Consider the following 288,358-nt stretch of genomic DNA (forward strand, 5'->3'; position numbering starts at 1 on the left):
AACCCAGATCAGTTGACTGGGGGTGAGTGTTTGTATTGTCAACGCTCCGTCCATCATCACCTTTGGTTTTTCTTTGTTCGCCCTAAGTTGGCAGGGTATGCTCAGACGTGAGTCCCTTGCTCACTTTGCCACTGGAGTCAAGCAAGCCCGGCTGAAGACGGCTGTAATGCCAGAAACCGGTCCTGGGAAGCTTGATTCCGGTCCAGGAAAGACATGGCTTGGCAGTTCGGGCTGGTCTGTTCCCATGAGGCACAGTGTCAGACTGATTTGCATATGGCCATGTCTGAACTGGGGTGGCGTAGTCAGCTAAAGAACGGTGATGGATTAAACCCAGATCAGTTGACTGGGGGTGAGTGTTTGTATTGTCAACGCTCCGTCCATCATCACCTTTGGTTTTTCTCTGTTCGCCCTAAGTTGGCAGGGTATGCTCAGACGTGAGTCCCTTGCTCACTTTGCCACTGGAGTCAAGCAAGCCCGGCTGAAGACGGCTGTAATGCCAGAAACCGGTCCTGGGAAGCTTGATTCCGGTCCATGGAAGACATGGCTTGGCAGTTCGGTCTGGACTGTTCCCATGAGGCACAGTGTCAGACTGATTTGCATATGGCCATGTCTGAACTGGGGTGGCGTAGTCAGCTAAAGAACGGTGATGGATTAAACCCAGATCAGTTGACTGGGGGTGAGTGTTTGTATTGTCAACGCTCCGTCCATCATCACCTTTGTTTTTTCTTTGTTCGCCCTAAGTTGGCAGGGTATTCTCAGATGTAAGTCCCTTGCTCACTTTGCCACTGGAGTCAAGCAAGCCCGGCTGAAGACGGCTGTAATGCCAGAAACTGGTCCTGGGAAGCTGGATTCCAGTCCAGGGAATACATGGCTTGGCAGTTCGGGCTGGACTGTTCCCATGAGGCACAGTGTCAGACTGATTTGCATATGGCCATGTCTGAACTGGGGTGGCGTACTGAGCTAAAGAACGGTTATGGATTAAACCCAGATCAGTTGACTGGGGGTGAGCGTTTGTATTGTCAACACTGCGCCCATCATCACCTTTGGTTTTTCTTTGTTCGCCCTAAGTTGGCAGGGTATGCTCAGACGTGAGTCCCTTGCTCACTTTGCCACTGGAGTCAAGCAAGCCCGGCTGAAGACGGCTGTAATGCCAGAAACCGTTACTGGGAAGCTTGATTCCTGTCCAGGGAAGACATGGCTTGGCAGTTCGGGCTGGACTGTTCCCATGAGGCACAGTGTCAGACTGATTTGCATATGGCCATGTCTGAACTAGGGTGGCGTAGTGAGCTAAAGAACGGTGATGGATTAAACCCAGATCAGTTGACTGGGGGTGAGTGTTTGTATTGTCAACGCTCCGTCCATCATCACCTTTGGTTTTTCTTTGTTCGCCCTAAGTTGGCAGGGTATGCTCAGAGGTGAGTCCCTTGCTCACTTTGCCACTGGAGTCAAGCAAGCCCGGCTGAAGACGGCGGCTGTAATGCCAGAAACCGGTCCTGGGAAGCTTGATTCCGGTCCAGGGAAGACATGGCTTGGCAGTTTGGGCTGGACTGTTCCCATGAGGCACAGTGTCAGACTGATTTGCATATGGCCATGTCTGAACTGGGGTGGCGTAGTGAGCTAAAGAACGGTGATGGATTAAACCCAGATCAGTTGACTGGGGGTGAGTGTTTGTATTGTCAACGCTCCGTCCATCATCACCTTTGCTTTTTCTTTGTTCACCTTTGGTTTTTCTTTGTTCGCCCTAAGTTGGCAGGGTATGCTCAGACGTGAGTCCCTTGCTCACTTTGCCACTGGAGTCAAGCAAGCCCGGCTGAAGACGGCTGTAAAGCCAGAAACCGGTCCTGGGAAGCTTGATTCCGGTCCAGGAAAGACATGGCTTGGCAGTTCGGGCTGGACTGTTCCCATGAGGCACAGTGTCAGACTGATTTGCATATGGCCATGTCTGAACTGGGGTGGCGTAGTGAGCTAAAGAACGGTGATGGATTACACCCAGATCAGTTGACTGGGGGTGAGTGTTTGTATTGTCAACACTCCGTCCATCATCACCTTTGGTTTTTCTTTGTTCGCCCTAAGTTGGCAGGGTATGCTCAGACGTGAGTCCCTTGCTCGCTTTGCCACTGGAGTCAAGCAAGCCCGGCTGAAGACGGCTGTAATGCCAGAAACCGGTCCTGGGAAGCTTGATTCCGGTCCAGGGAAGACATGGCTTGGCAGTTCGGGCTGGACTGTTCCCATGAGGCACAGTGTCAGACCGATTTGCATATGGCCATGTCTGAACTGGGGTGGCGTAGTGAGCTAAAGAACGGTGATGGATTAAACCCAGATCAGTTGACAGATCAGTTGACTGGGGGTGAGTGTTTGTATTGTCAACGCTCCGTCCATCATCACCTTTGGTTTTTCTTTGTTCGCCCTAAGTTGGCAGGGTATGCTCAGACGTGAGTCCCTTGCTCACTTTGCCACTGGAGTCAAGCAAGCCCGGCTGAAGACGGCTGTAATGCCAGAAACCGGTCCTGGGAAGCTTGATTCCGGTCCAGGGAAGACATGGCTTGGCAGTTCGGGCTGGACTGTTCCCATGAGGCACAGTGTCAGACCGATTTGCATATGGCCATGTCTGAACTGGGGTGGCGTAGTGATCTAAAGAACGGTGATGGATTAAACCCAGGTCACTTGACTGGGGGTGAGTGTTTGTATTGTCAACGCTCAGTCCATCATCACCTTTGGTTTTTCTTTGTTCGCCCTAAGTTGGCAGGGTATGCTCAGACGTGAGTCCCTTGCTCACTTTGCCACTGGAGTCAAGCAAGCCCGGCTGAAGACGGCTGTAATGCCAGAAACCGGTCCTGGGAAGCTTGATTCCGGTCCAGGAAAGACATGGCTTGGCAGTTCGGTCTGGACTGTTCCCATGAGGCACAGTGTCAGACTGATTTGCATATGGCCATGTCTGAACTGGGGTGGCGTAGTGAGCTAAAGAACGGTGATGGATTAAACCCAGATCAGTTGACTGGGGGTGAGTGTTTGTATTGTCAACGCTCCGTCCATCATCACCTTTGGTTTTTCTTTGTTTGCCCTAAGTTGGCAGGGTATGCTCAGACGTGAGTCCCTTGCTCACTTTGCCACTGGAGTCAAGCAAGCCCGGCTGAAGACGGCTGTAATGCCAGAAACCGGTCCTGGGAAGCTTGATTCCGGTCCAGGAAAGACATGGCTTGGCAGTTCGGGCTGGTCTGTTCCCATGAGGCACAGTGTCAGACTGATTTGCATATGGCCATGTCTGAACTGGGGTGGCGTAGTCAGCTAAAGAACGGTGATGGATTAAACCCAGATCAGTTGACTGGGGGTGAGTGTTTGTATTGTCAACGCTCCGTCCATCATCACCTTTGGTTTTTCTCTGTTCGCCCTAAGTTGGCAGGGTATGCTCAGACGTGAGTCCCTTGCTCACGTTGCCATTGGAGTCAAGCAAGCCCGGCTGAAGACGGCTGTAATGCCAGAAACCGGTCCTGGGAAGCTTGATTCCGGTCCATGGAAGACATGGCTTGGCAGTTCGGTCTGGACTGTTCCCATGAGGCACAGTGTCAGACTGATTTGCATATGGCCATGTCTGAACTGGGGTGGCGTAGTCAGCTAAAGAACGGTGATGGATTAAACCCAGATCAGTTGACTGGGGGTGAGTGTTTGTATTGTCAACGCTCCGTCCATCATCACCTTTGTTTTTTCTTTGTTCGCCCTAAGTTGGCAGGGTATTCTCAGATGTAAGTCCCTTGCTCACTTTGCCACTGGAGTCAAGCAAGCCCGGCTGAAGACGGCTGTAATGCCAGAAACTGGTCCTGGGAAGCTGGATTCCAGTCCAGGGAATACATGGCTTGGCAGTTCGGGCTGGACTGTTCCCATGAGGCACAGTGTCAGACTGATTTGCATATGGCCATGTCTGAACTGGGGTGGCGTACTGAGCTAAAGAACGGTTATGGATTAAACCCAGATCAGTTGACTGGGGGTGAGCGTTTGTATTGTCAACACTGCGCCCATCATCACCTTTGGTTTTTCTTTGTTCGCCCTAAGTTGGCAGGGTATGCTCAGACGTGAGTCCCTTGCTCACTTTGCCACTGGAGTCAAGCAAGCCCGGCTGAAGACGGCTGTAATGCCAGAAACCGTTACTGGGAAGCTTGATTCCTGTCCAGGGAAGACATGGCTTGGCAGTTCGGGCTGGACTGTTCCCATGAGGCACAGTGTCAGACTGATTTGCATATGGCCATGTCTGAACTAGGGTGGCGTAGTGAGCTAAAGAACGGTGATGGATTAAACCCAGATCAGTTGACTGGGGGTGAGTGTTTGTATTGTCAACGCTCCGTCCATCATCACCTTTGGTTTTTCTTTGTTCGCCCTAAGTTGGCAGGGTATGCTCAGAGGTGAGTCCCTTGCTCACTTTGCCACTGGAGTCAAGCAAGCCCGGCTGAAGACGGCGGCTGTAATGCCAGAAACCGGTCCTGGGAAGCTTGATTCCGGTCCAGGGAAGACATGGCTTGGCAGTTTGGGCTGGACTGTTCCCATGAGGCACAGTGTCAGACTGATTTGCATATGGCCATGTCTGAACTGGGGTGGCGTAGTGAGCTAAAGAACGGTGATGGATTAAACCCAGATCAGTTGACTGGGGGTGAGTGTTTGTATTGTCAACGCTCCGTCCATCATCACCTTTGCTTTTTCTTTGTTCACCTTTGGTTTTTCTTTGTTCGCCCTAAGTTGGCAGGGTATGCTCAGACGTGAGTCCCTTGCTCACTTTGCCACTGGAGTCAAGCAAGCCCGGCTGAAGACGGCTGTAAAGCCAGAAACCGGTCCTGGGAAGCTTGATTCCGGTCCAGGAAAGACATGGCTTGGCAGTTCGGGCTGGACTGTTCCCATGAGGCACAGTGTCAGACTGATTTGCATATGGCCATGTCTGAACTGGGGTGGCGTAGTGAGCTAAAGAACGGTGATGGATTACACCCAGATCAGTTGACTGGGGGTGAGTGTTTGTATTGTCAACACTCCGTCCATCATCACCTTTGGTTTTTCTTTGTTCGCCCTAAGTTGGCAGGGTATGCTCAGACGTGAGTCCCTTGCTCGCTTTGCCACTGGAGTCAAGCAAGCCCGGCTGAAGACGGCTGTAATGCCAGAAACCGGTCCTGGGAAGCTTGATTCCGGTCCAGGGAAGACATGGCTTGGCAGTTCGGGCTGGACTGTTCCCATGAGGCACAGTGTCAGACCGATTTGCATATGGCCATGTCTGAACTGGGGTGGCGTAGTGAGCTAAAGAACGGTGATGGATTAAACCCAGATCAGTTGACAGATCAGTTGACTGGGGGTGAGTGTTTGTATTGTCAACGCTCCGTCCATCATCACCTTTGGTTTTTCTTTGTTCGCCCTAAGTTGGCAGGGTATGCTCAGACGTGAGTCCCTTGCTCACTTTGCCACTGGAGTCAAGCAAGCCCGGCTGAAGACGGCTGTAATGCCAGAAACCGGTCCTGGGAAGCTTGATTCCGGTCCAGGGAAGACATGGCTTGGCAGTTCGGGCTGGACTGTTCCCATGAGGCACAGTGTCAGACCGATTTGCATATGGCCATGTCTGAACTGGGGTGGCGTAGTGATCTAAAGAACGGTGATGGATTAAACCCAGGTCACTTGACTGGGGGTGAGTGTTTGTATTGTCAACGCTCAGTCCATCATCACCTTTGGTTTTTCTTTGTTCGCCCTAAGTTGGCAGGGTATGCTCAGACGTGAGTCCCTTGCTCACTTTGCCACTGGAGTCAAGCAAGCCCGGCTGAAGACGGCTGTAATGCCAGAAACCGGTCCTGGGAAGCTTGATTCCGGTCCAGGAAAGACATGGCTTGGCAGTTCGGTCTGGACTGTTCCCATGAGGCACAGTGTCAGACTGATTTGCATATGGCCATGTCTGAACTGGGGTGGCGTAGTGAGCTAAAGAACGGTGATGGATTAAACCCAGATCAGTTGACTGGGGGTGAGTGTTTGTATTGTCAACGCTCCGTCCATCATCACCTTTGGTTTTTCTTTGTTTGCTCTAAGTTGGCAGGGTATGCTCAGACGTGAGTCCCTTGCTCACTTTGCCACTGGAGTCAAGCAAGCCCGGCTGAAGACGGCTGTAATGCCAGAAACCGGTCCTGGGAAGCTTCATTCCGGTTCAGGGAAGACATGGCTTGGCAGTTCGGGCTGGACTGTTCCCATGAGGCACAGTGTCAGACTGATTTGCATATGGCCATGTCTGAACTGGGGTGGCGTAGTGAGCTAAAGAGCGGTGATGGATTAAACCCAGATCAGTTGACTGGGGGTGAGTGTTTGTATTGTCAACGCTCCGTCCATCATCACCTTTGGTTTTTCTTTGTTCGCCCTAAGTTGGCAGGGTATGCTCAGACGTGAGTCCCTTGCTCACTTTGCCATTGGAGTCAAGCAAGCGCGGCTGAAGACGGCTGTAATGCCAGAAACTGGTCCTGGGAAGCTTGATTCCGGTCCAGGGAAGACATGGCTTGGCAGTACGGGCTGGACTGTTCCCATGAGGCACAGTGTCAGACTGATTTGCACATAGCCATGTCTGAACTGGGGTGGCGTAGTGAGCTAAAGAACGGTGATGGATTAAACCCAGATCAGTTGACTGGGGGTGAGTGTTTGTATTGTCAACGCTCCGTCCATCGTCACCTTTGTTTTTTCTTTGTTCGCCCTAAGTTGGCAGGGTATGCTCAGACGTGAGTCCCTTGCTCACTTTGCCACTGGAGTCAAGCAAGCCCGGCTGAAGACGGCTGTAATGCCAGAAACCGGTCCTGGGAAGCTTGATTCCGGTCCAGGGAAGACATGGCTTGGCAGTTCGGGCTGGACTGTTCCCATGAGGCACAGAGTCAGACTGATTTGCATATGGCCATGTCTGAACTGGGGTGGCGTAGTGAGCTAAAGAACGGTGATGGATTAAACCCAGATCAGTTGACTGGGGGTGAGTGTTTGTATTGTCAACGCTCCGTCCATCATCACCTTTGCTTTTTCTTTGTTCACCTTTGGTTTTTCTTTGTTCGCCCTAAGTTGGCAGGGTATGCTCAGACGTGAGTCCCTTGCTCACTTTGCCACTGGAGTCAAGCAAGCCCGGCTGAAGACGGCTGTAATGCCAGAAACCGGTCCTGGGAAGCTTAATTCCGGTCCAGGAAAGACATGGCTTGGCAGTTCGGGCTGGACTGTTCCCATGAGGCACAGTGTCAGACTGATTTGCATATGGCCATGTCTGAACTGGGGTGGCGTAGTGAGCTAAAGAACGGTGATGGATTACACCCAGATCAGTTGACTGGGGGTGAGTGTTTGTATTGTCAACGCTCCGTCCATCATCACCTTTGGTTTTTCTTTGTTCGCCCTAAGTTGGCAGGGTATGCTCAGACGTGAGTCCCTTGCTCACTTTGCCACTGGAGTCAAGCAAGCCCGGCTGAAGACGGCTGTAATGCCAGAAACCGGTCCTGGGAAGCTTGATTCCGGTCCAGGGAAGACATGGCTTGGCAGTTCGGGCTGGACTGTTCCCATGAGACACAGTGTCAGACTGATTTGCATATGGCCATGTCTGAACTGTGGTGGCGTAGTGAGCTAAAGAACGGTGATGGATTAAACCCAGATCAGTTGACTGGGGGTGAGTGTTTGTATTGTCAACGCTCCGTCCATCATCACCTTTGTTTTTTCTTTGTTCGCCCTAAGTTGGCAGGGTATGCTCAGACGTGAGTCCCTTGCTCACTTTGCCACTGGAGTCAAGCAAGCCCGGCTGAAGACGGCTGTAATGCCAGAAACCATTCCTGGGAAGCTTGATTCCGGTCCAGGGAAGACATGGCTTGGCAGTTCGGGCTGGACTGTTCCCATGAGGCACAGTGTCAGACTGATTTGCATATGGCAATGTCTGAACTGGGGTGGCGTAGTGAGCTAAAGAACGGTGATGGATTAAACCCAGATCAGTTGACTGGGGGTGAGTGTTTGTATTGTCAACGCTCCGTCCATCGTCACCTTTGTTTTTTCTTTGTTCGCCCTAAGTTGGCAGGGTATGCTCAGACGTGAGTTCCTTGCTCACTTTGCAACTGGAGTCAAGCAAGCCCGGCTGAAGACGGCTGTAATGCCAGAAACCGGTACTGGGAAGCTTGATTCCGGTCCATGGAAGACATGGCTTGGCAGTTCGGGCTGGACTGTTCCCATGAGGCACAGTGTCAGACTGATTTGCATATGGCCATGTCTGAACTGGGGTGGCGTAGTGAGCTAAAGAACAGTGATGGATTAAACCCAGATCAGTTGACTGGGGGTGAGTGTTTGTATTGTCAACGCTCCGTCCATCATCACCTTTAGTTTTTGTTTGTTCGCCCTAAGTTGGCAGGGTATGCTCAGACGTGAGTCCCTTGCTCACTTTGCCACTGGAGTCAAGCAAGCCCAGCTGAAGACGGCTGTAATGCCAGAAACCGGTCCTGGGAAGCTTGATTCCGGTCCAGGGAAGACATGGCTTGGCAGTTCGGGCTGGACTGTTCCCATGAGGCACAGTGTCAGACTGATTTGCATATGGCCATGTCTGCACTGGGGTGGCGTAGTGAGCTAAAGAACGGTGATGGATTAAACCCAGATCAGTTGACTGGGGGTGAGTGTTTGTATTGTCAACGCTCCGTCCATCATCACCTTTGGTTTTTCTTTGTTCGCCCTAAGTTGGCAGGGTATGCTCAGACGTGAGTCCCTTGCTCACTTTGCCACTGGAGTCAAGCAAGCCCGGCTGAAGACGGCTGTAATGCCAGAAACCGGTCCTGGGAAGCTTGATTCCGGTCCAGGAAAGACATGGCTTGGCAGTTCGGGCTGGACTGTTCCCATGAGGCACAGTGTCAGACTGATTTGCATATGGCCATGTCTGAACTGGGGTGGCGTAGTGAGCTAAAGAACGGTGATGGATTACACCCAGATCATTTGACTGGGGGTGAGTGTTTGTATTGTCAACGCTCCGTCCATCATCACCTTTGGTTTTTCTTTGTTCGCCCTAAGTTGGCAGGGTATGCTCAGACGTGAGTCCCTTGCTCACTTTGCCACTGGAGTCAAGCAAGCCCGCCTGAAGACGGCTGTAATGCCAGAAACCGGTCCTGGGAAGCTTGATTCCGGTCCAGGGAAGACATGGCTTGGCAGTTCGGGCTGGTCTGTTCCCATGAGGCACAGTGTCAGACTGATTTGCATATGGCCATGTCTGAACTGGGGTGGCGTAGTCAGCTAAAGAACGGTGATGGATTAAACCCAGATCAGTTGACTGGGGGTGAGTGTTTGTATTGTCAACGCTCCGTCCATCATCACCTTTGGTTTTTCTCTGTTCGCCCTAAGTTGGCAGGGTATGCTCAGACGTGAGTCCCTTGCTCACTTTGCCACTGGAGTCAAGCAAGCCCGGCTGAAGACGGCTGTAATGCCAGAAACCGGTCCTGGGAAGCTTGATTCCGGTCCATGGAAGACATGGCTTGGCAGTTCGGTCTGGACTGTTCCCATGAGGCACAGTGTCAGGCTGATTTGCATATGGCCATGTCTGAACTGGGGTGGCGTAGTCAGCTAAAGAACGGTGATGGATTAAACCCAGATCAGTTGACTGGGGGTGAGTGTTTGTATTGTCAACGCTCCGTCCATCATCACCTTTGTTTTTTCTTTGTTCGCCCTAAGTTGGCAGGGTATTCTCAGATGTAAGTCCCTTGCTCACTTTGCCACTGGAGTCAAGCAAGCCCGGCTGAAGACGGCTGTAATGCCAGAAACTGGTCCTGGGAAGCTGGATTCCAGTCCAGGGAATACATGGCTTGGCAGTTCGGGCTGGACTGTTCCCATGAGGCACAGTGTCAGACTGATTTGCATATGGCCATGTCTGAACTGGGGTGGCGTACTGAGCTAAAGAACGGTTATGGATTAAACCCAGATCAGTTGACTGGGGGTGAGCGTTTGTATTGTCAACACTGCGCCCATCATCACCTTTGGTTTTTCTTTGTTCGCCCTAAGTTGGCAGGGTATGCTCAGACGTGAGTCCCTTGCTCACTTTGCCACTGGAGTCAAGCAAGCCCGGCTGAAGACGGCTGTAATGCCAGAAACCGTTACTGGGAAGCTTGATTCCTGTCCAGGGAAGACATGGCTTGGCAGTTCGGGCTGGACTGTTCCCATGAGGCACAGTGTCAGACTGATTTGCATATGGCCATGTCTGAACTGGGGTGGCGTAGTGAGCTAAAGAACGGTGATGGATTAAACCCAGATCAGTTGACTGGGGGTAAGTGTTTGTATTGTCAACGCTCCGTCCAACATCACCTTTGGTTTTTCTTTGTTCGCCCTAAGTTGGCAGGGTATGCTCAGACGTGAGTCCCTTGCTCACTTTGCCACTGGAGTCAAGCAAGCTCGGCTGAAGACGGCTGTAATGCCAGAAACCGGTCCTGGGAAGCTTGATTCCGGTCCAGGGAAGACATGGCTTGGCAGTTCGGGCTGGACTGTTCCCATGAGGCACAGTGTCAGACTGATTTGCATATGGCCATGTCTGAACTGGGGTGGCGTAGTGAGCTAAAGAACGGCGATGGATTAAACCCAGATCAGTTGACTGGGGGTGAGTGTTTGTATTGTCAACGCTCCGTCCATCATCACCTTTGGTTTTTCTTTGTTTGCCCTAAGTTGGCAGGGTATGCTCAGACGTGAGTCCCTTGCTCACTTTGCCACTGGAGTCAAGCAAGCTCGGCTGAAGACGGCTGTAATGCCAGAAACCGGTCCTGGGAAGCTTGATTCCGGTCCAGGGAAGACATGGCTTGGCAGTTCGGGCTGGACTGTTCCCATGAGGCACAGTGTCAGACTGATTTGCATATGGCCATGTCTGAACTGGGGTGGCGTAGTGAGCTAAAGAACGGTGATGGATTAAACCCAGATCAGTTGACTGGGGGTGAGTGTTTGTATTGTCAACGCTCCGTCCATCATCACCTTTGGTTTTTCTTTGTTCGCCCTAAGTTGGCAGGGTATGCTCAGACGTGAGTCCCTTGCTCACTTTGCCACTGGAGTCAAGCAAGCTCGGCTGAAGACGGCTGTAATGCCAGAAACCGGTCCTGGGAAGCTTGATTCCGGTCCAGGGAAGACATGGCTTGGCAGTTCGGGCTGGACTGTTCCCATGAGGCACAGTGTCAGACTGATTTGCATATGGCCATGTCTGAACTGGGGTGGCGTAGTGAGCTAAAGAACGGTGATGGATTAAACCCAGATCAGTTGACTGGGGGTGAGTGTTTGTATTGTCAACGCTCCGTCCATCATCACCTTTGGTTTTTCTTTGTTCGCCCTAAGTTGGCAGGGTATGCTCAGACGTGAGTCCCTTGCTCACTTTGCCACTGGAGTCAAGCAAGCCCGGCTGAAGACGGCTGTAATGCCAGAAACCGGTCCTGGAAAGCTTGATTCCGGTCCAGGGAAGACATGGCTTGGCAGTTCGGGCTGGACTGTTCCCATGAGGCACAGTGTCAGACTGATTTGCATATGGCCATGTCTGAACTGGGGTGGCGTAGTGAGCTAAAGAACGGCGATGGATTAAACCCAGATCAGTTGACTGGGGGTGAGTGTTTGTATTGTCAACGCTCCGTCCATCATCACCTTTGGTTTTTCTTTGTTTGCCCTAAGTTGGCAGGGTATGCTCAGACGTGAGTCCCTTGCTCACTTTGCCACTGGAGTCAAGCAAGCTCGGCTGAAGACGGCTGTAATGCCAGAAACCGGTCCTGGGAAGCTTGATTCCGGTCCAGGGAAGACATGGCTTGGCAGTTCGGGCTGGACTGTTCCCATGAGGCACAGTGTCAGACTGATTTGCATATGGCCATGTCTGAACTGGGGTGGCGTAGTGAGCTAAAGAACGGTGATGGATTAAACCCAGATCAGTTGACTGGGGGTGAGTGTTTGTATTGTCAACGCTCCGTCCATCATCACCTTTGGTTTTTCTTTGTTCGCCCTAAGTTGGCAGGGTATGCTCAGACGTGAGTCCCTTGCTCACTTTGCCACTGGAGTCAAGCAAGCCCGGCTGAAGACGGCTGTAATGCCAGAAACCGGTCCTGGGAAGCTTGATTCCGGTCCAGGGAAGACATGGCTTGGCAGTTCGGGCTGGTCTGTTCCCATGAGGCACAGTGTCAGACTGATTTGCATATGGCCATGTGTGAACTGGGGTGGCGTAGTCTGCTAAAGAACGGTGATGGATTAAACCCAGATCAGTTGACTGGGGGTGAGTGTTTGTATTGTCAACGCTCCGTCCATCATCACCTTTGGTTTTTGTCTGTTCGCCCTAAGTTGGCAGGGTATGCTCAGAGGTGAGTCCCTTGCTCACTTTGCCACTGGAGTCAAGCAAGCCCGGCTGAAGACGGCTGTAATGCCAGAAACCGGTCCTGGGAAGCTTGATTCCGGTCCAGGGAAGACATGGCTTGGCAGTTCGGGCTGGACTGGTCCCATGAGGCACAGTGTCAGACTGATTTGCATATGGCCATGTCTGAACTGGGGTGGCGTAGTGAGCTAAAGAACGGTGATGGATTAAACCCAGATCAGTTGACTGGGGGTGAGTGTTTGTATTGTCAACGCTCCGTCCATCGTCACCTTTGGTTTTTCTTTGTTCGCCCTAAGTTGGCAGGGTATGCTCAGACGTGAGTCCCTTGCTCACTTTGCCACTGGACTCAAGCAAGCCCGGCTGAAGACGGCTGTAATGCCAGAAACCAGTCCTGGGAAGCTTGATTCCGGTCCAGGGAAGACATGGCTTGGCAGTTCGGGCTGGACTGTTCCCATGAGGCACAGTGTCAGACTGATTTGCATATGGCCATGTCTGAACTGGGGTGGCGTAGTGAGCTAAATAACGGTGATGGATTAAACCCAGATCAGTTGACTGGGGGTGAGTGTTTGTATTGTCAACGCTCCGTCCATCATCACCTTTGCTTTTTCTTTGTTCGCCCTAAGTTGGCAGGGTATGCTCAGACGTGAGTCCCTTGCTCACTTTGCCACTGGAGTCAAGCAAGCCCGGCTGAAGACGGCTGTAATGCCAGAAACCGGTCCTGGGAAGCTTGATTCCGGTCCAGGAAAGACATGGCTTGGCAGTTCGGGCTGGACTGTTCCCATGAGGCACAGTGTCAGACTGATTTGCATATGGCCATGTCTGAACTGGGGTGGCGTAGTGAGCTAAAGAACGGTGATGGATTACACCCAGATCATTTGACTGGGGGTGAGTGTTTGTATTGTCAACGCTCCGTCCATCATCACCTTTGGTTTTTCTTTGTTCGCCCTAAGTTGGCAGGGTATGCTCAGACGTGAGTCCCTTGCTCACTTTGCCACTGGAGTCAAGCAAGCCCGCCTGAAGACGGCTGTAATGCCAGAAACCGGTCCTGGGAAGCTTGATTCCGGTCCAGGGAAGACATGGCTTGGCAGTTCGGGCTGGTCTGTTCCCATGAGGCACAGTGTCAGACTGATTTGCATATGGCCATGTCTGAACTGGGGTGGCGTAGTCAGCTAAAGAACGGTGATGGATTAAACCCAGATCAGTTGACTGGGGGTGAGTGTTTGTATTGTGAACGCTCCGTCCATCATCACCTTTGGTTTTTCTCTGTTCGCCCTAAGTTGGCAGGGTATGCTCAGACGTGAGTCCCTTGCTCACTTTGCCACTGGAGTCAAGCAAGCCCGGCTGAAGACGGCTGTAATGCCAGAAACCGGTCCTGGGAAGCTTGATTCCGGTCCAGGGAAGACATGGCTTGGCAGTTCGGGCTGGACTGTTCCCATGAGGCACAGTGTCAGACTGATTTGCATATGGCCATGTCTGAACTGGGGTGGCGTAGTGAGCTAAAGAACGGTGATGGATTAAACCCAGATCAGTTGACTGGGGGTGAGTGTTTGTATTGTCAACGCTCCGTCCATCGTCACCTTTGGTTTTTCTTTGTTCGCCCTAAGTTGGCAGGGTATGCTCAGACGTGAGTCCCTTGCTCACTTTGCCACTGGAGTCAAGCAAGCCCGGCTGAAGACGGCTGTAATGCCAGAAACCGGTCCTGGGAAGCTTGATTCCGGTCCAGGGAAGACATGGCTTGGCAGTTCGGGCTGGACTGTTCCCATGAGGCACAGTGTCAGACTGATTTGCATATGGCCATGTCTGAACTGGGGTGGCGTAGTGAGCTAAAGAACGGTGATGGATTAAACCCAGATCAGTTGACTGGGGGTGAGTGTTTGTATTGTCAACGCTCCGTCCATCATCACCTTTGCTTTTTCTTTGTTCACCTTTGGTTTTTCTTTGTTCGCCCTAAGTTGGCAGGGTATGCTCAGACGTGAGTCCCTTGCTCACTTTGCCACTGGAGTCAAGCAAGCCCGGCTGAAGACGGCTGTAAAGCCAGAAACCGGTCCTGGGAAGCTTGATTCCGGTCCAGGAAAGACATGGCTTGGCAGTTCGGGCTGGACTGTTCCCATGAGGCACAGTGTCAGACTGATTTGCATATGGCCATGTCTGAACTGGGGTGGCGTAGTGAGCTAAAGAACGGTGATGGATTACACCCAGATCAGTTGACTGGGGGTGAGTGTTTGTATTGTCAACACTCCGTCCATCATCACCTTTGGTTTTTCTTTGTTCGCCCTAAGTTGGCAGGGTATGCTCAGACGTGAGTCCCTTGCTCGCTTTGCCACTGGAGTCAAGCAAGCCCGGCTGAAGACGGCTGTAATGCCAGAAACCGGTCCTGGGAAGCTTGATTCCGGTCCAGGGAAGACATGGCTTGGCAGTTCGGGCTGGACTGTTCCCATGAGGCACAGTGTCAGACCGATTTGCATATGGCCATGTCTGAACTGGGGTGGCGTAGTGAGCTAAAGAACGGTGATGGATTAAACCCAGATCAGTTGACTGGGGGTGAGTGTTTGTATTGTCAACGCTCCGTCCATCATCACCTTTGGTTTTTCTTTGTTCGCCCTAAGTTGGCAGGGTATGCTCAGACGTGAGTCCCTTGCTCACTTTGCCACTGGAGTCAAGCAAGCCCGGCTGAAGACGGCTGTAATGCCAGAAACCGGTCCTGGGAAGCTTGATTCCGGTCCAGGGAAGACATGACTTGGCAGTTCGGGCTGGACTGTTCCCATGAGGCACAGTGTCAGACCGATTTGCATATGGCCATGTCTGAACTGGGGTGGCGTAGTGATCTAAAGAACGGTGATGGATTAAACCCAGGTCAGTTGACTGGGGGTGAGTGTTTGTATTGTCAACGCTCAGTCCATCATCACCTTTGGTTTTTCTTTGTTCGCCCTAAGTTGGCAGGGTATGCTCAGACGTGAGTCCCTTGCTCACTTTGCCACTGGAGTCAAGCAAGCCCGGCTGAAGACGGCTGTAATGCCAGAAACCGGTCCTGGGAAGCTTGATTCCGGTCCAGGAAAGACATGGCTTGGCAGTTCGGTCTGGACTGTTCCCATGAGGCACAGTGTCAGACTGATTTGCATATGGCCATGTCTGAACTGGGGTGGCGTAGTGAGCTAAAGAACGGTGATGGATTAAACCCAGATCAGTTGACTGGGGGTGAGTGTTTGTATTGTCAACGCTCCGTCCATCATCACCTTTGGTTTTTCTTTGTTCGCCCTAAGTTGGCAGGGTATGCTCAGACGTGAGTCCCTTGCTCACTTTGCCACTGGAGTCAAGCAAGCCCGGCTGAAGACGGCTGTAATGCCAGAAACCGGTCCTGGGAAGCTTCATTCCGGTTCAGGGAAGACATGGCTTGGCAGTTCGGGCTGGACTGTTCCCATGAGGCACAGTGTCAGACTGATTTGCATATGGCCATGTCTGAACTGGGGTGGCGTAGTGAGCTAAAGAGCGGTGATGGATTAAACCCAGATCAGTTGACTGGGGGTGAGTGTTTGTATTGTCAACGCTCCGTCCATCATCACCTTTGGTTTTTCTTTGTTCGCCCTAAGTTGGCAGGGTATGCTCAGACGTGAGTCCCTTGCTCACTTTGCCATTGGAGTCAAGCAAGCCCGGCTGAAGACGGCTGTAATGCCAGAAACCGGTCCTGGGAAGCTTGATTCCGGTCCAGGGAAGACATGGCTTGGCAGTACGGGCTGGACTGTTCCCATGAGGCACAGTGTCAGACTGATTTGCACATAGCCATGTCTGAACTGGGGTGGCGTAGTGAGCTAAAGAACGGTGATGGATTAAACCCACATCAGTTGACTGGGGGTGAGTGTTTGTATTGTCAACGCTCCGTCCATCGTCACCTTTGTTTTTTCTTTGTTCGCCCTAAGTTGGCAGGGTATGCTCAGACGTGAGTCCCTTGCTCACTTTGCCACTGGAGTCAAGCAAGCCCGGCTGAAGACGGCTGTAATGCCAGAAACGGGTCCTGGGAAGCTTGATTCCGGTCCAGGGAAGACATGGCTTGGCAGTTCGGGCTGGACTGTTCCCATGAGGCACAGTGTCAGACTGATTTGCATATGGCCATGTCTGAACTGGGGTGGCGTAGTGAGCTAAAGAACGGTGATGGATTAAACCCAGATCAGTTGACTGGGGGTGAGTGTTTGTATTGTCAACGCTCCGTCCATCATCACCTTTGCTTTTTCTTTGTTCACCTTTGCTTTTTCTTTGTTCGCCCTAAGTTGGCAGGGTATGCTCAGACGTGAGTCCCTTGCTCACTTTGCCACTGGAGTCAAGCAAGCCCGGCTGAAGACGGCTGTAATGCCAGAAACCGGTCCTGGGAAGCTTAATTCCGGTCCAGGAAAGACATGGCTTGGCAGTTCGGGCTGGACTGTTCCCATGAGGCACAGTGTCAGACTGATTTGCATATGGCCATGTCTGAACTGGGGTGGCGTAGTGAGCTAAAGAACGGTGATGGATTACACCCAGATCAGTTGACTGGGGGTGAGTGTTTGTATTGTCAACGCTCCGTCCATCATCACCTTTGGTTTTTCTTTGTTCGCCCTAAGTTGGCAGGGTATGCTCAGACGTGAGTCCCTTGCTCACTTTGCCACTGGAGTCAAGCAAGCCCGGCTGAAGACGGCTGTAATGCCAGAAACCGGTCCTGGGAAGCTTGATTCCGGTCCAGGGAAGACATGGCTTGGCAGTTCGGGCTGGACTGTTCCCATGAGGCACAGTGTCAGACTGATTTGCATATGGCCATGTCTGAACTGGGGTGGCGTAGTGATCTAAAGAACGGTGATGGATTAAACCCAGATCAGTTGACTGGGGGTGAGTGTTTGTATTGTCAACGCTCAGTCCATCATCACCTTTGGTTTTTCTTTGTTCGCCCTAAGTTGGCAGGGTATGCTCAGACGTGAGTCACTTGCTCACTTTGCCACTGGAGTCAAGCAAGCTCGGCTGAAGACGGCTGTAATGCCAGAAACCGGTCCTGGGAAGCTTGATTCCGGTCCAGGAAAGACATGGCTTGGCAGTTCGGGCTGGACTGTTCCCATGAGGCACAGTGTCAGACTGATTTGCATATGGCCATGTCTGAACTGGGGTGGCGTAGTGAGCTAAAGAACGGTGATGGATTAAACCCAGATCAGTTGACTGGGGGTGAGTGTTTGTATTGTCAACGCTCCGTCCATCGTCACCTTTGTTTTTTCTTTGATCGCCCTAAGTTGGCAGGGTATGCTCAGACGTGAGTCCCTTGCTCACTTTGCCACTGGAGTCAAGCAAGCCCGGCTGAAGACGGCTGTAATGCCAGAAACCGGTCCTGGGAAGCTTGATTCCGGTCCAGGGAAGACATGGCTTGGCAGTTCGGGCTGGACTGTTCCCATGAGGCACAGTGTCAGACTGATTTGCATATGGCCATGTCTGAACTGGGGTGGCGTAGTGAGCTAAAGAACGGTGATGGATTAAACCCAGATCAGTTGACTGGGGGTGAGTGTTTGTATTGTCAACGCTCCGTCCATCATCACCTTTGGTTTTTCTTTGTTCGCCCTAAGTTGGCAGGGTATGCTCAGACGTGAGTCCCTTGCTCACTTTGCCACTGGAGTCAAGCAAGCCCGGCTGAAGACGGCTGTAATGCCGGAAACCGGTCCTGGGAAGCTTGATTCCCGTCCAGGGAAGACATGGATTGGCAGTTCGGGCTGGACTGTTCCCATGAGGCACAGTGTCAGACCGATTTGCATATGGCCATGTCTGAACTGGGGTGGCGTAGTGAGCTAAAGAACGGTGATGGATTAAACCCAGATCAGTTGACTGGGGGTGAGTGTTTGTATTGTCAATGCTCCGTCCATCATCACCTTTGGTTTTTCTTTGTTCGCCCTAAGTTGGCAGGGTATGCTCAGACGTGAGTCCCTTGCTCACTTTGCCACTGGAGTCAAGCAAGCCCGGCTGAAGACGGCTGTAATGCCAGAAACCGGTCCTGGGAAGCTTGATTCCGGTCCAGGGAAGACATGGCTTGCCAGTTCGGGCTGGACTGTTCCCATGAGGCACAGTGTCAGACTGATTTGCATATGGCCATGTCTGAACTGGGGTGGCGTAGTGAGTTAAAGAACGGTGATGGATTAAACCCAGATCAGTTGACTGGGGGTGAGTGTTTGTATTGTCAACGCTCCGTCCATCATCACCTTTGGTTTTTCTTTGTTCGCCCTAAGTTGGCAGGGTATGCTCAGACATGAGTCCCTTGCTCACTTTGCCACTGGAGTCAAGCAAGCCCGGCTGAAGACGGCTGTAATGCCAGAAACCGGTCCTGGGAAGCTTGATTCCGGTCCAGGAAAGACATGGCTTGGCAGTTCGGGCTGGACTGTTCCCATGAGGCACAGTGTCAGACTGATTTGCATATGGCCATGTCTGAACTGGGGTGGCGTAGTGAGCTAAAGAACGGTGATGGATTAAACCCAGATCAGTTGACTGGGGGTGAGTGGTTGTATTGTCAACGCTCCGTCCATCATCACCTATGGTTTTTCTTTGTTCGCCCTAAGTTGGCAGGGTATGCTCAGATGTGAGTCCCTTGCTCACTTTGCCACTGGAGTCAAGCAAGCCCGGCTGAAGACGGCTGTAATGCCAGAAACCGGTCCTGGGAAGCTTGATTCCGGTCCACGGAAGACATGGCTTGGCAGTTCAGGCTGGACTGTTCCCATGAGGCACAGTGTCAGACTGATTTGCATATGGCCATGTCTGAACTGGGGTGGCGTAGTGAGCTAAAGAACGGTGATGGATTACACCCAGATCAGTTGACTGGGGGTGTGTGTTTGTATTGTCAACGCTCCGTCCATCATCACCTTTGGTTTTTGTTTGTTCGCCCTAAGTTGGCAGGGTATGCTCAGACGTGAGTCCCTTGCTCACTTTGCCACTGGAGTCAAGCAAGCCCGGCTGAAGACGGCTGTAATTCCAGAAACCGGTCCTGGGAAGCTTGATTCCGGTCCAGGGAAGACATGGCTTGGCAATTCGGGCTGGACTGTTCCCATGAGGCACAGTGTCAGACTGATTTGCATATGGCCATGTCTGAACTGGGGTGGCATAGTGAGCTAAAGAACGGTGATGGATTAAACCCAGATCAGTTGACTGGGGGTGAGTGTTTGTATTGTCAACGCTCCGTCCATCATCACCTTTGGTTTTTCTTTGTTCGCCCTAAGTTGGCAGGGTATGCTCAGACGTGAGTCCCTTGCTCACTTTGCCACTGGAGTCAAGCAAGCCCGGCTGAAGACGGCTGTAATGCCTGAAACCGGTCCTGGGAAGCTTGATTCCGGTCCAGGGAAGACATGGCTTGGCAGTTCGGGCTGGACTGTTCCCATGAGGCACAGTGTCAGACTGATTTGCATATGGCCATGTCTGAAGTGGGGTGGCGTAGTGAGCTAAAGAACGGTGATGGATTAAACCCAGATCAGTTGACTGGGGGTGAGTGTTTGTATTGTCAACCCTCCGTCCATCATCACCTTTGGTTTTTCTTTGTTCGCCCTAAGTTGGCAGGGTATGCTCAGACGTGAGTCCCTTGCTCACTTTGCCACTGGAGTCAAGCAAGCCCGGCTGAAGACGGCTGTAATACCAGAAACCGGTCCTGGGAAGCTTGATTCCGGTCCAGGGAAGACATGGCTTGGCAGTTCGGGCTGGACTGTTCCCATGAGGCACAGTGTCAGACTGATTTGCATATGGCCATGTCTGAACTGGGGTGGCGTAGTGAGCTAAAGAACGGTGATGGATTAAACCCAGATCAGTTGACTGGGGGTGAGTGTTTGTATTGTCAACCCTCCGTCCATCATCACCTTTGGTTTTTCTTTGTTCGCCCTAAATTGGCAGGGTATGCTCAGACGTGAGTCCCTTGCTCACTTTGCCACTGGAGTCAAGCAAGCCCGGCTGAAGACGGCTGTAATGCCAGAAACCGGTCCTGGGAAGCTTGATTCCGGTCCAGGGAAGACATGGCTTGGCAGTTCGGGCTGGACTGTTCCCATGAGGCACAGTGTCAGACTGATTTGCATATGGCCATGTCTGAACTGGGGTGGCGTAGTGAGCTAAAGAACGGTGATGGATTAAACCCAGATCAGTTGACTGGGGGTGAGTGTTTGTATTGTCAACGCTCCGTCCATCATCACCTTTGGTTTTTCTTTGTTCGCCCTAAGTTGGCAGGGTATGCTCAGACGTGCGTCCCTTGCTCACTTTGCCACTGGAGTCAAGCAAGCCCGGCTGAAGACGGCTGTAATGCCAGAAACCGGTCCTGGGAAGCTTGATTCCGGTCCAGGGAAGACATGGCTTGGCAGTTCGGGCTGGACTGTTCCCATGAGGCACAGTGTCAGACTGATTTGCATATGGCCATGTCTGAACTGGGGTGGCATAGTGAGCTAAAGAACGGAGATGGATTAAACCCAGATCAGTTGACTGGGGGTGAGTGTTTGTATTGTCAACGCTCCGTCCATCATCACCTTTGGTTTTTCTTTGTTCGCCCTAAGTTGGCAGGGTATGCTCAGACGTGAGTCCCTTGCTCACTTTGCCACTGGAGTCAAGCAAGCCCGGCTGAAGACGGCTGTAATGCCAGAAACCGGTCCTGGGAAGCTTGATTCCGGTCCAGGGAAGACATGGCTTGGCAGTTCGGGCTGGACTGTTCCCATGAGGCACAGTGTCAGACTGATTTGCATATGACCATGTCTGAACAGGGGTGGCGTAGTGAGCTAAAGAACGGTGATGGATTAAACCCAGATCAGTTGACTGGGGGTGAGTGTTTGTATTGTCAACGCTCCGTCCATCATCACCTTTGTTTTTTCTTTGTTCGCCCTAAGTTGGCAGGGTATGCTCAGACGTGAGTCCCTTGCTCACTTTGCCACTGGAGTCAAGCAAGCCCGGCTGAAGACGGCTGTAATGCCAGAAACCGGTCCTGGGAAGCTTGATTCCGGTCCAGGGAAGACATGGTTTGGCAGTTCGGGCTGGACTGTTCCCATGAGGCACAGTGTCAGACTGATTTGCATATGGCCATGTCTGAACTGGGGTGGCGTAGTGAGCTAAAGAACGGTGATGGATTAAACCCAGATCAGTTGACTGGGGGTGAGTGTTTGTATTGTCAACGCTCCGTCCATCATCACCTTTGGTTTTTCTTTGTTCGCCCAAACTTAAAGATGTGCCTAAGAAAGTACCTTCCAATTTAACTTCTGCTCCAGAGAACCATCATAAGGGGAAAAATCTATCTAAAGTGCCTGAACTGAAGGAGTAATTCTACCCAGCTTGCGCTAAAAAAACTGGAAGAACGATTGTTTGGCTTCATGTCGGTGGTGCTGAATCATTTTCAAATTCACTCCACTCTGGGCACAGTGTTGATGAAAAACACTACTATTCCCATGCACACCATTAGTGATGCAACACCGCCTGTTCGAGCTCCACACTTAGCAAGGGCAAAGCTGTTGAGAGCAGTGCACAGGTGTCTACAGTTCCTCCTATGGCCTAAGAAGTCTACACTCAATATAATAGTAATAAGACAGGATGCTCCCAAAGGGTAGTGAAACATCTTGTTTTGGATCTTCCACCTGCCGCTACTCCATATACCATTGTTTTAAAAGGCATCCCTCCCAGCTGATCATCTTTCTCACCAACAAACCCATAACCTCCGAAATCAGCTTTCACAACAGAATTAAGGCAGTAGCTACCTGGATGCAAGACAGCTGCCTCAAGATCGACTAGGACAAAACGGAAGTACTCATCCTAGAACCCACATCCACAGTCTGGGATGACTCCTGGTGGCCCGCCGCACGAGGAACCCCTGCACGTAACCATGGAATCATACTGGACTCCTCGCTCTCAATAAACTGCCAAATCAACGCACTATCCTCATTCTGTTTCCACATGCTCTGCCGACTTCAAAAGACTTTCAGATGGCCCCCCACAGAATCCAGAAAGATGCTCACCTACGCACTCATCACCAGTAGACTGGACTATGGCAATGCACTCTATCCCGACGTCACCCAGAAACAGCTCAGGAAACTACAGAACGTTGAAGTACCGAAAAATAAACAATATCATATAGAGCTATACTTACTGATAGCCCCCAATACCAATTACCAATAACCAGTCAGTTGGCAGTGAAGAAGGTTCAATCATTTATTAAGCAACAACTCTGCCAGAGGAGCCTCTCGCGACCTAACCCCTCGAGGTCCGCTGAGAAGACTGCTGGCACATTATCAAGAGATCACATATATACTGTTACATTTCGAAACCGTTACCTAAGAAGGAAAAATACAAGTTGGTACAGGTTGTTGCAAAGGAAAGACCATATATGGGACACAAAGCAACCTCAGTTCAGCTCAGCTTGTTATACCAAGGTCGATAAGGGTAACTTCTTTCTGTCTGTCTCAGAAGGGTTCACACAGCACCTCCTGGAATGTGCTTATCCGGCCTACCCACACCTATAACCTTGACAGGCCTAACCTGCAGGAGCAGCAGTTTGCTACAGTTGTCATGCTATTTCTCGAGCGAACGACCCTTACTGATTATAATGGTTGGATTCTGCTAGTGCTACAGGCAAGCTAGGCCACAAAATGGCGCTGGTCGGGTAAAGTTATAATACCTGTTAAAATGCAAAACTCATATAGGGAGAGTAGCAACCACAAAATTATTATATATGTGAAACCCCCTAATGCACAGGTACTTATACTAAACTGAATAGGAACATCACGCTTATTTCTAAACGATACTGTGTGTCTGCAATTTACTCCCAAGGCCTAATTTAGATTTCAGTCCCTCAAACCCTCCTTTTAGCGTGATGTAGCTAACTATCTAGGGACTAATCCTGGAAAACCTCCTCATCAATGGCCATCAACTCAATAATCTCCTGTTGGAGCATCTGCTGTTTGGAAGGGATGGGGGAGGGGACAATCATAGCCGTAAGTTTAGTAGCACAATAAGAGCAACAGGCAGGCCCACATTGCATGCAGAGACAGCAAGTGAATAGAATGCCTTCAGCCCCGGCTACTATCATTAATAATTTCCAACCCCAGGCTGATACGAGTCCCCAGAACGAACCAGAGAGTGACCAGGACCCATTGTCTGTCTGTATTTCTGAAGATATGTGATGTAACTTCTGAATTGCTAAATGAACTGTGGGGGCGGAGTCTGGGATGTAAACACAGCAGGAGCTGCGGATCATGCGGCATGCTCCTCCTCGATCAGCCAAGATGACGTCTAAAACCATACGGTTTTGAAGAGAAACAAGCCTCGTGGCATGAAGCTCTTCCGTCATATTTGTCATAATATCCGTAGTAATATTGATGACATTTTCCACCACCCTGGACAATCGCCTAACTTCCCTACTAGTAAATATTGGACCCCAAATTGGAAATAATCCCTTGGCAACATCATAAAAATGTTGTAATGAAGTGTCAGTCTGATCCACTTTGGACATTCCGAGCTGCCTCCTGCGTCTACTAGGAACTGTATTGGAATCATATAATTGGTGAGGTTTATGATAATTTGAAGGTGCTAGATACACTGGGGGGTACAGGAAAGAAAAATAACATTGACCTGCCCATCCCCGCGGTAATCAGATGTAAGCATTTTCCCCACATACAAAATAAACATTTGGAGGGGTCAATAATGGCGGGCTGCTGAAAATCTTCATTCTATAGGTATAGTTACAAAATACTATTCCCAACCTGTACATGTCCCATACCTTGTACACAGAAAGCGGAGGAAGTATTCAGAATGGGCACTGGCATGATTCGCACGCTAGTAACATTTCTGGTAATACACTGCTGAAAATACTGTGTATGATTGAAGTTAGTAAAGTCATAAAGTTCATTTTGCAACCAAGTACTATTTTCATGAGTGGTGTATAAATTCATACAGGCATTTGGATCCAAGGATCTTTCCCCATCATTTCCTGCTGGGTCAAAACCTTGGTGCGTCTCGATATAAGCTAGGATCATGTTATAATCCTTTTCCGTGTATTGTTTGGGGTTTTCCACATAATGGTTATACATGGCTGATAACATCTGGAACCATGCTTCGCAGCTTCCTAAGTACGATAGGGGTAAGGAAAGGAACAAATCAGGCTTGTGCATAACCGATGGCAAAAGGCCACAAACCCAACAATCTGTAATGTTGGTAGTACTATGTGTTTGATGGAGCATTTCCACAAATACATTTTTGGCATATGTCTGACGATGTCTTTCCTTGTGGGGAGCTAAGGAAAGCAACAAATGTTCTGGAGGAGCAACAGTAGTTTTCAGCATTGTTTGCATCGGATGCTGGTACTCTAGATATATGAATACACTCATAAAAAAGGCTAATATAACTGCTATCATTACTACAAAGGCTATTTTTACACGAATAGTCCAAGCAGAAAACATAGCTTCATAAAAAGGTAAATGTCGTGGAGCCAAAGGGTGTTCTTCTTCAGGTACAATACGACCAAAGGGGTACATTCCTAGCTAAAAGTCCAAAACTACACTGGGCCAAAGCAGACCTTCCTGCCAGAGGGTTCTTCTTCCCTGTGTCCGTCTAGAGTCTCACAGGCAGACTCCTATCGTTCATCTCAGAAAAAGACATCAATTTGTGTTGTACTTCTTGATACATCGAGGACTTCAAGTATACAACCTGGGCCCTGGTTATGCAAAAGTCTTTCTTTCTGAACAGAGCAAAATATCAAAATTCCAGCTCTCAACGGGGTCAGTCCAGTGTTTTGCTCAGTACCTCAGAATAGAATCTAGCAAGCCCTATTTATTTAAGTCTTTCCTTATCTCCTAACCGTTCCATCTGAGGTACCGTGATGTTTTCTTGGCCGTAGGTTGTAACGGACATGACCCGGGACTTCCTGATGAGAAAATAACACAGGAGAAGGTATGTTTCCTTCATCAGGGCCACCACTCACAGAAGTGACAGCGACAGGATCAGGGGCAATTGCAGATTCCACTGGTGCTGCCCCACTCGATCCCGTTACTCCTTGTTCTTGCCTCTGCTCTATTTCACAGGCGTCTGAAAAAGGAACAAATCTGGTGGCTCTCTCACTTTCCTGTGTCAGAATTCCATTGGGGTGCTGCTGATCATAAGGAAGCGGGAGGGGCAGCTTCTTCAGGTGAGACACATGGATCCAGTGTCTCTTCCCGTCCACCTTTACTGCCGTCCGTGTCGCCAGGAGGATCTGGTATGGCTTAGACCACCTTGGAGCCAGGCTGGTGTCTCGCTTGTATTTCTTAACCAGTACCCATTGACCAGGTTCCAATCGATGTCCGAGGCCCTCTGGCAGGGGCTGCAACACGGATGCTACCTGCTGATGAATAGAACGCAGATCTTTAGTCAGAGTATATAGATAGTCTATGAACATAGGATATTCAACATCTTTAAATGATCTCGGTCTAGGTACTCCCCATACATTAGCAGGCCGTCCAAAAATCACCTCATAGGGTGATAAGCCGGATCGTGAATGAGGGGTGACTTGTAATGACATTAGGGCCAAGGGTAGGGTTTCAGGCCATTTTATGTTAGAACTCTCTTGGATTTTTGCAATTTTTAGTTTCAAGATTCCGTTATATTTCTCAACCAATCCTGCTGACTGAGGATGTCGAGCTGCATGGAATTTCTGTCTTATTTGCAGCCCATTACAAATATGCTGAACAAGGGCCCCATGAACATGCCCCCCGTTGTCTGACCAAATCAAACGGGGCATTCCAAACCTTGGGATAAACTCTTTGAGGAGAGCTTTTGCTGTTGCCAAAGCTGTGTTTTCTTTAGTCGGGTAGGCCTCTACCCATTTGCTAAAAGCACAAACCACCACCAAGACGTATTTCAGGTTGTTGACGCGCTCCATATGGATATAATCCATCTGGAGCAACTCAAAGGGTAAGTTCGGGGGTGCAAAGTTCCCACTCAGAACAGTTTCCCCTTTTCCCGGATTATTGTTGCAAACAAACCATACAGTATTGGACTAAATGGACAGCCGTCTTCTGAATATTGGGGTTATTCCATAATGGGTCCAATAAGGCACAAATACCCTTCGCCCCAATATGAGCTGGGCCGTGAGCCATAGTTACCACAGCTTGTACCAAAGCATTGGGCAACTGCCATCGTTGTCTTTCAGTCAAATCGACCCAACAATTATTTTCATGCAAACTTCCCATATCCTGCTCCCATCGTACCAACTCAACTGGGGTAGCCTCTTTCTGTATTTCTTGCACACTTTCTATGGTATTATTAAACAAATCAGATTCCTCCACCCACCTTGCAGAAGAAGTTACAAACATAGAGGTGAGTGTGGACTGGGCCGTTTGTTTAGCGATTTGATCAGCAAAAGCATTCCCCTCGCTCACTTCATCCACTACTGCCTTATGTGCACTGCATTTTATCATTGCTACTCTTTTGGGTAGTGTTAGAGCTGTAAGCAATTGCAACACTAAGGGACCATTCTGTATTTTCTGACCATGAGAGGTAAAAAACCCCTCTCCTTCCACAGTCGCCCAAAGCTATGGGCGACGCCGAAGGCATATTGGCTGTCAGTATAGATGTTAACCTCTAACCCCTCGCTCAATTCACAGGCTCGTAATAATGCCACTAGCTCAGCAGCTTGGGCTGATCGATAGGGCACTCGAGAAGTCTCAACTACTGTTTTTAGCGTTGTGACTGCATATGCAGCTGTTGTTGTACCATCTGCTAACTTGAAACAAGAACCATCCACATACAATTCCCCTTGGGGGTCAGATAGAGGAATGTTTGTAAGGTCAATCCTCCCCTTCGTTTCTTCTTCTGTCCGAAATATACAATCATGCACATCATTTTTAGTTTCATCCGAAGGGAGAGGTAGAAATGTGTCAGGATTTAAAGTAGCACATCGCTTAATTGTGATGTGGGGGGCAAACAAAGTTAATTCATAACCAGTAAGGCGTGCACTCGTCAGATGCTGTGTTTTCGTTTTATTTAACAGGGCGTCCACAGCATGAGGCAACATCACTGTTAAGCTAGAATTTAGGAAGAGCCCCTCCGACTGTCGATGGCCACCGCTACAGGCGCCGTGGCCCTCAGACAGCTAGGAAGCGCTCTGGCAACATTATCCAATGTGGCCAAAAAGTAAGCACAAGGTCTTTGCTTACCACCAAATCTTTGTGTTAACACTGAAAGCGAGCAACCGTCGACCTCATGCACATATAGTACAAAAGGTTTACGATAATCAGGGGTTCCCAAGACGGATGCAGAACAAAGAGCAGATTTCAAAAAGTCAAAAGAATGTTGACATTCATCAGTCCACGGAAGGGGTTCATGCACATCTTTAGTGGTTAAATGTAACAAGGGTTTAGCAAGGAGAGAAAAGTTAGGAATCCATTGACGACAGTAGGATCCCCCGTAGCCCACAACGTAGAGGGGACAGTGTCAAACTCGGGTGGAAGAGGTTCATTTCTTGCGAAGTACTGTTTTAAATCCAGAGTAGGGGGTTGTATTGTTAAGTAGACACCATCCAGGGAGCAGTGAATTTTCGCATTCAATTTCTTTAACATATCCAGACCCAATAGATTTTCACCACAATGCGAAGTCAACAGGAAGGGGGAGTCAATAGTAACTGGACCAATAGTGAATGGGAGCAGTCTGGAGATGGGGCTTACCACTGGAACTCCTGAAAATCCCACTGAAACATTATTTTGTCCGGACAGAACAGCCCCTGGGACCAATGATCAAGCAACGGAACTCTTCATTGCTCCTGTGTCAATCAGAAAATTCTCGGAAGTCCCCATCAATTCCCCTTTCACATAGGGACCTTGTTGATTGACCGGTATCGACACTTGGCCCCCACTCTGTCCTTGGCTGTCCTATGTATAAACATATCCGTCTTGGTCCCCAAATGCGTAGTCCTCGTTAAAGTATTGCCTACCTTGAGGATTATCAAAATGGTTTCGTTCAAACTGTCCTTGCGCCACTTCTTCTCTACGCATATCACTTCAATCTGGGCCACCTCGACCACGTCCCCGCCCTCGGACAGCTCCGTTCTGTGCTAACAGCAACAGACAATGGGCTCTCCAATGTCCTTCCTGTTTACAGTACGCACACTGATTCATCCCCAACAACGGGACTGGGCCTCCACCCCTTCCTGTCCCCACCCCTCTGGACACGGGCCCTCGGACGCCTCTTCCTCCTCCTCGTCCTCTAACAACTTGCTGCAATAATACCCGAGTCTTAAGATCTTTAGCCTTCTTTTCTATTTTATCCTTGCTTTCGTTCTCCCTATGCTCGTAGTATTAAGCCATACTCAGTATAACAGAAGGGGTGGATGTAGTCCAAGTGCTCTCGGCGGCTTGTCACCAGGTAGAGATTTCTGGTAACAAGTTGGTCACGAAACGATTTACAAACAACCGGACCCCACCCTCCGTAGCAAGGTCCTGTCCGCTAAAATCAATGAAAGTGCCCTCAAATCTAGTGAAGAAATCAGAAACACTCTCTTCTTTCTTTTGCTTACAGGCTGTCAATTTATCCCAATCGACTTTACGAGGGGGAATCAAGGAATGCATGTAAGCAATCATTTTGGCCGGGAGGGTAGTAATTTCGTTTTTCGGCTTGTCCCCTGGTTTGCGGTCTTTATCCCAGTCTTTCAACTGTTCCCAGGTACCTCCTAATTCAGCAACGTGATCAGTGTCATATACCTGTCGCCATATATCTACAGGGACCAACAACCCAAAAAACAATTCAACATCGGCCAGAGTCATTACGGCGATGCCGCCGCTTCAGTTAATTCTTTATAGTAGGCTGCTGGATTCTTGCGGGGATCGGGAAGCTGCGATTTTAGGGCCAGGACTTCACTTCTTTTCCATGGAGTGTACACCCATTGCTCCTGAAACCGAGCCTCTACTCTGTCTCTTGTTACTACATTCTGGTCATTGCGTAGTTCGGGTATTTCAGGATGGTAAATGGGATGAACTTCCCTCATGGGATGTTGAGAATCCCAGTTAGGAGATTTCAAAAACAGTCTACTTCGATATTTCACTAAGGTCTCTACGTTCTTGTACGCTTTGCCTCGAGTTAAATCAAACTTATGGGTGCGGTCCAAAATATCGTACAATATCTGAGGAGCCAACCCGTCTTGGAAACATTTCTCCCAAAGGTCAATGAGGTAACGAGACATCTGATACAATGCTGTTGCATAACGGGTTCAAGATCCCTTATGGTGCTCCATAAGTCAGTTACAGTATACACATTTTTCCGCATCCATTTAACTGCTTGTTCTGCTATTGCTTCCCTTTCGCTATATCCAACTGCTGCCCTTGTGAATAGTCGTCTAGCGCTTAGTCCACTGGCTTCCCCTGACGGAGTATGATCCCTTACTTCAGGTGTCGTACTGGCGGATTGAGAAGTCCATATAGGACTTGGAGTTGCTATGATTACCCGAGAACTCCCCATAGGTTGCAGTGAGTCAGGAATCAGGGTAGCTGTATCTCTTAGGGGTAGATGTACCAAGCTATTTTTTGTCGCAAACGCTGCGAATCACAAAAATTCAGGGTTTGCGACTAAAAAATAGAAATCCGCGATGTATGTAATAAATCGCATCGCAAAATAACTAATTGCAATTTTTGTGATTACTTAATTGCGATTTTTGTAATTCTGCTGATTTTTTTGCGATTTATTATTTTGCATGGTTTATAATTTGCGATATTCGCAAAAAAGAAATCGCAAAATTAGAAATCGCAAAGAGATGTATTAAGAATTCGCAAATTGCGAAAACATGAAATTTGCAAATTAAGACATCGCAATTAACACTAACAACAGTCAGGTGGTAACCAAGTTGAAAGTTTAAAAATGACCCCACAATGCAATTTTAACTGTCACAATGGCTGGACTTTACCTGATAGCTCGGAGGTTGCGCATTCAAGCCCTTGCACAGAGGAGACAGAGGCAGTAGAGAATCTTCCGACTGCGTATTACGCTTTTCCAGCAAACAGAAGAGGAAATTTTTGAGAAATATAGACTGAATCCACACACCATTTTGGACCTTATTGAAGAATTGAAGACATTTTTGGAACATGAAACAGCCAGGACACAATCAATACCTACGCATGTACAGGTATTGTGGTCCCTGCACCTTTTGGCATCTGGTTCTTTTCAAAGGGTCATTACAGAGGTTGGAGGTGTGTCTCAGAGTGCCCTTTCACGCTTTTTTAAAGTTTTTTGGGAAGCAATGATGAGTAGGCTTCAACATTACATCTACCTCTCCAACAACTAACAAGACATACAAGATTCAAAATTGGAATTCTATCAAATTGTACATTTTCCACATGTAATTGGATGCATAGATGGCACCCATATTGCCATCACTCCACCTGCTGCCACAGAATATGTGTATAGAAATAGAAAATGTTACCATTCCATCAACATTCAAGTGATGTGCAATGCAAAGTACATAATCACTGATATTGTGGCTCAGTACCCAGGGACCACTCATGACTCCTATATATTTAGGCACAGTGGAGTTCATTACAGTAAATATTTTTATACAATTCACTTTTCTTATTTTATAAACACTCATTCATCAATTCTTATCACGCAGTGACAGTGCCTATGCTGTACGTGATTTCATCATGACCCCATATCTTAATCCATCAAATGTACATGAAAGGAGATATAAAAAGGCACACCGTTCAACACGTGGTGTAATTAAAAGGACTTTTGGAATTTTAAAAAGCCGTTTTCGTCAGATTCACAAAAGTGGAGGTGCTTTACAATATAATTCGGCAATGTGCTGTAAAATTGTACATAACATGGCCATGAGAAAAGGCACTGAAATTGAAATGAGTGACTCAGATACATCTGATGATGAAGAAATCCCCCCCCCCCCCCAAGAAGAGCTGCTGCAGGAGTAGGAGCTGCTGCAGGACGGCAAAGACGTTCTGAGATAACACAAAATTACTTTTAGGTAAGAATTAAAAATACCAAACATAAATAATGTTTCATAGTAGATTATTTTTATTTTACAAACAAAAGGCATACAGCTGTCGTGATACCTGACCTGTTACTGCACAGGTCATTCTACATATTCTATAAATGTAATGCAAGTGTAAAATTCAATTATAATTTCTGAATGTCACAAAACATTATTTCCTGCGCTGCCTGTTGGTAGAGCGCTGTGCAGATTCCATGCTTCTACTTGTTGTAGCATGGGCTGCATTCCTTCCACTCCTGCGCTGACTAATGTCAGATGTAGGTGTAGGATTACTGCTACTCCTACTTGATGTCTCCTCAATGTCAGCAGCTTCAAAAAGTGCACTTGCTCCTGAGTTTGCAGTTTGTAGTAATTGCACTACAGATGTAACTTTATCCAATCCTTTAGCAACACTCCTTGTGCACTTACTGACCATGCGCTGCATAGTAACACTATGCCTAGTTAATTTGGAAGTGACACTGCACAGCCTGTTGATTGCTTTTGAGTATCCAAGCATCCTTGCATGGGCACGTTTCTTGATTCTTCAGAGCGCTCTTTGGCCAAACAAAGTCTATCCTTAGATGAAGCTATTGCCCTCATACCATCACCCATGCCTGCATTACTTTTATTCAATTTACAAAGCTGGCTGTTAATGGAGCGTAGGGCTTTGTGCTGCTGCCGCTGCACGGGCAACATGTCCTGCTCCAAACCAGCAAACACACTAGGATTTTCCTCTAGTCCAACCCTGCTGGTCCTTCACCTTTCCATTGTATATGCTCTTCTTCTCTGTGCCTGAGATTGCTGTGTATATACTGGTCTAACAACTGCTTCCTGTGCACTCTCTCTTGAACCTTCAGGTTCCAAGTCATCTTCTTCAAAAGGAGGCAGAGGGACCACATGTCTTCATTTTTGCCTGACAATGGGATTGTTTTCTACTTCCTCATGTACACTTTCTTCAGCAGCAGAAACATCTAGGAAAAAAGCCTCATTGTCTTCACTTTCCTCCCTGGAATGTCCTACATGTGCTGTGGATGTAGATAGAGACATATGAGTTTGTTGTGTGGATTACCGTTTGAGTTCAATAAAGTGTTCCTAACTTGAAAAAAAAATACTTTTTTTGTTTGATTTTCAAACCAGTACTAAATGAATGAATATCATTTTCATTGAGAAAGTAGGGTAATAACAAATTAAAGTGCAAAAGCCACTACTAACATGAATTCCCACTGACTAAAACTCAGGGTACCTCTCTTGATTGAAATCACACTGTGTACATGCACTAAAATGAACCACATGCATGACCCACAACTTCACATACATACATACATGCTTCTTACCTTCTGCTCCTTGTCCAGGATCAGAGCTGTCAATTTGCGCAACCCCACTAACACTCTCAGGCAAGAGAGTTGCCTCTACAAGCTCCTCATGAGGAGTGGGCTGCTCAACAGTGGATGTTCCCCCGCCTGTCTTGCTTGATTCCTTTATCCTTGCAGCAAGTTTTTCTTTGGACCAGAGGCGCATGTCATACCACCTTTTGCGCAGTTCCTCGATGGTACGTGGCGTAACTTTAACAGAATTAACTTTTTGCTGGATTTCTAACCAAATTTTTCTTTTGCGAGCCTCTGGCACTTTCAGTGCTTGCTTCCCAAAAATCAACTCATGTTCGCAAGCCATCTCTTCTATTAAAGTTTCCTGTTCCTTTTCAGAAAATTTCTGCTTCCTTTTTCTTTTCTCTCCAGAAAAACCTCCTTGAGAATTTTCAGGCTCCATGATGCAGTGAAGCAGGCCTGCACAGCTGCCAAACAATCTTCCAACTTCCACTGGGTGTGGCTCAGGCAAACAGGTGCAGGTAATCAACCAGACTTCCTGACTGTGATGTCGTCAGCTAGTTCCTGCATTGGCAGATTCACGTTTGTTGCCATTTCTTATTTTGCGAATTTCACAATAGGAAATCGCACAAAATTCGCAGAATATTCTGCGATTTTTAAGGAATCGCAGAATAGTCGTAAAAAAAGGTACAAACATCGCATTTTGCGATTCCTTATTTGCAACTCGCAAAAGATCGCAAATAAGAAATCGCAAACGGGTTTCTTGATACATCTACCCCTTAGTGACGTAGGTGTGGCACTTGAAGTACCTGCAGTATGCAGAGACGCAGTTACCACTGGGGCCGGGGCTAGGGGAGCAGTGGCTAACTGGAGGTGAACAGCGGGGTACACGCGCTGCGGCGCATACGGTGGGGGAGGTCGAACGTCCAATAAATCCTCTATTTTATCTTCAGCTTCATTTCAAGTAACGTAACTTTTGTCGGTCTGCAATCTAAACTGTCTATCCAGACAATCAATATTCTGTTCCATCTGATTTTTGTCATAGGCGACGGCTTTCTGGGTAACAGTCTGTCCTTCTTTTATCTTGACTAATTTTTCTGCTCTAATGCGTCTACGCTTAGCTTCTTTCTGCCATTTATTTAGGGTATCAAACATGGCTTGTCTGCTGCGTTTAGGAAATAGGCGATCTTGTAAATATTGAATTTTCTTTTCATCAAAAGACCCTGTCAATGGCCACTGCAATTCTACATTATCCTTCGTATACTTGTGCCATAGAGTATTAAACAAGAGTGGTGCAATCCCGTGCTTACAATACATATCATGACTAGGGCTCCCCTCTGGAGGGCCGGTTGGCTCTCATCCAATCTTGTGCCTCCCCGGCAAATACAGCCGAAGCATAACTTACTAAAGCATGGTATTCTCTTTCTAGAATCTATTTGATCTGGCTGAAAGGAAAAGAGAGTTAATTACAACACTCTCATACACATGGCCATGTTCAAGCAAATGCAATTATTCGCATACAATGAACATACAACAATCTTCAGACGACATAAAAGACAAAACAAATTCGTACTGATCAAAAAGCAGAGCCCGTCGACTCCTGCTTATGGATAACTCGTATACTTTCCAACTTTTAACAAAAAGAGACCCAAAGTCAAGTAGCCTTGTCCTTAGACTACCTAGAGATAGCCAAACAGGTTTTCAAACCACAGACCGAACTACGGCTAAGCCAGCTTTTTCAAGCGTCGCTCCAGATCTGTCCAGGGGCTACCCAATCGTGACCGCCAGCATTTCGGAGAGCATTCCGGCCTGGTGCAAACTTATCACAAACCACACTTAGGCGTCTGTTTCATATCTCTACTAAACCCAGAATTTGCTCTAAACAGGAGCGTCTGCCCGTGCAGTCTTAATACTGCCCCGTCAAACCCCCACCAAGTTGTCCGTGGTTCCAAACCACCAAATACCAAAAACAAAAATCAAAAGGATATCAAACACAAAACAAGACAAATCACTCACCTGGTGCACTCAGGTTCGATTGCAAGTTTCTCCACTGCCAACTCCGAAGACCAACACGGTCTGCTTCTGGGTTACACCCGTAGGACTCCAGCGTGGGGTCACTAGCAGCTGAGTCTCACCTGATCGGGAGAGCGGAGTAACCCTCAAACTTCGGTCAGTCCTCCCCCTCGACCAAGATTACCCTTCCCAATGTCCCGTTCTTTTCCGATTACGGAGGGACGACCCTAACACTGAGTCCCGGCGGAGTCGCCAACTGAAGTACCAAAAAATAAACAATATCACATAGAGCTATACTTACTGATAGCCCCCAATACCAATTAGCAATAACCAGTCAGTTGGCAGTGAAGAAGGTTAAATCATTTATTAAACAGCAACTCTGCCAGAGGAGCCTCTCGCGACCTAACCACTCGAGGTCCGCTGAGAAGACTGCTGGCACATTATCAAGAGATCACATATATACTGTTACATTTCGAAACCGTTACCTAAGAAGGAAAAATACAAATTAGTACAGGTTGTTGCAAAGGAAAGACCATATATGGGACACAAAGCAACCTCAGTTCAGCTCAGCTCATTATAGCAAGGTCGATAAGGGCAACTCCCTTCTGCCTGTCTCAGGATGGTTCACACAGCGCCTCCTGGAATGTGCTTATCCGGCCTACCCCCACCTATAACCTTGACAGGCCTAACATGAAGGAGCAGCAGTTTGCTACAGTTGTCATGCTATTTCTCGAGTGACCGAACCTTACTGATTATAATGGTTGGATTCTGCTAGTGCTGCAGGCAAGCTAGGCCACAAAATGGCGCTGGTCGGGTTAAGTTATAATACCCGTTAAAATGCAAAACTCATATAGGGAGAGTAGCAACCACAACATTATTATATATGTGAAACCCACTAATGCACAGGTACTTATACTAAACTGAATAGGTACATCACACTAATTTCCAAACGATACTGTGTGTCTGCAGTTTACTCCCAAGGCCTAATTTAGATTTCAGTCCCTCAACGTCCAATACGCCGCAGGCAGACTGGTCCTTGACATCCCCCTGCAGAAGCCTCATGACGCAACACCTCCAACAACTCCACTGGCTCCCTATCAATAAGAAAATCACTTTCAATCTCCACACACATGTCTACAAAGCTCTCCACGACTAGGGACCCAAATATCTGAACAACCACCTCGCCTTCCACACACCCGCCAGACGACTCCATTCTGCCCAACTCACCCTAGCCACCATCCTACAGACCTACAAGACCAGAGGAGGAAGATCATTCTTCTACCTCACCGCTAAGACCTGGAACACCCTGCCCCCCACATCAGGCAATCTGAGGCGTTGACACAGTTCAGGAAGGACCTCTTCGACTGAACCTCCACACTCAGACAGATAGGCAGCCCCCTCTCGGCATTTTGAGACCCTCACGGGTGAGTAGTTACTCTCTACAAACCCCTGATTGATTGATTGATTGATTGATTGATTCCTGGGAAGTCTGCTGTGGTTCTTTTGTAGGACTAACTTTCCTTTAATTTAAGCACCCAGTCTCCTTCCAGGGCTCGCAACTGTTACAATACTTCTGGACAAACCCCTTCCTCTCCCCTTCACAGCAGATGTTTCTTTCTGGCCACATGTGACTGTGTGTGTTGACAAACGATTGTAAGCATACTCATGAGCCACGGTGTGGTGACTTTTCAAGTGTCCCTCCAGTGCACAGCACTCCTGATTCCATTACAGAATCTGCTGCTGTTAATTCTCAATCAATTAATGACGATCACTGATATAATACATGGAGGGTAAATTGGTACTTGGAACGTGGCTGGTTTGGGCTCCAAGCTAACTAATTCTCGATGGTACGATAGTATTACTAGTTATGACCTTCTTGCCCTCCAAGAGACCTAGCTGGTTAAACCTTGTTATATTCACGGCGTTGTATCCTATTTTAAACTGGGCTTACAGAGTCTCTCTAGCAGAGTCAAAGTGGAAATGTTAACCCTGACATCAGTCACCTTTCCAGGGCATGTTTATAGACTGGATTTTGAACCACAGTAATTTTCAACTCATCTGGTTAGAATATCGGTCAAAAAAGATGTTGATTATTAATGTGTGTAATAATTGCTTTGATCCTAATATATTACCCATGGTGAACCTCTGATGCAGTTTGCACAGAACCCTTATGGGGAGATCATCAATGAATTAATTGTTTGATAGCAACCGTTATTTGCCTTTGATGCACCTGTTCCCTATCCTGTACTTAATCTAGCTTGCGTTGGCAGAGATTGTCATAGTATTGTTGATTTCACTTTATTTGGTTGGTCTTTGCTAGGGACACTGACAGGGAGTGAGGTCAAGGTTAAAGCTCTTAGTGACCATAATCTTTTAGCCCTGTATCTTTTAGCTTTTGATCACCTAATGAATTATTGTAAGACATTGCCATCAATTGACGTTACCAAAAACAAAGGTGTTCTTCAAAAATGGTTCAGAGCCGACAAGGCACAGTTGGTCATTAATGTAGTGAAGAACAATAGGGATGCAGTGTCTTGGTGCCTGGATCTAAGTGGGTGCCTTATTTCACTGTATCCTCTTTTGAGGCACTCTGTAACACGGTACAGGAACAGCTCACTATTTAGATTGGTAATCTCCTCAAAAAACCTGTCAGGTTATTCCACACAGATTGCACTAAGGCACACTCTGCCCATTTCAAAGTAATTAAAGGGGTCCCTCATGACAGCTACCTTATAAGATCAAGCTGTAGATCACACAAGCTTGCCTTGGAAACAAGGATGAATGAGATATGGGTAGATGAATTTGAATCACTACTTGATGCCAATAACAGCAGGCAATCACGGGCCTTCTGGGAAGTGATCAATGCCTCTTTCTTTAAAGGTTCTCCTGTAGATGACAATACCCCAGTTGCGGGCCCCACTAGTTGGGTTGAGCACTTTAAAGTAGTCTATGGTACTGCTCACCAAGATTCTTCATCTGAGCGTACTGAGACAGGTGACTCTTTAAATGGCGGACTGGCCATTTATCTGGATGAAGTGAGAGCAGCAATTAGTAGATGGCCTATTGGTAAGGCACCAGGTCCTGATGGGGTCCCAACTGTGAAATCGGTGAAATCTTGATCGCACTCTACAATCGTACCATTTTTTACGAAGGGGGACAGAGGGAGCCCTAATTGTTATCGACCTATTTCCCTGATTAATTCTTCATCAAAATGTATTGGTAGAATAATGTTTGAGCAGTTGGAGGTCTAGGCCCTAAACAACAACATACTGTCAGATATGCAATTTGTTTTAGTGCAGGTGTGGGCACTGTGGAGCACTACGTAATCTACAATTAATTATTAGCAAATATACCCTGGCAAAGCAAGGACATATTCACCTTGCCCTTATGGATTTAAAGCCTGCTTTTTATCACGTTACTCATGCCAAATTATGGAGCATTATCTAAGCAATGGGTGTCGAGCCTCCCTTGATAAACAGCTAGACACGCCCTGTGGGAGCTTAACAATCGTTTTTTCCTCTCCACAGGTGTGCGCAGGGCCACATTTTAACACCCTTTTTAGTTTCACCATACACCAATTGTCTCAAACATCGATTTCTCAATCAAAATGTTGAGGTCCTTCGAACTGGAACTCGTGTGATTCCAGTACTTCTCTATGCGGATGACGCAGTTTTAAATGCTAGGACCGAACTTGGGGGGCACATTATGATTGCGGTTTTCCCGCATCCTCCGGGCCGGCGGAAGCCACCACCGGCCCGGAGGATGCAGGAAAACCGCAGTGGAGCCGAGACAGACCCACCACCACATTAGGATGGCTGGTGGGTCTTGCAATCTGCCCGCAGCTTTTCCGCCGCGGTTGCCTTCCGACTGCGGTGGAAAAGCATTAACATGGCTGGCGGTGTCTATCAGACACCGCCATCCATATTAGGATGGAGTACAAAGTATGCTTTTTCACGGCGGCTTTTCCGCCGTGGAAAAGCATACGGAGCTTCACTTTGGGGGCCCGTTGTGGGCCCCCTGGGTGAAGGGGGGGTGGGGGGTGTACATGGGGGGTACCTATGGTACCCCCCTGCATTTGCGTGGACAAAGCGGCAGGCACCGCGCGGTGCCTGCTGCTTTGTGCACGCAAATGCCGTGCATGCATTTTTAACATTACGGCGGGCGCAGCTTGAAGCTGCACCTGCCGCAATGTTAAAGATTGAGGATGTGACCGCCAGGGTGGCGGTCACATCCTAATTGCACAGGAGGGAACTCCGCAGGCAATGCGGAGGTTCCCTCCTACTCTATGGTGGCGGACGGACTGAGGTCCGTCCGCCATCATAATCAGCCCCTTGGTTTGCAGAAACTCCTACTATTGTTATATATAATTTTACCACATTACATTTACTTATATTTTTAACTACTTTACATTCTTTAATTGAATTTAACATTATTTACTCCAGGGAGACTGCAACCAGCACCTGCCACCAGTACCAGGAGATCTCAGGGGGACCTCAAGCCCCAGAGCGCAATGCTGCCGGCATGCCTCCAACGTCGCTGCTTCTTGGCACCTGGAGGCGCACTTAAGCATCGTGGGTCACCCCCAGCGCGAGAGACCGTAACCAGCACCTGCCACCAGTACCGGGAGAGCTCGGGGGGACCACAAGCCCCAGAGCGCAAGGTAGCTGGCGTGCCACCAACGTTGCTACTTCTTGGCGCCTGGAGGCGCACTTAAGCATTGCAGTCTGCCGTCCGCAATCAGCACCTGCCACTAGTACCGGGAGAGCTCGGGGGGACCACAAGCCCCAGAGAGCAACATGGCCGGTGTGCTGCCAACGTTGCTGCTTCTTGGCACCCGGAGGCGCACTTAAGCATTGCGGGTATCCCGCAGCACGCGATGTGCATGGGCATGCCCGGGCCGCGCCTGGGCAAAGCCCGGGCCATGGGTTGGCCCGCCTGCGCCCGTCAGGTGCCGGAGTAGGCTGGGCTGGGCCTAGTCTTTTGGTTTTGGGCTTTGGTTATTTCCACACAATCACCTCTACTAAACCTGTGCTAGTAACTCCAAGGAGTAACCCAAACATTGATCATCTGTACAAGTACAAGTAAGTCCGAATAACCCAGAAATATTAAATCTCTCTTGTGTCTATCGCTGCCTCCCCCCTTTCTCTTCCTCCTTCCTTCTCTAGAATGATGGCTAAATTGTAACCAACGGGGGGAAGTGTGAACACTGCAAAGCCTCAGCAGAATTCCACACTCGATTGTTTCCTACTACAGGCTGCCAAGGTCATTGATAAGGAAATCTTGGTAGCAGAGTGATGACTGTCTGTAAAAAGGGAGTTTGGCTGTTCCTATAAATGAGGACCAGGCCCACATTGGACCATCAAGTGCTACTAATCAGGGTACTCACGCACAAAATAAAAGTCCATGAGTTCTATCTCCCGCCAAGCGTCCCGCACCACAACCAACGGTAACTCTGCTATGTAATCTCCCAGCCAAAAAGAAAAAGAAGGCGAAACATTTGGAACATCCACTGACTGTAAAGACTAGATCCAGGTAAAAGACCCAGGAATCAGCACTGGAAGTGCTTACTGATGCAATTGCAAAGAATACCATCCTTGATAGACTAAGACCCTGATGCGCCATCCTCTAACTCTGTAGGTCTATCTCAGCAAATCATTGAAACTTTAATGACATGCATGGAAAAAACAACATATAATAAACTTTATAAACTGGAGACAAGTGTGGAATCAATTAAAAAAATCTCTTGCTGATTTATTGTCGGGGGTAGGGGCAAGAATGAAAACTCATTAAGGGGGGGCACCTCTCCATGGGGGTGCACATACTGGTGAGGGGCATCCCAGTAGGAATGGAGAATTACCACCCTGTGCACCAAACACTGAAAGAAATAGGAGTGAAACAAGGGCAGTGCCACAAAAACTAACGGAACCCATACCTGTTAGTCACTCGGGGTGGGAAAAGTTGCCTCCTAGTAATATCGGGCCTTTCGCATATAGTACTACCTCCACAGGGAATATAACTGAATGCAGTAAACAGATTTTCCCTGAAATGTTTGATCTTAATTATAGGAACGATCAGGCTAATGAGGTGACATTACATCTTCCCCCAGGGTGCTGCAGATATGTGGCAATCTTAACTAGTGTCCCTTCTGCTCAGGATAATCACAAATAATCATTCAATCAGCAGACAAATAAAGTTTGCAACTGGCTAACCCAGAACACAAAGTGTTCAAACACTAACTATCATGATATACTGTTTGTAAGATGGGTAAGCTGGGTTGGCCCGTTACGCAAGAATTTAACAGGACATTGTATAATTATAAACTGTAGGTCACCATTGCTTGCAGGGCAGTTGCTCAGAAGGGGTAAGATTCCACCAAACCAGAGGCCTAGGCAAGGGATTGACATTGTGCCACTTGGGTTTTTTTATAGGCACTTTGAATGTGTAAGCCCAAATGCCTCAGTCATTAAGTCTTACACCGAGAAACCTAATGTGAGACAGGAGCTTCCCCACCTGGGGCCTCATTTATGAAAGCCTTGCGCCACTGATGCGTCACTTTTTCCCATGTTAAAAGTGACGCACCGGCGGCGCAAGGCCTTCATAAATAAGGCCCCTGGAATTGAAAAACAGATACCAAGCACTTACCGATCTGGACTCCCCTGATTGACTAAACCCTGTAATTACTGAATCGCGAACGCTACATAAAGTACTTCCTGTTATTTAGTTAGAAGGTGCTATCTATAATAATAACACTAGTAAAACTGTATTCTGTCGCCCAGACTCTAAGTCATGCCATCAGCCTCAACACTTAATCAATCAATCAATCAATCATGCCATTTGTATAGCGCACTACTCACCCGGGAGGGTCTCAAGGCGCTTGGGCGGAGGGGTATGCTACTGCTCGAACAGCCAGGTCTTGAGTTGTTTCCTGAAGGCGAGATGGTCCTGGGTCAGCCGAAGGTGGATGGGGAGGGAGTTCCAAGTCTTGGCAGCCAGGTAAGAGAAGGATCTTCCTCCGGCGGTGGCTCTTCGGATGCGTGGTACGGCTGCGAGTGCGAGGCTGGTGGACCGTAGCTGGCGGGTGGGCGTGTAGAAGGTCAGGCGGTCGTTGGGGTACTTGGGGCCCAGGTCGTGGAGAGACTTGTGTGCGTGGGTGAGGAGCCGGAACGTGATCCTCTTGTCGACCGGGAGCCAGTGCAGGTTCCTCAGGTGGCTGGAGATGTGGCTGCGTCGGGGGACATCCAGGATGAGTCGGGCGGAGGCGTTCTGGATGCGCTGGAGTCTTTTCTGTAGCTTGGCTGTGGTTCCGGCGTAGAGGGCGTTTCCGTAGTCCAGTCGGCTGGTGACGAGTGCCTGGGTGACAGTCTTCCTGGTCTCGGTCGGGATCCAGCGGAAGATCTTGCGAAGCATACGCAGGGTGTTGAAGCACGATGAGGAGACAGCGTTGACTTGTCTGGTCATCGAGAGGGAGGGGTCCAGGATGAAGCCCAGGTTGCGTGCGTGGTCGGTTGGTTTGGGTGCGGTGCCCAGGGCTGGGGGCCACCAGGAGTCGTCCCAGGCGGAGGGCGAAGATCCCAGGATGAGGACTTCTGTCTTGTCTGAGTTCAGTTTCAGGCGGCTGTCCTTCATCCACTCGGCGACGTCTTTCATCCCTTCGTGTAGGCAGGTTCTGGCGGTGTCGGGGTCTCAGGTGAGGGAGAGGATCAGCTGGGTGTCGTCGGCGTAAGAGATCATGTTGAGGTTGTGCTGGCGTGCGATGGCTGCGAGAGGTTTCATGTAGATGTTGAAGAGGGTGGGGCTGAGTGAAGATCCTTGCAGGACGCCGCAGATGACTTCGGTGGCCTCGGAGCGAAACGGGGAGAGGCAGACTCTTTGTGTTCTTCCGGCGAGGAACAAGATTATCCACTCCAGTGCCTTCTCTTGGATACCGATGTTGCTGAGGCGCTGGACTAGGGTGCGGTGGCAGACCGTGTCGAACGCAGCGGAGAGGTCCAGGAGGATGAGGGCCACAGTTTCCCCCTTGTCGAGCAGGGTCCGGATGTCGTCGGTGGCTGCGATGAGGGCGGTCTCGGTGCTGTGGTTGGCTCTGAAGCCGGACTGCGAGGGGTCGAAGGATCCGTTCGTCTCGAGGAAGGCGGTCAGCTGTCTGTTGATGATCTTCTCGATGACTTTAGCAGGAAAAGGGAGGAGCGAGATGGGGCGGAAGTTTTTGAGATCGGTGGGGTCCGCTGTAGGTTTCTTCAGGAGGGCGCTGATCTCGGCGTGCTTCCAGCTCTCCGGGAAGGTGGCGGTGTTGAAGGAGGCGTTGATGATGTTCCGGAGTTGGGGTGCGATGGTAGAGTCGGCCTTGTTGAAGACGTGGTGTGGGCAGGGGTCGGTCGGTGATCCGGAGTGGATGGTGTTCATCGTGCGGGCTGTGTCTTCGGTGGTCACCGTGGTCCAGGTGCGAAAGGTGGCGGTGGGGGGCGTTGGTTCGACGGTTGGGTGCGTGGGTGGGGCGCCGAAGCTGTTGTGGATGTCGGCGATCTTGCGGTGGAAGAACGAGGCGAGGGAGTCGCAGAGGTCTTGTGACGGAGTGATGTCGTTGGTGCCGGTGCTGGGGTTGGAGAACTCCTTGACGATAGTGAAGAGCTCTTTGCTGTCGTGGGCGTTGTTGTCCAGTCGTTCCTTCAGGGATTTCTTCTTGGTGGTGCGGATGAGCTGGTGGTGCTTGTGGGTAGCGTGTTTGAGGGCGGTCATGTTGTCGGTGGTCCGGTCGAGGAGCCAGGCTTTCTCGAGGGTGCGGCAGGTCTTCTTGGAGTCCTTGAGGTCGTTGGTGAAACAGGATGTGTGAAGTTGCGGGCTGCTTCGTTGGGGTCCGTTGTGTTGGCGGGTGGGCTCTGGCTGAGGGAGGTGGTGAGCTGGTCTGCGGTGATCTTGCTCCAATTCCTGTGAGGTACCTGTTGCGGGTGGTGGTGGTGGGTCGTGGATCTTTTGAAGCTGAAGTGGACCCAGCTGTGGTCGGTCCAGTGGAGTACGGTGGCGTGGCTGAAGGTGATGTACTTGCTGGAAGAGAAGACGGGATCAAGCGTGTGGCCGGCGTAGTGGGTGGGGGTGTTGACCAGTTGCTTGAGTCCGAGGTTGGCGAGGTTTTCCAGGTTTTCTTATATCTTAAGAGAGTAAAATCTATAACAAGACGTCAATCCCAGGAGTGTGTGAAAATTGCTCAGGATTTGAAAATCTTATCTTGGAACACTGCAGGAATATGGTCAAAGTTAAATTACCCAGAATGGTGTAACTTAGTAGATGAATTCCATCTCTGTTTGTTCCAAGAAACCTGGCCGGTTGAGCAGGTACATAGGATGGGGTTTACTACTTTTAGCATTGAGGTCAGGCATTCTCCAGCTGGCTGTCCAGCTGGTGGATTATTGATTTGGGTTAAGACCTCTCTGGTTTGCAAAATCAAGGTACTGAAACTAGGTTCAGAGGAGATACTTGGTTTTTTAACTGACTTCGCCAAAAGAAAATATCCATCTCAGGTTGTTTAACATATACAATTGTTATAGTAGCCCTCATAAGACATCTGACACGATAACCTCACTAACTAATTACTTCGACACAACCTGGGGAAAGTACCAACTCATAGTCGCTGGTGATTTTATTATAACATTTGAGCCAGTTGACTATGTACAGGAGATACTGCTGAAAGAAATGAAAGCTAAAGGGGTCCATAGCTTCAGACCACAGCAATCAAGAAATGTACTAAGGTGGGGCAACAGGTATTATCTTTTACCCTTGCCTATGGGGTACGAGCTTCTAATGGTCAGACACGCTCAGACACAGAAGCATGTCATACATTTAAGAGGGGGAAAGTCAAGAGCAGGTTCGATTACATTCTGGTTGACCTTGATCTATGGCCAAATTTTAGTGACATGATTGTATTAAATTGGGAGGACAGTGACCACAATGCTCTGGCACTAACGCTGTCTGGCCTAGCAATTTTAAATGGACAATCTCGGCAGAGGGGGGTCCCTGTTATTACCACCAATAACATCAAAAGAGTAAAATGGCCACAGATAATGGTTGATGGCAACCTCCTCTCAAAAATATATGCTGCTGTAGCATAGATCCTTCCTGGTGTGAGTAATTCTGATGCCAGTGATGATGACATCATGGCCACCTTCCAACAATTAATTCTTACACAAGACCATTTTTTTAAAAAAACATTGCAATCTTAACTTAATTCAACGGAGTACTGCTTTGTGGTATAATGAGGCGTGCAGGAAAGCCAGAGATGATTTAATTGTGGCGGTTAAGAAAGAATCTCGGTCATACATTAAAATTAGTAGGAAACTGTATAAAAAGGCACAGGCTAAGGCTCAAAGGGACTGAGAGTCAGAAAATTGGCGTACACTTGTAAAAGCGTTAAGGCTGAAGGACGGTTAATTATTCTGGCATCTCCTGTCGAAAGGGACACCCAAACAGAAAACAGAAATAGACTTTTACATAAAGCCTCATGTTGGAGGAATTTTTCACGTACCTCTATGCAAGCAAATTGGATGACTTTTATCTAGACCCACAAATGAATAGTACAGATCCAACACAAGCTGATGAAATTAGATTCAGAATAGAGGAAACTGTTATTGATATTAGTTCTTTGCAGAATGGGAAAGCTCCGGGTTTGGATAAGCTTCTGGGGGATCTGTACAAAGCGGAGCCTACAATATGGGGACCGCTGTTACAAACAGTTTTTAATGCTATCCTGCGAGGTGGAGATATTCCCGCGACCTGGAGAGGTGCTGAAATAATCCCAATATTTAAAAAGGGAGATAAGGGGTCTCCCGCAAACTATAGGCCTATCAGCCTTATAGATGTCCCCCCAAAATTTTTTTGTAAAATGATCTTAACCTGGATCCAAGATTGGATCGAGGAGAATAACATATAATAAAACTTGCAGGCAGGGTTTAGGGCTTTTACAAGCACTTTAGACCAGGTTTTTAGATTTCCTCTGCTTATATGGGAGGAAGTGACTATCAGGATGGGTCATTTTTATGTTGTGTTCATGGATCTTAAAACGGCTTTTGATTCCATAGACCGTACCCAACTTTGGACTGCCGTTCGAGACGTAGGACTCATACTTAAAATCTTGATTTGCCTGCATCAAGGTAATTACGCCAAAGTCAGGTAATAGCCTATCAAACTACATTTTGGTTTGTAAGGGAGTATGACAAGGCTGTGTTCTCGCCCCAACCCTATTTACCATGTTCATAAACAAGGTAATGGGAGAGTTGTACGACTGTGGAGGTGACCCCCCGAAATTAGCGGGTAGCCCTGTGCCCTCCCTGCTCTTCGCAGACGACACACTGCTTACATCTAAGACGCCAAAGGGGATCCAGAATGTCCTTAATAAATTCGCAAAAGCTTGTAAGGACAGGGTAATAAAAATTAGCTGCTCCAAGACATATATGGCATTCAACCCCTATCAATGCAACAAGGGTAAACTGAGGTTGGGCACCCAAGTCTTGGAGCAGGGTAAAGTATTCAGCTATTTGGGAGTCCGAATCAGCAACAGTCTAGTCTGGACACCCCAAATAGAGAAGAGTGTTTTAACTCTTCAACTTGTCGACTGTGCAATAGCTGGGAGGGTCAGGGGCTCTGCTTTTTGACCGTCTCCTACAATTTTGGAATTACATAGGGTAAAAGGGCTAGAAGCAGCCTTATATGGGGATGAGGTATGGAGGTTGGAGAACCTAAAAGCACTTAGTACTTGCTGAGAACAAATTTTTAAGGGCGATCTTTAATCTACCAGTTAACACTCCCCTTCTGCCGTTAAGACTTGACCTTGGTCTGAAACCCATTAATAACTTTGCCATTCTTAAGGCACTCTTGTTCTGGGTAAGACTATGGACCAGTAGTACACAGGTCCCTGTAAAGGAGGCCTTGGAAGAGCTACTAATTTTACAAAAACAATCAGGTCGTCTTGCTTGGTTCAATAAGGTCAAGGATTGGTATTTTAAATTGGGGTTGGTGTTCATGTGGGAGGAACTAGGGTCCAGCACGAAAAAAATGGTTCCCCTGCTTAACAAAAGGTACTGGGAGTACGTGGACTTACAATTAACTGATGTTAATGCACATGGCACTTTAATTTCTAGTTTTATGAAGGTTAAGGAATGGTTTGATTTTGAAATGTTCATGGATTATATTGAACCTCCACAGGCATGAGCACTTTACATCCAATTTAGGTATGGGGTTCTCCCTCTACATTTTAGGAAAAGTACCTGAGACAATGACCCTGTAACGTCCCTTTGTCCCGACTTGTCACTCTTTTCCTGAGACTCTTGAACATTTTGGGTATTTTTTGTGCATCCTATGCAAACCTCAGGAAAACTTGGGTTATTCCTGCTTGCCGCCTGCTCTCTTCCTTACGTTCCTCTGATGCTTTACTCATTTTTAGGTCCGATACCACAAGATGGCTCATATTTACAATCTCGAGATGGTTGCTCCATGCCTGGTGGACGAGGTTAAAATTGATTAAAAAAACACTCTGTGAATGATAAACGATCATGTAAGCTACCTGGTCCCAGACCCACCAGTGGACTATTGGGGTTTAGAATTATGGAACTTTTATAAATATATATGACATTTTTTAAATTTCTGTACATTTTTTTAATTGTTGGAGGGATGCGATATCCTGCTTTTTAAAATCTATTTATTTAAGTTGTAATGAAACTTTTTATATTGTTTGTGATATCTATTCATGTAAATAATCATGTTATTGATTGAATACATACATATATATACTCCAGGGTTTTATTTTAAGGCTCTACCTCCTTTATTGTCTATGGGAGGATGTTGCAGTGCCAGTGATTGGCCATGTGTGGTGTTGGACTACCTTTAGCTCTGTGTTGAAGTAATTCGCAACAGTTTTGGGTCCCTTTTTGGATGTACTTACTTTAAAAGGTCAGTTTGTTAATAGCAATGGGATTACTCTTTTGTGAGTGGTTCTATGTCCCTCCCTAGCTTCCTCCATACATCTCTTTTTACTCCTACCTAAATCCTTCACATTTAGTTGTAAGTATGCCCTATATCCAGCCACTGCGCAAATACCTCCTATATTTACTACTAAGTGGTATTCTTACATGTGTGAGGATCTCCCCGTAAAGAAGATAGAAAAGGTGGATAGTTACAATCACAGGTTTGTGAACAGCATTGTGTAATACTTCAGTAGTACTATTGTAATAACACTAAACATGTTACAAAACGCAGTTTGGGAATAGGTCCTATTATTTTTAAGATCAAGCCCTTTAACTTTTTTGCTACAAGCCAATCTAGCAAAAGAAATGCTTAATACCAGAATGTTTCACTGAGCAAATGTTATTAACTTCTCCCCATAGCAAGGCATCTTCTCACACGCCTAAAAATACGTCAAACTTCTCCTCTGTTAAAAGAAAAACGAGATGAGTCACACGACCTCATCAAATAGCCTTCTCCTATCAGGGCTCCCATTATTAGCAAAAATTCGGAAGAGATTCCTAATATAAGTTGGCAAGACATGGGCAGCAAGCTAAAACAGGCTCACATCGAATTTTTGGAAGAAGATATAACTATGTCAGAGTTATTGGAAGCCCTGCATGATCTGTCAAATGGAAAGGCTGCGGGCCCGGATGCTATACCGCTAGAGTTGTACAAGAGTTTAAGGGAGGTAACAACACCGCTGCTTTTAGATTTATTCAAAGGCGTTATGAATACCGGTATAATACCCGAGTCCTGGCAAGAAACCAATATAGCGATCTTTCACAAAAAAGGCAAATCAAAGATCAACCCTGGTTCTTACAGACCAATATCTTTGATTAACAGCGATAACAAGCTATATGCAAAAATATGGCCGTACGCATGGGGAGGATCATTGCGGACTTGGTTTCCCCTTGGCAGCATGGGTTCATTCCAGGAAGGGGTACTACCGACCACATTAGGAGAGCTATCACCCTATTTGACATCGGCGCTGCTAGGGAGGAGGAGGTCGCAATGATCCTCCTCGATGCGGAGAAGGCATTCGATCGCGTCAGATGGGGCTTTCTCTGGAAGGTCCTGGAGGCAAGGGGGTTTGGTCCAAGATTCTGTCAAGCCATTCAGGCTATGTATTCATCACCTATGGCAAGAATCCAACTAATGGGCGAAAGATCGGGTAAGATTAACATAACAAGGGGTACGAGACAGGGTTGTCCATGTTCACCAATCCTTTTTGCGCTCTATATAGACCCCTTAATTACACAAATAATGAACAATGTGGCCATTAAACCAGTACTCAATAATGGGTATCAGACTAAAATTCTCGCATATGCGGGATGATTTAGCAGTAACCACAAAAGACCCAGAGTCAGCTATGAAGGAAGTAGTTAATATAACCGATCGGTTTGGAGATGTGTCGGGCTACCGATTAAATGTAGACAAAACACAAGTACTATGCTCTAAAAAAAATAGTTAAGTTGGATGCTAGATATGTGGATTCAGTGGTTTACCTGGGTATAATAATAAATGCAGAACCGGGTAAAATAATTAATGATAATTACACACCGCTCTTGCATTCAATGTAAACAGATTTAAAAAGAATGGATTCACTACAGCTGTCTTTAATTGGGAGGGCTAATGTTATAAAAATGACAATGTTTCCTAAGGTTCTATATAAATTAAGGTCAATCCCATTTATATTGGAAGAGAAGATTATTAAGAAGATCGAGGCTATATTCATGAAATTCCTGTGGCAATATGGCAAAATAAGGCGATCAAATAGATATATGTCATTACCACAAGAAAGAGGAGGGCTAGGATTGCCAAATATAAGGAGCTATCATTTTGCTTGTCTCCTCACAGATATGGCAGTCCTATTTCATCCAGGGGGCCCAACCCTTAGGCAGGCAGTGATACCATCAATCTTTCAGTTACTATTGGGAAGTGAAGCAGCAGGGGCTTTATTGCGGAGAACCCAGAGGAGCTATTACAAGAAATTTGGGTATGGGTCGATTGAAGATGTATGGTATATGTGGAAAATTGTTTAAAAAAAACCTTGATATACCTACTTTTCATCAGGCACACCACTTTGGAATTCAACACTTTTCCCAAACCTTAGCAGAGATGGATTGTGGCGTCATTGGTAGAGTCAGGGTATTGTAGAGCTGGGGCAAATAATGATTGGAGATCAATGTAGAACACTTGAAGAACTTACGCAACAGTACTCATTGCAAGGTTATCAAGAGTTTAAATATTTGCAGCTTCTCAATAGAATTAAATCAATAAGGCCACACATTAATTTGATAAGGAGATATGAATTATTAGAGTATCTGAAGTCTGGGGATCACAGAATTAGGGATATATATAAAATATTTGGTGAAGCATCAATTGATGATATGGGCAAAATGGAAGCTGCATGGTCCAAAAAATTGGGGGATCCGGAAGTAGATCTTGATAAAGCTCTAGCCATGGATAAAAGATTTCTGCGCTCCTCAAATCTCAGGGCCCAACACTATAAAACCCTGTTCAATTTATACTATACACCGGATAAATTATTCTCTTGGGGGAAAGCGGCAGATAGCAATTGCCCTAGATGTGGAAATGGCTCAGCTGATATCATACACATGTTCTATGGCTGCGAAAAACTAAAAAACATTAAAACTGAAATAGAGCGGTTTTTAGAGGGGCTGCTTGATGTCAAAATTAATCTATCCCCAATCCTGATAATAACAGGATGCGATGTGAAATCAAATATGAGCACTGAGGCCGAAGCATTAGTTTTTATCGCTGTAGCAATCCTTAGGATTTTAATTAGTGCAGCATGGAAGGATATAGAAGCACCTACGTTTCAAATGTGGATATGTAGAATGTTGGGAATCCACAATATCGAGGAAGCATTATATGAATTAAAGGGAGCAAAGATAAGGGAAATGGGTGTGCGACTATGGGCCCCAGTAGCTGCCTGGAGGGCAGCAAGAGTGTAAAATGAATGATTCATTGATATTGGAGCTGTTTAATTTGTCTATTATTCCTTTTTATTGATGGTATATTTCTATGTATGTATGTATTTTTGAATTTGTAATTTACTGGTATGAACTCTCAATAAAAAAAAATTTTTAAAAAAGAAAGTCGCATGAAATGCAAAAAAAAAAAAAAAAAAAAGGGATTACTCTTTTGTGAGTGGTTCTATGTCCCTCCCTAGCTTCCTCCATACATCTCTTTTTACTCCTACCTAAATCCTTCACATTTAGTTGTAAGTATGCCCTATATCCAGCCACTGCGCAAATACCTCCTATATTTACTACTAAGTGGTATTCTTACATGTGTGAGGATCTCCCCGTAAAGAAGATAGAAAAGGTGGATAGTTACAATCACAGGTTTGTGAACAGCATTGTGTAATACTTCAGTAGTACTATTGTAATAACACTAAACATGTTACAAAACGCAGTTTGGGAATAGGTCCTATTATTTCTAAGATCAAGCCCTTTAACTTTTTGCTACAAGCCAATCTAGCAAAAGAAATGCTTAATACCAGAATGTTTCACTGAGCAAATGTTATAAACTTCTCCCCATAGCAAGGCATCTTTTCACACGCCTAAAAATACGTCAAACTTCTCCTCCGTTAAAAGAAAAACGAGTCACACAACCTCATCAAATAGCCTTCTCCTATCAGGGCTCCCATTATTAGCAAAAATTCTGGAGTGCTGCATTAACTCACATCTTAAACAATAGATAAAGCACAACAATCTACTTGAAGAATTTCTATCAGGGTTTCGAAAAGGTACAAGTACAAAGACAGCCGCTCTACAAATAATTGATTTTTTTTTTTTAAACTCTTTATTCGTGACTGTTACAGGATATCAAGCAGTTCTGTGCATTTTCTTATCATAGCTTACATCAGTCTTTTCCGTTTTCATAACCATTAACTCGTGGGAGCATTACATTTCAGTTATAAGTTGCTTGTCAGATCAATCCCCGGATACGTTCCATATATATTCTGTAAACTCCAGAATCATGTCTTACATAAGTATCACACCCCAACTGCCTCTCCCTCCCCGCCCTCCCACCCACCCTCTGTCTCCTGGTCGTTCTCACTCGTGCACCCTCCATCTCAGGGCAAGGTGGCTCTGTCTATTTGTAATGTGGTAAAAGCCTTAGGTCTGGTCTAGCCCTTGTGAATCGCAGTGGTGCTCGTGGTTCTCGGCCCCCTCCCGCCACCTATGTGAGGTCACCCCACCGGGTCTCCCGAGCTGGCTAGGTCTGTCTCTTCCAGGTCCAGCAGCATCGAGTCCCATTCCTGAGCTATAGGGTATTTGCGCAGGCCCTTGCTCTCCTCTTCTCGCAGTGCCGCGGATTCTGCTTTGCCCCATTTCAGTAAGTCGCTGCGCCATATGTCTATTTGGGGGGCCCTGGGTGACTTCCATCGCATGGTGAGTACCCTGATCGCCAGCACCAGTGCCAGGTCCATAAGTCTCAGCTGTGCATTGCATGTCTTGGGGCATTTCCTGTTCCCCAGTAGGCACGGTGACGCTCCCTCAGGGATCTGGAGTGTTGTTATGGAGTGTAGCGTATGTTTGACCGTCTCCCAATAAGTGTGTAACTTCGGGCATGACCATAGCATGTGGAGAATATGTGCTTCGTCTTGGTAACATCTCGGGCAGCAGTGTGCAGTGTCAGGGAACATCCTATGTAGCCTCTGGGGAGTAAGGTAAGCTCTGTGGAGAACCATGGCTTGTATGAACTGAAACTTAACATTCCTGGACACCCGTCTATGATGGCTTAAAATAAGTTTCCATTCCCCGTCCGTTATGTTTTCACCCGAGTCCGCAGTCCAAGTCTCCCTGAGTGTAGCAATCGGCGAAGGTACATGCTCCCTGACGCCAACATATAGCCACTTCACTAAGTGTCCCCCGTGCCCATGTAGTATAAGAGGTGTACTAGTTCATGTTGTTCCGGTTTTGTACGTTGTGGGGCCCAAGCCCGTCGCACGTAGTGTGTCACTGAGGCGTGTAGTAGGTATAAGCGTGAGGGTGCTCCCGTGGCTTGTATAAACGAGGTGTGATCCAGCATGGTGTCGTCGCCGAACAGGTCTCCCACCCTGTCCACCCCAGTCTCCGTCCAGGGTCGTAATCTGCGCAGTGTCAGGGTCCCCTGTGGTGTCGGGAGTCCCATTAGCGGTATATTGTCCGCATATGGGGAGGTCCCAGTCGAGTATGACAGAGCTTTCTTCCAGCAGGTCAGGGCCACGTGCAAGAGGGGGTGACAGTCCCTAGGGATCCTAGCATTGGGCAAGAGGAGGCAGTGCAGGTCTCCACGTGCTACTTTGTCCGTCGTGTAAGCGATCTCATGCAGATCCTTACCCGCCACCCATCGGGTCAGCCATTGGAGTTGGCTGGCATAGTAGTAACTCCGCAGGTCTGGCACTCCCAGGCCGCCCTGTCTGGTGTTCAATTGCAGTTTTTTAAGGCTGATCCGTCTTCTCCCCGAGCCCCATATAAGGCTGACTAGTAGTGTATTTAGCATGGTAAAAATCTGACGCGGGAGCATAACCGGCAGGTTCACGAAATAATACAGTATGAGGGGAAACAGGACCATCTTCGAGACCGCCACTCGTCCCATCACTGATAGGGGTAAGGACGTCCAGAAGCCTATGCTGCCTCGCAGGCCATTAATGGCCTTACGGATATTACCGTCAATCTGAGCCTCCGGGTCCCGGTAGACCTGTATTCCGAGATATTTGAACGTGGTCGGCGCCACTTGGATTTCGTGATCCCCGAACTGTATAAGGGGGGGCTGTCGGCCCTCTCGAAAGAAGAAACCCAGGGACTTCCCTGGGTTTATAGCCAGCCCAGATATGACCTCAAATCGTCTAAAGATATTCGCCAGGACCGAGTGGTCTCCTCGCAGGTTACGGAGGAACACCAAGATGTCGTCGGCATATATTGAGATCATGTGGTCGGTGCCTTCCACCGGTATGCCGTCCTCCGCAGCTCTATCGCAAAGTGCAATAGCCAGGGGCTCCAGCGTCAGCACAAACAGTAGTGGCGACAGTGGGCAGCCCTGTCGGGTGCCCCTGTGGACTTCATAACTGTCCAACGTGTGTCTCCCCGTGCGTGCCCTGGCCGTCGGGCCTGTATATAATAAGCAGATCCACTTTAGAAGGCCTTCCGGGAAACCAAAGCGATGTAGAACTTCGAACATGAAGTTCCACGTCAGGGAATCAAACGCCTGACGGAGGTCTAGTGCTATACAGCCAGCGTGTGGTAGGTTGTGGGGTGTAGTTGTCATGAGGGCGTGGAGTCGCCTCGAGTTCTGGGAGGTACTCCTCTCTGGGAGAAAGCCACATTGGTCAGTGTGGATCAGGCCAGGGAGGTGGTGTTGGATCCTCATGGCAATAGCTTTACTAAGGATCTTATACTCCGTGGAGAGCATGGAGAGGGGCCTGTAATTACCCACATCCTGAGTGTCCCTACCGGGTTTCGGGATAGATATCACCAGGGCCTGCATGGTGGTAGCCGGTAGATGGCCAGCCTCGTACGCCGTGGTGTATATTTTCTCGAGGACAGGGGCCAGCACATCAGCATATGTCTGATAAAACTCCCCTGGTAGGCCATCCATGCCCGGGGTTTTGCCCCGATTAAGCGAGTGGATTGTTACCTTTATTTCCTGCTGTGTTATAGGCCCGGCTAGAGCCTCCTGGATTCCAGGGGCCAGCACTGGGAGCGTCAGGTCATTCAGGAAGGCCGTCATTTTGTCCCTGTCCACCACAGAGGGGGGAGCATAGAGGTTCTCCAGGTGAGTCTTAAATACAGTGTTGATTCCCAATTGAGTGTGTATCAAGTCACCCGCCGCGTTTCGGATAGATGTTATTGTAGGGCTCTCAGGGGCATCCCGGACCAACCGGCAAGCAGAGCCCCGGACCTGTCCGCCTCTGACTGTTGTCGTTTCAAATAGGCCCCGTAGTCTATCACTCTCAGGGTCTCTAGTAGTTCAGCATGTTCAATATTACACTGCTGTAGATCAGTCCGTCGGCCAGGGTCCAGCCCCACCGCGTTTTCAAGTTCACGCATGCGCTTCTCTACCTCGCATAGTCTACTGTGTATTTCCTGCCTGGCTCCCACTAGACGGCCTATAGCAGCCCCCCGTATTACAGTTTTCATTGCGTCCCACACCACTAGGTTCGAGGACGCAGAGTTCCAGTTTGTATCGAAGTAGCCAGTCAAGGCTTCAGCTACGTGTGATCGAAACGGGCCATCCTCGAGCAACTTAGGGTTTCGCCTCCAGGTAGGGACAGGCGAGGGCACTCTGCCCCAATGTAGGTCAAGCGCTAGCGGCCGGTGGTCCGAGAACATTTTAGCAAGGTAATCTGGCGTGTTGCATCTAGTCACGACTGAGGCAGAGCACACAAATCTATCTAGTCTGGTATGCAGGTTATGTACAGGGGAGTAGTATGAGTATTCTTTATGTGTTGGGTGCAGTGTGCGCCAGATGTCCGCCATCCTCCAGCCCCGAAGCCACGTCCCAAACAATTCAGACAGTTTATGTATTCCCGCCGCCTGAAGGGGGGGGTGCGATCTGTCAAGGGTCACATCCAGAACCATGTTCCAGTCACCTCCCAAGATCCAGGGGACGTCCACCCAGTCCGTCAATGCCCGGCCCACCGCAGCCAGAAACTTATCTTGGTCGAAATTCGGGGCATAGATGCTGCCCAGCACTACCACCTCCTCATCCAGGGTGCCCCTCACCAATACATAGCGCCCTTGTTCGTCTGTTCGTCTCTCCAGTTCTACAAATGGAGTGCCGTGGCGCACCCATATCGTGGCCCCTCTGGAGAAAGCAGAGTACGTGGTAGAGAATATAGTACCCCTCCATTTCCTCCGTAGCAAGAGTGCTTCGGAGTGTGTCATGTGTGACTCCTGTAGGAACACTATCTGTGCCTTTTGTCGTAACAGGAAAGCATGCACCCTGTGTCTCTTCTGCACCGCCGCCAGCCCTCTCACATTCCAGGTGACCAGCCTATACTTGCCTTGTGCTTCAGCCATAACCCTGTGTAGGTGTCGCAATGAGTGTCCCCATATGTCCTAGTGAGTGATTCGCCCGTGTCAACCAGGAGACAGTACCCTCCCTATCCCCAACCCCAACTGTGGAGGCGCAGCCTCTGAACTCTGCTGTGCCGAACCATAAACATTGTAACGTAATTAAACAGGTAACGTTGCATACGCTAGTGGGGGGTCGGCCAAGCGCTGGCCGTGTCCATAGTGCCATGTCCGGTCAAGGCGCCGGCTCAACGGCGCCGCCGGGAGAGTTCTTTCGGGATTGTTCGATAGATATCTCCACGTCTTGAGGGAGGGGGGAGAAAGGGGTAGGGGAGGGCGGGGGAAACAAGGCCAGCTCCACACTGGTACAGTCAGCAAACAGCGGCCAAGTGCCGTAGGATCCCAGGAGACGCAGGAGTCCCATCCCGCGGCCCCTGCATCTGAGTTCTCTTCTCCACCCATGATTAGGTCCCTCAGAGGTCTCCCACAAAAAAGGGGCCACATACATCCCCCGAGCATCCCCCGCCCCCCCCACCCCCACTTCACACACAAAAAAAAAAGGATATTGTGGTGTACTCAAGTTTCAGGTCTGGTCCGTAGGAGGCATTACTCTTGGGCATTGTCCAGAAGTTCGTCCGCGGCTCTAGGTGTCACCGTGGGGAACAGGACTATACTGTTGTCCGAGTCCGAGTGGGCTGTGCTATCCTCAGTGTCTGTGTTAATTGTTCCTCGGTCAACTCTGAAGGAGCCCACCGCTGCCACTGCCTCCACCTGTCCCTGCTTCTGTTGATGGGCAGTCGGTTTACGCTGTTTTGGGTGAATGCGTCGGTCTCCGCTCTCGTCCTCCTCTTGAGACTGGCTTTCCTTGGCCCTGCCGTCTGTGGAAGTCTGTGTCGGGTCCTCTCTTTCCTCAATGTCCATCACCTCCATCCATTCTTCCACATCTGTGGGGCTTTCAAAAAAGTGGGTTTTCCTGTCGTGGATTACCTTCAAGCGCGCAGGGAACAGTAAAGCATAGCGTAATTTCGCCTTTTGGAGTTTCTGTTTCACCTCATAATATGACGATCGTTGTTTTTGCACTTGAGTGGTGTAGTCCGGGTACAATGATATTCTTTTATTCTCCCACGGTATGATCGATTTTATCCTGGCCTGATTAAGCAGCATGTCTCTACAAATAATTGATAATGCACTTAGAATCATGGACAATGGAGACTCATGCTTGCTTCTCTTACGTCAAAGTACTATAATGGTTTAGTTCAAACCTGGAGAACTGCTGGTATGCATTCTTGAAACAGCTAAGGAGTGCCCCAAGGCATGGTCCTAGCTCCTGTAGTGGATAATATTGACCTAGAACCACTGAGTGATTACTTCAAGAGCTCTGACATGTACTATCTTCACTTTGCAGATGATACACAAATTTACATGAGAGGTGAACATTGGCTGACTGGGCACAGCTCTTGACAAGATGTAATCCTGAATGACAACTCACCATCTCAAGCTTAACCTTAACAAGACTGAATTCCATCTCTATCCTGATGTTTCTACGACTCAATTTAGGAATTGAGGAACCTTGAATAACTTCCTAGGCTGCTCTGCTATCATCTCTGAGAATTCCAAATCAATTGGTTTCATGCTGGATGGAAAATTATCTATCCTTAACCACATCAACCACATCAATGTGGCAGCAGGATCAGAAAACTTCCAACTCAAACTATTTTGGAGTATCAAACCCTTTCTAACCATTGCTCCCCAAATGACTTTATTAAAACATTGCTCATGTTGCTTCTCATCTAGTCTCAGGGGCTACCAGGGTTGACCATGTCATCTCCATCTTGTCTTCCCTAATCTGATTACTCATTCAAGGGAGATTCATGTTTAAATTTACCTGCTAAGTCCAACGAATCATTGCTTCTGCTCAATCATATTACCTTGCTAATAACCTGAAACACTGTTGGAGTTCACTTAAGCTGAGAAGTACAGTCACCTACCTGAAATCTCTGCCTTAGAGACAAAACAAGCCACTCCTTTCTGAATGTGCCTAAAATATGAAATTCTATTCCACTGTAAATTCGGTCTCTGACCTCTCTACCAGGATTTTAAAAACAGCTCAAAGTTTTCCTCCTCAACAAGTTCCTACCTAACTACTCCACCAGAGGATGCATGGATTCATGCCTACAAGCTGACCTCTCAGTACACTAGCCTAGAGACACAGGATAAGAACAGGGCTGGAGTGCAGAACCAAAAGAAGCCCTGGCAAAACAGACCTGCTCCTTTGGTCTCGTTGCACTATTTATCTCTTTCCTTCCATCCATTCTCTCCATTTATCTCCACTTTCTCTCTCTTCTTCCTCGCTGATCACTCTCTGTCTACCCCCTCTATCTCTCTCTCTTTAAGCTCTCCATGCCTGCAGCAGTTAACCTCAAGATCTAGGGAAAGTGACAGAGGTGCTAGGACCAGTTCAGAGCTTTCAAAAACTGCCTCCAATAGCACCAGCCCACCAGGGAAATGCCCAGTGACATAAAAGGCATGTCTGCCCTGGCTTTTGATGACTTCAATTAAGGTAGTGTGATAGTGAACCCAGTTACTGGCAGGACTAAAGGAACAGTTTGAGGGCTGTCAATCGCCATGTCTGGAGACTACCCTACAATTCTGTCATTGTAAGAATTCAGATATTGTGAGATGAACAGCACAAGGGTCTACCCACTGTTATGAAATGAAGAGGGAAAATGTACAATTCCTAAGACCAGCAGAGCGTCACTTTGTTTGATGCTTCGGTGGCGGTATGCCCTGCACCATATTCACAATGTGGTGTTAAGCCACTTTTTATGGCTTAACATCGCTTTGTAAATATGCTACCCTACCATGCAGGTATCTGCATGGAAGGTGAGTCAAATGGGTGTTGCTGCAGCCATTCCACCACAACACCCATTGCTTTTTGACGCTGTCCCAGATTTACAAGGTGGTGTAAATCTGTGGCAGCCTCAAAAACGAATGCCACGCAAGAGCAGGCAATACAATGGCGCACAAGGAGAAATACTTTATGTTGGACCTGGCCTCGTGGCGTGGTTCCCTCCCGCTCCTCAGCACCCCGTTAGCCTAGCTCTGCACCCAGAAGCCCCTGGTCGTCCAGTTCCCCGTCTGGAAATACCCCGGCCGCATCTTCCAAAGGATCAAAGGGCCAGCCGACAGACCCTCCGACGACCAGCCCCGAGGCACGAGATCTCCGCCTGCGAGGGTCCGGACATCAAAGGGCCACTGTGCTATATCAAGGCCCGCCCAAGGACTAGCGGGCAGTTGTATCCTGGACAAGAAAGCCCTGCTAATTTGATCGCGGCTTACCCTTGGGGAAAACTGAACCCTCAAACTCATCGAGCCCTGCTGACGCTGTCGCGGCTCATCCTCATAACGACTGAACTGGAACATCGGAGCCCTACTGACGCTGTCGCGGCTCATCCTCGGAAAGACGGAACTAGAACATCGGAGCCCTGCTGACCTCGTCGCGGCTCGATCTTGAACACTAAAGACCTTCGTGGAAACACCCTGAGCCCTACGGACGTGGTCGCGGCTCCTCAAGAACTGACCTCCGGATTGAGCCCTGCTGACCTCGTCGCGGCTCGAGGAGTACTCCGGTCCGGCTGGACCATCGATGCTACCAACACGAACTGGTTCGACCCGATGTGAGTGAAGCAGCCAGTATGATCACCATCTTCCGTATCCCCCGGCTCCAGGATGGAGAGCTGAGCGCAGGGTACGCTTCATACTGGCCTACAGACTGAGACTGTCCCGCTTCCCTCTTCCCGAATTCCTGAGACTTTACGATCCCTCGATCGCTTGAGAATAAGAGTGCTGATTCCTTTTTACTGTTGATAAAGAACTTGCTTATTGAAATCTACGGTGTGGTGTCCGTTCGTAAGTGGGGTGTGAGCTCAGTGTGTACGAACCTCGACTCGAAGTCCTCCCCGGTGAGGACCTCATGTTAAGACTCGGCATTATTTGTGGGAGAGGTGGGTCACGGAGTGGTTGGGAGAGCATAGCCTGGCCCTCTGGGATCGCCCCTTCTAACACTTTACATATACATAGAAATAATAAATAGCCATTATAGATTGTGTATGTGCAGGAAAGGACAACTTCCTGCACATAAACAATCATTCCTGCCAATGCAGGTACCCTTGCAATATGGTTCAAGGGTGCCTGCGTTGGCACTAGGCAGCTATTTTAGCACCAGTGCTTGAGAAAACACAGGGGTGCGCAGAATTGTAGTAAATACCGTGCATCCCTGTGTTTTGAAAATGTTGAGCACGGCTGCCAAATATGGCGCAGCTCCGTGCTCCGAGCTTTTGGCTGTACAGATGTCCCCATGTGCTTTCATAGGTACATACTAGATACTAACGAATTGCACTTAATTTTTCCCTTCAGGGCGACCTGCTTTTACTTATGTTGTTTGTTTTTTGTGTCATGTAAAGCATTTTGATGCTCTCATGCCTAATATTCGCTACAGAAAAACATTAAATAATATTATTGATAATAATGAGGAAGTGGCCATTTACGGCCGACGGCCAGATCGTACAGAATATCTGCTACTTACCCTGCGACTGGCAAATTATATTTAATCTCTACTGTAATGCAGGCCACAGGCTCAATAGTAAAGAAGGTGTACTTATTTGACCAGCAGCCGGATAAACAGAATGAAGGAGGGCTTTATTTGCAGGCCATGAAATACAAAAAAATGACTCCAGGCAATGGTAGGGTGGTGACTATCTTGGTGTGGGGATGCAGCATGTGTAAAGATTTGTAATTCATTTCATATGCACATGCACAATAATAACTGTAATGGTGTTCATTATTTATTTGTATCCATTCACACACATTTCTTTGTTTCTAGTGCCATCGTGTGGACATTTATAGAACTACTGGTTCTTTTTATATTGACAATTGACTATAGCTATCTATGCTTCTTGCGATCTTGTAGGTAGGCTTATTTATTGTGTTTATTTAGGTGACAAGCCACAACAGAACAAAGCATGGTACAGAGACTCCCTTGCAAGAGACAGTTTGAGAGGGGGAAAAGCAAACGGGGATGTGGTTGATAGAGCAGAGATTACATCAACAGAATTTCTATGACAAAAGAAATGATTTATTACAGTTTTTGTGAGAAAACCGAAGACATGTGCCAGTTGCACGATATGAGAAATGACGCTATTATATGAAATATAGTTACTGCATTGTAAAAGCATGCGCTAGAAAGTTCGATTAGATAACTGTTATTGATTTAAATAAGATAGCTGCGATTTTATTAATGAAATACATCATATTTCTTAACATGTGTTAGAATGATGCAGAGTGATATATTCTCTCACGTTATGGAGTTTATTGCTAACCATTTGATATTCATATATGAGTGTGAACATTTATAAAACTAAAATAGAAACAATATGAATTAACTTGGTTTCTATGTGAAGAATTACTGAAAATGACATTTCATGTAATAACGTGTACACGGAAAAAGAAAAGTTGATGTTACACAATCATACTGAATCGTGCCTTCATAAAACCTTCCTAATGATGTATTTCACCAATGTATTAGTGGTCTAACTCATAAACCAAATTGTTTAGACAAACTATTAGATTTATGAGCGCGTTAGTACTTACAAAATTATATGAGTACCCTGTACTTACCTGCATTAAGTTCAACTATATTGAAATGGTTATTAGTGTACTCATTATATATTTGAACTTGCATGATTAATTTTTCTTTCAAATGCATGATATACTTTTAATATGAATTTGCCGTATATTAGATGAAATTCACGTAGGTCTTATTCTTTCAGTGAAATCATGGACTTGAATAATCACAGCGTTTGAGAACATTTCTCACTATTGCGAAAAGTATTCAATGAATGATTGTTTCCTTTGACATCTCCTGTTCTGGACAGTGCACTTGTTACAATTTTGACTACACTCCATAACAACTGTCTTGAAAAGTGCCCTTTTGATATTTCAATGTCTTTTCTTCAAAGTGCCATTGTTCAATGTGTCGCATAATGAATAAATTAAGGAACTGCATAATTGATCGACCTATTTTTCCAGACTTGTGTCTTCTTTACTGCTGTATCACGCTCATCATATATGAACTGACCAATGGTCTGAGTGGTCTGACAAATTGAAGTGATGCCAGGAGGTGTCATCCAGGAACTGACCGAGTATAATTGCCTATTTTAAGGATTATTAGGGGGCCTAAAGCCAATAGCCGAGTACTGAGACAGACTGGAGACCTGAAACAGATTGAAGCATGTGGAGGAGAGGGTCTCTGGTGTGCTGCTGTCACTCTGGCTTTGACGGTGGCTGACTAACACAGATTACTGTCTTCATGACTAGACTGGTTACTTGGAATTTTGCTGAACTCTCCAGAGAGACTTTGTGAAGACACACCTAGCTACCTATCCATATCAACACATATGCTGTATGTGCCAGGGGGTATACCATGGCTGAGGGAGACTGCCCCGCTTCTTCATCTTACTTTCCCGGAATCCCAAGCTTTGGTTTATTTAATCAAATATATTATATTTGAATTCTAATCTGAATGCTAAACGTATTTAAATGTAAACCATTTCCATCTTAATCTGATAAATCAATTTGACCAACTAAACTGAATCTAATATTCTGACGTGTTTCCTCGTGAGTGTGTACTTATTAAGCTACTTTATCACTAAATTCAACTGCTGGGGGAAAGTTACCGATCCCCAGATTTTAATGCTATTATTCTTTATTGTCCAACAGAACTCTTGGTCTGTATGATCCATGCCCATCTGCGTTTCTTTAAAAGATTTGGGTTTGCAGTGATCATATCTTATATCTATGGTTTCTTCTTGAGATTTATCTATAGGAGTCTAACTTCGAGTTTGTAGATTCAGTTATCCTATTTCTGGTCCTCGTTGGGTAACTGCCCATTCCCCGAATATCCAACTCCTTTTCAGCACAGAGCGAGATCCTTCGAAGGACCAAAATTGGAAAGTAAGTATGGGCCCAGTCTATGCTACAACATGGTAAAGTTCTTCCTCTGTGCTTTGGGTAGAGATATCAACACTCCAAACCTGACACAGGTCTTCTGCAGAAGGTGTTCACAGAAATGGGTGGAGGCAGGTGGACTTGTGGTTCTCAAGCCTAAGTTCATGCATGTTTTCCGCAGTCATGGCTGTCAAACTCATGATGTCACAGCAACAGTAGGCTTCTTCTTAGTCCTAGAGCTTGTTCCTGACCAGGTCGGACAAGTGCCAAACTCTGACAATTTATTTTCAAGAGTGTCAGCCTGTCGCAGGTCTCAAACTAGTCCACTAGATTTTGCTCAAAGGAGGGTCAGAAGGGAAAGGGGGGTAGGCAAAAAGATCTGCTTTGTGTTTAATTGTTGTTTTGTAAATCCATTTGAGATGCACAAAAACCCGATTTACACTGTTCTGTGCCGGGAGGGCATGGAAAGAAAGCAGCTGAAGAATGTGTAGAGGAGTGGGTGTAGAAGGCTACTAGTAGTGTCCATAACCACCTTCTATTGCAAAATAACACTATATGGGTACACCCACACCCAATGGGACAGCTAGGTAGGGTACCGAATTTCACCTGCACTTGCAACATGTGAGGGCATGCATGGAAGTAGAGGTCAGTCTCCATCTGATGGATCTTTTTAGTTCACTGAGAGGCAAGGGAGCTTAGAACAAATTTACAATTGAACTTTTCGGGTAGCCCATAATGGCCATGAGGACCAGGAATTATTAGATAAAGTTTAGTAAGTTTATTACAAATTAGTAATCAGTCCAATATAGATGCATATCAAGATTACATTGTAAAGATGAAGAGTCATACCCTGCAAGTTGAAATGCCAGAATAGATTGAGTCTCAGTAGCATAATGCATACAAAGAATACAGTCACATAACTACAGATACTAAGGAACAGGAATTGGCATTCCTTAAAGAACTCAAATCCTCCTTTCTAAACATGAACAGATTAAAGAGTCAACTAATCCAAGCTCTAAGCTAGATTGAGAATGGTTTAGAATACATAGTCTCAAAGGATTCGGGAATAAAGTAAGGAAGGTGTCAGCACAGTGAAGACTCCAGTAAAAATGTTCTGAACAGGGAAATCAGTGTTTAGCAGTAAGCTACACATTCACAAGAACAAAAGAGAGCAGAAAGGTCTGTACCAGTGGAGAAGTGTGGCTCAATGGTTAGAGCGGCAGACCCTGATGCAGAGGTCTAGCCTGGAACCAGGGTTCAATTCCCCGCCTCGGCGGGTCTTGGGCTCAAAATTCCACGGACCTGATAATTCTCGCCTCGGTGCCTATACCAATCATGGAGTCTCACTCTGCAACTCTGGGCAATAGCTTGCTTAATCTCCACAACGGCCCCCACAACGCTAAGGATGCCTGCCCTCCACCTTGGGGGTGCCCAGGAGTGGACACCTCCCAGGGAAAGCCAGGATGGGTTCCACAGCGGTATTTGTACAAGCGCCTTGAGACCCTTGCGGGTGAGTAGTGCGCTATACAAGTATCAATTTACTTTTTTTTTTACCGCTCAAAGTCAAAAAGGATCTGTAGTATAGTCTAATAGTGTGAACATGAATTAAACCCAGAAAGTTCCAGGAGTATCCATATCGCTTAACACATCACCAAATTACTTCTCTTTCTCACAGTGTGCAGCTGCATCATCTGTTGACTTTACCATCCCACAGAGCTCAAATGACCAAGTTAACTTGGGCACCTCGTTCCTGATGCAAGATGAATAGACGTCTTCTTCTGCTCATTAAATTGCCTCATTTTGGCCAAGATGTCTCTTCTCAGGCTTCACTAGCTCTAATTCACAATGTTCCTTTCTCTAGCTATAACATCTCAAACATGCACCTGCAAAAGAAAACAACAAGCAGAACAAGGAAAATACATTACATTGTAAGAAATAAAGACCTAGTGAAGCTAACTTTAGTTAAGCACTTTCAATGTGCATTTCGAATACATGATTATATGTGCATGCATAATGTCAAAATAAATGTAAAGCATGAATAAATGAATTCATGATTACATATGCAATGTACTTTCAATAAATGTAGTATAACTTGAAACAAACTTGTAAATGTGAATGGGAACTACAAATCTTCATGCTAAGCTAAACATTAGAACACATGCATATAAATCTCTAGTTTCTACAGTGAATACACTTCAGTAATACGTTTGTTTGTGCTTCACTTTACATTAATAAAGTTAAGGCATGCAGAGTATATAGTGTCAGGTACAATTATATTGCTTCTGTGACGTGTACGGGTGGATCCTAACTTACGCTGCTCCACATGCTAACCCAAAAAGGTAACAATTGTATCTTCAGAGGGGCTCCTAGTTGAGACAAACAGAGTGGACTAGTAAGCCTCCTCCCCAAAATGGGTGCAGGGGAAAGGTCTTCTTGCTTATACTATAATCTGCTTCCTCTACCCACCAGTCATGTGTTCATACCTGGCAAGTAGGACAGTCATTTGTTTTAGATAGGGTGTTGATCCTATTTCCATCAGGGTTGTGTACTCTGATTTCTGGGTTCAACTTTAAAAGGTCTCATGACGTGCATTGTTAGCAGAAAAATATTCTGAATGAATCACAGATCATTAAATCAGCAGCAGGGACTGAAGGCACTTTTGTATGAGCCTATATCTTTCCATTGGTTTTCTTTGCATTTCCGCACTTACATTGTTAGAGCTACATTTGCTGCTTCAGAATCATTATAATCCCTAGATTACTTGCCATTATTTGCAGCTGCCTGCAAGAGTTTTCCTAGAACGTGTGATAGGTGTAATCCTTGTTACAGTCTGAAATATGTTTCCCTTCTTAGGGCCTGATTAGCATGTCAGTGGGTCAGCCACAGAAAGGCCATCGTGGCGGTCCCACTGACAGCCAGCTGAGCAATACAACCGCTGCATTATGATGTAGTCGGTCGGGCCGCATCGGTCGGAGGGACTGACTGACGCTTCCGATGGGTAGGGAATATGATGTCCCTTTCCTACAGCATTTTCAAAGGCAGTCCGACCGCCATAGAAAGGCTGTCAGAAAGGGAATTTGGGGGGCCCTGGCAGTGCTCTGTCCCCTCTGGGCCTCCACAATGAGGCCCAGGGGGTTTCTGTGATGTCCCCTGTAACATCACTGCCCTGTATGTCAGGCTCCAAGAGGTGCCTGGCACACGGTGCAGGGATGTTAGTAAACATGTCTTTTGCCATTAGGGCTGGAGCTGCTGTACTTTTCGGGCCACAGCACAAGCCTCAATGGCAAAAAGAATGTTTCCGACCACCTACACGGTGTTTGGATCGTAATTCGGCGCACATGACTGCCGACTGCCTGTCAGCCAGTCCCGATCCCCCAATGATGCCGACCGTGATCATAATCCACCCAATAGTACCTGTTCTGACAGAAGTATGTATGAACCTTGGGAAAAAGGGAATCGTCTAGTCTTGTGCCTATTTCATGCCACGTGGCAGAGAAATGTATATAAGTTGTGGTGGAATTTTGTCTGGAAGTCAATGGGTTGAGGGGTGACGGACTTGATGTGATGTTTGTCGAAGCTTCGAGACTGCCTGACCAAAGAATTCACAGGTTTAAAAAAGGCAACTTTGATCGATCTGTAGTAGTTTAAATGGTACAGCAATGCCATCCTCTAAGAAAACTTGATCAGCTGTATATAACAAACCAACTTAAGTAAAAAATAAAGTAGTTAAAGAAAAAAAGTTAATTGTGAATAGAGTAGACATTTTTAATAAAAACATCAAATAAAAATGGAGCCTGTCGAGTGCTTCAGATATATTCAGGAAAAAAATGTCCCATTGAAAACCTATCAAATCAATGGAAAAATTAGAAATCAGTATAAAACCTGCATACCTATGTGTCTTCCAGCTAACTACTGTACCTCAAGTGGCTGACCCGTGAATGCACATGGTTGAGGATGGGCACAGCAAAGAGTTCTGCCTGTTAGCATCCTAAGAATATTTGGAACAAGAAAATGTTAGGCAGGACCAAATAGGTGGCTGTATCTGAGCAGGTCTCCATGTACATTTGATATGTGCAGGTATCCATAAAGGGCATTGGAGTACTGTGGTTCTGAAAAATCTGGATTCATATTATAGTACTGGACTCGAGAATAAAAACTTTGTCGAAACAGGACGAAATTGGTATCAAAAGACCGAGAATGACGAGTACATCAAGTACATGTATTTTCGGCATATTCGAGTGACGATTTCACCTCGAAATCGTCATTTACCTTCTAAACCCTTAGCTGCATGTTGCCCTTTACATAGGCCTTAATCCAGTTGAATTTGATTCCACAAGGACACATACTCCTTAATCGACTTCTCTCTGACCCCAGTACAAGTTAGAACCATTGCCCCAGGCCGAACTCGTTAGGTCAGTTCCCTCCCAGTGGCCGAGCAAGATAGCATCTAGGCTCAACCAGCCATAAAACCATTTCAGCGCGCACACCTGCCATATCTCGCTCACATCTTTCTCCACTCCTTTTCTTCACTTGCTTTATGATGGGGAGGTGACCATTTTTATTAGGGGTCCAGCGATATCTGATGAAATGTTGGGTCTTGCCGGATGATTTGTTGTGAGCAGCACGACGTGAAATATGTACATGTCATCATGACTCTGCCTTTCTTTTGTAATCAGTAACCATAAATGAAATACCACGAATCCAAGGAATGTTTTGCTCAAGGCTGAATATTAGGTATAAGAAGAGAAGCCTGACTTTGTGAAGGTGTGCAGTCTCCTGAATATACTTGTATCGTACTTCTAGGACCCTGTCACCTTGGTTGCAGCCAATAAACTAATCTTTGACTTCACCTGGAAGACTCTGAAGTTTCTGTCGGTCTGACTCAGGAGAACCCGAGGTCTCTGGGTGTTGATCCCCTGGCACCGCTGGGTTACCGGTTCTGTGCCGGTTCTTAAAAACCCAGTACCTCATTTGGCGCCCAACGTGGGGCGATTCCAGTGGTACCAATCAGCCTGAAGATCGTGAGGAGCTTCGTGTGAAAATTCCGGAGGAGGGCCCACCACCTCATCGACCCCTGCATGTCGACGTGGTCCGAAGGTCTTTACTGCGAGGTTCCCCGCTTCCCGACGGCTACAAGGACTGCTGCCCTGGCTATCGCCCTGATGTTGGACCCTTGAAATTTTCGGTAGAGCGAAACGCTGAGACGAGTCTTCTGGTGAAGCCATCGATATTTTTCAGTTAAGTATAAGTGGAGCGTCTCCCCAGTCCTTAGTTGGACTTACTTTGTGGTATCTTGGAGATACATAAAGGTTTTTATTGGTACTTGCAAGCACCATAACCGAAGGACTCGTGTATTCACGAGAAATATCGTAATCGATAAATCCTTTGAAGTTTTGGAACTAGACTAGAGAGCGAGGATGCCTAGTCTTAGACTCGGGAATTGGTTTTGTCTTGGTAGTAATAATAGGGACTCCCGATTGGAGGACTCATGTCCGGTTCCTCCAGTTGGAACTCCGACTTACGAGCTATACGTTAAACATGGGGTAGGCCCCATCGTTTACAACGAGGTATGGATTAAATACACTAGGAAAGATGGTGTTTTAAAATGGCCCCAATATGGTAGCTTTGATTCTGAAATCTTAGACAACCTTGAAGTTAAACTCTTCAAAAAGAAAGCCCGGCCGGCGATGTTTGACTCTTTCCGCCTATGGCGCAAAGAAGCCAAACAAAAAGAAATTAAATTAGCTAAGAAAAATAAGAGAGAAGGGGGACTTTCAGTAATGCAAGCTGCCGTGCAGTTTAAAGATAATGAGGAAGAGCAGATAAATGAGCAGTTGCACAGGCAACGTAAAATGGCAATAGATAAGTGTTATCCAGTTTTGCCGTCTCTTCAGCAAGGGACAGCAAAAGAGCGTGAAAAAGACCAATTAATGTCGCAATTATTAACTTCGCCACCCCCCTATGCGCAGAATGCTACAGCACCCCCACAACCTTTAGTTGCACAAGCTGCGCCTCTGGCTCTTCCACAGCACTCACCAGCTGTTCTTCAGCTGGCTCCTACTTCTTCGGTGCAGCCTCCTCCAGGCCCACCGACCACTTCTGTTTCATCTATGTTTTCTACGATTTTGCCTACTGTACTTTCTACATCTCCTAATGCCCCTTCTATGATTTTGCCTAGTACCACATCCATTATTCCTCATACGTCTTCTGCCATCTCTACCCCCGCCTTATCTCACCCCGTTTTTTCATCTGTTTGTCCTTCCGTTTCACCTTCCCTTCGGCAGAAAATGGCCAGCACTGTTACTAATCTTCTTTTACCCCTTTTCGGGTCGCCTGCTACGACCCCTAACATAAGTAGAAGACAGTTGCGAAGTCAACTGCCTGATTATCAAGAGAGAGATTCCCTGAACAGTTTAGCTCGGAAATGGGTCATGGACACTGCAAAATATGATTTACAGTCTGTCATGGAAGTTTTCCATCAATGGGAAACAGCGACACAGAGATATGTATTTGAACAGATGTGTGTCTTTCTTGGCGAGGATTTAGAAGACAATGATCAAGAATGCATCCCGTTAGAGATGTGTCGTGTGCGATTTAAGTTTGGAGAGGGTATGATTGTAGGTCCCGATGTGGAAAAAGCAGTTGAAATGCTATTATCATATCGAAGTAAGGGAAGTAGTTCTGGGTCACCATCGGAATATAGTGTATCTAGTAGGAAAAAGGCACGACAATACCCTATGAGAGAAGTTCCCCCACAATGGAGAGAGGGTGACGCGACAGCTGTCCCACCTGTCCTGCCCCACTTTCACCGCGTATGGGTACATGTTCCATGGAAGCGAGCTGAAGTTTTAGCACTCAAACAAACACTACCAGATCCGCGTAAAAATCCTGCAGGGTACTATAAAGAATTGTCGCAAACTGCTGGGTCATGTATAATGAATTTGGCCGATATCGATATGTTATTCGGGAACGTTGTTCCACAGCCTTTATGGGGAAAAATTCGCCATGTAGATCATGACCAGGAATTAGGTGACACGTGGGCTAATATTACTGCTGCAGATGCACGACAAGTTGGTGGTGCTAAGCCTGAGCCTCTGATAGCGGAACTACCTGGTAGAATAGTAGATTACATGAAAACGATAATGCCTGCAATACGCGTACATTGGGATAAGTTATCTGCATGCAAGCAAAAGAAAGAAGAAACTGTTTCCGATTTCTTCACCAGATTTGAAGAAACATTCATTGACCACAGCGGTCAAGATATGACCACAGAAGGTGGTCAGAGATTGTTTGTCGATAAATTTGTGCACAATCTACTTCCAGACTTGTGTAGAAAATTGAAAGATTCGGAAAGTTCTTGGGCAGTCTCATCTTCAGCACAGATATTAGCTACCGCACAATACTACGAGAATAGAGACAAGGATGAGAAAGATAAAGTAGAGAAGAAAACTAGAGAACTGAAAACGAAGGTATTGCTACAGCAAGCCTATCCTCCACGTGGTGGTGGTAATAAAAATAATAATGGTCCGAATCACTATCAGAACACTTTTCAGCAGCCTCAGAGAAACTTGCAGAGATTCGATTACAATCAAAACCGCGTAGGTCCCAACCAGTGTTTATACTGCAAACAAGAGGGTCATTACAAATATGACTGTCCTGCCCTGCCACAACGTGCAAATGGATTTTCTGGCGTAAGAGGTCGTGGTAGTCAGCAAGCGCCTAGAGGTAGAGGGCGTGGAAACGCCCCTCAGGACGCACGTCCCCTTCCACCACAGAACTCTATGAACAGGTTTGATCAGCAAAATAACGTATCTGACAGGACAGCTCAATACTACGTTGATGAGTATTACACAGAAAATGAGCAGTGGGAGAATAATGATTGCTAGGACAGCCTTAGACAAGGAGAGGGAGTTGTTTCAGTTCCAGTAGATCAGAGTGGACCTTACGTTGAGGTGATTACATCGGGTGTGTCAGAACCTTTTCTGTTCGATACTGGTGCTACAAAGACTTCTATTATGCACTCCAAACTCCCTGGCGCACCTTTGTCTGGCGAAATGAACGTTTCCGTAGGTTTTTCTGGCGCCCCGGTTAGAAATCCAGTTTCTGGCCCTTTATCTCTTTCTGTTGGTCCTTGTGAATTCGAAGCACCCCTTATTTTGACAACAGGTTGTGGTGAAAATTTGCTAGGATTAGATTTGCTAAAAAGATTGTATGCGACTTTGTACTGTTCTCCCTCAGGAGTACAACTGACTTTAGGTAAGAAAGTGGTTTCTCCCATGTATTTGTCGAGAAATACGCTTCCAGCAGAATTGGCACTTCTTCCAGATATTCTTTGGGCTACTGGTCCGAATGATGTAGGTCTTTTAGAAATTCCACCGTATATTGTAACATTGAAACCGAATGTCAAAATGCCACGAATTCCCCAATACAGAATATCCAATGAGGGTGAAAAAGCTTTGCTAGCGATTGTTTACGAGTTGATTGAGAAAGACGTAATTGAAGAAACACGAGGCAATGTTTGCAATAGTCCTGTTCTGCCTGTTTTAAAACGAACTGACCCTTCTCAGCCACCTGTGTATAGATTTGTGATTGATCTTAGGGAAGTAAATAAGATAGTGGTGCCACAATTCCCAGTTGTCCCCGACATTACAACATTATTGACTATGATTCCAGCCTCTGCATCCTGGTTTTCGGTGATTGACCTGAAGAATGCTTTCTTCAGTATCCCGATTGCTGAGGAAAGCAGGGATATTTTTTCCTTTAGTTTAGGTGGTCGCAGTTTCCGCTTTAAACGCGCCCCTCAAGGCTACTGTGAAAGCCCCTCAATATACAGTCAAGCTCTGAAAAGTCAGCTTGACGCAATGGTTTTGCCCAAAGGTTCCACTCGTACAGTACGTGGACGATTTGCTCATAGCTGCGGATACTGAGAAAATATGTAAAATGGCCACGTTGACATTACTGCGCCATCTATGTGATCTGCACCACAAGGTGTCACTTTCCAAGCTCCAATATTGTCGACAAGAAGTGACCTACTTAGGTCATCTCTTATCGAAGGAGGGAAGGAAACTGACCCCAGAAAGAATTCAGGCAATAGCTAAATTGAATGTGCCAAGAACGCAGAGAGAGGTACGCGCTTTCTTGGGCATTACATCGTACTGTAGACAGTGGATTCCAAATTTTTCGTTATTAGCCAAACCCTTATTGGCACTAACGTGTACAAATACACCCAATCCCATTCCTTGGTCTGATGAGTGTCAGAAAAGTTTTCTCGAATTACGCACAGCATTATGTTCGGCCCCTGTGTTAGGTAACCCCAACTACAGTAAGCCTTTCACATTATATGTCCACGAGAAGGAGGGCTGTGCATTGTCCGTGCTGACTCAGTTATACGGAGATAGACAGCGGCCATGCGCCTATTTTTCGTCAACTTTGGATCCGGTAGCACGAGCATTGCCAAGTTGTCTAAGGGCCACAGCAGCAGCAGCTGTTTCTATTAGACAGTCTGCAGGTCTAGTAATGAATAATACACTAATCGTGATGGTCCCGCATGCAGTAGACACGTTGTTAAATAGGACCAAGACACAGCACTTAACTAGTGATCGACTGTCCAGTTATGAATTGACGCTACTAGCGAGCCATGTGCACATCAAAAGGTGCAGTACCTTGAACATAGCCACATTGTTACCAATTGCTGAGGAATCGGATGCTTCAGAACAGCACGATTGTTTCCTCAGAACAGAGGAAGAGACGAAAGGGAGAGTTGATTTATTCGACACTCCTCTTGCTGAAAGTGATGGTACATTATGGGTGGATGGTTCATGCTTTAAACTCCCAAATGGTAACGTGACTACAGCATATGCTGTCACAACTTTGCACACAATCGTTGAAACTGCGCAAATACCACATGGTTCAGCTCAAGCCGCTGAACTCGTGGCACTGACGAGAGCATGTGTGTTATCCAAAGGAATGAGAGTGACTGTCTATACCGACAGCCAGTATGCTTTTGGAGTGGCTCACAGTTTTGGACGATTGTGGAGAGAACGTGGGTTCCTGACTTCGCATGGAGCTAAGATTCAGCATGGTCAGTTGGTGAATGAGCTTCTCGAATCACTGACGTTGCCCCTGAAAGTAGCGATCGTGAAATGTAGTGCACACAAGAAAGTGATTGATGATGTTGGTCGTGGAAATGCATTTGCTGATGAAACTGCTAAGGATACTGCAAAGAATATGATGAGCCGAATGTATGTTGCGAGCCCAGAAAGATGGACTGGTGATGTTGGAATATGTGAAGACACGATAGAAAGTGTGAAGTCCATCCAAGCTGAGGCCACGGAGAAAGAGTTAAGCATGTGGAGAGAAAGTACAGGGAGAATGGATGCAAATGGTTGTTGGATTGAATCGACAAAGCAACAGAGATGGTTGTTACCCGATGCGTATGTGCCTGCAGTGGTTACAATGGCTCATGGGATGGCCCATATCAGCGCGAAAGGGATTTGCGAGTTGTTGGCCCCAGTGTGGAAGAATTCAGGGATTCCCAAGTGTGCAGAGAATGTTGTCAAGAATTGCATGGTATGTCTGAAGCACAATCCTGGTAGGGGAACCCCAACTCCAGCTGGTCATTTTGCACCTCCTACGTATCCGTTCGAGGTTTTGCAGCTAGATTTCATACACATGGAGAGGTGCAACAACTTAAAATATGTGCTCGTGGTTGTTTGTGCCTTCTCAAGATGGGTAGAAGCCTATCCCCTAAGGGACAATACTGCCTTGTCCACAGCGAAAGCCCTTGTGAAAGAGTTCTTCCCCAGGTTCGGAATGCCTAGAATGGTCTGGTCGGACAACGGAAGTGAATTTGTGGGTTGTGTGATGAAAAGAGTGTGTGAAGGGCTAGGCATTAGGCAGAAGTTCCACGCTGCAAATCACCCCCAATCAGCTGGATTAGTGGAATGTTACAATGGCACGCTTAAACTTAAATTGGCCAAAATCCAAGCGAGCACGGGTCTTAAATGGCCTGACGCTCTACCCTTAGCACTCCTATCCACCAGAATGACTGTGCATTCGCGAATGAAATTCAGCCCCTATGAGATAATCTTTGGTCGCCCAGCCAACATATGGGGAGTGCCTAGGCCCACGAAGTTTAGCGAGCTGCAACACCCCATTTTGCTTGACTATTTGTATGAATTGACGGCTAAATTACGTGTTTTATATCAACAGGTCCACAACACCTTGCCTCCGGTCTCTGAGACACCGGGTCACTCCATTGACCCCGGTTCCTGGGTGTTGGTCCGCAATTTCCAGAGGACAAGAAACGACCAGCCCAGATGGACCGGGCCTCACCTCGTCCTCCTGTCTACAAGGTCGACTGTTAAAGTGGAGGGGAAGGCCAATTGGGTCCACGGGATCCATTGTAAGAAGATACCCTTCCCTCTGCCACATGACCAATGGGTCCGAAAAGGAGGCACTGACTCAGAGCGCACAACTGATGAACGTGTAAAGGAAGCTAAACGTGATTGTAAGAGTGGGAACATTTTTCAAGAAACTACGCCGCCACCAGAACAATTGAACTCTGTGGAACCTGAGCTACTATTTCTGGACCAGACAGTACCCGGGAAAAGACGCTACAATTTGCGACCAAGAAAAACAGACTAAAGTAAAAGTGATTTATTTTATGATCCGAGAGAAAAACCTGTGGACTAATAAAAAAAAAAATGTGTTTTTTCCCAAATCCTATTTTTGAAAGTGCAGATTCTCCCATCTAGGTAACTTGCTTATTTTTGTTTTTTCGAACCGCCATCCGGGTTCCGCTGCTAGGGTCGCGGTTGATTAAAGACTTTTGGGTGCAGCTGACGACAATAGGTCGCTGGTTCCAGTTGGTCCAAGGGAGCCACCCTAGACTGACGGAAGCATCCTTTAGCAGAAACAACCTACCGCCGCGGGCAGCACCTTAGAGAGGATGGAGTTTCCTGATGTGGAGAGAACTGCCAAACAAATGAACTTTAAGCAGAGACTTTTGAAAACAATAAGGAAGAGAATTTTTATAATAATGTGTATTTTTATGCTATTTAGCGTAATGGTCTTTTTGATAAGCTATGTTTTATTCTCTTTTCATGTGACATTCACGCCCACTACATCACCCATACCTCCCCCTACTGTTTCCTCTCATTTTTTCCACTCTTTGCCTGACCACGAATCAAATAGGAGATTAGAGTTCATTAATAACTCCTTCGTTCAGCTATTACACTAACACCAACTTGTAATGAACACAACCAACTGTTGGGTGTGCGGTCTCATGCCCCACACCACGGATAGAGGTATCCCCTATTTGGTCCTGCCATTTAGTCGCAATGGGTCAGTATGGGCATATAGGACAATGTTCATATATGCACGAGAAATCCAACCCCTACGTTCTGTAAAAGACAACCTCAAGACTAGCGCCCTAGTCAAGGGTATAGTTGACATGATCAAGGAAGTAACTTCTTACGAAGATACCCCGGATGATGAGATACTTGCATATGTAGGTTGGAATGTGACCGGATAAGGCACTACATTAAGTGAGAAACAGCAAGCCAAGAGATCGTCCCCTATCTGGATCGTACCCCATCAAGGTCACCTGTGTCTGCAAGGTATTGGTAGGAATCCCAGAGCTCAGCTAGGGAAGAGTGTCTGTACAGAAACGTATGTTTTCGGATCTCAGACTTCCCCTGCCTTTTTAGCTGCTAAGGGTACTTATTTCATCTGCCATGATAGAGCCTATACATGGTTGCCCCCTGACTTCTCGGGCTCATGTTTTGTTTCATTCCTGTTACCTCCCACCTACACAGCAGCGGCGGATTACCATCGGACAAGGGTAGTTAGAGGTGTTTTGAGTAAAGAAGACACTGCAGGTCAAAAATTCGGTGACTTTGCAATGGGTTTTCTGCCGTTCTGGGGAGCCATGGTTAACAGCAGAAACATAAGGCAATTGACAAGGGTAGTTGAATCCACCGTGATTGAAACTGCTGGTGCCCTTAGTAACTTGACTGCTGAGCTCCAGTCGAATCGACTGATGACCCTTCAGAACCGGGTCGCTTTGGATGTAATACTGGCGGACCGAGGTGGAGTATGCAAATTGATCCAGTCCAGTTGTTGCATTTTTATTCCAGATAATGCTCCAACAGTGTACGGGGCCATCTCCAAACTACATAAGATTTCCGAATCTATTCATGTGGATAAAGGAGATTGGTCATTAATGGGATGGTTCTGGGGACTGATATCTGCCTGGGGATGGAGAATTCTGATGGTCATTGGGATGGTCTTAGCCATTCTTTTCCTGTTCTGTCTATGCATACAGTGTGCTCCTGCAATATGTGGCCTCTGTGTTACATCATGTGTAAGGAAGCCTGTGTCAAGACATGAGCTCAGCACTAGAATGATGTTGCAGCAACATCTCAATGACTTTAGGAATATAGATCTGGACTCAGATTAACATGAGGATAGATTAATTGCCTATGTAAGGGCAAAAGGAGGGTCTGTGGTTCTGAAAAATCTGGATTCATATTATAGTACTGGACTCGAGAATAAAAACTTCGTCGAAACAGGACGAAATTGGTATCAAAAGACCGAGAATGACGAGTACATCAAGTACATGTATTTTCGGCATATTCGAGTGACGATTTCACCTCGAAATCGTCATTTACCTTCTAAACCCTTAGCTGCATGTTGCCCTTTACATAGGCCTTAATCCAGTTGAATTTGATTCCACAAGGACACATACTCCTTAATCGACTTCTCTCTGACCCCAGTACAAGTTAGAACCATTGCCCCAGGCCGAACTCGTTAGGTCAGTTCCCTCCCAGTGGCCGAGCAAGATAGCATCTAGGCTCAACCAGCCATAAAACCATTTCAGCGCGCACACCTGCCATATCTCGCTCACATCTTTCTCCACTCCTTTTCTTCACTTGCTTTATGATGGGGAGGTGACCATTTTTATTAGGGGTCCAGCGATATCTGATGAAATGTTGGGTCTTGCCGGATGATTTGTTGTGAGCAGCACGACGTGAAATATGTACATGTCATCATGACTCTGCCTTTCTTTTGTAATCAGTAACCATAAATGAAATACCACGAATCCAAGGAATGTTTTGCTCAAGGCTGAATATTAGGTATAAGAAGAGAAGCCTGACTTTGTGAAGGTGTGCAGTCTCCTGAATATACTTGTATCGTACTTCTAGGACCCTGTCACCTTGGTTGCAGCCAATAAACTAATCTTTGACTTCACCTGGAAGACTCTGAAGTTTCTGTCGGTCTGACTCAGGAGAACCCGAGGTCTCTGGGTGTTGATCCCCTGGCACCGCTGGGTTACCGGTTCTGTGCTGGTTCTTAAAAACCCAGTACCTCAGTACTTTACATTCCAAAATGCATTACAAAATGCCAAATGTATTGATGTATTTATTTGTTTGTTTGTTTATTTGTTGGTCACATGGAGATTAAATTATTTGCCCAGAATCACAGTATGTTGAGTAGACGCTGGTGAAGCAGGAACCCTCATCAGAAGAAAGCGCTCTGTATTGCAAGGGGATCAAATTACAGCCATATTGAACGTGAGTCTCTGTGAACATTTCTGTGTTCCCATTCAGTCATTTCTGTGATGCTCAAAGCAGTCCAGTGGGACAAAAGCTGATCCTGAATCTGATGAGTGCTCCACATGGTTGGGATTGTGTCACAGACAGAACTGGGTGAACATCTTCTGACCACGTAACATCCATGGAACCTGACGCATTTCCTGATATACACGGTTTTGTAAAACTGGGAATGTGTCAGATTCCCATGCTTCCCCAGGGGAGGTGTAAGGGAGGAGTAATGAGGAAAAATATCTTTAATTCTCCTCATTTTTCCTTTTCCTATTTGTGCTGCATTCTGCAGCACACATAGAAAGAGGAGCGCATCTCTCAACATTGCCCAGTCCCCTTCCATTCGTCCAGGTTTTCAGGGCATCAGCTTGTTTGTGGGCGCCAGCACCATGCAGTGGGGGAAGGGACCTATCTAAGTCCACGTCAAGGACAGTGTTACAGTCCCCTCCCAAAATCCAAGGTAATGTGTCCCATCCCGTCAGGGCTATGCCTACATGATTAAAAAACTTGTGCTGGTCAACGTTGGGGGCCTAAAACCACTGGAAGGCCATCAAAGGTTCCCCTCAACAATATGTACCTACCCTGTTCGCCTGGTGTCCCCTGTTCGATGTACAGGGGACACCATGACGAATCCATATGGCCGCCCCTCTTGCAAAAACGGAGTAGTTAGTATAGAAAATTTGTCCCCTCCATTTCTTTCAAACCTTCAAGGCCCCGAGTCAGTAAGGTGCGATTCCTGAAGACAAACTATTTGCGCTTTATGCCTAAGTAGATGGGCATGGACTCAATGTATTTTATGCACGGCGCCAAGTCCCCGCACGTTGCAGGTCAGCAAGTTATATGAACCTAACGTGGTGGAGTGGTCAGGCATGATTCAATAATATAAGCAGTTCTCCCCCTAACTTGGAGCCTATTAACTATCGCAGGCCAGGAGTGCCCCTTCCCCTTCAAACTAAGAATACTCGGCTCAGCTACTGAACAGTACTGGGCCAAACACATAACAAAAACTTACAAGCAGTATAGAACAGTGCGTTCCCTTCGTGGGGGGTCGCTACCACCGCTCATAATGCTGTTTGCGTAGTTACAAAGGTTCTGGTAGCTCAACGGGACCCGGGGGAGTACATATGAGCATTTTCGCCTAACATAACTAGTCGCATTAGGAATTCATACTGCATAATACATGATAGTGAGTAGTGACAACTCCAACAAACCTGAACAGGGAGACAATATCAGCCAGTTTAGGCCCTAGGTACTAATATTGTAACTAAGGATGTACCTAATGTGCTAAGACAAGTTCTGGGCAAAGTGAGCAGGCTCTCCGTGTTATTCATCCATCAGGTCATCAACTGTCTGAGGTGTCACCGAGGGGAACAGGTTAATGCTATGTTCGGAGTCTGAGTGAATGCTACTGTCCTCTGACGAGTCGGTCAAGATCTTAAGGTTGTCGTCACGAAAGGAGTTAGCTATTGCCAGCACCTCGGTCCTGCTGCTCATCATCTGTTCATGTGTAGGACCAGTGGCGGCGGAGCTGTGCAGGCCTTTGGTGGCATGGCAAGGGCCACGGCCCTGAGATCTTGTGGGGCTGTGACGTATAGACCTGGACGGCCCATCTTGGCTCGATTCGAGGTTCATCACTTCCAGCCATACCTCTGCATCATTCGGACTGTCAAAAAAGTAGGTTTTTTCTGTTGTGTATAATTTTTAATCAAGCCGGGAACAGTAACGCATATTTGAGCTGGGCCGCCTATAGTTTTTTCTTCACTGCGTGAAGGTATGAGCACTAGCGCTGCACTATTACTGTATAGTCAGGGTAGAGCGAGATTCGCTTATTCTCAAATTGGATCTGCGTACATTCCCTCGCTTTCTGCAATAGAACATCACGGTCTCTGTAGTTCAGTATTTTTTTTAAAAAAGGGGGCGCGCAGGTGCCCCAGCTCTTGGCGCTCCAGTAGGAATCCGGTGGGCCCTCTTCACGCAGAAGAATGACGACAAACCCTCCTGGGCTACGTGGTCTCGAAACCAGTTTCCATGAAGTCAGCCGCTTTGGGGCCTTCACTGCATTCTGGATGTCCTATGACACGTATATTATTCAGGCGGTTCCTGCCCTATGCATCTTTGATCCTATCTTGTAGCCCGTGGACTTGCTGTTGTAGTTCTTGTATCTGTTTAGTGTGTTCAGTAATTCGAGGTTCCATGCTGGTCCAGGATTTCTCGTGGGCATGGACGGTGTCAGCAAGTTTCACATGGTCTGCCTGGATGAGTGTAAAGCCAGTGGTAAGGGTTCCGATCTGTTGCTTTACGGGAGTCTCTGACTTCCTTTAGGATCAGGTCAAGTTTGTCAGGGGAAACCTCAAGGGTCCTTGAGGAGGAAGAGCCAGGCGATGGGGTCTAGCAGTAGTTTCTGGTGCATCTTTTGGGCCTCCTGTAACAGGATGATTGTCCAAAGTTTTCCCCTTAAGTCTCCCTATGACGCCCACAAGTTTTTGCCGGACGTGTACTGTATGAGCAAAGCGGCCGGAAGAGGGGTACCATGCAGAGTGTTACAAGCCCGATGATAGCGACCCAAAGAGTGACAGCTTCAGTGGATGTGTGGCCTATCCAATCAGGTTAGTGTATTCCAGAGGTCAATTCCAGGTGCCAAGGAGGGTAAGCCCACCACACTCTCCGTGCCTTATGTCTCAGCCATGCAGGGGAGGACGCCCAGCAGGCCCTGTACAATGCACCACCCACCAGCACGCACCAGAGGATTGGGGCTGCCTTTGCATATGTCTCTCACCGTCACCTGCGATCGTCTGTCACGGTCCCGTGATGTGCAGTCATTCCAGTATCCATAAGTCCTCAGCATCCGAACGGGTCCAGCTGCAGGGCCCAGCCACGGCCGCAGGGGGGTGGCCCCTGCACCACCGGAGGCAGGCAATGTTCAGGCTGCTGCACTACGGCTGGTCTCAGGAGCAGGTAGGCCTCCACGGTAGTAGAGCAGGAATCCGTTTGGAGTGCCACTCCAGTCACAGGGATCAGGCGGTCTGGGTTCCGGAAGAAGCGCTGCAAGGACGCCGCGGCTGGCTTCAGCACCCCCACTCAGCCAGGTAAGGGGTCAGATTGACCGGATGCACTACACAGTGTGGCATACAGCAGCGCAGGGCGGGTGCGCCAGCAAAGCACAGTATTCGGCGGAAGGCGCCCGCGTCAGCCCTCTTCACCGCAGGTTGCCAGGCCTCCCTCTCGGTGTTCAAGCACCACTGCTCTCCTCCGCTTCTTGCCCCCGGCTCCACTACACACCAGCAGCCAGCCGAAGATCGCCTCCAGGCACGGCGCTTGTACCGGGGGGGTCAGGGCCACCAGAGCCAGCAGGAGCCGCAGGTCCGCAGCTCCTGGCAGGCATGGGCCACCAACAGAGCTGCTGCTTTGATCGGGTCAGAGTCGGCAGGCTTGCTTCGTAAGCACTCGATGACCACAGGACTGCGTTTAAAATGCGAAGAGCGGGTCGGTGCCAGGTGATGACAAAGGATTAGTCCCCCCAGGGTCCGGAGCCTCACCAAACCACGTCAGCCATCTTAGCCACGTCCCTATGTTGCATAAATATGATATAGCATTTCATAAGAGATTTTGATGCATTGGTGCACTGCGGCAACAATGCGTAATTACTTGTAAATGATGCCGAGTGAGTGAGAATAAGTGAGAATGAGTGACTGAGTGAAACAGTGGATGCAAGTGAGCATGAATGTGTGAGAAAGTATGAAAGAGTAAGAGTGAGAGGGAGAGTAAAAGTGAGTGCAAGAGAGCGAATGAGAATAAATAAGCACAAGAATGAATGAGTGCGGGTAAATGGAAATAAGTGTGAGTGAGTGAATGTAAGTGAGGTTTAACTGAGAATGTGGTGTCATGCTTGAGGATCTTTGTTGACCCTGGTATTCTGAAGGTAATTCTTGATTTATAGATGCACCCATGGCAAAATGCTGGCATTGGCATATTGGGGGCCATGCCTGGTAAACGGAACACCGAAGAGAAAATGATGAGGCACTTTGGAGGAAATTTGTGGAATAATTGAGGACAACCATGATATATAGCACAAATAATGCAAGCCGTAACACACTAGAGGTAATATTTGACATAAGAGTTACCCATGATATATGGATGGTACTAATGGTAAATGTTTAGCATACTGATTGTAATTTGTGTCCAAAAGGGGCACCAAAGGCATGTGGGGGCACCAATTACAAAACGCCAGCTCAGAAATGATGAAGGTAATTTTTGACATATGATGCTCCCATGGCACATTTTAAAGAAAATCATTAGAATCAGATTTCATAGGCATGGAACAACATGGGAGAACTTGAATATTTAATGAATGACATTTAAAAGCCTATCAGCTAGATGCATCAAACAAAAATCCGCTCGCAAAGGGGCAGATTCTCAGAAACAGGAGTGCGATCCCCAAGTATGGATCCACTAACTAGACACCAGGGAGAGGGGAGCAGCCCCTTGGGCAAGGGCTTCTGCTCCCCCCAAGGAATTTTTGCAATTTCCATTGTTTCTGTGCCCCCAGTCCATCACTTGTTGTTTTTTGGGAGGCAGATGGGGGCATTAGCCCCCAATCTTCCTCCCCCTGGGGCAGAAAGCACACTAGCCACCAGGGATTTATTTCATTTATGTATATAGGGGTGGGGACTGCCCAGAATGGACATGCCAATGCCTCCACACCCCTAAACAATTTGCCACAGTCGTCTGCCTCCCGGGGAGACAGATTGGGGTAATAGCCCCTGATCTTACCAACGGGGGGCAAAAGCCCACTAGGCAACAGGGTTTTGTTTATACATAGGGGGGGCTGCCCCGAATATGTATGGCAATGTCCCCACACCCCAAAAAAATTAGCCAGTATTTCTGCCTCCCCCGGGAAGCAGATGGGGGCAGTAGCCCCTGATCTGCCCCTCCAGGGGGCAGAAAGCCCATTAGGCCCCAGGGATTTATTATTTTTTAGATGTAGGAGTGGGGGATGCCCAGAATGGACATGCCAATGCTCCCAACCCCAAACACAAATGGGACAGTCTTTATGCCCCCCCTGGGGGGTAAAATGGGGGTTATTAACCGAGTCTCCCCCCACCCCAGAGGGGCAGAAAGCCGAATAGACAATAGGGATTATTTTTATTTATATAAAAGAGGGGTAGGGCCTGCTCACAAAGGGCTTGGCCATTCCCCCCCACCACATAAATGGGGACCAAAGTCTTTTTTTCTCTCCTAGTGGGTAGGCGAGGCAAAATCCCCATATCTGCTCCCCCTGGGGATCAGAAAGCCTACTAGGCACAAGGGACTATTTTGTTTCTAGTCAAGGGGTAGGGGCTGCCCAGGGTGGGCATGCCAATGCCTCCACTTGCCCCCATATAAATGAGCACAGTCTTTCTGCTCCTCCCAGGGGCATATAGGAGCAATACCCCCCGATCTGCCCCCTGGGGGCAGAAAGGCCACTAGGCACCAGGAACTATTTTTATTTCTTAGTGTAGGGCTGGGGGCTGCCCAGAATGGTCATGCCAATGCTCAACCTCTCCAAAACAATTGCCACAGTCTTTATGCCCACCCTTGGTGGCATATCGGGGTAATAGCCCCCGATCTGCACCCCCACAGTGGGGGTAGAAAACACAGTAGGCACTGACCTGTTTTTTCAATGTGCCTAGCTGTGGATTTTGGGCCCTAGAGCAGCCGGGACCTAGGGAAACCTAACAAACCTGTACATTTTTTAAACTAAGACATCCAGGGGAATCTATGATGGCAAGACTTGTGTGGCTCTCAGCATCTGTTACCTAGAATCCCTTGCAAACCTCAAACTTTGAAAAAACAAAACACATTATTCTAACATTTCTGTGATGGAAAGTACTCGAATCTGCAGGGAGCCACAAACTTCAACCCACCCAGTAATCCCCCAAGTCTCCCGATACAAATGGTACCTCAATTGTGTGGGCCGGCAGGAACGGGCCTAAAACAAGTTGTGGAGACATCGCAATTACCTACTGCAAAACGACCTGGTTTTTGATCCCGGGCTCAGCGGCCATCTAGGGAAACCTACCTACCAAGACATTTTAGTGCTCACAAAGGGCATTTACGAGCAATAAATGCCCTTTGGGAATACCAAAAGTAGTAAAGTTAAACTTTCGTCACATTTTACCTATGTGAATCGGGCCCATTTTATAATTGCTACTTTGAATGGCAATAACAGAACCTGCAGAAAGTCATATATAAGCTATGCTTGCAGTACTTATTGGCCGACTGATGTAAGGAAGCCTATAACTTGCCAAAGTCATGGGCAACCCCAAATTCATACTGGATATCAGTGTAAAAGTTAACTTTCATTGTCAGGGCAATCAGTTCTGCTGCTTGGGCACCTTTAACACCCACTAGCTGTTGACATTTGATCAAATGTTGTGCAATGCCAACACCAAAAGAGGCCTGTAAACCACCCCACTAGTTGGTTAAGCAGGAACCAACAACAAAGCACTCTCCATCAGCATTGGGCAGTGGCATAGCTTGAATATCAGGCCTTATTTGCTATATAACAGTCAATAGCTAGTAGACAATGACGGAAATCATCATCATTCAGGACTTCAGTATCCATGGGCATCAATGTCGCTGGAATCACGGTGGTGCACCACTTGATCTGTACATGTGCTGGCAATAATATCTAACCCATACTTTGTAAGACTGGTGTTAGTAAAATGCAGTATTGCGGTAGTTGTCAATAAAACCTCCACTGCATGTGAAACATGTCAAACTAAATTGTGTGCTAAAACAAGGCTATTTGACTGTTCAACTACAACAGCTGCTGAACCAATGAGAGAAGACATGGAGCAACCCAGCCGCTATTGGGCCCAGCGCAGTTATTTAGTATGCAATCAGAGGATAATAAGAAACATGTTTCCGGTGTTAATAAAGCCAAAGAACAACTGTTTTTTCGTTGCAAAAAGGGGAAAGTCTTTAGTGTACTCAGGTAAGCCCACGTTTGGTGCCCTACACAATTCTTTCTTTAAGGTAACAAAGGCTCACATATTTGGAAACAAGGAACTGGGTCTGTCACATGCTTGTGGGTCAGGGTATGTAGAAGACTAGCTATCAAAGAAAAGTTGGAAATCGAGTGACAACAATATCACACTATACAAAGTAAAGACCTTACAAATTTAGTTTCTTAGAAGGGGGAACATTCATAATTGCAAATACGCGATCAGGTACTAATTTCCTTGATCCTTTAGATAAAACATGACCCAAATAAATCACAGCATTAGAATAATACTGTAATTTCTTTCAAGACACATTTTAATCTTTTACAGCCAAATGACAATGGAGAAGTATGATGTAATCTCTTCAGGGCTCCCTAGGGGGTAGGCAAGGGGAAGTCTTCTATATACTGAATCAAAATGAAACCTCCTGGTAGTAAAGGAGAATGCAAGTCTCTCTATAAAGCCTGTGAGAAAATGGAAGGAGTTTTCATATACCATTGTTCCAGATGAGTCTATATGTACCTTTTACTTCAGAGAGGGATAGTTAAAAGGAGCAGAATTTAATTCAAAGAAAGAGTAGTACATTGCTGTGATTGGGAAGTTGGTCAGTAAAGCGACTGTGTTGGGCATCACAGGGAACGAAGGAACCACAATTTTGTTCACCACTCTTAAATCTTGTATGAAATGAAAGATAGGGGCCCCATACTGGCCCTTGGGGGACTTTTTACATGGTGAATTGCAAGAAATGTCTCCTATAAAGTAATTGTGCAACACACACACAGTAACACAATGAAACCCCCACGAAAATACTCCACACAGGGTTAGAAACATATATCATATTTTTATATGTAAATTAAGAGCAAAATGTCAAAAATCCAATTTATAGAAGTTGAGTTATGAATTTTAAAGAATAAAACAGTTATAGCACTTAGAAGCAATAAGCACCAATGGGGTCAACTGGTCTTGCTGGACTTGAACCAAGTTAATAGTGTGAAGGCTGGCTACAGGACCCACGCAGGCCCTGATGAATGAAGGTGCATACCCTGGTCGTAACAGCGAGATGCGGTGCACAGTCGAACGATGCGCCAATATCAATCTCTCAGTGGTGGTAGTACCAAGGTTCTCTATAGACAAAACACCAAAGAGGAGATGCGTTTCGAGTGTGATGTGCCAGGTTTCTCCAAGCTGTCAAAAAATATGTTGATCTCTGTAGACTGCTGCGGCGACAAAGCACAGATCCGTGCGTTTGTTTCTGCAGGCGCTGAAGTAGTTCCGATGTAATGCACCAGGTTCTGCTCTTGCCACAGGGACGATGCATAGATTTCTGCTCACGCTGTCACCGGATGCGTCGGTGCCTCTGAAGCAGTGAACCAGGCACAAAAGCAGGTGTACAGATTTTGATAGCCCTGAGTCTTAAACAACAGGAGGCAAGCCAACACACCCTTGGAGAGCACTTTGAGGGTGCAAGGCAGAGACCAGCTCTCCTGAGCAAAGTCAGAGAGCAGCAGGCAGCCCTTAAGCACAGCAGAAACGCAAGCCTTCCAAGACTGCGGTCAAACAGGTTGTCAGTCCTTGATGTAGCATAGTAATTCTTCTGATAGAGTCCAGTTGGAGGTCCAGAAGTGTCTATTTTGGTGGGGTCAGAGACCCAGTACTTATACCCAGTTGTGCCTTTGAAGTGGGGGTGACTTCAAATGAGGGTCTTTGAAGTGCACAGAAGCCCTTTCTTCCCAAACCCTGGACTCAGGTTATAAGTAGGGGGAAATCACCCTTAAGTGTGGGAACAGGACACTACCTCTTTAGTTGCAAGTGTCAGCTCCTCCCTCCCTTCCCCCCCAGGAAGAGCCATCAGAATGCAGATGATTGCTCAGACACACCTAATATTCCTGTGTTTCTTGCTGTCTAGAGGGAATGGCCATGGTGAAGCTGTCATCCAGTCCAGAGTTAAATCTACTGTTCTTTTGCTCACTGTGCCATTCCAGTTTGACCCAACTATTTACAAATCAGCCTTGACCCTGTTCCTCATGGGAACAGTCCAGCCGGAAATGCCAAGCATGGTCCTTCCTGCACCGGAAACAAGCCCCCTGGGACCGGTTTGGGGGTATTACCCCTCATCAGCCAGGCTAGATTGCATAAAGTGTCACAATGAGCAAGGGGCCCATGTCTGTGCATACCCATCCCACTTAGGGCGAAAAGTGATATGCAAACAAATGATGGACGGAGCACTGAAACATTTCGGACACTGACCCCCAGTCACTCTTAGATATGATTTGAACCCATCATTGTTCTTTAGCTCACTTAACCACCCCAGTTCAGACTCAGCCATATGCAAATCAGTCTTGACCATATTCCTCATGGGCACAGTACAGCCTGAACTGCCAAGCCAGGCCCTCCCAGCAACCAACAGAGGCCACTGACAGCTGTCAGTGTCAAGAGCCAGGCCCCAGGCATCCAGGGGTCTCTGTCTTTTGTGGCCTCTCAGAGTGGGGGGAGGGCAAAAGCCACAGGTGCCTTGCATCCTTCTTCCACTCCACCTCGCACCAGTTCAGAGGTGATATCATGAAACTGTTCCTTCAACCCAGGATCTGTACCCTCTGGCGGAACAGGAATCAGGGGTGAGTCTTTCCTCCCCCTTCTCTCTATCTGGGATCCTGTACCATCCGTTTGAGAGGGGTAACCCCAGAAAACTGAACTTTCAGGATGCCTGTGGCGGCCACCCTTGCCAGGTCTCCTGACACTGGGAGATACTTGTTCCCCAGAATACAGTTAATGGGCATCTGGGGACTAATTATGGCCCTTCTCTGGGTCACCTCCACATCCCACTCCAGGGACACCAGGGCCATAGGACAGAAAAAGTCCTTCCCATGGGCCCCAGTCACCCTACACACCTTGCCAGTGTACTGCTCTGGGGAGACTAGCTCTTCCACAACCTTGGCCCGGCAAGTCCTAGTATCCCAGAGAGCAGGGATTGGGACCCCATTCACTCCCACCTGGCGGAAGTGACAACTCCCACCCTAAGGGATCACCAACTCAGCCTCTGTGTCTTCCTTTCCCTTTATCCTGAGACCTGTCTGGGTCTTTCTTGGCCTCCCCCAACTCTGTTGGTTGGAACCTGAACCATCCTCTAGCTAAAAGAGTGTGTCCCTTCCCACTGTGGGCCTATACCTCCATAAACTACTACCTCAGGACTCCTCCGAGACCTTGCGTACTCTCAGAGTTCTTCATAGGCTGCAAACCACTTATCTATGTCATCCCCGCACCTCATAACTGGGCACCAAGGGGGGTATTTACAAGAAAATGGTGCTGCGTGGTGCCGCTAGCAATTTTGTAGCGCTGAGCTGCATAATTGTTTAAGAGCAGGAATGTGCCATATTTAGAACAATATGGCACTTTTCTGTACCCACCCCTGCACCAGTGCACAAAAAGCAGCCCAGCACCGGCATAGACACCTTTGGTACAAAGCTGCATGTGTTGCAGAGATTATTGTTGTTGTCCAGGAAGGGACTCCTTTCCTACTCAAAAACAATATTTAATGGCGTTTTGCTCTTTCTATGTGTGCTGCAGAATGTATGTTGTCTTGGTATCTTCTAGGTGTAGCAGAGGTTTGACTTGCATCTTTTTTAGTTCATAAAGTAGGAAATGCTGGTAGCTGACCTGTAATGTGCACAGACACTCTAGGGAGTATATCTTTAAAATGTTTGCAGTGGATTCTTGGGAACTAGTGCTTGCTTCATTTAAATCTTTAAGTACATGCCTAACTTCCATCTCTGTTACATTTTGGGGAGGCGGTTGTGTTCTCATTTTAATTAAAATATTGTTTTTCATTGTGGCCCTCCAATAGCAAGCATTTGCATAGTATTAAGGTTTTTTTCAATTTATGTTCTTGGTGCTTGCGCTTTCCTGGCTGCATTTGTAGCCCATGTGCCATAGCAATTGTTTGCCTTTCTGTGAAGTTATATACATGGCTGTTTCTGCCATTCTGTCTGAAAGCAGTACAATTTTACTATTAATATATTTGTAAAAAATATTCACTATGATTACTAATAATATTTCAGCATGCATTGATATGTTTTATATTTTATACTTACAAATGTGCTGTTGCTTTAAATTGCACTTGATTTTCTTCCGTTTGTCTTTGATGTGGTTGAAATTTGGGTCAGGTTTTTTTTTCTTGGTGAGGACATTTCTGTTTTAGTGTTAGCTTAAAAATACAGGTTTGCTCAGTTTTCATGGGTGCCAGGGTTTTGTGTGCAAGTTTAATGTACAGGGGTTGTTTTTATTTGACAAATGTGTTAATTGTAGTTATTTTTCAAGTGTCTTTATTCGGATTTTTTAATAGTGAGAATTTGGAGTTTGTGGTTAGCAGGTCTTCGTTTTTGGTGAAGTGCTTCTAAAATATCCAAGAATTGGTACAAATAATTAAATAGAGAGTTTAGTCATTTATTTTTAGATTTCGTTTTAGCATTATGTTAGTTTGCATTGTGGTATAGATAGTTTCTAAACTTACTTTTGAAAACTGGCTTGCTATATTGTTGAAGTCTTTCTTCTGGCTTTTATCCATTCAGTCCGACAGAGTGTAACTTTCTTGTAGTTGTTTTTTTTGCTGTGTGTGTTGTGCTCTTTTTATACTGTTGATTTAATTAGGTTTATAGTTCTATTGGTTTGTTTTATGGTACATTTTATGGTCTTTTTGTGTGTAATTTGAATTTTTTCAGTAATCTCCTTTTTTTGAGGATGCTAATTAAAAGTTTATGTTAAAGTTACTATTATGATTTTTATGTGTAATGTAGTATTTATTTTATTGTAATGATGCTTGATTTTTTTAAATGTGTTTCTTTATAGTAGTAGTATGAGAGGCTGGCCTGGTATATGATATCCTCTAATGTAAGGGGGCAGCCTGCACCAGTCCAGACAAGCCTTTTGGTGTTTTAACTGGACTAAGTCAACCTTAGAAAGCTCTCTAAGTGATAGCTGTGGAGAGCAGCCTTCAGCCTTAGTCCAGAAGGAGTGCAAAGCAGCTTGTTTTACCAGAATGCAATCTTATAGTATAGATTAAGTGAAAAAAAAACACACAGTGGGCCTCATTTATGATATGTGGCGCATCGCTGCGTGAACGCAGTGTTGCACCACTTCTCAGTGCGCCCTCCTTTCGACACCAATGATTTGTCATATTTACAATATGACGCATCATATCGCAAGGAATGACAGATACGTCAGCAATACTGACATATCTGTCAGCGCAAAAAGTGGCGCATTGCAGGAGTTGTGTCGGAAGCGTGACGCAACTCCAGCTATGTTCCTTTCACATGGGGCAAGCACCATGTGAAAGGGCCTGCGTCACCCTTCCGCCTGCCATAAGGCAGGCACAAGGTTTTGACGCATTGGAGGCATAGAATTGTCATAGTGAAATCTAATAGATTTCACTGCAACACTTCTACAGGTCTTTGCTGTGAAAAAACGTCCACCCTGCATACATTATACCTGACGTAGGTATAATGTAGCGCAGGGCTTTACAAGGTTATGCATCTACCTAGAAGTGTCACCTTGTGAACATGTCACAACAAGGCGCATGTTTTACGCCGCCGCAGGGTCACGAAAAGCGATGCAATGGCGACGCAAAACAGGCGCACAGGCTCATAAATTAGCCCTGTGTATTTATAAAAATATGTATTTATTATATAACACTCATTAGAACATTGGATGTTGGGAGCTCCATTGCATAGAAATCACGTAAATAGCGCAGAATACACAGTGGACACCAGGGATGATCAAACCGGATACTAAGAAATTGGTATAAGAACCAAGACTCGGGTCAAGACAATGTCGAGAAGACATAGAAGTGTTGGGGACCCAAGGAACCACACAAGGTAAATATATAGGGACCCCATGGAGAGCATGTGCAGTGTGAGAAGACAACAGCAATATCTGTACAAATCAAAGTGTAAGTTGCGGTTGGAGTTTTAATGAAAAAGGACCATTCACGGTGCACCCTGAAGAAACCCTGTGGAAGGCATGAGGTTGGAGAGCCACCCGACCTGTGGATACCCGATTACCCATGTTACCTACACCAGGGAAGCTGGGTGCAGAGGTGTGAATTAGTGTTGTAAAACGCCATTGAACCCAATGTAGGACTTCAGCAAAGTGCTGCTGCTGGAGGAGGAGAAAGTGTCCGGTGGAATCTGAAGGTGGATTCTACTTGAGAGGTACCAGCAAGCACAGAGGACAGAGTCTATGTCACTCAGGGGTGACCAGGAGATCTGGACGACGCATGACCACAGATGTCGAGAGTTGCAGGAGAATTGATAGTGACATTGACTCTGCAGTTGTGAGGACCAGGTGACACTGACAAAGACCAGGAGCTGTGCATGAGCTATCCCACGTTGGATGTTGAGTGCTGAGGGGTAAGTTTCCAGCAGGAGCAGCAAGAAGCTTTGGCAAATGCAACCAATGTAGAAGTCAAAGAAGTTGCAATGTCGGGACCAGCAAGGTCCAGGAGACTCACTAAAAGCAGAGGAGTCAGCACAGGCTGCGAGCAATCAAGGGAGCTCAAAGAATTCAAAGATAACCCTCAGCAGGACCCAAAGGCTGGAGGCCCTGGAGTCGCAAGAGGACCTCGAGTAGCTCACCAAAAGATGCAGGCCATGATGCAAGCAAAGTGGTGTGAATGAAGATTTTGGTCACTGAAGATGCTTGAGGTTGGGGCTACTTGGAGTCCGAAGACCTTGGTGGAAGGAAGCCAACACGCCTTGGCAATGGCAAGTCAAAACAGTACACAGGAGTTCAGTTCCTGCTGCTCCCAGGAGCAATACCCGCATCAAACTTGGTAACAGGGCAGGGCAGGCCATGAGAGCTGTGCAAAATGAATGCCTGTGTTGCAAAACCTTTCGGAGTCCGTAGGAGCTCAGGATCAGCAGACTGGTCAGCTTAGTTACTGTGCCTGCTGATGCAGGGATGTGGCTCCTTCACTTCAAGAGAGTTTCCTTCAGGTGTCTTGGATGTCCACAGGCCTTGGACGGTTCCTATATGGAGCACAGGCACAGACGATGCAGCAGACTGAATGGGGGGACAAAGTCCAGCCCAAACGAAGACCAGCGAAGTCAGAATGCCCAGACGGTAGAACTAGAAGTGGTATCTGACTTGAATCTTGCCCCACGACGAATCTAGGGATCTACACTCAGGTAAGCCCTTAAGTATCCTAAAGAAAGGGTTGGGACGATACAGGGGACCTTCCCAGGGGAGGTTCTGGACAGGGGGGAAATTACTCCATGTCCTTTGTCCAGTTTCTTGCTAGAGTGGGGTCAACTGCTCCCAGGACTGGTTTGAACTGAACTATCCACAGAGACACCAAATGTGCCGCTCATGCAGACTTAATGGCACTGGCAAGCGCACCCATCTGGCCCCAATACACTAAATCCTGTCTGGGAGGTGGTCACACCCCCCTGTGACAGGATACCTATTGTTCTGCCTTCCCCTGCTCGAGTTTGACTCAGCAGCAGGAGGGCAGAATCGTGTCTCTGGTCGGCAGCAACCATTTTGTGCTGTCTGGGTCCAAAAGACTGGCACCGGGAACACTGAGAGCCTAACAGATGGTTCTTCCAGTGCTTGGAATCATACCTCCCACACTGTTTATGGTGTCGGGGTATGATTCCAACATGTTTTAAACCAAACATGATAGGATTCGTTGCAGCCAATTTTGAGATTAGTCATCGCATAATTATGCGGTGCTCCTCTACATGGTATCTGACTGCTTCACTTACAACCCAGGAGAATGGACTCTATTGACTGTAGGGGTGTCCTGCTCATGCAGGGGCACCCTCACACTTAGACCAAAGCACCCTGCCTTCAGGATTGCAAAGTCCTGCTATAGGGGTGACGTATAGGTTTTAAGTGCAGTGCCCTAGATATAGGAAACCTATATCTTTAGTAAGTGGTTCTAGCCCTAGCTCACACAGGCTGCAATGGCAGGCCTGTAGTTCCATTTTGAATTGCCTCCCATGGGTGACATTATACATGCTTCAGCCCATGGGGGACCTTTGGAGAACCTATGACCGGGGTACCTTAGTACCATATACTAGGGACTGATAAGGGTACCCCAGTATCCAATCTGGCATGTACCTAGGTACTGAATATAACCATTTAGGGAAGAAAGCAGATAGACTGGGGTCCTGGTTAACAGGATCCCAGTCAGACTAGTCAATAACAGCTTAGCAGCAGGCAAAAAGTGGGGGTAACCATAAAAGCAGATCCCACTTTCCTGCAAGTAGATGTACTGAGAGTTGATATGATTTAATACATGCTTTATGTTGGCCATTTTAATGTATAATTTATTTTAGTATGCTGTGTTTATTTCATATTTTTTTATATTGTTAAAAAAAAAGTCGTTTATAATTTTAAATATTCTATTTTGTTTACTGCATTAATGTAGTTTATATCGGGATTTCCAATATATTTTACATTGAGTATATATTTATATAGTAGACCGTATTTTGTATTTCGATATTTGTGATTTTGACATTGTTTAACTTAGATATTTCTTATAGCAATATTTTGACATCAATAATTGTGTTTATTTTAGTTAAATATAAGATGACAATATTATTGTAATCGATATTATTTTAGCGATATTTTGGTGAGTTGCTATTATTTTACATGATATTCTGTCATGAACCCTGCTCAGGGAATGTTTAAATCCTATCTTCTGTTATGTCAGATGCCACAATACACCAGGGTCCACTATGGCAAAACATGAACCCAGAGGTAAAACAACGCATGAGGTTTGGGGTGGAAAATTATTTAATGGCCCACAATGGTGAGGCACATTGTTCTATGATGGCACAGTATTTTGATGGATTTTTCTCTAAGAAAGAGTAGTCTGGACAGCAACATAACATACCTTCTCTGTTTGAAGGTCATTATTGGTTGGCAGAATATTATCTGAAAACATTATATAGATGAAATGCTTATGATGAGAAGGAGCTGGGAGGAAGAAGCCAACCAGTTTATTCTTGGATCAACCAAATGGAGCTACACTTTCATTCATGTTGAACTTTCACAGACATGCCATTTCCTCCCTGTACCGATCGACGCAAAGAGGCCAGCCATAAAACTACTGATAAGAAATCATGGCTCTTATTTGACAGCCAGCACTTCAGTGAACTAAAACAGAGCCTCCCCTTTGTCTGGGTCTTGAGCATAACAAGAAACTGGTTCAAACTTGAAAAATATGTTGGAAAACCAAAACTCTTGATGAACAAACTGCTTTCCAAAAATTATCCAAAAATACATTAAAAAAACTAGAAGATCAGCTAGGACTTTCTTTTTTAAATCACTTGCAAAGAGAGATAATGCGTGCCACACATATGCACCCATTTCAAACAAGTTGAAAAAAGTATATAAAAAAGGCAGCACATCTCATCCAAGGCTGTAAGAAATATAATCACATCAGCACGATTCTGTTGGAACTCCTTTGGCTCCTCTTGCTGACCTGCACCATCTTCAAAACCAGCTGCATCATATACAAAGCCATTAAAACCAGCACCCCCACATATCTTGAGGAAAAGCTCACCTTCTCTGGTAGCTCTTCTCACACCGCAGCCAAGCAACCATCACACAGCAGTCTAAGAGGTGTAAAAAAAAAAATATGCATCCAGGATCTGGAACAACTTCCCCATATCCATAAGGACCCCCTCCCCCACGCTGCTATAATTTAGGAAAGAGTTGAAGACACACCTCTTTAAAGAACAATACATCATATTGCAGGAACAATATAATAACCAACTACCTCTCCTATCACTCATTGACTGCCTCATTGGCTTGGTTTGGTCAATAGAAATACCACATACATAGATATATTTTTTTTACTAATTAACAGGACTGCAACATAGATGATTGTTTGGTGATTATGCCAGCTCAAAGTATCAGGAATCACATAACAAAGAGGCGCGCATGTAACTAGGCATATGACATCATTGGTGAAGGATGCCCTCACCACATCCAGTTGCTCTTCTAAAAATCCTCTACTGAAATGTTCTCTGCTATCAACAGCCACATTACAGGCGTGAGGACTGTTTTTGTGCACTGACAGGAATGAGTAAATACAATACCTGCCTGAGGTGACCTGACTTTGATAACAGCAGCGATACACCAAGAGTATTCAGCTCCATTAGACTAGACACAAATTGGACTGGTGAGACTAGTCATCTACTACCTTCATGGTGAGACATGTAACCTGGTTTTGGAAGTGTGATTGACGAGGCACTTCAAGATCGTATTTCTTGACGAATCAGAAGTAGACACTTAAATTGTTTATAGTTATGGAGACTTGGTTAATCAGTTGTTGCCCAGTGGTCTGAATTAGAAACAATGAGGTATATATAGTGGTTACTGATCTACATGAATGATCCACTGTTCTGCATTTAAGGACAGCAGGCTGATGTTACTGATTTTTTTGGATTATACACGGGTCAAGTGCATGAGTCCACACAGCATGTAAGGCACAGGTTTCTATTTTCTTTCCCTTGGTACACATGTTGATGGCTCTGCATAGGGAGCCTGAGGCACTGATTGATATTAAGACAAGGCCTGTCAACAGTAGCGGCCCGTGGTGGGAGTGCTGCCAGGCGTTGACGTGGGGCGGGGGTAGTAAACTGCGGAGTACGGCCACACAAAGGTAAGTACACAAACAAATAAATAAAACAAATGTCGTTGTGCGCGCTGCATCGCCAAATGCAGCGCGCAACACATTTGTTTTATTTATTTGTTTGTGTACTTACCTCTGTGCGCCGTATTCCGCAGTTTACTACCCCCCAGCCTGCCCCTCCCCCACGTCAGCACCCTGCAGCACTCCCACCACGGGCCGCTACTGCCTTTCAAATGCCCCTAATCTGTGTAGAGCTTGAGGAAAGGTAGAAACATGTAGGGAAGTTGTATGCCATCCTTGTCTACTGAATGGAACTCTCTTTTTAACCATGTGACTGGGATATTAGGATTAAAACATTGAATATGAAAGGCATTGCCAATGATTTTTTTATGTTTTGGTCCTTTCTTATTGGACCTGCACCAAGTAGGAGATGTTCTAAGAAAACACCTCCACACAAATCCCCTGAGTGAATTATTAATTCAGTGGTTATGTAGCCCAAAGCACCGAAAAAACACTTTTAAAAACTTCAGACGAGATCCCGTCATATACCTGTTACATTGTTGATTCGAGTAGTACCAGCTGATTAAGCATGCCACCAATAATGTTTATAGAAAATATCTGCCATAAGGAACTAATTGTCAGCAGGATTACTCTTCCTCACGTTGTGGCACTTACCACATAAAACAATTATTTCAGCAAATGAGTATCTTTTTGTCATACGCAGTATGACAATAAATCATTGTGTCATGGCAGAGTAATGTGGCGCACATAATTTCGTGACATAATATTTTGGGATACCTTATTCCTAATAACTGAATTCAAATGAGACTTAGTGCAGTGCATAGTATTCTGCAAGCCACAAGTCAAACACGAAGGGACTCATTTATGAGAAATGATGCATCGCTGCATGAAAGCAGCGATCCGCCACTTCTCAGTGCACACTCCTTGCGACATACCTGATGCGTCATATTTACTGTATGACACATCATGTCGCAGGGAGTTACAGATACTTCAGTATTTCTGACGTATCTGTATGACGCAAAAGTGATGCATTGCTGGAGTGTGTCACAAAAGTGCTGTGAGGCAGGTGTAAGATTTTGACGCATTTGAGTCCTAGAAGTGGCGCAGTGAAATCGGGTAGATTTCACTGCGTCACTTCTATGACCCTTTCTTGCGTAAGAACACCCCCCCCAGCATACATTATACCTGGCGCAGGCATAATGTAGCGCAGGGGTTTGGAAAGTGACGCATCTACCTAGATGCGTCACTTTGTAAATGTGGCGCAACAAGGCGCATTTTTCACACTGCTGGTGCGTCACAAAAAGTGACGCACCAGTGGTGCAAAAGTGACGCAAGAGCTCATAGATGATCCCCGAAGTATTCTGATCGATATGTTTCGTGGAACCTAAAGCATGTGCAACTTATTCCACGGCACAGTATTCTGTGGCTCATTATTCGCTGGCACAGTATTCTGAAGCACAATATGTTATAGCACAGTATTCCCTTGTACATTATTCCATGGCACAGTATACCAAAGGACAATACAGAGGTGATTGCTGAAGGGTATGTATTCACATAAGCAACTAATTCATTCTCATCAAGCTACAAGCCATGAAGCCTCAAGAGGCCCAGAATGTCACAAAAATTGCTCCGTAAAAAACGGATTCAAAGTAATGGGTCTTCATGAGCTTTTGGAAAGAATAGAACCTAAGTACCCACCTGAAGATGCACTGTACGGGGCCTGGTATTAAAGACTGATTAAGAGATTGTACTAGTTAAGCAATGCATATTATTAGTACTTGGAGATGATCTAAGTTGAAATAACATCAGGAAGAGTTTTCACCGTTATTTGTGAAGCTGGTTCTGGCAACAAGGAGAACGTGGATGGTGATTTTACCGACATTAGAAGAAAGTGGTGACAGGAGCCCAATGATCGTTGAAACCGTATCTTGTGTACAGCTGACCAAAGCTGCTGTAAACTGTGGAACTGATGACAACGTCACAAAACATGTCACTGTAGGAAGCCCCTCTAAATGAAGAGCACCCAAGTGTCAGGCCACAGCTTACCCAAAACTCTTACCAGTAGGCTTCAGGTCTTAATGAATGACGCTGCCCGGTTGATCTTTAGACTCCCGAGGAGGTCTAAAGCTACCCCCCTATTACAAAGCCTGCATTGGCTTCCAATTAAAGAAAGAGTGGAATTCAAGAGCTTATGTACAGCCCATAAGGCAATTTATGGCAAGGCCCCAGCCTACATTAAAGATCGCCTGCAGCTGTATTGTCCTATGAGAACACTCCGGTCCTCAGACTCCCAGCTATTGACCTGTCCTCGCTACAGGCTAGCGACGAAGGGTGGGAGAGCCTTTTCAGTGTTAGTTCCCCAGCTATGGAACAGCCTGCCTGGGATGCTGCGTGGGGAAGGAAATCTGTTACGATTCAGAAAGAGCTTAAAAACGCTACTGTTTAGCAGAAGTTTGAGCATAGTATAATCCAGCTTCGGTCTCTGCTTCCCCTTGTCATGTTATTGTCTGTTGCCATCTTTCCTAGCGCTTAGAGACCTGCAGGTGATTAGGCGCGATATAAAATTATATTAACAATAACAATAACAATAACAACAGCCAGCGTTAAGCCAGGAATTGACTGCAGATACTATAGTAGCACCAGCATCACCATGGCATTAAGCATGGAACTTTCTGGAATGTTGCTAATTCCAAACATCAGGGATTTACCGGAGTGTAGGTTAGAACTGACCTGTATGAGACATTTTCAGTCGATGATTTATCCACGTAGCCAAATTATAAATTTGAAGTGACTGTTCCAGAAAACCCTCGGATACAAAAATTATTTGAGTTTAGACACGCCATAAAGGTTTATGCACCCTGGAGTTACATCTGGATGGCATTGACGCAAATCACATTTGTGGTGATTTGACTAACAATGATGGTGTTCATTTGTAACAATGGTACATCACGAGTACGTTCCAGATATTGAGGATGCTGACCTAGCAGCAAGGAAGCTGAACACGCAGAAACAATTGTACGGAGCCACTAGCAGCTTACCTAATGTGTCTCCAAGTCATTTAATAGCCACCGGGCTTCGAGGTGCACGTCTATTGGGAGGACCTGAATTGTCAGGTTTTGGGCCCAGCAGAGAATGCTAAGCAGCTTCAGTTTGAACCTAGTAGACTTTTTATTTCTAGGGCTGTTCACCAGTGACTGAGACAGGGACACTGTAAAGACCAACCTACTTGCAGTTCCATGCAAAAGATTTGTGCTATTTGTTATTCTAAAACAATACAGAATAATGATGACATATGCTCTTCTTTAAAAACAATGGATTCAGAGTAGAACATTATTTAAAAGGTAAAGGTACGTTGTGATAAATTCAATTATGTAACATTAAAGTGCCAGTGTACAGAAATTCCGAATGACAACTACTATCAATTAAGAGGCAGTATCAGTAAACTAAGTACATCCTTGCCGAAGAGTTTGTGTCACAAAGATGGGTTGGGGTTTGATATGCCCCACGGCTAGAATGAACCTCCTTCCTTGAATCAACCCTCACCATCTTAACATTTTTGCAGCTGCTGTTCATAATACCCACATTGGAGAAGTGTGGCTCAATGGTTAGAGCGGCAGACCCTGATGCAGAGGTCTAGCCCGGTACCAGGGTTCAATTCCCTGCCTCGGGTGGTCTTGAGCTCAAAAATTCCACGGACCTGATAATTCTCACCTCGGTGCCTATTCCAATCATGGAGTCCCACTCTGCAACTCTGGGCAAAAGCTTGCTTAATCTCCACAACGGCCCCTACAACGCTAAGGATGCCTGGCCTCCACCTTGGGGTGCCCAGGAGTGGACACCTCACAGGGAAAGCAAGGATGGGTTCCACAGCGGTATTCGTACAAGCGCCTTAAGACCCTTGCGGGTGAGTAGTGCGCTACACAAGTATCAATTTACATTTACATTGTGCCACCGAAATATTCTCTCTCCGTTGTGCACATTCACATTTATACGGACAACCAACATAAGATGTGGCGTAAACTTGTTTTACCAATTCAGTTGTATCTAAAGTGGATAGGAGCATTTCCGTTTCTTTATTCTACATTGAATTTGTCTCCGGTTGTTTCTCCAATTATTCTATCTCATTGAGGTGTCCGTACGGTATTCACACTTAGGTATGTGTGAAACTAAATGACATCACTTCTGCAAATTTCATGAAAGCCTGTGGAAAACTACAATTCCTGATACTTCCCAAAAGCCTTTTAAAAGAATATCGTGGAAGAAAATGTTTTGTGGCCAGAATAAAAATCATACAATTGCCTTTTGTAGTTCCGTATTCAGCAAAATAAAGAGAACCTTCCTTAACAGTTATTTTCATGTATCTTGCTGAAAAAACACTCACATTGCTCACTTTCATGCAACTGGAATTGCACTAAATTTCCCACATGTGAGAAAATGTTTGCACATCCCTGGCCAGAGGTTTGTCTGGGCAAGAATCCCAAGATGTGCATTTGCACCACGGATTGCTAGCACCCCCGATAGGAATTTCACAATCACCATTAGGGCCGCACACAGAACCTGATTTGCTAATTTATCATGAGATGGCTTTGTATAGAATCGAAGCACCAAAGGAAACCAGGCACAAAAATGTGCAAGCGGAATATTGAATGATATGCCCCTGCCTAGTTTGTAATTTTAGTCGAATTGCACGTTTTATCTGGGCTCAATATAATCTCGAAAGCATTTGTACTGGTAAGTGTATCTCTAGTACAAATGTAGCACAAGACAGGGCTTACTCACCTTTACCCATGCAGCAAAGCTTAGGACTGCACCTAATTGGGCATTTTTCCCAGAAGCACTGCTGATGACGTCATCAGCCCCTGACTTTCAATAAATATGTCGCTGCACAATGTTCCTCGTGCGTGCATAGCAGCACTGCAAATGTTCATAAAGAGCTGCACACGTTTTAGTTACCCTGGTACTCAGTCCGCTTACTGACTGGTTAAAGTACAACACAGAGAGAAGTAAAAACCGTGCTGGAATGAAAAGCACCTAGTAGCAATGTAGCGCTGCAGCTTTTTATACCAAATTATCTAACTTTGGGCCTGATTTGGAGTTTGGCAGGCATGTACTTCGCTGCAAACAAACCAGTTATCCTGTCAGCCCTTTTAGAAGTGTCAGAGGGTATAATCAACTTGTAAGAAAAATCAGGCACCTTATTCTCAGCTATGGAGCCTGCTGTAAATATTACTACCCCACCACTACTCACATGAAAGAACTGTATAGCTGCCAAGTTGGCCCCTCATCCATGACACCGTCAACCATGGCTTTTGGGCCAGGGACATCCTAGGGATTTTGGGGGCCCCTAATCAGAACAGCTCTGAATTTATGATCTAATATCAGCCATTTCATGCCCTCTTTGGCCAGGTCATTGACATCGCACAGACACATTCATCCAAATTCTAAATGTGTTTACATGTAATATTCAGGGATAGTGATGTGTTTGCTCAATATTTTAACACAGCCTTGTGTAGCTAAATATGACACGCCTCATAAAGAGAAAATTACCAGCTCTGAAAACACAGGGAAAGCAGCACACACTTGGTTCAGGAACTGTTCACTGATCAAACCTGTTCTGCCCTTGTTTGCCCCATATTAAGGGACTACACTATTGCCCCACGCTGGTATTGTAGGGCTTTGGTAAAGCTTTCAAGCCAGTTGATTGACTCCATCATTTCTCTCAATTTGGCTAGCAAGACTCTGGCAACTTGTAGTACAAAATGGGTCACACACAATAACAAATATATATATATATAGGAGCAAACTGTCATTATGGAAAAAATGGTTCTTGTAAGAATTGCCTGCAGAAGAGATAATGAAAACAGGATTTCTACTGAGTTATGGAGGATAAATGGGTCTTGAAGACTGATGAGATGGTAGTGCTGTGATGAGGAAGATGGATGAGGTTATAATGCTCTTTGCAACTTCCATCTTTTCAGTACTTCTGGCTGTATCATCATCACAGGGTCTGTCTGGGGCTAAGATCCTGCATAGGCTGCACATGGCAAATTGGAAAGGATGACAAAATTACTTCCCTACCATTTGCAATTTTTATTCCTGCTGCCTCGCCTTCACATGGGAAACCACTTTCTCTTTCTGTATGTCAAACCATGCATATCTCAAAGTCATCTGTCCTTTTAATTCACGCAGCGAACCATTTATATGCTCATGTAGAGAAGGAAATCACAGTGCAAAAAAGAGGACATTTTTGTGACCATTGGCATTGAAAGCGGCTAAGTGGGCTCCCTCTGGTTTACCTTTCAATTTTAGCACCAGGTGCAAATGCTAAACATAGGAAAATGATTCAGTAATGTGCGCACAAATGTTCTAAACCGTCTGTGGCTGTTATTCCAAACTTCTGATAAAAAACATAGGAGGAAAAATATTGTGCAGATGGGTTTCCTTAGACGAACCACTGGCAAAGAATAGCTAAGTGGCGAGTGGACCAGTACAGTATAATATGTAAAGGGGGGTTCTTAACGAATTCCCTAAAGTGGATGTAGGAGAACAGAACACCCTGAATGAGAGACTAAAAATGGTAGCCCAGAAAAGAGCTTGCAAATGTTGTGAACAATATTTAGATCTCCGTTCCGATTCACACCTTAACAGAAAAAAATGAGATTTTTAATTTTGATGTGAGCTCACGTATGGTAAACAGGCGCCAATCCAATGTAGCCTGTCAAAAAATATGAATTTGTGTTCTTACCACAGCTCTTGAGATTTTAGGTCTTTTCTGACTCCATTCCAGGGAAATAGGATTTCACTGAAATCTTACTTGATAAGACGAACTAGACCCTTGCAAGTCAGCAGTGATAGTGCAGGACCACTTATCATGCTGAGTGGGGATCGTTTGGAAAACTGTGCATCAAGTTAAAGTATTCCCACACTTTCAAATGCATATATGCCAGTTTAAATGCTGCACTGATGTCACCAGCTACCAGATTTATTTCGAATATAAATACATGAAATTAAATTCAAATTGTGATGTAGAGATAAGCAAATGCAGCAACAGAATCCCACTATAAATGGGAATTCAGTTACTTATTTTAGTTGGAGGAATTTTCAGGAATGATGTAATTAATGCCTTGTACAGCTTCAATGGCTTATGGGACTCAACTTCGAGATTGAATGGGTTCATTAAATTTTACTCTTTATAGCAGACCTGTTTATAGCCATCTGCCAGATCAAGCTGAACACACAAAGTGAAACACATGAGAACCGTGGGAGATTGTATCAGCTACCTACCTGTCCATTTGCAAATGAACAGCTGTACTTTCAGCAAGCTCCTCTTAGCAGAGGATTTTAGCAGACTCCCGACCACACTTCCGGCAAGATATCCTGAAATAGTTCCAACAGAAAAGTGTTGAATGCTTTTGAAGTGTTCATGGCTGATGTGGTAAACATCCTTTACAACGCAACTTTTACCATGCAGTGCCTTTACGACGCAACTTTTACAACGCAAACCATTACAACGCATTGCGCTGGGGGGCGCTCTAGGATAGGGAATAGGTTTAATGTACTATCCAACACCTTCCCTACTATCCACGGGGACTGGAGTTGGAATAGTAAATTAAACTATTCACTATCCAGCGCCCCAAAGCACTATGCGTTGTAATAGTATGCGTTGTAAAACTTGCGATGTAAAGGTAGGCGTTGTAAAAGTATGCGTTGTAACGTCATACATCCGCTGATGTGGTTGGTTGGGGGACGTACGTGTTGGAGGGAAAGAGAGAGATCCCGAGCCACTAAGTTATGTTTAGCAATTTGGGATTCTAGCTAGTAAGGCCTGCTAGGAGAAATGTTAAAACACTCACACAAAACTAAATGATAGAACAGTAAAAGTGGGAGGGAGGGCCCTCAGTGGTTTGACTAGGAGCACCCACCAAAGCAATTACATTTCCTTTTAAAGACCTTTGTTTGAACCATTGACACTTGAGAACAAGCTTCAGTTTCATCAACTTTTATTCGATTATCAATTAATATAATCATAAAAAGTACATACAAAAAGATTATCAACAGATGAATGAGTTTAAAAATAAGTCAGAGAGTGCAGGATTTTTTGTGCAAATTAAAATTTTCAGTTCTGTATAGTTCTAGATTAGCTTGGAGCATTACGACGTATTGTTAAGACTGCTTTAAGATAAGTTACTATAAGTTTGGCTTCATGTGGCGTGTTCAAAGATTGCAAATAGAGAAACGCAGAATAACATTGTCTGTGGCCACTGGATCGAAGAAGTGGGATAATCCACGTTTTTCGTGGGTGTTTATAGTATTTGCAAAATAGGACAACATGGATCGTAGACTGTGGGGAGATTCCATCGCAGGGACAGTTCATCAGATTGCGGGACCAATCGTGGGTTTCCGGAAATGAAACCCAGCGAAAGAAGATGTTAAAGCGAAATCTTGTTAATAAAAACTTTTCATGGTTTGATAGGAAATACGTCAGATAGGCTTGTATGCCTTTGCCAGATTGTTGGGCACAGATTTTTTCATTTGATGGTTTTGAGATCTCTGCCTGGTTCCGTAATTCCCTCAAATGACTCAGACACATTGATTTTAACTGTTTCCTGGAAATGTCTTCTGCAGAGGCAGGATCTTCGAGGTAGGACTGATGGTCCAGGTCTTTGAAAAAGTTCCATATATAGGATAGCCAAGGAATTTTTCGCCAGTTCGTCAAGGCTAGACAGTCTGTAATAAGGGAACGAGTTAAGTGACATTCGGGGTTGGTCCATATTCGATGCCACAGTAAAATTGGCTGGCAACGGATGGTGTCGGTGATGTATTCCATGCCAAGCTCACGGTGGGAAGCTAGTATCGGGGAACTTTGGGGAAAAGCTAAAATGTATTTTATAAAGGCATTTTCAGTTACCTGTAGCTGATCTGTGCGGCCATAACCCCAGACTCCTGCTCCATAGGTGGCCACACTATGGCATTTTGCATAATATATGGTCAGGAGTTCGGGTGGCGCTGGTTTCCCCAGTTTCCTCGAGAAAGAGGTCAGTGCCGATGTTGCACGACGGAAATGAAGATTTCTGGCGTCGATTGCCTTTCGCCAGTTCATTGCTTCGTCCACTAAGATTCCCAGGTATGGGTAAACTGAGGTTTTTTCCAATTTTGTTTTGTCAACCATTATCGATTTGGGGTTTTTAACCCTAGGACCGATGTGCATTGTAAAAGTTTTCTTAATATTTATTTTGAGGCCAAGTGAATCCATGAATGTTGCATATTTATTGATTTGTATATGAAGTTGGTTCAAAGTCCGTGCTAGAATGACTGAGTCATCAGCATACAGCAATGTGGGTATCGGACGGTGGTTTATCTGGGGTAAGTCCTGGCTCCCTTTCAGCATAGCCTGTTCAAGCCCGTTTGTATAAAGATTGAACAGGAAGGGAGCCAGTACACATCCCTGTCTTACTCCCTTCGTTATTTGAAATGAACGGGACAGCTCACCGCTGGTACCAAATCTTACTCGTCCTACTGCGTTAGAATAGAGTTCTCGTATGAAAGTTATTATTGGAGGGTCCACTCCAAGGTCGCTGAGTGTTTGCCAAAGTTTTGCATGTTGGACACAGTCAAATGCCGCACTTAGGTCGACATAGACAAGGAAGATGTTACCTCCTTTAGCGTGAACGTATTTCCCAGCCAGGAGGACGAGGTTGAGAGCCTGTTCCACAGTCCCAAGCCCCCTTTGGAATCCATATTGCAGGTCGGTTATGATGTTATTCTCCCGGGCCCAAGATTGTAGACGGTCCAGGAGTACTCGGCCCGCGATCTTACCCATGGAGTCCAGAAGGGAGATTGGTCTGTAGCAAGCAGGATCATTACGGTCGCCTTTTTTAAAGATTGGTAAAAGGATAGATGTTGACCATGACTGGAAAAGGCCGACCGACGTTACAGCTGACATGACCCGGGTGATTATCTGCGACCAAAAGTCTACGTTATGGAGGAACAGGTCCATTGGAACACCATCAGGGCCAGGAGCCTTACCAGATTTGGATGCCCTGATTGCTTTTATGACTTCGCTGAGGTGGAAATGAATCTTTATCGGGTAGGTGTTATTTCCCACTGGATGGTTATCGTTTATTACTGGACAATTGTCTTCTGCGGAATCCGGAGATGATCCGAAGATTTTTTAAAAATGGGAGACCCAGTCTTCTTCAGTGACTGCCACGTCAAGGTGTTGGATTTCTGTACTATTGGCCAAGAAAGGAGATCTTATGACTTGCCAGAAGGAAGTGCTGTCTTTTCTTCGGGCACTGTCGTGTAATTGCGACCAAAAGTCTTGTTTGATTTGTTTTTTACGGTCTTTCCTAGCAGAGTTGTATGCTTTTCTTAGGTTGGAGATTTCCTGGGAATCTCTCGAGGGTCTATGTAGGGCTTCTTTAAGGGATGAAAGTGCCTTCCGACAGGCGGTGTCGAACCAACTCGTGGTGGGGAACTTATTGTTCTTTTTTTTTAACTTGACAAATAGTTCGTCCCTTATTGTTTCCTGAATGCTTTGGAAACTGCTAACGACTTTATGTGGTGGTGTCTCCAAAGACATGCATTCGGATAGCCAGTGTTTGGTTTTTTCAAGGACCCTCTGCATCGTCTCTTCTGGGTCGATCTTGGCCCATTTCACTGTATAACCATTCAATTTGTTCATGGACAGTGTTTGCTGATTGAGAGAGCTCGGCTTTGCAGGGTGTACGTTTGCTAGTTTGATGGTAATACTTGTACTAAGTGGGTAGTGGTCACTTGTTGGATTAGACCCAGTTTCGAAATTTCCTAGTTGCCCTTTAAGTGAGTGGGAGGCTATTATGTAATCTATGGTTGTTGAATAGCCTCTTCCATGGAAAGTTGGTAGGAAATCCTGCTGCGGGTCAACCAATTCATTTACATAGTCCAGGTCTAAGGAAAATATGATGTCGTTCAGTTTATTTCCACATATCGAGTGCGCAAAGTGGGGTATGGGGTTGCCAAGTTCATTTTGCAATCCACAGATTCCCTTTTTGTGGTTTGGGCACAAAGGGAAATTGAAATCACCACCCCAGATTAGATGGGTTGTAGTTGAGTTGTTATTGCTTTGCAGTAAGGATAGGAATATAGCGATATCTTCTAAATTGGTCCAACAGTCCGAGGTACAAGAGTTATTGTAGTAGTTAATGAGAGCATAATTATTACCTTTGGAAGTTGTTATCTGCATGATTTGGAAAGTTGGAGATTCCTTTAATAGTTTCACTCTAAAGGGAAGAGTATTAGCAACATAGGTCGTAAGCCCCCCCTTTGGTCTACCCATGTTTCCCTGCACTGCTGAGGTGAAAAGAGTTTTATATCCCGCAAGGTGTAACGGGGTTGTACACCATGTTTCTTGGAGGCAGAGTATCTGATGTTCCCTGGCTGTGTCAAGCCATGGCTCCAGTGTTATTTTTGAGGACAGACCTGCGACGTTCCAGTAAGCGATGGAAAGGCTCAGGTTTGTGGAATCGGGGGAAGCATGAAGGGGAGGTATTTCTATCGAAGTGCTCACAGCCAGAGTGTCTGTCAGGTGGTTTGTCTGGGCCTGTAGGAGGTTAATAGGGTCTTTAGGGATTTTGGTTTGGTGATAGTATGGATCGGGGGTAATTCCAAGGGGTTCGGGAGGTATGATATGGATTGCATTGGTGGAATTACAAAGGAGAGCAGTGATAGTCTCCGAGTTTAAGCTTTTGTGGGTATGAGGAATGGGCTTCGGTGACACTCGCCGCTGACTTTGATTTACTGGTTGGTCTATGGTATTGAAATTTTTACTCTTAGGTTTAACCCTGGATGGTCAATCGACCATCTCAAGGCAGTCGAAACGATTTTGTGTTGGGAAGCCCTGCCAGCCTTCGTATGACTGGAAGGGTCTATCTTGCCTGTATAGCCTTGGCCAGTCTCTCGGAGCGTTTCCGCTTCTGTGGTCGTAGATGTACTCCATCTGCTTCCACTGGTCATTTTGGGGCTGGTGCCAATTCCAGGATGGGGTGTAATGATGTTGTCTCGTTGGGGGATAAAAGAAGGAGAGATGTCGAGCATCTATTCCCCCCTTTTTCTCCAGCGAGGGCCACGCGCAGATATAATCCACAGTGGAGGGGTCTCTGCATGTTACTATAATGCAGTCCCCACGGGTCGATTTTGGTGTTTTACCTACCCATACTACCCTGCGGACTGTGGAGATCCCTCCCGAGTGATGGGATTCTAGTGGCCTGTTGATGCTTAGCCATTGCATGACCTTGTTTTTGGGTGACCAGGGGGTTTCCGGTGTATTGTCCGTTAGTTCTGGTACACCGGTGAGTACTAGTGTATATGGGGTGGCTTCTGGGGGCAAGTGGGCTGGACGTCTAGGTCCTGGTGCTTTTTTAGGAAACTTTTTGGGAGGTGACTGAGAGACCGTTGGTTTAGGCGGGAGAGGTGTTAACTTTTTTGTGGGGTGAGTTTTGTTTAGGTTACCTGTTGCAGGCCCTGGAATGACTGGGGTAGCCGAGCCTATGCTGGGTGTTTGTTGATTCAACACCACATTGATTTTACCCTTTTGTGCTCGGGGGGTTGCATTTTGTGGATTTTGGTTCGAAACGTTTTGTTTTGGGTTTTTTGGGGGTAAAATAGTTGGGGTTGGTTGTTTTATTACTTTGGGTGAATGTGGTTGGAAAGGAATTTTGGAGGACTGAGGGACATTTCGCGGCCCCTTTTTCACTAGATGTGTATTGGTATCAAGGAGTGTTGCAGAAAGAATTGCCAATTGGGCTTCAAGATTCCTAATACTTAGTTGGATAGGTTTCAGATGATGGACCAAAAGGTCTTTTGTTGCAGTTAATACTTGTGAGGTGACTTTGTATGTTTTGCAGGGGTTATCAATTGCCTCGTTAGGGATTGTGCAGTGCGAGAGGTTGGTTTCTAAAAAGAAAGAAGTGATTGGTTGCAGAGATTGTGTTGTATGTTTTAACGGCTCCATGGCATAACCTGGGGAAGGAGCCGTACCTCCTACATTGCCAGTGGGGTTTGTACTGCCTAATTTTGGAATGGCTCCTTCTCTTTCTCCTCGAAGATACATGGCTATGTTAGTCTGAGATCCTTCATGCATCTGACAGGCTGCTAAATCAGGGGTTGCCTCTAGATTATCTGATGATTATGATTGATCAGACTCGAATTGCGTTACAGATAAATCTACTATAGACGGGACTGTGTTAATATCAGGAGCAGTCACAGTCGCGGGAAGAGAACAGTTTGGGGAAATTAGATGAATAGGGGAAGTAGCGGTTGCTAGGGTGCCCAGAGATGATCGTTTTGCGTTCATGAGGTCCAGTGACACTCTTTTTTCGAGAAGGGAGATACTCTGATTGATTACCTCGTGTGTCCGTGAAATGAAAAGATCGATTGGTCCAGTTATTTGTGCTACCTCTTGGGCATTCTTGGATTTGGTCTTAGTGTTACTCCTGGTTTTCGGCGGCATGGTTGAGGTCTGATGGCTGTAGAACCAGAGCCGGAAGCGGGGTAGCCCGGTCCCGTCTCTACCGGTCACTAACGGGCAACAACGGGCCCGCCCTTGGCCCGGGCTTCGCCCCGGGCTGCGGCCCGCGCGCGTCCCGCGATGCGCGGTACTGCTTTCACCTAAATTCCTTTTTTTTTTATTAGAGGCGGCGTGGCACTGGGAGGGGGCGCAGCTCTCACGGGAAGAGGACTCAGCTGGTGTTACTTGCTGGTCCTCGCAGTCCCTGTGCCGCGCCTTTCACCTCCGCTGCGGCCTCGATGGAAGACTCCTCCTCACGCTGGACACTGGGTAGGCTGGAAAACAAGTTGGCTACTCCTGTAGCACTGGTCCGAGTTCAAAGTGGCAAAAACCTCTATGTGAGCGGCTCCCGCGAAGCGGGGGCCGCGAGAGGTGAAGAGCGCTGCTTGAGGGGGCGTGGCACTGGGAGGGGGCGCGGCTCTCACGGGAAGAGGACTCAGCTGGTGTTGCTTGCTGGTCCTCGCAGTCCCTGTGCCGCGCCTCTCACCTCCGCTGCGGCCTCGATGGAAGACTCCTCCTCACGCTGGACACTGGGTAGGCTGGAAAACAAATTGGCTACTCCTGTAGCACTGGTCCGAGTTCAAAGTGGCAAAAACCTCTATGCGAGCGGCACCCGCGAAGCGGGGGCCGCGAGAGGTGAAGAGCGCTGCTTGAGGGGGCGTGGCACTGGGAGGGGGCGCGGCTCTCACGGGAAGAGGACTCAGCTGGTGTTGCTTGCTGGTCCTCGCAGTCCCTGTGCCGCTCCTCTCACCTCCGCTGCAGCCTCGATGGAAGACTCCTCCTCACGCTGGACACTGGGTAGGCTGGAAAACAAATTGGCTACTCCTGTAGCACTGGTCCAAGTTCAAAGTGGCAAAAACCTCTATGCGAGCGGCATAGAACAAGCTTCAATCTAAAAGGAAGACAAACAGAAACCCCCTGCATGCCACAAGAGTACTATTAAAAGGCTGTTAGACTACAATGTCCGAGTTTTGATATCGACCTGCACTTCTAACGACTACCTATATATTTAATTCATCCGTTTTTTGCACTTTTAGAGAAATATTTGATTCAAGATCTCCTTAGCTTTTGATTTCCAGAACTGCCAGAGGCCCTTTTTAGAAACACATAGGTTGGAATAAGTGTTTACAACATTTTCTGATTGTGTTTCTTGGGGTCACACTGATCTCTTCATCAAGTGAACATTTAAGGAGACAATTGGTTCAGAGTGCTTTTGCTTGTCATTCAACACTGACCACCCTTGTTTCACGCTCCTGTGGAGCTGGAGACACATGTCCCACGGGCCAGAAAACAGACAGCCTGGGGAAATTAATACTGTGTTGAGTCGACATGTGTGTATTCTTGTGTCCTGTACCCTCGAAGGTGTTATATTGGCAATGACAATTTTCTTCTGTGCTGTGTCTTTTACTGATGCTTTGTTTAAATAAAAAGAATTGGATAAAAAATACTGTGTGTAGTCCAATATCAGGAGTCTGTTTCAGGCTCCTCTTAGACCTAATTGCCACCTAAGGTAATCAAATGTATCTTCAAAGTAAAAGCTCACAAGACTGCCAACTATAGTCTTAGTTTCTCACTCCTTTCCAAATGCTTACCCCCATCTTACTTTTTTGGAAAAGGTTCAGGTCAGGTGTGAGCAGATGTAATTATATGCATGTTTTCAATTTATTTTGCCCCTTGTGGATCAGTTTTTGCTAAACCACAGAATTTTTGTTTCATCCAAGATGAACATACATTGATTTCTGTTAAAAATGTTGTATTCAATATGTGCTGCCAATCACCAGTAGTCTGATCCAGTTCAGCTAATGTAGAAGAAATCCATTTTTTGTTAATGTTTGGGAGTAGACAGAGTCAGAACTATATCCATATTGATGATAAGCCACGAGGAAACGAAGCCTGAAAAGCACTAACAAATCCAGATGGAATTGTGTTTTTTTGGTCTGACTTGACTGTGCAGTGGCCAACAAAACTTGTAGTTTCCAATAATAGTGAGCAGTGGGTTGTTCACCTTCAGCTATTATTTTTGTGATCCAATTTCACCCAATCATTTGGGACGTTGTTATTCATATCGTGAATCTGTCTAAATGAGTGTGTACAGCAGGAGCTATTTTATATATGGAAACTTCATTTAACCACCAAACATTAGGGGCCTCATTTATGAAAAGTGACGCATCGCTGCATGAAAGCAGCGATGCGTCACTTCTCAGTGCGCACTCCTTGCGACATACCTGATGCATCATATTTACTGTATGACGCATCATGTCGCAAGCAGTTACAGATACGTCAGTATTTCTGACGTATCTGTATGGCGCAAAAGTGACGCATTGCTGGAGTGTGTCACGAAAGTGACGCAACCCCAGCAATGTGTCCTTTCAAATGGGGCAAGCCCCATGTGAAAGGGCTTGCGTCAGTCTTACACCTGCTGTGAGGCAGGCGTAAGAGTTTGACGCATTTGAGTCCTAGAAGTGGCGCAGTGAAATCTGGTAGATTTCACTGCGTCACTTCTATGACCCTTTCTTGCGTGGGAACACCCCCCCTGCATACATTATACCTGGCGCAGGTATAATGTAGCGCAGGTGTTTACAAAGTGACGCATCTACCTAGATGCGACACTTTGTAAATGTGGCGCAACAAGGCGCATTTTTTACACTGCTGGTGCGTCACAAAAAGTGACGCACCCGTGGTGCAAAAGTGACGCAAGGGCTCATAAATGAGCCCATAGATTTGTATCTATTCGTGCATTGCATACAGAAATCAATGCTTTTAATTATTTTTATCAGGCAAGCACGTATTTTCTTTAAGCTTTTTCAATGTGTGAGGGCCAACTTGTCCTTAAGATCTAGTCTTTACATATCGGGACCGCCTAACACAGAAAAGACCACCTCAGTGTCTCTCAGGCCACCACTTTGGCTCATACTAGATCTCCTTGTTGCACCACAATTTGATCCCTACTTCTGCTCTGCCCCATCATCCTTGTCACCATTTCGCTTCAGCTCAAGAATCTCAGCTCATGCAATAATCGACACTCCTTTTGGCCATGGCTCACAGCGCTCCTGGCTTCTGCTCTGCCATGTCCTATTTTCAACTACTGTCTATAGCTCAATACATACACTTTCTGCTCTACCCCATCCTCCTTTAAAAAAAAATCTTTTTATTGTTTTGACATTTTAATATGACAGTAACAATAATAAACAGTGTTACATGGTTAGCATCGTATGCTTGTAGGGCACTTACAGCAGCTCTTTTAACGACAACATCTTTACAAATAATCTGAGGTTTGACATGCATGTATGACAGTACCAATTGAATTGTACAAGGCCGGTAATCAACATTCAGAGTCCGGTCTTGTGAGGAAGCTTATAACCCGCCATGCATAGGTAGTAATGTTGAGTGCTGGAGTGATATAGAGGACAATGGTAAACTGCATTTTTTACCACGGGGGGAGGAGGGAGAGGAGTTAGAACTTGGAGCCGAGCTGCTCTACCCCATCCTCCTTGTTACCGTGGATGGTGGAGTTTCTCCTCTGTGCTGCCCTCCTTACCGACCCACCAGTGGTGAGTACAGTGTAGCTCCACTACCATGAAAGTCAGGCCATTTGTTACTTTTTAATGCTAAGTGCACATTAGCTCCTATGATGCAGTTACTAGGCCCCTCATTTGGGAAGCAAAGTATCTGTCACCTACCCAGCCAGTAATATGTGTTACCCTAACTATGCATTGTATGTTTATCATAAGGATATTCAGTGCTAAAACATACCCTTTTTTGGTCATAACAATGTAGTAGCATACTCCACCCACTACTCCCAATGGCATTACCACCACGATTACCATCAGCACTGCAATATAATTACCAATACCACCTTTCCCAACATCACCATTGCCACTTCTAACATCATTACAATTAACCACCATTATTACTAGAATTCCCACTGTTACTATTCCAGCGTCACCATTACCACCATTACCACCAATGCCACAATTACAGTGGAATAGCTGGGGGGACATGAGGGGTGTTTTTGTGGGTGGGGAGGTGAGTAAGTCGACTCTGTAGACTATCACTATCTTCCCACCCCCGAGAACAAGTTGTCCGTCCTCCGCCAGTCCTCCTACCCCGAAACAAGTCATCTGTTGGCAGCCACCACCGCTCTTTACTGCACCAGGCGGCAAGCTGCAAACTTAGGGGCCGCCTCGGGTGGCAGTAGGTCTAGCTACACCACTACACAATTAGCACCTCCACCGACCATGCCACAATCCCTATTACAACCTGTAGGTAAGTAGGATCTGCTTCTTATGGTTACCCCCACTTTTTGCTTGATGTTAAACTTGTTTTGACTGCTAATCAGGACCCCAGTCTATTTGCTTTCTCCTAAAATGTTATTTATGTACTTAGGTACACTCCAGTATTGGATATTGGGGTACTCTTATAAGTACCTAGTATATGGTACCCATGTAACCAGGGCATAGGTACCCCAGAGGCCTCCCGTGGGCTGAAGCATGTATTTGCTACCCATGAGAGGCCATGCAAAGTGGAACTACAGGTCTGCCATTGCAGCCTGTGTAGGATGGTGCATGCACCACTTACGATTGATATAGGTTTACTACATCTATAGGTCTCTACACTTAAAACTTATAAGTTACCCCTATAGCAGGCCTTAACAATCCTGAAGGCAAGGTGCTGGGTTTTTTGTGAGAGGGTGCCCCTGCATGAGCAGAGCCCCTCTGCAGCCTTCGGAGACCATTATCCCAGGTTCTCTGTGACACAGCCAGACATATATGTAGAAAAAGGGGTCAGGCAGATCAGGTCGATTACCCCTTTTCAAGGTTTGCCCGGCGTTAGCCGCTTCTCACCCAACTCACGGTTACCAAATAAAGAGGCAGGCGCTGGAGACTGGAAGGCAGGAAACAGGAGTTTATTTCCGACGGAGCAGAACACATCAGATCGGACAACGAGGTATCGTTTCGAGGTGCTCTAACCGCATCTCTGAGGCCTGGCCTCTTATACACAGTTTTATGGCTTTATTACATTTGTGACATCCGTGGTATTGCTTTGAAGTACGGAATAGGCATCTTTGGAATCCCCGGTTCAGGCCCGTTCCCACACATATCTACAGTAGGAGTCCCCACCCCTAATCTCAGCATGATGGCTATCGCGCAGCTGGACATTCCGCTGGGAACAGAAATGCGGGCGATCGGTCGGATCTAGGGGTGTGAGGGCACTGATTAATCCCCGCTCCTTTGAAGTGAGGCGAGGTCCTACTGTAGGGGCAATAAACTGCATCTGTTGGGCTAAGTGATGGCCTGGGATCAGGCCGGACAATCGGACAATGAGGAAGAGGTTATCAAAGGGCCTGTTTTATGAATGAGATGAAAGAGTGTGGGGGTTCAGCACGGGATGTGGCTCGGAGGCAGGGTCGCGCTGGAGGTGCGTTTAGGGCCCAAGCAGGAGAGACCGGGGGCTGTTAGGGCCTGGGGGGGAATGCTTGCGAGGCCGGGGAGTGAGGGGGAGAGACGCACTGGCTATCGGCAGTAGGCAGAGAGGCCATGGCGCCTAAAATGGCTGCTGTGCATATTTGTGCGTGAGTCTGAGGAAATGGACAAGATGGCGCAGATGATGTTCAGTTCACAAACTAGATTTCAACAGTCCTCCCTTTTAACATGTCTCGTCAACTTGTCAATTCGGATCTATCCCCATAAGGCCACGTATTTCCACCTCATAGAGGGGACTCATGTGCTCAGTTCCGAAGTCCAAAGTCTTAGGGCACATGCAGTTGGCAATAAGTGAACACAAAGGTGGCAAGCATTGAATACCTAGGCAACACCCACACAGTACCACGACCGGTATCAATATAAATGTAAACAACCTCCATCCCCAGTCCTTCAAAGTACCCCAGAACCAGCTCCCAAGCGACCATCCTTCCTGCTCCTGGTGAACCTCTGAGGAAAGTCTGTGGAGGTGCTCGATTGCTTTGTAGACTGAGGGCGAGTTATCTGGCACGTAGGTGCAACAGCTGGACCCGATGATGCGGCATGCTCCTCCACGGTCAGCTAGAACCACATCTAGAACAAGGCGGTTCTGGAGTGCCACCAGGCGGACTGCCTGAAGCTCGGCCGTATTGTTAGTGAGGATGCCAGCCGTAATGTTCATGGTCGTTTCTACTGCCTGGGTCAGGTGTCGGATGGCGCGGCTGTTTGCCATTGGGCCCCACAGAGGAACAAGTCCCTTCACTGCATCCAGGAACTGTGCTCCGGTGGAGTCGGCTTGTTCAATGTCTCTTGCGCGCTTCTGCCGGTGATGGTTTGCTGGGGACACGTACGTTGGAGGGAGAATGAAGGCGATGTAGCAAGTACCCCTCCAACCTTTTGGAAGCCAAGTGTAAGCTTTGGTGCCACAAACAAAGTACATATTCGGAGAAGCAACAAAGGAGGGGGGGATCAATTGAGTCCAATGTTCTGGTGATGTGGCAGGAACTGTGACCCACCAGCTGTGTTCCCAGGCCTTCGAGGCACACGAGGCCCGTGACATTGATAACAGACAGAGCCACAGTCAGAGTGGCAGCAGTTTGTTTCCGCAGGTAGGAGAAGGTGGTTCTGGCTGGATTATGGAACACCTGCATTTCAACTCGTTCCTTGGCAGGGATGTCCATATGGAAGGAGGGACCAGAGGTCAAAGGACAAAAGGGAGCGGATGTTCTTCCGGTTTTGTTCAGCCAGAACCCATGGTAGAAGTGTGACACTGTTTGACCAGAAGTGGCGTTGTCCTTGTAGCTCTCTTGCAAGAGGATCAACCAGGCAAGGCAGGAGCCGTGAACTGAGAAAGGGGAAGGGATGAAAGGGATGGAGTGTCCAGTGGCATGCGGGAGCAACCCGCAGATCCAGCAGTTTGTGGCGTTGGCGGCAAGGTTGTGTTGGTGCAACAGTTGCACGAAGGAATTTTTCCAGAACTCCTTACGCCTTTCTCGGAGCTGAGGCGAAAGGGAGATCAGGTGATGCTCTTTCATAGTGGTTGGCTGTGCAGTGGTCAGCAATATCTGATGAGCGGTGCACTCTCTTCCACGATCCAGAAGGAAGTCATGAGGAGGAGGCAAAAGAGGAGGACAATGAAAAGGGCAATTGTCTTCGATTTGTGTATACTGTCAGTCTTTGGGTTCCGGTAGTGGGTATTTCCGGTTTCTTCCATCATCTTCTTATCTGGCGCTTCCATCATCTTCGAGGTGCTCGGTAGTGGGCAGAACCGCAGACTTCGTTTAGCTTCTCTCCCGGTAACCCTTGGTTGTGTTTAGGCTACCGTTCTGAGATTCAACTTAGTCTGTGGTCTACTTAGCCGAAGCTCCCTCCTTACGACGCAGGAAATACCCTTCCCTGGATGGCACAGTGGGATCAGAGAATTTTGCAAGTTCGAGTGCCTCGGTATCAGGATAACAGTTCAGTGATGGCCGGTCTCTGTTCAGCAGTTCTTCTTGGGTGCTGATGTTTTCTGTCGTGGCCAGGGTCGAGGAGACCTTCTTACAGTGGTGTGCGTGCAGCCAGTGTCGTTTCCCCTCCACTCGAAGAGCCGTCCGGGTGGTGATCAGTACTTGCCAGGGGCCCGTCCACCGGGGTTCCAGACTCTTTGCCCGTTGGAAATTTCGGATCAGCACATAATCCTCCGGTTGGATATCGTGACCCGGACCCCTGGAAGCATCGGGGATGGCCTGCTGCACCTGCTGATGAATGACAGACAACGTTTTAGTCAATTTGCACAAGTAATCAGACAGTAGGACGTCCGGGACGTCGTGAATGGAGGTCGGTTTAGGGGCAGTCCAGGGGTTCATCGGTCGCCCAAATACAACCTCGTAGGGGGTCAAATGGTGCTTAGTGGGAGTGGAGCGCATCAATAGCAATGCCAGTGGGAGGGCATCTGGCCATTTAAGTCCTGTGGTGGCCACTATCTTCGACAGTTTTAGTTTCAGTGTTGCGTTGTGTCGCTCAACTAGGCCAGCAGATTGGGGGTGAAAGACTGCATGAAACCTCTGTTTTACACCCAACCCTTTCAAGATTAGTTGGATAACTTCAGCTATGAAGTGGGGGCCGTTGTCGCTCCATAGTATTCGACAAAGACCGTAGCGAGGGAAAAACTCTTTCAGTAGTACCTTGGCAGTGGTCATGGCAGTGTTATCACGGGTTGGATAGGCTTCTACCCATTTGCTGAAGGCACACACAATGACTAATACATACTTCAGGCTTTGGCATCTTTCTAGTTGGATGTAGTCCATCTGGAGGACCTCAAAAGGATGGTCGGGGACCCCAAACCCTCCCCGGGGTACCACAGTTCCTTTCCCAGGGTTGTGTTGCAGGCAGATAAGGCATTGCTGGACCAGGCGTCTGGCTGAGTCGGGGATTTTGTCGTTGTGCCAGACCTTGGAGATGAGTTCGATCATGGGGGCAGATCCTATGTGTGCAGGGGAGTGAGACATAGTCAGTATGGGGATCAGGTATGAATTGGGTAGCAGCCATTTGTTAGTGTCCTTTGTCCGCCAGCAGCCTTCATCGTCTTTCAATCCCACCCGTGTCCATTCAGTCAATTCGTGTGGTGAGCTGGCCATCTGGATGTCCCTAATCGTTTCCCTAGCGTCAGTCCATTTTTCTGCTTGTGACCTGGTCACATACATGCGTGTCGTCGTCCTATTCTCAGCTGTGGTTCGGGCAGTGATGTCGGCCAGCGCGTGTCCCTGTCCGACTAAGTCTGTCACCTTCCTGTGTGCCTGGCATTTGATCACAGCTAACCGTTTGGGGAGGAGAACTGCTTCAATCAGGTCGGAGACTAGATCTCCGTGGAGGATGGGCGTGCCGTGGGACGTCAGGAATCCCCTTTCTCTCCACAAGAGTCCAAAATGGTGAACCACTCCGAAGGCGTACTGGCTGTCCGTGTAAATGTTTGCCGCAGTCCCTGTCGCTATAATACATGCTCGTGTGAGGGCAACCAGTTCTGCCGCCTGTGTGGATCGTTGCGTGATGCGGGCGGTTTCAACTACAGTTCGGGCTGTGGTAACTGCATAGGCAGCTGAGGTGGTGCCGTCGGGGAGTTTTATGCAAGAGCCGTCTACCCATAGCTCTCCGTCAGGGTCTGTGAAGGCGGTGTTTCGGAGGTCAACTCTACTCCTAGTCTGTTCGTCTGTGAGGGTCACACTGTCATGTATAGGGGGACATTTGGGTCGTTTTCGGGCAGAGGCAACAAGGTGGCTGGGTTCAGTGTGGTGCATCTTTTCAGCGTGATGTGGGGTGCAAGCAGAGTCAGTTCGTATCCGGTCAGTCGTGCGCTAGTCAGGTGTTGCGTCTTAGTCTGGTTTAGGAGGGTGTCAACAGCATGGGGCACTAATACCGTGAGGGAATTCGAGAGTACGATCCCCTCACTTTGTCGGATAGAGACAGCAGCGGCAGCTACGGCTCGAAGGCAGGCAGGCAAGGCTCTCGCTACGGGGTCAAGGCTGGCAGAGAAATAGGCACATGGTCGTTGCTTGGGGCCAATAGTTTGAGTCAGGGTCTGTGAAGGCGGTGTCTCGGAGGTCAACTCTACTCCTAGTCTGTTCGTCTGTGAGGGTCACACAGTCATGTATGGGGGGACATTTGGGTTGTTTTCGGGCAGAGGCAACAAGGTGGCTGGGTTCAGTGTGGTGCATCTTTTCAGCATGATGTGGGGTGCAAGCAGAGTCAGTTCGTATCCGGTCAGTCGTGCGCTAGTCAGGTGTTGCGTCTTAGTCTGGTTTAGGAGGGTGTCAACAGCATGGGGCACTAATACCGTGAGGGAATTCGAGAGTACGATCCCCTCACTTTGTCGGATAGAGACAGCAGCGGCAGCTACGGCTCGAAGGCAGGCAGGCAAGGCTCTCGCTACGGGGTCAAGGATGGCAGATAAATAGGCACATGGTCGTTGCTTGGGGCCAATAGTTTGAGTCAGGACAGACAAAGCGCACCCCTCCCTTTTGTGAGTGTAGAGAGAGAAGGGCTTGGTGTAATCGGGGGTTCCTAGGACTGGCGCAGAACAGAGGGCGTCTCGAAGTTCTTGAAGGAAGATTGGCATTCGGGGGTCCAAGGGAGTGGGAAGGGGACATCTTTGGCTAGTAGGGAAAGTAGTGGCTTTACAATGAGGCTGAAATTTGGCAACCACTGCCGGCAGAAGGAGGTGAGGCCTACCAGGGAGCGGACTTGTTTCTGGGTCTTTGGGACAGGGGTTTCTAGAATGGCCTGAATTCGATCGGGTGTAAGCTTTCTCCCATCTTTGGACAAGAGGTGGCATAGGTAGGTGACCTGGGGTTGGCAGAATTGCAACTTCTTCTTGGAGACCTTGTGGCCATTTTCCGCAAGGAAGTGCAAGAGTTGGATGGTGGCTGTGACTGCAAGTGGAGTGGTGTCGGCCGCCAAAAGGATGTCATCGACGTACTGTATCAACACCACTCCCTCCGGTAGTTGAACGGCGTCCAGCTGCCTCTTGAGGGCCTGGCTATAGATGCTGGGACTTTCTGTGTAACCTTGGGGAGCTCTACAAAATCTATATGAGCGGGATTTTAACGTGAAGCCGAAAAGGTAGCGGCTGTCTGGGTGGATGGGGATGGAGAAGAAAGCGTTCTTGAGGTCTATTACAGTGAAGGTGGTGGCTGTGGAAGGAATCAGGGTCAGAATGGTGGCGATATCTGAGACTACAGGGTACTGAGGTAAAACTACCTTGTTGACCTCTCGAAGGTCGATGATGAAGCGGTACGCTTTCTCATCTCCCTCGCCCTGCTTCTTCACAATGGGTAGGATAGGGCTGTTGCAAATATTGCTGACTACTTCCTCTACCACTCATGCCTCTACCAGGGACTGGATTATCATTTCCAATGCCTTCTCACCTTCGGGCGATATCCGATACTGTGGGAGTTTTGGGAGTATCGTATCTTGGCGAACAGTTATGCGCACGGGGTCGATCATCATTCGTCCTACGTCAGCGTCAGTTTTAGCCCACAGATACAGAGGTAGAGAGTCAAGTAAGGATGCGTCAGCGTCAGAGATGGAGAACATGTGTCGTGCGGGATGAGGTCTGAGCAGAGTCGGGTTATCGTACAGAATGACTCGAACTCCGTCCTGTGAACACCTGATAGTAGCTCGGAAATGCTTCAGTAAGTCAAGTCCCATAATGGCATCGGGGGTGTTGGAGGAAAGCAGAAACGTCGTGTCAGTGGGGTTACTGTCCAAGTCGAAGGAAAACCGGTGCGGATAAGGGGTTAGTGGAGGGCGTTCTATCAAACCCTATTGATGTTATGTGTGAGCCAGACAAGGGTGCCCTTGGAATCAGTCGTTTAGATAACGCACTACGTGTCGCGCCAGTGTCTACCAGGAATGGAGACTTCGTACCTAGGACCTTAGCGGTGACATAAGGACCTTGCTGGTCAACATAGAGCTCAACTGGATCCCTTCCTTGCCCTTGGCAGTCCTATGCAAAGTCGCGGGCATTGTCGCAGTCAGACTGTTGGCACTGATTCTGCCGGGGACGGTCAAACGTGTTCGGTCTGCCAGGTCTGTCATTGTTGGTGTCGTGGGTGTGCCCTCGTCCCTGCCCTCTAGTCCTGGGGCCATTCGTCATGTCCCTCGTCTCTTTATTTTTAATCATTTCCAGAAGAACCGGACATTGAGACTTCCAATGGCCAAATCCTTTGCAAAACGCACACTGGTTCTCATCGAGGTCTGTTCGTGGAGCGCCGGGTGTGGGTGTGCGGTCTCTAGGGGGTGGATTTCTAGGGGCATTCGACTGGTAGTTTCCTCTATACTGTTCCCTTCCTGTCGTCACTCCTTGCAATTGAGCAATCATCACTCGTTCTTTCAAGTCCTTTTTCTTTTTCTCAGTCGCCCTATCGTTCTCATTCTTTTGGTGTTCGTAGTACTGAGCCATCTGAAGGATAGCTGCAGGTTTGGAGGCCCCCCAACTACTCTCGCTCGTCTGTAACTTTTGGGAGACCTCTTGCGATAGACCCTTTACGTAGTTTTGCACGAATAGGTGTTGTCCGGTTGCAGTGGTCATGTCTTGGCCACTGTAGTCGGAGAACACCGTCTCAAATCGGGAGAAATATTCTGATACGTCTTCCTGGGGTTTCTGACGGCAAGCCGTGACTATCGACCAGTCTACCTTCTTCTCTGGGATCAATGTCTTTAGCTTCTGAACTATTTTGTCCGGGAGTTCCAGTATGTCTTTTACAGGTTTCTTTCCGGGCTCTCGCTGTCTATCTAGTTCACTGAGTTGATTCCAGGTATGTCCGAACAGATCTGTGTGGTCGGTTTTCCGGATTTGCTTCCACACGTCAGCCGGCAGACATAACCCGAAAAACAAGTCAATGTCCGCTAGAGTCATTATTGTTGAACCCAAGGCTGTACCTAGTTCGGTATAAAATGCTGCCGGGTTCTTTCTTAAATCGGGCAGGGTTTGCCTAAAAGTTAAAATATCTTGCCGATCCCGTGGTTGATAAACCCAGTTGTACACGACCCTCCCCTTCGCATCTGCGTGGTTGATATCGTCGTTTGTTCCCTGACCTCGCGGGGGAATCCAGTAGGGGGCGGCTTCTCTGATAGGCATCATAGTGTTGGCTACTTCTGATGAGGACCCAGTCGTTTCAGGGACTGTAATCTTAACTTCCGGTTTCTGTTCCGTGAGGTGGCGGAAGACCTCAAGTGTTTGCATGAAGAGGTCCATCACGTCGTGCTCAGCCTCGTCTCCAACATTGACTTTTCTATATAAAGCTGTCAGTTTAGCAGGACCCTGATTCTGATACCTATCCTCATATGTGTTCAGGGTGTGGTAGCTAAACCGTAAAATGAAATGCCGTCTGTGGCTACCGGCATGTGAATTGTGCATATCTATCGTGTATTCTTCGCTCTCCTTCCGTTCTACCAGTGTCTTTACTATCTTGTCAATTCCATCCCGCTCATCTTTACTCAATCTATTCAGTCTGGCTGGTGGCTGCTTGCTAGTCTCGAGTTCATCTGATGTCGTTACTAACGCGGCCGGTGCGGAGGCCGTGAGGGCTGGGGTACTAGCTCCAAGGTCGTTCTCATTTGTACTCGGAGCTGGCAGGCGCTGTAATAGAGGTTGGGAGGGGGCATAGGGGGGGGCATGTAGATGATCGGAGGACCTAGCAGTAACTCATCGTTCGCCCGTTGTTTGGAGGGCAGCTCAGGGTAGAGCGTAGAGGGGGTCCTAACAGTGCATTGGCCTGCCGACTCAGATTCCTGCTTTTGTCTGCCCTCCTCTCTTTCTTTTATTTCTTCTTCTAGTTTCTTAGCGGTCAGGTGGGCTGCCTTTCGTAACTCTTTTCCTATTCTTGCTTCTTCTCTTTTCTTTCGTTGCTCTGCTTCTTTGCGCCACATGCCGAAACTATCAAGCATAGTGGGCGTTGTTTTATTGTTACAAAGGGCTGTTTCCAGCACGCTTATTTTTGCGTCATCGAAGGATCCTATCAGTGGCCACTGACTTTCCTGATCCTTTTTAGTATATTTATGCCATAACTTACTATAAGCTACGGCGACTAGTCCATACTTTAAAACCATATCCTTATTAGGGGTGCCCTCCAGAGGAGCCGGATGATCCACCTCTAATAAACGGTCCGGGCTGAACCAACTACTGAACAATGGGGAGAAGATAGGCATGACGGGTTACAATGGGGACAAAAGTCTGCACTACCTATCCTTCACTACTTTGCGAAGACTAGATGGAATATTTCTATTCTACAGTATTCGCAAATAGGGAATACCCAAAGAGAGAACCAATTCCAAACAGTCAATGTTCGGACAAACAATCAATCGATCAAATGAGGAAAAAAATAGGCGCGACGGGTTACAACGGGGGCAAAAGCCTGCGCTATTTACCCTTTCACTGCTTACAAAGACTAGACAGAATATCTCTATTCCACGTTATTTGTAAGCAGAGAATACCTCCAAAGAACCAATATCGAACAATCAATGTCCGTTCAATCAAACAATCAGTGGCGAGAAAGAAATAGGCACGACGGGTTACAACGGGGGCAAAAGCCTGCGTTACCTATTCTTCACTATCTGCAAAGGAGGACAGAATACTTTTATCCTTCCCCGTTTGTAGACAGAGAATTCTCGAGAAAGCAATCCTCGAACAAACAATGTTCGGGCAAACAATCAATCAGTGGGGGAGAAAGATAGGCACGACGGATTACAACGGGGGCAAAGGCCTGCGTTACCTACCCTTCACTACCTGCAAAGGAAGAGAGAATACTTTCTATTCCACTCCGTTTGCAGACAGAGAATCTCCAAGAGAACCAACAATTCGGAGAGTAATACTAGTATTTTCCAATCAATCAATCAAATATTCCACAGTTTGTCGTGTTACACGACCTTACCCGGACCGCATGGACAGTTTCCTGTCTTCCGATTCCAGCGCCCGATCGTCCTCTATCTTCTGTCGCGGCACTCCTGATGGTTCCCAGTCAGGACCGTAGATCACTCGAGAGAGGTCTGCTCGGAACCAGTGAAGTTCGGATGATCGGCTGCCAGACGAAGGTCTATCGGGCAGGTGCACTTCCCGATCGTTGCAGTCGTTCACTCCGTCGTCAGGACCTCTCCCACTGGATCCACGTGTCGCTGATGGGCCCCACGTTTGGGACGCCAATTGTAGAAAAAGGGGTCAGGCAGATCAGGTCGATTACCCCTTTTCAAGGTTTGCCCGGCGTTAGCCGCTTCTCACCCAACTCACGGTTACCAAATAAAGAGGCAGGCGCTGGAGACTGGAAGGCAGGAAACAGGAGTTTATTTCCGACGGAGCAGAACACATCAGATCGGACAACGAGGTATCGTTTCGAGGTGCTCTAACCGCATCTCTGAGGCCTGGCCTCTTATACACAGTTTTATGGCTTTATTACATTTGTGACATCCGTGGTATTGCTTTGAAGTACGGAAAAGGCATCTTTGGAATCCCCGGTTCAGGCCCGTTCCCACACATATCTACAGTAGGAGTCCCCACCCCTAATCTCAGCATGATGGCTATCGCGCAGCTGGACATTCCGCTGGGAACAGAAATGCGGGCGATCGGTCGGATCTAGGGGTGTGAGGGCACTGATTAATCCCCGCTCCTTTGAAGTGAGGCGAGGTCCTACTGTAGGGGCAATAAACTGCATCTGTTGGGCTAAGTGATGGCCTGGGATCAGGCCGGACAATCGGACAAGGAGGAAGAGGTTATCAAAGGGCCTGTTTTATGAATGAGATGAAAGAGTGTGGGGGTTCAGCACGGGATGTGGCTCGGAGGCAGGGTCGCGCTGGAGGTGCGTTTAGGGCCCAAGCAGGAGAGACCGGGGGCTGTTAGGGCAGGGGGGCAATGCTTGCGAGGCCGGGGAGTGAGGGGGAGAGACGCGCTGGCTATCGGCAGTAGGCAGAGAGGCCATGGCGCCTAAAATGGCTGCTGTGCATATTTGTGCGTGAGTCTGAGGAAATGGACAAGATGGCGCAGATGATGTTCAGTTCACAAACTAGATTTCAACATGTAGGTAGAGGTGCATTAAAATCTAGCTGTAAATGCTATCTCGAAAACAGCTGAAACAAAAGATGTCGTGTTTGGTATCAAACAACTTGGAATTATACCTCCACACCAGTAACTGGTGTGGGAGGTATGATTCCACCCTTCTGAAGAAAGATTTGTGGGTCCCTGGTCTTCCCAGTTTCAGCCTTCTTGACCCAGACACCATAAAATGGATGCTACCGACCAGGGACACATTTCTGCCCTCTTGTTGCTGAGCCAAGTTCGAGCAGGAGAAGGCAGCACAATAGACATGCTGTCACAGGGAGGTGTGACCACCTCCCAGACAGGATTTAGAGTATGGGAGCTGGGTGGGTGCACTGCCAAAGTGCCTGAAAGGCTGCACGAGGGGCACATTTGGTGCCCCTGTGCATAGTCCAGCTCAAACCAGTTCTGGGAGCCGTTGGCTCCTGCTCTGGCATGAAACTGGACAAAGGACATGGGTGTAACCAGCCCTCTGTTCTGACCCTCCCCTGGGAATGTCCCCTAAATCTGTCCAACCCTCTCCTGTGGGTACAAAAGGGCTTACCTGGCTGTAGGACCCTAGATCCGACGTGGACAAGATTCTGAGCAAGAAACCACTGACCTTTGACCATCTGGAAACTCTGGACTTTGACTGGGCCCGACTTCCTCTCCCACTCCGTCCATAGCATCGTCTGTGCCCGTGCAACATACAGGCTCCGTGCAGGACCTGTGGAGCATCAAGGACAACTGAAGTATCTCTCTTGGTGTGAAGGAGTCACTCCCCTGCATTCACAGGCACAGTAACGCAACTGATTGGTCTGCAGATCCTGAGCTCCTGCAGACTTCAAAGGCTATAGCAACACAGGAGCTGGGTTCCTACGTTCCTTGAGGTCGAGCTGTCCTCTCAGCAAGTTTGAGGCTAGTATCCCTTGTGGGGACCGCATAACCTGAACCCCTGAACACCACGTACATTTGCAAGTGCATGTGCTTGTTGGTGCTCCCCAACTTTGTGCACTGGGATGTTGGGATAGCCCCAACCTCTGCGCATATTTCATATCAAGGACTTAGGCCTCCTCACACTCTGTGTCCTGCAAGCTGTTGTTCTGTGAAACTGATAGAGGTCCCCTCGCGACTCTTGTGCCTTCAGCCTGTGGGTCCATTTGAGGGCAGTCCAGATTTTCTTGGGCTCCCCTGGTTGCTCCAGGCCTGCCCTGACTCCCCTTGCAGTGGTGAGTCCTCTGGTCCTTCCTGGGCGAGACCGTAACCTTTCTTGACCTTCATGGGTTGCCGTTGCCAAGGCTTGTTGGAGCTCCCGCCAGACACCGACCCCGCAGCACTCGACATCCTTCGTGGGACATTTTGTATCCAGCTCCTGGTCCTGGCAGCTGTAGAGTCAAGGTCTCCTTCTTTCCACCTGAAGCACCCGACATCGGTGGGCATTTGCCTACCGAGCCCCTGGTCACTCCTGAGTAACACAGACTCTGTCCCCTCTGCTTTCTGGTTCCTTCTATCAAGAATCCATGAGCGGATTCCACCGGACACTTTTCTTCTTTCCAGCAGTGGCATTTCTTTGAAGACTCCCTTGAGAACGACACCTGTTTCCGATGCCACTTCATACCTATGCAACCGGCTTCCCTGGGCTAGTACTCTGGTATTTTGGTATCCACTGGTGGAGTGACCCTCCAACCTTCTATGTTCCAATGGGGTTGCTCATAATCCACTGGGAAGGGTCCTTTACCTTTAAAGTTGCAACCGCGACTCTACCATTGAATTGTAAGTAGCACGCGGGTGTGTTCTCACACTGCACACATCCTCTGTGGGGTCCCTCATCACTCAACTTGGGTGGTTCCTTGGGGTCCCAGCGATTCTACACATTCTAGATATTGTGTTATCTCGAGTCGTGGTTCTTATACCACTATTTTAGTATATGGTTCGGTCTCCCCGGGACCCCACTGTGTATTAGTACTACTTACGATTGTTTCTGTGCTATAGTATTGTGTGCTTTGTGTTTATCTGCGTGTAGCAGATACTGTGAGGTATTTAAGGTGTTACACTAATAAATATATATTCTTATAACTTCTGTGTGGTTCTCTTTTTATTTAACCAATACAATAAGATTGCATTCTGGTAAAAACAAGCTGCTTAACATTCCTTCAAGACCAAGCCTGAATGCGGCTCTCCACAGCTACCATTGGATAGCTTTCTTAGGTTATCTTTGACCTATTAAGTCACCATAAGGGTTGTTTGGACTGGTGCAAGGTGCCCACTTTAATTAGTGGATGTTATATACCAGGCCAACATCTAACACAACCACTACCAAAATTATTATCAATAGATCTGTGAAGAAAATCCACCTTTTTTGTGGCCATCTAGGACATATTTGCCTTTTGCTGAACCCTATATTTTTGCTGGCTTCAGAACATTAACAATGCTAAGTAGCGGTAAAGAGTAGCGGTGCACAAAATTTGTGTAATTTGCTTTCATGTAATTACACAAAATTAAGGGGAAATTACAAACAATTATGCAGAATGCAAATCTGCTATTTTTCTGCTATATTTAGCATAAAATGCGTCCTTGTGTCAATTTGTGGAATGAGGACACATTTAAACAAAAGCACCTCAAACAACAGCCACTCACATTCCGTTGTTCATATGCGTCTGTGGTGAATCTTTATTGTAAATGTCACAATTTGAAGTAAATTGTGCCTGTGAAAGGTGCATAATCATGGAAGTGGCATAATACAGTAAGTTGAAGCAGTTCGTGTAACAAGCAAGATATAAAATTTCTCAAATTATGCAAATTACACCGGCATAATTTGAATTTTGCAGATGCCTTTAGGGTGCCTATGTTAACCCTTTAAACATGTTTGAGTTGAAATATTCCTAATTGGTATATTTAACTTACCTATAACTCCCTAGTGTATAGTACACAGTGTCCCCAGCCCTGTACATTAAACGTAGGTCTGGGAAAATAATTTCGCTCAGCTTGCGGAGTTTGTGGAATTTGGCAACTCCGTGTTTCATAGACAACACAGAGTTACTAATAAACTCCACAGTCCATAACAGAGTGAAATGTTTGTTTCTGTTTGTGCCTCATCATGTCATGTCATGCACATGCGGAGCGCAACAAGACTTGCCAGGTGCTCATGAGTGCCCACGAGATTTGTTAGCCACTACCGAGCACCTGCAAGATTTTGTGTCCGCTAACATTGATTTAAACCGCACCAGCGACTTCCGGCACTTCTTATGTGTTTTGGTGCTAACCAAACTTAAGAGTCAACATGGTACACATACCTGTGTGCCATGCCCACCAACACTGCCTGTGGCATGGGTAAGTCACCCCTTTAGTAGGCTTTACAGTTCTAAAGTCAGGGTACAACATACAACTGTTGAGGGCATAGTTGCTAGAGCAATACGCCCCTGCATTGTATGTGCCATTCACAGACACTGTAAGTGCAGTGAAGCCATTTTGAGTATATGGGCTGGGGGTTTGTCAGCATGAACTCCACAGCTCCATGATGGTTTTACTGAAAACGGAGAAGCTTGGTACCAAACATCTCAGCGCATTAAACCCAAACTGATGCCAGTGTTGGATTTAATGTAAAATGCACTCAGAGGGCATCCTAAATATGCCCCCTGAAAAACAACCGACCCTGGTTTGGTTCCTGAATAGCTACCCACCATCTGCCACCACCAGACAGGGTTATGGACCCCTAAGTACAGAGCCCTACACTCTCTGGGTCCTTAAACAAGGTACATCCTTGGCAGGGTATGAAACCTCTTCCCACCTTTGTTAGCTACCCCAGCCTCTGCTGCTATCAGCAGCTGGCTCCCATCGGTTCTTACCCCTAATATGAGTGGGAGAATCGGCGGGAAAACCTAGAAAGGAAGATAGGTTTGCCCACCTTGGCCAACCCTACCCCTCAGGTGGGGGGAGGCGAAGTGAAGCACACATCTCAGGCCCCTCCACCTTGAAGATGAGGGGATTCTCCCAATCAGGATGAGGAATATGTCCCCTCCCACTGAAGGCTGGTATTAGAGAGGGTGTAGACACCCCAGGGAAGGGATCAATTGGTTCCAACCTCCACACCGCTGTAACACCCATAAATCCAGGCATTTGGGGGCACCCCTGAACCATGATTCTTAGATTTGATGACCTAAGAAGAAGAAGAACCAAAGAGCCGTCTAGCAGTGGAGAAGAAGACGAAGACTGACTTGGCCCCAGCCCCACCAGCTTGTCTCCTCCTCCAGCAACCCTGCTTTCAGAAATTGTTCTGGCCCGCAGCCAGCAACCTCAAGGACCCTGGAGGATCTGTGCTGTCTTTAACAAAGACTCCTTTCTACCATGGACACCAGATTTGTCCAGCAAAGAAACCAACACCAGTCTCCGGATCCAGGCGAATCTGTGACACTGCACCACTCTGCACCCAACACCCACAGCCCAGGTTCGAGTGCCTCACCTACCCTATGAAGTCTCCCCGGCAATTCTGACGTCGTCTGTATCAGTGGCTGACCTCTCCAGGACCCCCTCCCTCCAAGCCTGCAGCCTCTGCTCGAAGGGGTCTACCCCGACCGCGACTGGAACCAGTTGAGAAACCCCGACATCAAAAGGCCCCCCTGCATCCTTCGCCCCCCCCCAACTTTGGAAAGCCCAGACAAATATGCTCAGGGATCCCCCTGCTATCCAAATTACCTGCCCGACCATTGGTCGCCTTTGTCCTGCCTCCTGGTCCAAGCCTACAGCCTCATTTCAAAACCGACGATTTTCATTGGAAAGCATTGAGCGGCCAATACTGATTTGCACCCTGCACCCGACCACCTCTGTTCATCTGGTGGTATAGCTTTGGTGCTGCCTTATGGGCTCCCCCTGTGCTCACTTCAACCCCCCGGGGCATTTTCCCTATGACCGGGGATACCTACCTACAAACCGTGCCTCTTTGAGGTAACCCCGCCTCTATTAGATAACATTGAGCCCAGTGATCTCTGCAACTTGCCGACCCTCTGCCGCTGATGGGGCGGTACTTACCTGGTTTTGAACCTTGCCCTGTGTTGTCCTAAACCCGCAAAGCCTGGGGAAGTAAGTCGAGTACTTGTCTGCAATTTGTATAACCTCGTCTTCATCCATAGGACTGTATTGTATTTTCTATCGCATTGAACTGTCTAAACCTTATCCTTGAAAAAGCATATCACTGTATTTTATTGACAACTACAGAAAACATTATTATTACTGAAAAGTATGCAGCTGCATTTACAAAACATTACTGCATTATTGAAAAGTATTGTTACATTTACAAACTGTACAACTTAACCTGCACTAAGTGATTCTTGGTTCTAGTAATGAAAGAACAAAGTAACACCTATTTGTACAACCAATTGCTCTGGATTCAGTCTTTGAGTGTGTGATATCATTTCTTGCCTGAGTGTGTTCAATAAATGCTTAACACTACCCTCTGATAAGCCTAACTGCTCAGTCTAGCTACAACTAACTTGAGAGTAGGTATTATCCACTTTAACCTCTGCCATACCTTTGGGAACTCCCTGGACTCTGTGCACACTATACCTCTTTTCGGTATAGTATAACCCCGGCGGAGACGTCCGCTCCGCCCGCAGAGTGTGCGGAGAAGGCAACTCTCCGCACAATCCGCAGCGGAGTAGAGTTGGCCAGCCTCGCCTCCACCCCCCCTATATTAACAATTAATTTACATGACTTAAAATTAATTAAAACACTTACCATGCATGCAGCATCCCTGGGCTGCCCTCCTCCTCTTCCTCGCTGTCTGGGCATCCGCACAGTTTTCTCAAAGAATTACAGCGAGGAAGAGGAGGAGGGCAGCCCGGGGACGCCGCATGCCAGGTAAGTGGTTTTAATTTAATTTTAAGTCATGCAAATTCATTGTTAATATAGAGGGGTGGAGGTGGGTGGCGTATCAAGTTCCACCGAGTTTGTTCGCAACTCCATAGACCTCCGCGTAACCCTGCTATGCCCACTATGCCCGGGGTTAGTATAGTATATACAGAGCCAGGTTCTTACAGTCCCTGTGACCTGCATCCAACAACCACCTCTAGAGAAGAAGGCACTGCAGAGAGACAAACATTGAAACATCCCGCACCACTTCTTTGGACATTTGCATAATCCACTTGACACAAGCCTACTCACTTCATCAAATTTACACCGCACCTCACTCTTCACATCAGCGACATATCAAGAGAACTCCGGGAAAGGGCCCCCTGTTGGGCCCGTTGGGCTTTGCAGTGCCAGCTCAATGAGGAGCTGGCCAATGATGGATATGTAAGGGCTCTTGTTCCTGAAGGATTAGATCCCCTGAACTGATACCTCAGGTGCCTCTGACCTCTCTCTGCACCTTTCTTAGGAACTGCATACCTTCTGATTGAACTCAATTGATTGGGGGCGTGTATGCTGGCCCTTCATTCAACCCTTCTCCCTCTCTTTATAGGCTAGATCAATGAATTTGTCATGCAAAGAGGGGATGCAACTGTGAAAGGCATGATCATTGAGATGGACCAATGGAGACTAGTTAAATGCCTGACAGAGATGCTGCTTCCTTTTGAGGTTTTCAAATGAGAAGTCAGAAAGGAGGATAGTGGGATGGGCCAAGGTTTCCTGGAGGAGGCGTCTAAAATGTACGCAGGTGTGGATGTAAAAAAGATGTGCATGAGTTGTGGAGAGGTTAATCATTCGCTTGGCTGTTAATGCAAGACTGCAAATAGACAATGGGGGATATGTGCAATGAAGTGGCAGAGCGTGTGGTTAGCCTCCTGGGCATAACGACACGCTCTGCCCCTTCGGAAATGCAAGGCTGCACCATATTTACAACAATGTGGTGCAGCCCTGCGTTTCCCCCTACAATGGCATTAAGTTTAACAACTTAGCACCAACACAGGCACCTTTGCACCAGAGTACAAGGGTGTCTGCGTGCAGGGGAGGATTGGTTATGTGTAGGAAGGTGTCCCTTCCTGCATATAAACAATCTTAAAATGCCATTTTGTAACTGTCATGTCTGCTGCTTCATGCAGCAGACATGAAAGTTACAAAATGGCATTTTTTTTATAAGGTTTGTTTATGTACAGAAAGGGACACCTTCCTGTATAGAAACAAACCATGGCATTTTGCTTTTTCCATGTGTGCTGCACAAGGCAGCACACATGGAAAAAGCAACATCGAGTAGAAATAATGCATTTCTCCTCGTTTCGCCAACTTAAGACCAGCATTTTCCAGGTCTTCATTTTGGCGCTGCCTACTATGTACGCCACCCTTGTTCATAGGGGGCAGCATCAAATACAATGGGTGTTGCGGTGGAATGCCTACTGGAACACCCACTGCACACCCCTTTCAAGCTAAACATAGTGTGAAAGGGTGCATTATGTAAAAGACAGTGTTAAGCCACGTTAAGTGGCTTAACGCTGCCTTTTACATAAGGCAAGGCCCCTATCACCACGGGAACATCACAAAAAGTGACATTCCTGTGGCGATAGGGTCTTGTACATATGTCCCAATGTGTCATCCACACATTACATCTGTGCCACAATTCTTGATCCACGGTATAAACAATTACTGGCCAGACGGAATTCCTTTTTCAGACGAGTATGTTTCAAACTTCAAGACGTGGATTGCTGAGCAAGCCAGTGACCTAGTAAAAGAACGACTGGAAATTAGAGGCCCACTCCTGGGCAGAAGTTCTGGGGGGAACACCAGCAACAACAGGAACAGGAGCATTGGCCACAAAATCTGCTTTTAATTGTTTTCTAAAGGCAGGGCTTAAGTGCAGTGCAGAGGCGAAGGGAAAAGAGGCTGAACAAGTTAGAGCACCAATGACTATTAAGAGGAAAGTCCAGGCCTTTCTGGGTGACCCAACAGAAATGTATTTGGATCAAAACCCATTGGTGTATTGGTATGGGAAGAGGTGCTAATGGCCGGTGTTCAGCAGGCTGGCAATAAAGTATCTGGCTTGTCGGGTAGTCATTTGGGTCTGCTGAGAGTGTTTTCAGTGCAGCCGGTGCAGTTGTTACAGTAAGAAGGACCTGTCTCTCGCCCAAAACATGGAGAGATTGACCATGATCATAATGAATCAGCATTTTATACCACTGAATTACACCATACCCAAAGTACGAAAGGAGGAGGATGAGGTGATTGGTCAGATTCAGGTCATGGTAGTGTGTTAGCTGACCAATTTCTGCGTGAACCACCTGAGGTTGAGGACAAACTCTACTTCCCTGACTACTGACTCCACCATAAAACTTCCTGTCACCGAACTGCTCTGACAAAAAAAAGGATACAGCTAGGGGAACATTATATTATTTTGTTTGTTTGTGTCTGGCTGACTAATGCAGCCCCACCATTTGAGACACATGTGTGGCTGGTTTAGAACTGGACCACTGTGCAGTGAAAAAACCTCCTACCCATTCCCTTCAAGGACATTGGGGAGACACTGCATGCCCAAATCCCATGCCTAGCCTTTTTTCATCCCCTAGCAGGACTGCCCCAGAACATTTGATTTTCAAGACTGGCCAAAGTGTGTTGCATGAATCAAAGAGGATCGGCAATGTACCACTGTGCTTGAACTGGAACAGGTAAGTAATGCACCAAAAGTGATGTATGAGTAATTGTACGTTTTGAGGTGATTCATGTCGTGGCAGACAGTGAGGGTGGGTGTTCAACTATAATTTGTAACCTGCATTGTGTTTGTGATAATTTTCAATGTTGGTTGCCTAATGGGTAATTATTTTGTTCCTGGAGGTGATTAATTCCTTTCCCTTTGACACTTACCTAGATTTGTTTGCTGGGTCCACACTGCTTTGATTTCTGGTTCATACTCCTCAAAGACCTGACCAGTCCATTTAGCTAACAAACACTAATCTACGCAAAACAATTACTCAATTTTCTCTTGTTGTTCATCAACAGAATTGCACTGCAGGCCGATCTCCCTCATTTGGGTTGGGAGTTGGAACAGAGTTGGACATATTCGTTACTCATAGTCAGGAGGATGATGGAAGGACTCAGGGCGTGACTTCCTCTAAAACTGCCAGAAGAAGGAAACCAACATGGTATTCACTCTAGGAGGCCTATTAGACACAGTGGACTGGTGAGAGGTGCATTGATTACTTGTTTTAGGAAAAGCAATGCTGTTGAGTGTGTGTGCTGGCTGGCTCAAATTTAAAACTATGTGTTTGGGTGAGGGGTCTGTTGTACCTAACGGCAGACAGACAAGTTAGATCTGCCCAGTTCATGCAGCCACATGTTTATGATCGTTGGTTGTTGTAATTGCTCTCACTTAATTGATCATACATGAGTCATAAAATGAATGACTGCAAAGGGCTATGCTCTTGCGTTGCCTCTCAGTCTTCTTGGTACACTCCTCATGAAGCTTATCTTCTGTCCTTCTCATTGATTCTACAATATTGTTTCTGTTTGACAATTTGCAGGGCTTCTCCTGCGCAAAAGGCTAAAGCACCAAAACCCTCATGCTTACCCTACCGGACAGCTTCAGCCAGGTACGCAAGATGAATACAGGTGCAATGCCCAATTTGAAAATACAGATTCGTTTTTCTTTTAAGAATCATTTTTAGAACTGTGTGGGTTTACTTCACCCCTCCAAAATTTTTATTTACTATTTTTCAAACATAGGTGACAAAACCTTTAGTAATTGTTTTAACTTGCAAAGTTCCTAACCTGCATTTAATGTGGAGTGTGTGAGCTATGGCAGGTTGAATGTCATCCTTATAGGTAACTTTTACTAGGAATGGTTTGTAGATTAAAAAATCTCCAGCATACTTCCTAACTTAACCTTTTGGTAGTGTTTGATGATATTCATCTCCCAAAATGTAGTTATAACACTAAACTAGGCATCTGAGTTAATTGAAGTGGGATTCTTCTAGTAATCTCCCAGTCCTAGGTCAATGAGATGATATTTTACAAATTTAAACCAGGAAAATAGAAACAAGACTTCTTCTACTGCCAATCTATAATGATGTAACTCACTAGTACCCCACAGTCTGACCTAATTTAAGAGAAGCCTTAACATCGCCAGATACCACTCTTATACATCCTGAAGCATAGTAAAGAGGTAGAGTAGGAGTACTCTGCGGCAGTGCAAATAGTGATCCTATAAAGTTATTTTCTTTAATAATCACACTCCTCACATTTACAAAAAGTGCTGTGGCAAGAGCTTTTGCCCTATATATTTCCACTGCTGGAGATATAGATTTAGGAGTAGTTTCCTTAATTCTCTTAATGGTAGCAGAGGCTGAGTGTATTAGCACCAGTTCGCTCTTTTCTTTATGAAAGTTCCTTGTTTTACACTTAGTAAATCTGATCCTTAAATAATCAAATGTAACTTCTATTGAAGTGGTTCACCTTTCATTTCAAATTTGGCTCTACTGGTTCTGTGTGGTTTTAAACTCATGATTTTAGTTTTAGAGGTATTAACCTCCAGACCACGTGAATCACAAAAATGCAATGAATGATTTATTTAGTTAGTTTTGGAATCCAATGAGGGTTCTAGACAACAGAAGCATGTGGTCAGTGAAAGGTAAAGCAGGAATAAGAGACCCAGTTAACTTTGGAGCATCATAAGTACATTCACTCAGCGAACTTACCACATTGTTTATATATAATGAGAAGAGTGTAGATGCAAGGACACACCCTTGCTGCACTCTCTGCATCACTGGCATAGGTTCAGTCAAGTTGCCACTCGTCCCCCATCTAACATGGGTTGTTGTATTGTTGTGAAGTCTTATCAATTGCAAAAACAACAAGTGATGGACTGAATGTGGATCAATGTCACACACTTCCCCAGTCAAAAGATCTGGGCCCAAATCCATCGTTTTTTTGCACTCCACACCACCCTGGGTTAGACAATGGCGATATGCAAATCAGCTCTGACCCTGTTGCCCCATGGGAACAGTCCAGTCCGAACTACAAAAGTCATGTCCTTCCCAGAACGGAATCAAGCATCCGAGGACCGGACCGGTTTCGAGGTAACACCTCTCTTCAGCCCGGCTAGCTTGACTCCAAGTGGTGTGGAGTGCCTGGGACCCACGTCTGGGCATCCCCAGCGCACTTAGGGCGGCAATTGCAAAAACAACAAGTGATGGACTGAATGTGGATCAATGTCACACACTCCCCCAGTCAAAAGATCTGGGCCCAAATCCATCGTTTTTTTGCACTCCACACCACCCTGGGTTAGACAATGGCGATATGCAAATCAGCTCTGACCCTGTTGCCCCATGGGAACAGTCCAGTCCAAACTACAAAAGCCATGTCCTTCCCAGAACGGAATCAAGCATCCGAGGACCGGACCGGTTTCGAGGTAACACCTCTCTTCAGCCCGGCTAGCTTGACTCCAAGTGGTGTGGAGTGCCTGGGACCCACGTCTGGGCATCCCCAGCGCACTTAGGGCGGCAATTGCAAAAACAACAAGTGATGGACTGAATGTGGATCAATGTCACACACTCCCCCAGTCAAAAGATCTGGGCCCAAATCCATCGTTTTTTTTGCACTCCACACCACCCTGGGTTAGACAATGGCGATATGCAAATCAGCTCTGACCCTGTTGCCCCATGGGAACAGTCCAGTCCGAACTACAAAAGCCATGTCCTTCCCAGAACGGAATCAAGCATCCGAGGACCGGACCAGTTTCGAGGTAACACCTCTCTTCAGCCCGGCTAGCTTGACTCCAAGTGGTGTGGAGTGCCTGGGACCCACGTCTGGGCATCCCCAGCGCACTTAGGGCGGCAATTGCAAAAACAACAAGTGATGGACTGAATGTGGATCAATGTCACACACTCCCCCAGTCAAAAGATCTGGGCCCAAATCCATCGTTTTTTTGCACTCCACACCACCCTGGGTTAGACAATGGCTATATGCAAATCAGCTCTGACCCTGTTGCCCCATGGGAACAGTCCAGTCCGAACTACAAAAGCCATGTCCTTCCCAGAACGGAATCAAGCATCCGAGGACCGGACCGGTTTCGAGGTAACACCTCTCTTCAGCCCGGCTAGCTTGACTCCAAGTGGTGTGGAGTGCCTGGGACCCCCGTCTGGGCATCCCCAGCGCACTTAGGGCGGCAATTGCAAAAACAACAAGTGATGGACTGAATGTGGATCAATGTCACACACTCCCCCAGTCAAAAGATCTGGGCCCAAATCCATCGTTTTTTTGCACTCCACACCACCCTGGGTTAGACAATGGCGATATGCAAATCAGCTCTGACCCTGTTGCCCCATGGGAACAGTCCAGTCCGAACTACAAAAGCCATGTCCTTCCCAGAATGGAATCAAGCATCCGAGGACCGGACCGGTTTCGAGGTAACACCTCTCTTCAGCCCGGCTAGCTTGACTCCAAGTGGTGTGGAGTGCCTGGGACCCACGTCTGGGCATCCCCTTTTGTAGTTCGGACTGGACTGTTCCCATGGGGCACAGGGTCAGCGCTGATTTGCATATTGCCATTGTCTAACCCAGGGTGGTGTGGAGTGGAAAAACGATGGATTTGGGCCCAGATCCTTGGACTGGGGTGAATGTGTGACATTGATCCACATTCTGTCCATCATTGTTGTGTTTGCAGTTACCGCTCTAAGTGTACTGGGGATGCTCAGACGTGAGTCCCAGGCACTCCACACCACTGGAATCAAGCTAGCCGGGCTGAAGAGAGGTGTTACCTCGAAACCGGGCCGGTCCTCGGATGCTTGTTTCCGTTTTGGGAAGGACATGGCTTTTGTAGTTCGGACTGGACTGTTCCCATGGGGCACAGGGTCAGCGCTGATTTGCATATTGCCATTGTCTAACCCAGGGTGGTGTGGAGTGGAAAACCGATGGATTTGGGCCCAGATCTTTGGACTGGGGTGAATGTGTGACATTGATCCACATTCTGTCCATCATTGTTGTGTTTGCAGTTACCGCTCTAAGTGTACTGGGGATGCTCAGACGTGAGTCCCAGGCACTCCACACCACTGGAATCAAGCTAGCCGGGCTGAAGAGAGGTGTTACCTCGAAACCGGGCCGGTCCTCGGATGCTTGTTTCCGTTCTGGGAAGGACATGGCTTTTGTAGTTCGGACTGGACTGTTCCCATGGGGCACAGGGTCAGCGCTGATTTGCATATTGCCATTGTCTAACCCAGGGTGGTGTGGAGTGGAAAAACGATGGATTTGGGCCCAGATCTTTGGACTGGGGTGAATGTGTGACATTGATCCACATTCTGTCCATCATTGTTGTGTTTGCAGTTACCGCTCTAAGTGTACTGGGGATGCTCAGACGTGAGTCCCAGGCACTCCACACCACTGGAATCAAGCTAGCCGGGCTGAAGAGAGGTGTTACCTCGAAACCGGGCCGGTCCTCGGATGCTTGTTTCCGTTCTGGGAAGGACATGGCTTTTGTAGTTCGGACTGGACTGTTCCCATGGGGCACAGGGTCAGCGCTGATTTGCATATTGCCATTGTCTAACCCAGGGTGGTGTGGAGTGGAAAAACGATGGATTTGGGCCCAGATCTTTGGACTGGGGTGAATGTGTGACATTGATCCACATTCTGTCCATCATTGTTGTGTTTGCAGTTACCGCTCTAAGTGTACTGGGGATGCTCAGACGTGAGTCCCAGGCACTCCACACCACTGGAATCAAGCTAGCCGGGCTGAAGAGAGGTGTTACCTCGAAACCGGGCCGGTCCTCGGATGCTTGTTTCCGTTCTGGGAAGGACATGGCTTTTGTAGTTCGGACTGGACTGTTCCCATGGGGCACAGGGTCAGCGCTGATTTGCATATTGCCATTGTCTAACCCAGGGTGGTGTGGAGTGGAAAAACGATGGATTTGGGCCCAGATCTTTGGACTGGGGTGAATGTGTGACATTGATCCACATTCTGTCCATCATTGTTGTGTTTGCAGTTACCGCTCTAAATGTACTGGGGATGCTCAGACGTGAGTCCCAGGCACTCCACACCACTGGAATCAAGCTAGCCGGGCTGAAGAGAGGTGTTACCTCGAAACCGGGCCGGCCCTCGGATGCTTGTTTCCGTTCTGGGAAGGACATGGCTTTTGTAGTTCGGACTGGACTGTTCCCATGGGGCACAGGGTCAGCGCTGATTTGCATATTGCCATTGTCTAACCCAGGGTGGTGTGGAGTGGAAAAACGATGGATTTGGGCCCAGATCTTTGGACTGGGGTGAATGTGTGACATTGATCCACATTCTGTCCATCATTGTTGTGTTTGCAGTTACCGCTCTAAGTGTACTGGGGATGCTCAGACGTGAGTCCCAGGCACTCCACACCACTGGAATCAAGCTAGCCGGGCTGAAGAGAGGTGTTACCTCGAAACCGGGCCGGTCCTCGGATGCTTGTTTCCGTTCTGGGAAGGACATGGCTTTTGTAGTTCGGACTGGACTGTTCCCATGGGGCACAGGGTCAGCGCTGATTTGCATATTGCCATTGTCTAACCCAGGGTGGTGTGGAGTGGAAAAACAATGGATTTGGGCCCAGATCTTTGGACTGGGGTGAATGTGTGACATTGATCCACATTCTGTCCATCATTGTTGTGTTTGCAGTTACCGCTCTAAGTGTACTGGGGATGCTCAGACGTGAGTCCCAGGCACTCCACACCACTGGAATCAAGCTAGCCGGGCTGAAGAGAGGTGTTACCTCGAAACTGGGCCGGTCCTCGGATGCTTGTTTCCGTTCTGGGAAGGACATGGCTTTTGTAGTTCGGACTGGACTGTTCCCATGGGGCACAGGGTCAGCGCTGATTTGCATATTGCCATTGTCTAACCCAGGGTGGTGTGGAGTGGAAAAACGATGGATTTGGGCCCAGATCTTTGGACTGGGGTGAATGTGTGACATTGATCCACATTCTGTCCATCATTGTTGTGTTTGCAGTTACCGCTCTAAGTGTACTGGGGATGCTCAGACGTGAGTCCCAGGCACTCCACACCACTGGAATCAAGCTAGCCGGGCTGAAGAGAGGTGTTACCTCGAAACCGGGCCGGTCCTCGGATGCTTGTTTCCGTTCTGGGAAGGACATGGCTTTTGTAGTTCGGACTGGACTGTTCCCATGGGGCACAGGGTCAGCGCTGATTTGCATATTGCCATTGTCTAACCCAGGGTGGTGTGGAGTGGAAAAACGATGGATTTGGGCCCAGATCTTTGGACTGGGGTGAATGTGTGACATTGATCCACATTCTGTCCATCATTGTTGTGTTTGCAGTTACCGCTCTAAGTGTACTGGGGATGCTCAGACGTGAGTCCCAGGCACTCCACACCACTGGAATCAAGCTAGCCGGGCTGAAGAGAGGTGTTACCTCGAAACCGGGCCGGTCCTCGGATGCTTGTTTCCGTTCTGGGAAGGACATGGCTTTTGTAGTTCGGACTGGACTGTTCCCATGGGGCACAGGGTCAGCGCTGATTTGCATATTGCCATTGTCTAACCCAGGGTGGTGTGGAGTGGAAAAACGATGGATTTGGGCCCAGATCTTTGGACTGGGGTGAATGTGTGACATTGATCCACATTCTGTCCATCATTGTTGTGTTTGCAGTTACCGCTCTAAGTGTACTGGGGATGCTCAGACGTGAGTCCCAGGCACTCCACACCACTGGAATCAAGCTAGCCGGGCTGAAGAGAGGTGTTACCTCGAAACCGGGCCGGTCCTCGGATGCTTGTTTCCGTTCTGGGAAGGACATGGCTTTTGTAGTTCGGACTGGACTGTTCCCATGGGGCACAGGGTCAGCGCTGATTTGCATATTGCCATTGTCTAACCCAGGGTGGTGTGGAGTGGAAAAACGATGGATTTGGGCCCAGATCTTTGGACTGGGGTGAATGTGTGACATTGATCCACATTCTGTCCATCATTGTTGTGTTTGCAGTTACCGCTCTAAGTGTACTGGGGATGCTCAGACGTGAGTCCCAGGCACTCCACACCACTGGAATCAAGCTAGCCGGGCTGAAGAGAGGTGTTACCTCGAAACCGGGCCGATCCTCGGATGCTTGTTTCCGTTCTGGGAAGGACATGGCTTTTGTAGTTCGGACTGGACTGTTCCCATGGGGCACAGGGTCAGCGCTGATTTGCATATTGCCATTGTCTAACCCAGGGTGGTGTGGAGTGGAAAAACGATGGATTTGGGCCCAGATCTTTGGACTGGGGTGAATGTGTGACATTGATCCACATTCTGTCCATCATTGTTGTGTTTGCAGTTACCGCTCTAAGTGTACTGGGGATGCTCAGACGTGAGTCCCAGGCACTCCACACCACTGGAATCAAGCTAGCCGGGCTGAAGAGAGGTGTTACCTCGAAACCGGGCCGGTCCTCGGATGCTTGTTTCCGTTCTGGGAAGGACATGGCTTTTGTAGTTCGGACTGGACTGTTCCCATGGGGCACAGGGTCAGCGCTGATTTGCATATTGCCATTGTCTAACCCAGGGTGGTGTGGAGTGGAAAAACGATGGATTTGGGCCCAGATCTTTGGACTGGGGTGAATGTGTGACATTGATCCACATTCTGTCCATCATTGTTGTGTTTGCAGTGAAGTCTTATCAAAGCATCCAATAAATTGTGATCCATGCCCATTTTAGACAGAGTGGACCACAGGTGCCATCTAGGAACTAAATCAAAGGTGGCCCAGAGCTCCACAAATGCCAGCCAAGGATGATTCCTTTACCTGCCTCAGGTATTTTTCCATTATCAGGTCACACTGAAGGATTTGATTCAGTAGTGCTCACCTATGCCCAACCCCCACTTGGAGGGGCGAGAGGATTGAAGCTTCTTCAATCCAATCCTGCACCTGTCTAGTATCTGATGGCAGCTAACCTTCTGAAGGTGATCAGTGAGTCTTATTGACTGATAGTTGTTAGGGATGCCTCTATCTCCCGTTTTATAGACAGGTATAATTTTAGAATTTTTACACATATCTGGACTGGCCCCTCCTGCCAAAAGGTAAGGGCCCCAAACAAAAGGTTCTGAGTGAAACAGGTGCCTAGGATACTATCGGACCACGGGGCTTTGATTGAAGGCATAGCCTGAATGGGACAGAGAGTTTACTGTGATGAAATATGGAGGGGGTTGGAAGCAATGACAATTTCTTGCTCAAGGACTGTTGTGCCCAGGGTTCCCGGCCCTAGGCTAGTTGGAGCATATATTGTGGAAAAATGTTGTTCCCGTTGGTGAGGTTGAATTGTTAGCTCTACAGCACTGTTGGATTTGGAGTAGCCGTGATCAAGGATATGCCAAAAAGTATTAGGATCTTTGCTTCTAGAAGCCTGTACAAGCGCTACCCAGTTATCATCAACCAAATGTTTAGAGTGGGAGATTATCTGTTTGTATTTAGATCGACACCCCCATGGATCCCACTTTTGATAGCCTCAGTGAGATGACCCTTTGCCCTGAGGCATTTTTTAATATACCATCCAGATGACTGTGTGCACAGTGTTTTCTTCCAAGCACCGACCTTCGTGCAATGCTGTTTTAGTGAAGCACATTGGGCTGCGTGACAATCAAGTAGTAGTGAGTTACCTCCAAGATTATCATTAAGCGGATTCAAAATGGTATTAAAATCAGAGTAGATACCTACTTATGATTCCCTATCCAAACTCAATTTGTGCCATTTGACTGTCTTCCTGTCATTACCTAAAGGTACGATGGTTTCAGACTTGCCCCCACTGACTTCAGTGCTCCCCTTAAAGAGGCCTTTAGTTGATAGGCTCAACCCATTGTTCACCTGAATTACATGCTTGAAGCTAATACACCTTTTCTATTGGGTGCATGTCATTTGGATGCAGAGTGCCTTGATGATTGGATTTGTGGTACTATAATGGGACTACCCACAATTTCTGCATGTAATTCATATAGGACTAAACCAACAGCTCCTTGGTTGAGGACCTTAGATTAGGCAGGAAACAATGTAAACGTTTGGAAAGGAAATGGAGACATGACTATAGTTCAGATGCTAAAACTACCTATACATGGGGACTGAAGTACTATTACTCTGCCGTAGCTGATAACAAATCCAAAGGGGAAACATCCTTTACAACGCAACTTTTACCCCGCACTACCATTACGACGCAACTATTACAACACAAGTCATTACAACGACTTGTGCTGGAAGGCGCTCTAGGATAGGGAATAGTTTAATTACTATCCAACACCTTCCCTACTATCCACGGGGACTGGAGTTGGAATAGTAAATTAAACTATTCCACTATCCAGCGCCCCCCAACGCAACTCGTTGTAACGACTCGCGTTGTAAAAATTGCGTCGTAATGGCATGTGGAGTGAAAGCATGCGTTGTAATGTAATACATCCATCCAAAGAGATCTTTAAAATCGTGAAAACATTTTTGAGCCCCGAGGTCTTTTCTAGAGATTGTCAACCTTAAGCAGAATGGTGTGGATCACTTGATTTGATTTTTCACAATAACATTTCCATTATCCAAGCAAACTACTTGTGGATGTGCAGTCTGTAGGTATTTTTCCTGACACAGTGAAAGTCTTCATATCCATCAAGGGGAGGCCAACCTTAGCTAGTTTTAGTCCTATGTCTTTAGAAGATTCCTTAACTGCAATCAAGAGTTTGAAATCGGGATCTCCTTTCAACCCATGCTTTTCCTCATTATTGAGAAAAGTAGACCATGTCAATAATCTAGTTGTAAATAGAGTGCTGAACATCTCACTACAATCTGGCAAGATCCTCGCACATTGTAAAAGTGTACAAATCTTACCATTACTTAAAAAACCTACAGCAAATCTTAAACATTCAGCCCAATTATAGACCTATCTCCCTTCTTCCCGCCTTCTCAAAACGTTGGAAAAATTTGTCAACTTGCAACTCTCTCAATTTTTGGAGCAGAACAACATCTTACACCCTAGCCAGTTGGGCTTCAGACCTCAGTTCAACATTGAAACAGCTTTGCTAGAAGTGGTGGAATTTGTAAGGAGCACCCTGGACAAAGGAGGCAAGGCCATCTTGATCATGTTAGACTTTTCAGCAGCCTTCGATACTGTCCCCTATCAAAGGTTTCACAATCTCCTCCAGTCAATCGGGATTTAGGACATTGCTCTGAACTGGCACACTTCTGTTTTGAACAAAAAGAAGTCAAGAGGTTTGGATGCCTCCTTTTTCTTCTAAAGCACGAGAACTGATGGTTGTGGTACCAGAGGGCTCAGCTCTGAGCCATACCTTGTTTAACATTTACCTCACAACTTTAGCAGTTTTAGCGGAGCCTCTAGGAGCTGAATTAATCTCCTATGCAGATGACATCCAGGTACTCTTCTCATGTGAGAAGGTTGAGGAGTTTGCTGGGGAGGCTATCAAAAACTGCCTCTTTAAGGCATTTCAGTGGCTGGCTATCAATCAAATAATGTAATACAGATAAGAACGAGATCATGGTCTTTGGTTCATCTACAACCAATCTATGGAGATCTTTCTGGCCGAAGGACTAAATTGTAATGCAGATAAGACCAAGATCATGGTCTTTGGTTAATTGACAACTGATCTATTGAGATCTTTCTGGCCGAAGGACACGCCACTCCTGGGCTCTCAACAGGGCGCTATAAAGAACTTAGCCATTAAAATTGGTTGTGTCCTCTACTTCGAACCTCAGAATCAGGCGCTGTCCGGCCCCTGCTTTGGGATGCTATGGATGCTGAAAAAAGGTTTACCCTTTTTGTTAGTGTGGGCCAAAAAACTGTAATCCAAGCATTAAAAACTTCAAAATTGGATTATCGAAATGCTCACTACCTGGGTCATCCAGGGTACCTCCTTCGCAGACTTCAGGTGGTACAGAATTCAACAGCCTAGATGCTTCTCAATCTTCCCCAGAAAACTCACATGTCCTCTTATCTGAAGGCTCTCCATTGGCTCCCCATAAAAAAAGAATTGTATTTAAATCCATGTTTTCTTTACACAAAGCTCTGCATGGCTCAGGCGGCGTATATCTGAGGGAGAGAGTTCATGACTACATCCCTACCAGAACTTTACGTTCTTCTTCAGAGCATTTGGCTAGAGTTCCTAAAAGCTGTTGGCCCAGAACAGGCAGTAGATCTTTCTCCTGTTTTGGTCCAGTCACATGGAACAAACTCCCTTTGGAGTTGTGGACTTCCTTCAATCTCCCCACTTTCAAGAAAACTTTCAACGATCTGCATAGGCTTCCCTTTGTGGGTGCCCTCATAACTGTTAGCGCCGGGAGACTCTTTTGAGTAGCTACGCTCTGTATAAAACTTATTACAATAACATAACATACCATTGTGATCACTATCAGCCCACATAAGAATCTTGAAATCCTCTGCATAATTCCAGAGGTCGAGATCTAGGAAGACATAGTTAATTCTACTAAATGAAGAGCCACAGGCAAAAGTTGGACCACACTTCCTATCAGATTAAAACCTCCCATTACACAAGCAAATGCCATGATCCAATGTGATAGACAAAAGCTGTAAAGCTACCAGTGGCTAAGATTGTAGATATACACTGTCTACCATAGGGATACACTGTAATATAAGTAATCTGTTCTGAAATGTGGCAGCTACAGAAAGATTATCCCTGGCTGAATTTGGATGCCCAAAGAAGCATGAGCTTGTAAGCAAAATTGCCCTCACTCACCCGAGGTGACATGCTTCATCATCTGTCGCTGCTTCTCACTAGGCCGGCGTTGTGATGCCTGGTGGGCCCCACCAGAGGGAGCTTTATCGGAGATCTTTTAATTGCCAACGTAAGAGGGCTGTAGGATCTGAGGTGGAAGACCCCACAAGAAAATAGTGAGAAGACTGGTGAAAGGTGTGGAATAAAATCAGTTACCAACCAGTTGTCACCAAAATATATACTTTAATGAAACATCACTGGGTGATGCCGAATTAAAAAAGAATGGCAGGGAGACGTAGGATCTTCTGGCAACCGGTAACTAATGTGCGGCCCTCAAGGCAGGGGAGATGTGGGTTTGTGGCTTTACATGTAGGAGTAGTCTGGCAGCAGAGTTCTCAATCCGTTGTAGTCTTTTCATAGTTGATAAAGATGAGTAAGCTATCCCAGTTTCTGCATTCCTTCAAACAAATATTGGAAAGTGAATTATGAATTTGGCTAAAGCAAGCAGTGCAGTGGGCAGCCTTCCGACCATTGTCCAGCACAAATATTCAAAAACATTCATTTAACTACCTTGGTTGCTACGCCAGTAACAAGAATCATCAATAATTCTTCAACTATGGGAATCTTTCCTCAAAACCCCAAAAAGGCATACATACACCCTTTACTAAAGAAAACATACCAGGACCCAAATGACCCGACAAGTACAGCCCAATTAAAATGGCCCTTTCCTGGGCAAACTGATAGAAAGAGCAGCATTTGACCAGATGTCACAATTTATTGAAGATAACTTCATATTTACAGACTACCAAACAGGATTCCATTCAGGAAGAAGCCCAGAATATGCCCTCATCACCATCTAGGATGACCTTAAAAAAACAGTAGACCGCAATGGGTAGCTGGCCTACTTCTCTTGGACCTCTAAGCTGCCTTCGACACAGTTGACCATGACACTCTAATACAAAGACTCTATAAAGCCAGCATAGAGGGGACTGCTCTCAACTGGATCAGATCCTATCTTCAAAACAGGACTAATATCACCTATACTCCACCTTTCTCATCCAACTCCTACTTCAGAGAAGGAGATGTCCTTTAAGGCTCTATCATGTCAACATGCTTTTCAACATCTACATGAGTTAATTACCGGCAATGATCAATTAATTTCACTCACATACTACAACTAGAGAGGAGAGGGGACAGGATGTGGCCTCGAGGCTGAGGACCCGGGTTCGAGTCTTGGAATGGATGCTCAACATCTTGTGACTCTGGGCAAATCACTTAATATCACCGTGCCAATCTAAAATGAATGTGTCCGCCTTTAACGCTACTGATGCTTACGTAAAGTGCTCTGATACCTTCGGGGCAAGTTCGCGCTATTTTAAACTCTGGAAAAAAACTATGCAGATGGCACACAAATACTCCTTAAACTGGAAAACCCAAAAGACATTGGAAACTCAAAAATCTTTAGTTGCCTCAAATCTAATGATCAGTGGATAACATGATGTCATCTCGGACTGAATGCTTCAAAACAGAAATACTCATATGTGGAGATTGGAAAAATTATTACCCACTCTGCGCCAGGCCTGATGATCTTGACCACCTCCTAAAGTATCTAAGAAAGTAGGAAACCTTGGAATGACCATGAACTCCAAGTTATCAATGAATGCCCAAGTGGACAAATTAGCAAGATCAAGCTTCATTATCATGAAAACTCTGCAACACATCTTCCCCCATATGGGTTTTCCACACAAGGTCCAGGCTACAATGTCGAAACTTGATTACACCAATGATCGTACTCCCGAAAGTAGTATCAGAATTCCATGTTAACTAGATCATTACTCCCTCGGGTTTCTTTAGCTATTCATCTTCTCCAGCTGAGTATTAATAACACTCTCCCAATGTCAGAAGAGTTGTTGATTTTCTGTCTTAATAAAACAAAGATTTCATGTAAATCTAACTAACTATGTATCAACTACGGTCGCATTAGTCCTATTCTAGCAACTTGTAAACAGTCCATTTCTTATTGATTTGCATTTTGCTACATAACTAACTATGTTTCATCTACGGTCGATCAATTGGCTAGTAAACCACTTTCAGAGAAACCTCATTAGCCCTATTCCCCAGAGGAAAAACAGCCACTACAGCCTTGCTGCTAACGATTCTTTCAGGCATATGCAAGACAGCCACGTTGACATCTCTCCACACTGGATATATGACGGTACCACGCGTACTTTTACAACGCGTACCGTTACAACGCTACTTTTACCACGCAAGTCGTTACAACGACTTGCGTGGAGGGGCGCTGGATAGTAAATTTTTAAATTTACTATTCCAACTCCAGTCCCCGTGGACTCTAGGGAAAGGAGTTGGATAGTAAATTAATCTATTTACTATCCTGGAGCGCCCCCCAGCGCAAGTCGTGGTAACGACTTGCGTGGTAAAAGTAGCGTGGTAACGGTACCGCGTTGTAAAAAATGCGTGGTTACCGTTGTATACCCTCCACACTTTCTCAATACACCATCACATGTTTAGGAGAAAGATGAGTGGAGACAGGATCACTGGAGAAGTGTGGTGTAGAGGTGGTAACTGCACATGATATGATGCAACTGCGCACCGCCAGCAGCCATAGTTCATGTGTCGGAGCAGGAGACACACTCCCAGAAGGGGGGCTGCGCAGTACATATGCACCATTTTATTCATAGCTCTTGAATCACCCCACGAGGAAGCGAAGGATGACAGCATAAGAATTACGTGTCAGAATGAGCTGCCTTCTTCTTCACATCATTGCTGCCACTGAGAGGACGTGCACCCAAGCGGGTACTGTGTACCCCTTCACAAATTACCCTACCCTACTCTTGTTGATGCACTATGATGATGAGGTGCTGCAGCAGAAGCTCCAGTACAGTGCCTCAGTATTGCATGCACTGTCCCACTTTCATCACTGTTACTGTCAGTATAGCAGTCTGTTTTTTTAAGTTAAAAATGTTTTATTAAATGTACTTATATTATATAATAAACACATTACAAAAAATAACACCTGTTAGAAATGGGCGTCTCTATTTGGCAATAGTTTGCACCGTTGTCCAAGTAGGGAACCTTCTTCCTAGTCAGGGGATACACTTCTAAAATAACTTCTACTCACCCCCTTGGTAGCTTGGGGCAAGCAGACAGGCTTATCTCAGAGGCAGTGTGTAAAGCCTTTTTGGACACATGCAGTTATACAGTGAACACAATGCATCTATCCTGGACCGCAACATGACAGTAAACCAATGTACATATTGTTTTCTAACTTGCCATTGGACTCAGCAGTAAGCACTGTTTCCTGCCGAACCTGGCTAGGCACTCCAGGCTCTGTTACTACAGCCTCACAAAGTGTGTCTACACAGGCTGACAGGAAGTGCTCAACCTGAAGGACACAGAATGACACATGCATACGAACTGTGTGCAGAGAACGCTAGCATCTGCATCCATGGCTGCTACTTGGTACTGCAGCAGAGGGACCAGCTGGAACTGGGCAGCCAATGCATGCATGTAAGCATGCCACTGTAGTGCAGAAGCAGGGCCCTGTAGCCGTTGTTTAGAAGAGACTGTACCAGGCTGGAATATGGCTAAGCCCTGCAGGGTGAGGTGAGGCTCAACATGGGGTAGGAAGATAAGCTGTTATATAGCTCATCTCTAAACAGCCACGAAGAACCTAACCAGCAGGAGCACCCCTGTGAGGTAGGTGAAAAAATTGCTTTTTTTCTTTGGAAGTGTCTATCCTTTTGAATGTTACTATAGCCTGTATTGTTATTAGCCCAAACTGCTGTCTAAGCATCACACTTACAGTATGCCTGGCATTCATTTTTTACTTTCACAGTGCATCATACAACTTTATAATAAACATGAACGTTGATGGGATGAGATCCAGACACAAATCCATGTTAGATCATTCATTCTTTCTTAGGTATTTCTTTTTTTTAAAGTAGAGTCGTTATACTGATCTCTAGCCATGCATGGATATATAAGTGCGGTATTACCTCTGTACAATCTCTTTGATAAAGTCAACATTTTTATATCCCCAAGAGTGGGAGAAATGTGATCTGTAGGTTACTTACAGACTAAGAACAAGTCCAATTTAGCTTAGTGATTAAACTGTGTGATCCCAGCCAAATCACTTTATTTCAGTTTCTTGCTTCAATAGCTGCATAACTGGCCCTGCCTTGAGGTGATTCCAGTGCTTGATTGCAACAGGTGACCCACTGACACTCATTCTTGAGAACCAGCACACTTTCACTTTCATAGCAAGTGGGTTGCACTGGAAAATTCACCATATAGGCAGTTAATTTAATTCAGCTATATTTTTCTTCAACTACTCTTGACTGCATTAGAGTAGGCAGAAACCAACCCTACACCCATTGCCTATGCAGCCGGGAAAGCAATGCTGTGTGAGGCTGTTCCCATAACACCTGAGCCTCCCTCCATTGGCTGGGCAGACTCAGTTGAGTGGGCCAGGCTTTTTCAGCGTGGCACACTTCTCTGTGCCATATCTGTTCCCTCATTTTATGCTGTCTTTCATCATCCACACTAAATCTTGACCCAAGTCATTGCCCCTTTATGACCCACTCCCCCCTGAAGGAGCAGGGTGCTAGTGTAGCTAACAGTCTGTTTAATAAAATTCCTGCTCCTGGCATTGATCAGCATGACAGATGGGTCTCTGTGAGCTCAACAGAACAGACTGCCTCTCCTTCTAACCCTATAGTCAGTATGAGAAACCGCCCATCAGTGTGGGTTTGGTGCTGTACACGCAAGGGGTGATGTTCACCTGATATGGACCTCTAATACCGCCAAAATGAGAAGCGGATACATTCAGCATCAATACCAGGGACAGACAACATGTAGAGTAATTGGTAGTGGTGAAGACATTTTGAGGAACATCGGCAACCAACATTGTCACCTGGATTTAGGTGGATGCTGGTTTGATCTTTTCACTTTCTGTTCACAAGATGTCACAAAGTTGGCATTGTTGTTATTGTTCTGGGTACTGCAGCATGAACAAATTTGGACACAGTCTCTCAAAGTATTGTCTTTGCGAGAATGGGACAAACCAAGTGCCTGTGTAGCAGGGTTTGCTGCAAAATAGAAATGAAGTGCATTGGCAAAGCTGTGCAGGTTCATAGTGCTGGAATATCGGGTTGCTGTGGGCCATGATTGAGGTGCATCCCTGGACCAGTTTGAGTAACTGGTCCTGTAATAGAGATGTGCTACTATAGAGTTGAAGTGTATTGTCACAAATATGCGTAGGCCTTCACATTGGAATAACAGGAGTGCTTCAGTTCAGGTTTTCTAGTGTATTGGTAGAGCTATTCAGAGTATTAATGATAATATAAGAGTCTTGAGCTGCATGTTAGATGTGAGGTGAGTCCCACCTTTGAGTCTTTCTGTGCCAATCGTCTAGCATTTTCACTGTGGAACATTTGTCTCTTTAAGGCCAACTCAGTTCTGTGCAACCTGTAGCCACTGTGCATAATGCTTGTTTCTATCTGATCTTATTTAACCTGATTAACCTGTTTGGATTTAATTTTCTTACAATTAAAGTATTAAAATATTTGATGTGTGCTATTTCAGAGTCTGTCTTTTCAGCAAATGTGAGTAAAATGTGTGCTATAATAGGAACTATTTATTAAAATTTTCATAATTTCCTCAGAGGCATCGACCCAACTTCTGCACTTTGCAAATCAGATCAGGTGTATATCTTGAATTTGGCCAGAGTCTATGCAGGCAGTCCTGCCGCCATTGGTTGAGGTGGACCATGGTGTGGCTTAACAGCTAGAGTGTCCGACTTTGAAGCTGGGGAACCAGGTTGCTGTCTGGCAGGAGGCTCAAAGATCCTGTGATTCTCGGCTAATCACTAAATCTCCCTGTGTGTCCGTCTGTAATGCAACTGGTGCACATGTACAACATTCTGATAATTTCGGGTCACGTTTGCGCTATATAAAACTGCAAAAATAAAAATAAATGCCAATGGTGGAAAGGGTGGGAGTCTCCTAAGAAAAATGTTGGGCACCTGCACTTATTGCACTTATTTTTTTTAATTTAAACCATGGATTGGGGGGTGCTAACAGAAATACTCACACTGGGTGTCACCAACACTAGCGCCGGCCCTGAGGATCTGAGTTGTAATATTACATACATCTGACAAAAACTGAAAAATAGCAGGACATTTGTAGAATAAATGTAAATCTTCAGTCATAGTATTACAACAGTTTGGAGTATCTAAAACTTTAGCTTTAAATTGTTTATCCGGAGACCAGAAGCATTGGCATAGCAAATAAATATTAGTTTGTATGAGGGTAGCCAGTAGATAACTAGCAATGTTGGACTTCAAAATATCCTTCCATGCCACATTTGAGAGCTTAATATTTATGCATGGTGGCCATTTCTGGGTAAAACGTGTAAAGGAGGAAATAGGAGTATAACGTTTTTATAAACTTTAGAGTCTATGTGCCCTGTATGACTAAATACAAAACTCCATACTAGAAAGTGTACCTGTGTAGCATTTGAGGATACGCTTTAAGAATGGTGTTACATAGTATTGTAAATTTAGGAAATTCAGATAGAGGTAAGTTATATTGAGCTTTAAGATCATCAAATGAATAAAACATATCTCCTTGACATATATCAGCAACAAAGAAAATACCTGCAACAATCCCAATATTCCAAATAGAAATATGTTTATGGTACTGGAATTTGGGATTGAACCTAAGAGAAACTTTCTTGGTAGATGTTATGGCTATAGAAAATGTTTCATCAAATAATAAGAGGGCAATCTTAGAAGCCGCAATGATGGGTGATCCTTTGCCAAATGAACTATTGGCCATGGTAAGGAATGCAGGTTGTGGATATGGTACCAATATATTTCCCCCCAGAGTAAGCAATTTAGCTGAATTACGCAACAAATGTTGCACCACAATAAATGAGACATGATATCTTTTAAAATCTGGAAGACCACCCCTCCCTCACATTTGGGCATTCACAATAATACTAATGCGTGCAGGCTTTTTGTTTCAGGGAAACTTAGTAAATCAGTAAAAGTAAAAGAAAGTGGTAACATGGACAACAAGTAAAGAATTTGTGGAGTTGTAGACATTTTGATTGCCTCAATACGTCCCCACCAATTTAAATGACGTTTGGACTATCTATCCAGTTTCTCTTTAAACTGGTTAATGTTGTAGAGCAATTGGTTTCAACTATAATTTTAATCGAATCAGTAAATGGTATGCCTAGATACTTGAGTGTTTTTGGAGACCATAATATTTCAGTATTTGTCAACATTGTAGAATTACAAAGAATATTTAGGGGGAAAAACTCTGCCTTATTAAAATTAAAGGAGTATCCAGAAACTGCAGCATACTTATAAATGATATTGAGAATAATAGGTAAGGAGACAAGTGGATCATTAACATATAATAACACATCATCAGAAAATGTAGAAACTTTTATATTAGTATTCTTCAAAACAACACCTGTGTATTTGTCACTAATGTGGAGAGGACACAAAAGGGGTTCTATGGAAACAAGAAATAACAAAGGGGACAGTAGGCATTCTTGATGTGTACCTCTATATAGACAGAATGGAAAAAAACAAGTACCATTAGCTTGAATAGAAGCTGAGGGTGCTGACACGACAAAGCAAGCAAGTGTTTTAGGCTGACAACCTACCCTTCATAAAGCCAGTCTAGTCAGGTTGAATAATGAAGGAAATGAGGGCTGATAATCTATTTGCCGAAATTATGGCTTAGATTTTACAATCTTGATTAATTAGAGATATGGGATGATAATTTGACACTAAAGTAGGATCCTTGTTTGGTTTAGGGAGGACAATGATAGTGGCTTCATTAAAAGAGCCACCCACCACGGAAGAGTGTTGAAATTCTGTAACTAGGGAAAGAAGGATAAGAGATAGTTGGTCTTGAAAACATTTGTAAAATTCATTCAGGAATACCATTCGGGGCAGGTGTTTTATTGGGGTTTACTGCTTTAATAGCTGTGATCATTTCTTGAATAACGATAGGATTTTCTCAAGCTAGTATATCAGTGTCAGAAATGTAAGGTAAGTGACAAGCATTAATTGATGACATCCTTTTGAAGAGCAAGAGGTTCAAGATATAAACATCTGTCAGCAGAGAACCATTACTTGTTTTGATGGCCAGAATTTGAATTTTATCACGTCTAATGCATACATAGATAGCTTACAGCCGGCCAGATTTGTTTGAGTTAAAATGAAAATTTGATTTTTCTTTTGAAATAAGTAATCCTGCTCTTTTATTAACCATATCATTATATTCATATCTATATTTCTGAAGTTGGCACTTATATTGCGGATCGCATGATGAAATGAAAAGTCTTTCCAAAGTTGCAATGTGTTTTGCTAATTTGGAAAGGTGAGAGTAGAATGATTTATTGTCATGGGACATAATAGAAAAATGTAACTCCTCGAATATAGGCTTTAAAGGCATCCCAGAGGATAATTGTGGAGGTAGCACATGGATTAATATGTCAAAAATAACATATTAATCCATGGGACACCCCCGCGCCGCACGGCCACCAGCTGCTGCGTGTGCCCCCTGCCTGCCTTCTGCCTCGCTGCTGACTCGTTTGCCGGTTGCCGGCTGCCTCCGCTGCGGTTGCTTTTTTCCCTTTGTTTTGTCGTGAATTTGTGCCTGTATTGTTTCAATCTCGTTTTGCCCTGGTTTTGACGAAAATTAGTGCCTGTTTGTATTTTTTTCACTTTCCCCGTGTTTAGCTTTTCCTTCCTTGTTGTCCGCCTACCGCGCCGCCCCCCGCCCTCCCTTCCCGCCACCGCCGCTTTGCCCCGCCCCTTTTTCTTTTTTGTACCCTTCCCGCCTCCCAGCTGCTCCGCCCACCCGCGCACTTCGCCTTAAATGGCGACCGTGCGAACGCGCAGCGGTCACGCGCAGCGGGCGCGCCGATTGTGCGCCGAAGGCGCGCCAAAGGTAAGCCCGTCTACGCCCGTCCGCGCCTGGACCGCGCCCAGTGCCAGGACCCCTGGCCCACGAGGACCCCGACCGACCCGCCTGACGTACTCCGCCGCCACCCTCACCGCTCTCAACACCGGCCGACTCCCACAGTGTCATCAAGCCACTCCAAGACGTACCCACGGACCTTTCAGCTGCCAAGCCTGCAAGTTCACCTGCATCCGGTCCAGCCCCGCACCAGCACCCGCAAAGTCGAACTCCAGCAGCACCCACCTCAAGTGCATCCTGCTCAACACCCGCTCCGTCCACAGACACGCCATCGAACTCTGGAACCTCCTAGACGCCACAGCCCCTGACGTTGCCTTCCTCACAGAGACCTGGATGAACGCCTCTTCAGCTCCCGACATCGCCATCGCTATCCCAGAGGGCTACAAGATCGTCCGGAGGGACCGAAACGCCAACCAGATGGGAGGAGGCATCGCCATCATCCACAGGAGCACCATCCGTCTCACGACCAGCGTCGACAACACCCTGACCAGCGCCGAACACCTGCATTTCCAGATCCACACCAACCCGAAGACCACCCTCAGAGGCACCCTGATCTACCGACCCCCTGGACCACGCACGCAATTCAGCGAGGACATCGCCGACTTCGTCAGCCCGCATGCCCTCCCCTCAGCTGACTACATCCTCCTGGGGGACCTCAACTTCCACCTGGAGAACAACAACGACCGCAACACCAGCACCCTGCTCGACAACCTCGCCAACCTGGGACTCAAGCAACTGGTGTCCACCCCCACCCACCTCGCCGGACACACACTCGACGCAGTCTTCTCTTCCAGCACAGACATCGACTTCAGCCACGCCACAGAGCTTCAATGGACGGACCACAGCTGCGTCCACTTCACCTTCAAGAGAACGACGACCCACCAACACCAGCAACAGACCGCCCGCAGAAGCTGGAACAAGATCACAGCAGACCAGCTCGCCACCTCCCTGAGCCAGCACCCTCCTGCCAGCTCAGCGAACCCCAGCCAGGCCGCCGACAACTTCACAAAGTGGATCAGCAACTGCGCGGACGAACTCGCCCCACTGAGGACCCCGCCTAGCAGACCCGGCAGCAAGAAGGCCCCATGGTTCACCGACGAACTCAAGAGCTCCAAGAAGAACTGCCGAGCCCTCGAGAAAGTCTGGAGAAGGGAACCGACACCGGACAACAGGACCACCTTCAAACTTGCCACCCGGAAACACCACCAGCTGATCCGCGCCGCCAAGAAAACAGCATTCAAGGACCGGTTGGACAACAACGCACACAACAGCAAGGAACTCTTCAACATCGTGAAAGAGCTCTCCAACCCCAGCGCAGGAAACAACGACATCACCCCATCGCAAGACCTCTGCAACTCCCTCGCTTCATACTTCCACAACAAGATCACGGACATACACAGCAGCTTCGACAACCAACCAACGCACACCATGACCGAACAACCACCCCCCACCACCACCCTCCACGCCTGGACCCCGATCAGCACCGAAGACACCATCCGCACGATGAACTCCATCCACTCCGGATCACCGACCGACCCCTGCCCTCACCACGTCTTCAACAAGGCCGACGCTGTCATCGCACCCCACCTGCGCGACATCATCAACACATCATTCGACACCACCATCTTCCCTGAGAGCTGGAAACACGCCGAACTCAGCGCTCTACTCAAGAAACCAACAGCGGACCCCACCGACCTCAAGAATTACCGCCCCATCTCGCTCCTCCCGTTTCCAGCCAAAGTCATCGAGAAGACCGTCAACAAGCAGATGGCCGCCTTCCTTGAGACGAACGGATCCCTCGACCCCTCACAGTCCGGATTCCGAGCCAACCACAGCACCGAGACCGCCCTCATCGCCGCCACCGATGACATCCGAGCCCTGATGGACAAGGGAGAAACAGCGGCCCTCATCCTCCTAGACCTCTCCGCGGCATTCGACACGGTCTGCCACCGCACCCTAGTACGGCGCCTCAGCAACATCGGAATCCAGGACAAGGCGCTGGAATGGATCATCTCCTTCCTCGACGGAAGAACACAGAGAGTCCGCCTACCACCGTACAAGTCAGAGGCCTCCGAAGTCATCTGCGGCGTCCCCCAAGGATCATCTCTGAGCCCCACCCTCTTCAACGTCTACATGAGCCCCCTCGCGGCCATCGTACGCAAACACAACCTCAGCATAATCTCCTACGCCGACGACACCCAGCTGATCCTCTCCCTGACCAACGACCCCGCCGCCGCCAGAGCCAACCTGCACGAAGGGATGAAAGAGGTAGCCGAGTGGATGACGACCAGCCGCCTGAAACTGAACTCGGACAAGACGGAGGTCCTCATCCTGGGCTCCTCACCCTCCGCCTGGGATGACTCCTGGTGGCCTCCCGCCCTGGGCACCGCACCCAAACCGACAGACCATGCACGCAACCTGGGCTTCATCCTGGACTCCTCCCTCTCCATGACCAGGCAAGTCAACAACGTCTCCTCGGCGTGCTTCAACATCCTACGCATGCTACGGAAGATCTTCTGGTGGATCCCCACCGAGACCAGGAAGACCGTCACCCAGGCCCTCGTCACCAGCCGACTGGACTACGGCAACGCCCTCTACGCCGGTACCACCGCCAAGCTCCAGAAGAGACTCCAGCGGATCCAGAACGCCTCAGCCAGACTCATCCTCGACATCCCACGAACCAGCCACATCTCCGGACATCTGAGAGACCTTCACTGGCTCCCCGTCAACAAAAGAATCACCTTCCGCCTCCTCACCCACGCACACAAAGCCCTACACGACCAAGGCCCGAGCTACCTCAACAGCCGAGTCAACTTCTACGCTCCCAAACGCCACCTCCGATCAGCCAACCACGCCCTCGCCGCCGTCCCCCGCATCCGAAGAGCGACTACAGGAGGAAGGTCCTTCTCCTACCTGGCCGCCAAGACCTGGAACTCCCTCCCAACCGACCTGCGCCTGACCCAAGACCACCTCTCCTTCAGGAAGAAGCTGAAGACCTGGCTGTTCGAGCAGTAGCGGCACCCCCCCCCCCCCCAGCGCCTTGAGACCCTACGGGTAGGTAGCGCGCTTTATAAGTGTCACTGATTGATTGATTGATTGAAAAATACTCTCTAATGGTTGTCAAGTTTTTTAGAATTAGTTGGATTGAGACCTACGTCCGAGTTCATTCTTCATCGCTTTTGGGAAATATGAGAGTCATAAAGAAATAAGGAAAAGGAGATTAGGGCATGATCAGAAACTTGTATAGGGTGTATACCAGATTCATTAATCATATGGCACAGATTATGTGAAGTCAATAGGTAATCAATACTAGAGACAGAGTAATGGGCATTGGAATAAAAAGTAAATTATTTGTCTGTAGATGTTCTAATCTCCAGAAATCAACCAACTTAGTAACAGAAAAAAGGTTTTCAAACCAAAAAAGAATTTGTTAGGTTCAAATTAAAATGCAGAGGAACAGTCCAGCAAAGGATCACTGATCAGATTAAAATCACCACCACAGTAAGGGACGAGTTACCCAATTTAAGTGTTTCAGCAAAAACATACGGCCAAAAAGAAAGATCATCTGATGTAGGGGTGTCTATATTGGCAAAGTTTAAAATATGTTTGTTGATTTCCATTTGAGCGTAAACAAATCTACCGTCTAAGTCATGATGGTGAGTCATTAGTTGTATTTGTGCCTTACGAGAGAAAAGTATAGCAACACTATTTTTACATTTTGCAGCAGGAGATGAAACTATATTTCCAACCCATCCCTAAGACATAGTATGTAACATTTTATCATCCACGTGTTTCTTGCAAAAATTAAATATCTGCATTCAATTTTTTATAAATATTCTAAACTTTTACGCTTTTTAACAGAATGTCTCAAACCCTTGACATTTAGTTAAACAACAACTAACTTCTTTTTTTGTTTGATCTGTTTATTGATGTTTTTGTACATTAAGTATAAAGAAAATATTATACCATCATAGAAATGATCATACAGCACCAGTAGGTAAAAATCATCAGCTCATCGACAAGGTTACATTGGGAGCATTAGGTGCAATAGGTAACAACAAGTGGCATACCCCAGCAATTAGAATATTGGAGGAAGAAATAAAAAATCTGGGAATGAAAGAGGTATGTGAGAAAAACGATGTTGTCCTAAAGGAACAAATAGCTAAACATCAACGTGTAATTAGAGATCGCAAACTATCTAAGGTAAAGAGAGATGGTAGAGATTATGCTACAGACAGAATCTATACGTTTGCAAAACGTTTTGACAATATTATACTCGCAAAGCCAAAAGAAAAAATGCCATCAGATGCCTTAAGCAGTGTCAAGTGCAGTGAGCAGTTCAGATCTTTCCTCTGTAGGAGAACCAGAGCCAAGCACTAGTTCGGATGTGAGGGGGCAACTAAACAATTCGGCAACTTTTTTAGAGGAAGTTCGCCGTTTTCGTATAGGGAACAGACAAAACGCAGAAAGATCAGAAGGGGGGCAGGCGCAAGAACAGATATAAAAGAAGGAGTCCAGACTCGGAATCAGAGAAAAAAAATGACCAAACGTCAATAGTAAACCTGAGGGGAGATTGTTTGCCACATGATGAGATACAGAAAAGGGAAAATTTGGTGGTGAATCTCTTGGATTATTCACTGAACGAACATGAATTGTCTGCTATGAATAAAGGTTTGAGTTTTTGTCCAGTAAACATAGGCAACTTTTCAGATATCCATGTTGATTTGTTTAAAATTTCAAGATTGGCAAAACTAAAATGTCACTTTGCACTGAATAATGCAAATAAATGTGTTGAACAAAGACCTGTGGCTCCCTCTGAATTGTCTGTATCACATATGAAAAATGTATCTCTCTTACTGTCTATTTCGGATGGAGATTCACAAACTGTAGAACAAACTATGAGGGACATGGGAATTGAACAGGATTATACCTTAGACAGTGGCTTACATCCCCGCAGCAAATTTATGCCTCAGGGGGCTCATTTGTCCAGTATAGATGTTTTTCAGCAACAAGTAACCCAAGGCCTTCATGAGTTAGAGGATAAAATACTTACGTCTAAAAAGAAATACAGGTATGAGAACCTAAATAGAATAGAGAGGTCATCCTTGGAAAACATCAGGAAAAATAAGGATTTGATAATTCGTGAGGCTGATAAAGGGGGGAATATTGTTCTTTTGAATAGGAAAGATTATGAAGCAGAGGTTTATAGACAATTAACAAATGAGACCTGTTATAGAAAGCTAAGCTCAAACCCCTATGTAACTGCCTCACTAGTAATCAATGACAATTTGAGTCATTGGAAAGAGGTTGGTCTATTGTCGGACTCTGAATATAGATTCTTACGGGTAGAACATCCTAGACACCCATGTATCTACCTACTACCCAAGATACATAAACAAGCTATTTTTCCTCCTGGACGACCAATAATTGCAGGCATCGGATCGTTAACAGAACCATTGGCACAATTTGTGGATTCATTTTTGCAGCCAGTTGTATATAATCTTCCGTCTCATATCAAAGACACAATGGATTTACTGAACAAACTAGATGGGTTGGAGTGGGACGAGTCTTTTTGGCTCTGTACCCTGGATGTAGAATCCCTCTACACCTGCATAAGGGAGGATTTGGGTTGCAGAGCAGTGGAGCATTTTCTCTCCTCACGTCAAGCTCAATTCTATGATCACAACAAGATGCTCATTGAGATGTTACATCTAATCTTAGTAACAACTTTTTCCTTTATGATGTAACCTGATATAAACAGTTACAAGGCACGGCGATGGGGTCGAAGGTGGCGTCATCCTATGCCAATCTGTTTATGGGGTGGGTCGAAGCCAGACACGTATGGGCTCATGCGGCGTCTGAGTGGACAGAACACATACATTTTTGGGGACGTTACATTGATGACGTCATTATCATTTGGTCTGGCTCAGAAGAGAGCCTCAAGTCCTATTTCGGCTATCTAAATGGGAACTCCATGAATGTTAAGTTCACCATGACGATGTCACAAACTAAGATCAAATTTTTGGATGTTACGTTGTATGTGGCTAATAACATCTTGCACGGTACCCTGCATAGGAAAGAGACGTCAGTAAATAGTCTACTGCATTTTCAGAGTTCACATCCCACGAGTACTAAAAACACCATTCCATTTGGCGAATTGGTACGAATAAAAAGAAACTGTAGTGAAAGGTCGGAATATGATAAACATAGTTCAGATTTGATACGGCGTCTCAAACAAAGAGGCTATAATAATCAGGTTTTAAAAAATGCAACTGACAAAGCCAGTAACTTAAATCGTATAGCAACACTGACGCCCAGAGCCAAAACTACTAATGAAAGGTTGTCTTTCATAACTACAAATTCCAGATGTTTATAAATTACTGTGGAAACACTGGCACCTTTTACAAGGTGTTCCGGGTGTTGGAAATCTGGTTCAGGACAAACCCAGTGTAGTATATAGGAGATGTAAAACGATAAGAGAAAGCCTATGTCCAAGCTATACGCGACCAGTTCGCAAAAAGCAAGAGATGTGGCTCAGTCCAAAAACTGGCTTTTTCCCTTGTGGTTGCTGCAATGTGTGTAGTCAAACTAGCCGGATGGCTTCCTTTAAATACAATACAGACAAAACTTATGACATTAGATATTTCATAAATTGTCTGACCCAGTTTGTAGTCTATGTCATTGTCCGTAATTGTATGAAGATATATGTAGGGAGTACAGTAAGAACACTAAAGATGCGTATACAGGAACATAGACGAGCATGTGCGAATCAGGATTTGACCTATGCGTTGGCCTCACATGAGTGTGTAGGTATAGGGGATAGATCAAATTTCAAATTTCATGCTATTGATCATGTACCAGTTCCCCAAAGGGGAGGTGATAGGGAGCTACACCTCCGCCAACTATAAGCACTATGGATTTGTAGATTACGCTCTACAACGCATGGTCTTAACATTGACTCTGAAATGCACTATTTCCTGTAACAACAACTGCCATGTCATGACTTGAAATGGAAATACTAATTTAACACATTTTCTACTGATAGTCCTGTATAAATGTATTAGGTAATTGAAAGGGTGAGGTATTATGAATTAACTCTACTTTTCCTAACCTTTAACCTCCATCTAGTTCGTTTGTACTGAATATACATATATGGAAGAAGTGATAGCTTGAAAATAGCTTTCACTATGGAATCGTATTTCATGTTTTCTGGTCTCCAGACATCTATACGGGGTAGTTTGTTATAAGTGCAAGCCTTGTTAGCTGCGTTCGAATAGAAACAGTATGTTTCTTTCTACAAAATACGGCGGTACAAGTGGCGTCTCGCATTAGACACAGCTTAATGTACGTGTTTGAAGGATGTATGGGTTCGATCCTGCAGTAGGGATGACACAGACACAGCAATAGACGTTTTGTTCCGTGCTTGGAAATATGCGTTTATTATATTGCCTATATACTAATATATGTCATAGAACATTTAACAAATGTCTGTAAAGGCATTAGGGAGGAGTGCTGCCCTTCCATTTTTGAGTTTCTTGGCTATGGCTAGTTACATATTAGCACTTTGCTGTTTGGTGAGAATAAGGGCACCAGCGATTCCTCGCTTCTGATCAAGTTTAGTATTGGTGCAAAAAGAGGTTTGATAGTGTAGTACAACGTTTGTTGATGTAACACATTATGTGGTTATATCTTACGTTAATTTTTAATTTTGTTTACATAATAAAGAGATTGTATAAGTGGTCCCTTGGACATGAATATCGTCACAGCCTTGGGTGGCTCATAGCTTTTGTTACTTGGTTTGTACTTTTGAATAAGAAAGGGTTCAAGCTCGCTATAAGGGTGATAAATAAGTAACATGGAAAAGTTATTATTAATATCCCTTAATTATATAAATTAGAACTCAGAGCATTCCATATTGTGTTACGGGGAATATAGGATCATTTTATGGAAGCATAGACACACTTTGGTAGAGCAAATAAATCGTTAAGAATTATGTACTGAAGGGTGAGCGCTCTAGTTGTTTGTAAACCTCGGGCTCACAGCTGAACAGAATTGAGGGATTTATCTCACTATATAAACATGGCGTGTAAGAGACTGCCGTCACACGGAATCGGGTCAAGGTATGCGTCGGGTTGTCAGAATAACGAGGTAAGGAGTTTGTTGTGGGTGGGTAAGTTTGCTCCTGCTTTGAGGTGGGCTATGGAGGGAGGGAAGTGAGGATGCTGGAATACTTTTGTTGTGGCGTATATGGGACTAATATAAAATTGGTTGCTGCTAGATGGCAAGAGATATTTGAGTATGAGAACGCCATCTGCCATGCTACAAGGGTGGAAAGGGTTCACGATGGGTCGTCTGACAGCAACAACCCGTAATTAAGGGTCAAAATAGGAATTTTTTGTGCCACAGGTAAAAAAGAAGAGGTAACAAGAATTCAGTAGCATATATAAGTTGGAGCCAATATGATGTGGCTGCTCATATAATAATGCGCTGCAGGAATGACTATACTCAAGTAAATTTAATATGCAGGGAGAGTGATATGTCGTGTACATGGACAATGTATCAGTCCAACACACGAGTGCTACAGAGAGAATAATAAACGCTAATGATTTCATGCTGAATGGCAGTCTACCAACCGAGTACTTATATAATATATTTTTCAGAGAGTCACTAGAGCTCTAATTAGCACGTGACAGAATAATTCCAGCTCCTTATACGAATGAAAAGAATGGTTTGTTTTGAATGTACAAGGAAAACCGCACAGTAGGTAAGAGAGGATATTGGGAGTTGAAAGTGCTAGGAGTGGTATTACACGCTTTGATAGTTGAAAGGATTTTTTTTTTATTTAATGTATTTGGCTGTAGAAATCTGATTTCCATGTGCAGAACGCTTTGTTGGCCTTGTATCACCAGACATTATATTCTAAACAGAAGGGATCATCCTGAGACACTTTACAACGGGAAAAAGGTAGATAACTCTTCTCTCCTTCTGTTAGTGGCCAATGTGGTCACGTTATGTCGTAGTCTTCAAGTATATAGGTTTACTCGTTTGCTCATAATCCTCTCCAACCCAACGGAGGACTTAATTCTTAATTGGAAAAAGGCAGATAATCCTTCTCTCCTCTGTTAGTAGCGAATATGGTCATGTAATGTTGCAGTATTCAAGCATATAGGTTTACTCGTTTGCTTATAATCCTCTCCAACCCCCCTCCTCCTTTCTCTATTTATAACTTTCTCTCCGGACCAAGTAATCTCATAGTGAATAAATAGAGTGATTTTGAAAATACCTCAGTCTTCCAATCTATACACAATGTGAATTATATCGTTGTATCTAATATATTAAGTTTGGGATCTAGTAAACTGTCATATGAATTCTATCGTTGTATCGAATGTATCAGGTTTGGGATCTAGTAAATTGTCATATGAGGGATAGATGATCGATGAACAGCATTGATGCTGTTGGCTTTAGCAATTTTAAGCGTTTTTGAAAAAACATAGCTAAAAGTTGTGCTTCTTTCTAACCTTTGGGTGGTTTTTTTTTTTAATGTTTTTTATGTATGTAATTTGTACGTTTGCACTAGTTTTTAAATTTGAAAATCTTTTCTATGCACTCAGTGGCATGTCAAAGTATGTAAAGCGTGTATATATATTATTGGTATATTTGTTCATATTGTGTACTATTACTTACAGCCCTGAAGAAGCCCGTGTTGGGCGAAACGCGTTGGCTGCGGATGCACGGAAATGAAATAAAGCATTTATGATCTCCAATATCTGCGTGAACGTCCATCACTCCTGTTCTCTCTTTTTGTAAATTGCATGGCATTGTCAGCCAGAAATAGTGATTTGAACGTTGCCTCTCCAAATGTGTGTTAAAAAGCTTTGTTCCTCCATCAACAAGACTGTTTAATCTCGTTGTGGTACAATATAACTCAACTATGCAATCACATTTCAAGTACATATGTACTCCTCTTATGGCTTCAGTCCGCCATATCACATCAGTCTGCTTATATAATCAAACGATCTTATGAGAAACACCTAACGTAAGAACACTATCGGGAAGGGAGGATAGGAAGGGGAACAGGAGCCACATAAAGGTAGGCAAGGAAACACAGATCCCAAACGCTATGAGACACAACCCTATCAGTCATCATATGGGTGCACAACCTGACTAATAGGAGAATAACAGTACAGTTTGGGGTGTAAGAGATGCTATCTACAAATCAAAGCATAACCCGGGCCATAGGCCTATACATACATGACACACTATAAATCCGGAGTAGGAACATCCAAGGGGTCATCCGGAGTTAGCAGCCATGTAGCTGAAATGGGGAATTTACATAGACCCAATGTATCCTCACGTACTAAGGAAACCGCCTCCACCTTCACCCAATTCAGCATGGATAGAATCCAAGCCTTCATGCCTTCATCGGTGGGGGCTTCCCCCCCTTACACCTGCGCGTAATTGGGTGTTTGGCACAATGCAACCCAAATACAGAAACCTAGTGGATGTTTTATGTTTTTTGCTTCTCGGAAATACCTCCCAGGTCTATGGCTCCGCCCTTTCCATGCTAGTGGCCAATGCCCCAAGTACCCCTCCCAGTATGTATGCAGATCGGGGCAGGACAAGAGCATATGTAAGAGATCGGCATCCACCAGTCTACAGCGCCAGCAGCACCCATCCTGCCTATGAAAATATCTATTTATTTTGTCAGGGGAGAGAGAGGCCCTGTGGACAATGCAGAATTGAATTAATCTGAAATGACCCTTCCTGGGGACCTGTTTGGGACTCTCCAATACCACCGGCCACTCCTTCTGTGAATTGGGCCTCCCCCGGTCTGCCTCCCATTTAGCTAGCAATGGCGTTAAGTCCACCACAGTATGCTCCCTGATCGATTCCACAAACCACTTCACCAGGTGGCGTCCCGTGCCCATGACGTCCACATGTTGCAGGAGGAGATGTGTTGGATGCTCCTGGGCAATGTCCACACCAGCTGCCATCCAGGAGGCATGATTAAGAAATTAGCCAGGGGAAACCCCGTCTTCGTCCGTGATAGTGAGGTACGACCGTAATGTGCCCTCTCCATCCAGATCCCCTAGGGTAGTAATACCAGCCTCCACCAAGTCGATAAGGTCCCTGGACCCGTCCCTGCACTGTCAGCATACCCAATATGGGCACAACAGGTGCATGTAGTGTGACGTGTTTAGTAAGACGCAGTGCCCGTGGAAACATTTCCACGCAGTCTGAAACAGTAAAGGAAGAGGTTTGAGCAATCAGTTACAAGGGTGGAATATGGAGAGGACCCTGTCCTGAGAGTACTTGGGTCGTACTCCGCCGAGTCAGATAAATGCAAGTCCTCCTTCTGCTTTGCCACCCACAGAATTTGAGGCGCCAGAAAATAATGTTCTAGGTTGGAAAGAGCCAGTCCACTCCTTAATCGTGGTAGATACAACTTCGCCAATGCCACCCTGCACCGCAAGTTATTCCTAATGAAGTCCCTGACAACCCTCTCCAGAAAGCAAAAAAAGGGCACAGGTAGGTAAAGCAGTAAATTAGAAAAATAATAAGGGAGATGCGGCAGCATGACCATTTTAATTAACTCCACCCTACCTACTACCGAAAGGGTAAGTGTATTCCAAAACTCAATCTGAGACTTGAGTGCTGTAACCATATCATTATGATAGATGCGGATTCCAAAATATGCCACCGGTTACCGATGCACTACCGTCCTGTCCACCTTACAACTCAGATCTTCCGTACCAGGAGTAAGGGGGGTACAAACAGGACTTACCTCAGTACACATCAAGCCCTGCAGAGACGCAAAGGACCTCAATGTATCAGGGATGACTCGTGGGATCGCTAGAATATCCTTAACATATAGCAAAGTGTTGTCCGCATAAAGCGAAATCACATGCATGCCATCCTCAAGACGTATCCCCCTTTCCGGTGCCGAATTTCTCAGTGCCATTGCTAGCAGCTCAATCACCAGGGAAAAGATCAATGGGGAAAGGGGACACCCCTGGTGAGTCCCCTGTTCTATTAATATGGGGTCAGAGAAGAGAGTCCCCAGCCTCACCCAGACCTTAGGAGCCCCGTATAGTAATTGAATAAGGCTAAAGACGTACGGCCCAAATCCAAAGCGATGAAGCACCGCAAACATAAAGGACCACTCAACTGTTTCAAATGGTCATTCCAGGTCCAGCCCAACACAACCCGCCATCGGCCAGTCCTCTGCAGAGTAACGCATTACCCGGAACAGCCGTCATACATTAAACAATGTGTTACGGGCCATACAAACCTAGTTTGGTCTTGGTGAACCAGTTGTGGAATCAGCGTTGCCAACCTATCTGCCAGGATGCCTGCTAAGATCTTATAATCCCCATTCAGGAGCACCATGGGGTGGTAGGCCCCCACGGAAGTGGGGTCCTGACCCGGTATTGGAAGCGTGTTCAGCGTAGCCTCCATCATTGAGGCTGGGAGGGCAAGGATCTCAAGTGCCTCCGTGTATACCTTAAGCAGATGTGGGCTCAAAGGGTCAGCATATGCCTTGAAAAATTCCTAGGTGTAACCACCAGGACCAGGAACCTTCCCAGAAAGTAGAATCCTCATCGTACCCCTAACTTCATCCAATGTGAGCGGGGCATCCAGCACCATCTGCTGCTCCAGCGACAGGACCTGCGACAGAACCGGAAAAGGGAGTCTATCTAAGAACTCCTGTATCGCCCCCTCTGGGACAGTCGACCAGACTTATAGAGCCGTGTAAAATGTGATGTCAGCTCACCATGTATTTCTAACAGTGAGTGCTTAAGACTTCCATCCGAAGATCAGAGAGCCGTAATCGGGCCAACAGACTGCTCCTGCTTGATTAGCCAGGGGAGAAGTGGCCCGAGCAAGCCGCCTTGGAATGCACAGACGCGGAGTGCACTACAAAGTTGAGGAAGCACTGCCGATCAAGCAGCTCCGCATGCTTCTTGCATGCCTCCTCTAAGGAAGCCAATTCCCCAGCCTCGATTATCACCCTAGACTCCAACGGCAACAGACGTCGTTCTATGCCTAGCAAGTCCAATGCCACCTGCTGTCGCATCCCGCAGCCCAGCCCCAGGCACTTCCCTCTCAGGGTGACCTTCATGACCGCCCACTCCACCAACGAAGAGGAGGTGGTGCCCTTGCTGATCGCAGAGTATTCCCTGATAGCGTCTCCGATCCTCTCCCGAAAGACCAAGTCCTCCTGCATCGCCGGCTGCAACCTTCATGTAGGGACCCCCAGGATCCCACCCTCCCAGGCCAACACAACAGAATGAGGATTGTGATCTGAGTGCGTGCGCCCCCAGTATTCCGATCCCAAGACATATGGAAGGAGGGAGGGAGACACAAGGCATCTATCCAGAGGGACATGCAGGTTACGAGGTACTGAAAAGAAAGAGTACACCCTCTCTCCATGATGATGATGTCTCCAAATGCCAACTAGTCCCCAACCTTGTATCTGGCCATTCAGCACCGCAGAATTGTGTAGTGGCGGCTGTAGGAAGGTGGATATCTGACTATGGTTACCCCTAAACTTTTTTGCCTAGTGTTAAGCTGGTTTTTTACTTAGTTGGCCTGGGATCCTGCTATTCAGGGCCCCAGGCTAATTGATCTCTCCTTAAAATGGACTCCAATGCACTTTAGGTGCATTACCAATTGGAACTGGCTCACCTTATAGGCCCCTGTAACAGTGTACCCTAGGTACCCAGGGCATAGGTGTAACCAAGGCCTACCAGGGGCTGCAGCATGTATTATGCCACCCCTGGCCTGGCCTCCATATTTGACACAACTGGCTGATCAATCAGCTGGGGTAAGTTGGTGTAATCACCTCTTACTTAGATATAGTATGTCTGGATATGTATGGACACATGGTAACCTATAAGTCACTCCTATGGCGGGCCTTAACAATCCTGGAGGCAGAGTGCTTGGTTTCATGTGAGATGGTGCTCTAGCATGAGCTGAGCCTGTCTGCAGCTTTCGGAACAACGTCCTTTAGCTGTTTCATGATATTGCCATACCATATACTCTTAAGTGCATTATGAACCTCGCGGTTAAATGCTATCTTTGGTTTGGCTTTATCAAAACATGTTGAGTAAGGTGTCATACGAATTGGAATACTACCCCCTCGCCAATTCTGGGGACGGGGGTAGCATTCCACCCTTCTAGAGGGACACGACATGTACCTAACCTGAAACCGGGTAAAGTTAAACATGGGCCTCAGCATCACAAAATGGATGCTGCCACCACAGACATAAGTCTGACCTCCTGCTGCTGGGAGTCCTTCCAGCTTGGGAGGCTTGGACAAAGGGTTTCCTGTCAGGGGAGGTGTTTGCACCACCCCAGACAGGATTTTGTGTGGTGGGTTTGGGAGGGCTGAAAAGAATGAGACATGCCTGGGGCACACAAGGTGTCCCTGTGCATATGCCAGTTCAAACCGGTCCTGGGGCTTTCCAGCCCCAGTCCTGGTGCGAAACTGGACGTAGGAAAGGGGGTGTAACCACCCCCCCTCCTGGTCCCACCCAGAGGAGGGACCTAGCAGGTAATCCGGCCCCTAGATTTGGTTTAAGAGTAGGAGCTGTGTCCTAAGACTTCAGATCATCCTGAACTCGACTTGCAACTAAGAATAAAACTGGACTTCGACATTCTGCTGCACAGAAGACTGAAGAGCATCTCCCTTGTGGCCAAGGAGTGACCACCCTGGGAATACAGGCACCATCCAGCAACTCGACGTCTGCTTTGCCGCCGCCTCCTGCCGGAGCCCGAGCCCAGAGCCCAACAAGACCTGGATTCCCAGACATCTCACAGCCCGATCCACAGTTCCTGAAAAGAAGAGACCTGTGGAGGCATCGAGAGATGTCTGACCGGCCATCTTGAAAGACCCCCGAGAAGCTGACTGCGCAGCACCCGAGGCATCCTCAATGCTGTGCTTTGGGGTTTGAAAAGCCCCACCAGCGGGCAGCATCTGCACCGAAGATCAGCCCCCCAGCATCTCCACGGTTTGCGTGGGGCCCTTTTGCATGTTGCCACTCGACACGTCATCCCGGTTACAGGCCCGTTGGCTAGTGGCCATCTTGGCGATGAAATCGACAACCAACACCGCTGGTCTGGTTGCTCCAGACTGGCCCTCACTCCTGTTAAAAAGGAGCAGCCCTTGCTGGTCAGAGTAACAAGCTTTCTTCACTTCCTGCGTGGCATGCTTTTGCCAAGGCCTGTTTGCATCAATCAAGACACCGCCATCAGCGAGAGCCTGCGTGGGTCAGTTTGTGATCGACTCCTGGACGTTGCTGACCTCTTTGTGTCCACGTGGCTGAAGAGACAAGCTTCCCTTCTTCACCTTTTGGCACCCGACTTCGCCTGATTCCCTCCTGGTTCCACGGTAGTCACTGGCAAGTGACTTTGAACATTGTCCCCTCTGCTTTCAGGTCTTCACATCTTCAGATCCATCCTTGGATCCACCGGAACTCTTCTCGACTGGCCGCCTGCAGCATCTTCATCTTCAGGCTCCATTGAACCACACGACGAAACCCGACGCACTTTGAACCCTATGCACCCGCTTCCTGTGGGTGAGGTAACACTGGCACTCCGGTGCTCCTGTTGAGAGAAACATCTCTAGTGTCTAGGTTTTAAGTTGTTAGGTTCTGGTCCATCCGGAAGGTTCCCTTTGCAGTAACTTTGTACTTTTTACGCACCCATTGAAAGTCTATGGGCGCCCGCGTGTAACTTCAAGCACTGCACACGCATCCCGTGGGCCTCCTGGTCACTAACTATTGTTAGCTCCTCGTAGTCCCCAGCGATTCCCAAGGCCCTAGGCCTTCTTCCTTTTAGATACGTGGTTCTTATACCACTATTTTAGTATATGGTTTTAGGGGCCACCAGGGCCTATCCTTATTGTGCAACTTTTGTGTATTTAAACCCTGTTTTGTTTTAACGCATTTGCTTCTGTGCTCATAAAGAGTATAGGGGGTACTTGTAATAAATAAATATATATATTTTCAATATATATCTGTGTGGTGTCCTTTCATTTGGTATTCAAGGAGAGTGTATATGGTAAAACAGCTTGCTTTACATGCCTTTACAGAGTTTAGCCTAAGACTGCTTTGTCCATGCTACCACTAGGATAGCTGGTCTATAAGGTTGACTTACAACCAATCATCATAAGGGTTGCTTGGCATGGTACAAGGTGATCACTAGAACTAGTGAGCATCATATACCAGGCCAACTTCTCACAGCGGCCATGCCCTAAGCAGAGGAAAGGATCAGTCAGTCCTGATGTCTAAGACACTGTTAAAGTCCCCACCCAGTAACAACGGAATCTCACATCATTTGACCAGGGCAAGGCATAGCTGATTATAGAACTGACCCTGATCCACGTTTGGTGCATACACATTTCCCAGTGATATATATGGCATTGATCCAGTCTACCTTTTACAAGCACATACCTGCCTTCCCTATCAATGAGGCAAAAGGTGTCCCAGGGCGTACCAGGATGGGAGCCCCCCTACAAAACAGGGTGTAGTCTGTGGCATATATTTTACACCACCACCTGCGCTGCAACCTGGCAACCTCTACTGTGTTTAACTTTTTCTTCTGCAAGAGTGCTATGTGTACATTATGACGTTAGAGATACGAGTATACTGCAGACGTACAGGAAGGTGTGCAAAGACCCCGGACATTCCAAGTGAGTATCACGTTACCCATGTCAAAGCTAAGGGGAATAAACAGCAAAGGATAGCACACTCCCCCTCCCGGATTCCGATACTTAGCAGTCAGGCATGCACCTCAACAATTCCATTAGCTACCCCATAGACTCCTGTAGAAAAAGGGGAACAGTAAAAACAAACCAGGGAAAGAAGAAACCTTATACGAGTGACCCCCAGAACATTGGGGTGTCGTCCAAACACAAAATACAGCAGCACAGCCGTGTGTCCTACAGGCGCCGAAGAGATGGGGAAGATCGGGGGTTGTGCAACCATGCTGGGTGTATATTCATGAATCCCCACAAAGTCATCTACTGATGCATCACCATAGCGTATAACTGAAAAACAACCCCCCAGGGTGCAGAGGTATTCCTAACATGCCCACACAGCTCCATCCTGATTTAAAATGAAACAAACATATTGATGCTAAGAATACCAACAGCTATTCAATAACAATGCCCATGAATGTAAACCAAGTACGACCACTTTCATGCGATACCACCGCCGTCTGGAGTGTAACGTCCAGCATTCTCATCGAAACCTTGTCAGAGGACTCCGCTATCGAAGAGTCGCTATCCCCATGAGTAAATGTATTTTTGAACGGCAATCATTTTTTATAGGACTCCAGTGATTTTTACATTGCCATCTCGTGGCAAACACTTTCCACACGACCCACCTGGTCATTTCTCATGATGTACGAGGAAAATCTGTCGACACGACAAAAAAACATTTTTGCAGGCCCACATCCCTGATCAGGAACCGTCACCCGCCCAAGCCCTCTGTTCTCTGCAGAGTCATCAGAAAGTCACATGACCCTCACCCCGAGTAAATGAATCATTCTTCCTCTCCTGTTCCCAGCCTGATAACACATCCTCGTCACCTTAATCAGGTTATCTCGACAATGGTCTGACTGCTGAACGTTCATCCAGACAATCGAAGAATGGCTCGTAAAGCCAGGGCTTTTGGTCAAGACAGCTGGGCAAAGAAACCTGAGGAAACCAAGCCTTGATCAAAGCAAAACTAACATTTGGCTGTGTACCTTCCCTTGACCAGGTCACCAACTGCAAACACCACCTGGATCTGGCTAATCAACAATAAACACTGCTCTAATTGGACAATGGTCTTGCAGCCAAAAGGCTGGAGTATGAAATGTATAAAAGGCTTGTTAGCTACGGGTTTAAGTAGCAGCCTCCTCTGTCGTGTCTTTGACTGGCTTTGGACTCTGTTCCATAGCCCGGGCTATTGAAATAAATCTGGGTTCCTCCTGCAGACGAAGGCTCCTGTGTCTCCTTTTACTACATATGAAGGGTATGGAAGATTTGGGTGGTTCCCACGCAGCCGAGACCCTGTAAGTGGGTTAATTCAGTTCTTCAAATGGCACCCGAATAGGGACTCCACGAGTACGGAGGTCAGGCCCGCTGGACGTGAGGAGGTGCACGGAGAGACTCCAACGGAGGCGCCCTACCCAAGGATTCTTGTTATATTCCGGTAGGCCGAACGACTCACCCATTGTTCCTCCCCACCCAGTCTGGTCCACTTGACCGCCTTCTTGCTGGAGTCCCCTAGCAAATAATTTCTGGAGCAGGACACAGCCCTACGTCTGCAGAAGAGAACTACCCCTGTAAGGTAAGGGTGGACTGATCATCCACCAAGTCTGTATGATTCTGTTATTGACTTTCACAAAAGCCAATTTATTATTGACTTTTGCCAAAGCCAAGCAAGCGAGGTACATTTTTAAAAACCAGCTGGTGTCTGTTCTGTATGAAATCTGTATGAATAATTGACTTTGCCAAAGCCAAGCAAGCAAGGTGAATTTTTTACCCGCTGGTGTCTGTTCTGTATGATTCCGCTATTTAATTGTCCTTTGCAAACGACAAGCAAGCGAGGTGAGTTTTAGGAACCCGCTGGTGTCTGTTATCTGTTTTTAAGCATGCCGGTCAGTAGTAAATTCAAGAGGTTATGTTGTTGTATGTGTACACAGGACTCCCAGCTGGAGGAGGCCTGCTCTCTTCCTCCAGAAGGAACTCCTGGCCATACTATGTATATTAAATATGGCCCTGCTGCCATAATGTTTTCCTCGTTGTGGGTGAAATACACCAAGAAAAGTAGCGCAGTGGCCATTTTTTGGCTCCTTTGATTCCCAAGTCCTTGCAAACTTAGAGGAACAATTAATTAAAAGAAAAACGCGCCCGTCCATGTTTTGAGTCTGTTCGATTTTGGAGGAAAGAGGTAGAACAGAGAGCTAGGAAACAAAAGGCGCAAGAAAGAAAACAAGAACGAATGTCTATGGTCGACCACGCCAGAGAAAATTTTCAAAATAGAATGACAAAATCGGTAGAAATAGCCGATAGGGAGCATGGGGCCCGGGTACAGAAATGTTATCCAGTCCGTGAGGAAAAAGTAAAAGTCCATGTAGAGGGGGGAGAAGAAAGCGATTCTTTACTTGATACCATGCTAGAAAGCCCTCCTGCATATGCCCCAATGTACCCTGCCCTGACGCCTCACACCCCGCATGTCCCCCTACCACCACCCGCTCCAGCCCCCACTGCCCCTCCTACCATTTCCCGTGTCACACCAGCCCTCCCGAGTTTTCCCATGACTTCGACCACACCCATTAACTTTGTCCTCGCCGAGGGAATGATAACCAGTCCAACCCTAGCGGCTTTACCCCTACCCTTCCTTCTTCTGCTTCCCCGTGGTCTACAGTCAAACAAGTCTTATGTAAATTATTTAATTCCCCCCGATTAGCCTCCTTACGCTCAGCAGTCAGCTTTGCGTCCCTTCAAGAGAAAGACCTACAGAGGCAATAATGTGAAAGTTGGATGAATAACAAAAATATTTATTCTTTTAAAGAAATATGGTCCACCTTTTCACAATGGACAATTATGGAACAAACCACCTGGGCTGAATACATGTGCGTTTTGATCATGCAAAAATGTGAAAATGTGTCTGTTCAGATACCTACCGGATTGATGGACCTTAGGTCACAAGTAAAAAGGGGTGATGTTCAGGGAGAGGGGATGTTTAGTGCTATATCTGTTTTAGTAGCTTACCGTGACATGACTAATTTTTCAAATGCCCCTTTGGAAACAGCTATGCCAATGAGAGAGGCGGCCCCTGTCTTTGTTAGTGCACTTACCGACGCCAAAAATAATGGCCGAGGGGTTGTCGAAGCACACTGGCGCAGGCTTTGGGTTCATGTCCCTTGGAAAAGGTCAGAAGTAATGCAATTAAAAGGTCAGTTACCAGATCCCCGGAAGAATCCGGCTGCCTTTTACAGAGAGTTAGGCCAGATTATATCCGCAGGTACTCTTGTTCTGGAGGATATAGATTTACTTTTTGGTACAGTTGTACCCACTGAGATTTGGGATAAGATTCGGCATTCTGATCATGAAGTGGCATTGGGAGGTAAATGGGTTGACCTAGAGACTATGGAAGAAGCAAGGGTAGGAGGGGCTAAACCAGAAGCTGCCATCCTGACTTTGCCCGGTAAAATAATGACATTTATGAAAACACTTTTACCAGAAACTGTCATCAATTGGGATAAAATAAACGCCCGTAGACAGCAAAAAGATGAAAATGTGGCTGATTTCTTTACCTGTTTTGAGACTGAATACAAGGGGCATAGTGGTTTGGATCCCCGGACCCCAGGTTCTGGCCCAGTGTTTATCGACAAATTTGTCAGCAACTTACTTCCTGAGATCTCTGCCAGGCTTAAGAAGGTTGAGAGTACGTGGTCCTCCCAAACTATGGCCGGTATCTTGGCTATGGCTCAATATAATGAGAATAGGGAGAACGAAGATAAAGATAAGGAAAGTAAAAAGGTTAGAGATCTTAAGACTAAAGCACTTTTACCGCAAGCTTATCCTCCCCGAGGTCCCGATGCCCGCGGAAATTTTAGACCACAATCCCAACCCCCTCCAAGGGCTCGCCAGTCCACCCCCTCCAGTCCTCAAGGTACGGGAGCCCTCCAAACCGATCAGTGTGCTTATTGTAAGGGGTACGGCCATTGGATAGATGAGTGTCCTGTATTAGCAGAAAACGTAAGAACAGGGAGGACTCGGCCTCACGCTCCCAGGGAAGCGAGGCCAACTCAGGATCATGGCCCGCCCCATCCACAGGATAAAGAAGGTAGGCCCAGGGATGACGCCCCCATCAGGCAGCGCCCGACCAACAGGTTTGATGGGTACGAAGCAACACGCACTTATTACAATGATGATTATGATGAAGTTGATGAGACAGGATCCTACCAAGCATAGGACAGCCAGGAAAGGGGTATTACCAGAGTGCAAATTCCAGTGGATCAAAAGGGCCCGTATGTTAAAATGTCAGTTGTGGGGAATGATAAGAATTTTCTTTTGGATACTAGGGCCACCAGGTCTTCTATTGCACGTCTGTCAGTCCCGGAGGAATCCCTTTCTGGCAATATGAATGTCTCCGTGGGTTTTGCAGGGACGCCCGTGACCAGTCCTGTCTCTGAACCCTTCCCTCTCGATATTGGCCCTGCACATGTTGACGCTCCCTTGGTCCTTACTACAGGTTGCAGTGAGAACTTGCTAGGTTTGGATTTACTAAAAGCCCTGTATGAGACCATATCATGTAGTCCCCAAGGTGTATCCCTAACAATCTCCCTGACTGCAGCTTCCTACATGTATCTGTCCGGTCCTCTCCCACTAGAGTTGCAGTCTTTACCTTCCTCCCTCTGGGCATCATCAGACACTGATGTAGGGTGTCTCAGCATTCCCCCTCATGTGGTACGCATCCAGCCAGGTGCACTTCTCCCCCGTCTTCGGCAGTATTGACTGCCCGCGGAAGGAGAAATGGCCCTGTTGACAATAATATCCAAATTAATAGACAAGGGCGTAGTAGAGGAGACACGTGGCAATATCTGTAACAGTCCCATTATTCCCGTTCTTAAAAAGACTAATGGAGATGCTCTCTCCCCTAAAATATACAGATTTGTGATTGACCTAAGAGCCCTTAAAAAAATAACAATATCCCAATATCCTGTTGTCCTCGACATCACTGCCCTCTTGACAATGGTTCCCTCTGACGCCACACACTTCTCTGTCATTGACCTGAAAAACGCCTTCTTCAGCATACCCATACATCCTGACAGCAGACAATTTTTTGGTTTCTCCCTTGGTGGGTGCAGTTTCAGATGCTGCCGCGCCCACCAAGGATTTACCGAGAGCCCCAGTATCTACAGCCAAGCCCTAAAAAATCAACTAGATTCTTTGGAACTTCCTGACAATACAACACTATTGCAGTATGTAGACAACCTCCTCATTGCAGCAAATTCTGCCCCAACATGTAAAGAAGCTACTCTCTGTCTGTTACGCCACCTGCCCTCCACAACCATAAAGTGTCTTAAAAAAGCTTCAGTTTTGTCAAAAGAAGGTGACCTATTTAGGTCATCTCCTCTCGAAGGAGAGAAGGCAGCTCACCGCTGATCGTGTAGCCATTATCAATGCTATGACGGCCCCACGAACACAAAAGCAGGTACGAGCTTTCATAGGCCTAACCTCATACTGTAGACAGTGGATTTCAAATGTTTCTGCCATGTTCAAACCCCTTCTCGTCCTCACCACCAAGGATGTATCAGACAGTTCCTATCAATGGACCACAGAGCATGCGCAGGCCTTTCGAAGAGTTGAGGAAGGCCCTGTGCACTGCTCCAGTCCTCGGTACCCTTAACTATAGCAAACAATTTTTTCTTTTTGTACATGAAACAGATGGCTGTGCATGCGCAGTCCTGACCCAGATGTTTGGAGGTCACCAACGACCATGTGCCTATTTTTCAGCCACCTTAGATCCTGTTGCGAGGGCTCTCCCAGGATGCCTACGGGCTGCGGCCGCCCTCATGGTCCGTCAGAGTGCGGGAATCGTCATGAACTCCCCTCTGACCCTGATGGTCCCCCATTCTGTAGACACCCTCCTTAACAACACCAAGACACAGTACCTCACTAGCGTACGACTTACAGGGTACGAACTAACACTCTTTGCCAGCCACATTAACATCAAAAGATGCACTGCACTAAACCCCACTACATTACTCCCACTGGACACTCCAGATGCCAGCTTAGACCCACATGACTGCATATTAAGGACAGAGGACAAGACAAAGGGACGGGTTGACTTACAGAATACCCCGATAGAGGACCCAGAAGGTACACTATATGTGGACGGATCATGTCTCAGAAGGCCAGATGGTAACAACTCAGCTGCCTATGCACTCACAACATTAGAAAAGGTAGTCGAAACAGCTCAGATTCCGCAGTGCTCTGCCCAGGCAGCAGAACTAGTGGCCATCACTAGAGCCTGTGAGTTAAGCAAGGGTATAACGGTAAATATCTACACCGACAGTCAGTCTGCCTTCGGGGGGCCCACAACTTCGGGAGGTTATGGAAATAAAGGAATTTCCTTACTTCCCATGGGACCAAGATCCAACATGGCCCCCTAATACACCAACTGTTAGACTCTCTGTCACTCCCCAAAAAGGTGGCCATTATGAAATGTCAAGCCCATAAAAAGGTGACAGACGATGTCGGGAAAGGCAATGCTCTGGCTGATCAGACAGCCAGACAAACAGCGCTGAGGAAGAGGGAAGGAATGTATGTAGGAGGTCCCGCTAGGTAGGTGATAGAAGGGGGCACGGTTGAAAATACAGTCCAAAATGTGCTTGACATTCAGTCCCATAATACTCCTGAAGAACTAAGAGTGTGGGAAGATCACTTAGCAAAGGAGGGAAGTGATGGCTGCTGGGTCCGTACAACCACGGAGAGACAATGGATGTTGCCTGACAGTCACGTGCTGGCAGTAGTTACAATGGCGCATGGTCCCGCCCACATTAGCGCTAAAGGAATTTGCAAACTGTTGGAACCTACATGGTACAACTCCAAAATACCAGCATATGCTGAAAAGCTGGTTAAAACATGTATGGTTTGCCTAATGTACAACCCCGGAAAAGGCACCGTTACTCCTAAGGGAGGATTCTCTCCTCCTACCTTCCCGTTTGAAGTCCTCCAAATGGACTACATCCAGATGGACAGGTGCATTAGCTTAAAATATGTCCTGGTAGTGGTCTGTGCATTCAGTCGATGGGTGGAAGCATACCCCGTCAAAGACTGCACTGATATCGCTACCGCCAAAGTACTACTCAAGGAGTACTTCCCACGCTTTGGTTTGCCCCGCTTGGTCTGGAGCGACAACGGGACACACTTTACAGCTCAAATCATGGATCAAGTCTGTACAGCACTAGGCATAAAGCAAAAATTTCACGCCGCTAATCACCCCCAGTCAGCAGGTCTAGTGGAGGTATACAATGGCATCCTAAAAACTAAAATGGCCAAAATAGTAGCTGAGACCGGTGTCACTTGGGTTGACGCTCTGCCCTTGGCCCTACTGTCCACTGGAACAACACCCCACACCAGGATAGGCTTATCTCCACACGAAATTGTATTCGGGAGGCCTGCTAATTTCTGGGGTGTCCCTCGACCTAACAAACTGTCAGATGTTGAATACCCTATATTGACTGATTACCTGTACAATCTAACCCACAACTTTCGTACTCTTTACCACCAGGTGCACGAGGCCATATCGGACAAAAGCGAGGGCCCAGGACACGTCATCCAACCTGGCGACTGGGTCCTGATCCGGAATTTCCAGCGGACCAAGAGCCTTGAGCCCCGCTGGACACAACCACGCCAAGTCCTGTTGGCCACCCGCACCGCTGTGAAAGTGGATGGTCGAAAAAACGGGGTCCACTCTACCCACTGCCGGCGTGTCCCTCTGCCTCTCCCCTATGATCAGTGGGTGAGAGAAGGACTGGGAGACACAGAGACAGAGACAGTTCCAACCTTCATCCTATTCAGCGACGCCAGGCTACATTCCATATCCACTGAAGCGGAGAGTGACAACATTCTAAGAGGAAGGGTGGAACCCTCCCTTAACACTGCTCAGCATCAAGAACAACTGTTTCCTGATCATACTATCACAGCTTCCAACAGATATAATCTACGTTCCAGAGGGAAGGCTTGCCCTTGACTTCGCCAGGTGCCAAAGGCTGTAGGGCTGTGATCCTCCCAGGCTGAGAGTAGTTCCGTTTGTAAGACTGAGGTAAACCACAAGGGCCCTCAGCCCTCTGCATTCAGGTGAAGCCACCACCAATCACAGACAGCCACTAGGGGTCCCTGGCTTAGCACAATGGCCGCCTTCCCAAACACCCGTATCCAGAAGCGAGATGCCAGTCTCCGACATAGCAGATGCTTCCTGGTCACCGTGGTGACGCTGTTTGTCTCCTTCCTCCTATCTATCCTTGGTTGGCTCTTACTGACCTTCCATCCTGCTACATCACCGACTCCTATCCCGACTCCTGCAGAACATCAGTACTATTCCTTGCCTGCCCACGAATTACCCCGCCGATCAGAATTTTTCAATAACACCTTCATCCAAATGTTGCATCACCACCAACTCATCATGAATACTTCCAACTGCTGGGTGTGCGGACTGATACCACATTCCATGCTACATCCTGTCCCTTTCTTTCCTTATCCATTTTCCATCTCTGGGTCTTGCCTTGCATGGTGAATGTTGATGCAGGAGGCCTTCACTGTCAATGGCACTGCCCATCCTGTCCTTGGAACATTCCGTGATGACTTCTGGCGGAACAGATCTGGCAATACCAGTGCTCCTTTTTGCCCGACCAGCTCTTCCACATTGCTACTACCACCAGATGAACTCGGTGAGATGGTAGTAGTCAATTCCACCACTCGACAAACATTTTCAAGGTTCCGCACAAGAAAGATACTGCCCAATGAAAGAGACACTTTGAATGTCATAAATGTACAAGGCCGTGTCTGCATCCATGGCCTAGGGACTAAGACAGTTGGCACCAGTATATGTGATATCACTAAGACACCAAACTCCACATCTCCTCCGAAGTTGGTGGCATCCCCCAACACCTACTTTATCTGTGGAACTGCCGCCTACACTTGGCTCCCCCGTAACTGGTCTGGTACCTGCTATCTGGCCTTACTCCTTCCACCAACATATTCCACCCAAGGAGGTTACCATCTGACAATGAAGGGCATCATGCGCCGTTCACGTAGGGGTGTCATATCAGCTGAAGATACAGCAGGCCAGGAAGCTGGGGATTTCTTCAAAGGTATGCTTCCATTCTGGGGCCCCATGGCAAACAGTCGAGCTATCCGAGGACTTACCAGGGTCCTTGAGGCCACCATCACAGTAACAGCTGGTGCCCTCTCCAATATCACTGCGGAGCTGCAGGCGGACCGCCTCATAACGCTCCAAAATCGCATGGTCCTGGACGCCATCCTGGCTGATCGTGGTGGCGTATATCAATTGATCGGCTCCAGCTGCTGCGTGTATATCCCGGACATCGCACCTACAGTGTACGATGCCATCCAACGTCTGCATCGTCTCTCTTCCAAAGTGCATCTGGATGAAGGCAACTGGTCCCTCACCGGCTGGATCTGGGGCCTTCTTTCCCAGTGGGGTTGGAGGGTCCTCATCTTCCTTGCCCTAGGAGTAGCTGTCCTGGTCTCCTGCTGTCTGTGTTTTCAATGCCTGCCAGTGCTCTGTACTATGTGTGCCCAGACCATCAAGCCTCTGTCATCAAGCATTCACAACACCAATATGATGGTAATGGTCCAGCAAGAAACAGATGGGCTTATGAACATTGATATTTCATAAAGAATTTGCCACTCTATGGCAAAAGGAGGGTCTGAGGAAATGTATTTTTGAACTGCAATCATTTTTTATAGGACTCCAGTGATTTTTACATTGCCATCTCGTGGAAAACACTTTCCGCACGACCCACCTGGTCATTTCTCATGATGTATGAGGAAAATCTGTCGACACAACAAAAAAACATTTTTGCAGGCCCACATCCCTGATCAGGAACCGTCACCCGCCCAAGCCCTCTGTTCTCTGCAGAGTCATCAGAAAGTCACATGACCCTCACCCCGAGTAAATGAATCATTCTTCCTCTCCTGTTCCCAGCCTGATAACACATCCTCATCACCTTGATAGTTCAAGTTCAAGTTCAGGAATTTATATAGCGCACTACTCACCCAGAGGGTCTCAAGGCTCTTGGCGAGGGGTTCATTATTTATCGAATAACCAGGTTTTAAGTTCTTTTCTGAAGGAGATGTGGTTTTGTGGACAATGGTCTGACTGCTGAACTTTCATCCAGACAATAGAAGAATGGCTCGTAAAGCCGGTGATTTTGATCAAGACAGCTGGGCAAAGAAACCTGAGGAAACCAAGCCCTGATCAAAGCAAAACTAACATTTGGCTGTGTACCTTCCCTTGACCAGGTCACCAACTGCAAACACCACCTGGATCCGGCTAATCAACAATAAACACTGCTCTGGTTGGACAATGGTCTTGCAGCCAAAAGGCTGGAGTATGAAATGTATAAAAGGCTTGTTAGCTACGGATTTAAGTAGCAGCCTCCTCTTTCATGTCTTTGGCTTTGGACTCTGTTCCATAGCCCGGGCTATTGAAATAAATCTGGGTTCCTCCTGCAGACGAAGGCTCCTGTGTCTCCTTTTACTACGTATAAAGGGTATGGAAGATTTGGGCGGTTCCCCCACCGCCAAGACCCTGTAAGTGGGTTAATTTGGTTCTTCACCCAGATGAACGAAAGGAAGTGTGCACTTTGTCCTCCGGCACTGCTGTGTCCACCAACTGTTCCGCAATGCGAACCACCACCTGCCTTTCTCTATAAGTCTGGTCCGGGCCAGATTCTGCCACCAACCCCAGTAATCGCCTCCCAGTCTGCCGTTGCCGAGGTCCTCTACCACCTGCCTCCCCGGACGATGTTGCAACAGTGCCTGTGGGTCTTGGGCCAGAGTACTGACCTGACGTCTCCAGCCAGTCCCAAGCATCCTGAGGCATATCTAAGTACCTGGACTTCCCATCAGAGTTTACGCAAAGCTGAGCCGCGAACAACAGTGAATAGGAGAGATTGAGCTGCCGAAGCTGGTGCTTCACTGGCAAGAAGGACCCTCACTGATGTGGGACCTTCATTGTATAGTCCGGAAAGAACAGCACCTTGGCGTTTTAATATTGGATGTCGTCCAGTTTCCTCGTCTCTCGGAGGATCACATTCTAATCCCTAAAGTGCAGTAGTTTGAAGATAAACAAGTGTGCCCTGCCCCACAGGACCGGCTTCCTGCATGGAACCTGATGTGCCAGTTCTATGGTGAAGAATAGAGAAAATTCTGTGTGGTAAGATGGTTTTCTGCAAGTGCTCTGGGAAGGTGACCATGTCCTGCCTTTCTGTACCTTCTGGTAGTCCAATCAACCAGACTTTGTTCCTCCAGGAGCGGCCCTCCACATCCTCAATATGCTCCTCAAGATACCGGATCTGAACTTCATGGGCATTCTGCTGTTTTTCTTGGAATTCCGTGGCCGACTTCAATTCACCTACCTCCTGTTCTACGGCAGTGACCCAATACTTCAAATTTCAGTGGTCAGCGTAAAGCAGGGTAAAATCCAGTGCCACCTTGTCCAAATTAGCTCCCATGGATGTACGAGAATGCTCAATGGCTTGTAGGATATCATCCAGGCGGTCATCAGGAGCTGTCTGCTCCACCTCCTGCTGCGGCAGATCAGCGTCCCCGGTTCCCGCATCATGCGAGGAGGTCCTCAACACGGTGCCCCTGGTGCATCCCATTTCCCCAAACATGGCCAGTCTCACCTGTCTTCCAAATGTGCATGACAGAAGGGTCAAAGATTTCATACTTGTATCCAGCTTCTCACAGACGCGACTTCAGATCAGACAATTGGCTTCCTATTTGAACTGCTAATGTATAAAGACTTTATTTCCTTCTATCAAAAGAGTTGAGATGTCACATGCAGCTTTCCTTATGAGAAGAAGGTGATGATGTCTCAAAACTTTAAATATGATTTGTCCCGGTTTAACCTGATGGGGTTTCCGTATCGAAGGTATTCTATGAGCTTTATCAATTTCAAACCGTTATTGAAATTTGATGTTTAAAAATGTGGGCAAAAAATGTTGTAAGGAAAAATAGCAACTCTGTCCCTCAACTCCCTCTAGCACATTAAATATGTGTAGATTGTACTGCCTATTTCTGTTTTCCAAATCTATTAATGATCGTTGGAGAGAAGCAACTTGAGGAATAAGTGGAGACATATTTGTAATAGCATTAGTATTGTCACAAATCTTAAACCCCTTGACTGCTACTTTCATGGATAGGGAGGCAATATCTCTCTGAATATTTTTTATATCTGAGCATATGGTGTCAGTATGTATATGAACAGCTTGAATTTCCTCCAAGATTCTTGATAATGAGGTGTCTTGTGAATCTATAGCTTTAGACTTCGTAGGTGGCAGTGAAACAGCTTGCTCGCGTTTATTTGAGTAGTTTGACACCGATTTGGAATCCATGTTGTAGCACAGAGAGCAACAAAATAGTAGTAATTGAATTAAAATGCTGAAATGGCAGGCAATAGTCAAAAACCTTGAAGTATGTTATGACTATTTTGACAATATATCAATTAGCTAAAAGGGCTTCAATAAAGTTTCAATAGAGTTTCTATGTTGAAATATTGGAAAAAGAAGGAAATCCCTTTTAAAATGTAAAAAGTAAAGGTTCTGGGGTGCCAAGTTGTAAAAGATGCCTTTAAGGGGGCAGTAAGCTTCTGAGGAGGGGAGGTGTTGAGGAAGAAATGCCCACCTCTTCAGCAGTGCATACAGAGCACTGCAAGAGGAAGGAGCCTCGCTTGAGGGGAAAGGAAAAAAGCCTACTGCGCTTCACTCATTCGCTGGAAGAGCCCCAAATCAGTCCTGCATCTTCCTGAAGGAGAAAGAGGGGTGTACAACTAAGGACTGCTCATACAAAATGCCCCTATTGGCAGAAATAACTTGCCGAAAAGTAGGTGAGCACGGAGCTCAAGCCGCTACAGCCATCTAGCAACGTGTACGCTGCAGTCTCCGAACCCAGGCCTGTCTGAGGTCATATTTTTAGGCTTGACTATTGTTTAGTTACCGACCAGTATACACTACAAAAGTATATATGACTGAATTAGGTCTTCACTTTGGTTAGTTCAGCCAAGCCTAATCTTTAGTTTCAAAATGTTTTTATTGCATTTTCCACATGAATGAAGAATTTTCATAACCAGATAGTGGACGCAGCCACCCATAAACTTCCCCCAATCTCCTCAAAACCACCTCTCCCCCTACACTGGATAATTCCTAGTTGTAATAAGAAGACTGATGCCATTAGTCCTCTGAGGGAACATGAGGGTCAAAGCGTGAGTGACGGAAAGGTCAGCTCGTCCCAGGGCATGCAGACTTTGAGGGCATGTTAGGCCTCTGGAGTCTCTGTTAAGGTAGAAGAGACCTTGGTTTCACTGCTTCAGGAAGAGATTTGAGTTATTAGCTAGGTTGTAAGGTTTCCACAGCTTAAAGAAGAGATTGGAGTCATCAACTAACATGTCAGTCAGTGTCCTATACCCCAGGAGGTGCCAGAGTTGTTGGGCCTTTGGGGGTTGTAGTCTTGCCCCATAGGCAAGGATAGTGTGTTTGGCTGCCAGCAGAAGATGCGAAATCGGATTACAGGGGGTGGAACCCAGAGGGTATAAGCTCTCTCGGGGATGCCCAAGGAATGAATTTTGGGAGCTTGTCAAGGGGGTAGCTCTGTATCTGAGAGCTAGCAAGAAACACTTTGTCCAAGAAGTCCTCCAGTCACGACCACACAATATGCAGGAGGGAGCCTCTCTCCCCACATCACTGCAGCAAGTCTCAAGACAGGTAGAGTCAATAGCATGGAACCTGGCAAGTGTTAGGTGGCAACAGTACAGCAATTTATATATGATCCCTCCCCTGGGTGAGATGGACTAGGTTGGTGTTTATGAGAGTGAATTTCATTCCACTGTTTGAGATCAGGTGTGTAATGTTCAGGTCTTTTCTCCATTGCTCCTGCAAAGGTGCCTTGCACTTGGAGAGTGAAGTGTTGAGTATGGAATAAATCTGTGAGACCAGGTGTTTAGTTGTGGTGAGGTGCTGGAGGGATATTTCAAAAGATGGTAGGAGCTGGTGGCGCCTGGCATAATGGAGGGGTGGTGATCCAATGGCGTATTTTCAGGTAGTGGACGTCTTCAGACTCCAGGATTTCATAGTCACCCTTAAGATCCTTGAATTACTTTAGGGCCTCCCCAGCATAAATGTTCTGAAGGCAAAAGCAGCCCTTTGACCTCCATATCTAGTATTACTCATGGATATGTCTGGGGTGAAGCCTGCGTTGTCTAATATAGGCTTCAGTGGGGGCGGAATGGAGGTAAGGCCCCTCTGAAGTGGAATTGAGCCCCACACTGCAAGTGTGGCCCGTGTGACCGGAGAAACGTACAGTAGTCTGCATGTCATGCCCTTGGGGACACAAAGAACATCACCAATAGATCTACCTGCTAGATTCTGATCAATGTGACACCATTGTTTATTTTACCCCCCCTAAGCCATTCATTCACATATTGAAGCTGAATAGTTTGGTTGTATAGGGCAAGGTCTGGGACCCCCTAATCCACCATCCCTTGGATGTCTCATAGAGGGCTTTGCCACCAGTTGAGTTCAGCCTCCTGCCCAGAAAAACATTGCATGAAGAGTGCCTGTAAGTGCGCAATGGCGGCTTCCAGAATGTGGAGTATTATGGTTCGGAATAGGAAGAGGATACTCGGTAGCAATGTAATTTTAAGTGTGGTGATGAGTCGCACCCAGGAGAGAGGGGGATGTACGTCGTTACTACGCATGCTTTTACAACGCATGCCTTTACCACGCAACTTTTACAACGCAAGTCGTTACAACGACTTGCGTTGGAGGGCGCTGGATAGTGAATAGTTTAATTTACTATTCCAACTCCAGTCCCCGTGGATAGAATGGAAGGTTTTGGATAGTAAATTAAACTATTCCATATCCTACAGCGCCCCCCAGCGCAAGTCGTTGTAACAACTTGCGTTGTAAAAGTTGCGTGGTAAAGGTAGTGCGTGGTAAAAGTTGCGTTGTAAACGCTGTTTACCAAGAGAGGGTGGTTTCTCCTGGCAGCTAGAGAGGTTTTGGCCTTGTGGAGGAGGTGGACGAAGTTAAGCTGCACGCATTCCTGTAGGTTGTGTGTGAGTTGAATGCCTAGGTGATGAACAGAATTGGTGCACCAACAGAATGGTGTAGCAGTGTTCAGGGAGTCCATGATGTTCTTCCATTTACAAGAAACAGGCTCTCGGACTTGGTCATATTGATCTAAATTCCTCGAGAACGGGACAAGCGCAGAGAGGGAACATTGGGGTTCGGTGGGGGTCAGGAGAGCGTCATCTGCGATGGCTGATCCCTCAAATGTCTTACGGCAGAAAGAAATTCAATGTATCTGTGGGTGGTCCTTAAAGTTCTTAAGGAGGGGCTCCAGGATGAGGTCAAAAAGAAGAGGGGAAAGAGGGCAGCTTGTCGCGTGCCTCAGGATATAGGAACGGGTTTCAAGGCTTGGCCATTAGCTCTGACCCTTGCTGTCAGGAGGAATAAAGTGTATAGATCCACCCCAAGAGCAGGGACCCATTCTGTATTTCTGTAAGGCATCAAACATCCTGTTCCAGTTCACTCTGTCAAACTCCTTTTCGGCATCTATGGCTCTGCCCTTTTTCCTGGCGATGCCGATCAGGTGCAAAACCTGATTAGTCTGGACCCCTGTGGCGCAATGCGAGATGAACCTGCCCTTGATGGGTTGAACCAGGTCACAAAGAGTTTATCTAGTCTGTTGGCCAGTACCTTGGAGTGAAGCTTAAGATGCAGGTTAAGCACGGAGATAGGGCAGTACAAGGAGCAGATATTTGGGTCCTTGCCTGGATTAGGGATGAAAACAATGGAGGCTAGATCATGCTGAGGGTCGCAAATGTGTATTCCATGAGTACATTAAAGAGGGCCGTTAGAACGAGAGGAGTTAGGGAGATAACCGTTTATAGAATAGTGAAGTGAAGCTGTCAGGGCCTGAAGCCTTAGAAAGTTTAAGCTGACCAATGGTGTCCAGTATCTCCTGTGGGAAGATAGGGCAGTCAAAATTCTCCTCCACAGGTGCCAAAAGGAGAGGAAAAGTGACAGAGTTAAGGTAAGCATGGAATAGCTCTTGGGGTGTTGGTTATGCAGTGTGGAGCAAGTGATAAAAGAGTGAAAGGCTTGGTGTTTGACCGAGGTGGTGGTATGTACAGTACTGTCATCACCCCTGACAGGACTGGGGCAGTGCTGTGATGTATTTTGTTGTGCATTGAGAACCAAGTTAAGGTCACTGCTCAATATCAGAGTCCTTTGTGAAGTCTGTGATGGTCTCTAGCATGGACCGCAGGATGGCCTCCTGGCCAGAATTGGGGGTGTATATAGAGGCAAACAAAGCACTACCCAAATGCCCTCTTTGACTGATTTGTGGTTGTGTTCAGTGAAATGGAGGGGTTTGGACATAAGTATCACCAATCTTGCATTTTTAGCTTTAGGTGAAGCAGGCGATTGGAGCTGGAACTTGCAGGAGTAGTCTACGTGTGTCGGCTCACAGGAGGTGAGTCTGTTGGAAAAGGCAAATGGATGCTCCAGTCACCTGGAGTTCTCCCAGAACAACAAAGCTTATACAGAGGTTATTAAGACCCCTTGCCTTGTATGTGACTACCTATGTAACTACCTGTTAAGTGGAGGAGATAATGACTGTAGAGGAAGATCTGGATTGCATGTCATTGGGGGTGTCACATGATGGACTGGAGAGGAAAATGGAGCAGCTGAGAATGCCGGTGTAATCCACCCTCCTCCATCCCAAACCCCTGACCAATAACTCAAAAAGTACCTAAAAGCAACAGAACAAAAAGGAACAAAACACAAATTGTGGACATCGAGCCTCCGGGAGGTACTTCGAGTCATGGCATTATCCATGGTGACACTTAAAGGAGGAGATTTACTGGCTGTGTTGACCAAGAGCTGATTCCCGGTGTCCCCCACCTTGCACCAGGGTAAGTGAGTAACCATGCCCCAGACTTCACAAGCTCCAAGAGAAGCTCCGGGGCATGTTTTTCATGGCTGGTGTGTGGGCATGGCCAATCCAGGTCAAGAGGAGGCATAACGAGTGGGTCCAGGGATATAAGCTGTTGTGTGCTATGAGGAAGTCTGTGACAGGTTTGAAGGTGCACTGTCTGGCCAGTGTGGCTGTTGAAAGATCCTGGAAGGTAAGGAGCTGGGTGCCCTTGAAGGAGATAGGAGCTTGTCTCCCCATGGACATGATCAAAACCTGTTTGGTGAAGCATTGCATGTGGGTGTGGAAATATTGTGTAGAATGGCCTGCTTTATGAAGGAAGACACTTTGTGAGATCTATCCATGTTTATCTCATCGCCTCTGAGTCAGTCCAGGATATTATCAAAGAGGTCAAAGGAGAGTTCCATGTCCAAAACAGTACTTGATGCTCCCCTGATATGAATATTATTGCAACGCAATCGTTGTCCAAAACCTCACATTTATTCTGTAGGAGTGAATACGATCCTCCAGCTGAAGAAGTCATTGGTGGATGGTCTCACCCATTTTGTCGAGTTTATCAATTTGGGTTTCAGTTTGGGCCACCCTTTCTCAAATGTCATCGACATCTCTGAGGGCGCAGAGATAGCGCTGAAGTTCGGTTTTGACTTCCTTGAGATCTTCTTGGAGCTCCTGGAACAGCCATAGGAGCAGGTCTTTGGTAACCCACTGTGGCCGGCTGTCTGGCAGTTGTTAGGCCCACCCATGCTGGTCAGGGGTAGTGAGTCCTCTCAAGAGGGGTGTTGAGCCAGCTTTCGAAGGAATATATTAATAGTGGAATCTTTCTTGCCCCTGCCTCCAGCCATGATTCAAGTAGGGGCAGCTGGGAGTGACAAAGTGTGGGGATGTACAGACATCTAGATATCTCTTGTGGTCAGGATGCGGGGTCCCCCAGGGTGTTGCAAGTGGTGTGTCACCAAACTGACTGGGTGCACTGTGTTCAGTGGGTGTGGGACTGGGGTCATCACAGGGTTGTGGGTTCATGAGTTCCCAAGGCCACTCTCTAGAAAAGGTCATCCAGTGGAGCCTCATAGCAAGAAAATGACTCCCCCACCAATACTGAGGAGGTGAGTGTGCTGGGAGGGAGGCCTGAGGATGTCAGGGTGCTCAGAGGCCACCATGTCGTGCTGTTAAGGAGCCCATGGGCATCTCTCACCTTGCGAACCCCTTTGTTCACAGTCACCAAGCTGCCCAGCTAAAAGTGTGGGGGGGTGGGCAGGAAGCCTCATGCAGATCCCTCCCTCAAGGCCCTAGCAAGTCACCCCACCTGCATAGGGGGCCTCCTCCTGGCTCTGGGGGCTAGTGGCAGTCCTTTGGTAGGCCCGTGCCAGGTGTCGTGCCTTGCATCTAGTCCTACAGGTTTGGGTGCAGCTGGCGAAGAGCACGTAGAGTGTGTGGAGGGTGGGTGTGGGCCCCAGTCCTCCCCAGGTCCCATACCTATCCACGCTCCCCTTGTGCTGGGGTGGGCATCAGCTTGCAGACTCTGGGCTGGGTCTTGGACCCCACAGACTAGCCATCTCTTCTGGCATCCTGCCCAGTAATCAAGTCCAGGGTGCCATTCAGCAATGGGATATTCCTTGTGGCTGCAGCGATCCCCTTCTGGCATCAGAAGTGGGCCACCAGAAGCATGGTAGTCGGGTGAGGTCAGTGTCTGCTGATGGGAGGCTGGGGCCAAGCTAAAGGGGGCCAAACTGAGAATCTCAGGCCACTCCACCAACCTAATCATTTATAAGCTGCATAATGCTGCTCGCTCTGCAGACCAGAGGGATGGGCAGGGAGTATGGTGGGTCAGCTTTGCCTTAATGGTCCTAGGAGCATGAATCATATCCAACTGAAAGAGAGGGGCCCTGCTACTCCAAGAGACCAGGTTCCATTTAAGACTTTATTGTCACAAATATTTTCTCATGGAGAATTCAAAACATTCACCACTTGCCTACTTCAGTTTGTCACAATCATAAACACCTCTATACCCGTCTTTAAAAGGACCACCAAGGTAACTCTTGATAACCAATTTTTAATATAAAACCATATTAATCAATGTACACAATTTGATGAAATTTGTACAATTAAAAAACTGTTTAAAACCCTGTTCTAAAAATGATTGCACATGGTGACAAAAATATTTAATACCAAAGGGAGACAAAACAAAAGACATATACAATTGTCATTAACCATTCGTTAATTTGAAGATATCAATGGAGTAATTCTGTTATTTGAGGACTTTTCCACATAAAACACTGTTCCTCGAATTTAAAACAGGTGGGCGTCAACACTTTTCAGTGGGTTAACAGGATGTAACCACCTCCTTCAGGACAACAAGAAATATTTGTATCCCTCAGAAAGAAAATGCATTATTAGCCTGCATAAAAAACACAAAACATATCTCAAATAATGTCTCATTTAGTTATCTCCTGTAACTTAATTATAGTAAAAACTTATATATACATTTGTTATAGAAAAAACAGGAAGGAGTATCTACTCATCTTTTATCAAAATAGCCACACAATTAACCTTCTTGTTTACATATTACAACATTAATTACATACCCTAAGATAAGATCCACAATGAAAACATATTTGTTTGGAAAATATTTATCCTGGAGGTCCAATCAAAAACTAGGGTACAGGATCTCACAGCAACCAACGCTTTTATCCACTCTCACTCACCCAACTTTAAACAGAGTTAGCTCACCTAATACCTTTTGCGGTGAGGCATGCTTCTGCAGTTCTTTAAATGCTAAAAAATCTAATTTCCAGATTTTCGGTCCTAATACAGGAATACAAAATTAGAAATATAAAAATTGGGCCGAATATTACCCCGAATTGAAATTCTCACCGTTCTATTGCAATTCACTAATATATTGTAATTTAGGACCTATTCATTTTAAGGACATACCTTAACGTGCTACTGGTCCTTTAATATGTCACATACTGTTTTTCATTGAAACGTCCTCAGGAAGACACTTTAATCTCCTATGCAGAAAAGGAGAGCGAGAGCTAAATAAACAAGTATGTACTTTGTCACTACTTTAAATAAAAAATACCCTTAATTCATACTGGGTACTAACCTTTGGATTAATGCACCTATAATGAGGTAGATCAAGAGCTCCCAGATTCCATGGCGATAAGTACATAAAAAGAGAAGTTCATTTAGACTCAAATCAAATGGAGCCCCTGAATAGAATGTAAAACAAACTAAAGGTAGACTTTGAAATATCCAAAAACCACATAACCTATCTCACTTTCTAATAGCTTTTAACCTACCTATGTATTGGGCGTGCGTTTCGTAAGCCGGGATGTAACTAAAGCGACTAAACAGCCCTCTGCTCATTCCAACTGTCCAAAGGCACCGCTTCCAAGATATCCAGTGGTGTATCTAGTAAATTGGATATACCGAAAAATGAAATGAAATGAGGGTGGAGGGTTTGGTAGGAGTATAACCTATACTAAGAATAATCTATATACTCCTGAGAACCTCCCCGGCCTTACATTAATACAACATAGAGCCCCTCAATAATTAAAAACCCTTCAAATGTAAAACACTATTGAATATACAATGTCAGTGCAAAAATATTTACTAAAGTCAGAGCTTTAGCACATATGACAATAAATAATCGATTCCTGGTCTTTCTGATGTCCTTCAACAGGACAGTCATTCAAAGCATCCTTCATTCAGTGATTCGAAAGCATCCCAATATTGGGGGCTCATAAATATACAATGCCTATAAGAAAATATCATGAAGCTTAAGAAAACCTAAGCTTTAGAAAACGTGACCGTAAATAATACATCATGGTCTATCGGGCGCCCGTCATCTGGGCAGTCAGAAAAGGGACACCCATCCAAAGGGACCCGACGCGTACAATATCCGCCCGAAAGAGAGAGCTACATAAACCGGCAAAGTACCTAAGCCAACTTCTCCCCCAACTTACTTGTAGTTCCATAGGTAAAGGGACGTACTTGTTACACCCCACAGTAAACAGAACCGCCACAGGAGACGCATCTCCAAACAAGGACCTTGCATCGCCATCGCAGTTTTCCGGAACTTCCACAGCACAACACATCTCCATGCAAAGATCTTGCATCATAAAGCATCCTTGACACGGGACTTAAGGTACTTTGTTCAGCAGGCTTAACAGGGTCCCTGTAGCCAGCTCACACTCCATCATGGTCGACCTGAACATGTGACTTTGTCCCAGTCTAGCGTGACCAGATAGCCACAGTTGGCTCTTTGTGCTTTTCATTGCTATTTTCATTTAATTCTTTTGAATTGCATATCTACGGTTCTACTGATTGGATTTCTGGGGTTTGGTCTTAGGTTATTTATTACATTTTACTCTATTTTTCTAAATCGTTGTGGGATTTTTCTTGTGATTTTTTTGACTTCATCACTTATTCAATTGCTGCATAAAAACTTCACACATTGCCTCTAATTTAAGCCTGACTGCTCTGTGTCAAGCTACCAGAATACTGAGCTCAGGTCAATTTGGGGTTTGCGTGTAACTTCAGCTTGACACGGATTGTCGTTTCTGCTTGAGAAGGGTTTCACCCCCCTCAACCGGTAACCCCATTTCCTACATTCCCTGACAGGGTGAACAACAAAAGTCACTAATTTACCCTGTGCTTAACCCTCTGGTTGCTTGGCACAAAGCAGTCAGGCTTAACTTAGAGGTAATGTGTGAAGTATTTATGTAGCACAGAAAACATTATAACGTTAAACCACAACACAAGAAAAATCCCATACCACTTTAGAAACATAGAGTAGATTTTAATAAATGATTTGACACTAAAATGTAAAAATAAATCGTCAGTAGAAATGGAGTTACAAATTTAAAAATTTTAAGGTAAAAACTAGCACCAGAAAAATCTAAATGCGTCAACCATGGACATCTACTCGTATGAGACCCAGTCAAAGTCTAAAAATATGGTCAACCGCAATGGAGCAAGAGTCGGATTCAAAAATGGATTGGGCCCAGTCTGCGCTTGCCTCCAGACTTAAAAGAAATTTCAGAAAAAAAGTCTTGGAGAAGGTAGAAGTTCATCCATTCAAGGCTGCAGGCAATAAATAGGCAAAACTATCCTAACTTTAAGACTTTTGGTATTCACAGAAGGCATTTGGGAGTCCTAAAGTTAGGACTCCTAACTTCTGTGAATACCAAAATGAGTAAGTGCCTTCTGTGAATACCAAAATGGTAGTAAGTTTAGGATTTTGTCTTAAGTTAGTTCTGTGAATCGGGCCCTGCATTTCTAAACAATATTATTCTGGAACAATTTATGTACATTGAAGTATCTGTACTATTCAGTATGGGGCGGCAAGCAGGATAATAACCACCAGCCTCAAGGGGTCCTGTCAACTGTTTGTAGTGCCAACCCACCAACGTTATATTCTGAGCCTCCATATAGAAATTATCTGAACATGTATTATTATCACAACTGGGGTAACCCATTTCTTATGGTTTTTTATGATACAAACATGATCTAGGATAACCAAATCCAAACACTCCCCTTACTTCTGCAAAGTAAGGCGGTCTGGTGTATGAATAATTCACAAGTGATAAGGGGTATGCCGTACAAAGGCTAGTGACAGAACGGGTGGGATAACAAGCTGTTTCTTTCCCCCAAAATCTTTTATGAGTCCCCACAAACACATTACTTGGGGCAGCCCTTTTATTGCATCTCTGGAAAATTGTTTTACCTGTACTACACCTGGGTACACCAAATGCATCTTCTAAGAACCACAACACCCCGCATAATATTATTATCACCAGTATCAAGAGAGCAACATATATTATTTTACTCCACTTTGACCAAATCAGATTACGTTGTACAGTAACAATTGGCTGCTCTTCCTCGGTGACTTTTCTACCAAAAGGATGCATAGTGAATTTAAAAGAAGGAAATGTAAAGAAAATATGAATGTTCCCAGTGTCCGTTAGAGCCTCACTGGTGCAGGCTCCTATTGTCCATCAATTCATTGGCACTCTTGAGCACAGGCGGTAGAGATTGCTCTGTCCAAAGTTCTCTCCTCCTATTCTATCCCATGTTGCTAAAGGTGGTATACTTTCAGAGTATACTTTTTTTTCCTAACTAATGCTCAAGCAATAAAAAATCTGCCTTGCAATTGCTTAATTTTACTATTGAGAATGGACTGAGATCGTGCAATGGCAGAAGTCAGTTAGACACCAAGTGCTCATCTACATTCTCGAGGGGGATATCCTCCTCTCGAATTGATTATATCATGATAGACATTGGCCACTGGGCTCTTATCGAGTAATTTAGCGTAGACAGTGTTAGGAAAGACAGTGATCACTTTCCCTTGTGTCTGGACCTCTTAGGGAGTGTTTTTATGTATCACCTCCCATCCAGACCTGCTAGAGTTCCAGATGTGATCCAACCACAACTATCAAATAATCGGAGGGCCCTGAAGTGGCCGGCTATCTTGGGCAATGTTGATCTTCTAATATTTGTCTATAACACATATGCCGATCTTTTATCATATTTTCTAGCAGGGTCTGCTAGTGGTCCCACGATAACCCAAATCCACCATATGTTGATGGAAACTATCAAGCCCCGTCTAACCAAATCACTTTCTGGACGTAATAAACCAAAAACCAAGGATGGTAATACTAACTTTTGGTTTGACTCTGATTGTTCCCTTGCCAAGAGAAATCTAGGTAAAGCAATTGATACTAAAAATATAATTTTGATTAGGGAAGCAAGGATTGCCTATAATAAAGCCAAGAAAGCTGCATGCAGGAAGTGGGAAGATGACAATTGGTATGAATTGCTAATAGCATCTAAAATAAATTATCAATTTTTGTTCTGGAAAATCATAGCAAATGGCTCAAAAGCAGAAATTCCGGCACAAGATTATAACCTGGACCCTAAGACCTGGTACAAATATGTTGCCCACCTTTATGCTGCTCCGGCTATTGATAATGAAAAATCTCTAGCTACGGTTACCACATTTATGTCATCTAACCAAGCATCTACTCTACACTTCACCATGGTAGGAACAACAAGGGCAATTGCTGCTATAAAATCAGCTAAAGCACCAGGCCCTGATAAGATCCCGGGGGATTTATTTAAACACGAGCCAGATGTATAGGGCCCCTTACATAAATCTTCTGTGCAATGGTATAGCTAATGGCCAACCTGTTCCTGCCTCATGGAAAGGAGCGTAGATAGTCCCAATCCATGAGAAAGGTTCCAGGAAGGAACCTGCAAACTATAGGCCTATCAGCCTTCTAGATATATTACAAAAAGTCTTTGCTAAACTTATTCTAGATAGGTTGAATAATTGGATTATGGACAATAATGTCCTCTCCTCTTGCCAAGCTGTCTTTAGGAAGAAGACAAGCATGATAGACCAGGTCATGAGACTAATAATTATTGCGTGGAAGTACATAGGGTTGCGCTGTGGGAATTTGTATGTGGCCTTCATTGATTTGAAGGCCACTTTTGATTCTATCCCAAGGGACTGTCTTTGGTCTAGTCTGTTGCAGCAAGGGGTCCCTAGCAATATAGTATTACAGCTCATTAGGCTACATGAGAATACATACGCTAGAGTGCGATGGGGGCAAGCGGGTGAATTGACAGAGGAGATACCAGTAAAAAGGGGTGTGCGCCAGGGCTGTGTCCTGGCGCCAACCCTGTTTCTCCTGTATGTCAATGACATGATCACAACACTTAAAAAAGCTAACCACGATTCCCCGAAACTAGGAGGTGAACACATTTGTGCATTAACTTTTGCCGACTATACCATCCTATAATCTCAAACCCCTAGGGGTCTTCAAAATCTTTTAAATGCATTGGATGGATATTGTAGACAAAAGGGTCTTGAAATTAATCCGAGAAAAACTTAAGTACATGACCATCAGACCTAACAAATATTTTTAAAGTAAAATTCAGTCGAATGGAGTCAACCTGGAGCATGTGTCAAATTTTATTTATTTAGGAGTGACCATAAATCATAATCTCTCATGGAACCCCCAGATTGCGAAATCCAAAACTATTCTCAATCAATATGCTGGCCCAATTGTAAAAAATCTTTTTTCGACATCATCCAAGGCAATTACCCCAGCTTTACTAGTTTCCAAATCTAAGGCCCAAACAGCTGCCTTATATGGCTCAGAGTTATGGGGAGGTGGGGCTCTTTCTCCATAAACTTCAGCAGAGAATAAAACCATGAGGAGATTTACCGCCCTCCCACAAAATACCCCGGTGATCCCTCTTATGCTAGATTTGGGTTTTAAGCTGATTGAGCACAGGGCTATATGGATGTCTCTTTCTTACTGGATCTGAGTATGGACAACAGAAGAATTGCAGACATATAGACAGGAATTAAGTGAATTATTTACTCTTGATACATTTGTTACATTTCCTTGGTTGATCCATATTCGTATGTGGTTTTTGCGCCAGGGTTTGAGCAGATACTGGAAATACCCGGAACGGCTCACCCCGGACTCAAAAATGGAGTGTAAAACCATTTTTTGGAATTACATTGATCAAAGTATTGTAGTATACCCTGGCTATGGTTCTCTTACTAACAGTTTTTTAAGTTTTAAAACAAGCCCCTTTTTTGAGTCCTTTATGGATGATATTGAGCCCCTCCTAGCCAAAGTACTGTATCTAAAATTTAGATATGGTACTTTGCAAATCAAGAAATTCACGTCTAGGTGGGGGAAAAGTGCTAATGAGGACAATGATTCTATCTGCACTGAGTGTGCTTTGGGTAGACAAGAAGAAGATCTAGCTCATGTTTTATTTTTTTGTACTTGTTATGAAACACCAAGAAAAAAATGTATCTGGCCTCTGGGCAGGAATCCTGGAATTAGACAGTACATAGAAATGTTACGCATCCTCAAAACTGATACCTCTAGGCTGATTGTATTTGGATTGAGTAGAGTCCTACTAGCAGCCAATTTTATAAGATTAAAACAAGGTTTAAAATTCTAACATCAGAGTTAATGTGTTAACGTATGATGCTAGGACTTGCCCAGGAATTGTTGTTTTTTATATTTTACTTGGATTATGTAGATGTCCCAATGCCCATAGTCTATAATCCTTGTGGTCAGTAGTGTATCTAAGAACTACAACTTTATAGTGCTAGTGTTGTTAATTTATAGATTCATAACAATATTTTTTACAAGCTGCTAAAATTTATAATGAATTGGAAATGTACTTTATGTTGAGATTTTAAGAAATCTGCACTGTATAAATTAGTGAATCTACTGTTAAAAATTGCACTTTATATAGACTGTTTTTAGCTTATTTATATAACTTTTTAATGTAACTGAAGAGTTTTTATTGCTTTGATAATTCTGTGAATCGAATAAAGATGATATTAAACAATAAAAAATCAAAGCAAATGCAGATTTTTCACTTGTTCCAACCCCTCATTGTTACTGCTACTCAGTACTTGTCCTTCCTTACACAGTCCATCCCTAATCTTTTTTTCTCCTTAGATTCAGTAGCCCTCGGCTGAGGACGCAAATTGTACCTGGCAGCCCCAGGCACTGTGTGATTGCTGAACAGAGGCTCCTGGATAGCTCATATTTCTGGTGGGACAGCCTCATTCAGAACATCATCGTTCTCCTTCTCTGTTTGTGTCCATATTCGTTGTGCCTCACTGAACAGGATTAATCTGGGCACCCACTCACATTCAACATCTCCTATTCCCTCCTTGACCTACTGGTTGTATGGCAGCGGCAATGTTACCCTTCTGTAGTGGGTGGCATGCACCCAGTTCTTTTGACCAGCAATCTCCACAGCTGTCTGCGTCACCAACAGAACTTGCTCAGGATCTTTCCATCGGGGCTCCAAGCTGTTATTCCTCTGAAACTTCCGTACTGAGATGTAATCACCAGGCTGGATTTTGTGGCCAGGTCTCTCTTGTTTAGGAGGTAGGGGCTCTCGCACCTGTTGGTAAATAGATCATAACATTTCTGTCAAGTGTCCAAGATAATCAAGCAATACAGGATATTCAATATCAGAAAATCGATTTGGCGAGGGGCGCCCCAGATATTTGCTGGGCACCCGAAGACTATCTCAAAAGGAGAGAAACCATTTCTAGAGTGCGCTGTAGTTCTAGTTGACAAAAGAGCAGGTGGAAGAGCAACTGGCCACTTTAACCCTGCCTTCTCTTGACTTTTTGCCAATTTCAGTTTGAGAGTACCATTGTACTTCTCAACCAAACCAACCGATTGTGGATGATTAGCAGCATGAAATTTCTGTTTGATGTGCAAGCCTTCACCGTCTAATCTAACCACTGTCCCATTAAAATGAGATCCGTTATCACTCCAGATAATTTGGGGCATACCGAAATAAGAAAAATACACTATAAGGAGTACCTTTGCCGTTGTAGTGGCTGTATTGTCTTTAGTAGGGTACACTTCAAACCATTTACTGAACATGTATATAACCACTAGGACATACTTGAGATTATTGCAATGTTCCAACTCAATAAACCCCATTTGGAGGACTTCAAAGGAGAATTGCTGGATGATGTAGGGGTACCCTTCCCTGATTGTGTATTATACAAATCATACAATTCTTCACTAAATGTGTTCTAGAAATATTATCATTGCACCAAACCGGAGCCCATAATTTACAAATGCCCTTTGCACTAATATGAGCTAGTGCCTAGTAACCACAGGAAGCACATATGCATCAGGTAACATCCATTTCTGTTCTCCAGACTTGTCAATCCAACACCCTTAGTCACTTAATTGTGCCATACTTTCCTGCCATACTGCTAGTTCTTCTACTGTTATCTCCCTTTGTATCTCTTTTACACTCTCAACCGTATTTTCAAACATGGTGTTCTCAGGAACCTATCTAGCTGCACCTTTAACAAACATTCTCTTTATCTTGCTTTAAGGAGTTTTCTTAGCTGTCTAATCAGCAAATGCATCCCTTCTACCTACATCATCTGTTACTTTCCTATGTGCACTGCACTTAATGATTGCCATCTTCTTGGGGAGTGTTAATGCACATAATTACCGCAGAATGGTCTGTCAATGCTTTATTTTTATTTTTTTAAGATTTATTTATCATTTTCCATGAAGCGTCATAAAATACACAGAAATAGCAGTCCAAGAAAAATGACATTATGGGAGGATAGAGGAAAAAAAGTTGCTATCAAACAAAAATGTGGCCATAAGGTATTTACACAAAGCGTAGATTCCAGCTTCAACAGTACAGTGGTAAATATCGGATCTCACAATCATCGAAATCGACAGTATTTATACAGCCGCAATTTCAGGGGCATCATTCGGAACATTTGAATGTAAATAGGTCAACAGAGGCTCTCAGATATCATTTGGACGGGAGGTCCCCGGCAACTCCTCCGCATGTAACACTAAATTCTCTCTACAATATGTGAAATCTTTGAGCCATAATGCAACTGTAGGACTCCATTTGCTGTCCCACACCGTCGCCACTCACAACACACCTGAGGCGAGCAAGTCAAAGCAACCCCGACAATTTTGGACAGTCTAGCAACCACTTCAATCCAATAATTCCTCACCTGCCTGCACGACCAAGCTAGGTGCCATAGGTCCGCACCCGAAACACCGCATCGTGTACATATCTCTGATTCCCTGAGACCATATTTAAAAAGCCGGTGTGGGGTATGGTCGGTCTGGTGAAGGCATTTGAAATGTATAATGCGTACATTTCCGTTAGATGTGAGTGGGGCAGTCAAAGCGCAGCAGTGTTCCCATTCCTCCCGGGTGAGCTGCAGGTCTAGATACTCTTTCCATTTATTTAGGCTCTTATCTTCGGGGAGGGCCCTATCCGCTCTGGCAGTTCGGTATAGTTTAGTAACAAGCCTGTTTCTAGTGGGGCTGGTAAGTAAGGTGTGCAAAACTAAGGACGTCGGAGGTTCCATGGGAAACATCAGGAAATGAGCCTGCGATGCTTCCTCAGTCTGTGAAGTGAAAATGTGAACAGCAGGGTTTTGTGCTGGATGTAGTCAACATCGGCAGATGTCAGAAATGTGCCATGAGGAAATAAATCCTGCATTTTGTCAATTCCCGCCTGAGCCAAGATGCGCATGAACCCCTCTTCAGGAGTCACTGAAATGTCCATGTGGTAAGTAATAGGTTTCTCAGCCAAGCAGCCCAGTACCTGCCAGGCAGCAATAGTCAAATGAATTGTATCACAGGACATAGGTCGACGGCTGTGTGTAAGGATGGAGCTCAGTGGTACGGGATGTGCATGCCAGTGCTCCACTGCTACATGCGGAATTAAATCATGAGGGGTGAACCAGAAATGAGCGTAGTGTGCCTGCGCACATAGGTAATACAAATAGAAATCAGGTGCATTGAATCCTGCATGCTTATAATCAAGGAGAAGAGTCTGTCAGCCCACCTGAACCTGCTTCCTCCCCCCAGATTAGACAAAGAAGCAATGTATGTAGTGTCTTAAATAAATGTTGGGAGAGAGGGATAGACACGTTATTAAAAAGGTATAAAATTCTGACAACACCACCATCTTTACAAGAGCGATGCAAACCGTAACGGAGAGTGGAAGACGAATCCACCTGTCTATTTGATGTTCCAACCACGTTATAGCAGTGCCATAATTCTCCCGAAGTATTCTATCAGGATCCCAGTGAATCCAGACCCCCAGACACTTAACCAATTTCGTCGCCCACATAAGGGTTAATTCTAGCTCATGCGGAAGTGTGCATTGCGGTCAATGGCATCACCACCGATTTAGACCAGTTAATTGATAATCTGGAGAAACGAGCAAACCTGATGTATTCCCGCAAAACAAGCTCCAAATAGTCACTGGGTTCCCAAATAAAAAGCATCATATAATCCGCGTACAGCAAAATGATGAATGGATGGTAATGCAAATTGATAGTCGCGTATTTGTGACATTGCTGAATGAGACAGGCCAGGGGTTCCAGTGTGAGGGCAAACAGCAGTGGTGAAATGGGGCACCCCTGTTGAGTGCCTCTAGTGATGGAGATCAAGTCTGAGGTATGACCCCCCCACTCAGACCCGTGTCGTAGGGTGTGCATATAGTAGTTTGACCCAGTTAACAAAAAATGGAGAGAAACCCATTTGTTGGGGGATAAAGAACAAATAACCCCATTCGATTGAATCAAATGCCTTGGCAGCGTCGAGAATGACGGCTGCCACGGTAATTCAGGAGAGAGGGTGTGAAAACAAAGCAAACCAGGTGTGAAGGTTGTGACAGGAAGACCACGTGGGTATGAACCCAGATTGGTCGGGTAGGACCAAATTCTGCATCCACGGTTGGAGGCGAGTGATCAATATTTTCGTTAAGATTTTGACATCGGTATTAATTAGCGAGAGTGGCCTGTATGAGTCACAAGAAATAGGTGGTTTGTCCTTTTTTAATAGGGTAATAATGAATGCTTCACGAAGAGATGGGGGAAGGATGCCCGAGTCATAGGCCTCCGCATACATTTCCAACAAAAGGGGGTGAGCTCCTCAGCGTAGTCCTTGTAAAATTCAGAGGGAAAGCCTTCCGGGCCAGGGGCTTTTTTGTTAGGGAGAGAGGTCACGGCCATATGGACATCCTCAACCTTGATGGGTTGACCCAAATAATCTCTCTGCCCCTCTGACAACAATGCAAGGGCCACCTGCTGCAAGTAGTCATCGAGTTCTGCCATGTCGGTCTCGACTTGAGATGTGTACAGTGTCTCATATGCCTGTCTGAACTGTTCTGTAATGCTATAGTGATCCCGCACTGATTTGCCTGGGATCTTAGTGATTCTATCTTGGCTCAGGAGGTGTTTAATTTTTGTGGCTAAGTGGTTTCCTGGTCTTCCACCCTCCCTAAAGGACCGAGCCACATGTCGCTTAGAGATATATCGCAGCTTTTTGTCTGGCAATTTAGCATGTTCAAGCATGGCTTCGTTGAGGGGCACCAGAGTCGACTCATTGGGTGCACATTCGTAGTCACGCTCAAGGCGAGTCAACGTAGCCTCTACCTTAGCTATTTGGCCCCTTAGATCTTTTAATATGCCAGCCGATGCACTGATGCAAGTGCCTTGAATAGTGGCCTTAAAACCCTACCAGAGTACTCCAGCGCTATCTACATATCCCTTAATATTGGCAAAGTATTGTATATTAGCCTCACAAATGGTCTCCAAATAAAAAGGGTCTACTAATGACTCGTCCCGAAAGTGCCAAGTGAAGGGTTGAGGAGTCACCAGGGGGATACAGAGAGTGAGTTTCACAGGGCAGTGATCAGAGAGAGAGTGCATGGCAGACTCTCCACCTCAGTCACCCAGCCCGCCACTCCCTCGCTCACCAGCCAGTAATCAAGGCAAGACCAACTGCCATATGCTGTAGAAATACGTGTACCCTCAAGCGTTTCTACATGTCTGTGTCACCATACATCACGCAGACCAAGTTCCACTAGCCCTGAATTAATAACAAGAGCCGCCCCAGGCGAATGTCCCTCCCTACCCAAGATTTATCTTTGCTGGGATCCAGGTGCGTGTTCAGGTTTCCCCCCAAAAAAATCACTGCGTACGGCCAGTCTCGCAGGACCGCAAGAAGATTTTCGTATAGTCATGGATAATCTATATTTGGACCTTAACAGTTAACAATAGTGCCCAGTTTACCTGCTAGTGTACCATGCACTATAGAATAACGACCGTCAGAGTCCATATGAGTGCGGTGAGCTGTAAAAGGGAAACCCTTTTTTATCTATGTGGGTACCCCCGACTATAGGAGGAGGCCAAGCAAAAGCAGGCGCAGCGAGTCCCATCCAGCTGATCAGTATGTTGTGTGAGGTGTGTTTCTTGCAGGAGGGCAATGCTAATGTGATGGCGTTCTAAGTGAGCGATCACCTGCCATATTTATTTTGTTGAATTAAGCCCCGTACATTCCACGTTAGACAAGAAATTGTCATACCATTACTGTGCATATTGAAAGCAGAATATGGTGAGTAAGATATCTACTACATGACCAAAATGAAAGCAGAAATCAAAACCAATATCCAGTGCAGTAGGTATCTGCCTAGCCACATGAACAAACCCCAAACCACCCCACACCGCAACACCCCCATCCACTTCAGCCACCCCAACAAGCCAAAGCCACCCCGAACACCCAAAAAAGAACCCCCAGTACAATGCCAAGGGAACAACCAATGATGGGGAACACCCATATTGGGGGCGCCGACCACAAACACCCTCCCAGTGTGAGTAGGATGTGGCCGAGCTATTGTGCCCTACCAGACCCAGACCCTGTGGTCACATATCATATGTGTACATAAAGGAGAGCCCTCCCAACATTGTGGTGAATAAACAGTACACTGACAGGACAGAATGGGTTGGTGGAAGCAAAAGGACATTAGCAATCGAGATATTCATGCCACAGACCAGAACATTCCGCAGCCCCCAGAGGCTCCACCAGGCAGGATACAGTACAATATCCAATGAAGAACCAGGGGCCCTGCACCTTTTTAACACAGAGAAGTTAAAGTCCGCCTTGCCCATCAGCCGTTTCGCCGTGGCCCGCAGTTTCGTCACCTCCCGTGTGTCTGGGGCACTGGTTGCGACGGGATACAGTCTAAGCGAAATCCAAAGCCGATTTTGGGCAGTTGAAGAACTTGTATTTCCCATTGTCTTCCACACGCAACCTTGCAGGATAGAACATAGCGTACGATATACATGCAGCAAGGAGGATTTTTTGGGCAGGCTTGTATTCCCTACGGGCCTCCTGTACCGCTAGCGTGAAATCTGGGTAAAAGGCAAGGGTGTTACCTTCATGTGTGATAGTGCCCTTCTCCCGGGCACGGCAGAGAATTGCATCCCGGTTTCTATCATTTAAAAGGCGGGCAATGATAGGAAGGGGCGGGGAACCCGGGGGGTCTTGCAGCCAAGGAGCAATGGGCGCGCTCCACGATGAGGACTTGCGACAACTGTTTTGACCCAAAGATATCTAGTAGAAGCTTCTCCACATAGGTATGAAGGCAGACCATAATAGTGGATTCTGGCAGGCCTGTAAAGCGTATGTTGTTACAGCGTGATCTAGCTTCCAAGTCTTCATTACGGGCCTGGATGACAGCGAGGAATTTCTCCATAGAGGCCGCCTTTTGTGTAACCTGTTACAACCGATCTTCAGCATCCGAGATGCACGTCTCGGCCTCCCCCAGGCGCTGTGCATACTTGTCCAGCTTGGATGACATGTGATCAATGTGAAGATTGAGGTGGTCTATCTTACCATCAACGGACTGCAGGCTGGCCTGCACTGCAAGGAGCATTTTATCAATATTAGTTAAGTGATCATTAGGAGTGTCCGCCTCCGAGTCCGAAGCTGCATGTACGGCCGACCTGCCAGTTTTCCGGGGTTCAAAGGTGAGGGGTGGTTGGCTCTTTCCCATGGCGCACACGCAGACCAATATGCCCAATGCGCTGGTATAGCAGTTGAAAACAGAACTCCACAATGTCTTAGGTACGCCGCAGCCCCAACAAATGAGATTGATGCAGCGCCCCCAGCAAGGTCTACTGTAAGGTGATCAGAGAGGCTATGACAGTTGCAGCGTGAGCAAGGCACAGCATCCCAAGAGCGTCAGCATAAAGCAGTCCCCAAATGAGCGGCCACACAGTGTCAATGAGCAGTGAGACGAGTGCAGGATCAAGCTGTCTGGCGCATCAGGTTGGTGCCAGGTCCAAAGCGGGGGATACCAAGCAACAAGGGGTCAGCAGGGCCGTACCTCTGTTGGACACCAGCATCAGGGAGGCCAGGGCAAGGGAGAAAAAACAGGCCCAAGCATGTTAGTGGTTAGCACAGTCAGGAGAAGCACCATCAGGGATGACCAGAGGAGGCAGAGGCGCTAAAAGCAGGCAGGCAGCACAACAGCGTGTAGCACGGGAGCAGCCCCGCAGATTGCAGCAAGACTGGTGGCTAAGTGCCACCGCAACTGGAGCTACAATGGTGATGCTGGTCTCCCGAAGTGTCTTCACCCCACTCTGTTAGAGGATCTCAAGGCTGGTGGTAGGAGGAAGGCCTCCCCGGATGGCAAGGATGCCCCAAGCAGGAGTGCGCAGTGGTGGAAAGTAAGCCAGGTAAGGAGCGCTTGGTGGGCGGCATACAGGAAAACCTAACGGCGCACTGAAGACTGAAGCGGCCTAAAGCAGGCCCACGGCTGCGTACCGGCCGGCCACGAGGCCAGGAGATATAACGCAGTCCCCAGCCAAACCCGGCACAGAGGGGCCGTGTGGTCAGGGACCTGGAGGCGGCGCGGCCCTCCAGTCAACGTAGTATGTGTCAGCCGGATGCCCACCGGCCCTCCAGGATCCACCACACGGTCCGCCACACGCCAGGCCCAGGGACCTAAGCACACCCCTAGCACTTCCAGCCCACCCCCAGCAACCAGCCGCAGCCTCCCTCTAGCGCCCAGTCCAAGTGCGTCACAAGCCGCCACACCATCAGCGCTGGCCCAGAGTCACACACGCAGCTAACTCCACAATGGCGATGTTTCTGTCCGTGATATTCAGCCAAAATACTCCACAGCCATTCAGAAAGCTGGAGCAGATGGCTATGCCAGGAGGCGGGCCAGGATTCCAAGGATTGTTGATGGATTATGAGCTCAGCCGGCGGAGCAGCTCTACAGAGCAGCCAACTTGCAGTGCACCCTCTAGCGCCCCCCGTCCATGCTTTATTTTGGTGCCATGAGAAGTAAGGAACCCTCTCTCTACCCTCAATCGCCCAACATTATGTGAGACCCTGAATGCGTACTGGCTGTCTGGATAGATATTGATAACCAAAGCCTCACTCAATTTGCAAGCTCATATAAGAGCCACAAGTTCTCCCACCTGGGAAGACTGATAAGAGACTTGTGATGTTTCCACCACCCAGTGCAAAGTATTATTAGCATAAGCTGCAGTATTTGGGCATCTGGTAATTTGAAACAAGAGCCATCAACATATAGTTCTCCTTGGGGGTCAGATAATGGAACATCAGTCCAGTCTACCCATCCCTTCATCTCTTCCGATGTCCGAATAATACAGTCATGCTTGTTGACTGCATCGGGTAGTAATGTGGCTGGATTCAAAGTGCCACATCTTTTAATCGTAATATGCTTAGCAAACAATGCCAGTTCATAACCAGTAAGACATGCACTGGTGAGGTGTTGTGTCCTTGTTTTGTTCAAAAGTGTATCCACAGCATGAGGTAACATAACTGTGAGATCAGTATCAAGTACGAGTTCAGCTTATTGTCTAATCGACATGGCCACAACCGCAACTGCTCACAGGCAGCTCCCGAGGGGTCCTGCAAATGGGTCAAGCACAGCAGAAAAATAAGCGCAAGGTCTATGCCTATCACCAAATCTTTGAGGCAAGGCAAAGAGGGCACAGCCAGCCATCTCGTGGACATTAAGCACAAAAGGTTTCTGATACTCAGGCGTGCCTAGCACTGGAGCAGAGCACAGCGCAGTTTTTAGTTGTTCAAAAGAATGTTGACAATCAGGCATCCAAGGCAAAGGCTCATGCATTTCTTTAATTGTTAATGCAAGCAAAGGTTAAATTAATAGAGAATAGTTATGGATCCACTGGTGACAGTAAGAATTAATGCCTATTAAAGCGCCCACATCCTTTTGAGTTTTCAGAAGGGGCATTTTAACAATTGTACTAATGCGTTCTGATATTAACCTTCTACCCTCCTTCGACAGTAGGTGACCCAAATAGGTGACCTTGTTGACTGCATCGCTTTCGGAAGGGAGGGGTAGTAATGTGGCTGGATTCAAAGTGCCACATCTTTTAATCGTAATATGCTTAGCAAACAATGCCAGTTCATAACCAGTAAGACATGCACTGGTGAGGTGTTGTGTCCTTGTTTTGTTCAAAAGTGTATCCACAGCATGAGGTAACATAACTGTGAGATCAGTATCAAGTACGAGTTCAGCTTATTGTCTAATCGACATGGCCACAACCGCAACTGCTCACAGGCAGCTCCCGAGGGGTCCTGCAAATGGGTCAAGCACAGCAGAAAAATAAGCGCAAGGTCTATGCCTATCACCAAATCTTTGAGGCAAGGCAAAGAGGGCACAGCCAGCCATCTCGTGGACATTAAGCACAAAAGGTTTCTGATACTCAGGCGTGCCTAGCACTGGAGCAGAGCACAGCGCAGTTTTTAGTTGTTCAAAAGAATGTTGACAATCAGGCATCCAAGGCAAAGGCTCATGCATTTCTTTAATTGTTAATGCAAGCAAAGGTTAAATTAATAGAGAATAGTTATGGATCCACTGGTGACAGTAAGAATTAATGCCTATTAAAGCGCCCACATCCTTTTGAGTTTTCAGAAGGGGCATTTTAACAATTGTACTAATGCGTTCTGATATTAACCTTCTACCCTCCTTCGACAGTAGGTGACCCAAATAGGTGACCTCCTGTTGACAATACTGAAACTTCGAAAGTGATACCTTGTGTCCATTAGGGGCGAGATGTAGCATTAGTGTCAACGTGCTATCCCTACAACCTTGTTCCGTGTCAGAAGCAATTAACAAATCACCAACATATTGGACCAATATATAACCTGAAGAAAGTGTTAGTGAATCCAACTCACCTTTCAATGCATGACTATAAATACTAGGACTTTCAGTATAGCCTTGAGGAGTGCGACAGAAGCGAAAGCTTTTGCCAGCTAGTGTAAACCCAAACAAACACCGGCTATCTGGGTGGATAGGAATGCGAAAGAATGCATTCTTCAAATCAATAACAGAGAAGAACTTAGCGGTAGATGGAATCATTGTCAAAAGTGTAGTGATGTCGGGAAGCTTTTGGGAATTGCGGGACTACTATTTTATTATTATTATTATTATTAAATCGGTTTTGTATAGCGCCCAGTTACCCTAGAGCATCCCTGCGCTTTTGCCAACAGCCAGTATCAGAAATAGCAGAAAGGGAGAAGGGTGTAACAGAAGAGGAGAGTTTTAAGTTGTTTTCGGAAGCGCAGGAGACATGGTTCCGCGCGTAAACCTAGGGGGAGGGAATTCCAAAGGGTGGAAACGTTGACTGAAAATCTCCTTCCTCCTGATCGAGCCTTATTTACCCTAAGGACGACAGTCAGGTTTTGCTGGTCTGAACGTAAGGGTCTGCTCGCTTTGTACGGGATCACCATCTTCTGAAGGACGGGGGGGCCTTTGCCTTGCAAGATTTTGTGTGCAAGGCATAGGGATTTGAATTTCACTCTTTCCCGTATTGGCAGCCAGTGTAGTGCCCTCAGTGCTGGTTTAGCAGAGCGAGACATGGGGATGTTATAGAGCGTTCGTGCTGCCGCGTTTTGAACTTGTTGGAGTCTGTTCAGAGTGCTCTCAGGAGCCCCAAGGTAGATCGCATTGCTGAAGTCCAACCTGGACATAATCAGACCCTGAATCAGGAGCTTTCTCGATAGAAAAGGGATGAGAGGCAATATCTTACGTACTGATCTGAGGAGACCAAAACAGACACCCGCTAGTTTGGCTGCCTGGGTTCTGAGGGAGAGATCTCGTTCCATCCAGATGCCCAGGCTCTTGATCTCATCCTTGGGTTCAGGAAGAGACCCTAGGCAGCTGGGCCAGGCTAAGCAGGAAAGGGAAGGATTTTTAGGTCCCATCACCATAATCTCCGTCTTGGACCCATTCAGTTTGAGTGCTGAATCCCCCATCCAGGAATGAACCTGAGAGAGGCAGGCATGGAGTATCTGGGAGTTCTCCGAGGATTGGGAGAGGGCGAACACCAGTTGGGTGTCGTCGGCGTAGCTCACGATCTTGATGTTAAATGGAGCCACCACATCCTCCAAGGGGGCCATATACACGTTAAATAGTGTGGGACTCAGGGAGGAGCCCTGAGGCACGCCACAATGGAGGTAAGTGGATACCGATCGTGCGCCCCTTCCCATACTTGGAAAGATCTTTCACTAAGGAATGACCTAAGCCAGTTTAGCGCTGTCCCTCTCACTCCGGCGTCCGATAGTCTCTGGAGTAACACTTGGTGGTTCACAGTGTCGAACGCTGCACTCAGGTCCAGGAGGATCACTGCCACTGATCCCCCTGAGTCTAGAATGCAGCGTGCCTCCTTCATGACTGCCAACAAGGCGGTGTCAGTGCCTTGGCCCGGGCGAAAACCTGTTTGGGAGCTTTTAAGCATGCCATTGGACTCCACAAAGTTGGACAACCGAGAGTTAACCAATTTTTCTGAGATTTTACTCAGCCCTGGGAGGAGCGAAATAGGCCTGTAATTGGCCATGTCTAGAGGGTCCAGAGAGGGTTTTTTCAGGAGGGCTTTCACTATTGCGCTCTTCCAATTAGGTGGAACAATGCCAGTGCCTAAAGAGGCGTTGATGACTTCAGTAATGGGCTCCGCAATGGAGGGGGCAACCTGTTTGAGAATTCTCATAGGGGCAACATCCCGAGGGGAGCCACTCTTAATTGAGCATAGGGCTTTAAGGACTTCATCCTTAGTTACTGGCCCGAAAGATTCCAGAGTTATCTGAGGACATCCCTCCTCCTCCCACCGCTCGGGTCCTATCTTGGGCGGGGGTAAAGAAATAAGGATTTTTTCGATTTTTGTATGAAAGAATTATGCCAGGTTATTGCATTTGACCTCCAAGTTCTCCGTAGGGGCAGAGGGTATTGGAACTTTCAAGAGTTCTTTAACCACCAGGAAAGTTTCCCTTGAGGAGTTAGAGGCATTGTTAATTCTCTCCTCGAAAAATTGAGTTTTAGCCAGCCGGATGGCGGTTTTGTACCTCCTCAATGCAGTTCGATATTCCATCTTACTGGCTACCTCCCAGTTTTTTCTCCAGGAGCGCTCTAATTTTTTGCATGCCCTCCGCATGGCCCTTAGCTCAGATGTATACCATGGAGCGGTGTGAAGTCTTTTCTCCCTTATGCCTGTCGATCTTATAGGGAGGACAGCGTCTAAAGTGTTAGAAATCCACGGTATACACCTGTTACAACGCATTTTTTACTCCGCACTACCATTACAACGCGACTTTTACTCCGCATACCATTACAACGCATTGCGCTGGGGGGCGCTGTAGGATAGGGAATAAGTTTAATTTTCTATCCAACACCTTCCCTAGTGTCCACGGGGACTGGTGTTGGAATAGAAAATTAAACTTACCACTATCCAGCGCCCCAAGGCGCTATGCGTTGTAACAGTATGCGGAGTAAAAGTCGCGTTGTAATGGTATGCGGAGTAATAGTATGCGTTATAACGTCATACATCCGAAATCCACCTGCAGAGGTCTGCTTCAGCTATGACAGGATCCTGTGAGAGAGGTGGACGTGAGGCTTCTAGGCTGCTAGTGAAACTTTCCACTGATAGCCTGGCCCATGGTCTGTCAGGTGCACCAACCCTAAAGGGGGGGATGCTTTCACGTTTAGTTTTGTGGAAAAGTAAATTTTGCCATGTTCTGTGTGCCTACGTGTTCCCCATCTTATGTTATATGTGCATGATCGATATGCATGTATTCCCTCTGATCGATTAAAGACGCAATTACAGTTGTGTCCATCTCTAGTATGCCAGTTTCCAGTTATCGTGAATACAACGAATATCAGGCCTATGTAAAGCTACGTTGCCACGTTTCACAGTGTGCACGTTAATTCATTGAAAAGTCCCCGTTTCTAGGCCTCAAAAGGGCCCGGACTCAGATTCAGCTCCTGTTTCCTGAACCCTCTCCGAGGAGCGATACAGCCCCCACCTGTATCCCTGACCCTTAGCTTACTTTCATGCCTCGCAGTGCCCGGCTCGGCCTGGCTCTGCCTCTCAGTCTGCCAAGAGTATGTTATGATTCTAGTTATCAGTCCAACCCTCCTTCTCTGCATTCCTAAGCTACTGAATCGCATCAATAGTTTCCGTCATGGTCCAGCCTTTATGTCTCCATGTAAGAGAAATACTGTATTAATATTCATAGAATATTCCTCACACACGCACTATATGTAGAATTATGTATGCACCAGTCTTAATGTCTGTTAGCCTTTGCCCTGATAACTTTTGGATTCTATCAACATGTTCCCTAAACACGAGATACTAGATATGCCCGGGTACATGTCGCTCTGACACTCCAGACTTTCGTCTCCTCTTCTAGCGCAGAAGTCATAGCCCCCCAGTTCTCCCTAGTAACACGTCATTGTCAGTTTGCGCGCACCACTAGGTTAGAGGTCCCAGCTGCTCAGGTAGCCCCCTCCATGTTTCCGCCCCTTTTATGACATATTCTGTTACGTTTGCATCACATGTCTATGTATACGCCCTGTACACACCTCTTGTTACACCCACTTTATGCCTTATCTTTCGCGACTGCTACAAACTCCGCCTACTGCTACGCCTACTGTATTGAATGCTATGTATTTTGTTTAACTATAAATATTGTGCACTGTTATTAAAAAGTTGCTAGCCATTCCCAGATCCTGCCCCGGCAGCTGCCGGGCCCTGCCATCCTATTCCCATGCAGGCTGTCCTGTTCCAGTCCTTTTATGCCTGATTAAAGCCTGTCAATTCCAGCTACCTCGTATCTTGACTCTTATTTATTGAGCTACCTGTTTATTAATTATAGTCAAAAATAGAACCGGTAATTAATTATTTATTTACCACATAATGGCGCCCGAATAGGAACTTGCCCTTTCCCCACGCGCCGGAGAAGCCACGCAGGCCCCCTGACCCTCTGCAGCCGTGACGGAACCATACCGTGCACGTGCAGATATTTCTGCTTCAAGTATCCCTCAGGCCCACGGAGGAGACGGAGGTTGCGGTCCAGCGTCCAGACGAGGCGGTGGAGGAACGCGGCGAGTCCCGACCAGAGCCCAAGCCGAGAGTCCAAGGTCCGAGGTATCCGGAGGCCCACTTGTAACTGAAGTCCGAAGTTCGTCCGTCCGTCGTCGTAGCAGTCCAGTCCAGTCCGAGGCCTTCCGTTCTTGCTGCCCGGTGAGTACCGTTGCTGGGGTAGTATCTAGACAGGGTCAATTGATTTGTCTCTGGTCCGTGGGTTTGGGTACACAGATCCAACACGAAGTGTCCACCTAGGTGGATGCGGGTCCTGACGCGTCTCTTTATGAGACCGGTAAGTTTCGTACTGTTTTAGCAGTACATCTAGTCATTCTAGTAAGTTTCTGCTCTAGTCAGTTCTGTTCTCGAGAAATTCATGTGTTCTGTTCTCAGTATTCCAGGTAGTATTCTGTCCGAACTGTTATTTTAAATGTTATTTCATGTGTTTTCAATGTCGTGGTATGAATGACCTGTTTTCAAGTTATTATTGTGTTCATTGTGTATTGTATTGTGTCCAGACTCCAGCCTAGTCATGCCTCTGTTCTCAAGATTACGTCAGTTAAAAACTAGAAAAGGTCTGCTCGAAGAAGCAGTTCCTGTCCCGCCTAGGGACAGTCCAGGTCATTTTATGTACCAAAAGCATGGCATAAGTGCCATATTATATCTAGATTTATGGGTGGAGTACACCAAACAATTAGAGGAAAAGTATAGATGGCCTGTATCAGGTACGTGGGATGCCGAGTGCATCATGCGAGTAGAAGAAGCATTATGGAAAAAGAAAGCCAGACAGTCCCAGAAAGATGCCATCGAGTTATGGCGCAAAGAATCTCACAAAAGAACAGAGAAAGAAATCAGAAAGTCAGAATTAAGTAGAGAATCCTCTGAAAGAGCCCAAGAAAGGGAATTAATCGAAATAGGTGAACGAGTTAAAGCCGAACAGTCAGACAGACAGAGAAATGCCCTCATTAAGGGTATGTATCCTCTTCTTGCCGAGGGCTTGCCGAAAGCAACCCCAGAAGCACCATGTAATTTTCCGCCGCCATTAGTTCCGATTAAGCTACGTCACAAACCGACCGCAGCTGATATTTTTCTCTCGTCCTACTTGGACGACACAGTCCCAGAATATGCGAATCCTGCTCCGCCAGCTCCTGTAAATAATGTAATTCCTGTTCTTCCAGCCACCGGGGCACCTGTTACAGCACCTGTTACGGTACCCCCGGTCCAGCCCATAGTACAAGTTCCCGCTACTTCAGTCACTCTGCCAGCACGAAGAGTATCAGTTGACGATTCCAGTTTAGGGGCCGCGGGAGGAGGTCCTCCTGGTACCCCGCCGCCACACAAACGTGTAACGTCAGTCGAGTTACATGAACGTGCGTTACAGCGTACGCCCAAACACCAGTCCGTTGCAGATATCAGACGAGCTCTTACCGAATGCCGTTATGATCCAGTCCCAGGCGATGATAATATGGTTATATATTCATTGCGTGTAAGACGGGTGACCGAGTATTTGGACACCCTACCGAATATGAAAGAAGACCTAGACAGAATATATCGTTTCATCCGTACAGGAGAAGATTCAGAAAGTATTGGTGAAATCATGTCTCTAAGGAAAGCTGAGACCCAGCTCATGCTATTGAAGTTTTTAATCAATTGTTTAGTAAGGGAACAAGATTGTCCGATTAAAGATCCGACCGAAATGAAAGTCCTGACAAGGTGGAGTGATAATATAGCCGAGGGTAGACACAAGACACTCAGTAGTATAGAGAGTATGTACAAGAAAATTCGTAAGGAAATAATAAGGTTACATGAAAATCGTAAAGCAGCACAAGTAAGCGAGAAAGAAAGTAACTCTTCTACTGAAGAGGTAGACGACGAGAATCCTGCCAGAATAGCGTATGTAGGTAAATCTAGATTTCCAGACCGACATTTACGCCTAGAACACAAGAAAGTCTTTCGTCTTCCAGCACCAGAACAAGGTTCTCTAGAACAAGTATTTCAAGCTACCGATCACATTCTGAAATCACGAATCGGTTATAGTGAACTCAGTACCATGCATGAACAAGAACTAGCCCGATCAGCAGTCCGGTGGACTACTGATTCTACCACTTTTCCAGATGAAATAGTGGCACAAATGTTTCTGAAACTGCCCCCAGCCGAGCAGCGACTGGTGGGTATGTATATGATCCAGCACCTCATTACACTGTATGAGGGACAACATTCTGATCCAGGTCCGTTACATGATGTTCTGAACGAGTTACTCCAGTATAAATGGAAAGGTTTAGGTACCGATTTAATTAGTGTCATTCTAGAACAGCGCCACAAATATAGAACGTTTCTGAATCCGCATTTTGTTCACGTCTCACCTCCAGAAAGTAAACCATTTTACATGGATAGACAGAATCCGTTACGAGAAGTACATCCAGTTAGGACACCAGATGGTGAAATGCAACGAGTATTTGTTTACACCCCCATCACAAAGATGGAACTCTTAGAGATGAAGAAATTAATTCCCTGTCACGACAAAGATCCAGCAGGGTTCCATCGAGAATTAAAAGACATGCTCCGTATGGGAGAATACACGTATCCAGATATTATTAAAATGTTAAAGGTCCTGTTGCCCGCAGGGGTATATGAAAAACTCAAGGAAAAAGAATGGGAGGTGGGAGAGAAAAAGATTGATTGGACAGCTCTAGAAGCTGAAGATAAAATACGAGTACCAGGTACCGGTCTTGGGGAGAAATGTAAAGAATTGCCAGAGTTATTGATTCAAGTTTTGCCAAGATTATTAGCCACGAAAAAGGAAGATTGGGATGCAATCTCAGCATGCAAACAGAAACAGGATGAAGATACAAGTGATTTTTATTCTAGATTCGAGAAATGTTTTATTATCAACAGTGGTTTGAAGACAGGTAGCGAGTCATACCCTCATCTTTTTGTTACTAAACTAGTCGAGAATTCAAGTCCACAAGTTAAAAATCGAGTTTTGAAAGTCGAAAGTACTTGGCAAGCTAGTACCCCGTCACAAATGTTACAGATGCTCCAGTATCACCAGAACAGAATCAGGGAAGAGCAAGAACACGAAAGGAGACGTATGAAAGATACGAAAATGAAAGTACTAGTTGCACAATCTGTTCCACAAGACAGTCAGAAGAGGGGTCCGAATCAAGTCAGTCATCCTGCAGCTCCCGTTAAAGGGACATGCAATTATTGTAAACAGCCAGGTCATTTTATAAACGAGTGTGCAGTTCTGAAACACAACATAGCCACTGGTAAAACTAAAGAAAGACCACGTCCGCCTAGACAAGAGCAAGTTTCACAGACTTCTCAGCCACCACAGAATGCACAACAGACAGTTCCAGCACCGCAGCCTATTGCTGCAACACAGCATGTTACACAGCAGATGTACCAGTATGCCCAGACAGAGTATCCAGAGTATCAACAGTATTCATGAAACAGCCTAGAGAGGGAGGTAGGCTTGCCTCTCATCGAGATACCTGTAGATCAAGAGGGTCCCTATGTACACAGTCAAGTATTAGGGAAAGACAGAAAGTTTTTGATTGATACAGGGGCAAGTAGGACTACTATCAGTCATGACGAGGTTCCAGGGGCTCCGCTCTCAGGCTCTAGAAATGTTTCCCTTGGATTTTCAGGAAAGCCTATAGTAAATGAGATATCAAAGCCAGTTACTCTAGAAGTTGGTCCATTGTCCCGAACTACTGATTTGTTACTTACGAAGTCATGTCCAGAAAATTTGTTAGGTATTAAAACATTGAAAGAATTAGGTGCAGTTATTTGCTGCTCCCCAGAAGGAATACGCTTGTTTTTAAGGGACTTTAAAGGTCACTATGTATTACGAGATTTTGATCCAAGATTACTGAATGTACCGCAGCATTTATGGGCGCAAGGTCCAACTGATGTAGGTTTTATGTAAATCACACCCCATCGTGTGACTCTCAAACAAGGTATAGTCTTGCCACGAATCAGACAGTACAGATTGCCACCTGAGGCTGTAGCAGCCTTATCCAAAATTATTGACGAGCTTATTGCTCAAGGAGTGGTTGTAGAAACTGACTCCAATGTATGTAATTCTCCTATCATTCCAGTCATGAAGCGTACTGATCCAAATGCACCTCCAGTATATCGATTGGTGATTGACCTTCGAGAACTTAATAAATGTATCATACCCCAGTATCCAGTAGTCCCAGATATTTCTTCCTTATTGACAGCTATTGATTCTGAAGCTACATTTTTTACTGTAATAGACCTCAAAAATGCATTTTTCAGTGTTCCGATTCATCCAGACAGCCAGTACCTTTTCGGTTTTTGTTTAAATGGAAGGAGCTATAAATTCACACGAGCTCCTCAAGGTTTCACAGAAAGTCCTAGTATTTACAGTCAAGCACTCAAAAGACAACTAGACAATATTCACATGCCAGCTGACACTGCCCTGCTCCAGTATGTCGATGATCTACTAATCACAGCCCGTTCTGAACGTGACTGCGAGCGAGCGTCACTTACAGTCCTGTATTTCCTAGCCGAGATGGGGCACAAGGTGTCCCCTTCGAAGCTTCAGTTCTGTGTCCAGCAAGTGATCTACTTAGGCCACTTACTGTCCAAGTGGGGTAGGCAGTTGACACCAGATCGTATCCAGTCAATAGCGAGTCTTCCACAGCCGAAGACACAGAAGGAGGTACGTGCTTTTATTGGCCTCACTTCTTATTGCAGACAATGGATTCCTCAGTACGCATTTCTAGCCAAGCCACTGATACAGTTAACGACACAGGAGGCAGCCGTATCGACTGTCCTCCCTTGGACCCAGGAACATACACTTAGTTTTAATGAATTAAAGAAAGCCTTATGCCAAGCACCTGTTCTAGCTACACCGAACTACAGTAAGCCTTTTACACTTTTTGTCACAGAACGTAATGGTACTGCATTATCTGTTCTCACACAAAATCAAGCAGGACAATACAAGCCTTGTGCTTATTTTTCAAGCACATTAGATCCAGTAGCCCAGGCATTACCTGCGTGCCTCAAGTCAGTTGCAGCCACAGCCCTAGCAATCAGACAAAGTGATTCCATAGTATTAGGACACTCCCTGACAGTACAAGTTCCACACTCCGTGGAAGTTCTTTTAAACCGAACACAGACTCAGCACTTGACAATTGCACGTTTAACAGGTTATGAACTGACACTGTTCCAGCCACACATAGAAATCAGACGCTGCAACGTTCTAAATCCTGCTACACTGTTACCGTCAGTTACTTCAAATCCTGCCACACATGACTGTGTGGAAGTTATTAACATTATGACTAAGCCAAGACAAGACCTGACAGACATTGCCTTACCTGATCCCGACCTGACACTTTATGTGGACGGTTCATGTATGAGAACCAGTACAGGAGAACTAGTAGCCGCGTATGCAGTGACTACTGACACTGAAGTTATTGAAACACATCGTATTGACACCCTGTCTGCTCAAGCAGCAGAGCTAGTTGCTCTGACCCAGGCATGCATACGTGCCAAGAACCTGAAAGTGAACATATATACAGATTCACGTTACGCATTCGGAGTCGTACACGACTTCGGAGTGCTCTGGCAGGAGAGAGGTTTCATGACTTCTCATGGAACCAAGATTCAGCATGGTCTCCTCATTCAAGCTCTGTTAGATGCAATACATTTACCGACAGCTATTGCTATCATGAAGTGCAAAGCACATACGAAAGTTACTGACATCATCTCCCAAGGCAACGATCTAGCCGATCGAACAGCCAAGCTTACAGCTCAGACACCAGACATTCCAGTTAACAAGACACAGACATCCACTCCAGAACAGACTACTTGTATGACAGTTAAGGACCCTACACAAGATGTCATAGACATACAGTTACATGCTACTCCCGAAGAAATCAAGAAATGTTCCGAACAAGGAGGGGTCCAGACAGATCAGGGATGGTTGACGAAGGGAAAAGCCACATGGTTTCTCCCCGACTCTATGGTTCAAGTCATTATCAATACCACACATAGTCCAGCACACCTAGGAGAAAAAGCCATGTTAGATAGTATACAGAACCTTTGGTTCAACAAGCACTTACGAGCTGCAGCCAAGCAGAAAGTCCGTACTTGTATGATATGTTGCCAGTTCAATCCAGGTAAAAGTGTCCCGGTGGAACAAGGTAGATTCCAGCCCCCTGACCACCCTTTTGAAGTCCTCCAGATGGATTATATTCAGATGGAGCGATGTCGAGGTTTCAAATATGTTCTTGTAGTTGTATGCGCTTTGTCCAGGTGGACCGAAGCATATCCAGTTCCAGACTACACAGCCGCGACCACTGCCAAGCAGTTGGTTCGTGAATTCTTCCCCCGTTATGGACTCCCTAGGGTCGTGTATTCTGATAACGGCCAGCCATTCTCATCTGAGCTCATGAAACATGTTTCCCTTTTGTTAGGGTACCAGTGGAAGTTCCATTGTGTGCGCCATCCTGAAGCAGCCGGTCTCGTAGAGAGACATAATCAGACCCTGAAAATCCGTATTGCCAAGATATGTCAAGAGAAAGGTGTAGACTGGCTAGTTGCCCTGCCAGTTGCTCTATTCTTTATGCGCATGGTCGCACACTCCAGATCAGGTCTGTCCCCTTATGAGGTCGTATTCGGCCGCCCCCCAAATATGTGGGGTACACCTAGACCCCGCAGTATTACAGATGTTTCCAGTAATATGTTGACAGATTACCTAGCTTCCTTGATGTCTGCCCTACACTCTTGTCGTTCACAGGTTGCCGCCGCATTTCCAGACAATACTGAAGTGAAACCGCACGAGGTCCTTCCAGGGGATCTGGTACTTATACGGAATTTTGATCGATCAAGTCCGCTGGAGCCTCGCTGGAAGGAGCCGAGACTAGTCCTTCTGACCACCCGTACGGCCGTGAAGTTGGAGGGCCGCAAGGGTTGGGTCCATCTGTCGCATGTCAAGAAATTTCATGGACTCCGTGATAAAACTTTTGCCAAGAACAATTCCAAAGACTGTTCCATTTCCAAAGACTGCCTGAATCCAGACTCTAAACCAGACATTAATCTCAATCCCGATCTGAAAGTTCCTCTGTTAGAGAAAACTCCGCAGCAGGAGTATAAATTAAAACTCCGGTCTAGTAAAATAAGTCAGCCAGTTTAATTGTCTAAGTCCCCCTCGGGTGAAACGGTTAGACAGGTATCTGACATGTATGAGATAGACCCCCATAGCGAGAGAGTTAGTCAAAACTCTATCCGATGTATCGTTTTTCTAAGTTTTATATTGTTTCTAAGTTTGATGGTTACCTGCACAAGTTATGCATTGCATTTATGTTTTCCAATTTCGCATGTAAATAAGTTTTCTAATGCTACAGTAGAGCACACATTTAGTGATCTGCCTCCTCACGAGCTATCCTATCGTCTTGCTATGAGGAATAACACATTCATCAGGATGTTGCATTATTCACACCAGACCAGCAATGCTACTAATTGTTGGGTGTGAGGTCGACTCCCCCCTTTCCAGACACCGAAGGGAGTTCTACCACTCTTTCCTTATCCGTTCTCACATAATGGTTCGTGTGGAGCATGGTCCATGTTAACGTCATCTTCAAATGATATGTCCCTTCTGAATAGAACATGTTTTCCAGACAAGCAAGGTCTCTCCCATAGAACAGGGTTAGATCTAGAAAATGAAGTTTATAATTTAGGTAATTATTCTTCGAATTTTATGGTCCTGAATGTTCAGTCTGATACTACTCCAGACTTACCTGCTATTTCAGTACTACCAGTCAAAGGCGAATTATGTGTCAGAAATAATGGTTCCACACATGTAGGACATAGTGATTGTACTACTACTGTCGAGTATAGTGACAGTGGGAAATCTATTTTCAAAGCCTCACGTCATTCTTATTTTGTTTGTGGTCAGACCGCATATGTTCGTCTGCCCCTCGATTGGGATGGAACATGTTACATTGCCTTCCTACTGCCACCAGTTTTTCTAGCCCCATCTGATTATCACAGAAACACACATCTAGTACACGTCAGACATAGAAGGGAGATCGAGTCCCCAATTGTCGATCAAACTGAAACTGCTCTAGAACAATATCAAGATTTCAATAAAGGTTTCTTCTTCTTTATAGGCCCTGTCCAGAATAGTAAGTTAATACGTAGATTAACCAGAACCCTTGAAGCAGTAGTGAATGAGACTACTTCTGCTCTAGGTAACTTAACCGAAGAGCAATCTGCTATGAGATTTGTCGTGCTCCAAAATCGTCTCGTTCTTGACGTCATACTGGCCGATAGAGGAGGAGCATGTAGAGTCATCGGATCTAGTTGCTGCATTTTCATTCCTAATAACGCGCCGTCTGTTTATTCAGCTATAACCAGACTTCATAAAATTGCCCATCAGTTACACCAGAATCCAGGCACCTGGACATGGTCCGGTTGGCTCTGGAGTATCATATCTGCCTGGGGATGGAAAGTATTGTCATTTCTAGGTATTGCAGTAATGATCATATTCAGTTGCTGCCTCTGTATACAATGTGGCCCTGCGATTTGCGGCATTTGTGCTACCTCTTGTATTCCTAGTCCTAAGTCCCGTTCCAAGACAATTCGAGACGAGCAAATGATGCTGTATGAAATGATAGATGGTATCATGAATATAGATGTTTCCTGATGGAAACGTAGGGCACAAGGAGGGAATGTGGAAAAGTAAATTTTGCCATGTTCTGTGTGCCTACGTGTTCCCCATCTTATGTTATATGTGCATGATCGATATGCATGTATTCCCTCTGATCGATTAAAGACGCAATTACAGTTGTGTCCATCTCTAGTATGCCAGTTTCCAGTTATCGTGAATACAACGAATATCAGGCCTATGTAAAGCTACGTTGCCACGTTTCACAGTGTGCACGTTAATTCATTGAAAAGTCCCCGTTTCTAGGCCTCAAAAGGGCCCGGACTCAGATTCAGCTCCTGTTTCCTGAACCCTCTCCGAGGAGCGATACAGCCCCCACCTGTATCCCTGACCCTTAGCTTACTTTCATGCCTCGCAGTGCCCGGCTCGGCCTGGCTCTGCCTCTCAGTCTGCCAAGAGTATGTTATGATTCTAGTTATCAGTCCAACCCTCCTTCTCTGCATTCCTAAGCTACTGAATCGCATCAATAGTTTCCGTCATGGTCCAGCCTTTATGTCTCCATGTAAGAGAAATACTGTATTAATATTCATAGAATATTCCTCACACACGCACTATATGTAGAATTATGTATGCACCAGTCTTAATGTCTGTTAGCCTTTGCCCTGATAACTTTTGGATTCTATCAACATGTTCCCTAAACACGAGATACTAGATATGCCCGGGTACATGTCGCTCTGACACTCCAGACTTTCGTCTCCTCTTCTAGCGCAGAAGTCATAGCCCCCCAGTTCTCCCTAGTAACACGTCATTGTCAGTTTGCGCGCACCACTAGGTTAGAGGTCCCAGCTGCTCAGGTAGCCCCCTCCATGTTTCCGCCCCTTTTATGACATATTCTGTTACGTTTGCATCACATGTCTATGTATACGCCCTGTACACACCTCTTGTTACACCCACTTTATGCCTTATCTTTCGCGACTGCTACAAACTCCGCCTACTGCTACGCCTACTGTGTTGAATGCTATGTATTTTGTTTAACTATAAATATTGTGCACTGTTATTAAAAAGTTGCTAGCCATTCCCAGATCCTGCCCCGGCAGCTGCCGGGCCCTGCCATCCTATTCCCATGCAGGCTGTCCTGTTCCAGTCCTTTTATGCCTGATTAAAGCCTGTCAACTCCAGCTACCTCGTATCTTGACTCTTATTTATTGAGCTACCTGTTTATTAATTATAGTCAAAAATAGAACCGGTAATTAATTATTTATTTACCACAGTTTCCCAGATGAAGGGGATCAGAAGGTGGTCCGTCCATGGCAGGGGAATAGGGAGGGCTGCTTTCATGGTGGAGATATTTGCAAAGATGGGATCTAGCAGGTGGCCTTTGTTATGGGTGGGATCCAGGTTTATAAGGTCTATCCCATAGGTTTTAAGATCATATAAGAGGGCAGTCGTCAACCGCTCTTCCTGGTCATCAAAGTGGAGATTGAAGTCTCCCAGGGCGATGAAGTTTGTAGCAGAGGCAGCACCAACCGTTACCGTTTCCATAAGAGAACTGGTAAAATTACCCGTCTTTCCTGGGGGGCGGTAGACTAACAGCCCAGACATGGCAACAGTGGGTGAGACTTGAAAGGAGAACTTACAGCTCTCACAGTCTTCCACTTCGCCTTTCTGAATTCTGCAGGTCAGTGAGTTCTTATACAGAATGGCGACGCCTCCTCCTGGACCTAATGGTCGATCCTGTGATAGAATAGGAAAGCCAGGGGGGAGGGCGTTAACCATGTCTGCTTCTGCACCCTGTGTGAGCCATGTTTCAGTTAGAAACAAGATGTCTAACTCCTGTTCCAGGGTGAGGAGATTAACCTCAAGCGAATGCCTAGGGAGAGATCTACAGTTCAACAGGCCGAGGCGAATTGTGTGTTTTCCTATTGCTTGATTGGGGGGGTGGCATAGGGCACAATGAGTAAAAGGTGAAGGATCCGTGTTGAACAGGGAGCAGTATGAAGGTGGCAGGGAGCGTAACTGAAATAGTGCATCTCTGGAATAAGTGCAAGGAGTACCTGGTGAAATCGGCAGAGTGGCTGGCCCTAGGCTCGTCTGGGCTCGAACGGGCGCTGACGGGCATGACTCTGGCACGACTCCGGCGCAGGTCCGGCGCGTCCGCTGAGCGCGTCCGCTGCGCGGAGTCATGGCCGTTCTTTATGGGCGCTACTAGAGCGCGTCACTCACGCACCCCCACTCAATATGGCCGCCAAAGTTGTCAACAACCAGCTCTCGGCGTCTACACTCGGCCGAGAGCTGACCGGGGGCAGAGGGAGGGGGGGAGAGGCACAAAAAGCGATCCCACAAGAAAGAAAGTCTCTACACGCCTATTTAGATCAAGCGTGGAGATGCAGGCGCTGTGAACAAAAGTGCAGTAAAATTCGAGCAATTTAAAATGAATCAAGCGCTAAGCGCAGTGTGCAAAGGAAAGAGTCAGAGACCTCCCGGCTTCCGCCTCAGGAGGGAAATGAGCAGCTGTTAGCAATCCGAACAGAGATTCCCCTGGCCCTTTATGAGCGCTACTAGAGCGCGTCACTCACGCACCCCCACTCAATATGGCCGCCAAAGTTGTCAACAACCAGTTCTCGGCGTCTACACTCGGCCGAGAGCTGACCGGGGGCAGAGGGAGGGGGGAGAGGCACAAAAAGCGATCCCACAAGAAAGAAAGTCTCTATACGCCTATTTAGATAAAGCGTGGAGATGCAGGCGCTGTGAACAAAAGTGCAGTAAAATTCGAGCAATTTAAAATGAATCAAGCGCTAAGCGCAGTGTGCAAAGGAAAGAGTCAGAGACCTCCCGGCTTCCGCCTCAGGAGGGAAATGAGCAGCTGTTAGCAATCCGAACAGAGATTCCCCTGGCCCTTTATGAGCGCTACTAGAGCGCGTCACTCACGCACCCCCACTCAATATGGCCGCCAAAGTTGTCAACAACCAGCTCTCGGCGTCTACACTCGGCCGAGAGCTGACCAGGGGCAGAGGGAGGGGGGAGAGGCACAAAAAGCGATCCCACAAGAAAGAAAGTCTCTACACGCCTATTTAGATCAAGCGTGGAGATGCAGGCGCTGTGAACAAAAGTGCAGTAAAATTCAAGCAATTTAAAATGAATCAAGCGCTAAGCGCAGTGTGCAAAGGAAAGAGTCAGAGACCTCCCGGCTTCCGCCTCAGGAGGGAAATGAGCAGCTGTTAGCAATCCGAACAGAGATTCCCCTGGCCCTTTATGAGCGCTACAAGAGCGCGTCACTCACGCACCCCCACTCAATATGGCCACCAAAGTTGTCAACAACCAGCTCTCGGCGTCTACACTCAGCCGAGAGCTGACCGGGGGCAGAGGGAGGGGGGAGAGGCACAAAAAGCGATCCCACAAGAAAGAAAGTCTCTACACGCCTATTTAGATCAAGCGTGGAGATGCAGGCGCTGTGAACAAAAGTGCAGTAAAATTCGAGCAATTTAAAATGAATCAAGCGCTAAGCGCAGTGTGCAAAGGAAAGAGTCAGAGACCTCCCGGCTTCCGCCTCAGGAGGGAAATGAGCAGCTGTTAGCAATCCAAACAGAGATTCCCCTGGCCCTTTATGAGCGCTACTACAGCTCGTCACTCACGCACCCCCACTCAATATGGCCGCCAAAGTTGTCAACAACCAGCTCTCGGCGTCTACACTCGGCCGAGAGCTGACCGGGGGCAGAGGGAGGGGGGGAGAGGCACAAAAAGCGATCCCACAAGAAAGAAAGTCTCTACACGCCTATTTAGATCAGGCGTGGAGATGCAGGCGCTGTGAACAAAAGTGCAGTAAAATTCGAGCAATTTAAAATGAATCAAGCGCTAAGCGCAGTGTGCAAAGGAAAGAGTCAGAGACCTCCCGGCTTCCGCCTCAGGAGGGAAATGAGCAGCTGTTAGCAATCCGAACAGAGATTCCCCTGGCCCTTTATGAGCGCTACTAGAGCGCGTCACTCATGCACCCCCACTCAATATGGCCACCAAAGTTGTCAACAACCAGCTCTCGGCGTCTACACTCGGCCGAGAGCTGACCGGGGGCAGAGGGAGGGGGGGAGAGGCACAAAAAGCGATCCCACAAGAAAGAAAGTCTCTACACGCCTATTTAGATCAAGCGTGGAGATGCAGGCGCTGTGAACAAAAGTGCAGTAAAATTCGAGCAATTTAAAATGAATCAAGCGCTAAGCGTAGTGTGCAAAGGAAAGAGTCAGAGACCTCCCGGCTTCCGCCTCAGGAGGGAAATGAGCAGCTGTTAACTTCTCACAACTCAATCACAAAACGATATACCTCATGATCTTTATCAGAGGAATCTGAAAGCGTCCTTTTCAGGACAGTAAAAACAGGGCTATTACATACATTACCTGTAGTCTCCTAAACAACTCCTTTACGTATTAAATCCTGAACTATTTGAAGAAGGGCTGGTTCTCCCACCTGTGGTATTTTATACTGGGGAATGCGGGGCAATATGGCATTGTCCTTATCCTGTATAGAAACCAGAGAGATATGCAATAGACTTATATCCGTATCACAAGTCACTGATAACGTAGGAGGCACTTGATCAAATTCAGGTGGAAGGGGGGCATCTTTAGATAGGCACTGTCTAGTATCTGCGTCCGGGCCCATTGTAATATAAACCCCCGTCTGGGGAACAATAAATATTTTTTGTTGCTGTTTTTTTTATTGAGGAGAGCAAAAAAAGCATAACAAATGCAGTTGTCAACCAGAAGTTCAGCTAACACCTTGCAATAAAAAACCTGTTTGTTATACATACAAAACCAGCATGGATTAGATACAAAGAAATAGAAACAACACAAGTTACAAAAGTAATCTGGCTACATCCTAAACTGTTAATAAGTGTGCAAATCTTGCTTGATAAAGTGCGACAGTGCTACAGTACCCCAAAAGACCCATAATCAACTGCCCCAAAACCTGTACATTATTCTTAAACCCAACATAGTATAAATGCAAGTAGATAGTGACATATTGCAACAGTAATCCAGCTACCCCCATAATTTTTGAGTTATGCTTGAGTCAATATCACAATTATTTACAAGTGTACAACTTTTTTAGACAATGGTGCTAAAGTGCTACAGTGCTAGAGTGCTATGGTACCCAGGCAGGCCCACCATAAACTGACTTTTACCGGCATATACCTAGCATTGATTAGAATAGAAAAGGAATTATTGCTACCATAATCTAGTTACTTTCTCAAGTTTTCTAGAGCTTTGATCAGGAATTCCTACTTTTTATAAATGTGCATATCCAGCATAATAAAGTGCAGAGTGCTAACATCCCAAGGTGCTGAATTGCAAAAATCTATAAAATGTATGTTCCCACCATGGTTTGAAGGTTGGTTAAATATTTTCAAACAGCAGTGAATTTTCTTGTAGCACCTACCCTCATGATGTATGCTTCTTCAAACTTCATAGTTCTATTCATTTTGTTTAACCACTTAGAGTATGAAGGTACGTCTTTCGACCTCTAATTCAGGAGGACTAAAGAACAAGCAACGAGGGAGCAAATCGCTACAAAGTCTCCTCTGCTTTTGTCAGATCTTTTCTTACCCTTGTAATGCCAAAGAGAGCTACCAGGGCTTCCGGATCTAGCCTCTTCTCGATTGCCTGGCTAATAACCAAAAAAATGTGGACCCAGAATGGCTCTAATTTTGTACATGTGAGGTATATGTGTAGCCAAGCCCCTTTGCCTTCAGCCTGACAGTGGAAACATCTATTCTCCAATTCCGGGTATTTTTTGCTAAGATGTTTAGGAGTATATTATGCCATTCACCGAGACAGGAAGGCCATCCTTTTAAAATTGGCAGCACTTAACGCCTTACTCCCTAGCTGGGATATGAACAGTGCCACCCGCACCTAGGGGCGTGGCGCTCTTAGTGGGACCAGGGGGCGGGAGCCGGCAGAGACAGCCTTGATGTAATAGGATAGGGGGGGGAGACACGTCATCAGAGGAGGTAGGGTCGACCTTCCCTCCCCCGAGGGTACAAAAGCCTCGGCGGAGGCGGAACTAACCCTCTTTGTCCTCTTCCAGCAGCTCCGGCGGCAGCAGACCAGCGAGGAATTACAACAGCGGCTGGTTTAATGCACGTGGAGGAAGGGGAGAGGGCCTCACAGCGTAGTCATTTAGGGTGAGTTTAAGAGATGTCTGTGTTGATCAGGCCGAGTGCTCAGGAGAGAGGATGTGGTCCGACGGTTAGCGCGGCCGACTTTAGTGCTGGGAAACCAGGTTCGAGGCTCTTATCGAGCCATAAAAAATGTATACAGGTTTTACTTTTACCAAGCTCAAGTCGTGTTACATGTCGTGGTAGTGCGAGATCCCTAGCCTAACAATGCTTTCATTTTCCTTTCCTCGAGTGAAATCGCCGTTTAAGGAATGCAGTTGTGGAGAACTTCCAGACGCGGAGCGGAAGCCTGACCTATGATGTAAGCAACGAGCGTGGAAAAGCCTCAGCGTGGCAGGCGATGGCGGACGCTACATGGTTCAATGGGTATGGAATGGTAATAGGGCATTTGAACGCCAGGCTTTTGAACGCACGGACTAAGCAGTGCGGATGCTTATATTATTTGGGACACTGCATGTGAGCGTTGTTTGTACAGTATATCGTTATTTCATTGTGCCACATTATAAGGCATTTACATTTACATAAAGAATTTACATTTCGTAATTCGAAATATCTCCGTGGCAGAGCATCTTGGTTGAGCCTTTACACGGTTTGTGGCTCCGATTCAAGGACCCGATTTCAAGCCACAGGAGAGTAGTGTCCTCAAGGTTAAACAATTTAATTGGGGAAACAGTGCATGTCCGGCAGCTATCTCCTGGGGGCCTGCAGATGTGAGGGGTAGTCCACCAGCTATTTTCTTGGCCTATCGCTCAAGCGGGCCCGCCTTATTAATTACGGTCGTGGGTCGGCATGATTATATTGTAGACTGGCAAGCTGCACCATTATCGTGTGTTACAAATATTCACTGCAAGGCCACCTTCATACATACATGCCAACATTTCAACTTCGATAAGAGGGAGAAATATTCGCGGGTGGAAAGACCTGAATAACGCGTAACACGAAACGGGTCAGGCGTAACACAAAATAGATTGCAGGCAGTGGTGGCTGGTGACATTTGAAAGTTGTGAGGTGTAAACATCTGTGGGAGTGCACTGCGGCGAGCAAGGACAGCTTGCAAGCCTGAACACCTTAAGGACGGTTCGGGTTGTTCACCCCCCTGAGAAAATTTGGAAAAGAGAGTGGGTAAATGGTGCATTTTCAAGCACATTTGAGAAACAAGAAGGTTAATAAAGCAATTGTGAAAGTGCAGTATACATTAATAAAGGGATGTCATATAACAACATGTAGATAGAAATGTTTCTGAAGCTAGGCCCTGCCAGTGCCACGTACGTCTGAGCAATATATACGCTGCGTGACAGCAGGGCCTAGCGTCAGAAACATTTCTATCGTAAAGTCCTTCCAGCGTGTGACCTGCTGTATGCGTAGGATCGCATATGAATTGTTTTAGTCCAAAGCTAGCGAGGATATCTAAAAAATGAACAGTGTCTGCATTATTGTTACCCTCCAAGTGGAGATTGAAGTCTCCGAGGATGGTGAAACTATCCGTATCCGAGCAGGATTCTAGGTAAGTCTGGAGGGAGAGGAAAAACGGGGATCTGAGGTCAGGGGGCCTATAGACCAGCAAAGGTTTACAAATTATTAGATTTTAATAGGAATGACATTGCCTCCGCGCCCACTAAGGACTCCGCAGTGATCATAACTGAGAAGAGGGTGCGATAAATAATCGCTATTCCCCCCCTTTCCTGTCAACGTTGGCAATAACATAACCAGTAGGTACCGCGAGTTGCCAGTCAGGATCACTGCTTTCATTGGCCCAGGTTTCGGTAAGAAAGACAATATCAGGGTCCTCTACTTGGATGAGACATTCTAGATAGGGTTTATGTTTCACCATAGATCTATTTGAGGTAGAGAAAGCTCTTTCTACATAAACTCTAGGCTTACCAGTCCTTTCAAGACGGTTGTTGTTACTGTTACTTGTGGTGGTTATTTCAACGTCTTTCCTATTGGAGGTCGACTCCTCAGCCCTCCGGCCGCATCGATTGCATCACAGAGACAAAGGAGGGATGGAACTAAGCAGAACCTCATGAAAAGAACACGTACCAGGGTTAAGCTGCAATAGTTGATCCCGTGCGAAACGGGCAGGGGTCCTGACACCGGGCAGATTTTGGGCACAGACGGGCTTGCCTTTGGCACGCCTTCCGTGCGCCGCTGGCGCGCCCGCTGAGTAGTCGCTGCATCCGGGTATTTATGTCGAGGGAGGGAGGGAGGGAGGGCCAAACAACTAGAGCGCTGCTCTATGACCAATACACTAGAGCGCTAATCTTCAGGCGTGTCAGCACAAAATGGCCAGACAACACCAATAAACTAGAGCGCTAATCTTCAGGCGTGTCAGCACAAAATGGCCAGACAACGCGTTAGCATTCCAGGTGAGATGGCAAGTTCGAAGAATTATGCTTCAATTTAAAAATGCAGGAAGACAAACAAAATATTCAGTATAGAATTAAGATTTCCACTAAAAAGCCTGTCAGAATACCCACACCCTCTTTGCGGTGTATCTGCTTGGTTATTGCTGGCGCGGTGGCTGCATCCGGGTATTTATGCCGAGGGAGGGAGGGCCAAACAACTAGAGCGCTGCTCTAAGACCAATAAACTAGAGCGCTAATCTTCAGGCGTGTCAGCACAAAATGGCCAGACAAAGTGTTCGCGTTCCAGGTGAGATGGCAAGTTCGAAGAATTATGCTTCAATTTAAAAATGTGGGAAGACAAACAAAATATTCAGTATAGAATTAAGATTTCCACTAAAAAGCCTGTCAGCATACCCCACACCCTCTTTGCGGTGTATCTGCTCAGATGAATCACTGAAGCTATACAGGAAGATGGCAGGGCCACTAATAAAGGGACATGCTTTTTATTCCACGCACTAGCGATGGCTCTGACATTTTGGTCGAGCAGAGAAGTTGGGATTAATCTATAACTTTTCGAGGTTCACACTGTGCAATTCAGCTACCAGATGGGTACTATCTTTAACATCAAAGGTTAATGCTTTGTCCTTAATTCTTGGAAGGGGAGATTAGAGCCTGTGCAACAGGCAATCGGCATTTTATTTTTAGCAGCTGCACAATAGATAGTGCTAGTGCAACAAAATCAGTCCCAAACTCCTATTTTTGGTTTGTGCTGTGTAAAACTGCCAAAAATAACATGTTGATATATGTCCCAGACTATAATCTCCACCTCCAAGAATTAAGGAGAAAGCAATGATCCCTGATTTGCTAGTTGCATGCCGTGCAGTTCAGCCAGCCAGTAGATGAGTACCTGCCTCTGATATTAAAGGATATTGCTTTCTTAGAGGGGAGAACCAGAAAATGAACAGGGAGAGCTGAGCCAAGAGTGTGGCTTGGCTTTTAGGGCTTGTGCACGAGCTGAGCAGTGAGAATGTTTGCTATGTACATCATACAACAAACATCATGTAAAATATGACAAAATCTCTTCAAAATTCAAAAAAGTGAATTTCTCTAACATGTAGAAGCTTTAACATTAAAACGTCATATTACAGCACTGTACTAAAGAAATACTTACAAGTGATAGTTTTGAGGCACAAACCATTAGTGAAATAAGAGGCAAGTCATGTGTCATGTAAAACCTGTCAACTGCCCAGATTAATTTATATTCTGAACTCACATATTTGAAAATGCTATCATATGCGATCTTGAAGAAAAATTAGTTTTGGTGAAATAAAGTATTTGCCTCAGATCAGACAATTTAAACGGCGAAACCACAATTTACAAATCAGCCACTAAATAGGTATTTATTTGTCTTTACTTATGCTAATGCTTTGGTTTTAACCTTTGTTCATTTTTCATGTAGCATGAACTGACCCAAAGGTACTAGAGCGCCTTACATAAGCACCAGCTGTATTACACAATGTCGCCATTTATTGTTTATAGGCATGGGGAGATTAAGTGATTTGCCCAGAATCACAGGATGTTGAGCCAATGCTGGGACTTGAAACTGGTTCCCCAGTTCCAAAGAATGCAACTCTGGCCCTAACACCACATCTGGAGTATAGGGAGAATGAGCATTTCATTGTTGGCGCTAACAAAAACTGAGTTCTAAACTATGTTTTTGTAAGCACTATGTGAAACGGACTCAAAAAAAAGTTACTCCCCCCCCCAAAAAATTTGAGGACAAAGAGTTAAGCTTTAATGTAAGAGGTAATTTTTGGAGAGGGAGACTAGTGTGAATGAGATTGGCATCAACATTTTAATTTTCATCGTTTTACAAAGTTCAAAGAAACACAGGGTTAATAACCTTGGTTGAAACATATTTTTTTCTCCCAGGGGCAATTCATGGGTTTCACTTGTTTTGAATTTTTTCTTATCTTCACGTGTGTCAGGAGCACAGAAAAACACTATGGCTGGCAAATTGGGAGTGTGACAATATTGCAGGAGCAGGTTTCTGACAGTGCCTACTTCGAGTCACAGGAAACGAATCTCTAGGGCCTGCTGAAGCCCACCGAGGAATACTTTTATGCTGGACGTAGCCAGGCAAAATTACTTTCGGAGTCATCACCCCTGGGCCTGCCCAAGGTCACATTTCTGCCAATAGCTTTAGGACGGGCTCCGGTCATAATGTATTGGCAACTTCAGGTGGCGGGGGAGAAAGGGCAGAGAGCAGAGGTTATTTCCGAACTGAATTTAGCTCTTAAGTTATCTCGAGCCGATCATTCGGCAATCCGCATGGAATCGGGTTTTTAAATACAAGAATCGGGAGGCGGGAGACTAGCCATCAAATCGGTAGTCTCACGCCTGAATCGGGAGGGTTGGCATGTATGCCTTCATATAACAAATTATCGAGGGAAGTGTCCTTGGCTTACGGTCAGAATGTGGTACCTCTTAGGCATTCAACAGTATTTTACGATTAAGCATCGTTGATGACCGGTGTAGCTGAACGTTGGCACTAAATAATTTCAGTCTTCTACAGTTCTCATGGCAGAGGGCCATCATACATATCGAGTTATGCAAATTTCAAATTTTCCACCTCAGGGAACGACACATTCCAAAATTGACCTTTCAGGAGAGGAAGCTGATCTGTGACCCGTACATGGGCAAAGATTAAAAGGCGGCGGTTTGGGCTCGCGCGGGGCATGAATATTTGATGCCCCTCCCCCACTCTCGACCATTTAATGGTGGCTACGCTTCCTCTAGGGGCTCGAGCGAGGCAGGAGACTGCTTCGGGTTAATCCGCGTTGTCCCCGGGAGCAAGGAAGGATAAATAAATCATCTTCCAGCTTTATAGTAAACACCCCTAACGCAAGTACCGTGTATTGAGGGGGACGATGTAGCCGGAACACACTAATTATATTATGCGGTATCGACGATTCACACGCAATGATTGCTTCTTCGTCTTTGCCAACATTAATTGCTACAGCAGCAAACTACGGGAAAACGAGAACAACCATGATTTACTGAAAGAGGTGTATAAGACAACATCGAGTCCTAGTATTGAATGCATACATAGGTAGTTATTTTCTCGCCTCCCGTAGAGCATTTTGTTTCTCGCGGTGGTATGAACCTCGTTTTAAAAATTATTAGTTCCCGCGCCACATAGAATTTTCATAATGCCACGGTCACACGTGGATACTATAACACCCGGCAGTATTTTCTATCGCGACAAAACGTGTAACTGGTCAAAGGCGCAGAAGTAAAGTATGTCTTTCTCTATTCGGGATAAAAGTAAAGAAAGTAATCGAGTTGCAGGCTGGTACTTCCCAGCAAGATCCAAGGCTTGAAACCAAATGATCTGGAGTTTTTCGTGTGAGACATACACAGATCGGCCTGGATTTCATTACAGAAACACACAAGCGCAGGTTTGCTAGGCAGAGTAGACCGCATTAACTGATTAGAACAGAAGGCCTGGATAACGAGTCACTTTAAAGTAGCCATCATTGGAAATGGTACGCAGGTGGCCAGGAGCAATTGTTGCCACACTTTAAACATGGGGAGACCATTTTCGAGCGCCAATGCACCGCACATCTGCTCCAGGCGCACTCTGAACTCTTTTTTCGGAACACCTTAATAGGTGCTTGTTTGGACTGATCAGGGATGGTCTGTCTGTTGGGCAAACTCATATCTCGTATGCTATTTTTGGGAGGCACTCATCTTAGTAGGTGGCGGGTTTGGATTGGCAGAATTAATGATCGATGCACAGACTTAAGTTCAAGTAACCTGCCATGTAATTAATTATCTTGAACCCACTCATGTATTCAAATTGGCAAATTTAAAGTCTGTATCTTCCGGTTATTTCTTACTAATACTAGTGGGACTTCAAGAGTCCTGTTAAAATAAAACTGACTTGCATAAAGTGTAAGACACACCAGGCATTTTTGAAGCAATGTTGAAAATAAGTCACAGTCAGCACATCAAACATGGCTTGGTACCGCGAGTGTGCGCCTTGCTCTGCACTGGAACTAAAGGGAAGATTGATGAGAGTCACCCGTCTTGGCAGCACTTTTCTGCGCAGGGCCCCAGCACTCCTGGGGGGGGGGGGGTGAAATAACACAAATAATTGGCTGAATATCGGAGAAATCCTAACAGCCGGTGAAGGCGCGCCCATCAAAGCTATCCGCGTATCCTCATGGAAGCGATTCTCAAGCCCGGAGACGCTCAGTAACCCCCTGTCTGTCGCCGCCGGCCTATAGGAAGAACGTGAAATCAGCCCCCTTTGCTGTAATTGTTAAATAGAACGGCTGGTTTACGCAGTTTTCTGCAAATAAGAAACGCATCTTAAACTCGCACAAATTGCATATGGCATTTATTGCCCAGTTTGGAACGTAATACATGAAATGTTGGCATAATAAAGGGGTATTTACAATTAAATACAGTTCGAAGACAATTGCCAACCTCCCTGTCGAGCAACTGTTCCCTAAAGTATTGCTTTTAAAGAGCTACTGGTGAAATAGATACTTCTCTACAGTCTCCTCAGTCCCCTTTTGAGTCGCGAAAAGGGAAAAAAGCACGGAAAGCAATTAAATGAAAGCAAACTGGCTTTCCCTTGTTAAAACAGCAAATGGTTTATTCAACGGCGTGCGTAGTTGCTGAAAAAGGGTGCTGTATGTCATGGCTTATGGCTTCCTGACATGCACCTTACTGCAATATTTTCATATATGTCAACATGTTTAAAAATGGAAACAATTAATTTCTATGGTGGTAGAAAAAAAAAATGAATAGAATTTTGAATTAAAAAAGCAGGAGTTTTACGCCTGAATATGGTCAAGTGGCATGTAAAATTAGTACCAACATAATTTCACCAAAAAGTAGTATTCACATATCTTATTAAAAGTCACGGGGCTCCGGGATGGCGGGAGATTTGGGGCTGACCTGCTGGTGGTCCTGGACTCCCAACCCATACCTGGGTAGCCGTTGAGATCACAGGTGGTGACAGTTAGTGAGTATTGACCTACGGCTCTGTTAATCGGAGGGCAGTTAATTTAAACAGCCCGGAGGTTAAACAAAGGCCCCTGGGAGAACGGGCGCTAAAATGGAATGTTTACGTACTTTTGTGTAAGTATTTGAATAAGTGACGTTCTTAAAGTGATAACGAATATATTAAAGAATTACAAATGAAGGAAGCCTATGGAGTAATGGGCTTTCTGGTTAGGGATCTATGCCCTAGTCAAGCAGCATCCACAATCCTAGTCAGGTAAAGGCAGGTAACTCCAAATTAACCTTCACTTACACTATGGTAGCTTGGCACAGAGCAGTCAGGCTTACTCTGGAGGAAGGGTATAGAATAAGCGTGCAATTTGCCTCAGCAAATGAGATTATGTTGCATATTGTGACCTGATGCTTCAGCACTATTGGCTCTGCCGGAGGGACTCAAATTTCAGACTGCTTCCATTAACAATAATGCTTGGGAAACATTACTCCAGACCTTCTCTTATTATTTCAAACAATGTTATTAACTGCCGTTATTATGGGTGGGTTATAGGCGGGCAATGTGCATGGCCGCACTAAGTACCCATAGGCCCATGGTTATCCCGTTCGCAATACATCGGTAGACAATTGCTTTACAGGCCAGGCACCGGGTCTTCGCCAGTGGCGTGATAATTTTTTACAATATTTACATAATCCGTTAGATCGGGCATCCGTAACAAGGTATGCCTGGAAAGCTTGACGTCATGAGTACATTTTAATACGCAGTAAGGTGTTGCATTTCCCCCCTTTCTAGACAGGAAATGGACATACATGCAATGGGCTTATAGGCGTCTCTCATTAGTGTCCTTAGTAACCAGTGATGGCATACACAATAAAGGTAGGTTAAACCAGGTAAAGCAAATCGTTATAGCGAAAGGGATTGAAGCATTTGCGTCAGGGTGTAACATCGCGGAGCTCCTCCTGTGGGGGGGACTTTACGCATACTTTGTTGCTCCGGATTAATCGAAAATACGTATTAGCTTCCATCCCAGTTCACTGGAAAAGCCGAGCATGGTAGAATGTTTGCACCTTCGGCATAAACAAACGAGCCCAACTTAAGAGAATCTTTTATTAAAGCATGCATTTATTGCATGAATTCTATACTTAGATGTAGAAGTTTATATGAAAGGTATTATAGTTGACTCCTCTGGAAACTAAAAATAGATGATAAGGGAATGCATCTTAAAGTAGACCCGGGTGGTGAGCTTTGCTCCGTTCACTTAGTTTGCAGAGTTCTCTGCACTCCTCGCTCCGCTGAGCACACTGATTTCTTAAAAATCTGCACTGCATAGCACAGTTATTTCCGTTACCTTAGTCTTAATAAGATATGAGGTCCTTTACGATGATCACCCGCAGTTACTAAGTGGCAGATGTTGCAGTTGCTGCAATACCCCATTGGCTAAGATTAAGGCTCTGCAGCCGCGGGTTATGCGTCACATTATTCATGCCTAGCAGCATCTTTCCTTGGGCATCATATTCGACTAGGGATTAAAGTAACCTCCCAGGACATGGAATTCCTGGAGGTGGACCAAGTTTGCAATCATCTATGTTTATATCGGAAGATCAGTACTGCCAGGTAGCTTGGCAAGGAAGGCATGTCACTGCAAGAAGTTGCAGCCAGCCTGAAGTCACTTTATTAGCTGTCCACCTTCGACGCTATCGAAATTCATACATGAACAGGGAGTGGTGTGAAGTGGCTCCCAGAAACTGAGGCGGGTAGGGCGGGGGGAGGGCGAGCCCGCCAGTAAGCTACTCGCCCTGTGGCGGGGTCCCAGCCAAGAAAAGGGTGTGGACTTCCTTTGGTATGGATTGGCTGCCCATGGAAAGGGCAAGCATTCATTGATGGGCTCTGGGCTGGCGGGAGCAGGGACTGACCTGCTGGTGGTCCTGGCTGTTCCTGCCCTACCCCAAGAGGCCGGTGCGTAGATTTATAATCATTGGAGGGGGTATACCCCGGTATGGTTGTCACAAGTGGTGGCAGATTTGATTTACCTGCGGCTCTGTTGACCGGAGGGCGGTCAACTTAAGGAGAGCAGGCTATCTTGGTTGGGGCCTGCTGGCACAGCCCGAAGGTAAAGAAGAAGGCCCCTTGGAAAGCGGGTTGCAAATATAATGACAATTTATAACTTCGAGATTTATAATGAATCCTGTGATGTGGATAAGCAAAGTATTTAAAGATCTAAAGATCTACCTTAAGCAAGAAATGACTCTGCTTAAAGATTTAATAAAAGACTACGCGGTGAACGACAACAATCTGCGTCATGTCTTTTATGCGTTGAAAGGGGGGGGGGCGACTTGCACCCGGTAGGCACACTATGAACAGTGCCACCCGCACCTAGGGGCGTGGCGCTCTTAGTGGGACCAGGGGGCGGGAGCCGGCAGAGACAGCCTTGATGTAATAGGATAGGGGGGGAGACACGTCATCAGAGGAGGTAGGGTCGACCTTCCCTCCCCCGAGGGTACAAAAGCCTCGGGGGAGGCGGAACTAACCCTCTTTGTCCTCTTCCAGCAGCTCCGGCGGCAGCAGACCAGCGAGGAATTACCCACCCACCCATCCCTGCAACAAGGAAGAGAATGGCGGGGTCCCAGCCAAGAAAAGGGTGTGGACTTCCTTTGGTATGGATTGGCTGCCCATGGAAAGGGCAAGCATTCATTGATGGGCTCTGGGCTGGCGGGAGCAGGGACTGACCTGCTGGTGGTCCTGGCTGTTCCTGCCCTACCCCAAGAGGCCGGTGCGTAGATTTATAATCATTGGAGGGGGTATACCCCGGTATGGTTGTCACAAGTGGTGGCAGATTTGATTTACCTGCGGCTCTGTTGACCGGAGGGCGGTCAACTTAAGGAGAGCAGGCTATCTTGGTTGGGGCCTGCTGGCACAGCCCGAAGGTAAAGAAGAAGGCCCCTTGGAAAGCGGGTTGCAAATATAATGACAATTTATAACTTCGAGATTTATAATGAATCCTGTGATGTGGATAAGCAAAGTATTTAAAGATCTAAAGATCTACCTTAAGCAAGAAATGACTCTGCTTAAAGATTTAATAAAAGACTACGCGGTGAACGACAACAATCTGCGTCATGTCTTTTATGCGTTGAAAGGGGGGGGGGCGACTTGCACCCGGTAGGCACACTATGAACAGTGCCACCCGCACCTAGGGGCGTGGCGCTCTTAGTGGGACCAGGGGGCGGGAGCCGGCAGAGACAGCCTTGATGTAATAGGATAGGGGGGGAGACACGTCATCAGAGGAGGTAGGGTCGACCTTCCCTCCCCCGAGGGTACAAAAGCCTCGGGGGAGGCGGAACTAACCCTCTTTGTCCTCTTCCAGCAGCTCCGGCGGCAGCAGACCAGCGAGGAATTACCCACCCACCCATCCCTGCAACAAGGAAGAGAATGGCGGGGTCCCAGCCAAGAAAAGGGTGTGGACTTCCTTTGGTATGGATTGGCTGCCCATGGAAAGGGCAAGCATTCATTGATGGGCTCTGGGCTGGCGGGAGCAGGGACTGACCTGCTGGTGGTCCTGGCTGTTCCTGCCCTACCCCAAGAGGCCGGTGCGTAGATTTATAATCATTGGAGGGGGTATACCCCGGTATGGTTGTCACAAGTGGTGGCAGATTTGATTTACCTGCGGCTCTGTTGACCGGAGGGCGGTCAACTTAAGGAGAGCAGGCTAAGTTGGTTGGGGCCTGCTGGCACAGCCCGAAGGTAAAGAAGAAGGCCCCTTGGAAAGCGGGTTGCAAATATAATGACAATTTATAACTTCGAGATTTATAATGAATCCTGTGATGTGGATAAGCAAAGTATTTAAAGATCTAAAGATCTACCTTAAGCAAGATGAATAAAGCATTAAAGAAATGACTCTGCTTAAAGATTTAATAAAAGACTACGCGGTGAACGACAACAATCTGCGTCATGTCTTTTATGCGTTGAAAGGGGGGGGGGGCGACTTGCACCCGGTAGGCACACTATGGACTGCCACTCCTGGCTTGACAAAGTTCAATTCGTTTCTCGTGTTACTCTTTCTAAGAATTTCTCAACCAAGGGATATACGTTAAATTTACTCACTTGAGAATATCAGTTACCCACCCCTTTTAGTTTGGCTCGAAATTTAGCGATCACCTGCTTGGTTGGGGCGCCACTTGATGAAAAATTATATCTATTTATAAAATTCACAATTTGTAGATACTCAAAAAAGCCACACAAATTACGTCCACCGTATCTATTCTGAACCTCTTGCCAGGTAATTATTATATTATTCATAAAAAAGTGCCCTAGTACTTTAAAGCCACAGTCCTTCCAGTTTTTAAGATCACTAGAGTGGATTTGAAGACCCAGACTAATATATTCCGATAGCTTTAGATAACGTAATCCGGAAGAGCCGGCTTGTTTAAAAAAGGATTGCAGTCTAGCAGCAGTAGTCCTGCAAAGTCTTGTATCTAGTCCTTTTCGGCAGTATAGATATTTTAAGAAATGTCGGAATTTGCGAGCTAGATTCCTGTATCATTTTGTCTGAAAAAAAATTGTCTAATAATCCAATTTGTTTTAATAAACGAGCTGTAAGATCTAAAACCGCTTGCCTCATAAGTTCGAATTTTTGGCAGTGCTAACTAACTCTGATTACTTTCAAGCGGAAATATTGCTAAGTTGACCCTGGAAGCCTTTTTACTCCAGACCAATTCCCTAAACATAGATTACAACTCTTTCAAAAACTAAGGGGCCTATTAGGATGGCGGACGGACCTGCGTCCGTCCGCCACCCCAGAGGAGGAGGGACCGTCCGCAGGGGCAGCGGCGGTCCCTCCGTGCGAATTAGGATGTGACTGCCACCCTGGCGGTGACATCCTGTATTTTTAACATTGTGGCGGGTGCTGCTTGAAGTAGCACCAGCCGCAATGTGAAAACTGCATGCAGTGCCTTTGCATGCACAAAGCGGCAGGCACCGCGCGGTGCCGGCCGCTTTGTGCAAGCAAATGCAGGGGGGTACCATAGGTACCCCCCCATGTGCACCCCCACCCCCCCTTCACCCTGGGGGCCCGCAACGGGCCCCCAAAGAAAAGACGGTATGCCTTTTTGTGGCGGCATTGCTGCCGCCGAAAGGCATGTCCCAAGGCTAATCCTAATATGGCTGGCGGTGTCTGATAGACACCACCACCATATTAGAGCTTTTCCGCCACGGTCTGAAGGTGACCGCGGCGGAAAAGCGGCAGACGGTCTCCCTGTCCACCGATGACCCCCCAGCCATCCTAATCTGGCAGGGGGTCTTTACAAACACCGCAGCGGTGAATCCGCATCCTCCGGGCCGGCGGTGGCTTCCGCCGGCCCGGAGGATGTGGATTCACCGCAATCATAATCGGCCCCTTAGTATTGATTTTCAAAGGCACGTTTATAAAAAAAAAACACGAGTAGGGGAAGTATGGACATTTTAATAAGGGCTACATTACCTATTAATTGATTTTATTTCGCATTGCTTGATAGTTTAAATTAAATAGCTTCTCATATTGATTGGAAACAAACACCCCAAGGTAACGTATCAGTTCCTCTTAAGGCCTGAGGCATGAGATTTAAGAGGAAAAAAATCACAGTTGATATTTATAGTTAAAATCTCAGTTTTGTTTTGATTTATTTAGTAACGCCCAGTCAATTTGAATTGGCTGAATTCTGTTAATAACCGGTCCAAATTCAGGCTCTCAGGCCTTAGATATAAAACAATATCGTCAGTGAACAACTTTATTTTCGCCATACCTGGTACTGGTGCTCTAATTTCCAAATTGTCGTGACTTTTTGTGGCCAGGGGCTTGATAAGGAAGGTAAAGAGTAGGGGAGACATTGGACACACTTGTCTGGTCCCACGGTTGATATTTACTGTTCCTACTTGATTTGCATTATTCACCACCTGAGCCTGGGCACCCTGATAGATGTTTCTCAACATATCTATAACCTGAACAGGGACACCAAACTTGCACAAACTGAAAAAAAGTGCATCCAAATTAACCAGGTCAAACGCGTTTTCAGCGTCCACCATCATAATGAGCGTTGGAGTATAATTATTATTTAAAAAGTCACGAGCCTGAATTAAGAACCCGGTATTAGAGGACATCGATCTTCTGGCAACAAACCAGGACTGATCACTATGAATCAGCTCCTGAGCTAGGGGAGTGAAGCGTTGGGCCCAGATTTTCATTAGAATTTTATAATCGGCATTAGAAGACTAATTGGTCTGTAAGAATTAAGATCTTTGGATTTTTTACCCTTCTTTACAAAACTTAATATTATAGACTCATTAAAACTTGAGGGGATGGGACCCCTGAGCTTGATATTGTTAAACAGCTTCGTCAAGAAGGAGAATCATCTCCTTGGAAAAAGCCTTATAAAATTCTATTGGCAGCCCATCGTTACCACAGGCTTACGCCCTGGCAATTGAATTCAGAGCTATTACAGTTTCTGCATCATATATTTCAAGTTGAATCTGTTCCACGAGTCAATCAGACAAGCTCAGAAGATTTACCCTCTCAAACTATTTCTGTATTGAGCTTTTCTTTCCTTATCTGTTACCGTGGCTTTAGTCTTGGGTTCGATAACTTCAGTGATTAAGGCTGCTTCCTATCTGGTCCTAGTAAACCCGGCTAGTAATTTACCAACCCTTTGGCTATCCTCATATACTTGTTGTTGATAAGACCTGGAGCTATTTATCTCTTCAATTAAGAAAAATTCCCTGAGCGCTGTTTTGGCCGTCTCGAGCTGACCATCTGCTTCCCCCTTTCCCTGTAGAGGGATATTTCTCTGGCTCAGGGCACTGTCGACATCCTGCTAGAGTTCGGTCATTTTTATGCACCTTTTTCTTGATTGAGCAGCAGAAAAAGCAATCATTTGCCCATGCACAGCTGCCTTGAAACCCCCCACACTGAGAAGAGGTCCACCGTTCCTTCGTTGATCCTAAAATAATCCAGTATCCAATCTCTTAAATCAGCTACCCATTGAGGATCCTGGAGGAGGAGACAATCCATCTGCCCCCTAGATCTCATCCTCCTTCATACCTCAATTTCCAGCTCCAATTATACAAAGGAGTGGTCAGAGAATGAATTAGCATGTATTTCAGTATCTATATGGTTCAGCGATCAAGATATGAGGAAGAAATTAATACGAGAAGCAGTTTGAAATTGGCGGGAGTGGCATGTGTATTTACTATTTGTCTGGTTAGTTAGGCACAAGGGATCTATCAGATGATATTCCTGTTTTATAGCATCTAGAATTTTTTTAGTTTTTGGCTTAAATTTCTTCTAGTTTTTATTTGAGGTGTCCTTTCTCAGATCTTGGATGAAATTAAAATCACCTCCTAAAATAATCTGCTCAGGTGTCCCCCTAAGTAGCTCGCTGACCTTCGATAGAGCTGAGGGGTCATCTATTACTGTGCTGTAGTAGTTCACAAAATTTAGTATTGTCCCATTTAGTTTGACCATGACCCATATCCATCTTCCATGAGGGTCTCTCCGGACTTGACTGAATTCCGAAGGCAAACCTCTACAGAAGTAAATAGCTACACCTCTTTTGGCCAACCCAGCAGATGCATAAAAATCTTTGGAGAATACTCCAGGGAGAAAAAGCTTGAGGATTGGTCTATAAATGGGTTTCTTGAAGAAATAATACTTGCCGCGTAAAAGAAGCCAGCCACCTTATAAGCCCGCCCCAAAAATGACCCCAGCAACCCCCCTCTGGAAATGTGGTCAACCACACTAACCACATTTCACCCCCCCCCCTACTTCACTATTGGGTGTCATGGAACTACACCCTGGGTGACCCCGCCCGCCCCAAGCAACAAAGAACTTCAGCAACACACTATATGTTATTTCACTTTGAAGAAGAGATCTCCTTCAACAGATCCTGAGAATCCTCTAAGTTTGAAAACTTATGAAATGTTTCCCTCACAAGGACATGCAGCTTGGATCGTTGGGCTAGTGACGCCTGTGTGCTTTGAGTTTTAAACAGATATAGAATTTTAACAAACTTGTTGCGCCTGCGTGCAGCTACAGCTGACATATCAGAAAATATGCGGCATTTTGAGATTTCATTAATAGAGAATTGTCTCTGCTGTATTGCCTTCGCCAAGATCCTTTCTTTAAATTGACAGTCAGCAAAGTTCACCAGAATGGTGTGTGGAATCTTTGAATTGGGCAGCGGGTGAGATGAAACTCTATGTACCCTTGTAATTGTGAGGTCTCCAGTGAGTTCTGGCATAACCTTCTGCTTAATGAAAGATTCGACCCATTGTTGAGTTTGAGATCCCTCACTCCCCTCGGGAACCCCTACTAACCGTAAATGTGAGCGTCGTGAGCGATTTTCAAGTTCCTCAAGTTTGTTCTGCAGAGTATTCTTATCCTTGGTGGCTTCGTTCACTCTCAGAATCATGGAACTCATTTGGCCCTCCAACTGGGTGATCCTTGATTTTGCTTCTTGAATTCTTGCTGGAAAGCAAGCCACTGCCTCTTCAATTTTCCCGAGGAGCTGATGGAGAGAGTATATCTCGCTTTCTTGGGATCTCTTCATTTCTCTTATCTCTTCTAAGATAACATTTAACATGTTCTTAATATCAATCTGTTTGGTAAAGGCTCCTTCCGTTTAAGATTCCAGTATATCCTGTTGTACCTTCCTCTCCCCCTTTTGTCCCTCCGGAGACTGACCCTGGGACTGACATTGAGGTCCAACAATGTTTCCATCAGACGACTGAGGCTGGGTCTGTAGCTCCACCTGGGCCCCAGGATGCACTTCAGTTGACTCTGCTGCAGCTGTCTGGGCAAGCTGGATTGCAGTCGCGGGAGAGTAAGAGTTGGAGTTGAAGGAGTAGCCTGCCCTACCATGGTTTGACCGGATTCTTGTGCTGTCAGATCAGCTAAGGAGGGAGCCAGTCAAAGCACCTGGGCCTGCGATAGAGAGGATGAGATCTGTTGCACACTGCTATGGATGTCTTCTGTCCCTTCTTCCGTCAGCTGCAGCGGTTGAGTTGTTGATTTGAGGGGAGACGCCTAGGGTGTTTTTTAAAAAAATAATGGGAAGTCTTTAGCGCCTTTTGCCTCATCTGTGTTGGGCCCTGCTATGGACTGAGCACCCTGTTTTTTCTCCATGGTTTTAGGACCTTATATTTGCTTCTGCGTCACAAGAGTCCCACCTTCCATAAGAAGCTCAGGAGGCTCTTCGGAGCTCTCAAAAAACTTGAATTGAGGCCAGGACGATTAACCGTATGTTCCGCTCGGGCCACTGAAGATAATGCTTTAGACTGTGCTAAGCGAGTTTTAGCTTTAAGTCCAGCCACTGAATCGACTTTGGCAACGAGATTCACCTGTTTAAGATATTTTCCAATTTTTTCCTTTTTTTTTCCTCTCTCTTCTCTTCCTCTATATCCTTTGATCTGTACATTTAATTAAGTCCACACAGCAAGGTGTATCAATGCCCACTAGTTTTAAAAGGATCAAGGTAGAAAACAAAACTCCTTTCTTGAGATGAGGCACATATACACTTATACTCTCTTCATGTCCTCATGGTCTCTGTCAATACGCTGCTGTTTCCAAAATCCAGTACCTAACCCCCAGTCCTGTATTCAGGTCCAGGTAATCCCCAAGCAGGCTCTCCTTGTCCACATGAGCTGAACCGGTACACTCTTGTGCACTCTTCAGTACAGATGCGTTTTCAAAGGCTGTACACGGTCCCATCCTAGAACCCCTCCAATAGCCCCTCCAGGGCATCCGAGGTTCGTGCTAGGCTGTCTCCATTTTCCCGTGGGACACTTCAGCAACGGTAACCGGAAGGAAAAACATTTGCGCCGAGAGTCAACACGCCAGGACGCTTGCAACCAGGTGAGGATACTCTCCAGGCTCCATTGTGGGTGGTCACCTGTGGCTAGGCGGAGGCGTGGTTCTCCGCGGCCATAAATAGTTGCATGTAGTTTCTTTAGTAAATCCAAACCCGTCAAATTCTCACCACAATTAGATGTTAAAAGAAATGGAGAATCCACAGAAAAAGGACCAATGGTAAAAGCAAGAGGGGGTGAAATGGGGCTTAATACCGGCACTCCTGGAAAAAAACGCTGAAACACTATTATGGCCAAACAGGGGCCCCAGGAACCAGGTGTCGGGGAAAATAGTATTTCTTGGCACCCGTTTTCACCAGTAAATCCTTGTAGATCTATCTTAACATAAGGGCAACGTTGACCTACAGGCATCTGTACTGGTCCAGTACCCTGTCCCTGGCTGTCCTAGCAGTAAGACATCCCCGTCACGTCATTAATATCACAATCATCATTTTAATACTGCCTGTCTCCAGCGTAATCAAAATATTTGTCAGAACGGTATACAGGGGCAGAAGTACGTTGCTGCCTATTTGTCCTGCAACCCCTGTTTCTGGAACCTTGCCCACGAGTGGACAAGACTTTTTGCAAAAGAACAGGGCACTGGCTGTACAAGTGACCTTCCTCATACCATACAAGCACTGATTCAGCCCCTGAGGCCTAGCTGGAGGCTGTCTAGTATGAAGAATCAGTTGTTGGGCTCCCCGTCCCCTGGTGTTACCTCAATATACTTGTTGCAGTAATACCTTAGTCTTCAGATCTTTATGTTTTTTGTAATTTTTATCTTTCTCTTCATTATCCCTATGCTCATACTATTGGGCCATATTTGAAATCACAGAAGGAGAAGACGTAGACCAAGTGCTCTCAGACGCCTGAAGCCTGGACATTATTTCGAGGAGAAGATTGGTGACAACCCTATTAACAAATAGACATACTTCTCCTTCTGTAGACATATCCTGCCCACTGTAATCCAAGAATGTTTCCTCAAACCTAGTAAAAAAGTCAGGCACACTCACGTCTTTATACTGCTGACAGGCTGTCAATCTATCCCAACTAACTTTCTTAGGTGGAATAAGAGTACGCATGTATTCTATTATACAGCCGGGCAAAGCAAATAACTCAGCACATGGTTTATCCCCTGGCTTTCTATCACGGTCCACACTCTTAATTGCATTCCACGTTCCACGTAACTCAGCGACATAATCCAAGGTATGTACTTGCCGCCAAATATCAACTGGAACTAATAAACCGAAAAACATCGAAATGGCAGCAAGGGTCATCACAGTAGAGGAGGCAGCCTCCCTCAATTCTTGATAATAAGAAATAGGATTTTTCCTACGGTCGGGTAACGTAGCCTTTAGGGCCAGAACCTCACTACTCTTCCATGGGCTATAAACCCATTGTTTCTAAAAAAGTGCAGGTATAGCTCATCTGGTAACCGTCCCATGCTGATCTGTTATTTTAGGAAATTCCGGATGGTTAATTGGATGAACTTCTCGCATTGGAAATTGAGTTATTTTGGTAGGGCTCCTATCATGCAATCTATCTTTATGGGTCAAAAGTGTGGAGATGTTTCTATACAAGAGGTTCGGCTCCAAACTATGTCCCTGCGCACCTTCATTAATATCAAATAATATTCTGGGTGCTTCCATTTCAATGTGTAGGCGTCAAAGGTCAATCAAGGTGGAGGACAAATGTTTGAAAGCATGTTGTTGCAGAAAGTGTTCGTAGTCACGCATTACCTGCCAAACATCTGTAGGACTATAAATTGGGTTACAAGCCCATTTTATTGTCTGGTCCGCTACTTCATTTTTCTCTCTATCTCCCACTCCGGATTGCATTAGCGGACCTGACCATTCTCTGAATCTGATGAGATCTCTATCTCTGAGCCGCGCACTAGTGTGTCGGTAATTAAGGCTGATGGGTGAATTACTGGTGCAGGAGTGGTAGGTATTGCAACAGTTAAAGTGTGTAATGGAAGGGGAGGGGCAGAGAGCACGCCAACTGGAGCAGTAGGTGTAACAACCTGTGACCTGAGGTAGGTAACCACGTGACACCACACAATTGGTAGTTCAAGAAAAGGGGTTTATTTGTAATACTAAAGTCTTGCAACAACAAGTCCTCTCAACAAAACGAGTCTGGTCGGTGCTGGGGCTCCCACGACATCTTCCGCAGAGGGATATCAGTCTCCCTCCTTGGCGTCTTGCGAGGACAGGCTGGCTGGAGCTCCGAGGGAAGAAGGAAAGAAAACAAAAAAAGGTGGAGAAAGCCCTCCGTTAGTGTTGAGCTATAAGAAATATATTAGGGAAGGAAGTGATGGGAGGCTTCACCACTAAGGTTTTGGATGTTCAGGGTCAGGGACCGTCACCCAAGAAAAGGAATGGGGAGGGTGGATCAGTTACGCGGTGCACAGCATCGAACACCAGGCTTTCCTAGCTCAGGTTCCCTGCTCCCTCCCGCCTCCCGGTAGAGCAGGCATTGACCTCCCAGGACCCAGGAGATGAGCACATACCTGCTCTAGCCACGTTCCTCCAGGAGCATGGCGGGGCGCAGCAGAGGGACGTTGGTCTCCTGACGGTTCCTCAGCACTCCGGGGCGGCTCGACAGTCGGCATTCTCTCCTCTGGTCGGGGCTTGTTAGTCACGGAAATCATCGCTGTCTCTTCGTCTTCCCTCTTCCTGTTTGGAACACACCATTCATTGGCAGATGGCTCCTTTTCACCGGCTGACGTCACAGGTTCCCACCTCCAGGGGGCGTGGCCGGCGTCACCTTGTAGAGGATCATTAAAGGGCCAGTAGTATGTCCCTTTGGTCGGGTCACTTTCGGGCAGACACACCTCCGAGCCCGGGACCTGGGAAAGAGAAAAAGGACCCAAAGCATCAATCATGTCGGGAGCGTCAGGACCTCTGGGAGGATCCTGACACAACCGTAGGGGCGGCTGTACCTAATGCCCGTGGTTGCTGATGGGGAATAATGAGATAGAACCTTTCTGGGACATATGGTGGCGGAGGCCAAGTATCTAAAAAGGCATCCATAAAAGTATCCCCATGCTCCTTAGCTACATAAGACTTATCAATGTGCAACTGAAATCTCCTATCATCACGTTCTATTCCTGTCTCCTGTTTTTCTTTATCATAAGCTACAGCCTTTTGTGTAAGTGTTTGCATCTTTCCTTTTTTGGCACCTCTCTCCATTTTCAATCGTCTCTGCTTGGCCTTTTTCTGCCAAGTACGAAGAGAGTCAAACATAGATTGTTGACTGTCTTTTAAACAGCTATTCCTGCAGGAATCCCATCTTTTGTTAATCAAAGACGACTGTAACTTGGTGTTGTCCCTCGTATGTTTGTGCCACCATATCCTAAATATTATAGGGCCAAGGCCATGTTTCACATACATAGTATAAATAGGACTGACCTCAGGAGGTGCAGGTTGAGATTTGGCTAACCATGCATCAGTAGAACAACAACAACAAAACAAACTCCAAAGCTTACTAAAACCAGGCATTGCAAAGGAATAAAAAACAAATTGTTATTTTACCTGGCAAATTATTTGCAAACCCTTTTTAGCAAAACATTCCAAGTACCAAAACAAAACCAAATCACAGTAGTACCACATCCACAAAGAACCAAAACAGACTCACCTGAAATCCGAAGTACAAAGAAACTAGTTCTTCACTACCGACTCTTCGGACCAAACAGTCAGATCAGGGTTCGCCGTTCAGGACCCGTCAGGATGACTACTGGGCGAGGCACCCGCTGGTGTGACAGAGGCAGCAGATGTGAGTAACAGAAACTCTTCGTCCAGGGACCCCTGAGCCATCAGTCTGACCTGATGATGTCCTCTTCCTTCCCTCCATCCGTGAAAAAGGGATGGGTCAATAACCTGAAGGAGTCACTGTTCGGACTCCAACTGAAGGAAGTGACCCGCTTGGGGCCACCCGGGTCAGTAGTAGACCACCTCTCAGCCTTCCATACTAAATGAAGAGTCTGAGAAACATTGGAGAATATACACTAATAACTGTTTATTTGTATACACTCAGGGCATAGCCCTGTCTGCACAGTTGCTGGGAGTGGTACAGAGGGAACTGAAAATCAGCATGCATAGAGATACATTATGTGCATTTCATGATTAGTTAAAAACACGCACATAGTGGAATTTTCCAGGCAGATGCAGCTGGACAGTAAAGAACAAAAAACAAGCTTCTGCTCTCGAAACCCAGCACAGTCCAAGGATGTTGCATCCTGAGCTGTGATAACACTACCAGACAGGTGGGAGAGGGCATCTATCTAATGGAAAAGCTATACACTGGCATTCACAGTTCTTTATTGCAGAAACGGAAGTCAACAAAGGGCATTTCACAGAAATATATGAGGATTAGTTTTTATCATCTTTCATAATGGAGTCTGAACAGAAAATGGTGCAGTGAATGCTAACTTGTACAGGGTACTGCGTGAGCATTAACGGGCCTAGTCCAACAAAATGAGCCCATTCATTTTGCTAGGCACGGGGAGATTAAGTGATTTGCCCAGAATCACAGGATGTTGAGCAGCCCTGCCGAGACTCGAACACGGTTCCCCGAGTTGAAGGTTGACTGCTCTAGCCATTTGACCACATCCTTTTCCCTATTATCACCAGCAAAAATCGCCCCCCTGGATCTCTGACTACTCGTGTCAGTGTTGTTATAAAACCCTGCCCAAACAGGCTGCCCACCCCCAATGTTTTAATCTCAGTTTGTGCCCAATATTGGAATGGGTATTTGGGGTGGGACATGCTGTGACAGTCCTCTCTGGGTAAATGGGTCTGCTCTAAGAAGATTATGTCTGGGTCTTGGTGATAGAGCCACACCTGTTTGCTCGTATTGAGGGAGTTAAGCCCCTTCACCTTTAAGGAAAGGAGTTTAGTCCTATTCAGGGTTCCCATGGGGTACTCAATAGGGAAGGAGAGGGGGGGATGCATTAGAATAAGGGATGTAGTTGTCTCACAGCAATATGCAGACTGGACCAGTGGGAGCACCAGGATCCAAGCAGAGTTCCCTTCCCCAGGTACCCTGGGGCACAATGAGGAAAGCGGATTAATAACCAAGGGAGAATGAACAGGCCAACTGGGCCCAACCTAGTGAGGCTCTCCATCCTGAGAATGAGGAGGATGTCCTTGAGATCCGCAGAGGTGCCACCTCAGGAGGAGAAATGCCCCAATAAGGGGGGAGACCAGGCAGGAGAACAAGAGCAATTTAAATCACAATATAATTCTACAGAGTATTTTGACTTTACAACCCAAAATACTACAAAAAGTAACAGGAAAGTCCAGCTTCGAGGCCGCGGGCCCTGTTAAGGAAAGAAGTAAAACAGAAAACAACATGATACAGTGCTCCAGTTCGCAAGTGTAGGTCTGATACACCTTACTTAGGCAACAGTCAAGTGTCCGCGCCAGAATGTTGAGAAGATTCATGCTTCATATTCTGTAGGTGGAAGATGATGTCATCATTTGCCTCTTGTAGGGCCTTCGCCTTACCCACACAATCCCTACCTCTTTTGTCCACCCCGTTCCAAGTCGGACACCATCAATCTCCATCCTCTGAGGTAGCAAGTTGTGATCCCCGATCGGAGATCCCTCCAATATGACCAGTAGGTGCTTCGCTTCAGTTAATGAACGTGCATGACATTGTTTGCCATTCAACTGAAAAATCAGACCAAAAGGGTGGATCCACTGGAATTTGATGCTCATCTCCCAAAGTTTTTCTGTTACCGGCATTACTGGAGAGAGGTCTTGAAAGATCTGCAGAGTTTGGCCTTGGAAGACCAAGTCAGCCTTGCTCCAGCCCGGTGAACGTCCGGACCGCTGCGGCTGCCGCTGGAAGACCCGATACGAAAACCGTTGATCCATATCTCGGAGAGCCTCGAGACTAACATCGGAGGTCTGTTCTGGCTGATCATTTACCAATGCTGTGAGCTATGAAAATCGATCGTTGGGAAGAAACCCTTTAGAATTGGAAACCTCGCTTGAATAGTTGTCTGATTCTCAGTCATTTTTTGAAAAATTGGTATATACAGCTGAATGGCGCTGTAAGCAGGCAGCCTCTACCATCTAGGGTCTTTAAAGCCCTTCCAGAATTTATTCTGTTGTCCAAGCTAACCTGCCTGAACTTCCCTAAGAAGCATGAGTGATACCCTGCTTGCATCATGTGGATCTAAGAGTGGCCACGGCTGTTAAAATTGTGTTGCTCCCCCTTTCTGCTCCCCCTCGTGTACATGCCCTGATGAAGGTGCCGCCGTAGATCGGGCTTGGCACCGAAACGCGCGTCGGCATGTTGATCATCTTTTCTGCTAATACCATCTGGTGTCTCCCCAGCAAGTTGCTGAGAGGATACCGCAGAACTACCTCAGTGTATTTGTGTGGAGAAGTGTGGCTCACTGGTTAGAGGAGGCAGACCTGGAAGCAGATGTCAGCCCGGGACCAGGGTTCAATTCCCGGCTCGGCGGGGTCTTGAGTCCTATAATGTCCATGGACTCGACAATTCTCGCTCCGGTGCCTACTCGATTCACGGGTTCACACTCTGCGACTCTGGGCAATAGCTTGCTTAATCTCCACAACGGCCCCTCGCGGCGGGATGCCTGGCTTTCACCTTGTGGATACCCTGCCGGGGTTATCTCACAGGGGAATACCAGGACGGGTTCCCTAAGCAAGCGCTTAGAAACCGCTTGGTGATTTGCGCTATATAAATTCCTGTACATTTACATTTACATTTGTGCGCGATGGGCTTTGAGGTTTCTTGTATTGTGCTAATTGAATGAATTGATTGAATGTGTGACTTGAGTTTAGTGGAATGAGTCTGTGAATTTGAATGAAAGATGAGAGGGTGCGAAGGGGATATGTATTTATTTCTATTGTGATTCCATCATTGTGCTTTATATATACTTGAAGGATGATGTTTTTACATATTTTTGAAATTACCTGTATATTTTGAAAAAAGAAAATAAAATTATATATTTATTCTGAAGCTGTGTTGAGAATTTAAATGTGGTGGCCGTGACTGTCAGTGAGCTCAAAGTTATGTGGTGTTACTATTGTTGGACTCTTCATGAGCCTTTAAATTGAAATATATAGGGCAGACCTATCTCCTTTGGATTTGGATCTACTTCTCCCCTGCCAGTCTGCCCTACATCTGTTCCAGGGGGCCCCGATTTGTATTGGTGATTGCTCCAGCCCGGTCCCAAGATTGCCTCTTTGTCTTGGAAAAAGTGCCTTCTTTTTAAGATGTCCGGGGTGGCATCAGGTCTGCCCATCATGGCAGCAATGTGATGAGCTTGGTCTAGAATCAGAGGCCGGTCCCTTTCACTCGCTCAGATAGTGTGGAGCAGGTCCCTTGGGAAGGCCATGATATCTTCCCCCTTCGCAACCCGGGAATACCCTGAATGCAAATATTATTTCAGCCGCTGCAATTTTATAAATCTTATTGTTTAGCTTGGAGCTCAATCTGTTGGTATTTTCAGGGCAATTAGATGGTGTAATAGCTTTTCTTGTTTTTCCGGGCGAGAATCCATTGTGCGCTATAGATCATTGACATGTGTGCCCACCTCCACGATATCCCTACAAAGGTCTCACATACAGCTTTTGAAATCTGCCTTTAAGGAGCCAATTTCTTGCTAAATGTCACTTAGGAATTGGTCCATATAGTCCTGAGTGATTGTTGGAGCCCACGGATGCATCAGAATTTTGTGAGGAAGGGTCTCTTTTGGTGGACATGTTCAGCGAAGAAGATTTGAACCACAAGGAGACCACATAGCTGTCTCTAGAAGATTGACCCCTTGGCATAATATTGTGAGGTCAGACAGCTGATGGATACCACAGGAAGACTTAAGAATCCAGTACTAAGCAAGTGTCCACAGCCAGGGATGTTCCAGAGAAGGCAGTGCAGAATGGTGTCCTAGCAGTCGAGTGGACCCAAAAAGTATGAACTCGAGTGAGTCCATTCAGAGAGAGGAGAGAGACAGCTCGTCAAGCTAGACTGAAGAGAGGCCGCAGATCAAAGTCGGGGTCAGACAACAGCACCACTGCGCCCCTAGGAAGTGGCCTAGAAATCCATGCTGTGAGTGGGAGGACATAATCCACAGCAATTCAAGGTACGTCACCACAGGGGTAGCATGGGAGGAAGGCCAAGCCCAGGGACCCTAGCAGGATGTACTCACATATCGTAGCAGCCCTAAGGGTGCAGAGGTGCCGCCCCCCTGAGGTCGCCAGTGGTCCCAAGCAATGCACACCATTAACATTTTGGTAAGAATTGACACTGCTAATCTAAATAGTCTCCTCCTCAAATACAGGCAGTAGCGGCATAATAAGTACATGTTGTGACACTCCAGTAGGTCCCAGGAGCACATCAAGCCCTTCCCGGCTTATGCAGAGGCCTCATCACCATGAGAGGAGCAGCAGGTAGCGTCACTCTATAGCAGGCTGAAGTAGAAGCCCAACCCCCTATTTCAGATCATCCAACAGGTGAAATGCGCTATCACTTGTGGGAGTTCTGGTGCTGATCAGGTAGGTCAGGCACTGCAGGCAGCCATCACCTGGGTCCTCGTGTCCCGTGATCAGGGATGGCAAGTTCAGATGGGTGGTAGTGGGCTTAGGAGGGACTGCAGGGGTGCCAAGGTAGCACGATCAAACCACGTCCTGGGGCATCGAGCTGCATATGCTGCGGGAGCTTTCAAGGCCTGTAGTCAAAATGATTGACCCAACTCTGTCTGTAAATCGGGCCGGGGCCTTCCTCACGGATCTCTCTGCTCCCCCAGCCAGTGCAACATGGGAGACACCAACCTCCACTGAGAACTGGACTCCAATACCAGAGAGCGCCGTATTGTAGGGCTTCGTGCCACGGCAGCCCACTGCGCAAGATGGCCAGCGCTCCCCAGTCTCAGGAGTGTGGCCTATCATCACTGCCTCGCTGTGAATGCTGGGTCCAGGGGAGCCATCAGGTAAGCATTGGATACGGGATTCTCAGGGGGTTCGACTCATGCAGCTCAGGGAGGAACCAGAGCCGTGATGCAGGCGGATGGATGCTTAACAGCCGGCGGGAGATTGGAACAAGGACGCGCTGCATCCTACTCCATTCCCCACAAGGCCACACCAATTTTGCCATGTTTTAGGGAGTGAGCACGAGCACTTTAGCACTGGTCAGCAGAGGTAAAGTGAAAGAGTCCTAAGGCCCAAAAAAATCAGAAGAAATAGCTTCTGTGAGGAATCTCTGGCCTGCCCTTGGTAGCTGGATCTAAGGGCCAGGCATCCTCAAGGCTGAATATGTGCAACAACTAGCCTAAGGATTAACAATAGGGCTGCCGGTTTAATGATATTAATTTCTTTAACATTTCTATCGGTATTTATCTATATTTATTTTTTGATGATTTATTGGTATTTATTCATATTTATTTTGTGTATTGAGAATAAAGTGAGGTGTCATATTTCCATATTTATTTAATTCTTAGATATGCACTCATACATGGATGTCTGTCACATTTTAGCACATTAAGCAGCCACATGTAACAAAACACTAAACCCACAGGTACATCTTAGCATTATACTACAAATATATGTTAACATATGCCTGTATTTAAGGAAATGTCATCCTTTTTTTTTTATCTCCCCCTGCTGTCCATCTGCTAAGTTGTTGTCCTAGAAATCACAAAACACAAAAATCTCACAAAATCACAATCTCACAAAAAGCACAATTTTCAGTATTTTTCAGCTTTTAAAAATATATTCAGACAGGAAGCACCGTGTTTTCTGTCAGTCAGTCAGTCAGTCAAGAAATCTTTATTCGATTTAGTTAAATATCATACAAAGAGATAAAAACATTTTTATACAGATAAAAATCTATTGTACAATTTCAAACTAATCAAATACATCTGATAAAGTTGTTTTGTTTGGGCTATAAAAAATTTTTTTCAATATTTAAAAATTTATAAAATAAAGCTCATTGGGAAAAACCCAAAACTGTCTTACGTGGTTTAGCTCTAGCCGCCGCCACTATAAAATTTGCCATGCAAAATGTGATACGAATGTTACTCAATGATTGAAGATAGAGCAAGGCTGGTCTCACCTGGGAGAAACCAGCCTCCTTTAAAACAGGTAACAAATGTTTTTTTCTAGGCTCTATAAAAAAAACACAAAACATAACAAAATGCAAGGTATCTTGAACAGAAAAGTTATCGCAGCTACAGGAGGGGCTAACTCTGGTTTTTCACATGTTTTAAAGCTACCCAAATAAAAATGTATCAGATTGAATCTGAACTTGGTCAGGAGAAACCTGTGAAATGGCCTAGTGACATAACTAAGGTAAGGTTCAAGTGCAATGTAGTTTACTAACAAATAATGTTTTCTCACAGCCGGCTTCTGCAGCTCCCTTTCCTCATGCCCCGCTCTTGCCCTAATCATGAACTGCTTCTTGACTATGTCTACATCCTGTTTCTTAATACCCGAAGGGGATGTAAAGCGTTCCGGGCGACCCAGTTCTGTGAAAGACTTCTTCAGATAGGTCATCCATGGCACCCTTTTGAAGTGGTCTAGAGACATGACATTGTTCATAATAATGTGGTTAAGGGTTAATTCCTTATTGAGCCACGTCTTTAGCCAAAGGTTAAAGGTGCCATGTTGAGTCTATCGATAACAAAATCCAAGCCCACCTCCGCATGTATGGAGAAAGTTGGTGTGGACTGTGGGACAGACAAAAGGGAACGTAAGAATCTATTTTCTGCCTTCTGTATTGGTTCGAGGTGTACATAACCCCAAAGGGGTGAGCCATACATTGCCAGTGAGATACATTTGCTATTATAAACCTTTAAAAGGTGTGGTAAATAAATAATTAATTACCGGTTCTATTTTTGGAATACAATGAATAAAACAGATAGCTCAATAAATAAGAGACAGGATCCGAGGTATCTTGAGTCTACAGGCTTTAATCAGGCATAAAGGACAGGAACAGGACAGCCTGTACGGGAATAGAATGAAGGCAGCTGCCGGGGGACATAGGGAAAGGAATAAGGCTAGCTTTTAGTAACAGTGCACAGTATATATATTAAAACAAATGCATTACATTCAATACAGTAGGCGTAGCAGTAGGCGTGACTCGTAGCAGTCGCGAAAGATAAGGGCAAAATGATGTAACAAGAAGGCGTGTACAGGGCGTATACATAGACATGTGATGTAAACGTAACAGAAGTGTCATAAATGGGGCGGAAACATGGAGGGGGCTACCTGAGCAGCTGGGACCTCTAACCTAGTGGTGCGCGCAAACGGGCAATGACGTGTTACCAGGGAGAACTGGGGGCTATGACTTCTGCGCTAGAAGAGGAGACTAAAGTCTGGAGTGTCAGAGCGACATGTACCTAAGGCATATCTGGTATCTGGTGTTTGGAGTACATATTGATAGAATCCAAAAGTTATCAGGGCAAAGGCTACTAGACACTAAGACTGGTGCATGCATAATTCTACATGTATTGTGTGTGCTAAGAATATTCTATGAATATTAATACAGTATTTCTCTTACATGGAGACAGTAAGGCTAGACCATGACGGAAACTATTGATGCGATTCAGTAGCTTAGGAATGCAGAGAAGGAGGGCTGGACTGATAACTAGAAGCATAACATACTCTTGGCAGACTGGGAGGCAGAGCCAGGCCGGGCCGGGCACTGCGAGGCAGAAAGTAAGCGAAGGGTCAGGGATGCAGGTGGGGGCTGTATCGCTCCTCGGAGAGGGTTCAGGAGACAGGAGCTGAATCTGGTGTCCGGGCCCTTTTGAGGCCTAGAAACGGGGACAATTCAATGAGTTAACGTGCACACTGTAAAATGTGGCAACGTAGGTTTACATAGGCCTAATACTCGTTGTTTTCACGAGGACTGGAAACTGGCATACTAGAGATGGACACAACTGTAATTGCGTCTTTAATCGATCAGAGGGGTATACATGCATATGGATCATGCACATATAACATAAGATGGGGAACACGTAGGCACATACAACATGGCAAAATTTACTTTTCCACATTCCCTCCTTGTGCCCTACGTTTCCATCAGGAAACATCAATATTCATGATACCATCTATCATTTCATATAGCATCATTTGCTCGTCTCGAATTGTCTTAGAACGGGATTTAGGACTAGGAATACAAGAGGTAGCACACATGCCGCAAATCGCAGGGCCACATTGTATGCAGAGGCAGCAACTGAATATGATCATTACTGCAATACCTAGGAATGACAATACTTTCCATCCCCAGGCAGATATGATACTCCAGAGCCAACCGGACCATGTCTAGGTGCCTGGATTCTGGTGTAACTGATGGGCAATTTTATGAAGTCTGGTTATAGCTGAATAAACAGACGGCGCGTTATTAGGAATGAAAATGCAGCAACTAGATCCGATGACTCTACATGCTCCTCCTCTGTCGGCCAGTATTACGTCAAGAACGAGACGATTTTGGAGCACGACAAATCTCATAGCAGATTGCTCTTCAGTTAAGTTACCTAGAGCAGAAGTAGTCTCATTCACTACTGCTTCAAGGGTTCTTGTTAGTCTACGTATTAGCTTACTATTCTGGACAGGTCCTATAAAGAAGAAGAAACCTTTATTGAAGTCTTGATACTGTTCTAGAGTAGTTTCAGTTTGATCGACAATTGGGGACTCGGTCTCCCTTCTAGGTCTGACGTGTACTAGATGTGTGTTTCTGTGATAATCAGATGGGGCTAGGAAAACTGGTGGCAGTAGGAAGGCAATATAACATGTTCCATCCTAATCGAGGGGCAGACGAACATATGCGGTCTGACCACAAACAAAATAAGAATGACGTGAGGCTTTGAAAATAGATTTCCCACTGTCACTATACTTGACAGTAGTAGTACAATCACTATGTCCTACATGTGCGGAACCATTCTTTCTGACACATAATTCGCCTTTGACTGGTAGTACTGAAATAGCAGGTATATCTGGAGTAGTATCAGACTGAACATTCAAAACCATGAAATTCGAGGAATAATTACCTAAATCATATACTTCATTTTCTAGATCTAACCCTGTTCTATGGGAGAGACCTTGCTTGTCTGGGAAACATGTTTGATTCAGAAGGGACATATCATTCGAGGATGACGTTAACGTGGACCATGCTCCACATGAACCATTATGTGAGAACGGATAAGGAAAGAGTGGCAGAACTCCCTTCGGTGTCTGAAAAGGGGGGAGTCGACCACACACCCAACAATTAGTGGCATTGCTTGTCTGGTGTGAATAGTGTAACATTCGGATGAATGTATTATTTCGCATAGCGAGACGATAGGATAGTTCGTGAGGAGGCAGATCACTAAATGTGTGCTCTACTGTAGCATTAGAAAACATATGTACATGTGAAATTGGAAAACATAAATGTAAAGCATAACTTGTGCAGGTAACCATAAGACTCAAAAATAACAAGAAAAATAGAACAATAATACATCTTTTGGAGTTTTGACTAACTCTCTCACTATGGGGGTCTATCTCATACATGTCAGGAACCTGTCTAACCGTTTCACCCGAGAGGGACTTAGACAATTAAACTGGCTGACTTATTTTACTAGACCGGAGTTTCTCTTTATACTCCTGCTGCGGAGTTTTCTCTAACAGGGGAACTTTGAGTTCAGAGTCTCTTTTTAGGCAGTCTTTAGGAATAAGGCAGTCCTTAGCAAAAGTCTTTTCTCGTAATCCATGGAACTTCTTTATATGGCTCAGGTGGACCCACCCCTTCCTGCCTTCGAGTTTCATGGCGGTCCTTGTTGTTAACAACACCATGCGAGGCTCCTTCCAACGGGGTTCCAGCGGACTTGAACGATCAAAGTTGCGGACCAATACGTGTTCACCGGGAACGACTTCATGCGGTTTCACCTCGGTGTTGTCGGGAAATGCGGCGGCAACCTGTGAACGACAAGAGTGTAGGGCAGACATCAAGGAAGCTAGGTAATCTGTCAGCATATTACTGGAAACATCTGTAATACTACGGGGTCTAGGTGTACCCCACATGTTTGGAGGACGGCCGAATACGACCTCATACGGGGACAGACCTGATCTGGAATGTGCAACCATCCTCATATAAAATAAAGCAACTGGCAGAGCTACTAGCCAGTCTACACCTTTTTCTCTACATACTTTTGCAATGCGGATTTTCAAAGTCTGATTATGTCTCTCTATGAGACCGGCTGCTTCAGGATGGCGCACACAATGGAACTTCCACTGGTACCCTAACAGAAGGGAAACATGTTTCATAAGCTCGGATGAGAATGGCTGGCCGTTATCTGAATACACGACCCTAGGGAGTCCATAGCGGGGAAAGAACTCACGAACCAACTGCCTGGCAGTGGTCGCAGCTGTGTAATCTGGAACTGGATATTCTTCTGTCCACCTGGACAAAGCGCATACAACTACGAGGACATACTTGAAACCTCGACATCGCTCCATCTGAATATAATCCATCTGGAGGACTTCAAAAGGGTGGTCAGGAGGTTGGAATCCACCTTGTTCCACCGGGACACTTTTACCTGGATTGAACTGACAACATATCATACAGGTACGGACTTTCTGCTTGGCTGCAGCTCGTAAGTGCTTGTTGAACCAAAGGTTCTGAATACTGTCTAACATAGCTTTTTCTCCTAGATGTGCTGGACTATGTGCGGTATTAATAATGACTTGAACCATAGAGTCGGGGAGGAACCATGTGGCTTTTCCCTTCGTCAACCATCCTTGATCTGTCTGGACCCCTCCTTGTTCGGACCATTTCTTGATTTCTTCAGGAGTAGCGTGTAACTGTATGTCTATGACATCTTGTGTAGGGTCCTTAACTGTCATACAAGTAGTCTGATCTGGAGTAAGTGTCTGTGTTGTGTTAACTGGAATGTCTGGAGTCTGAGCTGTAAGTTTGGCTGTTCGATCTGCTAGATCGTTACCTTGGGAAATAATGTCAGTGACTTTCGTATGTGCCTTGCACTTCATGATAGCAATAGCTGTCGGTAAATGTATTGCATCTAACAGAGCTTGAATGAGGAGACCATGCTGAATCTTGGTTCCATGAGAAGTCATGAAACCTCTCTCCTGCCAGAGCACTCCAAAGTCGTGTACAACTCCGAATGCGTAACGTGAATCTGTATATATGTTTACTTTCAGGTTCTTGGCACGTATGCAGGCTTGGGTCAGAGCTACCAGCTCTGCTGCTTGAGCAGACAGGGTGTCAATACGATGTGTTTCTATAACTTTGGTTTCAGTAGTCACTGCATACGCGGCTACTAGTTCTCCTGTACTTGTTCTCATACATGAACCATCCACATAAAGTGTCAGGTCGGGATTAGGTAATGCAATGTCTGTCAGATCTTGTCTTGGCTTTGTCATAGTGTTGACAACTTCCACACAGTCATGTGTGGCAGAATTTGAAGTAACTGACGGTAACAGTGTAGCTGGATTTAGAATGTTGCAGCGTCTGATTTCTATGTGTGGCTGGAACAGTGTCAGTTCATAACCTGTCAAACGTGCAATTGTCAAGTGCTGAGTCTGTGTTCGGTTTAAAAGAACTTCCACGGAGTGTGGAACTTGTACTGTCAGGGAGTGTCCTAACACTATGGAATCACTTTGTCTGATAGCTAGAGCTGTGGCTGCAACTGACTTGAGGCACGCAGGCAGAGCCTGGGCCACTGGATCTAATGTGCTCGAGAAATAAGCACAGGGCTTGTATTGTCCTGCTTGATCTTGTGTGAGAACAGATAATGCAGTACCATCTCGTTCTGTGACAAAAAGTGTAAAAGGCTTACTGTAGTTCGGTGTTGCTAGAACAGGTGCTTGACATAAGGCTTTCTTTAATTCATTGAAAACAAGTGTATGTTCCTGGGTCCAAGGGAGGACTGTCGATACGGCTGCCTCCTGTGTCGTTAACTGTATCAGTGGCTTGGCTAGATATGCATACTGAGGAATCCATTGTCTGCAGTAAGAAGTGAGGCCAATAAAAGCTCGTACCTCCTTCTGTGTCTTGGGCTGTGGAAGACTCGCTATTAACTGGATACGGTCAGATGTCAACTGCCTACCCCACTTGGACAGTAAGTGTCCTAAGTAGACCACTTGCTGGACACAGAATTGTAATTTGGAAGGAGACACCTTGTGCCCCTGCTCGGCCAGAAAATACAGAACTGTAAGTGACGCACGCTCGCAGTCACGTTCAGAACGGGCTGTGATCAGTAGATCATCGACATACTGGAGCAGGGCAGTGTCAGTTGGCATGTGAATATTGTCTAGTTGTCTCTTAAGTGCTTGACTGTAAATACTAGGACTTTCTGTGAAACCTTGAGGAGCTCGTGTGAATTTATAGCTTCTTCCATTTAAACAGAAACCGAAAAGGAACTGGCTGTCTGGATGAATGGGGACACTGAAAAATGCGTTCTTGAGATCGATAACTGTGAAGAACGTAGCTTCAGAATCAATGGCTGTAAATAGGGAAGAAATATCTGGGACTACTGGATACTGGGGTATGATACATTTATTAAGCTCTCGAAGGTCAATCACTAATCGATATACTGGAGGTGCATTTGGATCAGTACGTTTCAGAACTGGAATGATAGGAGAATTACATACATTGGAGTCAGTTTCTACAACCACTCCTTGAGCAATAAGTTTGTCAATAATTTTGGATAAGGCTGCTACAGCCTCAGGTGGCAATCTGTACTGTCTTATTCGTGGCAAAACTATACCTTGTTTTAGAGTCACACGATGGGGTGTGATATGCATACAACCTACATCAGTTTGACCTTGCGCCCATAAATGCTGTGGTACATTCAATAATCTTGGATCAAAATCACGTAATACATAATGACCTTTAAAGTCTCTCAGGAACAATCGGACCCCTTCTGGGGAGCAGCAAATTACTGCACCTAATTCTTTTAATGTCTTGATGCCTAACAAATTTTCTGGACATGATTTCGTGAGTAACAAATCAGTAGTTCGGGACAATGGACCAACTTCTAGAGTAACTGGTTTCGAAATTTCATTAACAATCGGCTTTCCTGAAAATCCAAGGGAAACATTTTTAGAGCCTGAGAGCGGAGCCCCTGGAACCTCGTCATGACTGATGGTAGTCCTACTTGCCCCTGTATCAATCAAAAACTTTCTGTCTTCCCCAAATACTTGACTGTGTACATAGGGACCCTCTTGATCTACAGGTATCTCGATGAGAGGCAAGCCTACCTCCCTCTCTAGGCTGTTTCATGAATACTGCTGATATTCTGGATACTCTGTCTGGGCATACTGGTACATCTGCTGTGTAACATGCTGTGTTGCAGCGATAGGCTGCGGTGTTGGAACTGTCTGTTGTGCATTCTGTGGTGGCTGAGCAGTCTGCGAAACTTGTTCTTGTCTAGGCGGACGTGGTCTTTCTTTAGTCTTACCAGTAGCTATGTTGTGTTTCAGAACTGCACACTCGTTTATAAAATGACCTGGCTGTTTACAATAATTGCAAGTCCCTTTAACGGGAGCTGCAGGATGACTGGCTTGATTCGGACCCCTCTTCTGACTGTCTTGTGGAACAGATTGTGCAACTAATACTTTCATTTTCGTGTCTTTCATACGTCTTCTTTCGTGTTCTTGCTCTTCCCTGATTCTGTTCTGGTGATACTGGAGCATTTGTAACATCTGTGACGGAGTATTAGCTTGCCAGGTACTTTCGACTTTCAAAACTCGATTTTTAACTTGTGGTAAAGAATTCTCGACTAGTTTGGTAACAAAAAGATGAGGGTACGATTCACTACTTGTTTTCAGACCACTGTTAATAATAAAACATTTTTCAAATCTAGAATAAAAATCACTAGTGTCTTCATCTTGTTTCTGTTTACAGGCTGAGATTGCATCCCAGTCTTCCTTTTTCGTGGCTAGTAATCTTGGCAAAACCTGTATCAATAACTCGGGCAATTCTTTAACTTTACCCCCAAGACCGGTACCTGGTACTCGTGAATTATCTTCAGCTTCTAGAGCTGTCCAATCTATCTTTTTCTCTCCCACCTCCCATTCTTTTTCCTTGAGTTTTTCATATACCCCTGCGGGCAACAGGACCTTTAACATTTTAATGATATCAGGATACGTATATTCTCCCATACGGAGCATGTCTTTTAATTCTCGATGGAACCCTGCTGGATCTTTGTCGTGACAGGGAATTAACTTTTTCATCTCTAAGAGTTCCATCTTTGTGATAGGGGTGTAAACAAATACTCGTTCTAGCTCACCACCCTCTGTCCTAACTGGGTGTACTTCCCGTAACGGATGCTGTCTATCTATGTAGAATGATTTACTTTCTGGAGGTGAGACATGAACAAAATGCGGATTCAGAAACGTTCGATATTTGTGGCGCTGTTCTAGAATGATACTAACTAAATCAGTACCTAGACCTCTCCATCTATACTGGAGTAACTCGTTCAGAACATCATGTAGCGGACCTGGATCAGAATGCTGTCCCTCATACAGTGTAATGAGGTGCTGGATCATATACATACCCACCAGTCGCTGCTCGGCTGGGGGCAGTTTCAGAAACGTTTGTGCCACTATTTCGTCTGGAAAAGTGGTAGAATCAGTAGTCCATCGGACTGCTGATCGGGCTAGTTCTTGTTCATGCATTGTACTAAGTTCACTATAACCGATTCGTGATTTCAGAATGTGATCGGTAGCTTGAAATACTTGCTCAAGAGAACCTTGTTCTGGTGCTGGAGCAGGGAAAACTTTCTTGTGATCTAGGCGTGAATGTCGGTCGGGAAGTCTAGTTCTACCTACATACGCTATCCTGGAGGGATTCTCGTCGTCTAGTTCTTCGTTATCAGAGACGTCTTCTTTCTCAGTTACTTGTGCTGCTTCTCGTTTCTCGTGTAACTTTATTATTTCCCTACGGATTTTCTTGTACATACTCTCTATACAGTTCTGTGTCTTGTGTCTTCCCTCGGCTATATGGTCACTCCACCTGGTCAGGACTTTCATTTCTTCCGGATCTTTATCCGGATAATCTTGTTCTCTTATTAAACAATTAATTAGAAACTTTAAAAGCATGAGCTGAATCTCGACTTTTCTTTGGACCATGGCGTCGCCAATACTTTCTGGATCTGCTCCTGTACGGATAAAACAATATATTCTGTCTAGATATCCTTTCATATTCGGCAGGGTGTCCAAATATTTGGTCACCCGCCTTACACGCAATGAATACAGGACCATATCATCATCGCCTGAAACTGGATCATAACGGCATTTGGTAAGGGCTCGCTTGATATCTGCAACTGACTGAATTTTTGGCGAACGCTGTAACGCTCGTTCATGTAGCTCGAGTAACGTTATACGTCTGGGTTGAGGCGGGGTTCCAGGAGGACTTCCCCCCGTTGCTCCAAGACTAGAATCGTCGACGGGTATTGTACGTGCTGGCAGCGTGACTGATGTAGCGGGTACATGGACTGTAGGCTGGACCGGGGGTACCGTAACAGGTGCTGTAACGGGTGCCCCGGTGGCTGGAGGAACAGGAATTACATTATTTACAGGAGCAGGCGGAACAGGATTTGCATATTCTGGGACTGTATCGTCCAGATAGGACGAGAGAAAAATATCAGCTGCGGTCGGTTTGTGACGTAGCTTAATCGGAACCAAGGGCGGCGGAAAATTACATGGTGCTTCCGGGGTTGCTTTTGGCAAGCCCTCGGCTAGAAGAGGATACATACCCTTAATAAGGGCATTTCTCTGTCTGTCTGACTGTTCTGCTTTAACTCGTTCACCTACTTCGATTAATTCCCTTTCTTGGGCTCTTTCCGAGGATTCCCTACTTAATTCTGTTTTCCTGATTTCTTTTTCGGTTCTTCTATGAGATTCTTTGCGCCATAACTCGATGGCATCTTTCTGGGACTGTCTGGCTTTCTTTTTCCATAATGCTTCTTCTACTCGCATGATGCACTCGGCATCCCACGTACCTGATACGGGCCATCTATATTTCGGTTCTACTTCCTTGGTGTAATCCACCCATAAGTCTAGATATAATATGGCACTTAAGCCATGCTTATGATACATAAAATGACCTGGACTGTCCCTAGGCGGAACAGGAACTGCTTCCTCGAGCAATCCTTTTCTGGTTTTTAACTGACGTAACTTCGAGAATAGAGGCATTGTCTAGGCTGGAATCTGGACACAATACAATACACGATAAACACAATAATAACTGAAAAAACAAATCACTCATACCACGACATTGGAAACACATGAAATAACATTTAGAATAACAGTTCGGACAGAATACTACCTGGTATACTGAAAACAGAACACATGAATTTCTCGAGAACAGAACTTACTAGAATTACTAGATGCACTGCTAAAACAGTACGAAACTTACCGGTCCCATAAAGAGACACGTCAGGACCCGCGTCCACCTAGGTGAACACTTCGTGTTGGATTTGCGTACCCAAACCCACGGACCAGAGACAACTGAATTGACCCTGTCTAGATACTACCCCAGCAACGGTACTCACCGGGCAGCAAGAACGGAAGGCCTCGGACTGGACTGCTACGATGACGGACTACGAACTTCGGACTTCAGTTACAGGTGGGCCTCCGGATACCTCGGACCTTGGACTCTCGGCTTGGGCTCTGGTCGGGACTCGCCGCGTTCCTCACCGCCTCGTCTGGATGCTGGACCGCAACCTCCGTCTCCTCCGTGGGCCTGAGGGATACTTGAAGCAGAAATATCTGCCGGTGCGCAGTAGAGTTCCGTCACGGCTGCAGAGGGTCAGGGGGCCTGCGTGGCTTCGCCGGCGCGTGGGGAAAGGGCAAGTCCCTGTTCGGGCGCCATTATGTGGTAAATAAATAATTAATTACCGGTTCTATTTTTGGAATACAATGAATAAAACAGATAGCTCAATAAATAAGAGACAGGATCCGAGGTATCTTGAGTCTACAGGCTTTAATCAGGCATAAAGGACAGGAACAGGACAGCCTGTACGGGAATAGAATGAAGGCAGCTGCCGGGGGACATAGGGAAAGGAATAAGGCTAGCTTTTAGTAACAGTGCACAGTATATATATTAAAACAAATGCATTACATTCAATACAGTAGGCGTAGCAGTAGGCGTGACTCGTAGCAGTCGCGAAAGATAAGGGCAAAATGATGTAACAAGAAGGCGTGTACAGGGCGTATACATAGACATGTGATGTAAATATAACAGAAGTGTCATAAATGGGGCGGAAACATGGAGGGGGCTACCTGAGCAGCTGGGACCTCTAACCTAGTGGTGCGCGCAAACGGGCAATGACGTGTTACCAGGGAGAACTGGGGGCTATGACTTCTGCGCTAGAAGAGGAGACTAAAGTCTGGAGTGTCAGAGCGACATGTACCTAAGGCATATCTGGTATCTGGTGTTTGGAGTACATATTGATAGAATCCAAAAGTTATCAGGGCAAAGGCTACTAGACACTAAGACTGGTGCATGCATAATTCTACATGTATTGTGTGTGCTAGGAATATTCTATGAATATTAATACAGTATTTCTCTTACATGGAGACAGTAAGGCTAGACCATGACGGAAACTATTGATGCGATTCAGTAGCTTAGGAATGCAGAGAAGGAGGGCTGGACTGATAACTAGAAGCATAACATACTCTTGGCAGACTGGGAGGCAGAGCCAGGCCGGGCCGGGCACTGCGAGGCAGAAAGTAAGCGAAGGGTCAGGGATGCAGGTGGGGGCTGTATCGCTCCTCGGAGAGGGTTCAGGAGACAGGAGCTGAATCTGGTGTCCGGGCCCTTTTGAGGCCTAGAAACGGGGACAATTCAATGAGTTAACGTGCACACTGTAAAATGTGGCAACGTAGGTTTACATAGGCCTAATATTCGTTGTTTTCACGAGGACTGGAAACTGGCATACTAGAGATGGACACAACTGTAATTGCGTCTTTAATCGATCAGAGGGGTATACATGCATATCGATCATGCACATATAACATAAGATGGGGAACACGTAGGCACATACAACATGGCAAAATTTACTTTTCCACAAAGGGCTTCCATCGGTCTGGCGCCCAACCTATTTGCAAAGCCCATAAGAACCGCTGATGACCTGGCCACCGCCAGGCTTTTTACCCTAACCTGGGGGCCCCAAGAACCCCTTTCATCAAAAAGCACCCCCAGGTAAGGAAAAGCCGGGACTCTAGTAAGAACTTCACCCTTGCCCTTGAAAGTTTTAGATTTCCCCTTATTTCCGTGGCGCTCGACAACCATTGTGTGTGACTTATTTGTGTTTAGCTTCAGGTCCAATTGGTCCATGAAGGTACCAAAGGCATCCAGGAGCCGTTGGAGACAGACGCCGGTGCGAGCTATCAGCACCGCGTCGTCCACGTACAGGAGAGCAGGGATCTTAGCTACTCCTGCACGCGGAACGTCTCCATCCACGTCTTCCAGGTGGGTGCCCAGGCCATTAATATAAATTGTGAAAAGCAGGGGGGGCAGTATACAGCCCTGCCTGACCCCGCGCATAGAGTTAAAACGGGGCATGGACCTTCCCTCATTTGTGACCCGCACAGCTGCAAATAGCTCTTGATGAAGTGAAGCCATATACCTGGCCAGTGCCTCATCAATCTTAATCCTCAGGAGAATGGCCCACAACTTAGACCTGTTCACCAAATCGAAGGCCGAGGAGAGGTCCATAAATTTTCAGTATTTTTCAGCTTTTAAAAATATATTCAGACAGTAAGCACCGTGTTTTCTGTCTGTATTTATCTGTGAAAATCAGTAAAAATGGAAAACTGGGAACCTTAATTAAGAACAAAAAGGTCTATGGGCCATATGTATGAAGCTAAATCGCAGTCGCAAATGCCGAAATTCGCAGAATTTCGGCGTTTGCGAATTAGCAAAATGGCATGTATGAAAATTTCGTGCTAAGGAATCGCTAAAAATGCGATTCCTAAAATTGCGAGATTGTAAAATTTTGCGATTTTTCTGCGGTTATTTATTTTTGCAAATTCGCATTGTGCGAAAATCGCAAACGGGAAATCGCAAAAAAAATCGCAATAAGATGTATAAAACAATCGCAAATAGGGATTTTGGGAAATTCGCTAGATACAGAATCGCTATTACCACCAAGTGGGAGCAGGTGGTAACCAGGTGCAAACTATATAAGGAGTACCAGAATGCAACAGACCCTTTCCAACAATGGCGGGGCTTTACTTGATAGCCAGGAGGATGCGACTCAGAGCTGCTGCGCAGAGGAGGAGACGCCAGGAGAGGATATTCCGTGCGCGCATCACCGTCTACCAGCGCACTGAGGAGGACATCTACACCCACTACAGACTGGAGGAAGACAGTATACTAGATTTAAATGAAGAACTCAGACCCTATCTTGAACACTCCACACGCAGGACACAAGCCATCCCCACTCACATCCAGGTCCTGTGTTCACTACACCTGCTGGCCTCAGGTAGTTTTCAGGGTGTGATAGCCTCAGTAGGAGGGGTGTCACAAAGTGCCCTTTCGTGCTTTTTCCATGCGTTCCTCGATGCCATGGCACAGAGGATGCAACACCACATTTACTTCCTCAGCACCCCACAGGAACTAGCCCAGACCAAGCAAGACTTTTACCAAATTGCTCAATTCCCCCTCATCATAGGATGTATAGATGGGACACATGTTGCAATATCCCCCCCCTCAAACAATGAGTACATATTCAGGAACCGGAAATGCTACCATTCACTAAACATACAGGTGGTGTGTGATGCCAAAAACATCATCACTGACATAGTAGCAAAGTATCCAGGCAGCACACATGACGCTTTCATCTTCCGTCACAGTGGGCTATACCGTAGACTCTCAAGAGGTGATTTTGGCGAGGGATACCTACTAGGTAAATGCATTTAAACATAGGGCACATTTGTACTGACTACCATGTGCAGTTCAGTGACTAACCATTCACATTTCAACCCACGGGTGACAGTGATATGCAGTCCGGGATTTCATCATGACACCCTACCTGAATCCTGCTAATGCTGGGGAGCGGCGATATAACCGAGCACACATTTCTACAAGAGGCACCATTGAACGCACATTTGGGATACTGAAGAGCAGATTCCGAAAAGTGGAGGTGCACTCCAATACATCCCACAAACATGTTGCAAGATAGTGGTAGCATGTGCCATGCTGCACAACATCGCCACCAGGAAAGGCACACCAGTGGAGCTGAGTGAATCTGAATCCTCTGACGTGGAGGGGCCTGCACCTGGACGCATGGCAGCTGGTGTAGCTGGTGCTGCAGCTGGGCGCCAGATGCGTGATGAGATTACGCGCAACTACTTCTAGGTAAGAAATAATGACACAAAGACCAATCTTATGTGTGTGACTGTTTTAATTCCTTAATTGCAGGAGAAACAATGCCACACGTTCTTCATGCCAACTAGTCACACTCCTATTATCATGCACATGTTTTTCTCACAGTGCTACAATTAAACAGGAGTGATTGCAAAATCAAGTCTGTAGTTGACCTCTCCCAATGCTATCACAATGAACCCCCATATGCTGCGCAGCCTAGCTAAGGCCCCTGGTGGTTGTTGCACCTCGTAATCCTAATTGTGCGTAGCAGGCCTATTGTTCCTGCCACTACGGCGCCTCTCCATGATGGGTGGTGGGGTGTTGCTGCTACGCACTGACTGTGCGTCCTCTTCACTGGGAGTTTGTACTCCAGAGCCTGTAGTTCGGAGTGCCCGCAGCTCGATGTCCTGGATGCCATGGGCAAACTCCCGCTGCATTACAATGCTGCGTCTGGTCTGGATGTTAGTGGAGAGGCCAAGCAGTTGAGGGCGCCTGGCAGCACGTTCTGCCTGCAGCTCACCACAAAGCACATGCATGGCACCCCTCAGTTCACCTTGTATTCCCTGAGCCCTGCCCTCACCTCACGTTGTAATGCCTTAATGTTTTTCGCTTGCAGGCGCTGCACCTGCAACATATTCAATTCCAGGCCGGCAAACACCGATCTATCACCCTGATATCCAAAACTGCTGGTCGTGCGATGTCTGCACCTGGCTGTGCCTTGTGGGACTTGGCTGTCTTGTGGACGGGACCCTTGCTGTGGCTGTGTGTCTTCAGAGTGAAAATTTCCATTGCTGTCCTCTGCCTCGTCCTCCATTAGTGGTAGCGGTCTAACTTTGTTTCTCCTCTGTTTTTTGCGAGGATTGACAGGGCTGTCCTCCCCATCTGTTTCTTGCTCCTGCCCTGCGTCTGCAGGGTCTGGACGTTCTGTCACTGTTCCACTGCCTGTAGGCTGTGTCGTAGTTGGTGCTGTGGACAGAACAGCACACATGTATTAACTGCACTAATTTGCAATGTGAAAATAAAATATTTCACAGTTTGGGATTACATTACTTTTTTATTTTTATTTCCTGACCTGCACATGCAATATTTGAGTAGTGTGGCTGATAAAACACAATTTTGAATTTCATGTGACTACATCTCCCAATATGCAATGCTGTGTCTGCCTGTGTACCTGCTCTGGCCTGAAATTTGATTTCCCTGACCCTAGGTCGCTGCTAAGGGTTTGTGTCTGGGGGGGGGGGGGGGGGTTAGGGGTGTGATGGCATGCTTCTTACCTGGTCTAGATGCTGGTTGATCTGAGCTGTCTAGGTCAGCCACGCCCGTCATGCTTTCTGGTAGCAGGGTACCCTCCACAAGTTCTTCCAGGGGTGTGGAGTCCGGCACAGTTGAGGTCCCTCCACCGGTGTGCTGTGACTGCTCCAGCCTGGCAGCTAGCTTCTCTTTGGAGCGCTGGCGAAGGTCGTACCAGCGTTTTCGCAGTACATCCACACTCCGGTGTGTCACTTCCAGCGCGTTCACTTTTCCCTGTATGTCAGCCCAAATGTGCTATTTCCGGGTCTCTGGCACCTTCAGGGAATTCTTGCCAAACAGTAAATCATGATTTGGCACCATCTCTTGGATCAATGTCTCCAGTTCAGCCTCAGAGCATTTTAGTTTTCTTTTTCTGGCACATTCTCCCTCCTGCTGCTGCTGCTGCTGCTGCTGCTGCTGTGTTTCAGGCATGGACATGTTTCCACTTTCAGCCCTGGTGATTCAGTAGCACTGTTCACTCTCCCTCTCTCCCTCACTGTGACTCTCACTCAGCAACTCTGGTGCAGCATGGGTAGGCAGTCACTTCCTGGTAGTGATGTCATCAAGCCGCACCAGAGTTTCCGATTGGCTGATTTGTGAAATTCGCAAATTTGCGATTTTTTCCCTTAAGGAATCGCAAATTTGTGAATTTCTGGGTTTAAGAAATCGCTTTTTGGGTTCTCGCAGATAAATAGCGATTTTTACCGAATCGCTACTTGTTTGCGATTTTTTTCATAAATACCAATTTCGGATTCTAAATCTGCGATTCGGTAAAAATCGCTAATTCAGAATCGCAAATTCTTACCTTGATACATATGGCCCTATGTCATTTAAAGATACAGATTGTATAAGAAATATGCAACAAAAATGAAGGAAGTCAGATGCAAGGATCAAAGGTATAATGCACTCAAATTCCACTCCTTAATAAGGATATGGAAAAGGCATTCATTCTTATCATACATGAAGTGAAAAAATATGAAGAGTATTCAATGTAATTGACTGGGACCTATGAGCGTCTTTGGGTAGTCCATGAGTCAGCAAAGTTCAGAGAAGTTTATTGTTGGTCTCAATGACTGAACTTAACGTTACATTAATGTTTCTGTAGGAAGAATATCTTCAGCTGAGCACACCTGAAAACTATAGCGACAAGGTATCTCTAAGGCATACACATTGAGGAGGCAATCCCATGCTAGCCACATGAATTCCACAAAAAAACTCTTTTAACAAATGGCGAAAGAGAGAATAGAAGTTGCCCTCAGACCCTAAGTATCTATTTTTCAATATAGTCCAACCTTTTTTCTAACAGTTTGGCAGTACGGAAACTTTTAAGTATAGTTCTCAAATTATCAGGACTCAGATCCCTCTTTTTCCAGTTACCCAGTAGTCATCTAAAGACAGCCTCCAGGTCCACATTAAAAGTCCAGTTACTTGTCTGCTCTAATTCTTCAAGTCTGGAAAAGTTTTCTATTGGTTCACAGCATTCTGCACCATCCAACCTCAGAGGAGAGGTTCCATAGGGGTAGCCAGACTTAATTGGAAAGACTGTGACCCCCTTTTGTCTGTGTGGTTATAATAGAAATGCTGGAAGTAGAAATACAAACAAAGCCAGTCACACCGCTACCCAAATGGTCTCACAGGCAGTCAGGTCTTTTTGTATTGCAGATATCATGGAAGTCTTCTTGCTGTTCCGATCTACTTTGATTCTTGAGAAGCCATGGTATTGGCCCACTGCCTCTCTCTGCCACTACTGCTTAGCATGTTACAGTTTTGTCGATTCGATTCGATATGCTTTATTCGATTTTGTATAAAAATCATGAAAGCGTACGATTACAGAATACAATCAAGGTTAAAAAAAATACATACATGTGAATCACAGATTATCTACAGGTTAAAAAGCAGACATATGCTCACCCTGTGAGTGTAACTTTCCTGACAACAACATACTTTCCCGGGATCATGATGACAGTTCTTCCATTTCATCAAAAGGAAATGTGCAAGGGATTGCAGTAGTTAAAAAATGGTATACGGTATTCCAAATCTCTTTGGGGCGGGAATACTACAGTAAGGCGGTAAGCAAACTCCTCTACCCAGCCTGGTACAATCCTCAGTCATTGGTCCGGACGCAGGGATATATGATGTGCTTGGATAGAAGTCGTGTAAATCCCAGATGGATATGGGGCCATCGCCTTCTTTAGGTTGCCAAGTTCGGAGGTATGGGACAATGTTTCTGCTTCTGAATCTTATTAGTATCAAGTCACCAATAATGTCTTTCGGAAGGGGGCCCAGCCAACCCACTCTCCTCAAGCTCACAATCCCGCCGTCAAGATCATTGGGCAGGGGTCTATTTTTGGACAGCCAAAACTGGACCTTATTTAACAAGTCATGTTGTCTCTCTGGTTTTCCCTTTTTCAGTTGCGGGACTCCCGAGAGGATGCATACAAATGGGGCTGCCTCTGGAGGTAGATGTATTCTAGAAACCCTGTTGCGCTCTACTCTGGGGACAAAATTTTCCAGTGTTATGGGTTTAGGAGAGGCTTTAGAAAAGTTTGAGGGGAGAATAGTGGGAACTGGTGCTCGAGTTTGGACAGCTTTATTTTGAGTGGTAGGTTTAGACTTATTTGAGGTAGCAATTGACAGGGGATGGGTAGGTATAGAAACATGGGTGGAGGTTGACAAATTAAAATTGATTTTTTCCTCAATCCCGGTCAATCTATCCCCCAAGATGTTGATTTTGTCAATTAGGGGGTGTATAATGGATTTGATCAGTTGTCCGATCATTGGAAATAGGGCCATCTGGGGAGAAGGAGCTAGCTCGTCTAGTTTATCAGCCACCTCTGCAGTTAGGGGAAAATTGGTAGGAGGTGGAGTCAGGATTGGCGATTCAATTTGTATTTTTTGTACTTTAGATTGGCTCTCATTATATTTATCCCCGTCATGTTTCCTTTTGTTAGGTGTGGCTCGGACGGGTACTGTACATTGTGTGTTTGTTTTAGTAAATATAGAAAAGGGTTCCAGCACTTCCTCATTTGTAGTTAACAAATTGATATTATTTGGTGGGGATGGTAATCCTACAGGGGCCTAGCTGGTCTTGCACAGACTGTTTAGTTCCTCCAACAATGAGAGTCTACACATTGTATTGTTTGTTTGAGGAGGGGAATGATTACAAGGTGGACTGACTACGGGCTGTTGGCATTTATTTTTATCAGCGACTGTACGTGCAGGTAACAGTGTGTTATTTGTGCGCTTAACTTGCATCCTCAGACAAGTGTCCGACCGAAACGCTAATTTTGTAACAACTCCTTTCTGGGTCATGATATGACTTAGATGTGAATAAGGTAATAGAGATTAATGGGCAAATACTACTGACCAGTACAGTATGTCGATTAGTGGCTTTACCTCCTCCAGGTAAACCAAGTGGTGGGGCCCGTCCCGTCCTCCTCATGCCTCTGAGGGCCACAGAGGGCCTGCCCTTTGCCCGGGCTTAGCCCGGCGTCCCGCGAGGGAGGGCTGACGACAGTTAAATGCGCCTCCCGGAGCTACAAATGGGTCACGTGGTTCCCTGGGCTGCTGGGGGTTGTGGTTCCCTGTCCTGCACTCCATGGTGGCCAGCGCTATCCCAGGTGGAAGTGGGAGCGGGCGGCAGGAGGCAGGCAGGCGGCAACCCCAGCAGGACAAGCAGGTCGGCAATCCTCCTCCCGGACTCCCCCAACGACAACAGGCAAGGTCCGGTGTGCTCCCCCAGCTCAGCAGGGCTGACGACAGTTAAATGCGCCTCCTGGCGCTACAAATGGGTCACGTGGTTCCCTGGGCTGCTGGGGGTTGTGGTTCCCTGTCCTGCACTCCACGGCGGCCAGCGCTTCCCCAGGTGGAAGTGGGAGTGGGCAGCAGGAGCCAGGCAGGCGGCAACCCCAGCAGGACAAGCAGGTCGGCAATCCTCCTCCTGAACTCCCCCAACGACAACAGGCAAGGTCCGGTGTGCTTTGTCATGAAAAGAAACTAGCTCAAAGATCATTTATTTGGATGTAAAAGCTGTAATATTACCTTGCCAGCAGAAGAGGGCTCCACTATCTGTTTTGCGCATGTGTCATGCGAGGGCTGGTACAACCAGGCCTCACACAGACACAATACATATCTGGCATGCTGCACTAGCACCAGACAGTGCAGCATGCCAGATAATGGAGCTTCAGGGCTTGTCAATGACAAATCCTATTGGCCCATCAGAAGCTGGAATAGCAAACAAAAGGTCTACCTTGGTACCTTCAATCCTATTCCGGCTTCTAAGTGGATAAAAGCTTGCCTCAGGTATTCTGCAGATGGACGGGTGAGTTAGAAATCATGGGCCTGCACGGTAGACATAGAGCATCTACACTCATTTTGAAGACTGCCCCAGGTACGTTTTAGTGTTTAGCAACCTAAGCATGTGTTTGTGTGCTGGGGAGTGCATGTGTATGTCTGGGGGACTATCTTTGTGGCCATGCCTATGATTGTGTATGTATGAATGTGTGCTTGTATGCTTGCGTGCATGTTTAAGTGCATATGTGTGAATGCGATTTGAAACCCTGTGAAGGTATTGGGTCTGGGGGATAGCAAGGCCCTCGGCTGGTTGCTGAAGAGTGCTTTTAGGCTTTGAGGCATTTGCTGCTGTATGTTAGACTCCACCACTCCAAATATCTACCAGCCACCATTACTTAGAATGCAGCAGGGTGATGAATGTCATTGATATATCTTTTGTGATATCACAACTATTGTAGTTATATTTACCAAAAATGGTAAATGTTGAGTCCCAATTGCAGCTGTGCGGATTTATGCTCCAACCCATATCCACCAGGCCCTTTCAATTAATCCAAAGCAGCTTCAACGGAAATCCCTTGACACTCAGTGCTAGCAGGAACTAGCTTAACCAGGTCTCTTGAGCTTCACTTCTCATGTTTGAACAGGTGCTATCGAGCATTTTCACACATCAGTGGTCCAGTAGTTTCACCAAACTGATCCTGTTCATTGTATGGTCATTCTTTGTAAGTGGCAATTGAAGAGCAAGGTCATCAAAGGTGAGAATTGTGACAATCAATCACAGAAATGTCGTGCGACTTTTGAAATAAAGTTCAATAAAGCTCAGCAGAATATATTTGATCTCTCATAACTTCTGTAAGGGTAACCACACACCGGAATTTACCTTAACCAATAGTTTTTCAAACCAAGGACACCTGTCTGCTGTGAATTCAGTTATGAGAGCACTATCCCACAAATGCATAAAGAAGGAGTAGCCCCACCAGGAAATTGCTGGCTACAGAAAGAGGTCTGTGGATCACAAAACTTCACCACTCATTGCCCCCCGAAGAGCCTAGCAAGGCTCTTTGGTGGGCATTGGAAGTGTATAGAGCATTGAGAGGTATGAAGTATCAGAAGTGGATAGAGCATTGAGAGGTATGAAGAAGCATGAGGCACCAGACCCTGAGCTAGTGCCTTTCAATATTTACCAGGAGGAGCCCTTCTTGTGGGCTACAATTCGCGCTAAAGTATTCAACTCAGCCCTAGGCACTAATAATGTTCCGCGCTCTTGGCATTCTGCTATCTTCATAGCTATATTCAAGAAGATTGATCCTGTTACTACCTCTAACTAACATTCAATTGGCTTCCTGATTGGAGCAGCAAAAATTCTTGGAAAAGTTCTACTTAACCACTTGGCTGCTAATGACAAGGGTAACTCGTCATGGAGTTTCCATTGACTTCAATGGAAATTACATTGAGAAGCAGGTACCACCCTGATGCAAGGCTGGGTGGACAGTCAGAATATTCTCAAGAGGTCCAAGCAAATTTCAGATCAAGGGCACTATTGATCAAGCAGTACGACTATACTTGATCTCATACAAGTACACAATTAAAGGGAAATCTTCACCATATTTAATCTTCGTGGACCTTAAGGTTCCTTTTGATCTGTCGCAGGGATTCTGCTCAGGAACAGAACTATGCTTGGAATCATAAACCATCGGTATTTAGGGACTGAGTCATGATACCACCTTACTATCTAAGCCCATGTCTGACTAGCTATAGTGTATCACTTGCTCTCCTCAACTTATCAGAGAAACAAATGAGTTGGTACTCCAGAACACAACAGTTTCGATCCTCTCAGGGGTCGCAGTAACAGGAAATACCATTTTGCGCCCCTGCTCATACTCGTCCACATTAAAATAAACAAGAGACACCAAGGAAGTTTAGAGTATTTATTCAAACTATTGTGTCCTAAAATGCAGTATTCGTGCCACAATTAAAAAAGAAATGCACCCCAAAAATACTGTTAGCATGCTCAATAAACCATATACAATAAAAAGTCCTGCAATATTATAAAACAGAATATCCTAACCCTCTCCCCGTTCTACTGAAGCTAAATGATTATATATCCAAGATCTCTGGGATCAGTGGCAGACCCTGTACCTTAGCATAGACAGATGGATGTTCTACATCCCAGCTGACATAGCAATCTTGTTTCAGAACTCTCGCTCAGTGTTTCTACCTAAACTCCTGTGCTTAGTTATATGACAAGACGTGTTCTCATAAACAGCATCTGCATTCTCATATTATGTCTATGTGCTAGTGCCTCACAAGAGAGAATAACAAGGGACATTGTTGTTTGACCTTGTCTGTGGTGTTCAGATTAAATCCCAGGAAAAAAACAGACAGCGAAAACATATGCAGGTTCCATGTGAAAGTACAATGTGGCACAAAGGTAGGCGTGTTTACATAGTACCATGTGCAAAAGAAAAGTCAGCATACAATGTGCACAATTAGGCTAACATAGGGAACACTACAATGTGCCATGCAGGAAACACATGACAGATCTAGTTGATCGTGAGAAGCTGTGGAGACCATTGGCTGACCAAGGGGCTGACATTACCTTGGTGCAGGCAATAATGGCACTTCTTCCAGATACTGCCATTAGAGTTAGGTATGTGCCGGGAGGTGACTGCACTAAAACTTTTAAAGTAGAGAAGCATGTCAGGCAAAGATGCATCCTAACGTCTCAACTCTTCTGTATTTTTTTAAACGATTGAGAGGAATACCTATTGGAAGAACCTTTAGATGCCCCCATTATAGCTGGAAGAAGGATTCAGAAAGTATTATTTGCTGACAATACAGTATTGATTGCACAAACAGAAAACTACAGTTGCTTGCTATTACTTTTTCCAGATCAGTGCAAGAGGAAGTCTCTGACCATCAATGGTGCCAAAACAAAGTGTATGTCAAACACAACGGGGCGTTTTCCTGGTAAGGGCTGGAAGGCGGGATCCATAAACTGTCAATGCACAAAAGAGAGGCCCTCTACACCATAAATGTGTTCAAGAATTACTGAGGCTATGAAAATATTACAAGGCTACTCTTTCAAAACAACATTTCCTATTATTTAGAAAGCTATTTCGAGATCATCACGCACCTGTACTTTCACCTAAACTATATCCAGATATTCAAAAACAAAATACATTAGATATTATTGAAACACAAACATTATAAACAAAGTACCTTCTTGTGAACATATAGCAATTATACAAAATACTACTTTCATTATACAGTGATTATGGTACATTAACATTATAATTGCAACACATTTAAACTAAACAAATTGACAATCAAACCCCAAAATGACAAAAACATTTTCTACATGTAGCTATATAAATATTTGTTTTTGTTTATAATATTTTTGTTTCAAATACATCTAATTTTAGAACACATTTATGGTGTAGGAGGACTCCCTTCATGCATTGAGAACAAAGAGTATGGTGCTGAGCCTGTCCCCTAGCTTTAAGTGGAAGTTGAAGGTAGGCGGGGTAACCATTGAGACTGTGAAGCAGTACGACTATCTGGGGATAAGGTTTGCCGAGAAACCACATCCGAGAACCATGTACAGAAGGTATCTACAGTTCTGCGCCATACATCGGAGACTATCCGGAAGTTTAAACACAAGGCTGGTGCCAACAGTATTAACATCATTCTTGAAATCTGCAAACAAAAGGCAGGAGCAGCAGCAACATGTATGGCAGAGCTGTGGGGGATGGGAACCTACAGTCGCTGCAAGTGGCTGAGAACACTTTTCTAAGAACTATGCTGAGATTGGGACCAGGTCCCCCTGCTAGCACTTTATGTAAAACTCAGTTTTAGCCCAATAGCAGAGGTAAAAACTCTCAAGCCAGTGCTAAAATGGGTCAGGCTGGTGAGGAACCAAAAGGAAGGCATCTACCTAACATCCTTGGAAGATGTAGCATCTGATAGTGGCAGTGGCAGGGACACCTGGCTGTCTCATGTAAAGAATAGCTTAAATGAATTACAGATGGTGATTCTATGCTGCGACCGAACCAGAGTAAGGCAGGACACTGATGAACTGATAAAGGAATGTTATTATAAGTAAAAGCTGGCGAGGAAGTTTGTGCATTGAGACCAGGGTCTATACTGGGTGACTACTTTAGCAGTGATCATGGCCCTCCTTGCAAATTCTACCTAGACTCAATTTATCTTCAGCATTAACCTACTCTATATGTCAACTACAGACTGGGGGGCTTATTTACAAGCCCCTTGCGCCACTGGTGCGTCACTTTTAGTGATGCACCAGAGGCACATTTTGCCGCCCCATATTTACAAGGACACGAAAAGCCTCCCTGAGTGGCTTTTCCAGCTCTTATAAATGCAGCCCCTTTACACACAGCACTTTGCATGAAAGGGACGTTCCATGGGTGCTGCTGTGGCTGTTCCCTCGCAACACCCATGGAACGGGACTCATTTCCAGATTTAAGAGAAATCGGAAATCTGGAAATGGGTCTGAATGCGGGAGGAGCAACGAGGAGAAATGCATTCATTTCTCCTTTGTTTTTTTCCTTTTTCTATGCGTGCTGCATTCTGCAGCACGCATAGAACGAGGAAATCATCTTGTATGATTGTTCATGTGCAGGAAGGTGTTCCTTCCTGCACATAAACAATCATTAAAAAATGATGTTTTACAAGTTCTAGGTGTGGTTATGCAGCACACATAAAGGTTGAAAAACGCCATTTCAGATTGTTTATGTGCAGGAAGAGACACCTACATGCACATAAACAATCATCCCCATGACGCTGGCATCTTTGCACCATGGTGCAAGGGTGCCTGCGTCAGCGCATGGCAGTTAATTGTGCGCCAGTGCAGGGGAGAGGTAAGGGATCCGTCATATCCTTGTAGATATGACACATCCCTGTGCTTTGAAAGTGTCCCACCGTGGTGCACTGCGGCACTCTCTTGTGAATGAAGCCCTGGGTATTTTGCCTACCTAGGAATAACTAGTCAGATGCTTCAGTCTCGTATCAGATACCAAATACTGAGATTGCAAATTTGGGGGGAAAGGTATCTTATTGAAATGTAGGCTGTTTTGCAGACAACATGGTCTAGTACGTAGGAGGTGACTTTACTCCTTTTTAGATTATATGAGATCAAAAGAATTAAACAGGCATTGGCGTATTGTCTCAGAATTGAGATTATCAGCCTGATTCATGTACGGGCCGTTTTGCGTGTCCCTAATAGCGATCAATAGCGACTCGCTATTGAGGAAACGCAAAACGGCATTCATGTACTTTTCTGAGAAAAAATAGCGACTCGCATGCGGGCGCTAAAGCCGTTAGCGACCCACCAAAAACGCAGAATAATCGCTATTTCCGGCTACCTGCGATCGGGATTGCGACTCGCAATCCCGATCGCACGAGATTGCGCTCGCAATCCCGATTGCACGGGATTGCGAGTCGCATTCTCGCGGGATCAGGAAAACGGGAAGACGCATTCCGAGCACCGTGATGACATCACAACCAGGAAGCAGCCAAATCCCACCCCCAAACACCACAGTGACGCTAACAGTCGACTGTCCACGACGGAAAGCTGCCACCAACCCGCCGTTTGCGCATCCCGACCCCGCCGAAATAGCGACCGCTATGGCAGAGGACCCGCAGGCAGGACCCAGCAACAGCGCTGGCCGAAAGCGCAAATTGAAATTTTCGGAACAGGAGCTGGAGAACCTCATAGAGGGTGTGGTGGCCAACCACGACCAGCTGTTTGGTGCAAACTCCCGGAGGGTCCCGGAGCAGGAGAAGAGGAGGATCTGGGTGGGGATTGCGGCAAGTGTGAACTCTGTGGGAGTTGCGGACAGGTCCCTTGAGGAATTAAAAAAGCGGTGGTACGACCTCCGAGGGCGTGCCAAGGAGAGGGTTGCGGAGCGCCTTGGTGAGGCATCAGGCACCGGAGGAGGTGGCCCGACTGTCCCACCCAACACCCCCCTGGAGGACCGGGTAGAGGACACGTTGGAGAGGGAGGCGTGTGTTGGCGTCACCCCTCTGGACTCCTCCCGCCCCACCCAAGACACCCAAGGTAAGTGGCATGCGACTGCGACCCTGTCCCTATGACCGCCCATGACCAAATAGGCTCACTCATTGGCCCTTAGTCATGCCGTGCATCAGGAAATGCCCTGAAGCATTGTGGGAGACGTAGTATGTCCACAATGTAGTACTACCACAATGCGGCCCGAAAGGTTCCAAAGTGCGCAAATACACAGCCACCCAGGGAATGACACCCAGCATGCATGTAACATCTGCACGTCTGTCAGTCACATGCACCTAATGAGTATCCACTTACCCTCACAGGTGCAGGAGATAGCAGCGACAGTGAGAGGCTGCTGATCGACGAGGAGGCCCAGGAGGAGGAATCCCTACCTGCCACCCAGCCACCAGCCCCTGCGCCAGCGCCAACACCAGCAGCCAGGCCACCCACCTTGCCTGCTGCATCCGCCTCAGGCCCACCGGCTGCCAAGGCCAGGCCACCCACCTTGCCTGCTGCATCCGCCTCAGGCCCACCGGCTGCCAAGGCCAGGCCACCCACCACACCTGCCGCATCCGCCTCAGGCCCACCGGCTGCCAAGGCCAGGCCACCCACCACACCTGCCGCACCTGCAACACCAGCTGCTGCAAGACCTGCAGCTCGTCCACCACCATCTGGGCCAGCCACATCGGCTACACAGCGGCCGACCACCAGGAGGGGCAATGGCCACTTCCACGCATGCATGAGTGTGGAGCGGCGCATGCTGCGTTTACACCAGCGCCAGTCGCAGCAGCAGGGAGCCATCCAGCTCCAGCTGCAGAAGATCGGCCGCAATGTTGCGGGAGTGGGCGACAGGGTGGACCGCATGACGGCGGCCATTGACCGCATGACGACGGCTATGGAACACAACACTGCTGCGCTGGTGAAGCACCGAAGTGTTGCTAGCAGGCGCCACCACCAGTTGCTGAGCCGGCTGTCCACCTACAGCCGCTCAAATTATGCCTCGGCAAATGCCACCACCCTGCTTGCGCGCCGCTCCTTAACCCAGCAGCACCAACTCGTCCAGTGCTGCGAAGATATCACCCGGGTGCTGGAGCACTTGACAACCGCGGTCACCGCACTGCACGCACCTGTGATTCCGGCAATTGTGGGGGGTGATGATGCTAGTGAGGGTGCCTCTAGTGTCAGCAGCCACTCTGCCACGCAGGCCCCCCCACCTAGGCGCAGCGCAAGGGGTGCTCCACCTCCAGCTGCCCAGGAAGAGGAAGAGGCTCCCAGGCGCCAGCAACTTGTGCGCCGGAGACGGCAATGACATTGTGACAGGGACACAGACGCAGGCTGAACTTAAGCCTGCAATGGAGCGTCCCATGCAGTATGCATGAATACTGCTTTTTGTATATAGTTATTACGAACACCCATTTATTTTTTTGTGATTCAAACAAATACATTTATTTTGGTGCACACATACGCCTTGTGTAATCATTACAGTTTGCATGCAATTGTGATATGTGGGGTGAGGGAAGGGGGTGGGCTAGAAATTGTTAGCTGTGATGTGGTTGCGACGTCTGTGGCCTTCAGCTGGGTTCTCCCCGCGTGCATGGTGCGCATGTGCTGGTGGCCGGTCGTCCCCCTCAGATTCACTGCCTGAGATGTCAACTGGTATCCGGCGCTTGGTTGCAATGTTATGAAGCATTGCACAGACAGCCACAATGCGGCAGCACGCTGCAGGACTGTAATACATGGCCCCACCTGTCTTGTGCAGTATACGGAACCTGCTCTTGAGCAGGCCAAATGTCCTTTCAATACAGTTCCTTGTCCGGATGTGCGCAACATTGTAGCGGCGTTGCTGAGGTGTGGCAGGGTTGAGGTAAGGGGTCAGGAGGTATTCCCGTAGGGCGTAGCCACTGTCACCTGAATGAGAGGAGCAGATGTTGATTGCCTGTGCAGCGCAGTTACTTCATAGCAATGTGACATTGTCGACAAAGTGTACTTACCAAGTAGGTGTCCTTCCCCAAACTCTCCCCTGATCAGTCGTGTGTGGAGTCCGCTGTGCCTGAAGATAAAGGAGTCATGGGTACTCCCTGGGTACTGGGCCACAATGTCAGTGATGATGGTCTTGGCATTGCAGACCATCTGTATGTTGAGGGAGTGGTACGACTTCCTGTTGCGGTACATATACTCCGTGCCAGCTGGTGGGCAGATGGCGACGTGGGTACAGTCTATGCAGCCAAGGACATGGGGAAAATGGGCAACATTATAAAATTGTAGTTTTGTGAGGTCCAAATCCTGTTGGCTGGTGGGAAATGTGATGTGCTGGTGGAGCTGGGTGAGCATGGCGTCAACAAAAGTGTGGAGGCAGCGTGACATGGTGGGCTGGGAAATCCCCCCAGCAGCGGCTACTATGCCCTGGAAACTGCCGGATGCCAGGAGGTGCAGGCTGCACAATACCTGCACATGTGTGGGCACAGAATTGTTTCGCCTTGTTGGGTGCTGCATGATGGGGTCGAGTTCTTGTATCAGCCAGGTGATCATTTCCCCATTCAGCCTGTATTTGGCATAAATCTGTTCTCTGGTTTGCCCCAGCAAGGTGACCCGCTGCCGGTAAATCCGTGCCTGCCTCATGCGTCTCCTCCGTGCTGCTCGCTGTAGCCTTCGCCGCCTCACCACCATGTACATCCCAGGCATTGTGGAACGCCTATTGCTGCTGCTGAATGTCCTTATGTGTGATTGGTCAGGCCTGGACCTGTTGGTGATTGGCTAACAGTTTTTAAAAATTTGGTTAATCATGGCTTTTATGGTTACCACCTGCTTTGAGTTGTCCTTAAATTGCGCCGCGCTAATGTGCGATTTAGCGATTTTTCGCTAATGTATTTCTTTCATGAATGCCGATTGAGACAGTATTGCGTTTCGCTATTCAATTCGCAGATTCCGTGGTTGGTCGCTATTTCATTTTCGCTAATGCTCGACTTCCCGGAGTCTGCGACTTTTACAGCGTAATCGCTATTCCGCTCGCTATTATTTTTTAGCGATTTCGCTATTTCGTACATGAATGCCGATTCCATGTTTTGCACCCGCAATTGCGTTTTCGCTGCCATTGCGGGCGCTATTTCGCTTCATGAATCAGGCTGTATGTTCTTAATTCAGTAACTTCGCATTTATGGGCAACTTGGCCATGCTTGAGAGAGTTGCCAGCTATCATGGGTATTCAGTTAGCTGGAACATCCAATTTGGAGGATATTTTGTTACCTAGGTCTCCACCTCATGCTTTTATGCCTTCATGCTTATGTGTTGATTCAAAGTTGACGACTGTACGAGTATTATTACTACACGCCTTAGAGTGTCAATTTGCTCATTTTTTTTATTAGAAAAGATTTTATGTACATGTACTTTTATTATGATGCTGATTTGTAGTTCTCGATCATAAAAATATTACAGCTATGTGTCAAAGATTGATGATAAGCTTACTCGATTGCATTGTTTTGTTATTATGTACTATGTATTATGTACTGATGTATTAACTAACTGTTTTAACTGGAACATTTCTCAAGGGAGGGGGGGGGGTTCTTCATCCCTTGCTGCTACCATTTCCTTTTTATGCTCTTTTGCACACTCACACCATCAGGTTCCTGATCTGTAGCCGCCGAGAATAGAACCATAACTTTTCTTTTTTACGTGCTAGAGGTTGCTATGCCGCTTACTTGATTGTATCACACCTGCTTTTAGGTATTTATGAACTATGCAATGATGTATTATTTAACTGTTTTATTCATTGTAAGGCTGACAGCTGAAACAATAAACTAACTGACTGACTGACAGCATTACCCAATAAAAAGTTAGAGATCGGAAGACACAGTTCATTTTACATGGTACAGAGATCTTTTTTTATCACAGGCATATAGGAAAAAATGCAATCTCATTTTTTTTGTTTCAGGGAGAGCTTTGCTTCCTATATCTGTACTTTGAGCCAAAATACACAGAGTAAAATTACTAGTAATTGATGTAGAAAATAAAAAAATATTGTTTTCCCTGCATTGTTTCAAGAACTTTGTCTAAAATAATAGAAGTTAGGGAAATGTGTGTAACTTCCCTTTGTGTAATTACATGAAATTCAAGAAACATTATGCAAAATCACGTGACATGCAACTCTGGCATTTAGTGCTATATTTTAGTCGGAGGCGGTCCCTATCCTTGACCCTAGAGGCAGGGTACGAGTTAGACGGCTGTCTCGGGCCGCGGGGGCGGGGGGGGAAGCAGTGAGAGGACAGCTCTGTATCCGCATCTCCGCCCCTGGGGGGCTGTCATCATGAAGGTAGTCATGACGAGGGACAAGGGCGGCGTCGGATCCACAAAACATGGGCCTATAGATAAGTTCACCGGCCCGGGAGCAGCGGCGGGTGCCACGGGGAGCCACCAGGAAGCCATGCCGGACAATGCGGCTCTGATGGCGGCAATCACCCAATCCAGAGACATGCTTGATGCCAAAATTGGTGCTGTGGGCTCGAACGTTATGTTGCTACGTCAAGATCTGTGGAATGCGTGTCCCGCATTACTGAGGTGGAGTCCCGCATTTCAGGGGTGGAAGATGATGTCACGGTCCTGAAGTAGAAGGTGGCAAGCATGGAGAACGTCCAGAAGGGCCTGGCTCTCCGGGTTGAGGATGCTGAGGGGCGGGCCTGGAGTAACAACCTGCGCTTTGTTGGATTTCTGGAGGGCTGCGAGAATGGTAATATGGAACGTTTCCTCACACAATGGCTGGAAAGCTGGCTTCCTCCTGATGCCATGTCCCGGTGCTTCATCGTGGAGCGGGCCCATAGAGCGCTCATCCAGAAACCACCCGTGGGGGCTCGCCCACGGCTGGTGATTGCGAGACTCTTGAATTATCCTGACTGTGAAGCCATACTGGAGCAGGCCCGAGCCAAAGAACCTTTGCTATATGACAATCACCGCATCCTGGTCTTCCCGGACAATACGCGCCTAGTGCAGCAGCAACGCCAATCGTTCATGGCAGCGAAAGCCAGATTGAGAGACCTCAAACTCCCGTATGCTCTATTGTTCCCGGCTCGCCTGCGACTGTACGGGTGCGGGTGCACATGCCGCCTGGGCTGGAATCGGATTCATCATTGAGTGAAGTGCCGTTGAAAAGTTCCCGAGGAACAGAAGATCTCGATCCCAGAGGTGCTCTCAGTCCTGCGGAGCCTCCTCCCGGGGGGGACCCTGCTTCCAGGCAGAGAACACTGGATCCTTACCTTCGGTTGACAGGATGGTGCCGGGGTGATCCTCTACTTGGACTGTGTGAATGCTTGACTTACCTAGATGTAGGGAGTCTTTATGTGGGCTGAATCCCCACCTGTCCGGTACTTATGGGGGGTGGGCCCGGAAGAAATGGGCTGTAAGTTGGGGATCCATTGGCGGGGTGGCCCTCATCACCCTGTTGGGGGCTAGTTGCCAACCCTGCCGTGACAGGCACTTCAGCGTTCTTGAGGTATGGGGTGGGGGGTTTGTTATGGGGTGTTTGTTCTGGGGTTTGAGTTGCGCCTCCACACTGGGTCCACCATGATCCACACACACACCGCCGGGGCCCCTCAACCGCGTTATGGCAATGCCGGTTGCCCGATGGCTAGTCAGTCTGTAGGTAATCAAGTGCAGTTGGAATGTGCACAGGGTTCTGGACAAAATTAAATGGAGGCTGTACTTCGTCAGGCAAAGAGGGCCAGAGCTGATATCCTCTTCTTGCAGGAAACTCATCTGATGGGTTCCAAGGTCCTGTGCTTGCAATGCTATGGCTTTCAGCAGGTTTTCCACACTGGGTTCACGCAGGGCTTCAGGGGGGTAGTGATTCTTCTACAGTGCAGGGCCCCATAAGTACATGAGCATCACTTGGTTGATACACAGGGGCGATACATATTTATCCAGGGCACGATCGGGGAGGACCCTATAGTGTTGGGTTGTGTGTGTGCCCCCCCTGCAGTGGTCTTTGGTGGAGCAGCTGCTTACCTTATGGGCAGACATGCCGGATGTGGCCTCTATAGTGGGTGGCGATTGGAATGATGTGATGGACGCGGGCAGGTACAGGAGCAGGGGCGGTGGGGGCATAGGTGGCAGTCAGCCCATGAAATTGCATTCATTGGTGACAAGCCTCGATTGGGTAGACACATGGCGGCGCATACATGGGGACAGGAGGGAATTTACATATCTCTCGCAGTTCACAAGTCATTCTCTAGGATTGACTATGTATTTGTCCCCCGGGTTACCAAGGTGGGGTCAGCTGAAATTCTCCCCGGGGCCTTTCGGATCACTCTCCGATGTCCGTTGAGCTGCAGATGGGCAAGGGGCGGTAACCCTTCCGCTGGAGCTTCTCGGTCTGGAATTTGCAGAATGACGAATACGGGAAATGCATGAGGGAGGCGATCGCTAATTATCTTGTCACCAACAAGGGGTCGGTTTCCAGTGCCGTGACACTGTGGAAGGCGCTGAAGCCTACTCTGCGTGGGGTGGACATAGCCTGGTGTGTGGACGCCCATAAAAAGCGCCAGGATGAGCTGGTTCGGGCTGAGACGGAAGTAGAAGTGCTTGAGCGTCGGAGCCGGGAGGCAGGTGAGGAGCTTGCGTTGCGGCAATTGCTCCTGGCGCAGAAGTCCTATGCCTCTTTCCTGATAGATGAGGCCCGGCCGGTCTGGCTCGCAACACTTAGCAGGATATGTCAGTGGGTGGACAAGTCGAGTAAGATGCTACATCGACTCTGCCAGGGCACTCTGCATTCCCAGGCCCTTCTGGGTGTTCTGGATGAGGGTGGGGCGCTGATGACGGACCCCATGGCCATAGCGGAGAGCTTCGCCACATATTATGCGATCCTCTACGCCCCTCGGGAGTGCTTGCTGGAGGCTACAGTCGACAAATTCATAGCGGACCTCCCGCCCAAAGCGGTGTTGGATGAGACGCGCCAACAACTGGAGTTCCCCCTGTCCGATGAGGAGTTGGGCAAGGCCCTGGGAGAGCTCAATTCTTGGAAGGCGCCTGGACCCAACGGGTTTCCTAGCGAGTTTTTAAGGCGGTACAACCTGCAGCTGGCCCTTATTATAAGGGGGCATTGGAAGAAGCCATGGAGGTGGGCCGGCACCCCCCAGACTGGAGGCATGCGGAGGTGGTGGCGTTCCATAACCCTGGTCGGCCCCCGGAGCAACACGCCTCCTACTGCCCAATCTCCCGCCTCAATGTGGAGGCCATGTTTTGGTCAAAGCACTGGCTAATCACCTGTTACCTCACATTTCGGCACTGGTACACCTGGACCAGGCCGGGTTTATGCCCCAGAGGGCGACAAGACACAACATAAGGCGGGCATACGTGGCGTTGGCGGCTGTCAGACAGATTGGGGGGCCGGCTGCACTCCTACTGGCGGACATGTACAGGGCATTCGATTCCCTGATATGGTCTACCTGGTCTCTCTACTACGTAGACTCAATTTTGGTCCACGCTTTTTGTCATACGTGATGCTCCTTTATACCGATTTGACGGCGTCTGTACGGGTGGCAGGAACGGTTTGATCCAGTTTCCCTATCAGACGAGGCACCAGACAGGGGTGCCCCCTGTCGCCGTATTTATTCGCCCTAGCCATGGAGCCGCTGGCGGCCTGGGTGCGCATTGGCGCACAGATTAGTAGTTTGACAGACAGGATCGCATTATATGCAAATGATGTCCTCTTTTTCCTTACGGCGTTGGATAGATTGGGGCCACGACTTCTGCGTATCATGCAAATATTTGGGGAAACGTCCTTGCTATACATTGACCCCAGTAAATCCACACTGTGGGTTCTAGGAGATCAGGTGAGAGTGGGCGCGTGGGCATCCGTGAATCAGGTGGCTGTAGGGGGTCTCAAGTACCTGGGGGTATTCCTGTCGCTTGTGCCGGCCATCTGTGCCGGCAAAACTTGGCACCGGTTTGGGAGCGTGTTCGTGCTGATATAAAGACCTGGTCGCTTATGCCCTTGACAATATATGGCAGATCGGCGATTTTTAAGATGGCTGCACTCCCTCGCTTGCTATACCAGCTACAGCATCACCCGTACCCGATCACATCTAGATGGTTCCGGCTGGTGAATTCTGTGTTGGGGCAGTTCCTGTGGGGGGAACGTTACGGGTAGCGATGCACACGTGCTTTCTCTCCACCTACTGTGGAGGACTTGCGACCTCGGATACCCCGGCAGTCACTGAGACGAATGGGGTGGTGCAATACCCTGCCCCGTGAAACTTCTCTGTGGCATAATGGGCGCCTGCCTGAACTGGCGGCCCTGCAAGGCTTTTTGGGATGGGATGCTATAGGCACATCAACCCTGGGGGATGTTGTGAGGGATGGGTCCCTCAATTCATTCCGGGATTTGCAGGGGGAATTTTGCATGCCCCAGTCCCAGTTCTTTTGGTACCTCCAGCTCCGCTATGCACTCTACCCCAGACTGGAGGGCATTGAATCTCACCCAGAATTTAGTCTGTTGGAGGCGAAGGTCTTCATGGGGATTTGGAGACCAAGAAGATCTCCTGAATCTGTCAGTCTCTAGTTACTCACTGCTCACCTACGCTTCAGAAGCTTCGGGGTGTGGGAAGAGGACATGGGTCCGCTGGAGGAGGAAGACTGGAGGGGGGCCCTAGCCACCCCCGGGGAGCCACCATAGCGATGCGTCTCCGCCTCATTCAATTGAAATACCTGCTCCAGGTCTACTTTACTCGGGTTCGACTGTGGCGGGCGGGTTTGATTGCCTCCCCGGAATGTCTTCGGTGTGGCCGGCAGGAGGGCACATTTTTGCACACTGTTTGGCAATGTCCATTCCTGGATTGATTCTGGAGGGGGATATTCTCTTGTCTGTCGGAGGTTTTGGGGTGGACACTCCCATGTACTCCACAGTTCACCCTGCTTCATGTTATGGAAGGGATTGGGGGCAATGTATATAATAGGCATCTTATGCAACTGGACCTTACATTGGTGAAACGTGACATAGCCAAGATGTGGAAGGATGCACAGGCCCCCTCGGTGGCCGCCTGGAAAAATGGCCTGGACTTCTGCATGGGGCTGGAACAGCCAATCTTTGTTGCCAGGGAAAGTCCACGTACGCACAACAAAATATGGAAGCGGTGGGCGGATTATAGGGGGGTGTGGATGGAGCCTCCCATTGCTGCAGACGATCTCCCAGGGTATTGAGGGCTGGGCCCAGTTGGTATCTGGTACAGGGGGGAGTAGGGAGGTAGTTTGGGGTGTGTGTGTACTAATGTTGATTTTGTTTTTTTTTTCCTCTTTCTGTTAGTTTTTTATTATTGCCCTATATTGCCTGCACATGGACTGGTCTCAGTGGACG

Source organism: Lissotriton helveticus, chromosome 9 (genome assembly GCF_964261635.1).
Source record: "Lissotriton helveticus chromosome 9, aLisHel1.1, whole genome shotgun sequence".
NCBI lineage: Eukaryota > Metazoa > Chordata > Amphibia > Caudata > Salamandridae > Lissotriton > Lissotriton helveticus.